At 43.0% G+C, this 288358-nt stretch overlaps 1 protein-coding gene and 2 long non-coding RNA genes across 8 annotated transcripts; 1 reads left to right on the forward strand and 2 right to left on the reverse strand.

Annotated features, from left to right (window-relative positions):
• Positions 1-63223: 63223 nt before the first annotated feature.
• ZNF366 (zinc finger protein 366) lies at positions 63224-131763 on the reverse strand. 4 transcript variants are annotated; one of them, XM_060143103.1, is made up of 6 exons: positions 131650-131745; positions 129935-130049; positions 85671-87028; positions 82323-82514; positions 72352-72526; positions 63224-63341 (listed from the first exon to the last, which is right to left on the reverse strand). In XM_060143103.1, the coding sequence occupies exons 3-6, from the start codon at positions 87012-87014 to the stop codon at positions 63238-63240; spliced, it is 1815 nt and encodes a 604-aa protein (XP_059999086.1). In that variant the 5' UTR covers positions 87015-87028; positions 129935-130049; positions 131650-131745; the 3' UTR covers positions 63224-63237. The 4 variants fall into 4 exon arrangements, with proteins under 4 accessions (XP_059999086.1, XP_059999083.1, XP_059999084.1 ...); XM_060143100.1 differs by lacking the exon at positions 63224-63341 and adding an exon at positions 65217-69377; XM_060143101.1 differs by lacking the exons at positions 63224-63341; positions 129935-130049 and adding an exon at positions 65217-69377 and having other exon boundaries at positions 131650-131763.
• Positions 131764-133928: 2165 nt separating this feature from the next.
• On the forward strand, positions 133929-139185 carry LOC132516884 (uncharacterized). Its single transcript, XR_009539499.1, has 2 exons — positions 133929-134339; positions 138921-139185. It is a non-coding gene; the product is annotated as an uncharacterized LOC132516884 (long non-coding RNA).
• Positions 139111-172839, reverse strand: LOC132516883 (uncharacterized). Of its 3 annotated transcripts, XR_009539496.1 has the most exons (5): positions 172663-172833; positions 172151-172231; positions 169385-169528; positions 140903-141133; positions 139111-140467 (listed from the first exon to the last, which is right to left on the reverse strand). It is a non-coding gene; the product is annotated as an uncharacterized LOC132516883 (long non-coding RNA). The 3 variants fall into 3 exon arrangements; XR_009539498.1 differs by lacking the exon at positions 169385-169528 and having other exon boundaries at positions 139113-140467; positions 172703-172839; XR_009539497.1 differs by lacking the exon at positions 169385-169528 and having other exon boundaries at positions 139113-140467.
• Positions 172840-288358: the final 115519 nt, after the last annotated feature.

A 288358-nucleotide genomic window follows, 5' to 3' on the forward strand; every position in this document is an offset into this window, starting at 1 on the left:
CAGGGGTGAGAGTTCTCAGGAATTGGCTGAGACTCCTTTCAAGGGCAAAGGGTCACCCCTCAGAGTGGGCACGCTTCCTTTTGCCCAGTTGGAGCCCAGAAATCACTGCCTTAAGGTGAATAATTTGCATACCAAATATATCAAAGTTAAAAAAAAAAGAATACCATTTGATTTGGAGTTTCTCAAGTAACCTCGGCAACACTTAAGACCGAGGACCATGATGTACAGCTGTGTGAGCTGTTCCTCCACCAAGGGTGCTTGGCAAAGGGGCTGAGTGTCAGCAACAACACGAGGAAGCACCTTTTCCTAATTCACCGAGATCCACTGTGTGGACAAGTGCGCTGTGAAGAGCCACCCTGACCCCTTCTGCCTGATGGTAAAAACTCAGAACATGTCATTCCCTGTCTCGAAGTTTCAAAGCCCTTCCCATCGCACTTAGAATCAACTTCAAGTCCACACGGTAACATAATCTGGTCCCAAGACCTCTCCAACCTCAGCTGTCACACTCTTTCCTAACTTGCATTATTCCTGCCATGCAGGCCTTCTTCCTTTTCCCAGAAGACCCCAGGCAGGTTCCTGCTTCAGGGCCTTTGCACTGGCTTTCCCCTCTGGTTTGCTCCTTCACTGCATTCAGCTGTCTGATCAAATGTCATCTCCTCAGGGAGGTCTTCCTTGACCACCTCGTTGAAATCCCACCTTGCCTCTTTTCTGTCTCTTATCCTGCCTTTCAAATAGAAGAGCACTCACTACTTGAATTTTATATTTATTTGTTTATTATCTGTTTTCTCTCTAGAACGAAGGTTGACAAACTATAGCCTGAGGGCTAAATCACACTTGCTGTTTACTTTTGTAAATAAAATTTTATTAGGATACAGTCCCTCTCACTTATTTACATATTGTCTTTGGCTGCTCTCACCCTACAACTGTAGAGTTGAGTGGCTGCAATAGAGACTGCATGGTTGGCAAAGCCAAAAAGATTTACTTACTATCTTGCCCTTTACAGAAGAAGTTTGTCAATTCTGCTCTGGAATGTAAGCCGCATGAGGACAGGACTTTGTCTCTTTTGCTTACTCCTGTATCCCCATTGCTCAAAATATTGCCTGATACGTGGTAGACACTTGGTAAATATTTATCAAATGATTGAATACATGGATGAATGAGTATCAAGATGTATCTAGAAAATGCTTTTCTTAATTCAGCAATTGAGTGTCAACTTGTGACAGGATTCTATGCAGAGGATCCCACAATGATGAGAAAGCAACAAATTCAAGGCTCTGTGAAGAATATCACGTTACAAGTAAGTGCCAGGTGTCACGGGCCATAAAGAAAGATACCTGGCCAAGGCATCCAAGAACGGCGATTCCTTCAAGCAGTTCCACTCCTGGGTATATATTCAGAAAAGAATGAAAACACTAATTTGGAAAGATACATGCACCCCAATGTTCATAGCAGCGCTATTTACAATAGCCCAGACATGGAAGCAACCCAGGTGCCCATCAACAGACGAATAGATAAAGAAGATGTGGTATATATACAATGGAAAACTACCCATCATTAATGAAGAGTGAAATTCTGCCATTTGTAGCAATATGGATGGACCTAGAGAATATTATGTTTAGTGAAATAAGTCAGACAGAGAAAGACAAACACTGTATGATATCACTTACAGATGGAATCTAAAAAATAATACCAATGGTGGGACTTCCCTGGTGGTCCAGTGGGTAAGACTCCGCGCTCCCAATGCAGGGGGCCTGGGTTCGATCCCTGGTCGGGGAACTAGATCCTGCATGCGTGCCACAACTAAGAGTCCGTATGCTGCAACTAACGATCCCACATGCTGCAGCGAAGATCCTGTGTGCCACAACTAAGACCCAGCACAGCCAAAATAAATAAATAATAAATAAATAAAATAAATATTAAAAAATAAAATGAAATAAAAATAATACCAATGGTGTATATGCAAAATGGAAACAGACTCACAGATATAGAAAACAAACTAGAGTAGGGGTCCCCAACCCCCAGGCCGCGGACTGGTACCAGTCTGTGGCCTGTTAGGAACCACACAGCCAGAGGTGAGCAGCCAGCAGGAGAGGGAGTGAAGCTCCATCTGCCACTCCCCATCGCTCCACATTGCTCCCATTACCGCCTGAACCGCCCCACCCCCATGCCCTTCCGTGGAAAGATTGTCTTCCACGAAACTGGTCCCTGGTGCCAAAACGTTTGGGAAGCGCTGAACTAGAGGTTATCAAAAGGGAGAGGGAAGGGGGAAGGGGCAAGATACGGGTATGGGATTAAGAGCAACAAACTACTATGTATAAAATAGATAAGAAACAAGGATATCTTGTATGGCATGGGAACTACAGACGTTATTTTGTAATAACTTTTTTTAAAAATTATTTTATTTCATTTACTTTTGGTTGTGTTGGGTCTTTGTTGCTGCACGCGGGCTTTCTCTAGTTGCGGCAAGCGGAGGCTATTCTTCGTTGCGGTGCACGGGCTTCTCATTGCAGTGGCTTCTTTTGTTGTGGAGCACGGGCTCTAGGCACGCGGGCTTCAGTAGTTGTGGAACATGGGCTCAGTAGTTGTGGCTTGCGGGCTCTAGAGCGCAGGCTCAGTAGTTGTGGCACACGGGCTTAGGTGCTCCGCGGCATGTGGGATCTTCCTGGACCGGGGCTTAAACCCGTGTGCCCTGCATTGGCAGGCGGATTCTTAACCACTGCGCCACCAGGGAAGTCCCTGTAATAACTTTTAATAGAGTATAACCTGTAAAAACATTGAATCCCTATGCTGTATACCCAAAACTAATACAATATTGTAAATTAAGTATACTTCAATTAAAAAAAATATATGGAGATCCCTAAGGATGAGTTTCTCCAAGCCAAGAGAAGGGTGAAGGGAGTTGCAGGCAGAGTAGAATGTGCACTGGTCCAGAGGCAGGCAACCGGCCATGGTCATCTGGGTTGCAACAGGTTGTTTAATATGTAAGACTTGTTTGAAGGGGGTTTGAGCAATTCTTCATGGGTCTGAATAATCATTCTCTTCATCTTTCTGACTCTGACTCCATTGGTTGTCATTTAAAATTTGGAGGAAAATAATGATTCTTCTCAAAAGCCTATCCTTTTTCTTCTGATATCTTCAGTCAAACCCAAAACACACTAAATGCATTTTCTAAAGGGACGTCTGGGATACATCCAGATTTCTCAACCTTGGCACTAGTGACATGTTGGACCAGATAAACCTTTGCGGTGGGGGCCATCCTGTGCATTGTAGGAGGTTTAGCAGCATCTCTGGCCTTTACACACTACATGCCAGTAGCACTCCCCCAGTGTGACAACCAAAACTGTCTCCAGATGTCGCTACATGTCCCCTGGGGCCAATAGCACCCCATACTGATAACCACTGCATTAGTCAGTGCCAGTGAAACATGACGGGCAACTTGCAGATGAAATATGTTAATGGTCTGCAAATGCTGGATAGAAGGGGCTTTTGAAAGCCTGAGGGGCTCAGTCTCTGGAATAAAAACTTCCTGTCCCTTTTCATCTTCAGATGATCACCCCACCATGGTTATGACAAGTAACCATAGTTACAGAGTTATGACAATTAGCCACAGAATTTGAAAAATTAACCTTAGCGACTTCTTCACTTGGTTACTCAAGTGCCATTTTTTCTAGGGGCTCATGGGGTCTTTGCTATACCAGTAAAATGCTAAGTTAAATATGCACTAGGACAATGGAACCCTAATCAGCAATAAAAAAAAGAAGAAGCTGTTGATAAATGCAACAACATGGGTGAATCTCAACAGGAAAGAAGACAGTTTCAGAAGGTTAAATGCCATCTGATTCTATCTGTATGACTTTCTGGAAAAGGCAAAATAGATTAGCGGTAACAAGGATTTGGAACGGGGGAGAGTGTGACTACAAAAGGACAGCATGAGAGTTTTGGGGGTGACAGACTCTTCTGTACCCTGATTGTGGTGGCAGCTACGTGAGTCATTTAATGCATGAACTTAATACATGCATTAAAACTGCACACCCAAAAAAATCCCTTGATTTTACTAGATGTTAATTTTTTAAATTTTATTTATTTATTTATTTTTGGCTGCATTGGGTGTTCGTTGCTGCGTGCGGGCTTTCTCTAGTTGCGGTGAGCAGGGGCTACTCTTCATTGTGGTACGCGGGCTTCTCATTGCGGTGGCTTCTCTTGTTGCAGAGCACGGGCTCTAGGCGCATGGGCTTCAGTAGTTGTGGCACGTGAGCTAAGCAGTTGTGGCTCGCAGGCTTTAGAGCGCAGGCTCAGTAGTTGTGGTGCACGGGCTTAGTTGCTCTGCGGCATGTGGGATCTTCCCGGACCAGGGCTCAAACCTGTGTGCCCTGCATTGGCAGGTGGATTCTTAACCACTGAGCCACCAGGGAAGCCCTTACATGTTAATTTTAAAAACAAACAAAAAGGTAGTTCCTGAAGAATATGAGGGGCTTTTAATATTTACATGTCTTCTTCCAACTACAGTGAAGCATTTAAAGCCACATTTTTAAAAGCATACCGGGGGCTTCCCTGGTGGCGCAGTGGTTGGGAGTCCGCCTGCCGATGCAGGGGACACGGGTTCGTGCCCCGGTCCGGGAAGATCCCACATGCCACGGAGCAGCTGGGCCCGTGAGCCATGGCCGCTGAGCTTGCGCGTCCGGAGCCTGTGCTCCACAATGGGAAAGGCCACACAGTGAGAGGCCCGCGTACAGCAAAAGAAAAAAAAAGCGTACCAGGTAATGAGGCCTTTACTGCTGGTAATTACAGTGCTCAAGGGGAGAGGAGAAAGTCGACGCTCTGAAAGCAAAGGAAGAGCGTTAGCTTTCTTGCTTCGATTCCTCTTTCACTTTCCACAGAACAAGGTGATCTTCACTTCCCAATCCAGGTTTACCAAATTTCACCCCAGAATTGGTTGAGCCTCTTTGGGCAGAAGAGAGAAAATGTTTTCAGTACTTGACATATATTCGAGCAGATTTACCACACACTTTGAGGACCGTACAGGTCAGAATGTTGCATCGATATGACATTCTGGGGTAGGTAGAAAAGGCTCGTCTAAGGGTTAAAAGAGAGTCTAAAAGAGTGTGGGGCTAGCTTTCCAATGCTCCAGGCAAGAGCAGGAACAAAGAGCATAATGGAATGACTTGACTCTAAAAGAGAACAGTATCCCGTGTTTTTATTCATATGAATAATATCACCAGATTCATGTGTATATGAAATAATCAGTATTTCTGGGAGATTTTTAACTCACATGAAATATCTAGTCTGTTGGTCTATGATGATGGTGATGGGGCCCAGGGTATACATGGGAAGGTAGTGATGACATTTATCTAGGATCCTACTTCATAAGCATCCGGTTCAGGGTAAGAATATTTAGCATTCCTCCTTTTCTTGTGGGGACGGCACGCTGTGGTTTACACATACATGAAAGGGCTGTTCACAGGAAAATATTGCTCATCTGCTTATGCAATGATGCCTGTGAACCACAGACTTATCACACCAGAAAAGAATGTGCCTCAGAGAATGAAATGCATGGCAACAGTGAGAATCAGAAAGTGTCACATTTTCAGCAACATGATTTCAGACGGACAGTTGAAGTGTCTTTACATTTTTTCAGAGGTAGCCTAGTACACCAAACATCCTCAGGGGCTATTGATTCTCTTCCCCCTTGGCTAAATGTAAAATGTGAAAACAAAGTAAAAATTATAGCCTTCCTGTGTCTGTGGAGGGGAGCAATAGGGCAGAGTGGCAGAGCTAAGAAATATACTGCAGAAGGACCAACTCGTGACTTCAGATCATCTTGAAAGTAGAGCTTTGAACTTTTCAGTAGCGTTTTACATCTTTTTTTTTTTTTTTTTTTGCGGTACGCGGGCCTCTCACCGTTGTGGCCTCTCCCGTTGCGGAGCACAGGCTCCGGACGCGCAGGCTCAGCGGCCATGGCTCACGGGCCTAGCCGCTCTGCGGCACGTGGGATCTTCCCGGACCGGGGCATGAACCCGTGTCCCCTGCATCGGCAGGTGGACTCTCAACCACTGCACCACCAGGGAAGCCATACATCTTTTATCTTAATTGATCCTCACAACTACCCTCCCCCCATGATGTAAGGAATTATTACTCTATACCCATTTAACAGAATATAAAACCAAGGCAGATGTATGTTAAGAATTTACCAGAGGTGACACAGGGGGTTAGTGGAAAAACAAGGTATAAAACCTGAGTCTCCCGATTCTAGACCCCATGGTTCCAGTCAGCAGACTGTATTGTAAAGTGTCATCTGGTTTCACCAAACTTAGACCAAAAGCTAGGAGGCGAAGAAGGTTACCTTCTGTAGGAATTATTGAACTTGTACTCCTGTTTCCAGGCTTGAAGATAGTTGGGAATATGTTTGATCCCTTTTAAGACTTATCTCAAGCATCGAGCTGACCCATTCCTACCCACAAAGAATTGTTTACTCCCTTGGTTGAGCCCCACCGTATCTAAAACACAGTGCTATCCTTGTGCCTGCAGCTCTTTCACATGCTTCAGGGCCTGGCTCTTGCTGCTCTTGGATTCCCAGACCCTGACACAGTGCCTGGCGCACAGTAGGCACTCAAAGCTTGTGTGCTAAATGAAAAGCATGGCATGAACTTTATTCCTTAGAGGTGCAAGTCAAAGCCTTCCAAGCTGGGCATGGAAGAACCTTGGGAATGTCATTTACATGCTCAAAGCCTCAGTTTCCTCATCTGTAAAACGGGGATAGTAAGAAAACAAGAACCTTGCAGCATTATTGTATGTAAAATGTTTGGCAAGGTGTCTGTCTCACAGTAAGCTCTCAGTATATGGTAGCTCTCTGTGGTAGCCAGCCTCCAAGATGTCTCCCAACGACTCTCACCGCCTGGTACCCACACCCTTGTGTGGTCCCCCTCACACTGAATAGGGCTGACTATGTGACAATAGGATAATGGAGAAATGACAGAATGTGACTTACCAGACTAAGTCTTAAAAACTGTTGAGGCTTCTACCTTGCTCTCTCTGGGATCACTTGCTCTGGGGGGAGTAGACATCCTATCGTGAAGACACTTCAAGCAGCCCCATGGAGAATTCAATGTGGTAAGGATCTAGGCTTCCTACAAAAGCCAACATCAAGTCACCTTCCACGTGAGTGAACCATCCTGGAAACTGATCTTCCAGCCCCCGTACAGCCTTCAGATGGCCCGCAGCCCTTGCGGGTAACTTGACTGCAACTTCATGTTAAGCCACTCCTAGATTCCTGACCTACAGAAATCCTGTGAGACAAATGCTTATTGTTGTTCTAAGCTGCTATGTTTGGGGGTGATGTATTACAGAGCAGTAAGTAAACAGTACACTCTTTTTGTAAATGGTTGTACGTGCATCAGTAACGAGATACCTCCTACGTGGGCAGCTCTGGTTCTTGCCCGATCTCAGTTCACAGGACCTATGTGGAAGGAAGGCTGGTTTTGACCAAATTAGGACTTCTCCTTTCTCCAAACTGAAGAGGTAACTAAGGTAGACCTCCTCAGGAACTGACCTGAGGAAGGTGAGAAAGTCCTCATGGTGATATTTGCTACATCAGACAAACTTTCAGAGAATATCACTGGACCCCGAACCAGATATTCTAATGTTATTTAACCTGGTCAGGCATGTAAGTCATCTCTCCAAATAATGGGACAATTCTGACCCTAAGAGCTAATCTTGGACTCCTTTTTCTGTCCCCGACCCTAGCAGCTAGCATACCACCCACACCAGTTCCTGGTTTGTGTTCACCTTCCCAAGCCCTTCATACCACAAAACTTTGATGAAAATGGTGACATTTTTAAAGTGACCAATATTTGAGTGAATATTGAGAAATCCTTATTTTTTCAGGCTACACAGGCCTTGGCGATCTTCAAAGCTTGGGTGATGGGCATGGAGGTGTTTGGCTCTGAGCTCCCACATAGTTGTGTTACTGTAACTCTAAACCCCAAGTCCCTTCCCTTCCCCCATGATCCCTGGTGTCTCCCTAGAGTATTTGCCACTGCTTCTGGAGCATTCCATTCCTCAACAAATGCTTTCATTCTTTACCGCCCTCCCCAATTCTCCTGTAGTCCCTGCCCTGCTCAGTTTCTCTCAAAACCACAGGGTTTGTACCCCAGGCCCCAACCCAGGCAAATCCAATTCTTTCAGATAACCATGAACTGTCTGACCCTTCAGTGACCACAGACTTTGAAGGCTGCCTCTGTGTAGGAATTTACTATTTCCCTGGACAGGAAGACACAGCTCTTTGTTTTGTACTCAAAAGCATGTCTTGACTCTAAAAGATGAATGCCTCAAGATGGGGAATATGAGCTGTGTCCCTCCTTCACCTCAGAGCGTTCTTGGCCTACATGCACTCCCTCTTCCTGCCAAGGGGTTGGCAGAGACGGAGGCTCTTCTTTTTGTTCAGGAATCCTGAAGTTCCCACTGTGTTCCAGGGAGCTTAATCACCTATCATCATTGGTTCTACCATGGCCAGTCTGCCTGGGATCCTAACCCTTATTACTCCCCAGTCCAGCTGTGACAGGAACAAGTGGAAGGCACGGTGATCCTAGCCACCAGACCACTCTAAGGCCTTGGTTTAAGGATCCCCCAGCAACTGGCCTTCATGTACACCTGACACTAAAGTCCCGTGACCTGATTGCCAGGGCCTGCTTTCACATCCACACAGTCCCCTGAAAACGTGGCCTTTTTAGGAATCCGTGGGCGTTGTGTTGTCTGAAACATCTAACGGCCTATGCTTTAAGCACTGGAGAATGTCTGAGCTGACTTTAACACGGCAGAGAAACCAATGGGCAGAGTATGCCCTTGGGGTCGTTACATGGAATTTGAAATTTTAACAACTCACCTCTGCTTCAGTGCAGACTATTACACTGACAGTACACAAATCTCTGTCCCTAAGCTTAAGGAAAAATTATTCAGTGTTTTCTCTTAGCGTGGTGTGTTGCACATTGAGGGCAGCCACTCAAAATTTTTGATTTGGCTTTATTAGTATTTCATTGGGTTGGGGGAATCACCAGTTTAGTGTTTGTACAGAGGGTTTCTTCCTCTGTTTTGTCAAGGTTGTCATTTTGTTTTATGCCTTCAGCTATGTTAAGAAAGACAGGCTCCAAGTTCAGGCTGGGGCAAAAGGAAAAGACAGTTCAACCTGTCACCATTTTTATCAATGGGTTTCTCCACCTGTATTATTACTGACCCCTCTGGATTTAGGGGTTAAACCCTCCTCTTCGGTCTTCTCACCAATAAAACTGACAAACTAACCCACCTCCAAACTTGGTACTTAATCTCTAGTGACAGAAAGACATGTTTCAGCACCAATGTTATTTGTGTGATTGGCAGGCTCGAATTATATAAGTAGCTTCAATAGCTGCAAAACACACAGAAGAAAATAAAAGTTACTGATTTTCACTCTTCCCAAGACAAACCCACAAGTAGCTTAGCCCAGTTGCCTGAAACTTCTTACAAGTAATTTCATAGTAATTTTACTATGGAAAAGAAAAAGGAGAACTAGAAGGTAAAGCCTAGGAACTTCTCCTTTATCTCAATTGTCTATCTCTTCTCACACTTGGAGTGACAGGAACAGAGACCAAGCGTGGAAATGGTATGATTGATACATATACAAAATCTCACCCGTGGTTAAGACTTTCAAGGGGAATTTAGACCACAGTCTCAGCTTCCCGTGCTCACTACCCTTTGGATCAGTTCTGTTTTTAAAAATCAAAAAGCGCAACATTTGGAAGCTTCAAATAGGATATATTATAAGAGATGAACAGCATATCTCTCTACCAGAGGCAATGTTTTGTAGCAGAGCTCAGTTCCTGCAGGACTGACAATTCCAAGCTTGTGACTGTCATAGAGAAGACAAGGAGGTAGGGCACTTGAAAAAGCCTCCTGCTTCAGACGATGAAGCCAGCTGTGAAACATTTCCTAAGATTACAGGGCCCCCCTAGCTATGCATGCCTAAATCACCTCGAGGCTTTAGTCCAATCCTTCTGACACCTGTCTCCAGGCTAATCCTTCTAGTCTAAACAGCTGCCTCGGTTACATCATGCCTGCCTTTAGTGACTCCCCAAGGCCTCCAAAAATGTCAGTTACACCCTAGGCTGGCCTTTATATTGTGCAAGAATCTGGCTGCCTCTGACATTTAATCTCCCTCCATCTCCAGCAGGAATCTACCACCCCCAGTCAACAGTCTCTGCATCACTTTCTCTTTGCCCATCTATATTGCACACCTTTCCCTGTAACCATCTCCATTCTCTTCACCTGAAATACCCTCTTCCTCCCGCCCTCCCTCTCACCCACCAACTCCAAGGTGTGATACAAAGACTGGGATTTTGAATTAGGTAGATCTGCGTTAAATTCTAGCTCTACTACCTGCTTGCTGTGTCTCATTGGGCAAGTGTCTTACCTTCTCTGAACCTCAGCTTCCTCATCTATAAAATGAGAATGTTCACACCAGGTTCATGGTAGGTGCTCACTAAAGGTTAATTCCTTTTTTCTGCATGTCTACTCAACTCCATGCACCATCCCAAGCTCCTAAATCAACTGATTTTTTATCAATGGGCCATAAAATATGGCTTACATGTGAGAATAAGGTTTAAGTGTAGTAAAGCTGTTACCAAGGAATGCCCAGGTCAGGAACATAGAGATCACAAGACCCTCTCAGGACAGAGCTCAGAGGCCAAAGCGTATGGGTTCATTCTCTGCTAGTGACATGCTGAAATTTCAGTTTTGAGGGAGTGGAACCCAACACAAATACTTGGAAAAGAGCCCACCAGTCCATGGATGGGAAATTATAGTGGTGTCATGACTCACTTTTAGATAGTTGAAAGAATTCCTGAATAACACATTTTAATAATTCCCCCCAAATTTGCAAAAGATGCCAATTAACAAATTCAGTTCCACGATACTTGAATCTTAATTTTTTAAAAAGCAGACGCATTAGATGTATTTATGATGCTTCAGCCCCTTTGAAAGAAATTGACCCATTAACAGATCTTCACTTGGCAGGTGATTTTCCATGTGATGGAACCCTTCTTTGCACACATCTGATTAGTGTAGGGATGGGCACCAGACCAAAGGACAGCCAATCCCATGGTCTGGAGGGCAACTATGACTCATGTCCAAGTGCAAAAAGATGAGCTGAGCCAATCACATTCTCTGTCTTGCAAGAGCTGGGACTAGGAAACACGGAAGGAATGAGCCCATAGCAACAAGAATAAGGATGCCCTAAGGGAAAGTCAGGGACATGGCAGGCAAAAGCCATAAGCAAGCCAGAGTTAAGAAAGTTCAGAAACGTCTAACAAGCAGAACCAGCCAGTTAGTAATGAGGAGAACTGAGCAGAAGTATAAGGAGAAGCAAGAAGCCATGAGAAAGAGATGGCCTGAGCAGTGGGTCCCTGGAGTTGACCAGTTCCTCAGGTTGCCTCAATCTTTGGAGCTATCTCAGTTCCTACAGTAAAATCCCCTGTTTCAAGCTAACTTACATCAGTATTCCTTATAAACAGAACCTAACCTAAACAGTAGGAAAGCGATGAGATATTTTATTACCAGAAAAATATAAATATACCTATCCTGAATGCATATATTATTCCACAAGTCACAAAACCAATAGGACCCTGAGGATTATTTCTTTTCAGTAAGATGCAAGGTGCAGGGTTAGACTACCTTAAAGGACAGACCAATGTTTTCTCAGAGCACCGGCAGGAGGAAGCCTCTTATTACTTCACTTTTGAGGGCAGCCATGACAGTTTCCAAAACGTTTCCACTGGCTTTGAGGACTTGGTGGAGGATACCAGGGCGACTTGGAAGAGAGAGCCCTCTTTTGCAATAAGACATGCCACCTGTGCCCTGTTCTTGGTGATACCTACTAGTCCTGTGACCTGCAAGAAAGTTACCTCATCTCTCTGAGACTCAGCTTTCTTCCTTGTGACAGATGATCACTAAAGTAACTTTTGGAATTAATAATATATGAATCTTCTAAGTAAAATTCTTCTTCCAGTTAGATCAGAAGAGGAGGCAGCCTAGAAGAAAAAGAAAAACGGTGGACCACAAGTCAGGAAGCCTGCATTCCAGCTCTGATGCTTACTGGCTGGGCAAGCTTGGATAGCACCTATCTGGGTATCACCCCTAAAAGGAGGAAGTTGGTTTGTGTCTCATCAAAAGGGCAGTTTCACCCCAAATTCATAATTCTAAGATTTCTGAACATCCCGATCTATAATTCCAATGGCTCCTTACATCTGTATTTAAAATTCCTTACGATGTTTTTCTTTCCCACCCTGATGATGCAGAAAGCAGTCTGTGCCACGATTCCTAGGAGAACTTACTTCTTTCAGTTTGTCTAGCTACAGACTAAGTATGACGCATGTTGGGGACAAGTCTGATATGTTTCAGTCCAATGCTAGTTGGAACAGACATGTGGACTAATTTGGATCCCTGGTGGCACAAGTTCTCTGGTTGCTGATAGAGAACTGTGAAGTCTAAATAGGAAGACAGGCCATATCCAAAAGAAAATCTGTGTCTCCTTCCCAGAAAACCATAAATCCATAAATAGAAAATAAAGATGTGGAGCCCCAAGCATTCCTCAAGGCCTTTTAAAATGTCTCTTTTTAAAAAGATTAAATTGATTGGTGAAAATTAGGAGTTTTGGGGTCCATGGATTAAGGGAGTCACGAGAAAAAGGGCAGAAGCAAATATGGCTCGTTATAAAAGAAAATAGTGCCCTGCGATTTCAGCAAAAACTGAAAGCACAAATGACTCCAAGATACTGAAGGTCATGGATTTTCATTGTCTCGCCAACACAGCAAATGCTCTGGCTAAATGAAGTCACAAACCTCTACAGTAACATTTTTATTAGCCCGTAAGGGCAGCTGACCTAAAGTAATCGGAAACAAAAGGCGTGAACTGATAACTCACAGAATAAATACCTACAGGCAAGAAAGGTATGAAAAGGAGTTCAACGTCAATAATAAAATTTTAAACGAGATTTTTCTTTTTGCTCATCAGGTTGGCAAAAAATAAATAAATAGCATTCAGTGCTGCTAAGGATGTAAGGGAATAGTCAATCCTGAACACAGCAGGTCATGCAAAATTTTAAATCTGCATAGTGGTTGATCTAGCAATTGCTATCAATCCTAGAAATTAAGCCGTCAGAAATTCTTCCATGGGTATTTACCTAATGTTCATTTGCTCTTAATAGCAAAAACTTGAAACTACTCACACCAGTAGTGGTTTGGTTCAACAAATTTTGTAGACCCAAATAACAGAGTAGTACTTCAGAGCTGTTTTTAAAAAGGATGAGCAATATCTAAATGTACTGACGTGGGAAGATCTTCCTGTGAAAAACAAGTTTTGGAAGAGAACTCTAAAGAAATTTGAATGATCCAATTTCTTTAAAAGGTGCGCAAGTGCATACGTGTGCATGGGTGCACGGAGGCACACACACGACGCTCTCAAAGTCCCCGCCTGCCTCCACCCTCACTTCTGGCCACGCCCACGTCACACGCCTTGTCCTAGCACCAAACTGCGTCTCCAGCTTCTGTAATGTCTCTTACGAACACAAGTTCTCAGCCCTGGCTCCCCACTCAATGACTGGTCAACTCCTAACCTTAATCCTATGTTAGTGCAGGAATCTGGGAGAGTATACGCCAAACTGTTAACGTGGATATCCCTGAGACCGAGATGACAGGGTATTTTCTCTTTCTGTATCAAACTTTCCTGTATTGTTTGAATTTCTAATAATGATAATAATGTCTGACTATTTTGTAATCAAGAAAAAAAAACACTGTAAATGTAAAGAATAAAACTGAAAAATAAAGTGATCAGATTGTACTTCTTGTTCTGCAACTATTGCTACATTCTGCCCCCTATAAATTCCTCCAGTTCCAGTTAGATATAACCCATCTGTGGACTAAAAAGCTCCAAATAAAGCATCCCAGGAAAGTCTAGGATAGAGGGGGTGAGACAGAGAGAAAAAAAGGAGATTTGCCAGTGACTTAAAAGAGGGTGCTTACTTCCAAATTTCAGGTTAGAAGACTGGAGTATTTTTAGCCCTATGGAATGAAAGCTGAAGCTTTGGTTTATTGTTCAACTTCTCAGAGAACCTAAAAAGAGAAATAATTTTAGTAGGAACTAGACACGATGTTTAAATTTTATATTATCAAGCCCCCAAGCCAAAAAAAAAAATCAAAGAATACACTTTTGTTAACTGTAAAATTAAACAAAAAAAGCTCTGTCACTTAACTGATCTCATACAAGTCAAAGTATGCTATATTTGAACATTTGTAAGTATCAGAGCATCTGGGTTATAATTTGAGTTCTACAATAGTATGTGGTGCGCCACTCCAAACATAGTAAATTCATCTTTAATTTCTTTCTTTCCATCCCCTGATGACCTCCCCACCCTCCAGCCAGTGAGTCTCCATTCCTGTCCCTGGGTGCCTCTCCGATCCATCCACTGCCACTGCTCTACCACTGCTCAGCACCCTTCCTCACCGGGACCACAGCTTTATGGCTGGTATCCTTAGTCCTAGCAGTCTCTTCTCCACACTAGAACTGGACTGATCTGTTACCATTCAAAATGTGATCACGTCTTTTCTCTGCTCTAACCCCTTTGGTGCCTTCCCAATGCTCACGAGACAAAGTCCGAACTCTGAGTCAAGGGTGAGGCTTGAGGAAGCTTTCCTATTAGGCGCTGCCTTGGTTAAAGCAGTGATTCTCAACCCTGAGATTTATTCCCCCCCACCCTCAAATTTTAATGCTGATCCATTTTGAAAATTCATCCCAGGTGACTCTAGCCTAAGTGGCCAGATGCCCACTTAGAGGCACACTGATGAGGGACAGGAACAAGGAGAGGCAGAGGTCCAAATGTGGGTGCAGCCTGGAGTCTGGCATTAACCAAAGGTGGCTTCCAAGTGCAGGCTAAGCCCCTGTTCTCAGAATCTGCACCAAAGAAGCCTCATTTCATCTCATCCCCTCTCCATGGAGGAAGGTTCTGGTGACATGTTCCAGCCAGGGGCTCTTTAAAAAAGCTATGTAAATATTGAATCTTCCCTTTTGTAAATAATACACCTATTTGTTTATAAGAAGTGAAGATTTAACAAGCAGCAGTGTGGCAATTTTAATTTGGAATTTAACCTGTTTACAAAATCCAAGAGCAAAATTCCACAAGGGCAAGAAAAATTCATACATATGCTGAGTCTCCGTTGCATCTCCAAGCATTCCTGTGTACCGCTTGTTTAAATACGCCTTGGATCTGGGGCAGGGGGCAGGGGGCAGGGGGCAGGGGCAGGGGCAGGGGGCAGGGGCGGGGGCGGGGGCAGGGGCAGGGGCAGGGGCAGGGGGCAGGGGGCAGGGGGCGGGGGCAGGGGGCAGGGGGCAGGGGCAGGAAGCATGTTCCATACACTCTTTTAATCCCATAGCTTCTCATTGAGCTTATTATCATTTTCCCTTCACACAGGACTGAAAAGTAATTCCAAACAGCACACATCTATTGGATGCTTGAAAAAGAACTTGAGGAGAGTGTCTCTCTTAGGTAACTGTGCACTCTAATTTCTAAGTCTTATTACAAGGGCACTTTTATACTTATTCTGATACAAATTATCTCCGCTTGTTATTATTATTACTCTTCAAACTAGCCAGGCCTGGGGTTGAATACCATCCCTCTGAGCTACTAGTTGGCTAACTCTGGTCAATTTACTTACCCTTCTCAAGCCTGTTCTCTGGTTATTCTTCTTATTTAAAATAAGTATGCAGGACCTGGTAAAACAAGGTAGGTGTCCCATGAATGTCAGTTCCCCTCCCTTTCCCTTCTCCCCACTTCCCATCACACACCACAGCATTACCTCCAGGCTGCAGTTGTGCTGTTGATAATCTCCTTTTAGTCTAGAATTGGAATTTCTTTTCTTGCAGTCATGCACTCTATAATAATATCAGTTTAAAGGAAACGTTGTTTGGTCTCACAGGGTCCAGCAGGGCACCTTCTAAGAGTGCGGCTGGCTGGACTCCACTTTGAAGGTGGTGTTTACCCTGTGGGAATTCACGATGGCCCCAGGTGTCATCTTCAGCCTTCCAGACATGGAACCTGATTTGTCCAATATGCTGATGGAGGGTCTCTCCTCTCTGGGATGCTGTCTGTTAACCGAGGTCACGAAGCCTAATACATACAAACCAGAATACCAATTCTTTAATTTACAGTGGTAGGGGAGGGACACTTTATTAGAGGTACAAAACAAGAAAAACTGGCTCTATAATGTCACTGTCTAGGAGGCCCTGACAGCTCTCTCTCCCACCTTCAGAGATAAGAGTTTGCTAAGGTAGACACATCCAGCTTCTTATGTTCTAGATCCCATTTTCTATGTTCTAGTTTATGCTTTTCTGCTTATGCATCTTTCTCCAACTAAAGTACAAAACTATTCTAGTCCTGCCACCTTGCGTTCTCCTTGGTTGATGTCCTGGGTGCCCCCAACTCTGGAGTGATGCTGTTACACCCTCGTGGTTTACCCCCCTGGCTGGCATTTCCTTCTTTGTGATGGAAGATCGATTAACATAATAGCTCAGATTTCCTTTCACTCTCCCTTTCACTCACAGTCTCCTCCTCTCGACTCCCTAGGAAGATGGGGTGACTTCTCCACTTGGTCAATTTGGGGAAAATAAACTGGATGTTCAATATCAGCTTCTTTTTCTTTTTCTTTTTGGAAGTAGACCTGTTCACGGAGAATGGGATTTCTCCTCTGTTCCTCCAGGCATGCTTCCCATAAGGAGAGGTCCAGCACTGCCTGGGCCAGGTGGAAAAGGCTACCTCATGCTGGGGCTCAGTATCACGGAGCCCCTCCCATAGATAAAAGCCTTGTTCTGATCTATCCTTATCAGTGAAAACACTGACTATTTTGATCCGTTTGTCTTTCTTACATTATTGCTCATTGTTTCAGAAGCTGAGCAGGGGATAAATGAGGCTGTTTATTAGGCCCTATTGAACGTCCAGTGGCTGTTAGGTGTTCAGCAAAGCCATTTCCACTTTTTCTAGCACAACGCTGATGGATCAACCATCCTGGTCTGTCTGGAACTGAGGGGTTTTCTGGAATGAGGTCCCTTCTTTTTTTTTTTTTTTTTTTTGCGGTACGCGGGCCTCTCACTGTTGTGGCCTCTCCCATTGCGGAGCACAGGCTCCGGACACGCAGGCTCAGCGGCCATGGCTCACGGGCCCAGCCTCTCCGCGGCTTGTGGGATCTTCCCGGACCGGGGCACGACCCGTGTCCCCTGCATAGGCAGGCGGACTCTCAACCACTGTGCCACCAGGGAAGACCCATATCTACACTTTTTAAGGTCGTATAGTAGAAGCTCAATAAACCTGTGTCAATTCAATGGATTAGTTATATGAGATTCACAACAGGCCCTTGTCTTCAATAGCTTTCTATTTTGTCAGTGGCAACAATCATGGCTGCTTTGTTTTAAAATTGTGGGACGATGTAGCCAGTGAAAATATGTCTTATAATAGCTTTATGCTTAACTTTCTATATCTTGAATCCAAGTTCCCAGAAAAGAACAATAATTCTTACCTGTGACTTTGACGAAATCTTCACAAACATATTGAAAACAAAAGGATTTAAACTCTGGTTGTTTTAATACTTTGATTTGTGTGAACACATACAAGAGATCATACTGACTCTGCACACGAATGGAAGGAACCATTGACACAGAGGGTTTTAAAAGAGGATTAAAATATTTTCCTGATTATTTTTGAGTACAGATGCGCCAAAGATCCTGGAACTCCCATTGTTTCAAATAAAATAATGAAGTCATTGTGAAAAGATTTGATCTGGGAGAGCTGAGTCATGCTTCTGTATCCTGTCTTAACAAACTGTTCCCTGATCTTTACCCCATCATAAAAATTGACTCTAGCACCCCTCACACGGATGGAAAGTGAACCTTACCAACACTTTGTTTCAAAGCTGGCTGTCTTCTATATCCTACTTCCCTGATGTTGCAGTAAAAGCTTTACTTACGTATTTTAACTGGAAAAGAGTTAACAGATTTAGACTAATGTTGACAAATTATTCAATAAAATAAAGTTGATGACGGTAACAACAACTGTAAGGTAAATTTTGCTAGGGATGACTCACAATGATGATATGGTAGGAGTGTGTAACCTGGGCTCCATTAAAGAAAAAAGCATTCGATGACACTGGTTAGAGATGGAAAGACAGACTTTCTTCAGGACCATCATGATAGGTGTAGGAATCGCTGCATCGGGGTGTTACAGTGGGTAAGAGAGATTCGGCTCAACTCTGAATACAGCCTGGACAAGTGGGAACTTATAGCCAAAGAGCAGGGTGGGGCCCCATGCATGGAAGGTTACTAGGAGGAAACATCAGGAGTAGGGGGTTTTTGGCTAAATCAACCTAATAGGATTCTTACTGAAGACAGGCCAGGGTGATCAGATATCACCTGAGAGATGGTGGAGGGTGAAGAACCTGATTAGATGTTAAGGGTGATCAGATTTTATGGGTGGAAAATTCTAGTTAAACTGACTTAGTGGGGCTCTGGTTAAGCTAGATTTTATAGGGACGTGCACAGATGGGCCTAGGAGAAGGTTCAGGAGCCTGACTAAAGTTTGGTCAAGTAAAGAATCTTTGTCAGCTCCCCAGACCTCTACGGGCTTCGGCACGCCCCTGAACATTGAATGCAAGCTCTAATGGTCCATCCCCACAAGGAGGTTTTCATCCACTGGGGGAAGAAGACAATAAACAAGTAAATACAGAGGATAACAGGTATTAAAATAAACTACTAGGAAGCTGTAAAGGAGAATTAGAAGAGGCCACTTTGGTAAGTCAGTCAGGGGCAGTGCCTTGAGCAGTGCAAAGCGCTGAGGCCAGGGGGAGCCTGGTGTGGTCTCAGAAGGGTGGGAAAGCCAGCATGGCTAGAGTGCTGGGAGGGCAATGCCCAATGCCAACGTCGAGAGGGAGCTGGGCCCAGGGCATGCAAAGGAGGGTCTGTTTTATTGGATGTACAGGGTAAGCCAGTGAGGGGTTTGAAACCAGGTTGAGATTGGGCCTGACTTGCATTTTAAAACAATTGTTCTGCACTCTATGGAGAGAAGTGGTGGTAGTGGAGGGAAGCAGGGAACCCAGTTAGGAGGAAATGCAGCAGGCAGTAAGAGCTGACGCAGGCTTCTCTAAGGCTGAGACAGTGGGCCCTCAGGAAGAAAGATGGTGTCAACCTGAAGATGCATAAGTAAAGATATCTCATAGTTAAATAAAGGCTTTTTAAAATATTGAGTGTTTTAACGTTGACGTCCTCAAGAAATGCACTAACGTTATGGAACAAATAATCCCCAATTTCCACATAAATGCATAGGATTGACATGTAATTTTCATTGAATCTTCACGCCTAGCAGAAGAATCCTATACCAGCCATAAAGCATAGGAGCTTGGAGACGGTGACTGATTCTCCTGCCAAACAAACTCCTGTTCTCCGTGATTAACAGAGGCTGAGTCATGCAGGCAACAAGCCTGTTTATGTACAGCTGTCTTAAAATAGGCTGTGTGGCAGAGTGAGGGAAGAAGGAGGAAATCACACTCCTAAGTTTTTCTTACTAATTTCCTCCTTGGGGCATTGGGTGCAGGCAAGGATCTATTATCAGAGATGTATCAGGTTATCCTGGAAAGATGTAGTGAATGAAGGTTGTATGCACACATGTGTGTAACTCACTGCTTTAATCACCTATGCCTCTCTATAACTAGCTACAAACAAAACAAGCTCATAGAAATTCCATTAGGGAAAAGGTTCCGAGAGAAATGACTTCATTTGGTGACATAAGTAGAAACTCCACCAAAGTAAACTTCATGTGACATCTAAATTGCTTGGCAGGAAATATTAACAGGTTTGAAATAAATAACTTGGTGAAATCATTCTACAGAAGCTATAGACTATGAGGCAGAAATGGGGCCTATTCTCTGGGTAATGAATTTATCATGTAAAATAGCACTGTTTGATTTGAACCCAGCAAGGGAAAGGAAAACTCAGTACCTCTGCTTCACCTCAGCCTTTAGGTCTGTTTCCCGTCTTGAGGCAATATATGGCTGGCTATAGGGTGATTGAGATGTTTGAGGTGAGGAAAAATCAGAAGACTTGAAGGGGCACTGCTACCTGAGGGCAGAACAAAAAACTGGGATCAGCTCAGCTCTTCCTCTCCACAAGCCAAAGCAGTCTAATAATTCATTCAATTTTTTTTTTTAAAGAATGAATGACATTTTGTGAATGGGGAAGAAAGGAAAATGCTATTATAAGACCATTTATTTTATAAGATTTTAAGCATATCAATAAAGCTCTAATCCAGGACATAGAAGATGCCCTCCCCCAAATTATTCAAAATTGGTTTCATTGTTGAAGAAATATTGGTAAAAATTTCAAACAATTCAGAAGCATAGAAGGAAAAAATTGAAATTCCCCTCCTCACTTCCTATACTTTCTCCTCCCCCCAAAGCAACCACTGTTACATGTGGTCTATATCCTTTCAGATTTTTTCTAACCATATATAAACTTATATATAATACACAGCATACTACTAACACATAGCATAGAACATAGATTTTTTTAAAACAGGGATTCTACTAGATGTATTCTTCTGCAAATTGCTTTCTTTACTCTCTAGACACTGTACATAGTCACCTCATATTAAAAAATAAATGCACCATTACTTTACCAGTGTCCTATTGGTGAACATTTAGAAAGTGAATTTCAAAGAAGTTTTCTTCATGTAATGGTAGGATTCTTTCCATGTAAGGGTAGAATGTGCCTATGCTGTGGTAGGATTTTTATCCAGGTGGTTTAAACCAAGTATGGATATGAACTGAGAACTATTTGAATTTACAGACAGCCGAGGCCCTGAGACATTGAAGAACTCGTCCAAGGTTGTAGGGCCCTGAGCTGTCTGCCTGCTTCTCAGCCTGAGGTCTTCCCTTTCGAGCAGTGAACGTCACTGTCCCCTAGGGACTGGAAGAGTGCTGAGAGGGGGAAGAAGAAGTTTTTCGTGGAGAAAATAATGCAAGGAAAGGAGGCAGGAAAGTGACACAACAGGCAAGGGGAGAAGGAAGAACAAAAGGCGTTGGTGACCTTGCTGGGGGTCCCCGAAGAGAAGAAGGAGGCTACAGGAGGGAACTGAAAGACTGTGGGGAGATCCTTGGAATTCAGGAGATCCTGGAGTCATTGTTTTCAAAGGATATTTTGATGCCAAAATAAAATTTAAGGGAGAAACCAGAAACTATTCACATAGGAAGGACATTGTGAAACTTTGATTACATTCTGACAGATGACTCAAAGAACACTGCCATGACTCAGATTGGAATAAAAAGCATGATGCAAGTTTTAGGAAGGGAGTGATTTTTCATGTAGTTTGAGGGTTAAGCATGCCAGAGATGAAGGTTACAGAGATGAATGTGTGTTGCCTCCAGGCACAAATTCCAAAGGAGATCCAACTTTGTCTGGGTCCCCATATCCCCATTCTCAGCTATCTTCCGCCTTGTAGGGTGTCCCCCGCTCTCTAATGCCCTGAGTCACAGTGGCAGCTCCAGAATTTCTGTAGTGGAGGAACTTAGGGGCAGCAATTCGAGTAGAAGGAGGGGCTAGAGGCCTAACCTTGAAATTGCAACTATAGAGCAAGCAAACCAGTTTTTGCTTAGAGTATGTCATACAGCAAGACAAATAGCAAAGTTTCTAAAGATGCTTTTATTCACACTCTTCATGATAGTAAGAGAAAGTTAATTATTCACCTCAAACGATGTTTCTCGTATTTTCTACGGGGTGGCTTGAGAGAATGGAGGGAGGGAATCTCTTCCCAGGCCACACACTCATTCCTTTGTACTGCTGGCCACGTCCTCGCATCCTCTCTGCTTCCTTCTTCTCATCAACACTTGCTGGGAGGACAGGTTAGGATGAGCTCAAATAAGGCACCTCTGGATCACAGGCTCAACTATCACAATGACTGCGCTATCTGTATTTTGTCAGGGAAAAAACCCAAGCCGAAGAATCAGTCTCTTTGGGGTACAGTGTTAGTTGGTGGAGTGAGGATTCTGGAAGAGAAATTGCTCTTCTCAGGCTCCTAAAGTTTGTCTGCCTTTCTGTCTGCTCCTGAGGCCGGGTCAAGTAAGAGTCAAGGGATTTAGTTGATGCTTTTAGGTTGGGGAAAAATTACACTGTCATTAGTCAAATAAATAAAACACTGGATAGATCCTTGAGTACGTAAAGACACACAAATGAAGATATTATCTTCATTGTGAATGATGTGCTATTTTAAACACTTGAGCCCTTTTCATGTGACCAAGCATGACAAGAAGCTCTGGAGGGGGGCTCCGCGAGGACTGAACGCGAGGACTGCCCTCAGGAAGTTTATAAGAGAATGCTAAAACGGAAGTGTCAGCCTGGTTGTTGATGTGCCAGTGAATTTTGTTCCCTCCTCCCTTTCCGAAGGGGAGGTATATCAGTCAGGGATCATTTGCAGGAAGCAGAAACCCCTCTAGATATTTTAATCAGAATGAGGTTTACTTCAAGGAATTTGGTGCTTAGAAAATTTTAGAAGGACTGGAGGAGTAGATTTCAGGCCGGGCCTACAGAAACGACTGTCAGAAGAGGACCACTGAATGGGTCCCCAGGGGAGCTGCTACTCTGGCCACCATCCAGAGGTGAGGAGTCAAGAGGCCAACACTAGGGCTCTAGAACCACTGGCGTCAAGATCATACCAGCAGGACTGTGACCCAGGGAGGAGGACGTCTCTGCCATCACTGATGCAACTACTTCTTTTTTTTTTTTATTTTTTAACATCTTCTTTGGAGTATACTTGCTTTACAATGGTGTGTTAGTTTCTGCTTTACAACAAAGTGTATCAGTTATACATATACATATATCCCCATATCCCCTCCCTCTTGCGTCTCCCTCCCTCCCACCCCTCTAGGTGGTCACAAAGCACTGAGCTGATCTCCCTGTGCTACGTGGCTGCCTCCCACTAGCTATCCACCCTACGTTTGGTAGTGTATATATGTCCATGACACTCTCTCACTTTGTCACAGCTTACCCTTCCCCTCCCCATATCCTCAAGTCCCTGCTCTAGTAGGTCTGTGTCTTTATTCCCGTCCTACCCTTAGGCTCTTCACATTTCTTTTTTCTTAGATTCCATATATATGTGTTAGCATACGGTATTTGTTTTTCTCTTTCTGACTTACTTCGCTCTGTATGACAGACTCCAGGTCCATCCACCTCACTACAAATAACTCAATTTCGTTTCTTTTTATGGCTGAGTAATATTCCATTGTATATATGTGCCACATCTTCTTTATCCATTCATCTGTTGATGGACACTTAGGTTGCTTCCATGTCCTGGCTATTGTAAATAGAGCTGCAATGAACATTTTGGTACGTGACTCTTTTTGAATTATGGTTTTCTCAGGGTATATGCCCAGTAGTGGGATTGCTGGGTCGTATGGTAGAAGATATACAGATTGCCAACAAACACATGAAAGAATGCTCATCATTAATCATTAGAGAAATGCAAATCAAAACTACAATGAGATATCATCTCACACCAGTCAGAATGGCCATCAACAAAAAATCTAGAAACAATAAATGCTGGAGAGGGTGTGGAGAAAAGGGAACCCTCTTGCACTGTTGGTGGGAATGTAAATTGATACAGCCACTATGGAGAACAGTAGGGAGGTTCCTTAAAAAACTACAAATAGAACTACCATAGGACCCAGCAATCCCACTACTGGGCAACTACTTCTTAATGTCCTTGAAGATAGTGGTTGGACACTGGATCATGGATGCAGAAAAGTTCTATCTTTATCTCTGTGGCCTTGCATACAGTGAGAAGATCCCTCACCCCGTCCCCCTGCTCCATTCTGCCTTCCCAATCTTGTTCAAGTGCCATCAACTGATGGAACCTAATTTGCTTCCAGAACCCTAACTGCAAGAGAATCTGTAGTGCAGTACAAGAAAGCACACAAGAAAGGAGATTGGAATTGATGCTAAGGACCAATTCACTGTATCGGTCATAGAAGGGAGGACTTGGGGCAGGTGTCAGGGGGTGATTCCCCCTTCCTTCAGGTCAAGACAGAAGGGCCTCAGGGACACTATTCAGAAAGTGAGAAGTGTGTCCTCTGCAGTTTAGGAGGGAGGAGGGGGATGCATTCTCACTCCTGCCTAGGGAATCTAAAACTGAGAGACACCCTGACAGCAGGAGCAAAGGTGATTTTGGTGCTGTACTGTCTGGCCTATCCTCCCAGAGTTTGGGACTCAAAAGGAAGAAAGTAAAAGGAAGCATGAGGGTTTCCAATGGACATAATGGCCCACATGTGTCAGTGGACACATGAGAGGGAGCTGGTGTGGAATTGACTCACGTCTGTGCAAGTGGGTCATCTGAAGAGGAGAAGGGGTTTCGGCAGGAAGATGCTGGAAGTCAGCACTGGAATTCTTGGGGGTTGAGGAAAGAGCTGTAAGCACGGAGCAGGAGGATGTAGCAACCATATCAAGAAGGCCTACTAAGGACTGAAAACTATTCTTCCTAAGAGAAGGAGTCATGCTTACACTCTACCAGGCCTGGGGAGTGTACTGAAGTCTCACACCAACTTCAGACAAGTATAAATGGTCCTGCTGGGACTTCCCTGGTGGTCCAGTGGTTAAGACTCCGTGCTTCCACTGCAGGGGGCACGAATTTGATCCCCGTTCGGGGAACTAAGATCCCACATGCTGCATGGTACGGCCAAAGAGTAAAAAAATAAAATAATATAAAAAATTCAAACGGTCCTGCTTCATCAAATCTCCTCTCTCCCCATATTCACGGGTCAGAAAGTAGGTACAAGAAGGGAAGGAGGAGGAGAGGCAAAGTGATAAAAGTAAGTTTTACAGACTGAATTGTGTCCCCCCCCCCCGCAAATTCATATATTGAAGCCCGAACCCCCAGTGTAACTGAATTTGAGATAGGGCCTTTAAGGAAGTAATTAAGGTTAAATGAGGTCATAAGGGTGGAGCCAATTAGGATCCACTAATTCTGGATCCAACAGAATTAGTGCCCTTATCAGAAGAGACACCAGAGAGATCTCTCGCTCCATCTTGTGAGGACACAGTGAGAAGGTGACTGTCTGCAAGCCAGGATGACAGTCCTCACCAGGAATTGAATTGACCAGCACCTTGATCCTGGACTTCCCAGCCTCCAGAACTGAGAGATATATTTCTGTTGTTTGAACCTCTGAGTCTATGGTATTTTGTTGTGGTAGCCTGAGCAGACTAACACAGTGAGAAGCCAACCAAACCCCTTCTCTGTCTCATCACAACTCACAAGCTGAAGGGAGGGATGCACCCATTTGCTAGCACAAGTCCTCAAGTCTTCTGGATGACTTGACAATTCATGCTAAGTTCACAGACTGGTGTTTTGGTGTGTGCATATCAGTCCCTGTGAGCTTGGCTAATGTGAGTCTGCCCCTGAGGGAGAAGTCCATTCTCAGTGCCTGTCAAACATCAATCAATCAAGAAAGCCATGGATTGATAAGGGTTCTAATTTTAAGACTGATACCCGAGTCTAGAAAATTATCAAGGGAAGTACTTTATTGTGTCTCTTGGCAACTAGCTGTTGGCAACTAAAGCTATACTTCTGGAGACAGGCATTGTCAGATGCCTTTCCATTTCCAAAAGTACCAAAGGCCTATACAAACAGAGGCAGAATTCAAGTTCGTGAGCCCTTCAGGGAATCCATGCAGATCATGGCACTTAAGTTGGAGCTGTTGAATGAATCGCAAACTAATTTCCTCCACTGTTCATGGCTGTTTTGTTGCTGCTGAAAATGTTTGCCAAGTAAAGGATCATACAACTTCTTACTTTAACATGTTAAAGCATATTTGGTATATGATGCCTCAGGCCTGCAGCACAGAGCCAATTTATAACCTATGTGGAAATAACAATTGTGCAAATAGTCTGACAAGGAAATGTAATTTCATTCCAGTGACTGGAAGCCAAAGCAAGGAGATTCTGTCCATTAGCCACCTCCAGTCTGCTTTCTTCAGCCACTCTGGCCCTTTTCCCAAGGAAGATAAGTCTCATTACTGAAACAGCACAGCTTTAAAGCAGGCCACCCCCATGATGTATGAATGGAATGAAGACACATGGGAAACATTCTTGACCTTCTACCAATAAAAAACCAGAACAGGTTAAGGCCCTCTTTGTAGGAAGAAACCTAATCTGACAGGTAACAGACAACCCAGATTCTGATGAAAAATTTGACCCTGATAAAGGCAAACTATGTTGCCTCTCTTCACCACTAGTCTTTAAATTTTTTAGTTAACTGAACAAGGTGAAACCATTCTTTCAGGTCTTAAAGTCAGCATTTCAAATGTGTCTGTTTATTCAGTGTTGGATTTTGAAGACTCTAACATTGTCTAAATTTGGTAACCCAGGAAAGGAAATCAACATACACTTTAAAGGCTATTTGTAGTTTATGTTGCTCAGTGGCCAAGCAAAGGCAAATGACACCAAGGATCAGTGTAATGTGTGTGGACCCTCTCTCCATCGTGATGCTAGAGTTTCCCAGAAATGAAAAATGCCAAGCAAAGCAGCGTGGGTTAATAAGGTTCAAAAGTCAATAAAGATAAAAAACTTAGCAAAACAATTCTCTAATTTGTGTATCACATGTTTTAGCCATTATGTTTCATTATTTCTAACCAATTGGCAGCTGTATAACCATCATCACACCCAGTTTTAGAACTTTTCTACTGTTCCAGACAGTGTCTTATGCCCATTTACAGTAAATCTCCATTCTACCCTCAGCTTCAGAAACTAATCTAATTTCTGTCTCTACAGATTTTATATAAATGGAATACAAGGTGTACTTTTGTATACCTCTGGCTTCTTTCAGTTGGCATAAGGTTTGGCTTTTATGAATAATACTGTGATGAACATTCTATACAAGTATTTGTGTAGATGTTTGATTTTATTTCTCTTGGGTGGATACTTCGGAGTGGAATAGCTAGGTTGTATAGTAAGTTTATGTTTAACTTTTTAAGAAACTACAAAACCATTTAGCAAAGTGGCTCTATCATTTTACAACCTCATCAACAAGGTATGAATGCTCCTATTTCTCCACATCCTCTGTAACACTTGTTATTGTCTGTCATGATTTTAGCCATTCTAATGAGTGTAAAAAGGTAACTCATTGCTTTACTTTGCATTTCCTTGATGAGTAATGACATGAACACCTTTTCCTATGCTTATTAAAATCCCTATTTATATCTTTTGCTCACTTTTTAATTGGGTTATCTTTTATTATTGAGTTGTGTGGGTTCTTATACATTCTGGATATAAATCTTTTATTAGATACATGATTTGCAAATATTTTCTCCCAGTCAAGAGACTTGTTTCGGTTTTCTTAGTAGGGTCTTTTGAAACACAAAAGGTTTAATTTTAATCAAGTCCAATTTATCAATATTTTTATTTTATGGATCATGTTTTGGTGTGACAACCTTTTTTGTGGGGGACGGTTCTATCATAAACTAGTTCATAGGAATATATATTCTCCTCTGTCCCTTTTGCTATATCCCTAAAGCTGCCCAAAAGTATTCAGCTGAAGCAATACAGGGGTAGGGGAGAGTTTTCAGGTATGCACAATCTCTAACAGATTATTTTGAGAGTGGAGAAAACTGAGCTTGCAATGAATAAAGGTAGAAAATAACCTAAAACACAGTCCAAAAGTTACTATTAGAGAAATGTTGCAGTAAACCTAACATTAAATTAATGTGAACAAGAGGATGGAAGAGCAGGAAAGAAGAAATGGTCAAAAATTAATGCTATTGGGGGCTTCCCTGGTGGCGCAGTGGTTGAGAGTCCGCCTGCCGCTGCAGGGGACACGGGTTCGTGCCCCGGTCCGGGAAGATCCCACATGCCGTGGAGCGGCTAGGCCCGTGAGTCATGGCCGCTGAGCCTGCGCGTCCGGAGCCTGTGCTCCGCAACGGGAGAGGCCACAACAGTGAAAGGCCCAAGTACCGCAAAAACAAAGAAAAAAGAAAAAAAATTAATGCTATTGATTCTTTCCAGGGATTATAAAAGAACAAGCAGACGGCTTTGGGGGGACCTTGACTCCAGGTGGGCCATGAGAGGGACCGGTGATGTTTTCCTCTCTGTCATTCTGTTATCTCTCTTCTGGTCACATGAACTGAGCGGGTGAGCAGAGTGTAGTAAACGAGAGGAGGAGAACAGAGCACGCAGTCGGTAACACATACGGAAAAGGATGATGAGCAGGAGTTGAAGTCAGAACACTCAGGCTTGTATTCCAGCTCTGCCCCCAGCTAGCTAAGTTGCCTCAGACGGGACACTGGATCGCCAAGACTTGTTTCTTCCCCTTTAAATTGGGAACAGAAATTCTGCTTCCCAGGGGGTTGTGAGGACCAGTTGTGTGTGTGTGTGTGTTGGGTGGAGGGTGCTTGTGAATGTGGCCCCGCTGCACGATAGGAAATAAGTCGACTCCACCACGAGGATCCAGAAAAGTTCTGGAGCAAAGTACATCTAGATGTGACAAGAGAATGCCAGTACCAGGTCCCAGAAGCTAGAGACTGAAATAACCATTCATAGCGAAAGTCTACATCCCCACTGGAAGCCCTCCCAGACACTACGAGAAGGAATCCCAGGGTCATCAGTAAACTGATTTGCAGAGTGGAATATAGGAAAGGCTCTCTGGGAGAAAGAAACCCCTATTGTTTTTATCTTAAGTTATTAGAGGTGTTGGAGATCTTAGACCCTAATTGAAAGATAACAGAGAACAAATGGGAGAGGGAGAGATGAGTTGAAATCTAATCACTGTCATTAAAAAAGGAAAAAAGCAGGAAGGATTTTTCTCGTCAGTCAGACGAAGGGGTTGCCATAGATAACCTCGGAGGCTATTGCTTGCTTATGATTCCACCAGGAGGAAAAGCTTTTCACAGAAATAAGACTGTACTTGCCAGAGGACAGTGTCCAGAAGAGATTTTAAGGTAGTTGGTAAGACAGAGAGTCGCTCAAAAAATTCCCTTAAGATGGAACGTATTTTGAATGAAGTGAGAAGGCAGAAATAAAGAATTCCTACCTTAAGACACATGCCAGTACTTAAAAATTGATGCGTGGAAAACACTAAGGACATATTTAATTCTGTAGATAGAATTCTCTTTATATAGGAATTCAGAAAAAGTCGGTATTTTGGAACATGATGCTGAGAGTGTTAACTTTCAGATTGCAATGTTAGTCACTGCAAAATATGTACATTTGGAAAGGCCTGGAGATTTGCAAATAGATTATGAGAATCAAGAAGGCAACTGAGGGATAGATTATTTAAAGGGTCTGGACCTACACTGGGGCTTGAAAGAATACTGTGACCCACATATGTCACAATTAAACAGCTTGTCATTGAAAAGAGTATTTCCAGCGACTGGCAATTTCCCCCTAATCCTCTAGGCCTGCAACTCTGGTTGCCAGCACCCTGAAGCTTAGACCCACCAGGCAGGTTTATTTGTGGCATACTGCTATGAATGAGTTTTAAAATATGTTCTTCAGTACCTGGATATGATGTTCTATAAAGATGTAACTACTAAAGTAACTTAGTCATCACACCTGTGCTGAATCTTTTCCATTCTTCCCCCTATATCTTTTTTCTACCGTCACTGCTCTGCTCTTGGCCCTGGAAGGCTGCCCTCTTTGGTGTGCACCAGCAGAGCCCTTTGCCCTCTAAATCCCTGCTGGGACCCTGGCAAATACTATACCTAGTGCTAGGTGTTAGGAAAGAAACCTGATTAAATTTCTCAGTCTCAGGAGAATAGGAGTTTTGTTTGGGGTGTGAGTGTGAGTGTGTGAGTGTGTGTGTGTGTGCGTGTGTGTGTGTGTGTGTTTAATTACATAACAACATGTGCTGATTTTGAAAATTTTGAGTATATAATACTGTATGGAGGAAAAAGTAAGAGACACTTTTCCCTTTTGGATCAGAAGTTGATAACGGGACCTCAGACTAAATAACATAGTTTCAGCCTTCAGAGTGATTGCTCATAAAACTTGGTCACATGCTCACAGCCGAAAAATGTACAGGGAATGCTAACTTTGAATGATATTTCTCTCCCTGAGGTTCACAGTTTCTCCCTGTCTCTGTTCCCCTCTTCTTCTTAGTGAATAACTATTTAGTCATGACAATTTTGATGATCATGATCTTAGAGGACCTTAAAAAGCTTTAGGTAGGAATTCTTTCCCTTTCTGAACAATGTAAAGGTATTTTTGAATTAAAAAAATAATTTTTGTAACAAATTAGTACATTATCATAAAAACTAAACAAAAACAGTTAAAATCAAATATAAAGGTGCCCTGTTCTCCCAATCACTACCCCCAAATTGCCCCAATTCCACACTTGGGGGAAACTATTGCTTAAATATATTTTTTTAAAAAACTGAATAGAATGGCTATCATCAAAAATAATAAATACTGGAGAGAGTGTAGAGAAAAGGGAACACTCCTACACTGTTGGAGGGAATGTAAATTGGTAGAGCCACTATGGAGAACAGTATGGAGGTTCCTTAAAAGCTAAAAATAAAACTACCATATGATTCAGCAATCCCATTCCTGGGCATATATCTGGAAAAGACAAAAATTCTAATTAAAAAAGATAATGCACCCTGATATTCACAGAAGCACTATTTACAATAGGAAAGACATGGAAGCAACCTAAGTGCCCATCAACAGATGATTGGCTTAAGAAGATGTTGTGATATATATATATATATATATATATATATATATATATATACATAAAATGGAGTATTACTCAGCCATAAAAGTGAACGAAATATTTGCATGCATATTCCCATGCCATTTGCAGCAACATGGATAGACTTAGAGATTATCATACTAAATGAAATCAAACAGAGACAAATATTATATGATATTACTGATATGTGGAATCTAATCTAATAATACAAATGAATCTATATACAAAACAGAAACAGACTCACAGTCATAGAAAACAAACTTATAGTTACCAAAGGGGAAAGGAGTGAGGGAGGGCTAAATTAGGGGTATGGGATTAACAGATTCACACTACTATGTATAAAATAGATAAGCAACAAAGGTTTACTGTATAGCACAGGGGAGTATATTCAATAACTTGTAATAGCCTATAATGGAAAATAATCTGAAAAAATATATATACAACTGAATCACTTTGCTGTACACCTGAAACTAATACAATATGGTAAATCTTACACTTCAATTAAAAAAAGAGAACTGAATAAACAGAACGATTTTCATCAGATGTTTTTAAGGTATGAAAAAAAATTTTGGAGCAAGAGAATCAACCTATATTTTGCCCATTTTAACTGGGCGGAAAGGGATAACACCAACACAAAACTTACAAGGTGAGAAGGAGGCTTACAAAGCAGGCAGCAAAAAGGTAAGAGACAAGGTAAAAAAAAAAAAACATTCTGAGAAAAGTGTACCCCTAAAGAAGAATGCAATCTGTTGGGGGGGAATTAAGAAGCGATTCAATTTTAGCAAGTTTTAAGAATTGAAACTTCCAGAGGGAAGTAGAGATGGAGTGTGGTTCATACACCAGGGGAAATGGCTCACTCAGGAGGTCGTGGAGGGCTTCAGTGGGATGGTGACAGGGTTCCCCAGGGATGTCAGGGAAACGAAGGAGAGGGCTGGCCACACTTGATTGCTGGATGCCTAATTTTAAGCCCTCGGGCACAACTCATTTGGCATAGAGGCAAAGGAATGTGGGATGGGCTGAAAACGGTTGGTAATAAGAACATATTAAGGAGACAATAGAAAGCTTGATATGAGAAGAGGAACATTAATGACCCCGATGGTACATTGCTTTTTTTTTTTTAACAGTTTAAGATGATGTTTATAATTAGAGAGTGTGGTTAAGAAAATAAAAACCAAGGATGTTTACCAAGTAGGGCACAGGTGAAAATCTTTCTGGTTTTGTTGATGGCTACAATTGTATGCAGGGCTTATTACTGATTTGTAACCAGACTTCTTGGAATTTCTTTTTTTCTTTCAAAAATAGCCACCGTATTTTTGGAGATCGCTGTGTTGGGATTAGAGCCCTAAAGCCATTTTGCAAGGAGAAAATGTTTGAAAGTAAGATCCTGCGCAAGCTTTCATGGGACCAATTATGGGCTTGAGCCCATTTAGGAAAGAAAGAAAAATCCTCCTTAAGGGGAAGTGAGAAGAAAAATGAGAAACAAAACTGTAAGAAAGAGGTAGGCTAGAAATGTTTATGTTCAGTAACTTTGTGTTATTGGTTTCTGAGTGTGGTGTGAAAAAAATTAATAGATGATGATTGAGTAGGAAGTGGTAAAGTGGAGAGAGAAAGAATCAATCCTCCAAAATAAGGTTAAGGTATTTTTGTTATTGTTGTTAGGCAGTTATTAGTCGCTGAAATGGGTGTTTTTTTTTTTAAGTATAGGAATTATGAAGTTAAAAGAGTTGGTATAGGAAGACGTGACACTTGTTTCATTATTTATTTTTTTAAACTTCCTTTGTAGCACTTTTACTGCTAGAGTATGTTGATCATTAAGTTGAAATCTGGCTTTGAAAAGTCAGCAAACAATATTTACCCTAATCATCCCATTGATGGAAGCCCAGCTGTGGAGCCTAACAATTAGAAGAGGACTGTCCAGCTAGCATTTCTTCAAGCGGGCAGACTGAAGCAAGTAAGTGGCAGAAAGTGTTTTTAATAGAAAGTGGTATAAATAAAGTAGCAAAACTAGCTGTTTCCACCTCCAATCCTCCTACTCTTATATATATGCTTATTAGCTGCATGCTAAAAAATACAACAGCAGCAACAATTTAAAAAACCTATTTGCATTTCAGTCTGTTGAATATCAAGAACCCCTGTCATGGTTAGAATTCCTTTGATTATAACAAACAGTGTGGTTACATGCTAACAAAGACACATGCTGACGCCCCTGGGAGTCTGACCACCAGGCCACCGGGAGGGTGAGAATCAAGGCAGCCTTGAGCCCTGGCTACATTCTCTCCTCTCCTTTCCTGCTCGCCCTTTCTTTTCCCTCCCCCTTCCTTTCCTACGGCCCCTTCCCCCTTCTCTCCTCTCCTTTTCTTGGCAACTTTCTTCATTCCTCTGTCTACTCAGTTGGTCCAAATGGCTTCTTCTGGTTACCCCACCCTCTCTCCCTCATCCCTCTGCATCTGCATGTGCTGCATCTTCACCCTGACTGTTCTGCTTCCTCTTCTTAGCCTGGCTACATCCTGTCTGCACCTGGTGCAGGATGCAGCCTTCTCAGGTGCAGCCTTTTCCAGGTAGCTGCCCTTGGTCCCCCCAAGGCTGGGGTAATTGTCCCACCTCTGAGCTTCCAGGTTCGCCGGTGCTAATTATTCCACCTTACATCTTTCCACTCTGTACTATAATTGCCTGACCACTGGTGCCTTTCTCTCACTGCACTGAGCCCCTTGAAGGCAGGGACTGTCCCTTGCTCCCCTGGAGCTTTACGCAGAGTGTGGAAACATCTGTGAATGGCATGCCCTGGAGCAATAAAGTGCCCTCTGACCAGGAGCCTAATGAATACTTACTGAATGGATGACCGGGTGAGTAAATGGATCTATGGCTCACACTTCTGGATTACACGTAAATTGTTTGTACTGTCACAGGACATAGTCTTCCAATCTTTGTCTTCCTCATCATAGCATGCATCAGGTTTACTTGGGACTGGAGCTGAAGTCCAGAATTTTATAGTGCAAATCAGTACATGTCTAACACTAAGTAAAATTGTACTGGAACTGAACATAAAGGACCCTGACTCAAGTCTTGGACTCCCTGACTGAGAATTCCAGCTGGCAAAGAAGCAGCACACCTGCAGGAAGATGGCTAAGATGAGTGGCTTTGTCCCTATCCATAAGACAAGTCCCACTTTGGATATCAAAGGTGAACTAGTTGGTACTCCTCTTGAAAGTTTCCATTCCCAACTGGAGAAATTCACAGTGCATGAAGAAAATAATGGCTTGTCATTTACGTTTTTGTGACCTTAAGAATATTCCCAGGAGGCACCTTGTGTGTTCATCCTCTCACCAGGCTCATAAACTTTTGTTTCGGGTCTTTACCTAGATTGCAGAAATTGGTTTTAACGTTTCTGATTTGATTTCATCATAGTCTGTGAACACTGCAAATTGGCCGTGTCTATGATGAAAAAAAATTGTCTATTTTATAGTTACTGGTTCCTCCAAGAGTCCATTACTACCCACTTCAATCTGGACTCATGCTCACCTGTAAAAGGAGGGTAAAAAAGTGGGTTTGAACCCTAAAGTATTTCAAGGTCCAGTATAGATAACCCTATTCAAGCTCTTTTCCATAAGTACCAGATCTAACTGCTGAGTTACAGGTATCATATTCCCCGAGGGGCTTATTGTGAATTCTTGGGACATCAACATCAAGAAAAATCATGTTCTCTTTCTAATTGGAGGCAGAAGGATATAAAGAACATTTCTTTGATGCGGAAATGGGATTCTCCTCCCAAAGCTCATGGGGAAATTTTTGGCTTATTTTTTTGCTGCCACGGCCATGGAGGTAGCATGTCCTTAAGTAAAGTATAAGAAATCAATTTCTAGTTGTCAAACTCTGTACCAACCCAGGGATTAGTTTCTCTTTTGACTAGTTTCAACGCCTTTGTCCGTAGTTATGTTTCACTCTCAAGCATCCTTTACTCAAAATATATAACAGAAAAATCTCCACGGTAGACTGAGGGGCATTCCTTACACATGAGCACAAGAGGAGTTTGCAAAAAGTAAATAAGGTTCCGGGATGGGAAGGTCAGAGAGAAAATCAAGTCAATTTTTTGTGTGTGTGTGGCGGTGGGTGGTTGGGTGGACAAGGAATAGCGCCTTTATTTGGAAAGCCAGCAGATCTGGAAGATGGTGGACTAGTGTCCCTAAGAATCATCTTGCTTGGGTCTGGATGCTAGTTTCTTTTATAGAACAAAGATGGGGAGGTGAGGAGGTCAAGTACAAAAGACGATAAGTTTGTTGCACAAAATCAAGTCAATCTTGATTAAAAATGGCCACTTAAACAGTGAGAGTCTAACATAGATAACCGCATGGAATTTCACTTTTGTTATAAGAAGCCAGGTGGATGTCTACTAAATATGTCGTTTCATTAAGTTCAGCTCTGACGTTTGGTTTCTGGGACATTGTGAATTAGGCAGAAGCTGAAAGGAGGTAGCTTATAAGCAAATTATTTCCTTTTGCAGGAAATAGCCCAACTGGTGGTGTATCGGCTTACGGCCATACCCACCTGTAAAGGTCCAAGCCAAGATTTTCTCTTTCCTGGATTAAGATTTTTCCAGAACCATATTTAGGAGCAACTGTATCCTTCCCTTATTAAGGCTCGGGCTATGGAAAGAAGAATGGAAAGGGAGGAAGCTTGTCTGTCAACAGGGTCACTAAGGTGCTTGGGCAGCCATGCAGAGTTGAAAGGCCGCAGGACACCTGGATCAGGTGCTTCCTGCCTTACCTTGACGGCACAGGACCCACATACTTGGACAATGCTGAATTTGAACTGACCAACCTGCCTTTCAAATTCCCTTGCAAATCATACATCAGGCATCAGGTGATGCCAAAAATAGTTTTTCAAGGCAAAAATATCTGCCCTACTTTCCAGTCTCTGATGCCTAAAATACCACCAGTCAATATCCTTGTACTGAAGAACTGAGTTCATAAGCCAGAGGTTTGGGACTGTGTCACTGTGTACTGCGACAAGGCACTTAACCGCTTTGAACCTCGTCTATAAAATCTGGTAAGTAATGTCACCTTTCAGGTTGTTGCGAGGGTTAAATGGGATATTAGCTGCTTCCAAACTTTGGTGCATATGAAAATTATCATGGGTGTTTGTTAAAAATGTAGATTCTCAGACTTCCTTCAGAAGATAATGTGTATTAACTAATTTTGTAAATGTGAAGAGTCGTACAAATGTAAGTAATCACTTTTATCATCCTGGGCATTCCTAGAAGGTTTAACACTTCGAGTAGCAATCAGCCTGTTACACAACAAGAAAGGGAGTGGGGTTAAAGAAACTGACATTTATTGAATATCTAATATGGTCTAGGCCTATTAAATACTTTAAATTATTTAATTCTATGAGGTGGATATTAGTATTCCCACTTTACAGATGAGGATATTGAGACTGAGAGAAGTGAAGAGTCTTGTTCAGCATCAAACAACAGGGTCTGTGAACCTGCTTTACTTGCCTCCAAAGACCAAACTCTTCCCGCTATACTAGAATTACATCACTGATCGGTATGGATCCTCTCTAAATAACCATAAGCAGAGACCAGGCCTGTAGAAGAGGAGAGAGATAAACACAAGGTCCTCAAAGTGTGGTTTCCAGGTCAGCAGCTTTACCATCGCCTTGGGAACTTGTTAGAAATGCAAACTCCCGGGCCCCAGGCTTCTGGATCAGAAACTCTGGAAGTGGGGCCCAGAAATCTGGGTTTTAAAAGGCCCTGCAGGTGATTCTGATGCACGCGCACGTCTGACAACCTCTCTGGTAGACCCAAGGCGCTGAGTGTGTGTGTCTCTGTGTGTCCCTACTGTGGGGAGGACCCTGGGAGGGTGCAGAGGAGGGGCGGCCTGAGGTAGGAGGTGACCTGAGAAGGGGGAAGGTAACTGAAGCACAAGTAGGAGACCTTGCAATGCTCCCCTTCCCTCTCCAACTTGCTCTGTTTGTCTCACTCCCCAGGCAGGGTGGGGCTGTACATCACACACCCCATGCCCAGGAATGAAATGGTGTCGGGAGAGTCTTCAGTAAATCGAAGGATCTGCTAAAGTTCTGAGTGAATCATTCATTCATTTTACATAGGTGACTAGAGACTTAGCCCAAGTTCAACAAGAAAATCTTCAACCAAGGATCAGAATGATCTCATAATGAATGGAAACAGAAAACCTGCATTAAAAACTGTTCCTCTTTACTTTTTGCTTGTACCTCACCTCCCTTCACCGCCACCCGGAAAACACGAGCTGGCCATCACTGCAACTATCTTTCTCCCTTTCAAATTAAAAAAAAAAATTCCCCCCAAAAATTTTGTTGAGATTAAAAAACAAGAGTGAATGGATATCAATAACTAAGTGGCAGGAGGTTTAAAAGAGAATTCGAAAGTAAATATCCTTAAGAATGGAATGACTAAAATGCACTTTTTGAACTGTGTTAGGTCATGAGCGTAAATTAACCGTAGGCATATAAGAAACTTCAGAAAATTACTAAGTGTGGCAGAAATGGATTCTTTCAATTAATTGCTTAGCCTTTTAAAAATGTTTTTGAACAAGCAAGTATACTCACATGGTTCAAAATTTAGAAGATTCAGAAGGGCACACAATGAAAAGTCTCCCCGTCCCTCTCCTTCAGCCACCCAGCTCCTCTCACACTAGGCCACCAAGTTTATCATAAATCTTTCTAGAGATAGTTTACACATTTAAACATTGTTACCTGAATTTCGGGATAATATAGTCTTCTGCATTTGACTTTTAAAAACCTAAAAATATATCTTTCAAACCATTAAAAATATGATATTTTAGGGCTTCCCTGGTGGCACAGTGGTTGAGAGTCCGCCTGCCGATGCAGGGGACATGGGTTCGTGCCCCGTTTCGGGAAGATCCCACATGCCGCGGAGCGGCTGGGCCCGTGAGCCATGGCCGCTGAGCCTGCGCGTCCGGAGCCTGTGCTCCGCAACGGGAGAGACCACAACAGTGAGAGGCCCGCGTACCGCAAAAAAAAGAAGAAAAAAAAAAGATATTTTATATAAAAATAGGAACCAGAATTTCAGTGTGCCTTCCAAAAGAGTATTCCCAGAATAAAAGGGTATTTCAATATAACTTGTTCTTCTATGAACTAGTGCTGCATTCATTAACTTCATTCTATCTAACTTTGTCATCTATTGGTGGTTTCTTGCTGTGAAAGAGAGACAGGGGGAGGTGAGCTGATGTTTCCAGTGAACACGCTTGGGCTGGGTGGCCTAATAAGAGGGGCTACCATGTGCCTTTGCACATGGGTGGTGGGGTATCATGAACCTTTACAGGTCCAGAAACACCCCTTTATTTCACCACGAGTTGTTCCACCTCAGTAGGACTCTCAGAGGAAATTTGTAAGTGCCCATTTTAAACAAGACCCCCAAAGAGTCAAGTGGACTCCTGTTGGCTGATGAGTCCCACCTCTTTTTCTAGGTAAGTGTACATAGGAAACCAAATCACTGTCTAGAGGGTACTTGGTAAAACTAGAGCTTGAGGCATCAGGTTGTGGTATTACTGGCTTTTGTCGTTGAGCTACTCATAACTGCTGGCCGGCAAACTCTTACTTTTATACTAGCTATATTTTTGTTGTGTAGTTATTACTTAATGCTTGTCACCTGCTGAGCACTTTACTCCTGTTACCACACTCAATTCTCACATAAGGCTGTGAGGTCTTATCTGAACGTTACAGATAAAGAAACTGAGGCTACGAATGGGTAAACAACTCGCCTAAGGTCACACAAAATTCCTAACTAGTCCTCTCCACTCTCTCTTTACGATCTCTGGGCAAATGCTCCAATTAACAGATTCACTCTTCTCACAGGCTAAAGAAGCTTGGGGTCACAGGTTTTTTTATTACATCCCAGGCCTGATGACATCCCCTACTTTTTCCAGCACCTGTTCACTCATGTATCCAGCATCACTGGCTCCTTGGCTGCTAGAAATGCAGGTATGAAGGGGCTCCCACCTGGTGCCCTCGTCTAGGGGTGAACAAGACTTATAAACTAATATTTACAATGCAGGATGTTTTCACAGAGACTAGGTATATCAAACTTTACCCGAGGGTGTAGGAAATGCGTATAATGGCTAACATTTACTGAGTACTTGCCACATGTCAGGAACTGCTAATTTATTTTATACTTATTTAATCATCTCAACAATCCCCTCAGGGAGGGACTATTATTATGCCATCAGTCACAGGGAGGTTATGTAACTGGCCCCCGTGGCACACAGTTATAATGTAAGCTAAGCATTCCCACGATGTGTTTTTCTTAGTTCAATTCAGAGGACAACATAGCCGAGTCTTGTGGCACGTTGCCATGACATTTAAGAGCCAACTGTGTTGTTGTAGCTAATGTTTGATGATGTGGTAGCTAGAGTAGTGTCTGTGGAGAAAGAATAAAATATGCAGGTACCCAAAGAAACTCCTTTGGACTTTAACTGCGTGGTCAGATCACCCTTGAGGGAGAGACTGGGGAGAGGAGACTCAATGTGGTATAGACATAAGTCAATTTCAAAACTGATAATGCATTCCATTCAGGGTGCAGAGCTCTTGTGCCTGGATTAACTTTTCACTCCCTGCACTGGCCACCCAACCTTTCCACTGGGAAAAGCCCTGTTTTGCAGTTGGCCAAAGACTATACCTCGCAATCAGCCAGTTTGCTCTCCAATGCGTGAGGTCACAAGGGAAACTAGTCTGAATGACTCAGCATGACCCATAACTGCCACTAGAAAAATTACCCAAACCAAGATTCATGGGCTCTGATTTCCTGGTGTCCAAAGAGCAGTATCATCTCACTGATCCTAAAGGAATCCCCTCTAGAGAGGGGATTTCACAGAAGCACCTAAATGTGTAAGATGAACAAGAAGGCACATTGCACATGGGTGGGACCTGTGCGGGAAGGGGACTCGGGGCATTTCAGAAATGGGTTGGTCTGGAGTGGAGTGTGGACTGGGGAGGGAAGACAGAAAGGGTCTATCCTAGGAGAAGTTTTACAATCTATTCTCGGGGAGGGACCGAAGGTAGGAGCTGGGGAGGGGAGTCAGGAGAGTAGCAGCCTCTTGGGGCAGTTGCCATGCTCTCATTTCCTCTTCTGAGAACTGGCCCCTAATCACAGACACTGTGGCTGGGCCCCCAGCTGCTGTGTCTGAATTCCTTGACCCTGTTCTTTCTTGACCGCAGCGGATGGGTCCAGGGGACCCCAGAACTAAATGCAGCCAATCAGATTTGTCTCTGAGGAATGTGAAAGTTTGAACCGAGGAGCACAGATATCAGGATCGATGCTGCTGGGTGGGGTTGGTGGCCTGGAACTGCTGCTAATGTGTATGACTGACCTGCCTTGGGTCCAGCACCCCCCCAAGCGGATTGTTCAGCTCCTGCTGGGTTTTCCTTATTTCCTTATTTATTCATTTATTTATTTACTTACTTACTTACTTATGTTTAAGTTAGCTAGGGTTGAGTTCTGTGATTCGGGATCAGAAGAGCATTATCTGAGGCTGTCAGAGAGCTGGCAAACACCTCTTCAGGCTTCCATGCTGTCTGCCCAGTTCTGACTGAAGGAAACCCATTTCTTCTAAGTAAGATTGACAGGTCACTCGGCTGCAAATTAAGGCTCCGATGAAGTCTGAGAACACTGGAGAGTGGAAACCAAGAAAAGCGCAGCCCCCAACCCCCGTCGCGCAAATCCTTTAAATTATATTTCAGGGAACAAGATAAGGGTCCAACTGTGTTGACTCCAGCTAGGGGTGGCAGAGAGGCCTACCACCTGATGACAGCTGAGATTTCTAGAACGTACTACTGGCTGCTAAGCCACATTTATTACATTAAAATAGCTACAGAAGATCTAGGACCAAGGAGTGTGCATTTTACACAAGCTCTCCTATTAATTTTTCTGTTATTTTTTAGATGGATTATATATATCAGTTATCTTGGCTAATTCCAATTTTTAAAAAACATTTACTAATCATTGGCTTACTATATTAGATCTTTGGGGCTACCTAAACAAATGACCACAAACTAGGTAGCATAAAATGACAGAAATATATTCTCTCACTGTTCCGAAGGCTAGAAGTCCAAAATCCATGTATAGGCAGGTCTGTGCTTCCACTGAAGACACTAGGGAAGGATCCTTCTTCTCTCTTCTAGCTTCTGGTGGTGGCCAGCAATCCTTGGCCATCCTTGGCCATCCTTGGCAATCCTTGGCCATCCTTGGCCATCCTTGGCAATCCTTGGCCATCCTTGGCCATCCTTGGCCATCCTTGGCCTGCAGCTGCATCACTCTAGTCTCTGCTTCCATTGACACATAGCCTTCTTTTCTATATGTCTGTATCCCTATTTCCCTCTTCTTACCAAGACACCATTCAGTGGAGGAAGGACCCACTGTAATTAAGTATGAGATATCTTAACTTGATTACGTCTGTAAAGACTATATTTCCAAATATGGTCACATTTGGAGGTACTGGGAGTTGGGACTTGAACATATCTTCTTGGGGGATGCAGTTTAACCTATAACACTTGCTGTTGGATATTTATGTTGTTTCTAATTTTCTTCCAAATGATAATGCTACTGTGAACTTCTTTTGTATAAATCTTTGATGTCATCTTCTCTGATGATTTCTCTATGATAGATTACCAGAAGTGAGTGACGGGTCAAATGGAGTATCAGTTAAAGTCCAATCAGGAAAACAAAAAAACACTCAAGTTTTTCTAACACTGGGGAATTCATGCAAAAAATTGAACCTGTGTAAACAGGTTCTAGAAGTAGCCACGGAGCCATCAGGGGACGTGAGGTTACCCAGGGCTTAAGAGTGAAGCCACTCACCCTCTGTGAGCATCTGATGGAATCTAGAACTAGGACAGGACTGTTGGGCAGGAGCTGGATCCCCAGCAGTGGCTTTTAGAGGTGCCGCCCAAGGTTGAGAGAGAGGGGGGACCTGCCTCATCCTCTCCTCCCATCCCCCAGCTCCTCACTAGTCTGTCCACGACCAGGTGACCAGGGAGCCTGAACACACAATCCATAGGGATCAGCCCCCCGCAATTCAGAGCAGACTAGGGACAGGCAGAGAAAGTAAGCTGAAGGCAGACAGATCAAGGCTAGAACAGATGCGTGGCATTTTAAGGGTTTGATATGTTGCTAAATGCTTTCCAGAAGGTGGCTACCAATGTATACCCTCACAATAATAACTGAGGGCCTGTCTCTTAAAGCTTTTGCTAGTGTTGAGTATTTAAATTTAATAAATAATATTTCCTCCTAGTTTCCAAGGCAATACATATTCATTGTAAGAAATCTGTAAAGTAGAAAAGCAAACAGAAAAATATGAAAATCCCTTCTAATGCTGTCACTCAGTGACAACCTCTGTTAACAAGGGCCTCATACACACCAGCGAGAGCTCAATATTCTAGAAACTCCAGAAACTAAGTGGCATTATCCGTTAATTGCCCTATTATATGCATAGTAAGAGTTGCCCATGAATGTCCCTGTTGAAGATTTTTCTGAGCATTTGCTCTCCTGAATTCCTGAGCTTACATCACTGTTAAAATATGCAGTATGATGCAACTCAAACATCCAGCAAGGAACCCCAGAGATTCTGCCTTCTAATCCTTGGTTTAGTAATTCATCTTGCTGGATGGCAAACATTCGGACCTTTCCTTCTCAGCTTCTTATCCCCAAGTCCAGCCCAGTGTGAGGCTCATAGTAGGTACCCTATATATAAATGTGTATGTGTGTGTTTAATGATGAGAGAATGAGTACACCAGTACCTTCTTTAAAATCAACCACATCAGCACAATCAGCCTTATACAAACTCAAAAGTAAGATAGGAAGGGCTTCCCTGGTGGCGCAGTGGTTGAGAGTCCGCCTGCCGATGCAGGGGACACGGGTTCGTGCCCCGGTCCGGGAAGATCCCACATGCCGCGGAGCGGCTGGGCCCGTGAGCCATGGCCGCTGAGCCTGCGCGTCCGGAACCTGTGCTCCGCAACGGGAGAGGCCACAACAGTGAGAGGCCCGCGTACCGAAAAGTAAGATAGGGAATACTTTTCTCACAGAATAACATAATATGATTACTGCCTCTGGCCGTGTTCTCAGAAATGAGGGAGATGTGTCTCAGGCTATGAAATATGCCATAGGTGCTAGAGTTCACTCTTCCTCGGCCGAGGCAGCTTCCCTAGGTCTATTGTCTGACCAGATTTCAAATCAGGCAATCCATGAACACATCCAGGATTCAGACCAGAGACAATGCAGACTTAAGTAAATAAAAGCCTATAGGACCTGCAGAAAGAGAGGAAACAGTTTGCTTACATTCACTTATGGACAGATGAGGTCGAGACAGCAGCTTGTCCCGGCTCCCAGCCCTCCGCTCACAATATCAGAGGCTCAGGCATATCAAAGGCAGAGCCTGCCTTTAAGTTCTCATCACTGGACGCTGCTTTGTATTCTACTTCCCCTACATTACTAAAGTGATGACAGAAAGGCCCCACAGGCCCCATAAAAGATAGGCATTTTGCAACTTTGTTGAGTCCTTGAAATAATTTCCAGACCCTCTTTCCCAAAAGAGACAGGCGTAGTTCACCATGATGCTGGTGTCATGTCAGACGAGGCTATGAGTTATGAAGGAAGCTGAAGAGGGATGCCTTATGGTGTGTTAGGTCTAATCCAGGTGTTTCATGGGGGACCCAGGAGAACACGGCTAGGCAAAGGGAACTAGAATCTAGACACAAGGGTTGCAGAAGTGTGGCTGCCCCCAAGTAGGAGAGGGGGAGCGAGGGCCATTTGCGCCTCAGACACCCTTGGCTCTTCTTGTCTGGGATTGCCATGGGATCGAGTTTATCTTCCTTAAGTGGTCTAGGGCTAGCTGCTCCTCAAAAGTAGTTTTTCCTTCCTTCCATTTTTAAGCCAAACTGTTCAATGGGAAGCATTAGCTATCGATGCCTAGGCTAAAAGGCCCCAGCACAGACTGGAAGTCCTGGGCCACATCCTAGCTGGGTTCCACTGCTCCGTGCCCCCCCTCACGCCAGCATCTCTGCAGTGGACCTTCTCCCAGGGGAAGGGGCTATAGCTCTTTTTCCTTGCTCTGTCTCATTCAAACATCGCCTTATCCCACTACCCTGAAAGATTTTTAAGAATTAAGAAAATGTAAGAAGAGTTCCTTTTACAAAACGAAGTCTTAAACTAGACAATTCATTCTTTCCTCACATATTTATTGAGTACTTAGCCTGTCTAAACCAAATTCGGACCCTAATATCCCATTTGGGGGGATCAGTCAATATCAGCCCAATGTCAGTGTAATATCTGTCATTTCCCATATTTTCCCTTTCCTTTGGCTTGCACCTGGACACTGGCTCCTTACAGGTGTGTCTCCAAAGATGTGTGTTATTGTGTGATTGTGTGTGTGTGTGTGTGTGAGTGTGTGTACAGGGGACAGGAAAGGCGTCTGGTTATCATTTCACACCAGTTACCCTCGGCATCACTCCGCCTTTGCTGCACACTGCTGCTGCTAACTGGCCCCTGTTTCAGCAGATCTCCGCCTTCGCTAGAGGTCTGGGTATAAGGGCCCAGCTCACCTCTGAAGGCCAGCAGAGTCATTTGGCATCTGGCCTCTGTAGGCATCACACAGGTCCTGCTGGTCAGACCCTGCCCACGAGGAACACACGCCCTGCCTCTCTCCTGGTATCCTGGAAACCAACGACCAAAATAAGAAAAGGTGCTCTCTTTTATCTTCAAAGTACAAAAGGCAATTCTCCATGCAAGGCAACACTTTGAGAGTAAAGCCTCTTTGGGGGTGTCTGGCAGTTTTCCTTCGGGGGGTGTGTGTGTGTGTGTGTGTGTGTGTGTGTATGTAGCATCACATATAAAATTTACAAAACCACTGTTAACTCCTCCTTGAAGGTTAGAATAAAGTGTTAACTGCCTAGCCTTTCTTAGCGGAGAGAAGGGGGTAAAATTCCCTTTGTTTCTTTCCAAATGTCTAGAGTAAGGAAGAGAAAAACAAACAAAAAGGCAACAATTCATATTATAAGAATTCATCTTGGTACATATTAATTCATTCCAGACTCAAAATCAGGTTACATCTGGATTCCAAAGCTGAAATAAATGTGAGCCAGAAGAAAATACTGGAGTGGTGGGAGAATTTATGTCAGTAGGAAAGGCGTTCACAGCGAGAGGGGGCAGGGCCTAAACGCTCAAAGATCTAGGCTCCTAGATTCTAAAAAGTGGAAGGAATCATTGAGACACAGCTTCCCTCCCCATTTCAAAACCAATTTCATGATACCCCTTGCAAGTGATGACCTAGTCTCAGACTATCTACACATAGTAGGAAAGGGCTTTTTCTTCTTTTGGAGGAGGTTTATTCCTTGTCTTAAATCAAAACATTCTAAATTTCATCCCTTAGCCTTCGTTTTGCTTTTCAGGAGTAATGTGGAAGCAGGTAGCACAGCTTGAAGGCTGAAAGTCAGTTATCACCCTAACCCACCTGGCTCCCTGATGCCCCTGCTTCCACAGCTGGAACTGCTTCCTCCTTACTGCAGGCCAGTTAGAGACCCAGAGAAAAGCAGCCTTGAAGTTCTGCCTCTGTGCTTCCCTTCAAGCAGTAAGATGGTTTGTTCTACTTCACCAATATACCCTAGTTCTAGTGACTCATGTTAAGAGCAATGTTCGCAAGGCTTAAATATGCCAGAGTCGCTGGTGTAAGTGCCTTTTGCATGTGTGTTTGTGTACGTGAGAGATTTAATCCTCACAACTACCCTATGAGGTGAGTACTATCTTTATCACCATTTTATAGATGAGGAAATTGAGATCACACAGCTAGTTACTGACAGAGCTGGGATTTAAACTCTGGCATTCTGGCTCTAGAGTTCCTGTGCTTAATCACCAAGCCAATGGTTCTCAAGTGTGAGCACGCATTAGAAACACAGAGGGCCTATTCAAACATAGATTGCTGGGTGTTTCTAATTCAGTAGGGCTGGGGTGGGCGTGAGAATTTGCATTTCTAACTAGTGCCTGGGTGATACTGATGCTGCTGGCCTGAGAACCACTAGTTGGTGCTAACTGACTCTTTCTCTTGATCCCCACTTTGATGCCTGCCTGGTATCCCAGCTCCTCAGGAACTGAACAGCTCCAAGTACCACAATACGGCTGGGTCTCCTCTCTCTGCTGTCAGACGCCCCTGATACTACCTGCTTTCCTGGACCTCTGCCTGTGTTCTGTCATCTGCAAGATGTGCCCGTTTCCATCCACCTTCCTGGGCTTTCAGATGCTAGAAACTTCCCCAATCATAGCCACTCTGTGGTAGGTTTATCTGGTCTGTGGATTCTACTCTGTCCTGTCCTACGACTGACCAAGCTGTGGCTGACAACTGTCACATAACCTTTAACTTTTCTCTGACCTAGAACAATTAACCTAGGTCCTGTGTTCTCAAGTGACATGGTCTTCAAGATCTGTCACTGTTCACATGACCCTCCTCTGACCGTTCTCTAGGCCATCAATGCCTGTCTTTAGTGTGTGGAGCTCAGAACAATGCCCCTATGGGATCTGACCAGAATTCATTGGAACCACCATTTCCCTTCTCCCAGACTCTTCTATTTTATTAATACTGCCTATGATTGCATTCATCTACCCTTTTGGCACATATAGACTTTGAGCCCAAGACTTCCAAATATTTTGCGAATAAACTGTTCTCAGGCCCATCTTTTTCCCATTTTATGCTTATGTAATTTTTTTTACCTTAACACAACACTGTATAGTTATTCTTGTTAACTTTCATCTGGTTTTTTTTTTTTGTTTTTTTGTTTTTTTTGCGGTACGCGGGCCTCTCACTGCTGTGGCCTCTCCCATTGCGGAACACAGGCTCCGGACGCGCGGGCCCAGCGGCCATGGCCCATGGGCCCAGCCGCTCCGCGGCACGTGGGATCCTCCCGGACCGGGGCACGAACCCGCATCCCCCGCCTCGGCAGGCGGACTCTCAACCACTGCGCCACCAGGGAAGCCCCCTGGTTTGTTTTTATATTGTTCCAGACAATGGAATTTTTTCTTTTTGAAATGTCCCTTTATTATTTTTCTTATTATGAAAGAAATACTTGTTCATTACCAAAAAAAGTCATAAAGTATAGATAATCTAAAAGAAGAACATTCAAACTTTTATTATGCCACCCACCCAGAGTTAATCATTATGAATACCTTGGTGTATATCTTTCCAGACCCTTAACAAACATCTTTCCAAATTATCCATAAATAAACTTCTGTACATAAATGACCAATAGAGATCATTTTTAGACTCATTCTTACATCCAATATATTTAGTATATATCTCTTCTAGCTCTAAGTCAGTCACAAAGTGACTTCTCTGTTTTGGTATAAGTTGTCAAAAAATATTGTATACGGGGCTTCCCTGGTGGCACAGTGGTTGAGAATCTGCCTGCCAATGAAGGAGACGCGGGTTCGAGACCTGGTCTGTGAAGATCCCACGTGCCATGGGGCAACTGGGCCCGTGAGCCACAACTACTGAGCCTGCGCGTCTGGAGCCTGTGCTCCGCAACGAGAGGCTGCGACAGTGAGAGGCCCGCACACCGCAATGAAGAGTGGCCCCCACTCGCCACAACTAGAGAAAGCCCTCACACAGAAACGAAGACCCAGCACAGCCAAAAATAAATAAATAAAAATAAATAAATTTATTAAAAAATATATTGTATAAGATAGGCAAGAACAGACTCCTGCAGCATAGTCCAAGATCCTGCCCTCCAGAAGGCTGTTGATTCATCATTCAATATGTATTGTATAGCAGTTTTCAACCAGTTAGAAATCCACGTGTTAGTACTTTTAATCCAGTTTTCCATCTTATTCTGATAGACGGTGTGAGGAGATTCACCTAAGTTGTGATAATCACTACATAGCCCACAGGTGTGATCTAAGTCTTGTAATTCCCAAAACACCAAGCTTCATATTAAGTAGACTATTTGTAGATTACAAACCCCAATATTATACTATCCTACCTCCTTTCAGGCACCTTTTCCATTCCATTTCTAATTTTCAGGCACCTTTTTTATTCTTCTTGATTTTCCAAAAATTACTGGCAATAACTCTGCAGTTACTTTGGTTAGTTCTCTCAGCCCCTTGGGATAGAATTCATTCAGGTGTGGAGACTGCAGTCTTTTACAGAGAGACATCCTGTTCTCTTACTATCTTGGCTCCTATCTTGGACGTCAATGACCCCCTAACCATGTTTATTCCACACAGTCAGGTCTGAAGATCTTTCTCTTTTATTGAGAAGATGGAAGCCAATTAGGGGTTGTGAAGAAATTCTTTTCCCCTCCTGTCATCCACTGGCCTTAGGACATTAGCCTCAGCACACAATCCTGGCCATTTGCGTTCTCATCATATCCAACAAAAGCCCATTTTGATGACTCCAGATTTTTCCATTAAAAAATTGTTTTCTTGGCTTCAGCCTTCCAGCTACATTTTTTATTCTTTTACACCAATCTTTCTTTTTCCCCTTAGTAATGCACTGTTCTCTGATCTTGTATGTGTGTGTGTGTGTGTGTGTGTGTGTGTGAGTGTGTATGTGTTCTTTTACAATCTGATTTCATTGAAGTGGCCCATTTGTTTCCTATAGTCCTCTCTCTTTTCCTTCACACCAAGATCACTTTTTAAAATCATTTTTTCAGATTTATTTCTTTATAGTCTTAAGCCACTTCCCCCTTTATAGGCTCTAGATATACCAACATATCTATCTCTTTGAGGTTTTGAAATATCAGATAGATGCCTCATTCATGCCCTCTGTTTTCCTCTGGGCTATCACAAGGATGGTATAGAGTATAATATTCAATAAAGAGTGTATGGATGTCATAATCAATATGGTTATTAGGTTAGTAGCAGCAGAAACAGACTCTGGCTAAGTTAAACAACAATGAAATTTGTTGGGAGGGTTATCAGGAAGCTCACAGACTAATAAGAAGGTTTGGAGCCAGGCTCTGAAACTGACAGAACCAGGATGGCTCCACAAGTTCACTTACCAGGAATTATTCTCTCCTTGTGTCAATCCACTTAAAAGTCTTAGGAGAGGGCTTCCCTGGTGGCGCAGTGGTTGAGCGTCCTCCTGCCGATGCAGGGGACACGGGTTCGTGCCCCGGTCCGGGAAGATCCCACGTGCCGCGGAGCGGCTGGGCCCGTGAGCCATGGCCGCTGAGCCTGCGCGTCCGGAGCCTGTGCTCCGCAACGGGAGAGGCCACAGCAGTGAGAGGCCCGCATACGGCAAAAACAACAACAAAAAGACTTAGGAGAGGGCTTCCCTGGTGGCGCAGTGGTTGAGAGTCCGCCTGCCAACGCAGGGGACACGGGCTCATGCCCTGGTCCGGGAAGATCCCACATGCCGCGGAGCGGCTGGGCCCGTGAGCCATGGCCGCTGGGCCTGCGCATCCGGAGCCTGTGCTCCGCACCGGGAGAGGCCACAGCAGCGAGAGGCCCGCGTACCGCAAAAAAAAAAAAAAAAAAAAAAGTCTTAGGAGAGAGCGCATCTGATTGGCCTAGCTAGGTACGACAGCCATCCCTTGGCTAGGGGAAGGCAGGAAACCTTGACTGACATGCCCCAAAAGACTGCATGCAATGCGGGGGGAGGGAATCACTCCCCATGGGGTGCAATTACGTGTAGTGGGGTGAATAGAGTGCTGAAGAATAACAAATGTCCACTAGCCACCATCTCCCAAGGATAACCTCACTTCCACTTTACCAATAGGATCTAGATTTTTTTCTCAAAATTAAGCATTGGTCAGCATTGATTTTATCTGCTTCTGAAAAAAAGATGTTGTTAGCAAGGGGCCTTAGGAATTTATGAGACGCTCTGTTTTGAGCAAGGAGAGACTTCCCACAGGTATCTGAATAGTGGAAGGAAATCCTAGGAATACCAGTAATCTCTGCCAATGTTAATAATATCTCTGAGATTCTATTTCCCTTGTGCTCCCAAATCTTCTAGAAAAGAGGATCAACAAACAAATGCATTTACCTCATATTAAAATACTAAATTACAACCATAGTTTGGGCTTATTACGTAGACACATAAATGTTGTTCCTGAACCTTTCCCATTATTTCTTCCTCAAAATTATTACTTGTCCTTTTAATAACATTAATAACCCTCTTCATATGGTGCTGAATATGGACCTCTTGATACTCTGTTTCATCTTTCTTTCATTCCTGTACCCTTCATAATATTCGATGTTACTTTTTTTTCTTAGACTTTTTTTCCCCTCATCACTGTTTCAGGAATGTCATTTATTATTAACCTATTAAATGTGTTCCTTCCAGGCTTTATAAGTGGTCCTCAACTTTTGCCAGGAACTTCTGCCAGTCATGTGTGTAGCCATTCATTTCTCATGACTGTCTTCCTTTAAGGAGAGAATATTCAACAAGAAGGAATAAAAAAATATTGTGATGCTTAGCTCTTCTCAGTTTCCTATCTAGAATCCTATCTAGATATGCAAGTTTCTTCTAATTTTACCATTTGCTCCCATGTGGCAGGTGACTTATGACAGGCTTTCCTTTTCAAACACCCTCCAAACACATAACCCAGCTCTAAATTGACCAGGACATGTCAGCTACAGTCATCTCCTTATCCCTCACCACGGAAAAGCTCCACAAGACACCTTCGCCTGGAAAATCATTGAGCACATAGATATTGGAGGAGTAAGCAATTCTTAGAATCATTGATTCAGAGGCAAAATCTTACGAGATAATGATAGTGGATGGAAGAATGAGATTAAGGGAGTAATGGGGTAGTAGAACAGCAAAATTCCTTGATGAGTTTTTCTCATATCATCCTGGAGATCTCCTCCTGCCTCACAAATCAGAATGACAGTAGAACTGGGAGATTATTTTTTAAAACTTCATGCTTCCAGGGACTGTATTTGAAACTGAGGAAGGGCACACAAATAGTCTACATGTCATACACAGGTGTCATCAACCCCAGAAGGGCTTGGGCTTTATAAGAGAGGTTGGTGACTTGAGCCAAGACACGCTGAGAGGCCTGTTTAGATTTTATATTGGGACCTGTCATTGGGATGCCCTTTTAGTTTCAAGGACACACTAATCTGGAAATTTGAAACTTGCCCATGACTCAGCTTCCTTTCCTTTCAACTGTCTTTAATGAAGTCCCGAGATCTGGCAATGGCTAAACAACCAGATATGGATGGAGCCTAGGCTCTGGCACTCACTAGGCAAAGTAGCCTTTGGGGGTACTTAGATGTGAAGGGAGCTGAGAGTGAAACAACGTTTGTCTAAAAGAATGCTAAGCGTCAAATGGGGGAAGCCAGGTTCACGGTCCAGGGATTCAGGAACAACACAAGAAGAGAGGAGAAAAAGCAGGAATAAGGAAAGACCATTTTGTCCTGAGTGGGTCTGGGAGACTGGAGCTCTCTCTCTTTATAGGACTGACCCTCTGGGGTGTGGGTAGGGCAGCCTGGGTTAAAGGTACTGGGCAGACTGAATAAGAACCCCTGTTTTCAAAGAAAGAAATACCCTTCATTCTCTTAACCTGACAGCAAAGTAAAAATCAAGAGACTTTCTCCTAGAATGCCAGCCACTCAGCTGATCCCCTTATCAACAGAAGCTGAAACATCAACGGCATGGTTTGTCACACAGGGTACCCAAACCAGCAGCCACCCCTGAACGGTGTAGGACAGCCTCGGGATGCAAACGTTGTTGGGAGGCGGGGCTAGGAGGCTTCACTGAAGCTAGATTGAGTCAGATTGTGTATTTATTTGGGGTCAGCTCTAAAGTTGATGGAAATGAGGGCTGATGGCTCTGGAGAGGCCATAGTCCTCAAACCACCTCTTGGAACCACTTCCTTTCATCAGACTAGCTTACCCCACTGATGATTAAGGCATGTGAAAGACGCAGAGAACTGTGGAAGAGATGTTCTTGGGGAGCAGTGATGGTGGTGGAGAACGGGACACACGATGATACCGTCTGACCCCAATAATTTAACTACCCAATGATTGTAAGGGAATACAATTCAGATTTCCAGTCTATATTTCCATTTTCACTCATGCAAATAGGAACACAATGAAAAAGATGGTGAAGGAAAAAGATATCATAAGAATGAGATTATTTCATCGTATCAAGGAAAAGAGAGAGAAAGTGTTCATGAGTAAGTCAAAAGGGGATGTTGGGTAAATAATGAGCACATATCCTCCGTGACGTCAGGGTACACATAATAAAAGCAAACAGACTGCGGCCACAGCCAGAGGCGACATTGACCTGGTGGTAGAATTTCCTCCTCGGGAGCTCTTTAGAGCAGAGGGGACGCTCTTGTTTTAACATGGCTTCCGGCTTAGTTGCAGTCCCTGCCCCTCCCACACATCCTCACTGCCTCGGGCGTGGTAAGCTCACCTCAACCAAACACCTCAACCAAACACACCCCGCCGCTGTCACCAGTCTCTGCCTGAATTCCTGACCTACAGGGTAACAGTTCACATTGTTGTTTAAGATGCTAAGTTTGGGGGTGATTCATTACACACACAGAGAACCAAAACAGCAACCTGTGGGGCAGGTGGGAGGGAGGTGGGTCCAGGCAGTGGGAGCAGTTGAGCTGTGAGAGCCTTAGCTGTCCCTGTGAGAATTCCTGAAGCTGGCATGACCCTTTAGAGTAACATGTTTTCTTTTTTAAAATCATAGCAATTTTATTTTTTCACCTGCTCCATGGAAGTAGATAAATGGCTTCCTTAGTCTTTTCCACAGCTATATAGTATTCCACCGTGTGGAGGTAGGTACCATCATCTATTTAGGAAATCCCCTATTGGTAGGCGTTTAGATTGTTCTGATATCTCAAAGCATGCTTCACAGTACATAGGTACACAGTCCTTTCCATGCACAAGCACAGGTCAAAGCACAGAACAAAACCCTAGAACTGGAATTGCTGATATGCAGGTTTCTCACTCACGGTCCAGTACTGATCTATAGGAGTTGTGACCTGGGAACTGCCTACAGACCCCACTGTACCCATCACACAAGGGGCACTTCATGTGAGCTCAGAGGAGATGCCGGACAACCTTATGGGTGCATTATACAAAGACATTAAAAGAGAACTGTCTCAACAAGTCCTCCTCTGTGTCCTGCACAGACTTTCAGGTCAATACAAAGTTCTCAAACACCTTCTGTGCTAGGACACCGTGAGACAGCCAAAAGAAAGAAAAGACTTCAGGAGCTGAAGATCAATCTACCCACTCAGTGGGACCCAGAAGAGCTGCATCCAATCAGCTGGGTTTTCTCCCTCACTGAGGCAGTTCCAGTTACCAGGGGAGAGGCTGCCCTGAGGTCACTGAAAGACCACACTCTGTGGTGGTCTTTCCCTCCCTCTCACCTGCTCTCTCTCTCTCTCTCTCTCTCTCTCTCACTCACACACACACACACTTTTTGTGATAAAGTACACAAAAACAAAACAGAAGACACTGGCTGAATGATTTGGGTTTCCCATTATCTGCATATAATTCTTTACTCCGGAGTGGGTATTTTCATTTGTTTTGATAAAATGCACATATGTATTTCTGTACATCTAATATTTCAGTGGCTTTCAAACTATTTTGACTATGACCAACGATAATAAAAACATTTATAACTCAATCTATCCATCTACGTATATCTAAAAACAAGTAGCAACCACCAAAAGCATTTAGCTTTATTGTGCATAAGACTCTCAGATATTTTCAATTCTAGTCTATTCCATTTTGTAAAAATGCTGGTCTCAACCCACTTGATTTCATGACTCACTCATGGGTCAAGATCTGTAGTTTGAAAAACAGGGCACACCACAGGCCTGGGGTAAAACTCAGGTGTTTGTCTTGTGTGATGAGAGCCTTAAAAGCCTGTGCTGTCTGCTCGCTAAATTGTTCTTTCCTTAAAAGTTAAAAGTCATCCTCGTTAAATGTACAGGAAGCAACATAAACCCGCCTTTCTCAGAAGTTGGCATTAATGTGCTGTAATTTGGTGCCGGTGCTGGGAATATCAGTAAGTGCACCTGGCTCTGCCGTTCTGCTTGTCTCTCTGTCACAGTTGGGGCATCCCTCTAGATGCCCTTTGATGCAGCTCAAATGAAGAGAATGCAAATGCTAGTCGGCCTGGGCCAAGAATCTGTCTCCCTGACTGGCTCCGTGGCAGAGAGAGGCACGTGCATGTCTCTGTCACTCGCACGAGTGATTTCTTGTAAGGGGAAGCCAGGCAATGGAGTAAAATGAGAAGCAAGGAAAGGGGTGCAGGTGTGGGAGAATTCTCCCTAACCATATGCTATCACCCCCAAAGCAGTATAAATGATGCCACATTTGGGTTCAGGTCAGTTCAGGAGGATGGGGGAGAGAAACCGACATGGTTTGTAAGTCACCTGGGTGTCAAGCCCTTGGCCAGGCACATTCCCATGTGGTCACTGTAGTAAGTGTAATAGGAGCTAACTGTATTGAGTGCTTATTTTGCTTTAGGCATCTATAAGCATTATCCCTCTTAAATCTCACAATTCTATGAGGCAGATGCTATGTGATTCCTAACTTTGCAGAGAGAAAACTGAGGCTTCAAGGGGGAGAATCACTTCCTCCAGGTTACATCACTGGTGTGAGATGGAACCAGGACCAGAGCCCAGGTGTGTCCGAGCCCAGAGCCTGTGCGTGTCACCACTGATACGCATCATCTCTCTTTGGCAGATAGGAAACCAGCGCAGAAAGGTTAAGTAGTCTGCCCAAGGTCACACCTGTCGAGGTGACACAGCCAGGATTCACATGGAGTCTGCCTTGACACCATGTTCTTTTAATAGAACCACTCGGCACTGCTGCATCCCAAGCCCACAGTGACCTGGAATAATCTAAGGGGAAATGCGGTTCTTCCAGGAATGCAAGCATGAATGTGGTTGGGTGGACCGACCCCAGGGCTGCTACTGAGAAACGTGGACACCGCTGTTGATTCTCCATAAGATGGCTGGGCGGGGGGCAGAAGGGGGCAAGTCTCAGATGAATCATCCCGTGTCTTCAGACAAATAGCTGCGCAAGCTCATGGACATTTCTGAGCTCCCTAAGGGTCAAACGTAAAGTTGTGATGGCTTTGAAAATTTTTCAACTCAATCTAAAGCCTTGACTTAAAATTCCGTCTTAAACCAGGCACCTTCTGAGAGGCCAAGAGAAATATTATACTTCATTGCTTAGATAAATAGAAGCAGATCACTGCAGGGCAGGAGCCATGCTGCTTGGTTCTTAGAATACTGAGTACTCAAGTCTTTCTTCACTGTTACCTTCTAAAGCCCCAGAAAAGGAATTTCTAATGCCAGGGAAGACATTTAAAACGTGGGGGAAGGGAGAGGTGTCTAGATAGGTAACCTCTACCAATTCCACTGAAGGCATTTGAGTAATAGTTGTTAATATTATACATAGTTAATTTACATGAGTAGAATTCTAGAATCATCCCCTCAACAGGAACTTAATTATTCTGCTCGTAATTTGAGAACTTTCTATACAACTGATGTATAGTTGTTTATTAGGGCACTCACATCGATGGTTTATTTATTTATTTATTAAAAAAATTTTTTTTTACCATATGATATCACTTATATGTGGAATCTAAAATATGACACAAATGAACTTATCTATGAAACAAAAACAGACTCACAGACACAGAGAACAGACTTGCCAAAGGGGAAGGGGATAGAGGAAGGGAAGGATTGAGCGTTTGGGATTAACAGCTGCAAACTATTATATAGAGAGAATGGATAAACAACAAGGTCCTACTGTATAGTACAGGGAACTATATTCAATATCCTGCGATAAACCATAACGGAAAAGAATATGGAAAAGAATGTATATACGTTATAATATATATGTATATATAACAGAATCACTTTGCTGTATGCCAGAAACTAACACAACATTGTAAATCAACTATACTTTAATAAAATAAATTTTTTAAAAAATTGATATAAAAAAATTGAATTTAAATGATGTTAGGTGGGGATGTAGTTCCCACTTCATCACAGTTCCCCCAGCTCTACATTATCTCACACAAGCCCCAATTCTGATTTTATGCTACTTGCCTGACCCTGCAGGAGTCAGTGTTTGCATCCTTTCTGTTCAAGGCAACCCGTCCCTTTGCAGAGAAGGAGTGTGAAGCCCAGAAGGGCTGGGTGACAGGTCCAGGGTTGCTCAGGGATCACTGTCAGGGCACAGAGGAGGGAACCCAGGGGCCCTCCCTTCCAGCCAACACTCACATCTAGAGTTGTCAATCGCCTTTTTGTAAAATGGCCTCCGAGGTCAGAGGGGATGGTGACTATGTGATGCTCATTCTGGTATCTCCAGAGCCTCCCAGCACCATGTCTGTCACATAGCAGGCACTCAGTAAACATTCACTGAATGAATAAATGAAGTTGCTGATGCCCCTTTTTAAAATTTCAAATGGGAAAATAATGGTTGGTAATACTACAGACAGATTTTTAATTTTAAGAGTAAGGATCAAGGTTTTGATGAATGGAGACTGTTCCCTAGTTTTAGAGGCTAAGTATAGACTTTGATCACTAAATGACTCATATTAGTACTAAACTAGCCAAACACGTTCTTTCTCTCTAAACAAACAAACAAAAGTCTCATAGAGGTTTTTTGTTAAAGTTTTTACAGTGTAGAATTGTAAGCTTGGACAAGGGGATAGACAGTTCCCAGCAACTTGGCTCCTGGTTGGATGCAGGTTCTACTGCTTCCGTGTGCATGGGTGTCACCACCCTCCAGCCTCACCCAAATGGAAGGGGCAGCTCTGCCCACTATTCACAGACAAGTCCCAGCAAAGACTAACCCCAATCTTTTTGGTACAAATTTTACAAGGGCCAACTCAAGGTATATCCAGCTTACTGTAGTTACTAGCTCACCTGGCAATTCAGGGTCAAGGGACAATAGGATCAGGGAACAAAAAAGAAAATGGACTAGTAAAACAGAATAAAGCAACTGGGATAAAGACTACTTTTCAACACTCAAGTAGAGTCATTGTCCTTTGAAGGATAGGAGGTACCGAAAAACAGCACGACAACAGGAATAAAGCCCATATAAATCACTGGAGCATCCACTTTCTGTTTACAAGGAAAAAGCTCTAGTCCATCTTTTACTTTCTATTTTTATATTCATGAGAAACAAACAAGTAGATTATAAAATGAATTATGGATCTCAGCATTAACAGCTGAACAGATAAAGGAATTTAAATAAAAAATTATGATCACGATGAGATACCATTTCACACCTATTAGGATGGCTCTTATCCAAAAAATGGAAAATTACAAGTATTGGAGAGGATGTGGAGAAGTTGGAAGCTTTGTGCATTGCTGATGGGAATGTAAAATGGTGCGGACACTGTAGGAAACAGTTTGGCAGTTCTTCAAAAATGTATACATAAAATTACCATGTGACCCAGCAACTCCACTCTTAGGTATATATCCAAAATAAATAAAAGTAGGGACTCAAACAGATATTTCTACACTAATGTTCATAGCAGCATTGTTCACAATAGCCAAGAGATAGAAACAACACTATGTTCATTACAAGACAGATGAATGGATAAACAAAACGTTTATCATACAATTCAGTCTTAAAAGGCAATGAAATTTTGATATGCGCTACAACATGGATGAACCTTGAAAACATTGCTAAGTAAAATAAGACAGACACAAAGGACAAATATTGTGTGATTACACTTATATGAAGTTATCTAGAGTAGTCAAATTCATAGAGCCAGAAACTAGAATATAGGTTACCAGGGGCGAAGGAGAGGGGACACTTATTGTTTAGTGGGTACAAAATTTCTGTTTGGGATGATGAAAATTTTTTGGAAATGAATAGTGGTGATGTTGTACAACATAATGAAAGTGCTTAGTACCACTAAATTGCACACTTAAGAATGGTTAATATGACCAGTTTTATGCCACACATCTCTTACCACAATAAAAAGGAATATATTGTAAAACCTGTGAATATTTCAAGTATCTTCACAATATCGTACAAACAGCGCCACCAGCTGCTGCCACCTCCCCCAGAGGAGGTGTTCCATAACACAGAGTCAGGCGAAATGGGATCTGCTGAGGTTCACTGGTTGCTCGGCTGGCCTAGAATCGTCTTCCTACACCAGGAACTGGGGGAAATGGGAGCTGCCCCTCGGCTTCTAAATCCCCTGGAATAGCTCTTGCACAACGTAGGGCTGTGGGGAAGGAGGGACTGGGCTCACCACTGCCCCGCTCAGCTCCTCCTTAGTGAGCAAAGGTTTGGGTGGGGGGAACTGACACCACCGCCTGGTCACCCACCCAGGATAGGTCTTCTGCACGGAGCTGGAGAGATGGGAATTACTACCTGGCTGTCAAGCCCATGGCAACATTCTTGTACAACATGGATCTGGGCAGGTGGGGGGCAGGGGCGGTGCAGACATGCCTACCACTGTTCCTACTGAGTTTCTGCAGATTTTGTTGAATACACATTCCTGAAATTGTAAGTTCTTTGGTCAATCTCCAGAGATTTTGAATGGTTATCTTTGCTAGTTTTTACCAGTTTAATAAAGGTCTCTCTGGGAGTGAGGTTGCACTGGGATCCTCACACCGCTGTTCTGGGAGCCCCCTCCTTCGCCACAGAGTTTTAACCATAATGGAAAGATGTGTATATTTGAATAGCAGCATTTTGTACAGGTCCCCTTGAAGGATACTCCTGGTAAGTTCATGTGTCGATTTTATACCCTTCTTACAGTATTCCAAGGAGAAGCAGAGATGATGGCCACATCCAATCTCAAGTCTGTCTAAAACCCTGCTGGAGGTGGTGCAGTGGTGGCCAAGTCCTTGGCTCAGAGAGCTAACAGTCTGAATAAGGAGAAGCATCTGATTAGATAAATCTGAGATCAAAAGTGAAGTGTCCCTGCAGGAAGGTAAGAGGATTAGCATCTTGGAGGCACACAGAGCTTTTGGAAAGACAAGCCCTTTGAAATCCACAGAATCACCTGTGTTCTTCAGATAGGCACTCAGAGTGACTTCTGAAGGGATTAGACCCTGTCTGCGGTACTTGCTTCACAGAGATGCATCATCACATTTGATGAATGTTTATCGAATGTCCCCTGGGAGAGTGACATTGTCATTATCTGTTTCTAAGGCTCTGGATAACCTTGTTTTGATTTGTGCTTTCTCTTCCTGTAAAGATGTGGCTATTGCTGGGGATTTCATACTTCTTTTATGTTTAGTTGGTTTTTAAAGAGTGAGAAGAGGTAGCTGACTCAATGTCCTATACATGCAGTCTTGCAGAACCACAGCTGAGGGTATTAAATAATACTCTGACTTGGATAAACTGCCACTCAAAGTGAAGGTGTTTTCTTCACCAGGCTTGCTACAGGTTGGAAGGGAAACTGCCCTTCAACAGCGGCAAATGACACAGCCATCATGTCTGCAAGTCCAGAATGATTGACAGATTTTACCTCACCTATTCCCTCATCTCACACAGGTTGGAGACCAGTTTCATTATTACTACTTTCTAGAAGAAGAAATAAAATTATTTTCCGGCGTGCTCAATGTGATGAATTGCTAAAACGAACGAAGTAACCCCTTTAGATTTCTCTTAATGTATCTCTCCATTTTCCTTCCAAAGGCCATTTGTTTATTAAGATCTGCCCAGTGAAGAGACTTGTAATGCATATTTCAAACATCAATTTAAAATGATTCTTCAGGTACGCTGCCAGAAACTAAGAGCCCCCCCCTTCCCATTGCCTCTGTGATCTCCGGCATGTCCTTCCAAGCACCCTCCCCCTTTCCCCCTCCCTGCCCACGTGCATGCTGAATAGCAAGGATTTCTGGCTGCACTTATTGTTTGGGTCAAGTTCAGAGAGTGTTCTTGTGTTTCTTTCATCATCTAATAAAGATGGGGGGCAGAGGTCAGGGGAAGTACGTCTTGGAGATGAAGGGCAAATTGAGATCTTTGATTCAAAGACTGTGGCTCCATCACTTTCTCTTACATTGAAATGGTATTCATCCCACACTTCCTACTGCAAATCACTCTGGTACGACGTGACAATGCAGCAGATACACAAGGACTTTTCCCACATCACACTACAAACACAGACACCCTCTCCGGGGAACCTAAGAGAAACTTTTGGGCTTCCACTTCCCCTCGTTTGTTTGAAGGATCAAGAGAACACAGTTCCATTTTCAACAAAAATTAAAAAGGAAAATCATGAAAAGAGCCAACCTCCTTTTTTTCTCTCTTAATATATTGTTGCATCCAGGGAAGAGGAAACAGTGAGCGCCACTGATACTGGGTCCCCAGAGACCCTGTAAGGGTCACTCCCCAGCTCTCAGATGAGCTCCTCTTTCTCCACTTGCAGAGCAAGTTCCTAATGGGGCTGGAAGTTACTCTTGGCTCAGGGCTGCTGTGCAAAAATGAAATGCCATGGTGCTTCAGGGGACCAGGCTGCGTTCGCACCTGGGATTTTACAAGGAGGACAGTGTTTAGCTTTAAGGCTCTGGAGATTTGGATAAGGAGATTTGAAAAACCGTGTTCCTGCCACCCTCCATAGGCCTGTAAGAACTGTGTGTTCCTTAAGGGCAGGGACAGACTCCTGCCACACATTTTTGTTTTTTATTTCTTCTTAAGGTACTTACTGTCTGTGGTGCCGTGGACCAATTCACTTTGGGACGCAAAACATGACAACATCTTGTTCATTCTGCAGTGTTGCAAAATAATGTGTGCACTGGATAAAATTTTCCAGATAACTGGACTGTCACCCTTTGAGAATTGAATAGTTTAAAATGAAAACGGATTTGGAGTACATTTAGTTAGTAAATATGGTAGAGAGGATGAACTGTTCTTTGACTGTGCAAGTCCATTATCATGAACATGTATTATTTTACTGGCTGGATCAGAGATGTCCCCAGGGCCTGGGGAGACGAAAAGGACTCTTTGAGCCTCACCTTACAGTCTTGGAGTTCTAGCCTCCTTCCCTTGGTTTACTGAGTTCTAACTCTGTGTCCCTTTCTCTTCACTGCTGCCATTTTTTCCCAGGATCCGTGTAATAAGGTTCACTGTCTTTTTCAGTCTCAACTATTTTCTTTTTCGCCAATCATAACCCAGAACAAAATTGAGAGAAACCAGATGGACTTACTTTTACGTATATTACTTGGCAAACATGCTCTTGCCAAGAGAGTAAAGAGCGTGGGTTTTATGATAGCTATAAAAATCTAATTCATCCTTTCTGTCATTATGTGAGGAGATGGACTTTATATCAAGTGGCATTCTACTTTGTACTTAGAAAAATATGTATTTATCTTGTTATTAAAATTAAAATTTGCTTTAAGCAGAACAAGTCGATGGGACCTCCAAAACAGATTTGGAAGCATCCATTTCTAACTTCCTCTTTGCTACCTTTTAAATCCAGGCCAGTATTATCTTCTACAGACTATTAAAACTGCCTCTTATGCAGACGTAGAGAGTGGACTTGAGGACACGGGGAGGGGGAAGGGTAAGCTGGGATGAAGTGGGAGAGTAGCATGGACATATATACACTACCAAATGTAAAACAGATAGCTAGTGGGAATCAGCCGCATAGCACAGGGAGATCAACTCGGTGGTTTGTGACCACCTAGAGGGGTGGGATAGGGAGGGTGGGAGGGAGGGAGACACAAGAGGGAGGAGATATGGGGATATATGTATATGTATAGCTGATTCACTTTGTTATAAAGCAGAAACTAACACACCATTGTAAAGCAATTATACTCCAATAAAGATGTTTAAAAAAAACCAGAATTAAATGTAAGACCTGAAACCATGAAACTTCTAGAAGAAAACATAGGAATAAAGCTCTTTGACATGGGCAAAAAACCCTGCCTCTTAATGGTCTCCCAGCATCATCCTGGCTTCCTTCCAACCCACTCTTCACACGATAGTCAGAATGAGCTTTAGAAAATGTAAATCTCATTATTTCACCCCCATGCTCAGTGGCTTGCCGTGTCAGCCTCACCTTGCATCACCCTCCCTCTCCTGCTGTGTTCTCCGCACTGTCCTTCTTTCCTTGGCCACGTCCCCTTAAATCACAGACCTTTGCAGATGCTGTCTGCTCTGCCTGAAATGCTCTTGCCTTTGTTTTCTCCATGGCTGGGTCTTCCCATCCTTCAGTTCTCAAATTAAACGTCACTCCCTGACCACTCTAATTAAAGTAGATATTCACTATTATTGTCTATCTAGAGTAGAGGTGTGTGGATAGACATATGGGAGTGAACACAAAGTATGAAAATCTTTGTATCACATGCTAACACCCATCAGATAGCATCCACCATGGAGGAACATTAAATAGTGAGGCAGACAAGTGACCTTGCCAGTTGACTTCAGCCCTCTGTCAACAGCCACTCCAGTGCTGTAACAAAGAGCATATGAATGAAGGGGCCACAGTGGCAGAGATGCAGGCTACACATGAGCACAACAGCATGAATTGCATTGACCAAGGCTGATCTATCGCTGAATATCCAACATACCAGCAATGAAGACTGATGCTGAGCTTGCAATATGGCACCGTTGCTCAAGAAGACCAATTGGTCACTTGGTGAGAAGTTGACTATATCGAGTCCCTTTTGACTTGAAGAGCCAGTAGTTCTTTGCCTCAGGAATAGATGCACAGTACTTCAGATGTAGGTTTGCCCTTTCTGCTGGTAGGACCTCAGCCAGCACTACTTTGCAAGGGGTAGGGTTATGGAGTGTTTGTTCTATTGGCACAGAATCCTATATAATATCACATCAAACCATAGAATTCACATTACAGTAAATGAGGTGAGAGGTGGGCCTATGACCGCAGGATCTATTGGTCATATCACATACACACCACCCAGAAGTGGTTAGCTCCCTAGAGCTCTTCTTGGAGGAAATACCCCACAAGGATGGGGTGTCATCCTCCAGTGCATTCATTGAATCAAAGGCTTTTATATGGTCCTATGTCCTCAACAGGAAGAATGCCTGGGTCCAGGGATAAAGGGTGGAAGCAGGAGTGGCCCTACTTCCCTTCACTCATGTGACATGCTGGGAGACTTAGTATTTCTCGTCCCTGTGACACTGAGCTCTGCAGGGTTAGCAATTCTTCTCCTCAAAGAGGGTACACTTCCACATGGGGCAGAGCAAGAGAACCACTGAATGATAAGCCATGTCTGTCGCCGGGGCACTTTTTATTCCTTGTTTCCAGGGACCAGCAGATAAGGAAAGGAGTCACCATCTTGGCAGAGGTAAACCACCTGATCAGCAGGAGAGAGTAAGGCTGTTGTTACACAAGGGGTCAGGAAAGAATGCGTACGGAACCCACTTAGGGTTCATTTGGCATTTCCTTCCCCACCTGTGACTGTAAATGAACAGGTACAGCAACTCCATTCTGAGAAGGACATCTGTCTTAGTCTATTTGGGCACAGACTGAGTGGCTTACACAACAAACGTTGATTTCTCACAGTTCTGGAGGTTGGGAAGTCCAAGATGAGGTGCCGGCAGCACCTGTGTCTGGTGAGGACCCTCCTCCTAGTTTGCAGATGGCCACCTTCTTGCTGTGTCCTTACATTGTAGAGAGAGAAGACTCTGATCTTAGCACTGATCCCATCATGGGGGTCCCATCCTCATGAATTTATCTAAACCTAATTATCTCCCAAGAGTCCTACCTCCAAATACCATCTCACTAGGGGTTAAGGCTTAAGGGGCACAGGGGGTGGGGAGGACAAAGCCATTCGGTCCAGGGCAACATGATGACCAAGGCTCAGACCCTTTGGAGATAAGGGTCTGGGTCAAGCCACCTGGAAAGCCACTGAGCCTGGCAGAGAGGGATCTAGACAGGTAATGGGGGAAGGAGAAAATGAACATCAGCGTGTCTCCTAGACTAATGGCAGCGATGGGGCTGAAGTTTATCCACTACTCTCCCTTTTCTTAGTTCTCCCTCGGGGAGAGAGGCTCACTGGAATCCTGGAGAAGATATTCTGTGAGTGTATGTGAAGAAGTGGATTGGAGTGATGCAAGAGGTGGGCTGCGGCAGACGCAGAGATGAGTGACCCGGTCTCTCTTCAGAGACGGCCTTGTGCTAAGCTGTGGGCAATGCAGTCAGCAGATGCCTCCAGCCAGCAGCTCCCTGAGCCCCTCAGGGTCTGTCCCTGCTGCAGGGTCACACCCTCCTGAGGTCACGCTCTTCCTGGACAGCTCACATCTGGAGACTGAGCAAGGCGGGTGCACAGAGGCCTGGACGCCTCTGCCCAGTGTGGCACGGCTCTGACGGGCAGACCTTGCCCCGGGGCTGCCCACCCTGTTGGGTGAGGCTTGGTCAGGCATGCATTACAGTCTGGATTCTCTTTGCTCAATCTTCTCTCCTCCCCCTTCTTTTCACTGGTACTGATCCCTAATAAACATCTTATACCCAAATCTGTCTCAGCATCTACTTCCAGAGAACCCAACCTGCTACAGGCTATATGCTTGGAGGGCAAAGGAGGAACTTGCTAACTAAGTAATTTGGAGCAAGTCATTTCACTCTCCTGACCCTCCAGTTCCTCATCAGTAAAATGGAGATAATAACCCTTGCCTCTCAGGGTTGCATGAGGCTTAAATGAGATCGAGTATATAAGTCACCTGGCACAGTGCTTGGCAAATAACAGCATATAACGTTTAAAAGGGAGGCTTCCTGAGAAATGGACAGCTTCCCATGCTGACACAGCTTTGTGAGTGCTCTGGTGAAGGGAGACAGCTGAGTGTTCAGTTTTCTGGCCAATTCACTGATGGTAATAATAATGGCTAAGTCTTACAAGGCATACACTGTGAGCCAGGCACAGGAGTGTCTTCGTATATTAACTCACAAAACCATCTGGTGAGAAGGTGCTGTTCTGGGTCCCATTTTACAGATGAGGAGACTGAGGCACAGAGAGATGCTCACAAATTCATCTCAGGTCCCAAAGACTGGAAGTGAGAGAGCTGGGCTTTGAATCCAGGAACCTGGCACCAGAATCTGTGCTCTTGCCCACGAGAACATACATTGTACAAAGAACTCGACGCAGAATACAGTAATCCTGCCTCTAGCCTCCCACTTCTCCATGACACCCTTCCAGAACTAATTTTTCTGAATAGGAGAGAAGAGGATGAGGAAGATGTCACCTGCCTGCTGCTGAGCTGAAGTTTATTAATCCTTTTTGAAGCCTTAAGGGAGGGAGACATCACCCGTGTCTCCCTGAGGCCAAGACGCCCACCTGTAGGAACTGCTCTGGCAGATCATCTGAGGGCAGGAGTAAGACATTGACAGTGGCAGCTTCCTTGCAAAATTTCAGGTATTCACAAATAATTAACTCAGTTTTTTCAACACGTCTTTATTTGCTTAAATTAATAAAATATAGGTTACATGCTATTTTCAGGTAAACTGCTTTTTCACTGAAGCAGAAAGCAATATTCACAACTTGGGTTGCTACACACTTTGAGTTTTATTTTTAAATAGCAAGCCAGAATTCTGTACAAAATCAACATCTGGTGTAATGTTGTCCAAATATGTGAAGGATTTTAAATGTTAGCTCTGTTACATTTTGTTCCAGCAAAGCAGACAAAGATCGTAATTCAAAACACGATGTTAATATTTTATTAAATGCCCTCAGGGCTTAATAAATACAGTATGCACATTGGGTTGTCTCATGTAACTACTCACATACAAATATACCAGTTACCCTTCTGGGGTCATGGAAAGTCAGCCTCAGTCTCATGGCCAGTGGGGAGTCAAATTTTTAAAAAGAGAGAATGAGTTGAAAGGCAACAACAGGGGGTAATCATAGGCCGGAATAAGAAGGATAAAAGAAAAATATGCCAGTTGGCTGGGTCAGTTGGTTGGTTCAAAGACAGTGGTCAAAAGCCTGGAAAGCATTTGGTAGTGACCTATTTTCAGAGTGTCACAATGTGATGGATTTCATGCTATCCTGGTCCTGGGATTGCTGATGACCTTGGATGGTTTCCTCCCTTAATTCTCTTGAGGATGGCCTCATGGCTTCTCTTTCAGACTTGCATCCTGGTTAATTAGCTCTAGGCAAGGTTGGCCAACCCTTCCCTTAGCTCTGCACTTAATGCATAGGGTGCCTTTTTTTTTTTTTTTTTTTTTTTTTTGCGGTACGCGGGCCTCTCACTGTTGTGGCCTCTCCCATTGCGGAGCACAGGCTCCGGACGTGCAGGCTCAGCGGCCATGGCTCACGGGCCCAGCTGCTCCGCGGCACGTGGGATCTTCCTGGACCGGGGCACGAACCCATGTCCCCTGCATCGGCAGGCGGACTCTCAACCACCGCGCCACCAGGAAAGCCCCCAAACTGGAACACTTTTGAGAGTTAAGGTGACACTCTTAGTAACTACCTGGCGACAACAGGTATAAGCCCGGGTTGTCCCAGGCCAACCAGGATGTTGGTCACATACAAAACCAAGGTTTTAGCCTTGGTTCTCAGAAGGTCAGTGCATATGAACCAGTGGGTTATATCTAATTAAGTCTCTCATATCCAGAGTCAAGAATGTAAAACAGGCTTTAGAATACATTCCATAACAATTTTTTATGACTTTTCCTAGATCCTTTTCTCTTCCTCCAAATGAAATTTTACTTGGAAGCCTAACACATAAAACAGATGGAATTTGAGCCGCTCTGAGTGAAGTGGGGATATGGGTTGAGAATTTTCCCTCCCCTGGCAGCTCTAGAAGGGCCTAAGAGGGACCTCTTGCTTCTCAGCACACAATGTGGAAACCAGCATTCTAGACCATACTCTTTCCATCGCAACATTAACTTGTTCCTCAAACACTTCCACGTGATTCGTTTTGGGTGGAAAAGTCTACAGCTTGCTATTCTAGTTTTTCTAGTTCCTATTCCAGCTCCGCACACCCAGAACAAACTGGAAATCTGCAGCCTTTGTAGCAGGTCCTCAACACCTTGCTGCTGAAAGAATGAATATGTAACAGGACCCTAGGAGGAGGCCTCACAGAACACTCTGCCAGCCTCTGAGTGATGTCATCAGAGGCACCGATGAGCTGCATTAAAAATAATGGATGGAAGGCAAATTGCCCCTATGAAGATCTGGATGGATTCTTGGCCCAGAGTTGTGCTGGTAACTGCAGAAAACCACACTCTTCCCTTCACCATCCCCTTTGCAGGTGCTCTGACCTTGGGGCATAGATGGCAGTAGCCAACACAAGCAGCTTTGGCACGTTGTAGTGGTGGTGAGGCTGGGCGAAGGAGGCTTAAGCAAGGCAGCGGGAGGAATGCATCAGGGATTGACAAAGCGCACGCGTGACTGACAAGAACTAGATGAGGCTGACGGGGCAGCACCTTGGCCAAGAGAAAAAGCCAGCATTCCACAGGCAGAGATGGGCCAGGTCGTCTAAAGAAATGTACTGGTAACTTTGGGAGGAGAAGAAGCAAATAATAAACAGTACCTAGCTCTACAAATGTAAGTTGAAACTACCAAGGGACAGTTTTTACATAAACACAGACACAGTACCAGAGGGTCACTGCTTATGGTCAGTCACACATATGTGACATCCTGTCAGCACTGCTTTATTTGTCAGACGCCGGTGCCTAAGGGAAGCCTACCTGTGGGGCTCGACCCACCCTTTACAGTCACAACCACTCACTGGACTCACGATTCACACATCTAGGAAGAAATAATTAGTCACTATAGGCTGGCTATGTAGTTTTAAACATTAAGTGACCATAAGCAACACAGGCATCATTTCTAGTACAAAAAGTGTGTGTTTATACAGTGTGTGTGTGTGTGTGTGTGTGCGTGTGTGTGTGTGTGTGTTTCCTCTCGTGAGGCTCTTACAGAACAGGTAAAAAGGCCTAAGTCAGCAGTATGATTTCAAGGTTTCCTGCTTTCTATCTTAATGAGTCTAAAGCCAGAAGCTGAAATATTTATGGAGTGCCTGGGAGGGGGTCTTGGGAGCCACTATTTCAGCCTAGTCAATCTTTCTCAACCCTGGCTGCACATAAGAGTCATCTGGGGCAACTTGGAAAATAACCAGTGCTAGAGCTCCACCCTAGACCAATTAGATCAGGACCTCAGGGCATCAGGCCCCAGCGTTGGTATTTTTTAAAAGGCTTCCTGAGATGATTCTAATGTTCAGGTAGCATTGAGAATACAGCCCAGAAAATCCTTTACTAGTGATTAGCCTATGGTTATTCTAATACTCTAAATAAGTTAGAGCTTAAATTTCAGGGAGAATTCCTCCCCGCCCCCCCCCCCAGCTCCAGCACTGAGGAGAAATCCACTGCTCATGGGGTGACAACTCTTCCTGCAGCTGCTTTACGGGGCATGAAGCCTCGAGCAAGGTCTCCAGGAGGGAGCTCTGCTCAGGACACGGGGTTAGCCTGCAGACGCTGAGCACTGGCGGGCTATCTGAAAATATGCTCCAAATGCCACATCTGATGAAGGTTAGCAGAAGCCAAATGAGGCAGACCCAGGCAGGAATCTAAGTATTGCTGTTTTTTCCTTAGTCAAAATTATTCTTATTCTCTTGAAATGTTATCTTATATCTGCAGCAACTACTTGAGAACGTCCCCTTCAATAACTCACCCTCCTGTGTCATTTCTGGCGTTTTTTGATTATTTAATATAGCAAATTTTAAACTATATACAACTACTCATATTTTCATCTATCTGGAAAAATATTATACCTTTTACACATTCAACTAAAGAGTCATTAATAAGGTAACATGTCAAGCACCATATTTTTGCAACTAGAAAGAAATTTACCATATTAGTCAATGGAAGATATAATTTCTAAAAGCACCTCAGCATCAGCTTACAGTTAGATGTCTAGAAGAATATGTACAGTTTATTACACTGGAGATCCACGAAATAACATTGAAGAAGACCTTGCATGTGTGTTAAAAATCAAGGGCCCAATGAATGACCTGAGAAGCGTTTACATGAGTGAGGACATCCCTGCTCACTTAGCCTGAGCCATTTGTAAAGATTCGTGCCCTTCTCCGCCTCCAGCAAACGAGCGCTCATGCGGAAAGCTGTACTTGCACAGCCTAGTGCTCATTCTCCAAGTGTAATTTTTAAACCGTCCACTTAGATCCCTAAAAGCACTGCTTGGTTTTCCATTTTCCTCTCCAGTAATTCTTTTAAACTCTCATCTCTGTGCTTGAAGTACAAGTAATCAGAAAAGGAGGGGCCCCGCCGAGCGCTCTGCAGGGCCCGGAGGAGGCCGGGACACTCGTCTCTGCGGGCAAACTCTCTCTCCCGGACGCCCTCGGGCCCGGGGCTGGCCCGGCTCTTCCGCTGGAGGTCCCCTTGCGGCGCGTCCTCCCCCGCCTGCGCCTCCGCCCTGGGGCCTGGGTCGGCCTTGGCGGACAGGTCCTGGGGCGCGCAGAGCGGCGGGCTGCGGGGGCCGAGGCCCGGGCTGTCCCGCCCCGCCTCGCAGCAGTTGTCGTCGTCGTCCTCCTCGTGGCAGGAGCTGCCCCTGGCGCTCTCCGCATCCGGCTGGAAGGCTGGCCCCTTGGCCCGGCGCCTCTGGGACAGGTCGAAGGGTTCCTCCTGCTGCAGGCTCCTCAGGCCCCCCGCCGTCTGCGCCCCGGCAACTCTCCCCCTTCCAAAACCTGCCGGAGCAAAGGCACGTTCAGGCCCCGGGAAACGTTCAGGTCGCTGGGCGGAACCCAGGGCCGGTTAGTGTAGCTTGCTTTTGCATTTGAAAAGCAGAGAAATCCCCAGGAAGGCTGTAGAGAGATGGGCCCTGTCACAGATGGAGTCTACATCGGTATGACTCCTTCCAGGGGAATTTGGCAACATGCAAGAAAAGCTTTAAAAATAAGCACACCTTTGACTCAGCAGTTACACTACTGAGAATTTAAACTATGAGAACAGTCTGGCAGGTGCACAAGATGTATATGTAAGGATGCTCATCACCACGCTTCTAATAGTGAGACTGTGAAAGCAATTATCAATTTAACGATAGAGGTTTGTTTAAATAAATAATAGTACCTCCATACAATGAAGGTATGACGTGTGTAGAAGGTACTTCTATGTGTAGAAGATGCAGAGACCTATTACTGATCATAAAAGGTATTCTCTATATCCTTTAAGTAAAAGAAATATATATTTATCATATATATTATTTAGCATCTATATTAATAGTGTAGATTCTATTTTATATATCAAAAACTATCTGGAAGGACATATGCCAAAATCTCAAAAATGATTAACTATGAGGTGATTTTTACATTTTCCTTTTCACTTCGAATATATTTCTTTTTATTTTAACAGTGAGCACACATTTTACCATAAGAAAAAAAGATAAAACAATAATAGAGATATTTTCAACTTGAAAAAAACCCCAGATATTCCATTTGGGACCAAGGGGGCCACCCCATAACTGGGCCCCCTGAGCACAGACAGAGTAGGTAGGGAGGGTGCAGGAAGGTCCTCTGAGGAGCTCAAAAGCCCCTGTGTCCCACCACAAGGGTCCTTGCTGTTGGGCACAGTGATGTAAGAGGGTCTCATTTTTAGTTTCAGTTTGAAGGCCCTTGTAGGGATGGACTTGTCAGCAGCCAACAGGCATGTGGTAGTGCTCCACCTGATTTGATCTTGGAGGTGTCTGCCCGTAGTAAGCCAGCAGCCAGGCCCTGAGGACCAGGCGGGGAGGACTGAAGACAGGGATGGGAGGGAGGGGGCTGGGGTGCGGCCAGACCCTGCTGCACAGGGGGAAGCAGGCTTCTGGGGCGGGGATGCACAAAGGAAGCCGAGGTCCAATGCTGCCTGCTTTATGGTGTGGTCAGGCGATGAAGCTGTCTGTAGCTTTAATCTTGTCAGGGGCACAGGGAGGATCTTTTTAATCTGGGTCTTGATTTTTGAGCCATTTCAAAACCTAGAGTGAAGAAATGCTAACACCTTTTGTAGTTGAAAACATTAAAATTGTTGAAAGTCTGTTAAAAACTTTCAAAGCAACTCTCTGATATATGGTGATGCTCTTGATTTGTCCAGAAGAATGACAGTCTTTAGTTGCCTGTTAGGATATGAGTATCTGTATGGGGTACGTCCTGGTGACCAAGTCAGGCTTTCAGACGGAGGACTGTCTCCTCATCACCTCCTATGTCTCTAGCCCTGGTGACCGAGCATACTTCACCTATTCTGGAAGAATCCCGGCCTAGCTTGGGAAGTAGCTCAGGCAACCAGAGATGCAAAGAATGATTCAGAAAAAGAACATTCTCAGGGAAATAAAGTGCTTTTGTTTTTTAACCAGAATTTTTTTCAGGGCTTTTGTACAAACTCCAGGCCTTGTTTTATGATGATCACAGTTTCCTCTCAACCAGGAGTCACCGTAAACTCAGTGGGTGTTTGAGAAATCTGAAAGCTACCGTCATTTTGTTTCACGCTGGGTGTGCACACGTGCATCCTATTCATGAATACGGGTGCCTAGCTGACCACCTCTTTTGTAAAGGGGTAGGAGAAGCAGCAAACGTGAACAACCCCCCCCCCATGTTTTTACTCAGTGCAGTAAGCACTGGCTTGAGCCAGAAATTCTTGAGTTAGAATCTCAGTTCTGCCTTCAGACTTGCTGTTTGACCTTGAGCAGTTTATGTAACACCTCTTGGCCTTGGTCTCCATTTACATAAAATGAGAATTACACAGTCTACTTTGTGGAATATTGGGGACGAGCAATAAAATATAAGTGCGTCACCCTGTGCTTGGATCATATGTGAATCAGAACATATCGGCCAGTTAGCATGATACTGTAAGTTACGTATATGTGTGTCTTCTCTCCCCACACACAGGCCTCCCAGAGGGCGAATGAAGGTGGTCTCATTCCCCTCGTATCTGCCATGGCATATAGCACACTGCATTGGACAGAAAGCATTTACTGCCCATTTATTGAAGGACAACCTACTGAACCCAGTACGTGTGGAACATAAACTCCTCACTGCTAAGGAAGGGACCGAGAAGATGAAGGAGGCAGAAACTTTCATCAGTTCAGTTAGGGCTCAGCTAGGGAGACTCACTACTCTGCCTATGGGCCAATCAGCCCTACCAAGCAGGAAAACTGTCCTTGAGAGTTTCTGGTTGTGAACAGGTAGACGAGACCTAGCCTGCTACAGACACACTTCTGCTGACAGCAGAACTAGCAGACCTGCCCCTTAACGGCAGTGCGATAAAGAGGATACAATAAGGCTTTAGAGTCAGAAAGGTCTGTGTTCAAATTCTCGGTCTGCTACTTTTCAGTTGAGCAAGTGAATATTTCAAAGCCTCATAACAGAAGTTCCTCCACCCTGGAGTTACTATAAAGATTCACAGAGACCAAGCACCTGCTGCAGGGTCTGGAACAAAGAACTAATAGTGGTACCGAGTGGCATCATTACGATATTCTAATCTACCTCCTAAAATTCACTTTTACTTACTACCTTCAGATACCAGCTTTACGTGTGTTACAGCAACACTGCCCACCTGCTCCCGCTACTCTGCTGTGGTCTTGAGAATTATGCTCCCTTTTATGACGGTAAGAATAACTCCCCAAAGTAAAGCTTCCTAAAGACAAGTTCAGCTCCCATTTGTTCCTCACTGGCCTGGAAGGGTGATTACCTTGAGAGTGGAGGCCCCGCTCCATGACCCCATGCTTCACTTTCATGTGGCGTGTCAGGTTCCCCTTCAGGGTGAACTTGCTGGGGCAGTAGAGGCACTTGAAGGGTTTGCTGTCAGAGTGTAGGTGCATGTGGCCCATTAGGTTGTGCATCCGGTTGAATTCCTTCCCACACAGCTGTGAAGACAGTGATGAAGAGGACACAGGTTACTCAAAGGCGGGGACCCTGCCCAGGTGACCACACCCAGGCCTGTGTGAGGACGGATGTGTCGCTACTTTGTCTGGATCTTGGCATTTTTAAGTTGCTTCCAAAGAAACTGTCCCCATGGAAGTCAAGGAGGGGCTGGATCGAGCCCAGGCTCAGAGGTAGCACAGGTAGGGTTGGATTCACGAGATTTTACTCCTGTTGTATTGGGATTTTTAAACTCAAGGTAAAAATTGCAAAGCTATTAAAGCTTCTTTTGAACGCAACCTTTTGGAAAGGAGAAAAGCTGCTCTGAAAGCAATTGCTCAAAGTGTGCTTCACTTGAATGATGAGGATACGATGACTTGTTTAATATTTATGGAGTGTTTACAATATGGAAGGCACTGTCCCAAGTCTGCCATGGAATATCTCATTTAACCCACATCAGTCCTATGAGATGGGTGCTGTTCTCATCCCTATTTTACAGATGGACAAACTGAGGGATTAAGAGTAAAGACTGGCCAAGGCTCACAGCTGGAGCTGGGATAATAAACTCAGGTCCTCGGACACCAGAGGCCACACCGTCAATCACCACATCATACTGTGTCCCCCCAGTATAACTCTTCTGTTAGATTATATCAGGCAATGCTTTTCTAATTTTTAAATTTGCTAACTTTGGGGATGGATTTCAGAGTTAAAAGGAAGGAGTGTGTCTTTTCTCTGGGTAGAGATCTGAAGTACTGAAAATATCATCCTAGGTATACAAAAAGCAAACATATTTTATTCACTTTTTAAAAATTTCTATTTCCATCAAATTGCAAATACATGATGGACCACAGCAGTTCTCCAGCTCCTTTGGGAAGAACAGAACTGCCTTTTCAAAGGCAATGTGTGCAGATGCAGATGGTGTAAGACAGAAGCAGTTGCTCTGGGGTGCTTTCCTTGCTTTTCTTGTCCCCAAGCTTCAGCACAGCAGGGTGTGGAAGCTCCAGCCCTTCCCTGACTGTGCTGTGAGGAATGCAAAGAAGGATTCTGTGTCTGTGCTGGGACCAGAGCATTAAGGGAGGAACATTCTCCTTCCCTTTTCCCTTCCCACCCTCAGAGGCTCATGTCGTGAGGGTAGTGATATGAGGCAAGAGGTGCCCAGAGAGAGGATGCGGGGTACGGCATCCTCCGAAGCTGACACCCGTCTTCCTTTCTCACCGAGAGATGTTTTCAGGGCCACTGTGGAGGTTCTGGGGTGAACTTTTATTAATGAAGACAGTGTTTTCTTCAGGTGGCTATGGAGGTGAGAGCTGAGCTGGCCTTGGAAGAATGGGTACACCTAACAACTGTGACCTTGGGAGATTAGCCTAAAGGAATGCGGGGCAGGAAGAGGAAGCCATCCTGGGATTACAGATTTGTCACAGATAATCCATGCATGAATAATAAACGGCTGGTTCTGTGTTTTTAAATGATTCCTATTTGGGGGTGTTACGTATTTTCCCTTTTTACTTCCTTACTAGCGAGAATGAACTCAGCATACTGGTACCCCACACTCAGTATTCAGAGCACCCCTCACCACATTCATTTGGAAAAGGTTACCCAAGAGGGGAAAAGCTGAGAGAGTGGGTCTAATTTAGGGGAAAGTATGGATACCGGCTTTCTCTTTATTCTCAACCGGGACAATTTATAAAGATATATCAGCCTGTGGCTGTTTTGCCCATGTGTGGGAGTTCTGGTAGAGTTCTCTTTATTAGCTTAGTTTATCCAGTTCTCCATCCTGGCTAAGAAAAAAAAAAAAAATTGAACCTAGAGCTTCTACATTAGGTATTTCCAGTCATGGGTCGTTCTAGAACAGATATATCTCATTTGGTTCATGGGACAGTTCTGATTGTTTGGGGCAATGCTGCTGCTGGACTTGCTGAGCTGAACTGTCCTTCAGACCGCAGCATCTCTGAAGGCTCTGCCTGCCTTTTGGTTATAATCCCTGCCTAGCACCAGGCTTGACCCATGATAGTTCCTTAGTAAGCCTCTGTTGAGTGAGTGAAGGGGTGAGGCACATCGTAGCAGAAGATCTGAAAACAGCAAAAGCCATGGGTAGTTAAGCACAAGACATGTAGGTGGAGGGGAGATAGAGATTGGAAGGCCACTGCAGTAGTCCAAGCCTGGATGGGTCTCATGGTCCTATAGGCCAGACGGAGAGAACTGAAGGAAGAAATGGGTTCCTCTTTCCTTCAATGACTTCCATGGAGGGTGATATTCCACTTCTAGTTATCATCTGTGGTTGCTGAGGTATTAGAAGCTGGATTGGTCTGAATGGGTTTTATAAAGGAGATGAAATTTTAGCCTCACCTTGAAGAATATGTGGAGTGCCTTTTGATTTTGTTTTGACACAAGAATAAAGTCTCCTCATTAAATATGTTCAGACACTTCAATCAACCTTAAACTACAGGCACGGTAACTATTACTACTGTGGTAATGATCCACTGCTTGTTGCTGCTGCAACTGCTGTAACTCTGGGGTTGGAGCAGATCCTGTAGTTCACCTGCCTGAGGTCGCAGCTCCCTTCCCCCGTCACCCTACCTCCACCCAACACACGTGTGCACACATGAAGAGGGCTACTGCTGGGTATTTTCCAGATTCTTCTGCAGCCTCAGAAAAGCAACCTTCTATGATCATCATAGCTGAGTGTGTGTTTTCTACTCTAATGCTTTTCTGGATCAATTCATTCAGTACTGAACTTCCTGGGACATTTTAGTGGTATATGGGGACATTAGGATGTTTTATCATTTTAATAAATGATATTGTCTCCTGAAGTCAAGGCCCACAGCCTCAGGGAAGAAGATGCACTGTGGAACGTGGCTGGTCAGCTATATTATCTGATGTGTGATTGGTAAAGAAGACTAATTTTGTTGCTGTGGATAAAATTTAATTTTTATATACCAGAGTTACCCTTCATGGTTTATGATAGCCTACTGATAGCCAATGGAGAGCTTTCCCAGGGCTAAGCAATAATGTGTCAACTCTGAAAGATGTTTAGGGCACTAAAAGGTGTCCCAGGTAGTATTCAGAAACATAAGAACTATCTTCCTCTTCTCTGAGGCCAACCCCAGTATCAAGCACAGGGCTACACACGTAGTAACACTTAATGAATATCTAAGTATACGGTTAGGAAATAAACAACCAAGTCAGGAAAAATATCACGTCCTTATGCAAAAATTCCACAAAGCAGCCATGGCCAACTCTCTCGCGTGCCCCCTTTAAAGCTATACACATTAGTTTGCAAACCAAAATCCTCAGTGGCAGGAGGACAGAAACAATTAACTCAGGACCTGAAGTACTTGGACACCACTCACATCTCAGCGGCTGGGACCCTTAGCTTCTTCCTCTCAGCCTCTGACCCTTCCACAAAGCCCTTCGGTCCTTATCCAGAACACCTGGCCTCTTCATCCTTCTCAGAGGATTGTCCTCACATAACTATACACAAATGAATGGATATATTTTGTGTCTGTGAAATTTGGAGAGGTCTCTCAGTCACCACGAGTGAAGAGGGGCCACAGAAGGAGGACTGGGGCAATTAAAGACGGCACCCTCAGGTGGGGTTTGAGTGTGAGTGAGCTCTAAGCAGAATCCTTGTAGGAGAGGAGAGGAGTAGACAGGAAGGAAGAAAAGTTGGGAGGGAGCATCAAAACTCTAGTTTCTTCTCCTGGGAAAAGCAGTCATCTACAAGGCCCGCTTTCATCATGAGACATGAGGCTAAGAGCTTGCCCAAGTCAAGACTTGCTGAATCACCTGCTGCCAAAGTCTGTGGAGATGAAAGGCACAGTATTGGTACAGGAAGCTGCTGCAGTGATAAGGAGTCAGACGTCATCTTGCAGGTGGTCATCTCGCAGGTGGTCATCTCAACCAGTCCAGCCCTTTTGAACTCTCAGTTGCTCTAATGAGCAGTATTAGTGTGCTTCTGACATTAAATATCAGTTTTTCCACCAATACCCACTTTTATACCTACTTTTAAAGAGAGAGGTGGAAGTCTGTTGCTTACTTCCCTGGTGGCACAGTGGTTAAGAATATGCCTGCCAATGCAGGGGACACGGGATGGACCCCTGGTCCGGGAAGATCCCACATGCCGCGGAGCAACTCAGCCCATGTGCCACAACTACTGAGCCTGTACTCTAGAGCCTGCAAGCCACAACTACTGAGCCCGCAAGCCACAACTACTGAGCCCGTGCGCCACAACTACTGAAGCCCCTGCGCCTAGAGCCTGTGCTCCGCAACAAGAGAAGCCACCGCGATGAGAAGCCCCCGCACACCACAACGAAGAGTAGCCCCTGCTCACCGCAACTAAAGAAAGCCTACACACAGCAACAAAGACCCAATGCAGCCCAAAATAAATAAATAAATATATATAGAGAGACGGACCTCAAGATGTAATAGGAAATGGGAACAAATGTTTTGAACTGTCCTTTTAAAATGGGTTGCATGGATCACTGGGCTTTGAGATGGCAGAACAGAGAGGCAGTGGTGAAACCCCAGAGGGATACAGAACTTGCTCCACTTTCTCTTCTGTAAAATGTCGATGATAATCTTAGTTTCCCATGAAGGCTTTTTTAAAAAAAAATAAATTTATTTATTTTTGGCTGCATTGGGTCTTCATTGCTGCACACGGGCTTTCTCTAGTTTCAGTGAGAGGGGGCTACTCTTCATTGCGGTGCGCGGGCTTCTCACTGCAGTGGCTTCTCTTGTTGTGGAGCACGGGCTCTAGGCATGCGGGCTTCAGTAGTTGTGGCTCGTGGGCTCTAGAGTGCATGCTCAGTAGTTGTGGCACATGGGCTTAGTTGCACCGCGGCATGTGGGATCTTCCTGGACCAGGGCTCGAACCCGTGTCCCCTGCATTGGCAGACGGATTCTTAACGACTGAGCCACCAAGGAAGCCCCTCCTATGAAGGTTTTTGATTCAGGTAAAGAGATTGGCAAATAGTAAGAGCTCAATAAATATTAGCTCTTAGACTATCATTATCATGTACATTTTACATTCTAGAAATGGTAAGTTCTTTGTGGATAAGGGTACTGTCTTTTTAAACCAAATTATGTGGAAGGAATATTGAGGAAGGATCTCAATATTAAGGTATTGAGTAAATACCTGCCAGGTTACTTGAGGCATAAGAGAAATGTAAGCAGGTGTGGCTGAGGCAGCCCTAGGAATGTGGATGGAAAGAGAAGATTCATCCTAGATTGCAGGCTTTGGGGAGCCTATTATCTGGCTCTCTGATCCTCCGTCAGCCCTTTAAACATCTGGCAGAGGCCCTGTCCCCTTATCTTCATAGAAGCTCCTAATTCTGGTCTCCTGACGCCCCTTCCCTCCCGGGTCCAGGCAACTTCCTGTGAGTCCCAGAGACAGCGCTGACAGCCAGAGTCACAGAGAAGTCGCTGTGCACAGAGGCAGAGTGATGGCAGTGGGCAACCACTGGGCTGGGGCCAGAGGCCCACAAAGCCAAAAAGAGGCACACTACTGAGACTGCGATGCACCAGGAAGCCTGTGTTTCCCTATTCTGAGAGGAAAGGTCAAAGAGCTGCAGCCTGCAGCCTCGGAGAATGGCCTCTGCTAAACTGCCCTTCCCTTACATCCTTCTCTCTCTCTCTCTCTTTTAATAAGAAGGGTGTTCCTTTCCTCAAAGGGAGAGAGAGGGAGGGAGGGAGAGAGAGACTGTAAACTGTCCAAAAGGACCGTGAGAAAACAGGAAGCTTTGAAAAGTACAAGAGAAAGCAAGATGAAATCTATTTGCAGGCGGGCCCCTGGGGACATGTGGGGCATTGTTAAGCAGGCAGTTCATACAGCTATATCCTTCCTTCTGCTGAGGAGGGCTTTGCTGCCAAAAGGCTGCTATCTGGTCACTGCCTTAACCCCCTCGATGCCAGCCTGAGAACCCTGATCCCAAGCACTGGGCCCCTGCAAGTCCCCACTGGGTTTCTCCCCGATGGAGCATCCAAGAGCTGGAGGGGGAGATGGAGCCAGTTTGGCGGAGGCGGCGGGGACCCTTTTCAGGGAGACCTCATCCTTTTCCATGTGTTCTTGCCTCAGCCTTCAGCCCTCTGCTTTGGGCCAGGCTGCAGATGACCTGGTGATTCATAACATCGGCAGCTCCCGGCTTCACCCATCTCAAAGGAGAATTTGTCCCGGAAATTCTGGATGACTGCTTTTCCTGGACAGGTTTCCCAAAGACAGCAGCTGGTTCTTTGCTATTATGGAGTGTGGCTGCTACGAGGAGAGCATCCAAGTCAACCCCTGCGTGCTTGCGCAGAATCTAGGAAGCGTATTTCTGAAACGTGGCTTAAGTCTACAGGCGCAGGTCTCTGGAGAAACTCCAGCTGGCTCCAAGAAGCAAGGAGTCCAGAAGTCGAGCCAATAGCAAAAGAACCCAGAAGGGCAGTAATTTTTTTATAAGAAGAAAAAAAAACCAGAAACCTTTCCTCCTCGAATTTTCCATCCTATTGTTAATGCCTAATCCCGCAGTAAACGAATGTTTCTGTTTGCTGTGGACAGCTGTTTCCACTGAGCCAGGGCCAGAGAGAACCAGTTCATGTGCCCACAGCAGGAGGGATTTATGTTAGGAAGAATTTTTAGTGGTGAGAATCCCAGGAAATTAGAATCTGTTACTTAAAGAGTCTCCCTTTTTTTTGGCAAGTTTTGGGGTACAGGAGATGGAGCCAACTCTTGGAATATGGCTGGAGCAAGGTCTGCCTCTTTTTTCCAGCCGTGTCAGTCCCATAAATGGAATAACCCTTCCCCGTTACCGCAACAGAGCTCGGGTGTAGTTGTCTGGGCCCGTTCTCCAGCATCACCGTGTAGCCAGCCATCCACTCTTCTCTGAGGGCTGTGAACTGCACGGTGATGGGCAAATGGCCCTCTGTTCCTCTCCCAACTCTCAGACTCCAGCAACCCCTACCCAGGGCCAGATTTCCAAGAATACAGCACAACGTGAGTAAGAAGCAAGGTCCCCAGGACACCATCTGGAGATGGCCTATCCCACAGTGGGATCTGGAGCTAGTTTATAAATACACAGGGCCCCATTACATAATCTGCAAATTCAGACATGCTCTGAAATTCCTTTGAAATGAAGAAGGGCGATGGTATGAAGAGGACACCAAGCAGGTGGCACTGTGCAGGGAGACGGGGACGAAGAGAGGAAGAACCTGGCAGGATGTTCTAGCACTCGCCAGGGGACAGCGGCTCTTGATCGAGGTGACCGACACCTGTTCTTATTTCAGGAATGTCTAAGAATGGAGAAGGGCCACCTAAGTTTGACAAACATACACTTTAACATCCAGTTCTTTTTGTTCAAATGATACATACGGCCTTCTAGGCAGCCTCCGACCTCCCGTGGTCTCCTGAGAGAACCTGCTCATCAGGAAGAAGTGACCTGTGCAGATGACCAGTCCACTTCCTGTGCCAGGCCCAACTCCCACTGGAGAGTTAAACTGTATTCTATCACAGCTGGCATTTCCTGCTACAAGCCCCTCTCTTATGGGGTTTCGTGGTGTGACCAGATATCTGGAGGCTTATCCACCCTCAAGGAGATGTCAGATTGAGTTTCTGAACTGTATAGTTGACCAGCAGACACCCTTTGAACCATGTGTGGTGCGCTATCATTGGGGTGAAGGGAAGCCTGGCATCATTGGGCCCATCATGTCCCATCATGTCCCGTCTCTATGCACTGGTACCAGAGAGAACACTCTAAATCCTCAAGGACCACTTGGTCCAAGATCCTCCAGGCCCCTCTGAGGCCCTTGAGGTAGAGAAACAGAACTGCTTCTGTGCCCCCAAATCACACACAGCTGGCAAGTCCTTTTCCTGCATTGGCTCTGCCCTGACGTATCCCTCTGTTTCAGGGATGTTTTCTGCCTGGTTTAACCACTACTGCTGGCCCTGAATTGGTGAGGTGGAGGAGGGAGCTGGCTGGTCTGGATGGACGTGGATTTTGGGGGGACTACGAACTATGCAATGGCTCCTGAGTATGTTAACGACTTTATGTGCCCCACCACCAGCTCATAAAAATACAGTCCATGCTCGAAGCCCAAGAGTAAACTCAACACAAGGAATGAAGAGGGGCGATGAGCCGCTGATAGCACCTCTACTGTAGGAGACAGTAAATCCCTGGCAGGCGGGAACGGCTCTGTAAAAAGTGAAGTGTTCAAGGGACTCAGCGAGGGGAAAGGGAAACCAAAGGCGTGTCTAAAGGGAGACAGAAGAGCTGGTCTGTAGAGTCCACAGGGTCCCGCAGTCAGGCCTGGCTTGACGGGTATGTGGCCTATGTGGTCACACGAGGCCCTGAACTCAGAAGTGTCCCGGGTTTGGTGTTTACGCTCTGCTTTCATCATCTTGAAATTCTGCATAGCATCTGAACAAGGGGGCCCCGTGTTCATTTTCCACCAGGCCCTGCGAATTACATACACCATCCTGCAGGCAGCTTCCTCCCCCTTCAGCTCAGATCACTCAAGATGGACATAAATTGACTTTCAAACCACTGGGAACTTGAAGGAAAGGAGGGGAAACACAAGTGGGTGGCAGGAAAAGGGCTGGAGGGAGACCCCTCCCTCCCCCACCTCCGGAGAATGCCCACACAGGTCTAGGGAAGCTCTGGCTCCTGACCCCTCTCACCCCGTCCAGGAGTGGCCAGCACAGGAAAGAAGTCAGCTTCACAGGGGGTTCCTTCAAGTGGGGGGACATGCTGCTGAGGGATTAAGGCAGGAACAGCCCCTGGAAGCAGGGAACCCTACTCCAGGAACAGGGATTGACAAAGAATATCATTGGGACCCCATCAGACACGCAGGACAGAGAGAAGGCAAATCCATTTCAAACAGAAAGGCTCTAACGATATCTGAACGTGGCGATTTCCCTCTGCTTCCCCCTCAGCCCTCTCCTGTGACTGAGGTGTCACTTGCCAGTACCTTCCTTGAATTAAACTGCCCAATCCTGAGCAAGATTCCTTCTCATCTTAGAAGTGGAGGAGAGAAACAATGAGGGGAGGGGAGCCAGCCTGGGAAGCCTGAGCATTTCTGCGTCGTACCCGTCAGCACCTTGGGCTTTACACATCTCCAGCTCACACTTTACCTTAGCGCATGAAATAAAAACCCCACCAAGTTAATGTGACACAGAGATTGTAACGAAGATGCTCCATCATATTCAGGAATAAACGAGAAGCACCTCAGCTGACCTTGCACACAGTTGTTCCTCTGCCCACGCAAGCATCTCTGAGGTCACCTGAGGGGCTAGCCTTGGAATCTCTTCCATCCCCTCCAGGAGACCTGCCTTCAAATTACAGTGCTCAGTCCAAGTGTGCGGAGGGCAGGAGCGGGGGCGGGGGGGGGGGAGTGGTAAGGGAAGGGGACAGGGCTGGAAGCTTCTCTGACTCCTCTCTGTGTTCTACTCACTGGCTTGTAAGGGGAAGAGGGCTACACCTGACTGCTGCTTTCTAGATCACCAGCTCTCACACCGCCTTCATCCTTTAACGACCTCACTCCCCAAATGGGCCTTCCACCCTCAGCGCTCCCTGCACTGGCTGTCTCCACGCCCTGTGCACCGATTCCACAGCGAGACACACAGGGCAGCTCCTAGGGCTCAGCTGAGCACAGCTGCGGTGGAGAGAGGCACAGAGCAGCAGACAGGCCTGGGCTTGGCCGCAGACCTCTCTGAGCCGCAGAGGTCACTCTGATGAGACTGAGTAGAAGGTTCCCTGGAGATTCTTCCTGCGCACCTGCACAGCCCTCTGAGCCCTCCCTCTCCATGCTCCCCCCCGGGCAGCCGCCCACCTTGCATTTGAAGGGCTTCACATCCGAGTGGACGATCATGTGCGCCTTGAGGGTCTGTTTCTGCACGAAACTCTTGTAGCACAGGTGACACTGGTAGGCGCGGATGTTGGTGTGGATTAGCACGTGTCTCTTCATGTTGGCCAGCAGAGTGAACTCCCGCCCGCAGATCCCGCATTTGTGCTCCTTCACGCCCTGGGAGGGGTCAAGACGCAAAAGAACCGTGGTTAGCAGGTAGCAGACTTTCATCAGGACAGTAGCCTTTGCTTTTCTCTCTGCCACATAAATCCACGAAGGATTTGGTGAAAGATGTTGAGTTCCAAATGGTGTGCCTGTAGCCTTGTTAAACCACTATTTTCTTGAAAAGTGTTGATTACGTAATCCTTTTTTCCTTCTAAAAAACCATAAACTACCCAGACTGCTAGAGGAAAAGAAAGCTACTGGTTTTGTTGTTCCTGCTGCTGCTGGGGTTAATTCTATGGTAACAGTTCTCAGGGATTAATAAGACTTTGGTAAGAGCACCATGGAATGAATGGTATGTGAAGTGAGTCTAATCCGGCTTTCGTGATCATGAAAAAACAAAACCCCCTAAGCTGATAATATCATTTCCCATATGAAAACCAATGTCCTCTTGAGTCCTCATTAATGGATTTGAAAATCCAAGAAGAACAACTCACATCCACACTTCAAAAAATTACAACTCGATAATCGCCTCTTGAGATGGTCCCCTGGGCTCCCACGGGCCACAGTGGCCTCTGTGATTTGGCTACGGAGCCTCCAAGCCAGCTTCTGTCTGATAGAGCAATTCGGCAGAGGAGAGCTTTCTGAATTAGAAAAGGGGAAAGAAGAAGATTTTCTAGTTCCCTTGCTGTTTGCGAAGTGTTTTAATACTTAAGCATCAATGCCCTCAACTGAAAGCACTTCTGGGGACTCTCGGTGTGAGTAGAGTATTACCTAATCCTGACTAACCAGTGCTTGTCTGAAACAGCCCTTGCAATAAATCTTGACCCAGAATGACTTTTTGGAAGGACCCAGAACCATGGTATTAAAACTAGGTTATTACAGGTTTAGAACAAGTCATTTAGCTAACAACTGTATCTTATAAAACCCATATGGCCTGATATTCATAGTGACCTAAGGCAGGAGGGGCTCCAAGGTTCCCTCTGCCTATATTTTCATTTCTTTAATTTGGGACATGGTAAGAGAGTACCACTCCTCAGTTTAGGTGAGCCCATGGCACTAAAGGGTGAGTTTGGGTCTCTGTCCAGCTGCTTACTGGCTGCATAACCTTAGATGAGTCCCGTAGCCTTTCCTGGCGAAGGCTTCCTCATCTCGAGTTGAAGTGCTGGGACATGAGAACCCGGGGGCTCTTTCTAACTGGAATACTGTCTAGTCTAGATGATTGCAGATGAGTATGGATTTATGCTAATGAAGAGATCTAAATTTTAATGTCCTCCTAAGAAGATGAATTTTTAAAATGTGTTGCATATTCAAACTGAGTTTAAAAGTATTAAATTAATAAAAAACTATTTTCTTGATGGGTTTAAAATTTACTTCAGCATCTTTCTTCTCAAGATTTTCCCTCTACTTGGTTATGATCTAGTTAGCACCTACTTATCACTGTTTTTGGAATTCTCTGAAGAGAATTCTATGAACAAAGTGAAATTCACATGTGGGCTGGCCTAGACCTCAAGTAAATGAGAGACTGGACACAGCTTAGGGAACAAAGGAAGCTGCTGTGTCTTTAATAAGATCAATGAAATCTCAGAGAGGGGACCTGCGGAGCTGCTGGGTGAAGGGAAAGAGGGAGTAGTCTTGATAGTTGTGTTCAAGAGCTCAGGTGCTAGAGACAGAGATGCTGGGTGACTTCCCATGGCTTGGTGTCTTCATCTGCAAATCTGGAGTAACGATACCCATAGGTAGCTCTTACAGTTGTTGAAGAGGATTAAATGAGAAGTACAGTACCTGGCACTTAGCAAGTGCTCAGTAAATACTACCTCTCACTGTTTGCTGACTCTTTTAATTAAAATGCATTTTGCTTCCTAATTCAAACAAGACCTATTTCAGATACTAGGCTGTTTCCTCCATTTTGAGTTCATTTTCTACCATCTTACAGAATTTTTATGTGTTCTAAAATGCATTTCTGATTCCTCTTCCACACATGTAGGAGTCCCTGAAATTAGCACATGGCCCCCCTGGTGGCTGACTCTCAGCTCAGGCTCCTTGTTGATGGCTCCTGCACTAGGCAGGCACCTCCTCTCTGGATGCATCTAAGGTGCCTTTTGCAGGGCAGCTGTTTGTGCAGAGCCCACAAGGCAGTCATGCATTTTGTCCATATTTGGTCCTAACCTATCAAATGAAACCCACAATGCCACAGCAGAAATATTATCTTGGCTAAGCAAAGTCCTCCACTGACCTTTCAGAATGAAAGAATGTTTCAGAAACTCTGGCTTGCTAGAAGTTTCTTCTGCCAAGAAAACCACTTGAGGTCAAGGGCGTGAGAGTAGAGTTCAGTGGGGCAAACTTCCCCTCTTGGAAGCTCAAAGCAGACCCAAGTTAGCTTGGCTGGGTAAGATTTCAGGAACGCACCGGGGCCTTGTTTTGTTCATCCAGAATGACTCCAGGGCTTTGTCTGCAAACTAGGCTGAACTTAGACATGCAGGCCTATATTTCTCCTAGAAGACCTGAGGCTGGGGAAGGTAAAACCAAACCCAACAGAGAAGAATGCTCTCTCATGTCTCCTATAATACAAACCACAGAACACTGCCACCAACTAGGCAGAAGCTCAATGGAGGAAGCACAGACCCGGCTGGACCCAGGCCAGGCTTTGCTCCCCTCAAAGCCACCTGCAAATGAAGCAGTTGAGGGAGAAAATAAAGCAAAAGGTAGCCACAACTTTAGCAGAAAAAGACCAAGAGAATGTTCTAGAGTTTTCTAGAAGGCTCCGATTCGTGTATCCCAGGCACAAAGCTGGTCTTGGGTAGATAGGGACTGATGCACCCTCATGCTAGCGCCCCGGATGAAGTTTCCAGAAATAAAATTTTAGGGATTCTGGGAGGCGAACAAGCAGCAGCCCAAGCACCAGCTGCTTCCTTTATCCTTCCGCACCCTCCTCTCCAAACTGCATTCTTTCTTTCTAGGACCGCCTGAGACTCCAGAAGTCGAGATGGGAAAGGGCTTGATGGCTAGTCTCCTCATTCTCCCCCATTTCAAGGTGAGGAAGGAGAACGTCTGGGCTCAGGTAAGGGACGCCTCCTGCCCAGGGTTACACGTGTCAGGGGTGGGAAGCAGCGCGGGTCTCCTGGGCCCTCGGCCCGGGACTCGCTCCTCTCCCCTGGGGCCCCGCAGTACCTTGTGCGTGAGGGAGTGCTGCTTGAGGTGGTGGGGCTGCACGAACTCCATGCCGCACTCGGAGCAGATGTAGGGCCGGATGTCCTTGTGCTTCATCATGTGGTTCTGCAGCTGACTCGGGTACTGAAAGGTCTTGTCGCATTCGGAGCAGCTGTACTGGATGGGGCCGCGGTGCGTGGTGAGGTGCCTCTTCAGCTGGGCCAGGGTGGGGAAGTCGAGGCCGCACTCCACGCAGATGTTCTCCCGCCCACTGGCGTGCTTGGCCTCGTGGGCCTTGAGCTCGCTGGGGTAGGCGAAGCCCCGGCCGCACACGCGGCAGTTGTGCGGCTTCACCTCGCTGTGCTGCATCATGTGGCGCTTCAGGTGGCTGGTCTGGGTGAAGGCCTTGTGGCACACCTGGCACTTGTGAGGCCGCGTGCCCTGGTGGGTCAGCATGTGCGTGTGCAGGTGGCTGAGCTGCTTGAAGAGCTTCCCGCAGCGGCTGCACGCGTGCGGCTTAATGCCGCTGTGGCCCAGGATGTGGGTCACGAGGTTGTACTTGGAGGTGTAGGACTTCTCGCAGGTGGGGCACTGCCAGCGCTTCTGCGCGCCGCCCACGTCCACGTAGTAGCTGTCGTCGATCTGCACGTTCACGTCCACCCTCTCCACCTTCTGCTTGGTCTCCTCGCTCTCCCGCGGCTCGGCTTTGCGGGGCAGCAGCGGCTCCGGGGGCCGCTTGGGCAGGAAGGTGTGCCGGCTGAAGGGGAAGGGCGAGGCTGAGGGCACGAAGAAGGGGAACACGAGGCCCGGGGGCACTTTGGGGTAATAGGGGTAGGGCGTGGGCAGGAACGGAGGGGGCGCGGCCCACGTGGCGCTGGGCTTCACGGGCTCCTGCTTGACGGCCTTGCCCCCCAGGTGCTCCAAGCTGCGGTAGAACTGAAAGCCCACGTTGCACAGGTCGATCATCCGCGAGTCGTACTTGGGCCGTGGCGGCGGCGGCGGCGGCGGCGGCGGCGGGAAGAGCAGGCGGAGTTCCGGGGGCCCGGGGTTCTTGCTCTCCTCCGGGTGCAGGGCAAGAGCCGCTTCTTCCGAGGGGTGGTTATAGGGCATCTTGGTGGGCATGCTCTTCCGTTTGCGAGACCCTCCTCCTTCAAAGACCCCCGGGAATCCGTCTAGGTCTCCGGGAGGAGGCTCATACCGGAACTGGGAAAATGGCCCCCGGAGAGCTTCCGGGAATGGGTGTCTTGGAGGAGCTCTTCCTCGGGAAACCACTGGCTGCAGGCCGTGGGGGAAGGAGGGGGCCCTCTTTGCACCCAAACTGAAATGCACACCCTCGTCTTTGACCATCTTCATTTCCTTCTGCATCCTTGGCAATTTTCCTTTAAAGAGAAAGAAACTTATCGTTAAAAAAAAAAAAATCCCTTTTTCCATAAAGAGTTGTGGCTAGATGTCGGTACTAATTTATGAAGAGTAATGTTTGTTTAATACCGCTCCCCATTTATCCGAAGACTGTTTAAAATATCATATTTTCCCCCTTGCAAACCCGGTTACTAATATGGAAAGCACTGACCTCCTAGAGTGGGACCCTAGGGCTCCTGTGTAAATCACAGCCACAAAACCGTAGCTGGGGGCGGAGGAGGGGAGGTATGAGAGTGGGCTGGATTGGGAGGAAACCTGAGAACTCATCTGGCCATTGTCCCCATATGAGATGAGGGTACCAAGGCCCAGAGAGATGAAGCAACATGCTTGAGTCCCACAGCCACTCAGGGCAGGAGTCAAAACTGGAACACATTCTTCTGCGGCTTTTCAGCCTGAGATGGAATTGCATCTGCCAGATGGCGCTTTAAATGTCTTTTAGGGGCAGTTCTTCTCTAAGTGAATTGATTTCCACTGCCTCTCCCTGTCTAGGGGCCTTGGCTTCTGGAGGATGGGGATACTGAAGGCCACACAGGAGAAGGGACTTTACTGCTTAACTCAGATGTCAGGCTTTCTGAGTATCCACCCCCAGCAAAGTGTGCTGCTGGGATATATGGAGCAGATGAAATCAATGTGATTAAGAAAAGCATATAATCCAATGTTACAGAGTCATCCTGCCAATTCATGAATTCGAATCCTCCACCTGAAGCAACTTCAGGGAAAAAATTCCAAGATCGTGAGTCTCTAAAACTGCACTTGTGTCTCTTCCTTCACGTTGGTGTCATTCAGAATAAAGCTTGGCCTTTGGTGTTGGTGACTCCTGTGGTGCCTGTCATTTCCCTGCTGAACCAGTTACTGTGTCCTGGTGACAGCATCAGGTATGTCTAGGAGAGCCTGTAGGGCCAGAATCTAAACCAGGGGCCATGCTTCCTTTCACATGTCTCCTTGGCAGTTTTCTATCCTCCTCACTTGGATACAAGTGGAAAGAGCCAAGTGGCTGACTTCACATTTCCAGTGAAGCCCTTTCTACCTAGATCCTCTGAGCTTGAATGGGATTGGTCCCCTTTGCTCAGCAGAGGCTCCCACAGAACCAGTCAGCCTGGTCAGGTGTCAGGTCTGGCCTCAAGCCACTGAAGACAGGGCTGGGATAGGTTCTGGACTAACTCAGGTCTCTGGCCCCGGGAATGACTACATGTTGAGCAGTGCAGGGTGAGGGTTCCAGGGGTGAAAGGACCAGTGATTTTCTGTAGTCCCTCGTGAGGCAAATGCAGTTTTTACAAGTACCTGGATATTCCCAAATCACATGTGTGTCTTTATGAGAGGTTTGAGAACCACGGCACAATCAGAACAGAAAAGGGTCTTTTTATGTTGGATTACCAATTCATACACAGAAATCCAACTGAGGGAAAAAATATGTGCCCTTATTATATGAATATTTGGACATTCTTTAAAACTGTTATGTGAAAGTGTTAGAGAACTAAAGCATAATGTCAATTAGTCTTTGCTTTGTGTTTCTGTGAGTGGGAAGATAGCCCTGACTTGTCTTCTTTCTGTGGGTTTGGGGCTTAGTAATTAAGAGGGGGAGTTTGACTGTCCAGCCTGTGCCCCATCCTTTTTTTGCTTCTTCCTAAAATTCTTACTGAAATGCTAGGTCTTCTACCACTGCTGCCTCAAGGACCACGTACTTGTAGGAAGTGATGAGAGCAGTACGAGAATGCAATGTGTCTAGCTTTGTGAGTCCAGGAGGGGTGTGGGGACGCCATCAAAATGAGGGGAGTAGTGCAGCTGCTGTGAAAGGACCAGGACAAGGATGGAGAGGGCAGAGGCTCTTGGATCATTTCCTAGATCATCTCTTGCCTAATTCATCAGGTCCGGAGCCCTGGATTCACACACAGCTAACGAGGGGGTGGCCCTGGCCCACGAACTTGTTGCATCTATGAAAATAATTGGCTTTCAGACAAAGCTAATATGTCCCATTGAAATAGAGGGGGAAAAGTGGCAGCTCCTTTCTCTGGAATTTCATTTTGGCCACAGTTGGTTGTATAGGAGATCCTATTTGCAAAAAGGCTGCTCAGACTGGAGAGAACTGTTCCAGGTTGCAGTGACTAGGGCAACCCACAGCAGAGCCCATCCAAATGCAAACAGGTTCTGTTTTATTCTTATCTGGTTAAAAGTGGCAATGGCTCCTATGTCATATTAGAGAGCTTGATTGGAGAATTGGTAAAATAGACACATATCAGAACATGGGCCTTAACTTACTGAGTTTTTTTGTGTATTTTATCATTAAAAAGCTATTTGAAAGTGCATGGCTAATGCGCTGTATCATACCAGAATGTTACTTACTTGGAAAGGAGTGTTATCACTAATTTTGAAACTGAAGTTATTTTGGTTTGTACACATTATTATGGTCTTTGTTTAATACTTTTGTTTTTAGTTGTGACATAGTCTACTAATTCACTCATTTTAATATATTAGGAGTGACACTTCTAATGTTAAGTTCAAAAGCATATTTATTTTCAGTGTTTACATTTTTATTTTGTCACCATTGACCTAGTAAAGCAAAGAAACATTGTTGAACAGAGCTGATGTGATTTTTAACATAAACGGCAGAATTATGTCTCCCAAATCCAGAGATTTTACATATGTACATTTTCATTTCCTCCCTATTTTAATACGGTAAACATTTTTACCCAGTTTCTGACGTGTGCATATACATACCCCACCTCTAAAAGAGTAGTCTGCCTGCTCTAGAATAAAATCAGTAACTCAGGAGGTCTCAGAAAGCATTGAGATCCATCCATGGACATTTTCCCAGACCCGTAAACAGCAGCCCCTTTCTGCATAAAGATCTGAAGGAGCACTGCCAATCCCTACAGAGGTCAAGGAGAACTAGATCTGCTTCCTCCCGACCTTCTTGAGACATAAGCCAGCTGTAGCTGCTGCTAGTTATTACTACCGCTGTCTTTTGAGTCCAGGGTGCCAAGGAGAGCCCTGGGGGTTGGGTAAAAGAATTACACCCCAAAACAAATCCATATCAGGGATGGGGAGTGTTGAAAGGACGAGCAGGGGAAGGATGTCTTCCTCTGGAGGTCATTTATCAGTCAACTTAAAACTCTGAACGACCTCTGCAAAAATATTAACAGATTCCTAGAAAACCTGAATGTGTGCCACCGCACGCTCCCCTCTGTCTCTAAAAATAGCTCCGCAGGCATCCAGGACAGATGCGGGATTCCTATGTAGGAGGCAAGAGAGTCTTGGGGGCAGCATAGGGGGTGGGGGAACCACAGCCCCTCCCCTGGCCAGTAATCTGTGGCTGCTCCCAGAAAACCAGCAGGTTAGAAGACCATTCGTCACCAGGATGTGCGGAAATAATGTGCAAAAATAAAGAACTGAAATTGTCAAAGTAGACAGCTATAGGAGAGTGCAGAGCCTGAGGATCTGGGCATGAATGCTGGCTTTGTGTTAGCAGCTGTGGGAACATGAGCAGATTAATTTGGAGGTTTGATTTTCTCATCCATGAAATAGGGGTTGGGCTGTCCCCATGGGGTTGTTGGAGACTTAAAATAGAATGTGTATGTGAAAGTTTATTAACACTGGACAATATGGTAGTGCTCTTGAGTGGTAAGAAAGAATAGACACGAGAGGAGGGTTGGGGTGATGACCAGTGGATTGAAGCTGACTGACCTCTTCTCTGTTTTCCAAGCGGAAGCTCTTGGTCAACAGTGGCTGGCATCTGGGCCTCCTCAAAACCAAGGCTTTACCCATTTGGCCCGAGCTGGTCTTATCCCAACAGTGAATGTGAACCACACTAAAAAAGGCCAATGGGTAAAGCCAGGATGAGTTTATTTATTCAGTGTGGAGATCAACCTTCTAGTATAAGAATACTCCCCCGTCCCTTCTCTATGGCTCTTTCCTCTTACAGACATATCTTTGAGCCTGCATTAGTAACAGATGACTTCGGTTACAAAAGGGATTGGGGATTGGATGGGGACAAAGGGGACTGGGTGGTCTCATGAGCTATTTTAGCCAGTCTGTGGGAAGCTGAGGAATTGTTCCTATTTTAATATCAGAGGTCACCTTCCAAGAGACAAGAGGACCTGTTTGTCAAACCCAAAGTCTCAGACACTGGGACAGTGCTGGGTCAACACTGGCAAACCAGCTCTTGCAATGCCTGCGGGACTGTGAGGGCAGAGACTGGGTCTGTTTGATTCACTGCTGGGTTTCCAGTCCCCAGCATGATGCCTGATGCAAAGTAGATGCTCAGTAAACTGCTGTGGGATGAGAGAAGGAGTGAATGGTTCTTGTTTTTAAAGTCTCCATATGGAACTTTAAATGTTTAATTTTATCTTACATTATCTAGACTGCAGGTGACTTTTGAGGGACATCCCTAATCAGATCATGAGCACACTCATATATTCTTGGGTAGTTATTGTGGGAAGAACCTGATTTACACACCTTGTGTGTGCTCTTGCTTGGCTCCGTTCCCAAGGTTACCACTCTCTGAATTGACCCTCAGGTTTAGGGTAAGCCCTAAATCCTGGCTATACTAATGCTAGGATATAAGATTCTGCAACTCAGTCAGAAAACAGATGCCTGAAAAGTCCAATAGGCAGAAGATAGAAAGACCCCTGGACTGAAACTGAAACATAAACCAAGAGTGGGTGGTCACCCTGCACTCTTCCACCCCAAGGAAATGTTTGGGAAGTTGGTAGCATCTACCCCTTGTACTAATGTGGGGTGGAGAGGGAGAGGCCTCTGAATAATCATGGATCTTCATTGCTAGAGTCAGACAATGTTCTAAGGTTCCTGGCTTTCTTCCATATACCCTCAATCGCCAAACCCAATAGGCTGTAAGTCAGAAAGCAAATGGTTTGAGGAGGAAAGTATTCGGTTGATCCGTGTTAAAGGAAAAAGGGACTCAGGATGTCTTCTGTAACAGGTATTATCCATAAGAGTTAGTTATGAGGAAATGGGGAATGAATGGATTTTAAAAACAAAAACAAAATCTCTTTGAACCATAAATACCAATTAGAAATGCAAGGCTTAACCAAGATGAAACTACTTTTAGTTTGGGGAAAAAATTCTTCTAATAATGCCCTTTAATTGGGAATTCACCTACTGCACCAAAATATAAATATTCCCCAGATAAAATTACTGGTATTTTGTGGTTCTCATTGGAATCGGAGGTCAGTCCAGTAAATGCTATTAGAAGAGTCACTGTGAGTCAGCATCCCAGGGGCAGATCTATTTATCCCCACTCTACAACACTGATTTCTATTCATTCTGAAATTCATGAAAGAATATATTCTCTCACATTCTTTATTCCTTGAACGTTTCCAGTGTTTCATTGGAAAACATTACATTTTACTACTGGAGACAATGACTTCCCTTTTACTTTGAGAGAATAGCACTTTACTTACGTGGTCAGCCCTGGAGCTCTGCCCTCAACAAAGACGGAGGCAGTGAGGAGGTGCAAGTGGAGGAGAAGCTTAAGAATAAGAAGCAGTGCTGAGAGCAGCGAAGGGTGGAGAGTTGTGGGAGGATAGCAGAAGGGCAGGATGGGAAATGTATGGACTAATTGCCAACCTCTCTCTGTTCGTACAAAGGGATCCTGTTATAAGGCTCCTCCAAAGTGGGATTTTATTGGATCACCTGGTTCTTTCTGAATTTGTGACTACAGAAAGAGACTTTGAGCCGTAGAATTAAACATTCTAATGATTCAGCATAATTGTTTTAATATATATGTAGTTGTACTGTTGAGTTCTTCATCTGCAGGTGTTTTGGCAAGTAATGATTCAGTCTTGCATCCCTGATATTGGCAGGAATAGAAGGATCTCCATATGCACCTGGCAGGTAGAGCAATATGTTCTAAAGAGATAAATGGTCTGCCTTGTCACTCCCTGGGTTAGAGGCAGAGTCAAGAAGAGGGAACCAGAAGCCTGGTAGCCTGATCTCAGAGCCCTTCTGGATGCCCCTGTGGCCCCTGTTTAATGTATAAACCTGAATTCCTTGCACTTTGTTATAAAATGTAATCTGTCAGCTATGGCATGAGCTGAGTTTTCTAGGTTGGTCAGAAAATATTACTTGGTGATGAGACCTGTTCACATGTGAAATAGTCAACTGAACTCATATATTATTTTTTTTAAGTTCCTAAATACTGCCAAGACATAACATAAAGTCAAGTTTAGTTTTCCATTGTTTAAATTGTCCATAATGAGCATGCATATGTACCATTTACATAGAGATATATGTTGTAAAGAGCCTTATTAAGACAGCGACAAGAAATTCAGCTACTAACTTGCATAGGTTAAACGGATATGGGTTTCATTTAGGAAAGTGCTTAATGCCTAGGTCTAGTGTCTGAAAAGCAGGGATAAATATAATTACTTGAGCCCTGGAACAGTTGCTAGCATGTTGGGGTTATCACTGCCCTCATGACCCATTTAAAGGAAGGAAATGAACTGGAGATATGACTTAGCAGTTCTCTCTCCCATCTCTCAGAGCTAATATATCTCTTGGGGATGGAGCTTCAACTGGAATGTTAGAATTTTTCTCCTAATTTCTTTGGAGTAATGTCCTTAGAATATATCTCAATTTCGTTGTTGTTTTATGTTCACAGATCAAGTAAACTTGATACACCCACTCCTAGCCAAGCAAATAGACACATGCATATTCCAAAGCTTCATTTTGTCTGTCTCTGAGGATGACTGCATATACGGTCTGGTGGGCCTTAGAATTGGTAGATAATAGCAGAAAATATGATGTCTGGCAAGCAAAAGTAGTAAGAATCAACACATAATAGATGAGGTTAGCCATCTGTGGAAGGAACCTATTTAAAAATGTCACTCAAGGCAATATTTTTGTGGGGAGGGGAGTAAAAAACTGTTTTGTATCATGATTGTGGTAGTGGTTACACAACTCAAATAGAACACAAAAAATGAATTTTACTGTATATAAACTCAAATAAGTTAAAAAATATAAAAGCAACATACAACAAATGTTACTCTGTACATTATAAAAGGAGTAATTGAGGATATTTGGGAAATATCCAACAACAGTTAAGGTGACCAGATTCTACTCTCTAATCAATTCATATCTTTGGAATGCATCCAATAATATGCATATGGTATATAAAGAGGGGTACTGGGTTTTAAAAATTTGATGATCTAAATTCCTGCTCTATCCAAAGGGGAGACTTTATATATGGCAGATACTAGCTTTTTTTTTTTTTTTTTTGCATGTATTCTATTCAATAAGAACATTGTGAGGAAGGGATTGTGCATTAAGTTATACTTCAAGGTCTTCTAATCTTTGGCCCTTCTTGGATGTTCAGCAAATAGTCTTTAATTCCTCCAACACTCTTTGAACGTAAAGTAGTCTGCTATTAGTGGATAAGATCGTTCTGGTGACTAGAAAATATACTCCTACCCCTTGCCAATTAATAGGTTGATATTGACAGTTAGGTCCATAGATCACTCTTATGAATGAATCATTTACCCTGAGACTGATGAACTGAGCGCTCTTACAAAATGGAACTCATGACTCTCCAAACCCACTGACCAAATCCTGAGTCATGTCAGCCCCACCAGGAGCTGCTACCCCATGAAGTCTACCTGAGCAGCCAGCTGCCTTCTTTCTCTGATACCTTTCACTGAATATATTAGCCAGACTGTCCCAAGTTTCTACAGGGCAGGAGGTGGAAAGAACCTCACCGACTGGTGGCTTTATGGAGACTTAGAGGTGAAACTTTCCATTCCACCAGAACTGGAAGAAAATTCCTCACTTCTCTGAAGTCCATCACATTTGTTTGATGTTCCACTCATTGAGTGGGTCCTGTGCTGCTAGTCACCTTTCTGTGTGGGTGGGTAGCTTATATTTCTAACAGAATCTGGTAGAAAGTCAGAAACTTTCCTGTTGCCTTATATATTGTTGGGATCTAATCATTACTTGGGAATTTATTTGACAAATGCCATGTTCTAGCTTGCTCTTGCTCCGTGATCCCAAGCAGAATTTTGTGTTACATGAAAGAAGGAATAACTGCTTTACCTGGCCTGTCCCAATTCATCCTGAGCCAACTTCACATCAATAAACTGCCAAGAACATCTCCAGTGAGGAGAGGGGTTTAGTGAAGGTATAGCAATGACTAGGTTGTGCTTTTCAGAAAACATGGCCCCCTCTGCTTTATCCTGGCTTAGAATCTTTGGCCAGTATGTGCTGTATTCCTTTGACCTGGAAGATGGAATGTCTTATTACACTGAAGTAATATGAATGATTGTGGGAGGGCTCTGGAAATACCCGAGGGCACAGTGGTCAAATGCCACTGAGTCTCCCAGGGAACGTGTCACCGTAGAGTACAACATGCCCACGTTCTAGCAAACAATATCCCGGGAGGGCAGGCCACCACCATTTCTCTCACTCACTCGACAACTCCAAGTGCCCCGTGCTCTCCTGGCAAATGCTCATTAGCTTTGTGGAAACACCCATCCTAATGGGCAAGTGGATCTGTGACCTCACCCTTTCTTTTTATTTTTACATGCGTAGGATTCCTGTTCTTTTTCTGCCTTCTGATGAACAATTACTCTTCTTTTTTTCCCTTATACTTTTTAGTTCAAAATCTTCTCACTGATCTGCTTTCTGTTGACTTTTCTATTGATTCTGCTCGCTAAAATCATTCTTGGAAAATATATATACTTACAAAATATATAGACTTATCTCCTCATGTACTTGTACCCATAACCTATCTTTGGCAAGAAACACAGGAATCTTGTAATATTAGTTGCCTCTGGGGAGAAAGACTGTATGGCTCGGGGTGGAAGGCTTGGGAGTCTATCTAGCAGCCAGGTTATCCACTTCAGGAGGGACCAGTCCCATCAGAGTCTGTAGGAAGGTGCCGCTCGGTTGTACAGCTCCCTGGGCAGAGAGGAGACTTTTAAATGTATACCCTTTCAACTTATATTTTTGTACACTGTGACTGCCTTAGCTATTCACATACTTGCATTTAAAATATAAAAGTGCATATTGTCTTTCAAACAGCAAACATTCAGACAAAATTAGTCTTGATATCCCCTTCCTTTTGAATGCTGAACAATTCTCTTGAAGCGTTTCTTTGGACTCTCCATTTTTCTGCCCCTGGCAGAGTTTACCCTGGTTTATACTTTGGGCATGCAGCATTATGACCCAGGCTTATATCAACAAGGAAATAAGTATAAGCAGCCACAAAGACCGCGTGAAGAAAGTCAGGTGTGTATAAGTCACAGATAAACTACATTCAACCTTGGAAGTTAAGATAAAGATGAGTCTGACTTGAAGATTCACAATAATTACAGAATCACACTGCAAATATGAGTAATCCGGTTTCTCCATTCTACCCACCCCTGAGTTTTTCCTTGGCTCCTTCCCCAATGCTGAGAGGGAACGCTAAGATGCTAATGATGAGACTGTTGGATTGGGGGCAATGTCAGGTCCTCCCCCCGGGCCTCAAGGTAGTTAAGGATAAAAGTATGATCGTATTTATGCCACTGCAGAATCATGAAATGTCAAAGCGCAAAGCATGCTCCAGCCCTCAGATGGGATTAGCCCCTCCTTCCTCTCAGCCCCCGAGTCTGTACCCACGCCCCTGATGTAGCCTCCCGGAGTATTGCAGCCATCTGCCTCCGCAACACACAGTGGTCCCCTTGCGGCCGGGACTAATTCCCAGACTTTTCTGTGTCTTCGCTGACTTGTACAATGACTGGTACTTACTAACATTTTTAAGTGATACATTTTCAAATCGCAATAATTTTCTAGTCTTAGAATGATTTCATTCTGTTTTTATATGTAATAATATATAATGTAAGATACTCTAGGACTTGTTATTGCTTCAGCATGTCTCTGATTCTGGGATTTTTCTTTATCAATTTCTCCTTTCTAATAAGTTCTGTCTCATCCACCCCAAATGTTAACTTTCTACATAGAAAAAAGGACCAAGAAGTCAGTTTGCCAACACCTTCCATCCTGACCATTCATTCTTGGGTGGTCTTTACAAAATCCTGTTCGTTGTTCCTTGGACATGACTATTAGCTTCTCACCTTCTTCCCATTCCCATACCTAGTGTTCTAGTTCAAGTGCCCACCACATCACTGTAGGGTTACTTTCAACAGTTTCCATCCACTCTTCCAGATCTTCCTTCTCCTTCCTTCCAAATCCCTTGAATACCAATGCCAATTCCATCGTCTGAAAATTCATCAATTTTCAATATTTTTTTGGCTGCACTGCACGCTTGCAGGATCTTAGTTCCCTGACCAGGGGTTGAACCAAGGCCCCTTGCAGTAGGAGCTCAGGGTCCTAACCACTGGACCGCCAGGGAATTCCCTGAAAATTCATCATTTTTCCTAAGACAACTCTCTGTTCAGGATCCTACAACAATCGTGTGTAGAGATTGCTAAATGCTGCTCCAATATCCATTCCCCCTTCCTTGAGAAATGGAACCCTGATTTTGCTTGTGGTGACAATGTGCCCAGCAAAAACACTAAACTTCCCAGACATTCTTTCAGTTGGGGTACCTAGTGCCACAGTTCTGGCCAATACAGATGTAAGCAGAAGGCTGCTAGGAATTCCTGAGAAAGCCTTTGCATTCCTAATACAGAAACCACCCACTTTATCCTTTCCTGTCTCTTTTTTCTGCCTGAAATGTGGTTATAAGGCTGGAGGTGGAGCAGTCATATTGGAACCGTGAAGCAATAAAGTTAATGACAATGCCTTCCACAAATCGTGGCAGAGGGGAAGAGGGAAAGTGTCATTGTGGAACTCTTGAACCCACTTGGTGCTAGTCTTCTTGCTTTCTGAGAAAATGAATCCTTTACTTGCATAAGAAAATGTATTCAGATTTCTGCGGTTTGTAACTAAACACATTCCCCATCTGATACACAGAGCAAATCAAATGTAAATATCTCTCCCTGACCTTCCAAGTCCTTTATAAGCAGGTCCAGCTCAATTCCCTTTTTCTCTAAAATTCTCTCAATCCCAGTGAGACCAGGCCTTCACTATTCTCTACATGGGGCAAGCTAATTCCTACCTCTTTGCCCTTACTTAGATTGGTTGGTCATCCAGGAATATTCTTTCTATTGACCCACCTCTTCTTCCAGACTGAACTTAGATTCAGCTTCTTTCTGGAAACTTTTTTCCCTACTCTTATGCCCAATTATCTGTCCCAAGATAAATAAATAAATAAATAAATAAATAAATCCTACTGCATCATCTCATGGAGCCCTGGAGGTTCCCTAAGAAATTAAAAGTAGAACTACCATACAATTCAGCAATTCCACTGCTGGGTACGTATCCAAAGAAAACAAAACTATTATCTCAAAGAGGTATCTGTACTCCCATGTTTGTTGCCGCATAATTCACAATAGCCAAGGTATGAAAACAACCTAAGTCAATCTAAAGTTATGTAATCTAACGTTACAGATCTCCCCACCTTCCACCTCTCTTTCACAGCCCCAGCTTTACTTTCCTGGCAGAACGATTAGAATATATCTTGGCCATTCATTTATTTATTGTCTGTCTTGCCCCACTGGGCCATAAATTTTGTGAGACCAGGTACCTTGCCTATGTTCTTCACTGTTTTACCCACCTAGAAGAGTGCCTGGCACATAGTAGGTCGACACATTAGGATCATTTGGGAAGTCTTAAACATGTAACACCCCCCCCACACACACACCTAAAATAAATGCAATGCCTAGACCCCTCCCCAGACCTGTATTACATCAGGATATCTGGGTGGGGCTCTAGGTAAGGCACTGGTGTTTTAAGAGCTCTGTAGTTGATCCTCATGGCCATTCAAGGTTAAGAACTACATTAGGGAGGTGCTCGATACAGAGCCTACACAATTAGGGAAGCACGAGCGGGCATGAGGGTGGCGGTAAAGGAGGGATTCTGATGGAAGACTCCCTGTGACTTGCAGTCATCCCTGCCTTTCCGCCTCCCACCCAGGCTCCTAGTGATGGGGTGTGAGGGTGAGGAGAAGATTCTTCTCTATGCCAAGGCTGAGTTGATGAAGCATAGCCCATGGCAGTGGCCACTTTGGGGTCCAGGTAATCCACAAAGGAAAGCATCCTGGAGAGGTCATGCTGTACCTGGTGAGAGGGAGGGCCCCACAGTGCACTATTGGCACACATCCAAGTCCTAGACTGGAGAACCCTCCTGACCCCTTTTCCTCCTCCCAGGCCTCCAACCCACCCCAGGGCCCTGCCTAGCCACCTTGCAAGAAGCTGAGCTGGAGATTTGTACCCACCCTCAACGCCCCACCACAGGGATGGCTCTTCTTGGCTCTTTTAACCTGCAAAGGTTGACAATAAGGAAGAGGTACGAGAAGATCTTCTCCCTACATGATTATGATACTTCTGAAAGGTTGAGCTGTGGGATTTTTTTTTTTTTTTCACTTCTCTCCTGGAAATCACCTCCATATGCTGACTGGACTGTAGGATAAGACTTCTTCTTTACACTGAGAAAGCATTTCCCACTATATTTAGGAGACAAGTGGAACTGCTATTTTTTTCAGCTTCCTTAATGGCTTTCAATGCTATTTGTCAAGGTTGATTTACTTAAAAAATTTTTTTTTTAATTTTCTAACAATAAACAACTAGATGTAAAATCTTCCCTTGTACTTTGATTGGTGGTTCACACCTTTTGGAATATCTAGCTCATAATTTCAGAAGGAAGCAGCTGGTACTCGACGTTTAATTCCAACAAAATGCCTCATTCAATTCCCCCTCTCCCAGATAGGGTATACAGGCAATTGGAAAATATTCAATGACACTGATCCAAGTGTCCACATTAAGTGTGGAGAAAAGGTAGAGTATGCTTTTAATATCCTGGAAACTGAGCTAATGGCATTGAAATGTCTGATCTTAAGAAAACATGCTTGTGGCAAGAAAGGGTGACTATTTTAGCTGCTGTTGATATCTGCATGGGGAACCTTTGAAACTAGGGTAAACACACAGGTTTTTGTTCCTGAGTCTGAGTGAGTGTTTTACCCAAGGAGCTTTGCTGTAAATCAATGGTTTAAGTATTAATAATGATAGGTATTGTTAACTGAGGACTCACTGTATGCAAGGCTTTTACATAGATTATCTTGTTCAATCACTACTATAATTATCCCTATTTTATAGATAAGGAATTTGAGGCATAATGAGTATAAATAATTTGTCTAAGGTCACATAGCCTGGAAGTAGTAGCTCATAGCCAGGGGTTGGCACACTTTTACTGTAAAGGGTCAAAGAGTAAACTTTTTTGGCTTTGTGAAGCCTACAGACTCCATTGCAACTACTCAACCCTGCTGTTGTAACGAAAGCAGCTATAGTCACGAGGTGAATAAATGGGAGTGGCTGTGTTCCAGTAAAACTTTACTGGAGGGCTTCCCTGGTGGTGCAGTGGTTGAGAGTCTGCCTGCTGATGCAGGGGACATGGGTTCGTGCCCCGGTCTGGGAAGATCCCACATGTCGTGGAACGGCTGCGCCCGTGAGCCATGGCCGCTGAGCCTGCGCATCTGGAGCCTGTGCTCCACAACGGGAGAGGCCACAACAGTGAGAGGCCTGCGTACTGCAAAAAAAAAACCCAAAAAACTTTACTGGAGATAGGTGTATAAATGGGAGAGAGAGAGAGAGAGAGAGAGAGAGAGAGAGAGAGAACTATATCTCAATAAAACTGGAAGAAAAGTTCAAAAAATAAATAAATTTAAAATTATGAAATTAAATTTTAAAGGCTACTGTACTGTATATTTGAAAAAAATCCTTTAAAACAAAAGCAGGTGGTGGCAGCCTACATCGTTCTCAATGGTGAAAAACTGAAACCATTTCCTCTAAGATCAGGAACGAGACAAGGATGTCCACTCTCACCACTAGTATTCAACATAGTTTTGGAAGTTTTAGCCACAGCAATGAGAGAAGAAAAAGAAATAAAAGGAATCCAAATTGGAAAAGAAGAATTAAAGCTGTCACTGTTTACAGATGACAAGATACTATACATAGAGACTCCTAAAGATGCTACCAGAAAATCACTAGAGCTAATCAATGAATTTGGTAAAGCATCAGGATACAAAATTAATGCACAGAAATCTCTTGCATTCCTATACACTAATGATGAAAAATATGAAAGAGAAATTAAGAAAACACTCCCATTTACCACTGCAACAAAAAGAATAAAATACCTAGGAATAAACCTACTTAAGGAGACAAAAGACCTGTATGCAGAAAACTATAAGACACTGGTAAAAGAAATTAAAGATGATACAAACAAATGGAGAGATATACCATGTTCTTGGATTGGAAGAATCAATATTGTGAAAATGACTATACTACCAAAAGTAATCTACAGATTCAGTGCAATCCGTATCAAACTACCAATGGCATTTTTCACAGAACTAGAACAAAAAATTCCACAATTTGTATGAAAACAAAAAAGACCCTGGATAGCCAAGGCAATCTTGAGAGAGAAAAACGGAGCTGGAGAAATCAGGCTCCCTGACTTCAGACTATACTACAAAGCTACAGTAATCAAAACAGTATGGTACTGGCACAAAAACAGAAATATAGATCAGTGGAACAGGATAGAAAGCCCAGAGATAAACCCATGCACATATGGTCACCTTATTTTTGATAAAGGAGGCAAGAATATACAATGGAGAAAAGACAGCCTCTTCAATAAGTGGTGCTGGGAAAACTGGACAGCTACATGTAAAAGAATGAAATTAGAACACTCCCTAACACCATATACAAAAATAAACTCAAAATAGATTAAAGACCTAAATGTAAGGCCAGACACTATAAAACTCTTAGAGGAAAACATAGGCAGAACACTCTATGACATAAATCACAGCAATATCCTTTTTGACCCACCTCCTAGAGAAATGTAAATAAAACAAAAATAAACAAATGGGACCTAGTGAAACTTAAAAGCTTTTGCATAGCAAAGGAAAACATAAACAAGATGAAAAGACAACCCTCAGAATGGGAGAAAATATTTGCAAATGAAGCAACTGACAAAGGATTAATCTCCAAAATTTACAAGCAGCTCATGCAACTCAACATCAAAAAAAACAAACAACCCAATCCAAAAATGGGCAGAAGACCTAAATAGACATTTCTCCAAAGAAGATATACAGATTGCCAACAAACGCATGAAAGGATGCTCAACATCACTAATCATTAGAGAAATGCAAATCAAAACTACAATGAGGTATCACCTCACACCAGTCAGAATGGCCATCATCAAAAAATCTACAAACAATAAATGCTGGAGAGGGTGTGGAGAAAAGGGAACCCTCATACACTGTTGGTGGGAATGTAAATTGATACAGCCACTATGGAGAACAGTATGGAGGTTCCTTAAAAAACTACAAATAGAACTACCATACAACCCAGCAATCCCACTACTGGGCATATACCCTGAGAAAACCGTAATTCAAAAAGAGTTGGACTTCCCTGGTGGCACAGTGGTTAAGAATCCACCTGCCAACGCAAGGGACACGGGTTCGAGCCCTGGTTCGGGAAGATCCCACATGCCGTGGAGCAACAAAGCCCATGTGCCACAACTACTGAGCGTGCGCTCTAGAGCCCGTGAGTCACAACTACTAAAGCCTGTGAGCCACAACTACTGAAGCCCGCGTGCCTAGAGCCCATGCTCTGCAATAAGAGAAGCCACCGTAATGAGAAGACCACGCACTGCAACGAAGAGTAACCCCCGCTCGCCGCAACTAGAGAAAGCCCACACACAGCAACAAAAACCCAATGCAGCCAAAAATAAATAAATAAATTTTTTAAAAAAAGAGTCATGTACCACAATGTTCATTGCAGCTCTGTTTACAATAGCCAGGACATGGAAGCAACCTAAGTGTCCATCGACAGATGAATGGATAAAGAAGATGTGGCACATATATACAATGGAATATTACTCAGCCATAAACATAAACGAAATTGAGGTATTTGTAGTGAGGTGGATGGACCTAGAGTCTGTGATACAGAGTGAAGTAAGTCAGAAAGAGAAAAACAAATACCATATGCTAACACATATATATGGACCCTAAAAAAAAGGTTCTGAAGAACCTAGGGGCAGGACAGGAATAACGACGCAGACGTAGAGAATGGACTTGAGGACGTGGGGAGTGGGAAGGGTAAGCTGGGACAAAGTGGCATGCACATATATACACTACCAAATGTAAAATAGATAGCTAGTGGGAAGCAGTCGCATAGCACAGGGAGATCAGCTCGGTGCTTTGTGACCACCTAGAGAGGTGGGATAGGTAGGGTGGGAGGGAGACGCAAGAGGGAGGAGATATGGGGATATATGTATATGTATAGCTGATTCACTTTGTTATAAAGCAGAAACTAACACACCATTGTAAAGCAATTATACTCCAGTAAAGATGTTAAAAAAGAATAAATAAATAAGCAGGTGGTGGGCTGGATTTGGCCCCGGGGCAGTAGTTTGCTAACTCCTGCTTTTAGCCAAGATGCTAAGCTCTGTTTTGAGGTCTGTTGCTGGACTCTTTTATTTCAATAATCCTCTTTCAAGATCTTTTACATTTACGTATGCGCCATTGAGCCTACTTACACGATGACCTACTGAGCAAATAATTGTGATTTTTTAATAAGTCACATTCTTTAATGCCAGCAGCACTCTAAATGTTACAGGAAAGAGCTTCTGGATGAGTGGGATTATAAGCCAACCAGGACTCTTCAAGGAAAGCCTCCGTGTGCATCTTAGCTCTCAGGAGCTTGTAAGCTGGCGCGGTGGGAGAGGAGCTGGGTTTTGCAGCATCCGCTCTGTGCCAGGCCCTGTGCAGAGGCTCCTCATGCTCTCCATGTCCTCAGAATGTCTATATACCACTCTTTCCTTACAGGCTTCAAGGAGGCCCTCAAAAACACACAACACCAACAAGATCAAAGAACTGAAGAAGATGGAGTACTGCATCATTTAATCCCCACATCAATCCTGCAAGACAGGCACCATTATTCCATTTTATAGGTGAGAAATAGAAGCTCAGAAGGGAAGTTACTTGCCTGAGGTCAGAGAGTGAGTAAGTGGCTGAGCATTTCACCCCAGACGTGCCCAGTTTCTTTGCCTGTACACCTTCCGATTGGCTACAATGCCCCTTTGTAGTGGACTGCACGCCTCACCTTACTTCATAACTCAATCACTGAATGAGTTTGGAAAGTCAGTTCAATTTGAAATTCTGTTTGCTTCCACTCTGTAAAAACGAGGATAGGAAACCTTGGTGTATCCTACTCGCTTGACATAGTTGCTAAGATAGTCAAGCGAGGTAGAGTCCGTGAAAGATCCTTGCAAAGTGTGGAACTCTGCCAAGGTGCCACGGTGGCATGTGCCAGAGAACTGGTCAGAGTTGCCGTGAGGCAGCCGCTTCCACCCCCTCACCACACTGCTGGCTACTGCAAGGGTTCCCCTGCCCCCAGGGGACCCTGGGCCACTGACTCATTCAGATTGCCCAAGTCTGGAGAGGAATTGGCCCCCTAGAATCCCCTGAAGTCAGCCCAAAGCTCAGGAACTTGGAAAACGTAATGGAATTGTCATCCAATTTCTATTCACATAAATGACTCTTACGAAGGCACTCATAGTGTCATCACCATCCCTCCCCACACCGCCTTCCTCCCAAGGGACCCTCCTCCTACTTCTATTCCTCTAGTTTCAAAAAGGGCTCTTTCTCTTCAGGATACGTATAAATCCAACCCTTTCTCCCAGCTCTAACCTCTGCCCAGTTGTTTCAACGATGTGGTAAGGAACGTGGTGTGAGACGGCTTTCATGGGTCTTTGCCTCAAAGCTGTGACGTTTCAAAACTCTTGGCTGAAAGTTAGAAACTAGAAAAGCGGAATAGCTTGATTATAGAAGGAAAAAAATGTCTGTATGTCAAAAAGCACATAACATTCAAAAGGAAATGGCAAACTGGAAAAATATTTGCAACACAGGACACAGAACTAGTATCACTCGGTATCTAAGATCTTCTACGAATCAATCACAAAAGCGACTACTTAAAGTGGGAAAACTGGGAAAAAGCCATCAAAAGGCAATGCACAAGACCAATTCTAAAGACAAATTAAAAAAAACTTTTTGCCTAGTTTGAAGTAACACCAGATATCCAATTCTTATGGAAGCATCAATAAAGGAAACGTTTAGACAAAACATACAGGATAACACCGGCATATTTAAATTGTGTGTGTGTGTGTGTGTGCACTCACACGGGTGTGTGTAATCTCTCTGTATAAACCTACACCTGCCTGAGCCAATTTGGATGACTGAAGAGAGTGATAATGGAGACGATGATTGGACTGAATGTCAGATTTAAAACTTATGAAAACCACATATACAAACATAGACAGGATTTCAACTGAGAATTTTGACAAAGGGAGAAAGCAGCAGATATGTTTAGGGAGGAAGCAGCCTCATAAACTCTTGTTTTGCAACAGTGTCTGGAATGAAGTATATAAGGCCTGAGGCTCCATCTAAGGCAAAATCACACTGGAGAGAAATCCATTCATGAAGCTAAGTCATCCTAATGTAAATGACATTTCATGAGTAGAGACTGAAACTAGTGTGAAGGACATTTTCTAAATCAATGTAAAAGTGTGCAGAAATAGCTGGATCTAAATTGAATAAGAATTGTGTGACAAATCGATGAGGTGGTGAGGAAAAGCCAATTAAGGTACTGATGGGCCTGTCAAGAGAATCTGAATGCTACAAGACCGAATCTAGAAGATTCTGGGTAAAGATGTTTCCTTGGAAGGGTTAGCAAAAGAAAGAGTTCTTTTAAGTGCTTTCCCAAAGCCTATTTTCTGTCCTTTAGAGCTTTTTGACTTTGAGTGGTTGGGAATGATTGGTTTTGATGATCTCAATCGCTCTCTCTCATTCCCTCTCTCTCTCTCTCTCTCTCTCTCTCACTCCCCCTCCATTACCACCAACAGGCTGACTCCCCTTGCCCCCTCCAATAACAGGCTGATTCTATTAGATCATTAACTTTCTCTTTCTTGTAAAAAGAGTGCATTTGATAACATCATTTAATGGGGCGCTTGAGAAATGGCCCCTTTCAAAGTGTTCATCTTCATTTGTCCTGGTTGAAGAACTGGTGAGGCTAACTTAAGACAGAAGTAAGCACCTTTCTACTGAGGGTCTCACCTGGTAAGAGGTAGCTCATTTGGGTCCATTTAATGATAAAAATATGAACAAATCCAATCTAGAGGTTAGGGAATTGCCTATATTTTGAAAATCTTTGAGTTTCAGCTATTCTGTAAGGATTGACAGGAAATTCAACATGAGAGAACATTCCTGCCTTAGAACTTCTTAGGGAGAATCAAGCAAACCACAATGTAAGAGTGACCCTTGGTATATCTTATTCTAGAAGAAACGAGTCCTGGGCCAATTCATGTTTTCTGAACTTCATGTGAAGAGTGTGTGGGACATTCAAAGAAGGAGTGAGCACCATATGTGGACACCTTAAAATTGACAGGTGACTCAGCTCTCTTGGCACTATCTAGGCTGCTGGCAAATGACAGGCGTAATACAAAGCCCATACGGTGTCGTGGTTAGCAGAAAAACTGGAAGAAAGTCATGAAAGCAGTTGAGATAAACTGGCTATTGATCAAGATGGATTAAAAGACAAAATGAGTTGGCACCAGAAATAGATTAAGATGAGCAACTCTACACACTTTATTTTTAATGACCTTTAAATAATATAAATTCATTACCATTTTTAAATTTAATACTGCAATGTTTAAATTCTTAACCCTGGTGGTGCAGTGGTTAAGAATCTGCCTGCCAATGCAGGGGACACGGGTTCGTTCCCTGTTCCAGGAAGATCCCACATGCCGCAGAGCAGCTAAGCCCGTGTGCCACAGCTACTGAGCCTGCGCTCTACAGCCCGAGAGCCACAACTAAGCCTGTGCGCCTAGAGCCCATGGTGCCCCGAAACAAGAGAAGCCACCACAATGAGAAGTCCACTCGCCGCAACTAGAGAAAGCCCGCGCGCAGCAAGACCCAACGCAGCCAAAACTAAATAAATTTAAAAAAAAAAGAAGAAGAAAATGAAAATAATCAATAATACCACCACCAAAAGTAACTGTGTTAATATTTTGGTTTGTTTCTTTCAAGTCTTTTACTATGCATGAATACATTTTCTTTTACAACACCGATTATTTACTATATACCTCTATGCAATATACAATTAACTCTGTAGTAGACAACTTTGTATGTAAATCTTGGTTGAGTGTCTGTCACTTCCTTAGATTAAATTCTCTAGAAATAGAATTACGGAGTCAAAAGATATGAATTTCGGACACGTGGACACGGGGGGAAGGGGAGGGTGGGACGAATTGGGAGAGTAGCATTGACATATATACACTACCACGTGTAAAATAGCTAGCTAGCGGGAACCTGCTGTATAGCACAGGGAGTTCAGCCCAGTGCTCTGTGGTGACCTAGATGAATGGGATGGGGGGCAGGGAGGCCCAAGATTGGGGGATATATGTATACATATAGCTGATTCACTTCGTTGTACAGCAGAAACTAACACAACATTGTAAAGCAACTATATTCCAATAAAAAAAAGATATGAATTTTCAGGTCTTAACACGTATCACTAAATTGATTTCTGGGAAGGTCAACCTAACTTATTCTTAAATTATCCATTTCTTTAAATGCATCTTTTTACCTTCTGTGGAGCCTTTTATTTTCCCCTTGAAATTAAATAATCTCCTAAACTTGGCTCAATATTGTAATAGGAATAAAAAACAAATCCAGGTTTATTGAGAGAACTATTTTGTGATTTTGTTGTAACTTATACTGAGATAATTCTCAACTTTCTCAAATACTTTCATACCCGTTATTACATTTAGTCCCCACAAAAAATCCCATGAGGTGAATAGAATTAATTAGAGAATGTTTTAAGCTTTGGGAGAGGGTTTCAGGCATTATCTTGTTCAGATTTTATTAATGTTTCCATCTGACAAAGGCACAGGGAGGATATGAGACTTTTAAAGTTCTAGAGCCTAAGTGTTTGGAATCTCAGTTCATATATCACCTTCCCACTGGATGACCTTGACTTTATACTGGTCCATGTAAGGCTTTGTGGCACTCCCAATTTCCTCCTCCTTCTGCACTGTTTTATCAATGCATTGGGAACTACACCATTCAATCTCTCCTTATTATAGGGATATGCAAATAATTGGAAATCTGGACTGAGACTCATAAGCAGAGACAGAGCAAACTTGAAACAAGCACTTTATCTATGATGTGGATGATGACCTAGAAAAGTATCCCCAAGAGTATGTAGATGAAAATGAGCCAATGGACTTGAGAGAGGTCTGAACCTGGGGTGAACTTGATAAACCAAAGTGGGCAAGGGAAACTTAGTGAGAACAAGTTTAGAGCTCCAAGCTCAACCTATTTTAGTACTGTACTGTTCTGACCATGAGGACTGCTGAGAGCTGGAGTATGCAGAGACTCAGAGGGAATTGTTTCCACTAGTAATTCTCACCTGCTCACGTGATTTAAGTAGCATAGGTGAGTTTTGTCAACAGACAGGAAGAATCCTCAAGAGGAAACATCAAGCCTCCTTCCACCCCAAATATTTGGACATTCTTTACAGATTATTATCTGCCTAAATCAGTGTGGATTACAACATACTGCATAGAAGTTAAAACAGCACTCTGCTGATGTTTGATGACCAACCAATGGTCTATCATGGTCTCTGGTCAGTTGTTGCTTTGTTTTCCCCCAGGGGTCAAATTTATTTTATTTAAAAACATCTCCATAGCATTTCCGTTTATTTTGTGTGTGTGTAATTTTAAATTCGGAGGAACCACTTCTTAAAATGCCTGACATTTAAGAAAATCTGAAAAAAAAAAAAAAAAAAAAAAAGAAAAGAAAATCTGGTGCTGTATTGCCACCACGGAAGCCAAGTATCGTGTGTATAGAATGTAGCATGGTTTAGCACGTTGAGTGTACCAGATTTTCCTTAAAATTAACATTCATGCCATATGTTGGTGCCCTAAAATCAATACTACTTTGGCTGATGAAAATGCAAAAGGAAAACATTCTCAGACTGAGTGCTGTTCTCTTTCTTTGTAGACAATGTTTTCTGTAGACATTAGCAATTATCTTTGGGAGAGAAAATGATGAGTGCCTGCTCTGTAATTCTTGGTGAGAGGTCAAACGCCCAAAGGCATGGAAGCCAGGGATCCAGCTTGTAAGGCAAGGGAACCTCAAGGTATTGGCCCTGTAAGATAGTCCTGTGTTCTCAGTTTACTATTCAGCTCCAGACAATGCCTTGGCAGAAACTTGGAGGTAGACTCCAGACTCATCCACCATCATTAAGTTCAAGAGGGCAAGGGGGAGAGGAGGAGCCCAGAAATCTTTCACTGAACTTAGAGAGGGCATGACGACACCAGAAATTTAGACAATGCTCTGGCAACCCAGGGCAACAAGTGACCTATACTCACACATTCCCTTGTGCGTCCCAGCTGGTGGGCCTTGTGACCTTTGAGGTCACACTCCCTCTGAGTTGCTCCTCTGCCCCTACCTGCCTCTGCAGCATATGGCCTCCATGGTGCCAACAGGAAGTACATCTTTATGCCTATGGTTCAAGCATCTGCACTGTTCTGGATTTGCAATGTGCTTTGCCTATGTATTTATATCACTATGCTCCCTGGGCCCCTCTATGGCTTGGGCAGAGCCTGGGGCTCTCCCTGACACACAGGGGGCACAGCCTTTTGCTTATAAATATTGATCCAAAACCCATACTAAAGGGAAGGACAAGAGGGCAAGGTCACATTACTCCTAAAACCACCAGACATATTTGAACTATGATGGGAATTTTGTGCCTGGGGCTTCGTTCTGCTGCAGTATTAAATAAGAATGGTGTGTTCTCAAAGCTGAAGCAGGCTTTTACATCTGTACTGTAAAGGATATACAGTATTTAAGGGGAACATTTGAAAATCCTACCAGTAGTAGAACCTAAGAAAGTCTGGAAATCTATCTTTTAAAAAAACCTTTTATTGTGGAAAAATTCAAACTATAAAAGTAAAGAGAATAATATAATGAATCCCCATGTCTCATACCAAGTTTCCATTATGACCGAGATTATTCCACCTATACCCATTCACTCCCTTACCTCCCAACTAGGATGATTTTGAAGCAGATCCATGACATCTTATTATTCCATCTATACCTATTTTAGGATGTATCTCTTAAACATAAGCACTTTTGGGGCTTCCCTGGTGGCGCAGTGGTTGAGAGTCCGCCTGCCGATGCAGGGGACGCGGGTTCGTGCCCCGGTCCGGGAGGATCCCACATGCCGCGGAGCGGCTGGGCCCGTGAGCCATGGCCTATGAGCCTGCGCGTCCGGAGCCTGTGCTCCGCAACGGGAGAGGCCACAACAGTGAGAGGCCCGCGTACCACAAATTAAATAAATAAATAAAAGAAAAAAAAAAAAAAAAAACATAAGCACTTTTTTCTTAAAACATAGCTACACTACTATATGTAATATCTAAAATAAATCAGTCGTTTCCTTAATCATTAAATATCCAATCAGTATTCAAATTTCACTAGAAAATCCAATTTTTTGCCTTGGAATGAAAAACATTCTTGGAATTGTGTCAGTTTACTAGTAAACTAGCCAGTTTTCCACCTTTCAGATATCATAGAAGAGTTTGAAAGGTTGAAAAGAAAGCTTCTTTGGGGAGCTCTGATAATGAAGATGAAGAGAAGGAAGAACTACTTGGACTTCCTTAACCCGATGTCAATGAGTGTTGAGACTGAAAAGGTTGTTACACATTATACAGCTCCACCACACTTCCTTGTTGTAAGCTGAGGCACAGAGGAGTAAAGTGACTTCCTCAAATTCACACAGCGAATTAACGACAAAGAATTCAATTTTAAAATTTAAGAGGCTCTATTTAAGATATTACTTATTTTGTTTTTAGAGTTGTTTTAGAAGGACCTCTATTTCTAGGGCTTGGTGCATGGATTTAAGGTCTGTGTGGCTGCTTTGACAGTTTAGAGCTGTGCTCTCCTACTCAGTGCTAATCAGCTATATGTGGCTCATGAGCACATGAAATATGACTGATCTGATTTGAGACATGCTATGCATGTAAAATATATGCTGGATTTCAAAAATTTGGCAGAGGAAAGGTAAAATATCTCATTAATTGTTATTTTATTGATTAATGTTAAAATAACATTTTTGAGTTACTGGGTTAAATAAAATAGATTTGTTCAAATTAAGTTCACCTGTTTCTTTTTACTTTTTTAGTATGGCTGCTAGAAAATATAAAATTACATTTGTGTCTTACATTCTATTATGTTTCTGTTGGACAATGCTGGTTTAGAGATTCTGTTTTTGATCCAGGCAGGATTCCATCAACTCATTACACAACCAGGCCTTGGGGCTGGAGAGGGCTGGGGGAGGTCATCTATCCTACCCGTCTCTTACCACTAAGGCTGGAAACTAACTAAACCACCCTACCGTAAATCTTATTTTTAAATATTTGTAGAAAAATAAGACTTCTAACTTCCCATGGCTTTGCTTAATATAAGTAGGTGAGTTCTACAAGTAGGAGAGTCATACATCTACTTGTGCAAGTATTTTAAACAAAGCACTAGGAATTATTCTTGAACTCTCCCTCCATCAACCCTCATGGCCAATCTAAAAGCAAGTTCTACTTTCAAAATACCTCTCAGATCTCTACATTTATCCTCGTCGTGACCTCCCCAACCAACTGCATGGTCCGAGCAACAACGATCTCACCTTAGCTGCGGCGTAGTCTCATAATTAGTCTTCCAAACCATTCTTACTCCACTCTTGTAATCCATTCTCCACGAAGCAGGGCAGTGGCTTCTCAGAGAGCACACATGACCATGTCATTCCCCTCCTTGAAGGCCTCCAGTAGCTCCCCGTTTATTTCGGGATAAAATTCAAAATCTGAACATGGCCTTCAAGCCCAGTATGGTCTGATCCATTTCTTTGGCTGCATCTTGACCACGTTCCCCAAGCTCTCTGCAGTTTACTCATATTGGCCTTCTCTCAGTTCCTCATCCATACCGTGCTGCCCCTCCTTTCAGAATCTCCACACATGTCATTCCTATTGCCTGAAAACTCTTCCCCTCCCTCCATCTACCTCCGTCTAATCAATACATATTTATTCAGATCCAGCTCAAAGCATCCCTTCCTCAGCACTTCCTGACCAGAGCAGGTATACTAATTTCAACACTCAGCACAGATCAGAGTGGTCATTTTCACTTATTTGTGTGATTATTCACTTAATGTCTAACTCCCTTTGTAAATTGTTTGCTCCATAATTGCAGTGAGCTCATTAGTTCACATTCACTATTGTATCCCAGCACAGTTCCTGGCACGTAATAGGCCCTCAATTAACGGGAAGAACAAAGGAAGAAAGGCGAGGTGGTTGTACCAACAGGAATCCTGTCTTGGGCTTCCCTGGTGGCTCAGTGGTTGAGAAGCCGCCTGCCAATGTAGGGGACACGGGTTCGAGCCCTAGTCCAGGAAGATCCCACAAGCCGTGAAGCAACTAAGCCCGTGCACCATAACTACTGAGCCTGTGCTCAAGAGCCCGTGAGCCACAGCTACTGAAGCCCGCGTGCTGCAACTACCGAAGCCTGTGCACCTAGAGCCTGTGCTCCACAACAAGAGAAGCCCCTGCAATGAGAAGCCCATGCGCCACAATGAAAGGTAGCCCCTGCTCGCTGCAACTAGAGAGAGCCCATGCATAGCAACAAAGACCCAACACAGCCAAAAATAAATAAATTAAAAAAAAAAAAACAATCCTGGCTCTTCTTTCTTTACTACTCTCGAGTGGAGAGGAACAGCCCTCATCACCATTCCTTCACAGCTCATTAACTTATTCCTGGACAGACTACCTGAGTATCCCAGTTATGGATTAGCAAATTCTATGGGCTCTATTGTCAGTGTCTATCCATAATCCAGCCACTTCTCACCACCTCCACTGCCTCTACCGTGGTCCAAGCCACAGGTTTCTTCTAGGAACTTTGACCTTTACTCTGAAATAATGGAAAATTGTTTTCTAATAGCCTCTTAACTCTTCTCCTTACTTCCACATTTGGCTCCTTGTAGCCTACGCAACACAATAGTCAAACTGATTATATTAAAGTGTAAGTCAGATCTTCTTACTCTCCTGCCTTAAACTCTCCAACAATCTTCTATTTTAGAGTACAGCCAGAGTCCACCCTGTGGTCTGCAAGTATCTCCATGATGTCGTTACCCCGCTGACCTCATACCCTACCACACTCTCCCTGGCTTACTCCACTCCAATCCCAATGACCTCTGGTTTTTCTCACACACACCAGGCTTTCTCCCACCTCAGGGCCTTTGCACCTGCTGCCCTTTCTGCCTGGACAGCCCTTCCTCTGGATACCTACATGATTCTCTCTTTGCCTCCTTTAAGTTTTTGTTCAATATCACCTTTTCAACGAGGCCACCCTAACCCCGCCCTGCTCCCCACCCCCGCACTCCCTATTCTTTCTCCTCCTTGTTTTATTCATTTACTCTTTTAAAAATTTATTTATTTTTTGGCTGTGTTGGGTCTTCGTTGCTGCACGCAGGCTTTCTCTAGTTGCGGAGAGTAGGGGCTACTCTTAGTTGCGGTGCGTGGGCTTCTCATTGCGTTGCCTTCTCTTGTGGAGCACGGGCTCTAGAGCACAGGCTCAGTAGTTGTGGCACACGGGCTTAGTTGCTCCGCGGCATGTGGGATCTTCCCGGTCCAGGGCTCGAACCCGTGTCCCCTGCATTGCCAGGCAGATTCTTAACCACTGCGCCACCAGGGAAGCCCCCTTGTTTTATTTTTCTCCATATCTTCTAACGTATTATATAACTTATTTATTTTATTCATTGTCCACTTCCCTCTGCTAGAATGCAGGCTCCATGAGGACAGGGATGTTTGTCTTCTGTTTCCTGTTATATCCCCTAACTCATGGCCGATCTAAAAGCAAGTTCTACCTTCAAAATACCTCTCAGATCTCTACATTTAGAGAGATCTATCAGATCTCTCTAAAGTGCCTAAAACACTGTCTATCAAGAGGTGCCTAAAACACTATCAAGAGGTTGTTGCCGGATAAATGTCTGCTGAAAAACAGGCAGGCTTGCAACCAGCCATCCAGCGTGACCAGGCAGAACTAGCCTGTGTTGTCAGCAGGGCCAGCTTGGCTCTACCTCAGAGCTAGTTCAGGAGACTTGGAGGCTCTCTAAGCCCAGGTCAGCTGCCCAATGTCCTAGCTCAGTTCTGGTAACTGTCTGTGAGGCCAAGGAAGAAATATGGTTCCAGAGAGCATCTAAATGGCTCCCCCTAACATCCTCCCCACCTCCCCCTCCTCCATCCCCACCACACACAAATATACCCACACAACCGTCTCCCTTTCCAAGGACACAACTCAGGCTATTTCTAAAACTGAGATTCTGATCCAAAACAGTAGCCAACACACAGTGCATCTCCATGTGCACAGGAAAAGACAGGAGACCTCTGAGCAATTTCCTGGCCCTATATTTTTCCATTCCAGTAAATGAGGCCTTCTTTAGCTCAGGAATCTATCTCTGAACCAAGCCAATGCCTTAATGGTGCATTCCATTCATTACTGCCTGGGCTTGTTTCTTTGTTCTTGGATTTTCCATTTTAAGTGATGGACACCTGGATCCCTTCTGTCATAAAAATTTTGACAAGGAGCTCTCCTGGGTGTTGACTACTAGTTAAGGTAACGCTAATAGAGAGTTCCTTTCCTAAACAGGCATTTTATTTAATAATACGTAATACTTAAATTGCACTCTCTGCCTTCAAAGGGTTTTGCAAACTTTACACTCTATTAGGCTGAGCAGCATTCATGCTTTATGGCTGAGAACCCAGCAAGGTTAACTTGCCTAAGGCCACAACTAGCTGTGCTTTGGACAAAGTACTTTGTCTTTTTTAATAGATAAAGAAAATATAACTAATACAAATTGTAGTTATTTAGCAACTGTCATGATCAGTAAATTAGTTTTGAGTTCTGTGTGTTTTTTTAAGGCCCTGTTTGGAGTTCTTTCTTGGCTGTACTAGCTCCTCCATGTCTCCAGATACAATTCCATGTTCCTCTTCTTCTTTGTCCCCAACCCCTACCCTTCCTCCTCTTCCTCATCTTTATTCTCTGTTGGGTCTGGGATACTCTAGCTGCCAGGAGGAACCCACCATATCCCCAACCTGACAGTTACCCTTATCCCTGTTTCTCTGGGACCTACTTTCAGGAGATAAGCATATTGTCATTAATAGATTACGAAGGCTTGAAGTCAAGTTCCAAAGGGTGGAGAAAATCAAAGAATACGTTGTATAATATCTTCCTGGCTTATCAGTTTTAGTGGTGAGTAATTTAAAACATTTTAAATGCAAACAAATATGGATATGTTATGGAGCAGAATGCAAACACTAGGACAGGCTAAAGGCTGAAATTCTACCTAAGCAGATTACTTAGGATTTCTTTTCTAGATTTTTCTCTCCCATTAGCAGTACTTGGATTAGAAAAGTCTAAGAAGAACTGATATAACACAGCACTTCCTCTGAGCTCCATGGAGGTGAAATATCAGGATTGATTTTCTAAGGGCTGGTAGAATCAGTCTTGTTATTGTATTGTGCCTTTGAGCAAGGAATGCGTTTTCTGGGGACTGTCTTGAAGGTAATGGAGGGAAGCTGGGGCATCCTTTCCTCTGGATCTTGAACATCCACCAGGCAGCAGCCTTACCAAACTGAGGGCAGAGTGGCCTTTTTCTCATTATTCAACAAATAAAAGAAATACGCAAGGAAACCTATCATACCTGAGACTATGATTAAAAAGAAAAATCTGGCATGTGTTCAAGGATGAAATTTCTGTTACAAACTGATTTCACACTGAATGTGTTGAAGACCTTTAAAGAGAATGGAAATATGTGAAATAAAAGCTAAGCCACGATTACTTGGATTTGGCTTTAACCTGTCCACACTGAGGTGCACATAACCTCAAGCCCCAAGGATACTTAAGCTCATCACAGCATGTGGAGATAAGGTAGAGCGCCATGCATGTAACGTGCCTGTAGCATGCACTTGTTATGGAAGAGCAAAGAGCTCAGGACACAGAGTCAGAATCCCAGCTCCCCGACCTACTAACTTTCCTAAGCCTCCCTTTCCTTAACTGTAATAACGGGATAATAACACTTTATCAAATATTTCGAGCTCTTCTTCTGAGCACATAGTCAGATTGCACTTCCCTATTCCCTTTACTTGTAGGCATGGCCGTGTGACTTGCTTTGGCCAACAAAACGCGAGCACAAGTGACATGTCATTTCCTTGTGGAATCTTTGAGAATCAGTCCATGGTTCCCATAATTTTCTTTCCCTCTACCATAGCAACCTGAAACATTTCCAGTATAGCTGTTCTGTCAGCCTAGGTCCTAAGGTGACCTGGGTCAAAGCCACTGTTGATTTACGAAATGGATATGTAATGGAAGGGAGATATAAATCCTTGTTTTCTTTCTTTTTTCTTTATTTTTTTAAGCCGTGGGGATTTAGAGTGTGCTTGTCACTGAAACGTTACCTAGTCTATCCTGACTAATACACTACTTCATGGATCTGGGGAAAGATTAAAACGAGATACCTAATAGTTGTTACTATTGCTATGTACCTGCATGGTGCATAGCAAGTGCTAAGTAAATGCTAGTTCTTTCCTCCATTACTAAATTTCTCTGCTTTGTGATCCTTCCCAGCCCTTCCTTATCAGCCCTGAGCTATGCTGCTCTTCAGATGGTTGTTTTCAATTTGAGAAGAATGAAAATCTTCGTTTTAAGACTTTTTAAAGTATTCCTTCATACACTTTAAGAAAATGAGAGAGCCCTTGAGTGGAGCAGACTGGGAACTCCCATGATGGGAAGAGAACCTCCTCTCTGAAATTTATAGAAGAGAAAGGAGCTAAGTGTCTCATCAAGGAAATCAGCCAGAAAGTAAAACCAGTGAACTCTGAAAATTTCCAACCACAGAGAACAGTCCACCCTACAGCAATATGCCTCTATCATGGAGCTGGGAGCACAGACCTTTCATGGGGATCTGGTTCTGACTCTCCTTTAACAGGCTCTCTGTCCTGGAGGGAGGTGGAGTCCCTGATCTACTTAGTACCTGCTTTTATGACATTTCAGTAAGAATGATGAAGATGGTCAGACCTCAGACTTTTAGCTTTTTCCTCACTGGCTTCTTAAGAGGCCTCTCCGTTCCTCTACCCAATCCAGGCTGTAGCTTCATGGGTCTGAGAGGGGAAGCCAATGGGCCACTGCTGCTGCTTTAGCCAAATCACTTAGACTTAATCATTAACAACTCATTGAATTAGTCCATCAACCTGATACTTTTTTAGGGTGTTTAGCTCCATGTTGGAGGGAAAAATTTCCTACCTAAATTTACTCTAGAAAGCCATGTCTTTGAGACCCATTCAAAGGGTAAATGTTTGTTGATCAATTTAGAAGGCATTCATTAGGGCTGTTGTTCTCTAAACTGTTGAAAATTTCGAGCATAAGAGAAGGAAAGAAGAAGGGAATATATATGAGACAGAGCTTAATAAGTCCTCCACTTTTGCAGTCACTTCCAGAAATTAGAGGCAAGCAAGACAGCTCTATTTCAGAGCCTCCAGTGAGAGAAGAGACATGCAGAAAAATAGGAAAGGAGACAAAGGAGAACGTTCATTCAGAGATTTGTATTAAGCATCTGTGGAAGGATAGGTGCTGTGCTGGGCATGGATGGACAATGGTGAGAAAAGTCATGGTCCTGACTTTCTCAAGGGGAGAGGACACTATTGCTATTTTGTGTGGGTTCACGGCAGAACTTTATCATCCCTGCCCACCCCCAACCACTAGATGCCAATAGTGCCCCCTGGTCATTGTGATAATCTCCCTGTTTCCAAATGCCTCCGGGGCGGACTCTACTGTCCCCAGTTGAGAACTACTGAACTTGAGTATGATAGTTGTTGACGGTGCTACATTAGAGAGCTCTCAAAGGGGCATAAAGGACCCCAGTGAGAGGAGGAGCCAAAGAGAGGCTCACCCTGAGATGAAACTTGCTCTCTACATCTTGCCCTGGTTTACAGATCCGAAGTTCCAAAGGAGGCAGGACTAGGTTTGAGGTGCTGGTGGCTCTGAAGATACTCTGAATTTCCTTGAAGTTTCGGGAATGGATAGAATTATTTGAAGAGGAGGAAGCTATAAGGGGTGCGGATTGGTTAGCAAGAACCGCTAGACATCCCTCAATAGTAAGCTAGTCGGCTAGTAGATTAACAGGGGCCCTTTAGAGCTGGCCCACAGCTCCTTGGAAGGAGCTTAGAGGGCTAAAGGCCCATCATGTGGGCACTGATGTTGCACGGCCACCTCAGGGGCCTGGCACATACTTCTGGCAACTCACAACCTTCTTCCTCATTTTTAGGTTGCATTAGTTGGAGGACGAGAAAGGCTGATAAGAGAAAGGGAAATTAACATTTATTGAGTGCCTAGTATGGTCAGATAAAGCACTAGAAATGTTCCAATGCGCTATATCACAGAGAGGCTGAGTGAGGTAGAAGGAGCATAAGCTGAGAAGTTAGGCAGTTAAATTGTAGGTCTCTCACCTACCAACTGTGACCAGCTACTTAATCTCCGAGCCTCAGGTTCCTCATCTTGAAACAAACAAAAAAAAAGAAAACCACCTCACGGGGTTAATTATGAGACTTCATAAAATAAGGTATACAAAACACTTGACAGAAAAAAAAGCCCTCAATAAATATAACTATACTAGTATTTTTGGCTTCCTAACAACACTAGTAAGAAGAGATTCTCGTGGTTGTAAAGAGGAAGGAGGAAGACCTGAAACAAGATTAGGGCTAGAGATCTAGAAAAATAACAAATCAATAATGCTCATTCCAAGTTCCTAGTTTGTTACTGCAGGCCTTTTCATCTGGACCTTTTGAGGGAAAATCTCAGCAATTGCTGCAGCTCTGAAAATGGGCCTCAGAGAGCCCCTCTCTCTACTGTGCACTGGCCAAACCATTGGGATGCGGGGTGGGGGGGGCATTCTGGATCAAAACTTACGGACAGGGACACACTGGAGAGCACACAGAGGAGTGCAACCTGCTGGTGAGGAGATGCAAAACCACACCTTACTGAGATGGCTGACGGAACCTGGAGTGTTAAGAAGGAGGCGTGTTGGAGGTCTGGGGATTTGATAGCTTCTACATGAATACTTCAAAGGGCCGATACTTGCAAGGACTGGATTTGTTCTGTGTGGTCCCAGTGAGTAGAAACAGTGTCAATGGATGGAGGTGACAGGGAAGCATATTCACCTCCATTCAGTATAACCATTAATTTACTGGAAACTTCTGGAAAGCTCGAACTGGGTTTTATTCATGTAGTGCCCACAGCACCAGCACAGAGCCTTGCCCACGTGGTACAGCCAACGATGAGTAGCTGCTACGATTATTACTGCCTGGTCTTGGGAAAAGCAGCCAGTTTGGAGAAGCTGATTATCTCTTCATCGGCCCATCAGCCTGAGACCTTTGTTAGAAACAATTATGTCAGGCAGTAGTGACACTCAGGGCAGCCCATTTTTAAAAGTCTAGCAACAGGTTCTTTTTTTCTACCTTAAACAACTCACTTTGCAAACACTGAAAAAAAAAAGTTTCTGTCGGGCTCAAAGGTTGTTCATGGCATAAAGCTAAATAACTATCATGGGATGATCTGGAAGTGAAATTTTAAGCTACATAAACATTGAGCCTGCTGTGAAAGGTCATTCTGACTTCCTTTGACCCTCTCATAACTGTGATCCTCAGCATTTTGGTTTGTGGCAAGAAAGCATTGCTTCTCTCCTCCTATCTAGATGGTTTATTGGTCTTGTTTCCTCTCATGGTTTCTAAGGAGGAATAAAGCCTTGACATCTGCTCCAAGCCCAAACTCTTCCTGCCTGATCTATAAATGCATATTTTGATGACATAAAGTTGATAGATTTGTAACAGCTACTGGACCAGAATATATAGAAACATCATCGTCTCTCTAGCTCTAGCTCATTGAAGCAAATACTCCCAAACACAGTATCTTCATAAAAGCCGCTGTCCTAACTGCCTGCCTGTGACTAAGGAAACGTAGATGAGGAATTACATATCTAGAATTGCCCTTTCTTCCTATTCCACATTTTCACTTATTCATAAATTTATCCCCCAAATGTCTATCAAGTTCCAACTATGTGACAAAAAGTGGTGCAGCAAGTGGTGCCTAACACAACAAGAGCACATTTGCTCTTTCCTATGTGACAAGAATGTGTTAAGGCATCACGTGCATTCACTCACGTGACCGTCACAGCACCCTATGAGGTAGGCTCTACCCTTTTCCCCATTTTGCCAATAAGGAAACTAGTACGCAAATAGGTGAAGCAGATTGCCCAATGTCACACAGGTCAGAAGGGAATCTTTAGGGAGACAGCTGTTAGATGAAGGAAGAAATTAAACAATAATGATGACTACTTCCAGACACTTTCTATCAAATATAGGTATAGGTAGCAGTTTAAGAGTAGAAAATCTCACTGCCACCAGAAGACCTAGATTATTCAAAATACTGCCCTGTAATTTATTAGTGAACACCAGCTTTGCTCTACAGACAGTGGTTCCCAGGTTTTTCAGCATGATGCCCTTTGTAAATTTCATAAATAAACACATTTTGCAAATCCCCAGAAAGTTTGAAAAAATACAAAATAACCAAAAGCTATTTTTAATTCAGCAACATTTGAAATTAATTTATATTTTATTAATTACCACTATATAACAAGATTTGAAAGCAGAGGTACGTGTACTTTCAAAACATTATTTAGTCAGTGTGCAAACAGTAGGTACTTGACATCCAAATACAGACCCCTTGACTCCTTGCAATAACTCCACAGGCCCTGGAGATTCACAGAACTTATGACTTCTGCCGAATCGCCTATCTTCTCTGAGTCTCGGTTTACTCATCTCTAAAGTGGGGATAATAAGAGCTTTAATGTGAGACCAACAAGAATTTGGAGGGCTCTTGTCTGAGAGAGTATAAAAATAGTTAAAAACAGCCTCTGACAAATACGGTTCCAATGTAGTTAGGGAGAACAGACACACGTGAAAGAATTAGTAGGCAGGGCAACCCACTAAGCTAAACTATGCCTTCTGGAATCTAGTTCTAGAATGTGATCTGATAATATTTAAGTGTATGCAAAGAGGGTTCACTATCACCTTACACACAGAAGGAAAATTCAATTCACTTAAAAGCTGTCAAGTATTTTTTATTGTTTTTGCTGGAGGGCTGCTATCCATGGCTGAGACACTTGAAGTTACAGGGGCGCACAGATACATCCCTTGCTGGGCTGCACTGAGACTGAAGCTGGGAAACACGGGCATATACACGTCATGGTGATGGAAGGCTTTTGGTCTGGTTTGGTTTGGTTTGAAGCTGCAACTCATATTTATTAAATGACTACCATGGGGAGGAAGTTATACAATGGCCCTAATATTAATATTTAATGATATTTTGATCCAAATGTGATTTAAGGAACATTTTTCATGCAAATGGAAACTCGCTGCTTAACTTAACTGGCACAACCCCCCGCATAATGTCACAATCTTGCAATTTTCCAGCCTGCCTTTATCACGTTTTCAGGATATAATTGACTCCAGGGGATAGAATTGTGGAAGTAGTTTCCCTGAATGATACTAGCTTGGGGGCAGCAGAAATTACTCCAGTCTCTCCCTTTGTGTTGTTGGATTGGGGAAAAAAAAAGCCTTTGAATCACCCCAGGACTCTCAGTTCATGGTGCTAATGAGTACACAGCTTGATGACTTAGATGCCTCTCTCCCCCACTTCCCCAGGAAAGCTCCAGATCCCATGAGCAGGGAGAGTTCAGATAAATAACTAAAAGGGCTAATATTTATTGAATATGACTATAAGGCAGGCACTGTGCTAAGCAGTTGCATGCATTATCACTCTTAATCCTCACAACAAACCCTAAGAGGATGGTGCTCATTTATACCTGTCATGCAGATGAAGAAATTAAACTACTCCTGAGCACACCACTGGCAAGCAGGTGGGCGGGGACTTGATCTCAAGCAGCTGCCCCCAGAGCATGGGTTGTAACCACTCCTCTATACTGCCTTGCCACTCCCCTCTCAAACTCGGCTTTCTGGGCTGCTTTCTCATCCTGGTTGACACCCATATTTTACACGTTGCCAAGGGAATGGGGACCCTACGATTTGAGAGTCAACTGAAGGAGAAGGAACGGAGCTTTTGGTTGTGGCTTTGTATGTGGCATTTAGTGACATGCGGGCAGGGAAAGGACAAGAGGAATGTAGATGGATGTGAAATGATCATCCTTAAAGAAATTATCAGAGCATGGAACATAAAATCAGAAGCATTTTCATTATATATATGTACTGTACTTAATTGAGCCAATCCCTTATTGGACAATTATGCTATACCTAATCTGTTTTTTCTTTTTTCTTGTCTTGCATTGTAGGTATGTCTTTTTACATCTTACAGGTATATTTGTAATATAATTTCCAAGAGGAGTCACTTTTACATTTTGATAGCCACTCACAAATTGCTCTGTACAGTAAAGTTTTACTAATTCACTATTCTACCATCGATATATGACAGTACTCTCCAGATCCCCAGAAACAAATATGTTAATAAATGTTTTATCTTTTGTTTCATCAAGTAGGTAAAAAATGTTATCTCATAGTTTTAATTTGCATCCATTTTTATGAAGTAGGTTGAGTATTTTTTACATGTTTAAGAACCAAATATATTTCATTTTATGTGAAATGTGTTTCATGTCATTTGTCCATTTTCTGGTCATATTAAGTTCTTTGTGATACATGTTTAAAATGTTTCCCCCAGCTTTTTGTTTGCCTTTTTCACCTTGCTTATTGAGTTTGGGCCCTACAGAAGCTTTTTAATTTTAACGTATAATAAATGTTAAGGCTTCTAGATAAAACTAGAAAGACTTTTCCTACCCTGAGATTCAAAAAAAATAAATCTGCCATTTTCCTATTATTTTTATGCTTTTATTTTTAACATTTTAAATCTTTGATCTATCTGGAATTTTAACTTAAGAAATAAGGAAGAGATATGTTTGTTTTTCCCAAATAGCTACCTAGGTATGCCAACACCATTAACTACATAATCCAACTTTCCTCTCTGATATGCAATGCTATTTTTGTCATATACTAAATTTCCATATGCTTTTGGGTTCACTGACTTGCCTTCTATTCATGTGTCAGCGAGCACACTCAAGCCTCTATCTCTGACTCCAAGTTTAGCCTTCTCTTCTGCATTACTTATATTTTCAAAACAACACACAATAAGTGAATGGAACCCTCTATGAATTTTTCGCAGTAACACTTAAGTCCTCTCTCACCTTCTCCCCTACTGCCACTAGCTAACAAAATTCAAGCTTTTTTATTATATCTAAGAAAAATATAATTACGATAGTAAATCTGTTTGAAAGTATAGGGGGCTGAGAATCAGGTACTAGATTCTTGAGTCAAATAAACAGTTTGGGGCTAATCCACAGTTTCCTTCCATAAGAGCCAATGATTTTGGATAGTCTGTGTGTGTGTGCTTATACACACGTGTGTAAGGCACATGTGCCATGTACAGGAGAGATAGCACTTTATTAAGTAAACCAACTCCCCCTCCCCCAAAATCCATATTGGTTGAAAAGCAAATAAATTTAGCACTTTATGTCCTAATCCTTCTGGGATAGGATCTGCTCACAGCAGATTGTCCTTCCTAACTGCAGGTACCGAATATGTGATGCCGAAATCCTTCTCCTAGGAGGCTCAGAAAGAGCCCAAGGAGCCAGTGTAAAGTGTGGAATGTCTGAGCACTTAAAGGTTGTAAAGACAAACCAAAATGATGTAATATTGAGCTGCACCTTCTTTTCCAAACACTAGGCTCTCCACTCCTTCTCCAACATCCTCTTTAAGACTCACGACTCAGGCTACAGCTAGGAGATAAGAACTCTCCATCCCTGGGGATCCAGAGACAGGGGATGGTGCTGATGTGACTGGGATGCAGGAGAGCTCTGGATGATGTTGGAGGAGACGCAGACTTGCTTGTTGCATTGCATACTGAATATCTCCTGAGTGTTAAGAAAGATGGTGCTTGCCCAACTCTCTCTTTCTCTCTTTTTTTTTTTTTTCTGGCTGCGCTGCATGAGAGCGCAGAGTCCTAACCACTGGACCGCCAGGGAATTCCCCCCAACTCTTAAAAAATCCGGTGGGAGGCAGGATTCTGGATATACCTAGGAGTAACCTTGTAGAACTTTTTGCATATTCTTCACCCTAAGATTTCAAGTTCTAGTAGTTCAGGAGCCCCACCTTGGTGGATTAGGTACGGTGCTCCTTCGCACCTTAAAAGTCTTCAATGTATACATTTTTCAGGATAATGCTGAAAGATCCCCTTTCGTACATTTTTTTAACTGAAAAAGCTATCTGGGGTGGAGGGGAGGGGAGGGAGCTCCACTATGCTGTGGGGAAGAAAACTGCCTGAATTAGAAAAACAGTAAGAGACAAGCAGTGGCTTTTGTGGTGGGTGTTCCATAAAACAACGTTGAAAACACAGAGTTCTTTCTCTCCCTGCACTTCCCGTGAGGAAGGCCAGAGGGCCTCCATTAAGGGGGAGAAGCCACCGTCTCCATCCAGGCAAAGGCCTTGTGTCCAGGCTGAAGCAAACCAGAGGTTATTCCGGTCCTCTCCCTCACTCTCTTCCGGCCCTGCTTCCTTTCCCCCACCCTTCCAACAATAGCCCCTCTTGATTTCTGTTCTAAGTGAGAACGGTGAGTCCCCAGTGCAAAGGAAGCTCTAAGGATTCTTTCGAACGGGGAAGAGTGAGGGGTGTGTACTGGCATCTGCTCCTTGGCGGTGATGCTGGGGATCCGCCCCCCAACCTTCTCCCAGAGGCAGGTAGCAGGGTTTCTTATCCCCATTCTCCAGCATTCAAAGGGAGAAGCTGGCAGCGTACCTCTTCTTCCCAGAAGGGCTCTGAGATACTCTCTCATACTGTTGCTTTTAAATATTTTTTCAAACCGCTGAAAAAGCTGGACACCTTTTTGGAATGATGGTCCCAAAACTTGTCACTGCCCCTGCTGGGTCTTCCTTACCTTGAGCCAGTAGCCTGTGGGACAGTCAGAGCCTTAGGCCCCTCCCCAGATACATTAGAGCTGGGAAAGGCCTAGTAATCGGCCCCAGGTGATTCTGATGTTTGGTTCTCAAAAGACACTTGAAAAACAATACCCCAGACCTTTACTCTCTGAGATCATTAGGGTACCTTGGTACCGCGTTAACTTGCTAGGTGAGACCACAAAAATCATGCCTAATGCTGCTCAGAGGCTTGTCCAGTAACACCATTATCCAAGAGGGAGTTATGTTGTCCTGGACAAGTTCAAAGTTTACAAAAGGGCTCTGTAGAACAGGGACCTACATTCTGAAATCAATCTGTGTATACAACAGATCCAAACCCTAAGGCAGTGTTGCTCAAACTTGAATGTGCTCCTGAATCATACGGAGATTATGTTAAAATGCTGATTCTGATTCAGGGGGTCTGGGGTGCAGCCTGAGATTCCGCTTTTCTAACAGACTCCCAGGTGATGCCATGCTGTTGGTTCTTGGACTACACTTGAGGAACACTGCCTTAAGGGATACTTAATTAAAAAATAATAATTATTAGCTGCTTCCTCCTTAATGAGAAACCTGAAAACAAGGAACATCAATTCAGTGACCTTGAGTAAATCACTTAACTTTTTCTAGCCTATCTGTTAAACAAGGTGGTTGCCTTTCCTCATCTCTGAAATGGGGAGAATAAAGCACCTATTTCTTAGAATGGGAGGGTTAAGTGAAATAATGTATGTAAAGTTCTTGGCGGTCCCCAAACTTCGTCATGACTCCTCCATAAATGTTGCGAGTGGTGGTGATCCTGTGGTTATCTCATTCTCCCATTAATACCAGTGGCCGTCACAGAATGAGGTCAAAGCGGGGCCGTAGCAGATGATAGGAAAATTGGAGAAGGGGTCAGAATTCCTTTGTGTGGCCCTGGTATTTGGCACTAAAGAGACAGGCTTTATCAATGTGAACAAAGAGAGGTTTTTCCGTTCCTACTATGGATAATGGAAACCTAAGACCCCAATGTTGTTATATTCATACTTATATTTACCACTTTAAATTTGCCAAATAAGTGCGCAACTGCCTCAATCCAGGATTTGTTCATTTTGGCTGTCTCCGGTGCCTAATTATATAAAGGAAAAGGTATTGTGTGCCACGAGGATATCACATTTCCCTCCCTGAATTCACTCCTTCGTGTTTGTGTAAACTCAGTGGCATCCCTTTAACTTGGATTTACAGCCCTGCCTATAAAAAACCTGAGAGCACTGAGCATTTCCTACAAGGCTAAATCCTGGCTCACAACTCTTTTAGTCAAGGAGAAACAAATGACCACTCTCTGTCTCTCTCTCTCGCCAAAAACAATGTGCTAACCCATCATCTGCCCAGAAAACGAATGGAAAATGAAATGCAACCAAAGTCTTTTCTGTGTATCTGATATATGTTTATCTCCCAGAAGCAAGTGGGTGGGTTCCTTGCCAAGATGACACATTAATATACATGTAACAGCCCCATGCATGTAATGGTGGAACAAGCCATAACTCCAGTCAATTCAGGTGGGAATAAACATGTCAAGCTGGCAGTTTGGCACTGTCCAGAACCCCAGAAACTTTGACTAATTTTCAACTTACTAACTGCTGTATTTAGCATTATATTAAGATAGCATATTTCACTCTACAGCCCACTTATTTATTGTCATCCAGTCCACAAATAATTATTGTGCATCTATCTTATGCCATGCACTATTCTAGGCCCTAGGCGTATAGCAGTGAACGAACAAAGGCCCTGTCCTCATGGTGCTTACTGTCTAGTGAATTTATGTATTATACATAACTTCTGATGAAGACATGTTCTTATTCTTTTATCTATATGTCATTGTTTTATCTAAATGTATTTGATATTTGAATGGTTAAAAAGAACAGCCATCATTAGGCTAGCTGTTTCTGAGAGTGCACATCAAAATATTTGCTGCCTCTCTGCTTCTGTCAGGTGGAGACCTGTGTCCACTGCTGCTCTACTTATCAGCCATATAAACATGTGAGAAAAATATTCAAGAGATTTGGGTAGAAATGAAATTAGGGAAATCAGAAATTTTTCTCTAAGCTACAGATTTTTCTTATGATTAAAGCAGATTTAACAGGACTTGTGGGTGCTAGTTTTTCAAACACCATTATCAATCTTTTGCCTTTCCATGTCAGTATTAACTTAGGGACAAGGATCTAACTTCTAAAATAGGCTCAGCACAACACACACTGTAAACAGGTAAAAACAAAACCAAAAAACTTATGAGATTGAATCTACAAATATTTTTTTAAAGTGAACAGAAAAAAATAGTATCTGTGTTTTCCTTGATTAAAGAAAGAATGCATTTGTATCTTAATGTAAGATGCAAATAATATATAAATGCATAAATCGAAGAGTGCTATTCATACAGAATTACAATATTTATAATTCTAAGTAATTGCCCTTTTATGATACATATGTTGTTATAGAACATTCATCAATCTCATCTGATTGGTTGCATATTCCTTACTCCATAATGCTAACAGCTTCTAGAATAACAATTGATACGTCCAAACTAATTTCTGGGGAGAACATCAAATGCCGAATAGGAATTATGCTTAAAAGTATGGCTCTTAAAACATACGTTTTAGTTTAATGTCAATGCAATCCTGAAGAAGACAGAGCAAGACAGTGACCATCTGTTTTAGAGAATCACAGGATGTCAGCATAAGAATCTCATAGATCATCTAGTGCAGTGGGCAGGGGAGAAGAGTGTAAACAAGGCCCAGGTGAATTCTGATACGCTCTCACACAGACCACATTGAGAGTCACTGATTTGGTCCAACCTCATCATTTTACAGAGAAAACTGAGGTCCAAGCAAGTGAAGAAACCTATCAGGTCACACGTATAGGGGGCAGCAGAGGTTGGACAAAACAGAGCAGAAGTGTTCTCACTCCCACACTGGTCTTTGTTCCCCTGCTCTAAGCCACCTTAGAAGACACATTTTTTGCACATTAGGGTAGAAAACCCCAGCTTCAATTTGCTCTCTGAGGGTTAAGTTGTCCAAACAAGTCTCTATTGTATCAGAGCCTCTTATTCTAACAAAAGAACCTCAAAGTTTTGGGTTATTGGTGGTAGATTTTGGTTGTTGCTCTGGTTGTGTGTTTTGCTTTTGGAAGATGGAGAGGGAAGTTTAACTAAGACCTACGTTAAAGTATCATTATTACTTAACAGACTAACCAGGATGTAGGTTTTAAAGGTTAGAGTGAGAGAAAAATAGCAGTTGGATCTCACACACACACACACACACACACACACACACACAAGTGGTGATACTGGTATTCTATTCATCAGTGATAAAGTAAGTGGCTTGCTGCTAAAATATTTGAGGAGAGGGATCTGTTAGCCTTCACTGTGGGGAGAACATGTCACTTCAAGTCCTCTTCTCTTTGGCTGAGTCACTGCCACCATGGTCTCCAAAAAGAAAGCCTCCAGCCCTCCACTGCTAGGGAAAAGGTCACCAAGAGCACAGAGCTCGAGAGCTTGGGGAAGTGGGTGAAAGGGAGAATGAAACATCTACAATATCATGTAGTCTCTTCAAACATTCATCTAAGTTCAAGACTTTTATCCCAAGACAAACTCTTCCCTACTCGCCCCTCTATTGAACACAGCTGGCATTTTACTGAGGCTAAATCTGGCGTTTCTGCCATTAGTGAAGATGAACATCAAAATATTAAGCTCTGCTTTCCTTTGTTTTAAAAGAATTGAGCTTCACTCAATGTGTGCCCAACTCCAAAGCTATGAGGCATGATTTTTGTTCTGACAGACCCTTGGTATAGTATTGATCAAGGATAATGTCACAAATTATGGGGATATAGTCTACTCTCTACATTCCAAAGAGACAGTACCCTTAAGTATTAACATAAAAAAATTACAACTGACATTGGTTGACTCCTATTACTTGCCATGCTTTGTGTTAATCGTGTTACATAAATAATCTTATTTAATCCTCACAACAACTCTATTATAACGTAGATGCAATTTTACATTAGGGGAAACTGAGGCTTAGAGAGGTTAATTACCTGGCCGAAGTAAGTGTCACACAGTAAGCAACAAAGCTGGAATTCAAACCCAGATTTGTATAACAACAAGGCCTGTGCTTTTGATGTTCTGCTTGCTCTCATTTGATTCACGTCCCAGCACACAGACCTATAGGACACATCCTAACATAATTTAACATTTATGTGACAAATTTATAATTTAGTTATATGTACAGTTTGGGCACAAATTAATTAACACAACCTCTGTGTGTCAAATTATGGCTCATTCCAAGCTGGAGTTCCCCTAATGTTATCACAGAAGAGCCTCTGATGACCCCAAAGAAGAATCACACACTGGAAGTTTCCACAAATGCCAACTCACTCCTTGGAGTTGAGTGAAGACAGATTGGTAGCAAGTAGCCTAAACGAGTCAACGGCTTTCTTCTTTAGGGAGCTGATTTTTTCCCCCCAGTATCCAACAAATATTCTCATGGCAATGACTTAACGACTCAAATGGAAATACTGAATACATATTTTTTTCTTTTAAAGAAAAGAATCTATCCTGAGCTCCTTAATCTTGGGCCATAGTGGAGACACACGCTCGAGGCTGTTTTCTGCGCCATTGGCATACCCACCTTTTGCCTTACTTGTCTTTGGTCAGTGTGACTCTGCTGTCCTTCTTTTCATACTGTGTTGCATCTGATGCTTTTATTCAATAACCCGAATGAGAGAGTGTTCTCTGATGTTGTTCTAATTGGACGTAAAATCAAATACATTATCAAGGAAAAATGAAACTGAAAGAAGCAAGAAAACTCGCAGCCCTAAGTTTTCTACTGGGGTCACATTTGCTGATAAAAGATGCAAAATAAAAGAAGTGCCCAAGCTGATCAGTCCCGGCTCCCTTTTGACCTGAAGATCTATGCGATGGGGTGGCTGGGTAAGTGGTAGGGGAGCTGGAGAACACTTTCAACTGTTATTAGCATGATTTTGCCTCCTCAGCAGGCAAACGCTAATCACATCTCTTTTCCATTGCTCGTTTTATAGTGCTCCTAAGGAAAGCCTCTTGAAAAAAAGGAGAAGAAAAAAGAAGTCTGACTAATGGAACAAAACCCACATAACAGTCCAGTTCTATCATATTTTCTTATTCTTATTAAGATGATGGCTCGGTTTCGAATAAAGATTAATTACTTGATTGTGGTTAATGCATAGTCTAGCCAAGTTAATTTATAAATGAGAGAACAGCTATTTTTATCACACTCTTCACATCCCAGATGACTTCAATCAGTAAATTTCATAGAAATGAATATATGAAAAAACCTCTGCCTGTCCTTTGTCTTTCACCCATTCAACACCTCTCTGAGTTGAATGATTAATATTAGTAAATATACACGGTCTTTCAGAGTGACCTTGCTGGCCTGTTTCTGACAATGTGATCTTGGCTTCCTTGTGGCTTGCCATGATGAGTTCTTCAAAACATTATACTTTCTGCCCAATTTAATTGAAGTTAGACTTTTAAAAACTAGTTGTGTGTGTAATCTTGACTAGTTTGCTGTATTCTATTTGGTGCTTCGAAAGCCAGGCGCGGGGTAAGTACTTTTCAACATTTAGCTTGGTTTTTCACTCCTGATCACAAGAGATCAATCTCAATCTTCCTGTTAGTGGCATGTTGTTTTCCAAAACTAAAGCTACATGCCCCAAAATCTTTGACTTCTTTTGTGTGGCAGATGACATCTTCCACTGACAGTGGATAATAAATTTACATTCAACCCACGTGTGGAACCTGAACACATAAGCCCCCCCGCCATGAAGTACAATTCGAAGTGACATTCCCTTCTTTCTTTCCTCCTACCTCAGTGATGCAGAATAACAATCATAAATTAACAGTTCTCTTTGCGGGGGATGCTGAATGAAAAGAAAGGAGCAAGAGAAGGCACCTCAATCTAGACAATGGGTAACAAAATCCCCACAGCAAACCTCAGTTCTTAGCAGACACCCTGATAAGGTTCTCAGGACACAGCGCTGAGGAAGAGTGAATTCCCCAGTGAGACACATCACATACTCCAGTGGCTCCTGGTTAACCCAGCCATCTTATCTGTGCCAAAATTCAGATTTAACACAATGTCCTCCTTAGCCCAGTGCAATTCTATGCCCAGTTCTGCCAGCCTCAGCTCTGCAAAACATCAGTATTCTCTTAAAAAAATATATAAGCTTAAATGCTGGGCCATCCTTCAGTTGTACGCTTTGATTAAGGATTACACCCAGTAAAGCATTTTCTGTTGAAGATGCCCACAGCAATATTCATCCCAGGGACAGTGAAATGGAGGTAGAAAGGATTGCATGGGTAACTTACCAGCTCCTGAGTCTCAATGGCTGCAGCAGCCCCCGTGCTTTACCTGATCCCTTGCCTCTCTGTCTCTCTCCCTCTCTCTCTCCCTCCTTGTCTTGTGTACAGATTGCAGGGAACTTAAAGAACTCGCAGGGACAGTGTTCAAATGACTTAAGAAAGAGAACAGGAACAATACTTCGTTCTCTTTTTCTCAGATGAGTACCTTCGGGAAGAAGGAAGGAAGGGAGGGGAGAGGGAGGAAGTCAACAACCCTTTGCTTTCCTGAAAAAAAATAAGGAAACAGAAGATAGACATCTCATTTTCTCTTAAACAAAATGTTGGAAGGGGCAAAAAAAAAAAAAAAAAAACAAAAAAACTTTGAAAAAAGGAATTCCTCAAATATGCTCTCTGCCCTGGGATCTTTAAAGAGATGAAAAGCCTTACTGGCTTGGCCTGTCCAAACAAATGGTGTTCCAGAAAGTCAGGCTCTCCTGAGCTTGCAGCCTCTGGTATCTAGTTTGCAGAACTGACACAGCCAAAGGGGAACAAATCATGTCTTGTCCACTCTGAGCAAGGGAAAGTTTGGTCTGTCATGCTAACTGAGGCAAAGCGGCAGCCTGTGAGGCCAGGCAGCGTGCAGGTCAGCCAGAATGCATGGCTCTTCCTAGGCTCTTTGAAACACCAGCGTTGCTGCAGTTCTTCAGCCTGACTCTAGAGCCCTATAGTTCTTCCCAGATCAAATAACAGATTTATGCACTGGTCCCTGCCATGGACCAAGACAATAGACTAAAGCAAGCTTCCATCTCTGCTGGTGGATGAAAAAGAAAAAAAAAAAAAAAAAAACTTGCCACACTGCTGTTGGACATAGTTATCTCAGAACTGTTGTTTACATTGTCCTATCCTTTACATTCTTAATGTTTCTTGGATTTGGTCCCCTCTGGAAAAACTGGAAGGTGATTTCTAATTTGTTTTCTAAATATTGCACAGGTCTTAGATAAGTCAGCCACAGTTTGTGGGGGTTTTCAGCAATATGTAGATTTTTTAACATTTATTTTTTAATTTTATTTATTTTTTAACATCTTTATTGGAGTATAATTGCTTTACAGTTAGTTTCTGCTTTATAACAAAGTGAATCAGCTATACATATACATACATCCCCATATCTCCTCCCTCTTGCGTCTCCCTCCCTCCCACCCTCCCTATCCCACCCCTCTAGGTGGACACAAAGCACCGAGCTGATCTCCCTGTGCTATGAGCCACAGTGTTTGAAAACGGATAGGGAGGTTGAATACAAACAGCTAGAAAATGGAGGGAATATCCTTTACCAAGTTAGGGGCCCTAGGAGTTCAGTGGGCAGGCATGAGCTCTGTTTAGGGTTTGTTTCGCTTAGGAATAAGCATGGTTTAAAATTCTCTGATTTGTGTTGTTGTGTCTTATGCCCTTCATTCATCTGGTTAAGACCATTTTTCACCACGAACAGGAACCAGCAGTTATGCAGATCTTTGTGGCAGCAAAAGAAGAAACAACTTTAAGTACTTCCTTATTTCAACCAATTATGAAAAAATGGGGTGGAGAGTCACACCTGAGCACGAGGTGCAAGTCAAGGGAGTTCGGGAAAAGAATGATTCTGATTCAGTCTCTCTGTAAGACTGTTATGGGATTCAATGGACTATAAGATCATTCATTTATCCAGTTTTCTTCCACCAGTAGTTATCTATCAATTTATCTCTCTACCTGAATATGTGTGTGTATGAATATGTATGTGTCTGTGTGTGTATCATAGAGAATACAATGTCATTCGGTAAGTTTGTGAGAGCCAGAACAGTCTTATTCTTTGCATTCCCGTGGCACCAATACTGACACAACACATGGCATTGGATTTCTGCCATGGGTGATCCAACCCCATCTACAGATGAAAAAACTAACGCCCAGAGAAGACTCTGTACTGTTTGCCCGAAGTCACACACACAGTGACTAAAACCAAAATGCCCATCTCTCTCCTGATTCAGCTCCGGTGCTCTTTGCCCTCTGCTGGCCTTCCTCTATATCCTCCCTTTGTAGAAATGGAAAAGAACACGAAAATGAAAATCTGCGAAAGCAAGAGAGCAACGTAAAAGAATGGCTTCGGGGAGGGATAGGAATCAATTCTTGTAGAACAACAGCGATACTGGGGGCAAACCTTTGAGTAACTGCGAGGTTTAAGAAGCGCTCTGCTGAAATGTACAATAAAAAGTGGAAGTAGGTGGGAGGGAGGTGAGGGTGAGTGAGGAGAAGGGGGGAAATGCTGGGCTGGGTGTCTGAGGCACCAGTCAGCGGAGGCAAAGAGGGGACGTGAAGACCAAAGAAGATCGGGCTGCAAACGTGTCTGATCACCTGGAGAAGCGATGACAGCAACACGCAGCCCTTTCCTTGTTCGTATTCCTCTTGCAGCCTCGGGGCAGAGCCAGGGCTGAGCCCCAGGAGCCCAGTCAGAATCCAGAGGATTTCCCTTTCAAGTCTGCAGAATGTGGGGACTGTCACGTTGAGGCGTGTTGTTTTCTCCAAGCCAGCTGACCCGCCCAAGGACAGCCTGGATGGGGACATGTGCCATCCGAGCTGGACGGCTTTGATGTCGTGGAGCTGCATCCAGCGGGGAACTTGTGACTTCACCTCTGGAAAAGCTGGAAGGTGATTTCTAGTGTTTTCAAAATACTGGGAAGCAGCATGGGTCTTAGGTAAGTCAGCCACGGTTTTTCAAAAGGGATTCTCAGCCCTGCCTGTGCCCAGCTGTTCCATTCATAGAGCTCGTTGTAACCCTCCTGTGAGATGCATAGAACGGGCTTCTCCCTCTTTCCCTGCTCTGCCAATCATACGAAGATGATCCCCTACTACCTGTAAAATCACCCACTGGGTGTCTAGAAGCTGAAATTCCTAAGTCCCTCCCATCAGGTTTCACGGGAGAGATTTCTCATCAGGTCACTCAGGCTGGTGAAGCTTCCTCTCCAGCCATCTCAGGATTTATTCAGATTCTGAAGGAAAGTGAAGGGAATGGATGTTTGTACTGCAGACAACTGAGGAAAGGCTCGTGTAGAACTGGACTATGGCCGGGCCTCTGACCCAACAGGTGAGCTCCACATTGCACTCGATATTATAGAGATCATTTGATTAGAAAGAGAGGGCTACAAGATCAGGGGACAAGGAGAAACACCAAGGTTAGAATTCAGTGAGGCAAAAGCAGTGACCCAAGACTCAGAACCAGCACTGCAGAAACATTAGCCCTACTCAGAATGCTTCCCACTTCTGAAGCATCCTGACTGGTACGTCTCCCACTTCTGAATATCCAGAGCTCTAGGGCTATGTGTTCACCCAGGACTAATTTGACCCCTGGCCATGGAGGGTGGGGAAGTGAAGAATGAATTGAAATATAACATATGTTCAGAGCAGTGCACAAAAAAGTAAGTGTATACCTCAGTGAATTTTTATAAAACCAACACATCTGAATAACAGAAACCTAAGAGGAGACACCCTGTGGCCCTCCAGCCTTCTACCTCTCCTCAAGGGTCACATGGCCCTAAATTCTCGAACCTGACGTAGATGCTATTACCTGGTTTACATAACAAATGGCAGCAAATTGTACTTTCTGTTTTGTGTTATGTTTGTGAGATTCGCCCTTACTGTTGAGTGTACTTATGGCTCAATCACTGTCATCGCTGGAGAATACTTCATTCTGTGACTGTACCACAATTTACATATCCACTCTACTGAAGATGATATTTGGGTTGTTTGTATTTTGGGGCCATTAACAACAGGCTGCCAGGAATATTCCTGTCGCTGCCAGATGTCTTTTTAAAGCCTGGTGCAGGACTCCCCTCTCTCCAGGAAGATTGTCCACTCCAGTGATTCACAACCTTTTGTTTGGTTTCTTTGCACCTACTTCCTCTCACATGGGACGCATGGCATAGTTTTTTTTTTCTTTAATTCAAGTGGATTTGGTTTGAAGACATGGTGATGGCTTTGGAGACCCTGGCAGAGTTCCTGAGTCGTTTCAGAACGGATTGGGAGCCACGGCTCTCACTTCCTGCTATGACCTGGAGATGCTGGTCCCTGCTGCTCTGAGTCACTCTCCATGGACTCGCCAACTCCCTTCCAGACTCGGTGCCAGTTGGGTCTCCCCTCCCTCGTGTAGGCTTCTCACGCATTAGACTAACGTGCAAGGAGAGGGCCAAGTCCCGGGCCTGAAACAGCTTTGAAACTTCCTTTGTTTCTTTGATTTATTCTCTTCATCTTGCCAGGCCCTAATATCCTCCAAGTCCCAACTCCCAAAACGTGAGAACATTCATTTCTTTCTTTCTTTTTAGTTTTTTTTTTTAGCATGAAAAAATGATATGAAGGATTATAAACAAGTTACTAAAGAAAGCCTGTTTTATGCATCTAGTTTCCTCATCTGACAAGTGGGGATAATAACATAACACCTATTTTTCATATTCTTAGGAGTAAAGAAGAAGAGGAGCTAAAATCTTTCATACACTTACCATGTGTGAGGCACTGTTCTAAACATACTACATGTCACAACTTATTTAATCGTCACAACAGTCCTCTGAAGTAGGTGCTATTGTTGCCCTTTATCTCCTCCTCTTTTTTAACAGATGAGGAAACTGAAGCATGGAGACGTTACACTACTTCCCAGTATCACACAATTAGTAAGATTCCAAACCCAGGGAATTCTGGCTCAGAGCTCTATTTCAACCAAAAGCTAACAAACACTGCCTGTCGCACAGTAAAAACTGGTCCCTAGAATTGGAGAACATGTTGTATAATATAAAAGGTAAAAATGTACAGCACAGAGGCGCATTCTGCAACCATTTAGTGAGCATGTCTTATGGACCAGACGGCTCCATGCTAGGAGTGGGCAATGCACTTATGAATTTTACTTCCTGGCAGAGAGAGACACTTTCAATTAAATAAATCATGCTTGGGTATCTGAACAATTACAATTGCAGTCACTGCTCTGAGAAGGAAACCTAAGAGTTAGGAGAGCGTGTAGTCAGGTACCAAATCTGTACAAAAGGTCAGGGAAAGTCTTCTTAAGAAAATGAAACATAAACTGAGACCTGAAGAATGAGCAGGCATGTGCCAGGCAAGGAGGGGAGGCAGCAGCTCCTGCAACGGGCAGCTGGGGGGTCCGAGTTCAGATTCTGAACTTGATCCTAAGATGGTTGGGAAATCATTAAAGATTTTACACAGAAGAAGGACATGATCAGATTTGCATTTCAGAAAGCCTGTGTTGGTCACTGTGCAAAGAATGGCTTGTGGAGGGGCAAGAGTGGAAGCAGATGAAGAGTTGTAAAGTCTAGCCTAAATCTGGTTGTGACGAGAAGGGCCATCAGGAGCTGCAGGTGGACGTGTTGGTGCCTAGAGAGGTCGTGGGTGGTAAAGTCTGAGCGCCACCCTCATACACTGTGTGGCAAGGGTTTACTGGAGAGTGAATATAGGCAGTGCCTGGCACGCAAACAGCTGGCTCATGAAAGATTCACACTTTTGAACAGCAGCACCTTCTACCATGTACCCACCCCCACCCCCAATCTCCAGAGATTCCAAACCTGAGTACCTACCCGCCTCTGCTCCACCCTAGCCTCTTGGTCGGCTTGCCTTACTGTCACTGTCCTCACGTGTATCCTGTGCCTGCATTTCTTAATACTCACCCAACAGAGCTCCCTTTTCTCCAGCACACACCCATGCTGCTCCTGAAAAGCTGGTAGTGTTCTCAAAGCTGGCCCAGGAGGGATGAGTCTGAGGGATAGAGCGGAACTCAGGGTTTGAACTAGTAGGGTTGGGGAAAATGTACTCTAGGTATTCCATGTTAGGACCCGGGCTGAAATTCTCTAAGGAAAGTCTGTTAGATGTGGTAGATGGATAGGGTTATGATTTAGTTACAGGACTAAATCTTAAGAACTGGCCTGTGGACTTAATCACCAAGGAACACATGGTTTCTACAGGAAAATGCATTCTGAGCTCCAAATATCTGATAGAAGCAAATGAGGATTTTTAAGTTGGGGAAGGGCAGTAGTTGTATTAAAAAGCACCTGTGGGTTTCTTGTCAGGCCAGAGGTGAGCAAGCATCCTCCTCCAGTACTCACTTCCATTATTCAGTAGGGCTCATTTTTCCACAGTCTTCCTCCAGAGTGGTCATAAAGGCCTTTTCTTCTACTTACAGGCTCTCTCCAAGCACCCTAAGACCCTATGTTTCAGTGACACACAAGAGACAAGAAATAACTTTATTTTTATACATTACATGAAGTGTGATTAAAGTTCCCCCTCCTTGGTAAAGTTGGCTAACAGTTCTATATCATTATTTTTCATGACTCTCACACTCTTCCTTAGGTTGTACCAGACCCAGGACTTTCACAGCCCTAAGAAAATAGCACTGAGGCTTGATCCATGTTGGCTGATTCATGGTCCCCTCAGAGGTGGCTGGCTCTGCTCGTGCCTCTACACCCTCAGTGCCAAGTGCAGTCACAGGAACGTCCACCCAAACTTCCGAGGCCATATTGACCAGATCTCTATGGTTATCCTTGTCATCTTTACAGCCCTACATAGGTGAGACCCAAGGTTGCTGCAACCTGTCTTCTTTCCTAATCTTCTGGGATCCAACTCACACCAGGGGTCAAGCTACCCCCTTCTTCAAACCCATTGCCACACGTTTCAGCCTCCTTGGACCTAGACCAGGGGTAAACTCAAATGTTAAATGAACCAAGCAGGTTCATTTAACCAGTGCCCCATGTGTAATGCAATAGGGTGTGGTGGGGATCAAGGCAAATCGAAGAGTTCATATCCCACCTAGAGTTGTTTGTGACCATGTGAGAACATAGGCCTAGTGTGACCCAGACCATCTTATTTTCTAAAAAATAAGCTGAACATCTGAACTTCTAACGTGGAATTTCTTGATTTTAAAATTTTAGAATTGAAAAGAGACTATTTTTAAAAGAAATTAAGGAATTATTATTCATCATTTGGGGTGTGATAATGGTGTGGTGGTTTGCTTTTTAAATATACAGTGAAGTATTCACAAATGAAATGTGATTTGTTTAAGACTCTACATGAAAAAGTAAAATTTAAATCTGAAGGGAGTCTAAATTTGACGGTTTTAAACTATGCCCACAAATTCTTTACTCTTCTCTTTGAAAGACAGAGTCTAATTCTAACCACTTAGACTTCGTGATTTGTTCCCGACACTAGAATAAGGCAGAAGTGATGTGGAGTGACTTAGGAGACCAGGGCACAAAAGGCACTAAGGCTTTCTTTTCCCTCACTCTCAGATTACTTGCTCTGGGGGAGGTCAGCTGCCATGCCATGAAGACCCTTAAGCAACCTGTGGAAAGGGCCACATGGACAGGGATGGAGGCCTCCTGCTGTGATCTCAGCAATGGATCATCCAGTCCAGTCGAGCCTTCAGATGACTGAAGGCCCTGCCACATTCCGACGGCAACCTCACCAGAGATCCTAAACCAAACCACCCAGCTAAGCTGTCCCTCAACTCCTGACCCATAGAAACTGTGAGATAATAAACGTTTGTTTTCTTAAGCCACTAGGCTTTGGAGTAATTTGTTATACCCCAAAAGATAATTAATACACTAGCATCAGGAAGCCTGCTTAGTTTACGACTTTTGGCCTTAAACTTTTCAAACCAAAACTCCCAGGTAGGAATATTTGCTGGTGGCAATCACAGTTTGACTCTGAAACTCAATAAGGCTGTTAACTGTTACATCCACCTCCACTCACCACCAAACAAAGGGGGTCAACTTTAAAGGATCACATGCTTATCCTATTCTACATGGAATTCTTGAGAAGAGAATGTACTAGTGACCCCTGGTACCAATATAATGGACTATAAGAGTTCAGCTCAACATCTATACCATCAATTTGTTTCTTTATTTCACTCCCACATTTGTCAGTGAGTGATACTGTCTTGGGCAAGTTTTCTTTTTAGGTGTCTTTTCTTGATAGATTTTAAACTGTCAGAGTCTGGAAGATCAGCAGCTGATTTGTTTTATGTAGTGGCAAAATCTCTACTTAATGTTGTGGGTGTTTGATAGGTACCAGTTAATGCTTTGAAAGCTAGATAGTGGAAAGATTTTATTTGCTTTAAAAGAAAAAAAAAATGGACAGAACCCTTTGACCAAAAAGTAATCTTACTTAGAAACTAATACAGAAAACAGAATATAAGTTTCGTGGGAACCCAGGCTTTGCTGGTTCCTTGCTGTATCTCCAGTGTCTGGAAGTCACTGGCACATGGAAGCTGCTCAACAGACATTTGTTAAGTGAATGAATGAGTGAATGAGTGGATGAGACCAAAGAGAAGAGACCCATTGAAGGAGGAGGGTGGAGTTCCATCCAGTAAGTATTCTCCTCCCTTCCCCCATCCCCTCTCAAATGTCACCATCCCTGAGGTGCTTTTGAGGCAGGCTGACTGCCTGAGAAACACAGTTCTAAATGTGAGTGAGGCCTGGCAAGAACCCCTTGGGACTAAACGCGAGCAGACCTGGGCCCCCCGTTCTTCCACTTACTGGCCACAAGGCCCGGCAGTGGTTTTCAACCGCTCTTCTTTGGTCCTGATTGCTTCTTCTGCAAAATGAGATAGAAGCTTCCAGCCTTAATTCCAGCGGTGTCATGAGTATGTCCAGGCTTCCCCTTCTTTTAACATCCACCCGGAAGGAGGCAAGTCACCACTTGTGAGGCACTTTGAAGCTGACAAACAGGAGGCCTCAGAGCGATGTGACCAGAGGCGCACAGCCTGGCAGATGAGCTGCTCTGACTGACGCTCAAAGCAGCTGTCGGTGAACAGAAGGCAGCCTGCACAAAGGAGCTAGCCAGAAATAATGAGGGAGGTGAAGAGAAAAAAGAAAGAAGGAAAGAAGGAAAGAAAGAGAAAGAAAGAAAGAGAGAGAGAGAGAGAGAAAGAAAGAAAGGAAAAGAGAGAGAGAGAGGAGAGAAAGAAAGGAAAAGAGAGAGAGAGAAAGAAAGAAAGAAAGAAAGAAAGGAAGAAAGAAAGAAAGGGAGGAAGAAAGAAAGAAAGAAAGAAGGAAAGAAAGAAAGAAAGAAAGAAAGGGAGGAAGAAAGGAAGAAACAAAGAAAAACAGGCAGGGCAGGGCTTGGGGTCACTTGGGCTTCCTCTGGTCTCACCACCACCCCCGCCTCCCCGCCCCATGCTCCTCCTCCGCCCAGTCCTCAAACAACCCTCTTCTGTCTCCTCCAGAAGAAAAGTTAAAAGCTTTCTTTTGGAAAAAGAGCAGCTGTTTACCTTTGGTAGGACAGCCATTGGTGGTGAGTTCAAACACAGGAAAAGGCCTCTTGGTTACAGGAAGAGCTGCAGACAGGTCTGGAAGACTTGCCACGACGCTGCGGAGATGCACCTTCCCCGCCATGCACAGCCCCGGGACCGACACTGGGTCCTTGCCTCCACATCAGGCAACCCGCCTTCAGCTATTTCTTGAACTTCACCTATTCCTCCCTTCCCTCAGGGATATTGATCCTAAAGCACAGAGACAGTGAGGGATGGCCGATAGGACCAGAAAAGGGGAACAAAAAGAGATAAATAGGCTTACATTACAAACAAAAACACCATGACTTTATTTCCAGTCTAGTATGGAAAATACAATTATAACAAGCAGCAAACCTTGGGTTTACATTTGGGGGTCTTATTTGTTTTCAGTCATTAAAATCATCCTTCGTGAACTAAAGAGGCCACATTTGCCAAAACAGGGCCAAAATTCTGCCCCAGAAAACTGATTTCTCTACAGCTACCTCCAGAACTGCATGATTTATTTGTGAAAGGGAAGGGAAGGAATCTGCCTTTGTATTTTCAAAGCGCTTGCTCATGAGACCTACCCGCCCCAAGAAGGGTTAGACTAAATTGTGAGAGAAAGGAAGAAAATCACGCTAAGGGAACAAATGCTGTCAAATAATCAAAATCTTCTGGGTCTTTCCCATTTCCCCCAAATTTCTTTTCTCTAACTCCACTTCAAAAATTCCCCTGGCTCCAAGAAGCTCTAGACTTTCTGTTCAGACCATTCACAAGTTTACCATGAGGATCTCACTTCTCTTTCCCTGATTTTAGAGTCATTTGGGTCAAAATCTTTATGTCTTCCAGAGAGCCTGCAGCATCCTGCTCCCTCCAGAAGACCTTACCCAACCAAAATCGAAATGAAGGGCTGCTAATCTCTTTTCCAGCCACCAACCTCCATCCTACCTGGCACTCATCGTCAATGAACTTCTCACATAAAGGATGTGCTGTAGAGAAAAGCAGCAATTTCTCCTCCCCTGAAATATTCCTCTCAGTACTCCAAGTCCACTAAACTTTAGCTGCAGTATTTTACTTGGTGTGGAATGAGTCTGTAACAAAATCCTTTGGGTTCTTCAAGATTTTTCTCCTAAACTTTGGTTTTTAGCAGTTTGACTCCGATAGGCCTGGGCATGTGTGTGTGTGTTTTTAAATCTATCCTGTGAGAAGTCTGCTCTCCTTCCTAAGTCCATAAATTCATCTCGTTCTCCAAATTTGTACATTTTTTTATCTATTCTTTTTTTTTTTTAATATTCTTTGCTGTACCATTTTTTTTCTGTTCTCCCTCAGAGACTCCAATTGCACATATATTAGACCTTTTGATACTGTCCACAGGTCCCTGTGGATCTGCTCATTTTTTTTTTAATCTCTCTTCTGTCTGTTCTTCATATTGGATCGTTTCTATTGAACTATTTTTAAAGTGCACTGATTTTTTTTCTTTTCTCTCTAATTTACTGTTAAGCACTACCAGTAAATTTTTTTTTTGGATATTGCAATTTTCAGTTCTAGAATTTTCATTTTTTTAAATAGTTTTTTAAGAATCATTTTCTGATCTATCACCATACTCATCTGTGAAACATCCATACGAAGAAGGGTGAGATAATTTTCTTAGTTCAATTTTACATCTATAAAAATCAAAGAATTGAGAGGTTAAGCAGATTTATCAAGATTGTAGAGGCAGTGATAAATAGAGCCAGGATATATAATATATAGTATGTAATATGGTGGAGGGTGATGGAGAGAAGAACAGGACAGGAAGAGATTAAGAAGTGTGGGAATAGGGACTTCCCTGGTGGCACAGTGGTTAAGAATCTGCCTGCCATTGTAGGGGACGCAGGTTCGAGCCCTGGTCTGGAAAGATCCCACATGCCTCAGAGCAACTAAGCCCGTGCACCACAACTACTGAGCCCGCATGCCACAACTACTGAAGCCCACACACCTGGAGCCTGTGCTCCGCAACAAGAGAAACCTCCACAGTGAGAAGCCCACCCACTGCAACGAAAGAGTAGCCCCCTTTGTGACAACAAGAAAGCCCACACGCAGCAACAAAGACCCAACACAGCCAAAAATAAATAAATAAATTTATATTAAAAAAAAAGAAGTGTGGGAATGGGGGGAGTTCGCAATTTCAAATGAGATGTTTAGGGAAGGCTTCATTGAGAATGTGAGGATAGAGGAAATATCTGAAAGAGGCAAGGTAAGGGGGAAAGATTTTCATTCAGTGGGAAGATCAAGTGCCCTCAATAAGTATATATTTTGTGCATATGTTATATATGGATCACTGGATCTTCCATTATATTCTTATGAGTTGGTGGGGCACAAGTTTATCATACAGAATTTCAAAGGCCAGAAGTAGTCAAATTGTTTTATGAACTATTTTATTTCATACCAGATTGGGTTCTTTTAAAGGATTTGATGAGTCCTACATTGTAATTTTGGTTCTACAGAATATATTACATCCTTGGCATGTGTAAAGTGCTTTATAGGAACTAACAAATTGGTAATCATGAAGTAGAGATAGAAGACGATGAAAAATTTTCTTTCCTCTGATGAATATATAAATTGTAACTTTTACTCCCTATGATTGATGACTAGGAAATTTAGACCAACCCTCCCACTAAGGAAACCTATAAAACTGTATAAAGTATAAAAAATATTTACTTAAAAGCATGAAAATGTTAACCAAGTAGTGAGCAGCTTAAAAGCCAAAATCTGGAAGTTAAGAACTCAGAGAACAGGACTGATATTCAAATCTAATTTCTCCCTAAGAGCATTTGCCAGTCCTAAAGAAACAGCTGCAAAACTGAGCTATACTTTCGACAAATTTCTGGGGCCAGGGAGCAAAAGGCAAAACATGCAACCTACCAGAGGTAGAAATTCTAATAAACTACCTCCACTTTAAACTGGGGTCCCAAAGAGTTGCAGCTTCAGGTAAGGTGAATCATGAGTAAACCAATCCTTGCACATAATTTCCTTCTGGCTTCATTTTATCTGGGTGGTCCAAGGAACCTCAAGCCTTGAACTTGGTCTGAGATGGATCCAGACTGGTAGGACCTCAGGTGTCTGGCAGAGGCAAATGAAAATCCTGTTTGGAAGAAGATGCTATAATACTAAGCCTCAAATTATTCTTACAAATGATTTTTGAAGTACAAGGTCCAACCACTACCAAAAATCAATAGTCATACAGGGAAACAAAATACATTGAGCAAGAACCAGCAGAAACAACAGAAAATTAAAATAGGCTCATAAGCACTGGAGTTAATATCTGTTGAAATCATTAGCCACAAACTATAAAACCACCTTGCTATGTTTGAAGTAGAGAGCAAGAGGGAGACTTTTGTCTAAAGAAGGTTTTATGCTTGAGGAAGAGAGAGAGCCAAAGGTAATAATTTTTTAAGATATAATAACTGAGAATATTCAGAACTGATGAAAGACATCAATCCATAGATTCAAGAAGCCTAATTGTTTCTACACATTGTATCCACTCAGCACTTCCAGACACATCAGAGTAAAACCATAGCAAGCCAAAGAAATGGAACTGTATATATACCATACGTTAGAAGTAGCCATAGGGAAAAGGACATAATGCCTTCAAAGATGTAAAGTTAAATTGACAGCTGACTTCTGAAAATCAATAATGGAAGTCACAAGATAGTAAAATGGAATCATCAACAGGCAGAAAGAAAACAATAGCCTGCTTAGCATTCTATTTCATACATACATATATATATATATATATATATATATATATATATAGAGAGAGAGAGAGAGAGAGAGAGAGAGAGAGAGAGAGAGAGAGAGGGAGCACTCAATAATAAAGATGAATGAAGACTTTTTTAAAAGAGAGAGTTTGGGAAATTCTAAAAGATGTATGTTAGAATTCTAAAAAATGATCCAGATGGAAAGTTTGGGATACAGAAAAATATGAAGAACAAAAAAACAATTAAAGTATCTATGGAGTTTTAAAATTATATAGAATTTAAAATTTTGACAACAATAGCAAATGAGTTAGGATGCGGGTAAATGGGGTTAAAGTGTGCTTATGTTTCTGAATTGTATAGGCCAGTGATAAGGATCAATATTTATACTAGACTTAGATAAGTTAACAATGCAAGGTTAAAAATAAAATAATAAATATTAAAAAAGTAGTTTCTAAGCTTTTAACACTGAAAGAAGAGGTAACTAGTGTAAATCTTCCAAAATAGTAAATAAGAAAAAATAATAATAAATCTTAGTCAATCCAAAAGGAGTCAGAAAACAAAAGACAAAGAATCATAGAAGAGGTTGGACATAGTGAAATCATGAAATAAGATGATAGATAAAAACTCAAATATATCAGTAATTACATTAAATGAAAATGGGCTGGCATTACTATTGCTTAACAAGTACACATAAGAGGGCTGTGAAGAATATTAGAGAGTGCACTGGGCAGAGTGTGGGAAGCTTGAATTCAGGTGCTGGTTTAGTTATCAGCTAGTCATGGAATTCTGAGCAGTTCTCTGGACTTCGGTTCCCCCAAGAAATGAATAATGAATAGAGAGTGAGCTTCATTCAGCCCTTACAGATGTAGAGACTGCTCTCATGACCTTTTCATAGGTCCTAGGTCTTAAGACAGCCTCCTGTTGCTAAGGGCTTGCTACATTCCTAGAAGGAAGGGACGCCCTCTGCTGAGATAAAATTGAATTCTCTTAAGCCCTTGTCAGCTACTGGGCAAGAAGATATCTGAGATGGCATATGGAAATGGTATATTTAGAGGTGGAGAGGCCTTAGTTAAAGGTAGCATAAACACCCTTTAAATGACTGTTCATACTCTTGCCAGAATCTCCAACTTGAGTTAGCAAATGAACGAGGCAACTCATTGGTCTCTAAAGAAGGCTGGGCAGAACTCCCAAAGAAACTTATATTCATCCTCCTCCATAAGAAGTTTAGATTTATCAACATTTAGTATACCTAATCACACTGGTGCCCTCACTTGGTTCATATGTAAGATTGTCACAGGTCACAAACAGAGCTGGAGTTATCCTGAGGGAAAACTGGGAATTCCACAATGGAAAGGGGTTCACCCGAATACCATCATTCCTTCATCGGCTTTCGGTGTATTGTAACATAATACAGCTTGTATGTTGCCAACTAACAATTTGAACAATTGGCTTAAAAATATTCCTGCAAAACTACAAACTGAATAGAATATTAATAGTACAAGCTTAAGCAAAGAGCAAGAAAATGGCAGAGCTGACCTTTTTCCTGCACCTTCATCCACATTACAAAGTAAAAACAAAATAATTATTCAGATCTGCAAAGAGGCCTGCTGAAAATACTGTCAAGAAAGCTTTTTGAAATACAGATTTATACCTTATGTCAATAAGGAAAACCTCAACTAATATCAGCTGATAGCCGCTCATGATCGAATAGGGCCACTGCAGTGAGCAGGAAACCTTAAAGTATGATTTATTACAATTTTTCCCATCCTTTTAAAATTTCTTTTGCATTTGTTTTATAATAAGCTAATATGATTTTGTGTGTATAATTAGTAAACAGATATTTTGGAGGTGGGGTGGGGGTAGGGAGTGGGCACTACACAGAGAAATCTGGAGACCCCAGGGCTAGTTAAAACCCAGATCCCTGGGGCTGACCTTGAGAATGACGTGAATCCTAGGGCTACCTGGGAACTGAGTAGCCACAGGTCCTTCGACCAGAAGGGGTGAGCACTGTGGTGTAGTGGCTCTGAAGCCACACAGAGACTCCAGTTCCAGTCTGGGTCCTCTAGGCAAGTGGAACATGTCTAGCCATTGCTGGGTGGTCAGGCAGGGTTATTTCAGTCCCAGTTCCCTTGTGGATGTGCTGTCTTAGCACCCAGCTTAACTCAGAAAACCTGGTCCACCATGATGCATACAGTCCACTTAGCCCCATTTCCAGCGGAACTCTGACAGAACCTACTTTCCACGTGCTCCATGACTTCAACTTTCCAAACATTTGCTATTTTTAATTTTAAAATGAGATTTTTCCTTTAGTTTCTGAGTATGAGTGATATTGTGATTTGTAATAAGAAATATGTATATTTGGTCTTCCTCCACTGTTTCTGACACAGAGCTCCTAAAACCCTTGGAATTTCCGAAGTGGTGTGAGCGGAAAGGTGTCTTTTGTTATGTTAAGGATTTGACTTTTGGAGGCACCTAAGGATGGGGGCTGGTTGCCAGTAAAGCCAACCATGTGGTGAGAGGGCTGGAACTTTCAGTCCCACTCCCAGGGAGGGAAGACACTGGAGGTTCAATCAGTCACCAATGGCCAATGACTTAAACAATCATACCTATGCAATAAAGCCTCCATAAAAACCCAGAAGTCCAGGGTTTGGAGAGCTTCCGAGTTGAGGAACACATTGAGATTCAGGGAAGCTCCTCAAACTCTTCCCATACCTTTGTCCTATGTGTCTCTTCCATCTGGCTGTTCCTGATTTAGGCCCTTTTATAATAAACCAGTAATCTAGTAAGTAAAGTGGTTTCCTGAGTTCTGTGAGTCACTCTAGCAAATCAGTGGAACCTGAATAGGCAGTGGTGGAAACCTCTAAGCCTTAGCAGTTTGGTCAGAAGCACAGGTGACAACTCGGACTTTCAGGTGGTGTCTGACACAAGTGGGGTGTGGACAGTCTTGTGGGACTGAGCCCTTAACTGGTGGGATCTGACACTATCTTCAGGTACACAGTGTCAGAATTGAGTGCAGGACACTAAGCTGGTGTCCCCAAAATTGCCTGGTGGTGTGTGGAAACCATCCCCTGTGTCCCCCTCCACATTAAAACCGGGTCCTGAATGTTTTGGTATGACATATTTTTTAATGTTTTGTATTCCATTTATATCACCATTCCTATGTATTAAAGTAGGGCGAAATATTCATGTGATTATTTTGCTATCTTGACTCAAAATCTTTGAACACTGATTTGGAAGGTTAACAAGCTGAAGCCCAGACAGGGTCGTTGAGCCTTCACAGGTGCCACAGCAAGGTGTTATTAAAGTCAGGTCTCTTCATTAGGATACAGTGCTTTCTCCTTTCCACCACATTGAGCTATGGGATTTTATTTGCTTTGTTGGTCTATTTATGTAAACGTATTTATTAAGCTTCAGTAGCCTGGGGATCAAATAAAATAGCAGCTCTATTGTATTTCAAGCTAAATCAGTTCAGCTGGGATAGCAGAATGTGTAATGACCCTGCGAGACATGTGCCCTCTCCCTGAATTGTCCAAGAATGTCAGGGGTTGTTTAGTCCAAAATAGCCATTCTTCCTGTCATGGTCCTGGTTCTCTTTCCAACAGATGTCTCACTCCAGATTACTTCAAGCCATGCAGTATCCGATTACTGAGCTGGTGAGTGGCTTAGCATGAACTATGTGACCCAATTCTGGCCCATTAGATAAGAGGGCAAGGGGGGAGGTGGGAAGGGAGGGCACATCTGGAGAAGACTTCCTCACTCCTAAGAAGAGAGATAAGACAGGTAACCACCCCCCTCCCCTTTTGTTTCCTCTGGACATTAAAAATATCTGCATGTGACTTTTGGGACTTCCATAGATATGTTCCCCTTGAGCTGAGCCAGGTCAGAGTAAAGTGGAAAAGTGAGAAGCACCAGGTCCTAATGATGCCACTGAGCTACTGTGTTAGCAATCCCAGTGCTAGGGCTTCCCTGGTGGCACAGTGGTTAAGAATCCACCTGCCAGTGCAGGGGACACGGGTTCAAGCCCTGGTCCAGAAAGATCCCACATGCCGCAGAGCAACTAAGCCTGTGCGCCACAACTACTAAGCCTGCGCTCTAGAGCCTGTGAGCCACAACTGCTGAGCTCACGTGCTACAACTACTGAAGCCCGCATGCCTAGAGCCTGTGCTTTGCAACAAGAGGAGCCACCGTGGTGAGAAGCCCACGCACTGCAACGAAGAGTAGCCCCCACTCGCTGCAACGAGAGAAAGCCCGCGCACAGCAACGAAGACCCAACGCAGCCAAAAATAAAAATAAATAAATTTAGGAAAAAGAAAAACAACAATCAACCCCAGCGCTTCCTAGCCCCGGACTGTTTTCGCATTATTATTTACATCACTTTGAGTTGAGGTTGCTACTACTTGAACACTGAAGCATCCTAACTGATAATCCCTGCTTCCAAATGGCTCCAGTCTTGAGAACAGGATCATCTAGACCAGCACTGCCCAATAGAAATATTGAATACAATGCAAGCCACAAGTATGGGCCATGTATGTCATTGAACATTTTTTAGTGGCCACATTAGGATGAAATTAACTTCAATAATGTATTTTTAACCAAATGTATGTAAAAAATTATCATTTCTACATGTAGTCAACATAAAAATTATTGAGATATCTTACAATCTTTTTTGTATTGTCTTCAAAATCCAGTTTGCATTTTACACTTATAGCACATATCTTTATTCAGACTACCCACATTTTAAGAGTTCAAAAGCCATCATAATGGAAAAGAACATGAAAAAGAACGTATATAGGCATAACTGAATCACTTTGCTGTGCAGTAGAAATACAACATTGTAAATCAGCTATACTTCAATAGAATAAATTAAAAAAAAAAAAAAAGCCATGTGTGACTAGTGGCTGCTGATCTAGGTTCTCCAGCAGGCTGCGCTGGGGACTGGGTTGACTCTCTCACTGGGGCATTCAGGATTGGAAATGGACTAAGTGGGGACCCCTGCTGGGGCTCCCGAGATAAGCATTTTGGTTGAGTCCATTATACCTGGGAAGCTGGGGATGTGTTCTAACTTCAACCACGTGCTGACCTGGACCAGGTCTCTTCACAAGGACATCCAGGCCTGATACTCAGCCCAGGTCACCAACCAGACCCTCCTCCTTCCCTGTGGGCTTTCCTGAGAGAGCCCTCGATGTCTTTTCCTGCTGGTGTGTACTTCAGTCAGGATCACACTGGACTTCAAAACAGAAGAGATCTTACATCTCTCTTCCCAGTAAGTTTCTTCATCTCCCCCCTTACAATTTTTTTTTAACTCTTTATGGGCCACCTCTTCATAACAAGGGCCACTGGGGTGGGCAGAAACTTGTTTTTTAGGCCATAAATGTCATTTTACCTTCCAGGGCATTAAGTCCCAATTCATCTTATGTTTGGATAATTGAGAGAGGACACTTAAGCCCCAGGCAGGCAAAGAAATCAGTAGCTACTTTTAAAAGGAAGCATTTCTGCTCAAGTTCCATCTAAGCAGCTAACAAAACAAAACTGAAAAAACAAACAAAAAAACCTTTCATGTTTTCTTTCAGTTAGAGATTTGGAAGTGTAGATAAACAGACACAGTAGGTGCCTGATGAAGTGTAACTTTATTATTTCTCTAATAGCTGAAGAGCTATAGCTGGTTGCTTCCAGCAAAGGTAGCCAAAGACAGTGCATCAACCTATCTTAAATAATGGGTGTCATGTGGCAGTAACAGAAGGAACGGCAGGAAAAGATAGAGGACCTGCTGGAGAAGGGAACAAATTCTACATCTCTTTCTCTGTGAGATGCTTAGAATCAGAATGGCCCTTTGGACTGAGTAAGCTGCAGAGGTTTTCTTGGACAATTCCAAGGTCAGAATGAGGGGGAGGTCTAGAGAGGGATGTAGGGTTTCCTATGAATTAGTGCTGGTTGGGGGCGTGTGTGGGGAGGCTCACATGATTATTCTGAACACTAAAATTGAGTTTTAACCTTGTTTATACACATGGCAGTCCATACAATTACAGCAGATAAGAAACACCAGATATTGACCGTTATTGACATTAGCTTTTAACTGCAACTACATATCTAGTTCTGTTTTTTATGTAGAATGTGTAAAATAATGACGTACTATGATGATGTTTCTCAGATTTTCCTGTTTTTAGAATCACCTGGAGAGCTTTTAAAAATTCCCATGCCCAGGCTGTGCCCCAGACCAATTAACCCAGAATCTCTGGAGGAAGGACCCTGGCATCACATTTTCTAAAGCTCCCTTACGTGATCGCTTTGTGCGGTGAGGTTTGAGAACAAGTAAATTATGAAATTCATGGTGTCCCTTTTAACAACGACTTCAAAACATTAAATAGGTTTAATACAAAATATCCAGGTGAAGTTGGTGCTGTTGACTGTTTGCTCAACAATTCTTCCTACTTCTTGTTTTCCAATAGAGCCCTCACTGTGGCCCTGTGCTTCAAAGAGTAAATCATGATGGGTCTTTCCTTTGTGGTAGGGGTGGAAGGATTGGGGATTACATGCTGGGAATGGGGATAACATCCCTCCGTGTACTTGCTGAGGCCTGACCTTTGGAAAGACCAAGTAATACTCCTGCAGCAGAACAGAGGAGAAGGTGAGGAGAAGAAAGTGTTACATTGTTCAGTGTGGGTGGAAAGACGCCAGTAGGGTTCTTTCCAGTCTAATGATATTGTGCATAAGAACCAGTCACCAAGTTGTGTACAGGGTTCCGAGAAAAACATGTGCTCCCAGGGAGTGGCACTATTGGCTCTATTCACTTTGTCCTTCCTGTCCCAATCTGGGTCTGTGATGCCTGGTAACATTCCTTGAGCAGGAGAGCTGTTTTGAACTCCTGACACTCGGAGTGACTTTGGATGCTGGGTGAACCAATTATCAGTCACTCAAAACGTGCCCAGAGAGGCAGGATTCCTGGGGAGCGGGGCAGCCACTGGAGAGTCCAGTCCAGCACATAGAGGAGGCAGGTCCCTGGTCTGTGTTTGCCTCCGGGGACACATTTCTAAAGGACTGTTGTTCTGGAGGCTGGCTCTCCATACCCAGTCCTAGCCTGTGGGAGGATTCTGTGAGCACTCTCCTGCAAGTAGGCAAGAAGTCCTGGCAAATGGCCTCTGAGAGGAAATTAACTTTAACTTGTTTAAATGTAAGGCAGTCTTAAAAAAAAAACCAAAAAAAAAAAACCCCAGGGAAAGCCATTCTAGAGACTCACATATACATGAGTTATCATATGATCTATAAGAAAGCCTATATTTATATCTCTTCTCCCCTTTGATCTTCTTGGAATTGTTATAGGAACTGGACACCTCCCACAAGGACAGGGCCCACTTCCAGCAATATCTGAGGCACTCTTATTGAATCAACCTCCCTGAAAATAATAACTATAAACGTGTAACAGGGTATTAAGAACCCACTACCTCAAAGCATTGAAGAGTAAGAAAAAGCAGGCAGATGTTGGAGAGGGTATAAAATCTGGAAGAAGGGAAGGCCACTGGGTGAGCATCCTATTTTTTGTTTTGTCTTGTTTTTTGATTAATTAATTAATTTATTTTTATTTTTGGCTGTGCTGGATCTTCATTGCTGCACGTGGGCTTTCTCTAGCTACGGTGAGCAGGGGCTACTCTTCGTTGCAGTGTGCGTGCTTCTCGTTGCAGTGGTTTCTCTTGTTGCAGAGAACCGGCTCAGTAGTTGTGGTGCACAGGCTTAGTTGCTCTGTGGCATCTTCCTGGACCAGAGCTCGAACCCATATCCCCTGCACTGGCAGGCGGATTCTTAACCACTGAGTCACGAGGGAAGTCCCTTTTGTTTTGTTTTGTTTTACAAATTTTAGCCTGAGGGCAGACCCAGTCCCCAATCTGCAGCTCATAGAAACCTGTAATCTTATGCTTGAAGAACCAGGGGGCCGAGTTCAGGGCAACTGTAGCATCTTGAAAGGGAGAGGAGAAATTCCAGAGGCAGAGTCAGAGAAGAGAAGCCCTTATAAACTGCTTATAAACTCTGCTTACGTTTCTGGCTGACCTCTGAATTGTTCATGTGCAGGGCCAACTCCAAGCAGCCCAGCTGCTAAGACTAAAGCACTGAACTGATGTTTTAGACTCGGGTTCTTCCTGCTTAAAAAAAAAAAAATCTATGTTCTTTGGAGAAACATAACAGAATCAAGATTCCCTATAACATTTGCTCATAATGTCAAGGATAGGATAAAAAATTATTTCACATGAGATTAGTTCAAGATGGCAGAGTAGAAGGATGTGTGCTCACTCCCTATTGCAAGAGCACCAGAATCACAACTAACTGCTGAACAATCATCGACAGGAGGACACTGGAACTCACCAAAAAAGATACCCCACATCCAAAGACAAAGGAGAAGCCACAATGAGACGGTAGGAGGGGCACAATCACAATAAAATCAATTCCCATAACTGCTGGGTGGGTGACTCACAAACTGGAGAACACTTATACCACAGAAGTCCACCCACTGGCATGAAAGTTCTGAGCCCCACGTCAGACTTCCCAACCTGGGGGTCTGGCAACGGGAGGAGGAATTACTAGAGAATCAGACTTTGAAGGCTAGTGGGATTTGATTGCAGGACTTCGACAGGACTGGGGGAAACAGAGACTCCACTCTTGGAGGGCACACACAAAGTAGTGTGGGCATGGGGACCCAGGGGAAGGAGCAGTGACTCCATAGGAGACTGAACCAGACCTACCTGCTAGTGTTGGAGGGTCTCCTGAAGAGGTGGGGGGTGGTTGTGTCTCAGTGTGAAGACAAGGATGCTGGCAGCAGAAGTTCTGGGAAGTACTCCTTGGAGTGAGCCCTCCCACAGTCTGCCATTAGCCCCACAAAAGAGCCAGGTAGGCTCCGGTGTTGAATCACCCCAGGCCAAACAACCAACAGGGAGGGAACCCAGCCCCACAGATCAGCAGATTAAAGTTTTACTGAGCTCTGTCCACCAGAGCAACACCCAGTTCTACCCACCACAAGTCCCTCCCATCAGGACACTTGCACAAGCCTCCTAGATAGCCTCATCCACCAGAAGGCAGACAGCAGAAGCAAGAAGAACTACAATCCTGCAGCCTGTGGAACAAAAACCACATTCACAGAAAGACAGACAAGATGAAAAGGCAGAGGGCTATGTACCAGATGAAGGAACAAGATAAAACCCCAGGAAAACAACTAAATGAAGTAGAGATAGGAAACCGTCCAGAAAAAGAATTCAGAATAATGATAGTGAAGATGATCCGGGACCTCAGATAAAGAATGGAAGCAAAGATCGAGAAGATGCAAGAAATGTTTAACAAAGACCTAGAAGAATTATAGAACAAACACCTAGAAGAATTAAAGAACAAACAAATAGAGATGAACAATACAATAACTGAAATGAAAAATACACTAGAAGGAATCAATAGCAGAATAACTGAGGCAGAGGAATGGATAAGTGACCTGGAAGACAGAATAGTGGAATTCACTGCCACGGAACGGAATAAAGAAAAAAGAATGAAAAGAAATAAAGACAGCTTAAGAGACCTCTGGGACAACATTAAATGCAACAACATTCACATTATAGGTGTCCCAGAAGGAAAAGAGAGAGAGAAAGGACGTGAGAAAGTATTTGAAGAAATTAGAGCCCAAAACTTTCCTAACACAGGAAAGGAAATACCCACCCAAGTCCAGGAAGCACAGAGAGTCCCAGGCAGGATAAATCCAAGGAGAAATATGCCGAGACACATAGTAATCAAACTGACAAAAATTAAAGACAAAGAAAAATTATTGAAAGAAACAAGGGAGAAATGACAAATAACATACAAGGGAACTCCCATAAGGCTAACAGTTGATTTCTCAGCAGAAACTCTACAAGCCAGAAGGGAGTGGCAGGATATATTTAAAGTGATGAAAGGGAAGAACCTACAACCAAGATTACTCTACCCAGCAAGGATCTCATTCAGATTCAATGGGGAAATCAAAAGCTTTACAGACAAGCAAAAGGTAAGAGAATTCAGCACCACCAAACCAGCTCTATAACAAATGCTAAAGGAACTTCTCTAAGTGAGAAACACAAGAGAAGAAAAGGACCTACAAAAACAAAGCCCCCAAAATTAAGGAAATGGTCATATGAATATACATATCAGTAATTACCTTAAATGTGAATGGATTAAATGCTCCAACCAAAAGACACAGGCTCACTGAATGGATACAAAAACAAGATCCATACATATGTTGTCTACAAGAGACTCATTTCAGACCTAGGAAAACATACAGAAAGTGAGGGGATGGAAAAAGATATTCCATGCAAATGGAAATCAAAAGAAAGCTGGAGTAGCAATACTCATATCAGAAAAGATAGAGTTTAAAATAAAGAATGTTACAAGAGACAAGGCAGGACACTACATAAGGAATGTTACAAGAGACAAGGCAGGACACTACATAATGATCAAGGGATCAATCCAAGAAGAAGATATAACAATTATAAGTATATATGCACACAACATAGGAGCACCTCAATACCTAGGGCAACTGCTAACAGCTATAAAAGAGGAAATCAACAGTAACACAGTAATAGTGGGGGACTTTAACACCTCACTTACACCAATGGATAGATCATCCAGACAGAAAATTAATAAGGAAACACAAGCTTTAAATGACACAATAGACCAGATAGATTTAATTGATATTTATAGGACATTCCATCCAAAACCAGCAGATTACACTGTCTTCTCAAGTGCACACGGAACATTCTCCAGGACAGATCCACCTTGGCTCACAAATCAAGCCTTGGTAAATTTAAGAAAATTGAAATCATATCAAGTAACTTTTCTGACAACAACGCTATGAGATTAGAATCAATTACAGGGAAAAAACCGTGAAAAACACAAACACATGGAGGCTAAACAATATGTTACTAAATAACCAAGAGATCACTGAAGAAATCACAGAGGAAATCAAAAGATACCTAGAGACAAATTACAGTGAAAACAAAACGATCCAAAACCTATGGGATGCAGCAAAAGCAGTTCTAAGAGGGAAGTTTATAGCAATAAAAGCCTACCTCAAGAAACAAGAAAAATTACAAGTAAACAATCTAACCTTACACCTAAAGGAACTAGAGAAAGAAGAACAAACTAGACCCGAAGTTAGCAGAAGGAAAGAAATCATAAAGATCAGAGCAGAAATAAATGAAATAGAAACAAAGAAAACAATAGCAAAGATCAATAAAACTAAAAGCTGGTTCTTTGAGAAGATAAACAAAATTGATAAACCATTAGCCAGACTCATCAAGAAAAAGAGGGAGAGGACTCAAATCAATATAATTAGAAATGAAAAAGGAGCAGTTACAACAGACACTGCAGAAATACAAAGCATCCTAAGAGACTACTACAAGCAACTGTATGCCAATAAAATGGACAGCCTGGAAGAAATGGACAGATTCTTAGAAAGGTATAACCTTCCAACACTGAACCAGGAAGAAATAGAAAATATGAACAGACCAATCACAAGTAATGAAATTGAGACTGTGATTAAAAATCTTCCAACAAACAAAAGTCCAGGACCAGATGGCTTCACAGGTGAATTCTATCAAACATTTAGCGAAGACCTAACACCCATCCTTCTCAAACTTGTCCAAAAATTTGCAGAGGAAGGAATACTCCCAAACTCATTCTATGAGGCGACCATCACCCTGATACCAAAACCAGACAACGATATCACAAAAAAAAGAAAGTTACAGACTGATATCACTGATGAATATAGATGCAAAAATCCTCAACAAAATACTAGCAAACGGAATCCAACAACACATTAAAAGTGTCATACACCACAATCAAGTGGGATTTATCCCAGGGATGCAAGGATTCTTCACTATATGCAAAGCAATCAATGTGATACAGCATATTAACAAATTGAAGAAGAAAAACCATATGATCATCTCAATAGATGCAGAAAAACTTTTGGCAAAATTCAACACGCATTATGATAAAAACTCTCCAGAAAGTGAGCACAGAGGGAACTTACCTCAATATAATAAAGGCCATATACAACAAACCCACAGCAAACATCATTCTCAATGGTGAAAAACTGAAAGCATTTCATCTAAGATCAGGAACGAGACAAGGATGTCCACTCTCACCCCTATTATTCAACATAGTTTTGCAAGTCCTAGCCACAGCAATCAGAGAAGAAAAAGAAATAAAAGGAATACAAATTGGAAAAGAAGAAGTAAAGCTGTCACTGTTTGCAGGTGACATGATACTATACATAGAGAATCCTAAAGATGCTACCAGAAAACCACTAGAGCTAATCAATGAATTTGGTAAAGTAGCAGGATACAAAATTAATGCACAGAAATCTCTTGCATTCCTATACACTAATGATGAAAAATATGAAAGTGAAATTAAGGAAACACTTCCATTTACCACTGCAACAAAAAGAATAAAATACCTAGGAATAAACCTACCTAGGGAGACAAAAGATCTGTATGCAGAAAACTATAAGACACTGATAAAAGAAATTAATGATGATACAAACAGATGGAGAGATATACCATGTTCTTGGATTGGAAGAATCAATATTGTGAAAATGCTTATACTACCCAAAGCAATCTACAGATGCAATGCAATCCCTATCAAATTACCAATGGCATTTTTTTACAAAACTAGAACAAAAAATCTTAAAATTTGTATGGAGACACAAAAGACCCCGAATAGCCAAAGTAATCTTGGGGGAAAAAAACGGAGTTGGAGGAATCAGACTCCCTGACTTCAGACTATACTACAAAGCTACAGTAATCAAAACTGTATGGTACTGGCACAAAAACAGAAATATAGATCAATGGAACAGGATAGAAAGCCCAGAGATAAACTCATGCACCTATGGTCAACTAATCTATGACAAAGAGGCAAGGATATATAATGGAGAAAAGAAAATGTCTTCAACAAGTGGTGCTGGGAAAATTGGACAGCTACATGTAAAAGAATGAAATTAGAACACTCCCTAACACCATATACAAAAATAAACTCAAAATGGATTAGAGACCTAAATGTAAGACCAGACACTATAAAACTCTTAGAGGAAAACATAGGAAGAACACTCTTTGACATAAATTGCAGCACTGGGATGGTGGGAGGTTGGAGGGAGAGATAAATTAGGAGTTTGGGATTAACATATTCACACTACTATATATAAAATAGATAAAAAACAAGGACCTACTGTATAGCACAGGGAACTATATTCAATATTTTGTAATACTTATAATGGAAAAGAACTTGAAAAAGAGCATTCATATATTTATATATATATAGTTATACATATATATGTATATGTATAACTGAACATATATAATACACATATATATGTATAACTGAATCAGTTTGCTGTACACTTGAAACTAACACAACATTGTAATATATTAACTATACATCAATAGAAATTTTTTTAAAAAGAGCTATCTTTTCCAGAGAAGGGTGGAAAATTAAGGGAATATGGGGCACTGACGAAAGTTGAGGATTTTTTTAGCATCTCCATAATCTCCATTGTCACCTCCCTAAGATCCCCCTAAATCAGTCAACTCTCTGGCTAGTGCAGCTTTAAGACACGCCCCCCTGGCATCAATCTTCTAACTGGATTGCCTTTCCTAAACTCTTTAAGCTTCTCTTTTATAGAAATATAAGAACCTTCCTTGTTTAATCCTGTTCACAAAGTTAAACTGTGTTTTCAAACAACTGTCTTCCAGCAATCATCAATAGGAGAGTCATATATATATATATATATATATATATATACACACACACACATATCTGAATCACTTTGCTGTATACCTGAAACTACACAACACTGTAAATTAACTAGACTTAATTTTTAAAAATGGTTTAAAAAGCATAGAAAACTTAATTATTAATTCAGGAATAAAACTGGAGACAAATGAACAAATTACCTGAATTATGTTTAAAGCTGAAAGTTTAATCTTTTTCTCTAGGCCATATCAAAACGCCATGTATGCATCCCAGTATTAACCATTACTGAGTCTTATTTGTGATGTGTGCAGTTTCAATCCTTTTTAATAAAACCATATGCCACTAATTATTATAAAGGAAAACAAGTACTTGGAGTAGAAATAGTGAAAGAATTCCATCTTCTTTAAACCATCTCCCCAATTAAAACTAGAAAGCCTCAGAGATATGGCAGATTTAATGGCATTTTCCTAGAGCTAACTTCTGAGGGTAACTTTTTAAGTCAGTTGTGATGACCATTATTCCATATACTCAATTCTGCTTAACTGAGTTGGGTCTTAACTATGAATTTAACTAGCATTTCCCAAATAAAGATTCTAGAGTACACTTTGTATAGGAGGTCAAAACATAAGTCACAAAGAAAGGGTTTAATGATTAGATACTTTTGAGAAATACTGAGTTAAACAGATCTGTTTTTTCTGCCAAGGCCTTTCAGAGCCTTCAACATGGGAGTGTGCATTGTGAGTCAACAAGGGCGGCAGGTGGCACAAAGTCTGTCAATCAAGTGTAGCACAGAGGCCATGGATATGGCAAGGACTCTGAGGTTCTCCCAGGGGAGGAGCTCATTTATTCACTTGACAAACATTAATTGAGCACTTACTACATTCTAATCTAGGCACTCACAAATATATGATAGATAAGACTGCTCTCACTGAACTTATTATTTAGTGAGAGAAGCAGACACAACCAGGTAAATAAACAAATAATAATATAATTTCAAGTAGTGCTATAAAAAAAGAAGCAATAGAGACGAATGGTGTGGGATGGGAGGCTAACTAGATAGAGCAGTTAGGAAAGGTCTCTCAGAGGCAGTGATAGACAACATGAGACCTCAACAACAAGAAATTGACCATGCATGAAGAGCCAAAGGACGAGTGTTCAAAGGAGAGGAAGCAACTTGTACAGAGGTTATAAGGCAGGAAGTAGTTCTATGTGTTTAAGCCCCTTAGAGGGGACCATGTGGCTGGAGCATAGAGAGGCATTTAAAGACGTAATGTATTAAAAGAAAGAAAATGTCCGTTACAAAAAGTGACAAAATGAGAGCTGAGTCTTAACTTGCCAGACGGGAAACACATACCAATAAAGAAATTCATAGAATTTTCTGCTAGTGAAAATGTAAAATAGTACAATTACTTTGGAAAGTAGTCTGGCATTTTCTCACAAAGGTAAGTGTATACCTATAACATGAGCCAGCCATTCTACTCCTTGGTATTTACCAAAGAGAAATTAAAGCCCATGTCCACACTGAGAATTGTAAACAAATGATCATAGTAGCTTTATTTGTAATACCTCAAAACTGAAAATAACCCAAATATCAATTACTAAGTAACTGGATGAAAAACTTGAGGTATTTCCATACAATAGAATACTCAACAACAAAGGAACAAACTACACAATACATAATACACAAACAAATACGCACAATAAAAATAAATGATTGGGGCTTCCCTGGTGGCGCAGTGGTTGAGAGTCCGCCTGCCGATGCAGGGGATACGGGTTCGTGCCCCAGTCCGGGAAGATCCCACATGCCGCGGAGCGGCTGGACCCGTGAGCCATGGCCGCTAAGCCTGCGCGTCCGGAGCCTGTGCTCCGCAACGGGAGAGGCCACAACAATGAGAGGCCCGCGTACCGCAAAAATAAATAAATAAATAAATGATTGGAAAGGGAAAAGTAAATTTGGCTTCATTTGCAGAAAACATAGCTGTAAACAGAAAATCCTAAGAAATCTACAAATTAATAAGTGAATTTAGCAAGGCCATATAAGGTAAAAAAAAATCATCTGTACTCATATATTACGATTAAGAATTAGCTAATTAAATTTTTAAAATTCAATTTATAAGTTCATCTAAAAACACGAAATGGGGTAAATTTAACGAAGTTTTTGCAATACTCCTACACTGAAATTTAGAAAATATTGCTGAGAAAAATTAAAGACCTAAATAAATGTAGCAATATGCTGTACTCTATATTGAGAAACTAGATATTAAGATGTGAATTCTCCCCAAATTGATATATAGATTCAATGCAAGTCCTTTCAAACTTTCAGCAGGCTTTTTTTTGATAGAAATTGACAAGCTGGTTCTGTAACATATATGAGAATACAAAGAACCTAGATGAACCAAAAGAATTTTGAAAAAGAACACAGCTGGAGGATTTACACTGCCTTATTTCAAGATTTACTATAACACTAGAGTAATCAAGACTGTCTGGTATCAGTGGAACAATAAGCATATGTATAGATCAGTGGAGAGTCCAGACACAGGCCCACACATAGACAGTAGTTTTTTTTAAAAGGTGCCACAGCTGGATGGGAGGGGAGTTTGAGGGAGAACGGATACATGCATATGTATGGCTGAGTCCCTTTGCTGTACACCTGAAACTATCACGACATTGTTAATCGGCTGTACTCCAATATAAAGTAAAAAGTTTAAAAAATAAAAAGTAAAAGGTGCCACAGCAATTTGATGAGGAAAGGATAATCTTTTCAATAAATGTCAGTGAAACAATTGGATATCCCTAGGCAAAAGCCTTTGCAAGCTTGGAGTAAATAAAGATTTCTTAGATAGGACACAAAAACACAAACCATAAAGGAAAAATTTATCAAATTGGACTTCATCAAAATTAAAACTTTAAGTTCCTTGGAAAATACCATTAAGAAAATGAAAAGACAAGACACAGACTGGGAAAAAATATTCATGATACGTATATCTGATGAAGTACCAGAATATATAGAGAACTCTTACAACTCAATAATAAGACAAGTAATCAATTAAAAATAGACAGATTTGGGCATTCACTTCACAAAAGACATACAAATGGCAAAAAAGCACAGGAAAAGATGCTCAACATCACTGATCATCAGGGAAACGCCGCAATGAGATATAATTACAAAACCTCTAGAACAGCTAAAATGAAGAGGAGTAGGATTGGTAAGGATATGGAGCAGCTAAAACTCTGACATCTTGCTGGTGGGTACATTTTATTATATGTAAATTATATCTCAATAAAGTTTTTTTTAAAAAAGAGCTTAGCCAATAAAGTTTCAAAACTGGCTAATGATTTCCAAGAAAGGCAAAAAGAAAAAATTACAAAGGAGAAGTGAAGTACTACTGCTAATATTTAAAGAGGCACTATGCTCATTTTTTGCTATATGTTTCCTCATTCGACCTTGGCAAAGAGCTTATGAGGTAGGTATAATTATTATTCGACCTTGGCAAAGAGCTTATGAGGTAGGTATAATTATTATCTCAATCTTAGAGTTGGGCAAACTGAAACTTATAGAGCTTCAGTGGTGAGGTCTGGGCAGGCTGACAACAGTATCTAAAGCATTAAGCAAAAGAAGCTAAAATTGCCAACTTTGCCGGGCTTATTTAAGGCTGGTCATAAAAGTGGAAGATGATAATGCTCAAGAATATATGTTAAATTTACTTTAAACCAAACTCCAGTTTTATACACAGCACTGGATGTAGTAAGATCTTTATGGAAGAAAATTGATTTGAAAGGCTTATGCTCTAATTCTGGCTCCACAACATGCTACCCTATAACCATGTGGAAATTCCTTACCCTTGGTTTCCTCAGGTGTGAAATGGAGATCTAATCCCTGCCTTCTATACTCAAAAGTCTACTGTGAGGATGAAATAAGCATCACATTTGAAGATGCTTTATAAACTTATACAGCCTGACACGGTTGCAAAATCATCTGAGTAAGCGAGAAAGTCATGGTGGAGATGACCTGCGACTTACGTTTCCTTCTTCGACTTCTTATTTAAGTTTAAAGGACCTGCAGGTGTATATACACTTTCATACATTGCATGAGTGAACCAACTAACTAGTATTCAATTATTCTTACTGTGTGACCAGTGCTGGACTATGGTAATTAACAGAAGATGCCTCAATTCTTGCCTTCAATCTCTGACAGTCTAGCCAAAGAAAAAAAGAACTTACACAACACTGCAGAGGATTGAATTTCTTAACCCAAACCAGTAAGCCCACACCTCCTTGCTCATCTTGTCAACTTTATCTTTCAGTGCCTAGTGCCACCTCTCCCATGACACCTTTTATATCTCTTCTAGGAGGGATTCCCTAATAGGACCTCATTTAACATCCATCTACTTTCACTCGGTTGAATTTCATTTACTCATTAACGCAACATCTTCCTACAAGTTGATTATATACGTAATATGCTCTAATCACTTCATTTCTGTGGCTCTAATTTCTCTCAAATTAGTAACCTCTCCAAAAAAGGGTTCATCTTGTTCTTTTATATTTGCCACACCACTAGCAAAGTACCGGGAACAAAATGAATTAAAACTAAATTGAATGTGGTGAAAGAAGATAGCAGATGTGATTTGACAAGACCACATGGAACAGTGGCTTTGGACTGTGGGTTACAATTCTGGCTTTGGCTCTATAGCTGCTGTGTGTGCTCTTCACGTTTATTCATTTGTAAAAGAGAATAAAATATCTCCTTGGAGATTTATGATCAGGATCAAATAAATTAACATATATCAATATAAAGTGCCTAGCACGCACTGAGATATATTTATTTTCTTCTCCTTCCTAATGGAAAGCAACATGTTTCATATTCTGATAGAAATTTAATCCTTAGGTCATATAGCAGTATTGAGTCCAGGATAAACTTGACAGTCTCTTTGGCTTAGGTTTTGAGTATTCATAGAGAAATCCCCGTGTACATTCATTCCCTAGTCCCAAACAAAACCCCATCTCCATGCAAATTGTTTAGAAAGTGAGAAATATTTATTCTAATTAATCCTTGATATTCGAAGGTAATCAAAATATGCTCACATCATTATCAGAGTCGGTGCAAATACAGGAAGAATCTGGGTTTGGTTAATCAAAAGAAGATTGCCCCTTTGAGGACGAGGGTTAGTGGAAGCTATAAGGAATCAAGCAGGAAGTGGGTTAAGTGGATTCTGCAAAAATTCAGATATAACCCAGTGCTCTTCCCTAGCATAATTCTATTTCTGGTTCTGCCAGACTCCACTCTATAAAGCTCTGATTTGCTTTGTCTACTCCATCTCTCTGGATTTGGCTGTCATGTCCTTGTCTGCCTTGAGTAAGGACAAAGACCATTTTCTCCACTAAGAGGATTCAGCAATTATGTGGACATCTGTGGCAGCAAAAGAAAACCAGCCTTGAATTGTCTCCATTTCACCAAAGTTTGAAAAATAAAATGTGGTGTTAAGTTACACCTGACAGCAAGGAGCTACTATGATTGAGTCTCTAACTGTGTGTGTGTGTGTGTGTGTGTGTGTGTGTGTGCGTGTGTGTGTGTGTATCAGAAAAAATGTAATGTCATTCAGTAAGTTTGTAAGAGCCAGGACAGAGTTTTACTCTGTGCATCCCCATGGCACCAATACTGACACAACACATGGCATTGGATTTCTGCCATGGGTGATCCAACCCCATCTACAGATGAAAAAACTAACGCCCAGAGAAGACTCTGTACTGTTTGCCCGAAGTCACACACACAGTGACTAAAACCAAAATGCTCATCTCTCTCCTGATTCAGCTCCGGTGCTCTTTGCCCTCTGCTGGATATCCCTCTATATCCTGCCTTTGTAGAAATGGAAAAGAACACGAAAATGAAAATCTGCGAAAGCAAGAGAGCAACGTAAAAGAATGGCTTCGGGGAGGGATAGGAATCAATTCTTGTAGAACAACAGCGATACTGGGGGCAAACCTTTGAGTAACTGCGAGGTTTAAGAAGCGCTCTGCTGAAATGTACAATAAAAAGTGGAAGTAGGTGGGAGGGAGGTGAGGGTGAGTGAGGAGAAGGGGGGAAATGCTGGGCTGGGTGTCTGAGGCACCAGTCAGCGGAGGCAAAGAGGGGACGTGAAGACCAAAGAAGATCGGGCTGCAAACGTGTCTGATCACCTGGAGAAGCGATGACAGCAACACGCAGCCCTTTCCTTGTTCGTATTCCTCTTGCAGCCTCGGGGCAGAGCCAGGGCTGAGCCCCAGGAGCCCAGTCAGAATCCAGAGGATTTCCCTTTCAAGTCTGCAGAATGTGGGGACTGTCACGTTGAGGCGTGTTGTTTTCTCCAAGCCAGCGGACCCGCCCAAGGACAGCCTGGATGGGGACATGTGCCATCCGAGCTGGACGGCTTTGATGTCGTGGAGCCGCATCCAGCTGGGAGCTTGTGACTTCACCTCTGGAAAAGCTGGAAGGTGATTTCTAGTGTTTTCAAAATACTGGGAAGCAGCATGGGTCTTAGGTAAGTCAGCCACGGTTTTTCAAAAGGGATTCTCAGCCCTGCCTGTGCCCAGCTGTTCCATTCATAGAGCTCGTTGTAACCCTCCTGTGAGATGCATAGAACGGGCTTCTCCCTCTTTCCCTGCTCTGCCAATCATACGAAGATGATCCCCTACTACTTGTAAAATCACCCACTGGGTGTCTAGAAGCTGAAATTCCTAAGTCCCTCCCATCAGGTTTCACAGGAGAGATTCCTCATCAGGTCACTCAGGCTGGTGAAGCTTCCTCTCCAGCCATCTCAGGATTTATTCAGATTCTGAAGGAAAGTGAAGGGAATGGATGTTTGTACTGCAGACAACTGAGGAAAGGCTTGTGTAGAATTGGACTATGGCCGGGCCTCTGACCCAACAGGTGAGCTTCACGTTGTGTGCGATTTAGTTTAAATAAGAGCCAGAGGTCTGAGAGCCTTGAGCTGGCATGCAATAAGGAGGAGAAGGACTATGGTTCACAACTGATGGGGTGGAAGCAGTACCAGCAGAACTCTGAGTGTGCACTCCCAAATCCTAAACTCACTCAAATGGCTGCCCACCATCTGGGGTAACTTATTTCTATTTCCTATTTCAGGTCCAATTTTTCAGACTAGCAAGCCTGGCCATTCAATCCAAGACTGATTTAACACCAGACTACTATTGTTTCTTGTTTGTTTATCTAATTTTTTAAGCCTCACATTTATACACAAAAACACCCAGATCATAAGTAGTCAGCTTTTATACCCAGCCAGGTCCAGAGATAGAACATGGTCAGCACCCAGAAGCCTCCTCAAGTCCCTTTCAGCAACTGCCTCCTCAGGGATAACTATGACCCTGACTGACTTCTGACCATGAGGATTCGTTTTGCCTTTTTCTGGACTTAAAGAGTCACACGCTGCATCCTCTTCACTGTCATTTTTGTTACTCAACCTTGTGTTTGTGAGATTCGATCTTGCTGTGTGTAGTTGTAGTTTGTTGACTCTTTCGATGGTTGTTGTAAAAGTATTCGGTTGCTTAAACGTACAGGATGCGTATAGCCAGTCTACGGGAGAGGACGTTTGACTTACTCAGGTTTGCCATGGCATGCAGAGTGTTGCCATGAACATCCTGCACATGTCAGATCATATTTTAAAAGTTTGATGCAGTGCTGCCTACTGTTGCTCTGACCCTTTCTACCAGGAAGATGGTTCACTCTCAAGGTTCACAACATTTTTGGAGTTATGATACCCTATTTTTATTTCATTAGGGCATCTACTTCCTCCCCAAATGGTGTACTGTATAGACTTTTTAAAATAAGAATTAACCTAGTTTAAGGACATAGCAATGTCATCAGCATTTACTCACTTCTGTGTGCCCATTGCACCTTGTCCTGCGCAGGGCAAGTCATTACAACATTTGTTCAACTGCACTGAATTCTTTGAGAACAATCCCCCCGCCACACACACCAGCAGCAATTCTCGCCTCTCTTCATCTTCTCTAACTAAAATATCATTGCTCCCTTAACAATTCTCTACAGCAATTGTACCCTCTTCTTTGGCTTTGATATCCCCAGGGTAAAATATTTTTGGAAAACTCTATACCCATTCACACATTTTTAAGCTGGCATCTAAAAAATTTATCATCAGTTTAAATAAATGTAAAGAGTAGAATTTCCACCATGTTTTAAATCAATATTTTAACTTTAAAAAATTTTAAAACTACAAGCTTAAAATAAATAAAATGCAGGAAACAAAAAGTATCTAGTGGCTTTATACTAACTGTAGCAGGATGATAGGAGATTGCATTTCCATTATAATACCTACAGAAATGCAGACAAATGTCATCAGGTCACAAAAGATCCGTCAGTTTTACTCTGTGACATTTGGGGAAGAATGTGAATGATTAGTGGTTTTCAAAAGTTCTTTGTAATTCAACGTCCTGTGTAGATATTACTTGAAAAATATGTATAGGTTCTGAGTCAGTGAGATGCAATTTATTCCTCCATGGAATTCATTCTAGAATGTGTGGAATATTGCCTTGAACCTTAGTTATTCCAATATATTCCCTGGAAGAATCATTATTGTCAATAAACAGGTTGTTCTGCCAAAAAAAAAAAAAAAAAAAACTACAAGCTTAGCTCATACAATTTATAGAAAATGGTCCACCATGTTACATAATTGGCAAAGCTGTCTTCATTGAAAATTAATTAGCAAAGTCAGATTTACTTTCATTCAGATATGGCTTTCTGTGTTTTAAAATTTTTATCATTTCAAATAAATATGTTAATACACATCCCTTGGCAAAAATTACATCTAAACTTTAATCCTAAACTACATGTATGGATGGATGGAGGGAGGGGTGGAGGGAGGGATGAAGGCATGGGTGGAGCCTTGGAAACTCACCATGACCTTTTCCCCTGAATGAAACAAAGTGCCACACCTTCAGTATTTCCTCCCAAAGCTCGCTTTGCTTTGCTTTCATGTGACTCTCAGAAGGGATGCATTCTTGCATGTTTATTTGTTTGGTGCTCAGAAGGCTTTTACACTCCAGGGTAATAATGCTCCCCAGTAAGGTCCAGGGTGGATGAGAAATCTGTTTTTCTACCCTTTAAAGTGGGGCAAGGGAAAGGGGGAAAGCGGTGCTCTGAACCAATTTGTTTCGTATTTTCTTTCTATAATCATGCAGAGGAGAAAGTGGTGTTTTAAAGATGTTGGATCATTTTACTTTCTCTTGGTATTAGGCCAAGCTGTGATCCCTATTTCCAGCTTTATCGGAGATGTAAGAGACCCATGGGACTTCACAAACTAGTCAAAGGATAGGTTTTCCAATCTCTTAAGAAAATGGACTCAGAGATTTCCTGATAGGATATTTACTTACTATGTTCAGGTGTTTTCTAGATAGTACTAGAATCAGCAGTATCATCAGTTCTTAATTATACAACAATATTTATTGCGTTCATTACTGAGGTCAGTTTTTAATTTAGGTTGATTTTTTCCTGAAATTTAGCACAACAAACACCTTGGCTCATTTGCCCTCCGGTGCTCAACTAGTTTGAGCCAGTGGAATGCAAACTAACTCTAAAATAAGCAAAGGACTCCAAAGGGAAGACTTTGCTGCTAATAATAATAATAATGCATTGAGCCAACTGATATTACTCTGACATCTGGCACCCGCTATTCTCCACTACAGCTGCAAACCTGAAAATATTTCCAAAAGCCTCTGGGAGTGAGCACTCTGGGAAGATTCAAACCTTGAAGGTTACAGAAGACATAAGACAATCAGCTCTTCCCCCAGACAATAGAGCACACCCAGGAGAGAAGGACCTCTGAAGGCTATAAAAGTCAGCCACGGAAATGTCAAGACTCAAAAGCCCGGGAGAGTTAAGTGGGAGAAAAACAGAAGTGGGAGCAAAACAGAATTAGCAGAAAAACGTGATGAAAAATGAGAAGCAAGTGGCAAAAAAGAGAAGCCAGAGCAAAGCTAGAAATGTTGATGATTCAGGAGGAAAGAGAGTCCCCAAGGGTGAGGAGAAGGGACTTAGGGAAACCCAGAAGACAACATAGGAAAAACAGTAGCAGCCCAAAGAGCCGAGCAGACTGGAAACCTTCACTGTTGACCCCCCTGCCATCAGGACCTGTACATAATATACAGTAAGGGTCCTTGTTCCATTTCTGTCCTTTGAGCTTCAAGGAACAGAGATCCACTGATGAGCCCAGAAAAAAAGGAAGGTACTGAAATAATCCATGTGTATCACAACACAATTTAGAACCGGAATGCCATCAGGAAGTAAGATGGCTCAAGCAGTTGGCTATTCCCCCCTCTTCCTGGATCACAGTATCCCCAGAGACCCTGCTTCTCTCTGCATATAGGCTCCTTAACCTTCCCTCAGTTAACTTTTTATCTGCTTCTTCATGGTTACTGCTTCCTTATAGCTGAGCTTACTTACAGACCTTCATGGAGTCTTCAGCCCCAACGTTTATGTCACTCAGTTTGCCAAAGATCAGCCTGCCAAGTATATGTCTGTTCCCATATCCGTCTACACCAGGAGCGTTATTATTATAATTACATAATTTAATTAATTGATAGGTAAACTCAAGGCATGTAAAAAGAGAAAAAAAGAACTGTTTCTACAAAAACTAATTTGAATGCTTTGAAAAGACTCATAAAGTTGAATCTCACACACACAGAAACCTTGCTATCAAATTAGACTGTGATAAAGACAAGTCTAAAAGATTAGGGAGGGGCTTCCCTAGTGGCGCAGTGGTTGAGAGTCCGCCTGCCGATACAGGGGACACGGGTTCGTGCCCCGGTCTGGGAAGATCCCACATGCCGCGGAGTGGCTGGGCCCGTGAGCCATGGCCGCTGAGCCTGCGTGTCCGGAGCCTGTGCTCCGCAACGGGAGAGGCCACAACAGAGAGAGGGCCACGTACCGCCAAAAAAAAAAAATTAGGGAGAAATATCCCAAAAATCTAGAAGTGTTCTGTACTTAGCTTACCTGAAAATTGCCTTTAGGTTGTTGATTCACTTGAAAGAAACCCAAACTGGAAATGGTAGGTGACTCACCATGGGTGTCATTTATTCCAGAAAGACAATACAGAACTCCAATCAGCCAATCCATAATCAAAGCAAAGGTCTTAGCCTTACATGAAAAGACGGCAAGTGAATTTACATTTATAGGTATTTGTATGAATTCATGTGTGCATCTACTAATTTACATGTATACATACAATTAAAATAAAAAATTTTCGGTAGTATCATTTTTAAATTATTTTCCACAGTAACTGTCAAGCATCACTACAGTCAGATTGGGTAGGAGGATTTCTGCTGCAATGTTCATCCTTCCCGCTGCTCCCCACTTAGCACCAAGGACATAACAGGTATTAATGGACCCTTGTTCCTTGACAACCTCAGAGGAGGTAAACAGGCCAAACGGTGATAACATAAACCCTGCTCCTAAGTTATCTTGAGGAGGCCGAATACTCTTCAAGCACTGAGCCAAGCATAAGTAATAGTGAACTCAACCCAGCTCACTGTTGGGTCCAAGAAATAAAATAACATAGTCTCTTGCTTTGAATTAATTGTTAAAGGATTTGGCATGCTTTTAAAGTCCCTTAAAGAGCAAGGAAACTGCCCTAAATACTGCCCTACCCCTGGAGGTGGGGTAAGCAGGACAGTGGAGACAATCCCAATAATGACATGTGTTCTCTGTCCTCCCAGCTACTGTGACAGGTAAGGGTACAGCTCTGGAGTCCGAAGCTCCTTGGCATTAACTTGCCACAAGGCCTTGGCAACTACTGTACTTGTCTCAGTTCCTCTCCTGTAAAATAGGTGTCGTAAGAACTAAATGAGGTAATGGATAAATGGCAAGATAAGGTTTTCTTTCCCCTCCATCCTCTCCCTTTGTTACCAAACCTGGTCTGTTTGCCAGATGAGCAGCTTGCCAAATGCTGAGAAGCTGAGGTTTACAGCCAAAAATGAGTTTACCCACAAGGCAGCCAAGCAAGAAGATGAGAGAACAGGTCTCAGATCCACCTCCGTGAAGGTGAGAGGGCTGGGGTATTTATGGGATAAGCAGGGCAGGTAGGGAGGTAGGGAAAAAGCGCCGTCATTGGTGTTCTGTGCAGGCACCTCTGGGTTACATGCTCTGTTTATTCAAAATGGAGACGCTTAGCACGATCTGAGGGTGGAGTTCTCCAGCCCTCTGACGTCAAAAGGCCATTCACCTGGACACCTGTACAGGCCCAGTTGGAGGGTGGGTGGCCCCAAGCAGCCTTGGCCAGCTCACACTGGGCAGGAGCTGATTCCGTATTCCTGTAAAACTACTGGTCTATGTGAAGCTGGGAGGGAATGCAGTTAAAGAGAAGACAAAGAAAAACAAAATAACTTAAGTGAGCTTAATCAGGTTACAAGCAGAGGGGTTTTAACTAACTGTTCCCCTATCTGTTGCTCTGCAAGACAAGCTCAAGGATTCCTCTTCACCATCAGTTTCTGTTTCTTTAGGGGGCACAGCTTCCGTTTCACCTTTTCTTCCCCTACCCGTGGTAAGCATGGTAAAGAGAAGAAAAAGCACTCTAAGAAGGCCTAGGGTCATTTGCAGAACAGTTAACTATAAGAATAAAAAGGTACATCATTATGTTTGCCACTCTCTGAAGAATATAAAGGGCCTAAAACCTCCACGGCATCTCACTGTAAGGCCCGCGGCAGAGTTGAAGACATCCCAGTTGAAGAAAAGACAGAGACTAAGAGGCTACCTGTGAAACCTGTGCACAACGCCATAGTAAGCTCTCAATAAACACCAGCTATTTTAATTATTGTCATTATTATTAAAATATGGCCTTTGACTTCATGCCATGTACAGCTGTTTCCTACCCTAAAGCTGGAACCACCTTGCACTAGCTTTCTCAGAAGCCAACCACAGGACTCTTGTTGCCAGGACTCAGAGCACAAAACTCCTTGGATTTTATTATCTTTCCCCTCCCCCAGCTTGCTACCTGTTTTCAAGAATCACAACCCTTTTCCCAGTTCTCCAGCGGTTAGGAATGGAAGCTGGGGAAGTCAGGGCTATAATGCTCTATTAAGATATGAATTATTGATGCTTCACCTCCCATCCTATTCTAGAAGTGAAAGACAGCCACCCACTTCAAGGGTCTCGCTCAATGCAAATCTGTGGACACAAAGAAGCACTCCTAAGGGACTGCCCTGGGGCAGGGGTAACAAATCTGCAGATGGTCTCATTCCTTCCTGGCACCTTTCCAGTGTGTGGTCCTACCCGGGCTTACCTAGGCCACTTGATTTTATATAGGAACCTATCACACTCTGATTCCCCCCTGTGATTTACGTTTTTAAAATATCTTCTAACATGTAACTCACTTATTTATTAGGTATGTTCTTTATTTTCTTTTTCCTCCATGAGAATGTAAATTCTTATGAGGGCAAAGGTGTTAGGTTTGTTCATTGGGGCCATGCCTGGCACGTATTAGGCACTCAGTAAATATTTGTGGAATGAATGAATGAAAACTTCAGAGAAAAAAGCTTTCTATCGATCCTGGAAGGACCTTGTGGCCCTTAGCGAAGGCTCCAAAAAGCAAAATCAACGAAAACTTGGACAACTGACTGCGACTCTTTCTTGCAAACAGGAAAGCAAAGATGGGGTGGAGGAGGGTGTCCCCCAGCCCCTCTCCCCTTCTCCCTTGCAGAGGAGGCCAAGGCAGCGAAGGGAGGGCAAGGTCTTTTCCGCTTTCTGGAATAGTGGCTGTGTTACCTGCTTGTCTTGCTCCCATTCTCTTGACAGCCCTATTCCTGGATTTTATACTGCGTGCCTGTTCTTTCCACATCATGGCTACTGTGAATAAATACATTGAAGAAGGATGAAAGCACCCACCCCCACCCCCACCCCCCGCGAAGCATGACTAGCAGTTAGTGGGATTCGGTAGACGGGAAACACAAATATATTGAAACCGGGATTTGAAAGCTGCACCTTCAGTTGCAGGATCTCGTTCTTAAGAGGACGGATTGCAGAGCGGAGGCGGGTGGGGCTGCGCGCAGGGATGTGGTCCCAGGCCTTGGAGTGCAGGGCGAGGGCAGAGTTAGGGGGCGGAGGGGGGAGAAGAGGGGAGCGCCGGCTCCGCACGTGTCCCCACCCCAGTTAGCTGGAAAAGGCCGGGTGTGCTGTGCCGCCCGCGGTGGGTCGTCGCGGCTTAAAGCGGCAGCAGGAGACCAAGGAAGCGGATGGAGAGGCCGCGGGGAGCCGGGGATGGCAAAGCCGCTCCCTACCCGAGGGCTCTCTGCCCTCGCTGGCAAGGCGAGGACTCACTCTGCAGAGGCGTCTCTGAGGCTTTTCCCAGTTTTGCTCCGGGACCCAGGGCGCTAGAGCGGGCTGGATGGGGGCGCGGGCTCCCCTGGCTGGACCCGGCCGCAGAGGCGCCGCTGCGCTCTCCGCCCTTCTCCGTGCCTCGGCCGGCTGCCCGGCTCCCCGGCGGCCCCTCCGCATACGCCGGTCTGCCCACCCCGCCCTTCGTGGCTCCCCCGTCCCTGAATTCCTGCAGCGTTTTCACAGTTCACACGGTCATTCATCTCTCAGTATGTTATATGTCTCCCCAGTTAAATTATAAAACACATAAACAGCCATATGCTCTTTTTTTCTTAAGCTTTCTTTTTTTCCGATTATAAAGTGCTTCTCTAGTTCCTGTTGTGCTCAACCCAAAGCAATGGCCCTCACAGGCCTCTAATTGCGTGACTTCAGGAAAATCCTTCTGGAATGGTTTTCTCATGTGCAAAATGAGATTGTTAAGGTCCCTTCCAGCTTTTAAATTCATGGACTTCCCAAGGAGAACTAGAGTTGGTTTACCGGATAGAGCTGCTCTGGCTACAGTGGTTTGGGGTCCAAATGTTTTGTCTCTGGAGGTTACGGGTGGGTGGCATCTGTGAGTGGCCACCAGGAATAGGAACCCACAGTGACTCCTGGCTTCTCTCCTGGCCAGTCACTATCTACCCAGCTCTTCTAAAACGCGGTCCCCAGGCCACATGCATGAGACCACTTTGATACTGACGGAGGGGTAGGAAAAATCCCTTCTCCTGTAAGTTCTATGCTGAAAAGGAAGAAATTTTTCAGAAAGGCTTTTTGCTAGGAAATTATGAGGTACAAAAACACAACACCATGGAAGCATCCAGTCAGAGCCCACATTCTTTGAATAACTTTGATAGAAGCCAAACAATTGTTAGCAAACATTAGGCAACCTTGAGCCCCATGTCATTGCCCTCAGCTGAACCATGAAGGAGAAGGATGCCAAGCCAAAGATACTCAAACTTCCCCCCAACAGCCTATTGGCCCCTTTCCAGGCTCTGCACAGAGCACAAGGCATGGCTCTGCGATAATCACATGGGAACTTGACTTCAGTTTTGCTCTTTTTTTGGCTGTCTGGCCTTGGAGAAGCTTCTTAACTTCTCTGATTCCCACTTTCTTTCTATTCAGTAGGAATAATATCTTCTGTCTTGTTGATTTGAACGAATCTTAAGTAAGCATGTTTGTGTATCATTCAGAATTCTTCATTGAAACACGGGCTTACCCCAGTTGCCTTAATCACAGCAGCAGTTTATTAAGACATGCAGAGGGACCACAATCTCTAGGAAGGCCTGGAGGCAATGAAACCGGGAAGGCTTCCCAAATAACACTACCAGTGCTCCCGGGAGATGCCCAAGCCCCATCGCTTGACTAGTCCGAAGCCTGCAGTGCCTCATTAAGGCTTCTGATATCGCTGCTTCTGAGAGCTACACTTCTCAGGATACCGCCTTCGCTGCAGCCATGCCTTCCAAACCAAAGTCTCTTGTTCCCTCTGTTATCATTCCTGAAGATCTCTCTCTGGTCCTGGCAAGGCCCACCCTCTCCAACCCATTCTCCTCCATCTTGTTGTTAAGGCTGATTCTACCCTTGGATGAAATTCAAATTCTTCAAGAATAGAACAGTGTGACCTTGGCAGGAAGCACCAGTTTTTCCTGCAACCTCACCACTTTACCCCTCACAGCCCTAAGTTAGTACCTTATCCCTCCCTGTTATAAAGCCTACACTATCTTTAGACTACCTGCTACACTGCCTTGTCTAGTCTGAGTCAAGTTCTGTTACCAGCTGAGCCACCACCTGGATGTTCTCTGATTCAAATTCAAATGCTTCCAAGGCCTAGACCAGTGGTTTTCAGCTGCTGGCTGCAGAATGAAGGAGGGTGGGAGGCTGGGCCTTGGAGAGTCTGATTTAATTAGTCGTGAGTGAGCCCAGATATAGGCATTTTTAACAGCTCCCCAGTTTACTTCAGCAGGGGAACTGTCTTCTAAAATCCCATCAAGGTTTTACTTAATAACACTGAAAGTTTTAAGCAAGGAGTAAAAATTGAAAGCATAAGATCAAACAAGAGTGGAAGAGGGTAATATACTCCCAGTCTCTAACAACTATCTGCAAATATTAACGTTTGAGTTAACAATTTTGCAAGTAGGGACAATGAATTAGGCTTTTAGGGCCATTTCAGCTTCTGGGTTTGAAATGTGAATTCTTCTTGGTCGTTGTGTACCTATTAATATTGAATTTAAGTCGAAAATGGGCAGGGGGAGAGAAGGAGTCTTTTTACAGGATGTGACACAATGCCTGGTTGTCTAGTCTAAGACAAGTGAGGAATGGCAGATTGTAAATTCTGTTTATCTCAAATGTTTGGTTCATTCAATAAGAAGCCACCTTTTTTTTTTTTTTTTGCAGTATGCGGGCCTCTCACTGTTGTGGCCTCTCCCGCTGTGGAGCACAGGCTCCAGAAGCGCAGGCTCAGTGGCCATGGCTCACGGGCCCAGCTGCTCCGCGGCATGTGGGATCTTCCCGGACCAGGGCACGAACCTGTGTCCCCTGCATCGGCAGGCGGACTCTCAACCACTGCACCACCAGGGAAGCCCACAAGCCACCTTTTGACAAAGTGATTGAGATAAATATCTTGACAGCTGTGAGGATACCAGGGTGTTCATTACTCATCCCTGACTTCACATATCTCTTTTCAATAGATTTCCCTGTGTATTCATCAGGCTGCACTGTCAATTACAGTGGTATGAAGGGAGCAGGAGGAGGGGATCAATATGCCTTCAATGAGGGAAGAGGTAAAATGCTATAGAACAATGGAAGCAACATCTCGGCATGACTCACATTGTGTACCTGAATCACCAACATTGTGAAGGTGCGGTGTGGATAGCTGTGTGGATAACTATGAGAACAACTGTATTCCACTGCTGCTGCCGTTGTGGAAAAACCATGAGAAGACTTACCCCAAACTGCCGTTTGGTACACAGCCAGGCAGAAGTGCAAGGGCTAAGGAACAGAAGGAACCCACCAGTTGTGGATCCTTGTCATTCGTTTATGGCCAATTAACATTTTAAATCCATGTCCCTGTGGTTGGGAATCAGCCATCTCCCGCTATAGAAGTTGAGAGTGTCAGACTCTTATTTTGCTTCCTGCCCTTGTAGCTAGAGCATGGGCATAGCTACCTGACCCAGGCCCCACCAATCACAGGTAACCTCCAGACCTAGAATTAGAAGCCCAGTGATCAGAAGTGACATATGATGACATTAGGCAGTGGTTTTTTAGCAGACGGGTCCAGCCTCAATGGCATTTGAAGCACAGGCTACAACACTGAGGCTGCAGTGCTGGCAGTGGAGAGACATCACAGGGCCAGTTCTACACTATGACAGAGCTGGCTTTTAGACCTCTCAGATATTTGATAAGCTACCCAATATTCTTTTAATAAAATTTTTCTTTTTTCCTTAAGTGACCTTGCATTACTGCAGTCATGTAATTGCCACTCTACCTCAATCCTTGCCCCTCTGTAACCTATTCTCAATGGAGGAGCTAGAGTGTTCCCATGAAAACGTCAATCATAAGATTTCTCAGCTCAGAACCCTCCAATGTCATCCCCTGTCACTCAGAGTAAAAGCCAAAGACTTAGAGTGGCTTAAAATGTTCTACGTGGCCCCTCTGACTATACTGTCATTACGGTCTCTCCCACTCAAATATGCTTGCCTCAAGGACTGTTCACTTGCTGAAATTCTCCCTGGAAAGTTCTTCCCCCAGAAATCCACATGACTCACTCCCTCATCTCCTTTAAGCCTTTGCTGAAATATGCCTTCTTGGTGAAGACTTCCTTGAAAACACTCTTCAAAAAGCAACTGCAAAAAAAAAAAAAAAAAAGCAACTGCACCCCCCTGGCATTCCTTATACCCTTTCCCTGCTTTAGTTTCCTCCATAGAACTTATCAGCTTCTATCATATTTTATGCTTGCCTTATTTGTTTATGTTAATCTCTCAGCCCCCACTAGAGTGTAAGCTCCAAGACGGCAGGGATCTTTGTTTTGTTCACTGCTGCATCTACAGTGCCTGGAAGAGTGAGTGCGTGGTGTAGATTAGGTCCTCAACAATCATTTGCTAGATGGATGGATGGATGGGTTGGCGGATGGATGGATGGATGGATAGATGGATGGATGGATGGAGAGGATGTTAATGATTAGTGAAAAGTATAAGTTTACCTGACAAAGGGAAAGCAGCAGGAACAAGAAGATGAACTTGCAGATGCACAACTAGAGCTCCAGTTCCATTGGAGGGTACTGAGCTGAGAAATGTTATGCCATGATTTATATCTTGTGAGGGATGGTCAAAGACATCTGAGGACTCTTTGCTTTTGCTTTTTAAGGAGTAGGCTGATTTTTGCTGGTTCACGAGGGCCAAGAGGAAACCAGCAATCAATCTTGGTTGTCAGCAATTCTGATCATGGGACAACCGTACAAATTCATTTGAGGAAGATCTGGTCGGTATAATGGCAGTAATAGTAATAGTAGCTTACATTCATCGAGTGTTTACTGAATGCTGGGTACTTCTTTAAATGCTTTACATAGACTGTCTCATTTAATCCTTCCAACAAATATATGAGGCAGGAACTACATTTTTCTTTCCCATTTTGCAAATAAGGTAATCAGAGGCTAAACAATTTGCCAAAGGCCAGGTATCTAGAAAGATTTCATTTAATTATTTGGCTATGCTTTGAGATGAGACAAGAAAAAAAATGAGATTGATCTGGCCACCCAGGATTCTAAAAATGACCCTACAGAATGATGGATACCAAGTGTGATGCTGTGGAACATGAACAGGCAGATGGGGTTTGAACATCAGTTTTGCAACTCACTGTCTGCATGGCTTTAGACAAGTTACTTGTCTCTGAGTTGATTTCCTCATTTGTAAAATCATATGCTCCTTGCAGAGTTATCAGGATTAAATAAAATCACACATGGAAACACATATAATGTTTGGCCCAGAGAAGGCACTCAAGAAATGACATTACTACTACTACTACTACTACTGCTGCTGCTTAATACTACTACTATTATTACTGTTACTGTTATTATTGAAGGAATTCAGAGTCCATGCAGCCTCTTGGCTCCATACTTGTGAATGTCCCTGTGTGTGCTTTTCAAACATTAGCCAATAGCATTTAGAATCAACTAGACAACAATCTAAAAGCACAAATTCCTGAGTTCCACAAATCTCACTCTTGGATGGAAAATTGACATTCTTTTAAAGAACTCTAGAAACAGAGAGAAACTCCACACTTCCTTTCTAATGTTGTGTAAGCCAAATTCCTTATGGGAAACTGATGCCTCAAGCAGTGTGGCCTAATGGTTAAGGGAGTAGGGTCTGGAGTCCTACTGCCTTGGGGTCTTCGGTCAGATGGACCTCTTTGTACTTGCCTTTATGTGTAAAACCGGGATAATGATAACTCTTACCTCATAAAGATGAAGCTTAAAATAAACATGTAAAACAATTACTAAGAGCTTGGCAAAGATTAGGTTCAATAAAGGTTAACTATTATCATTTGAATTCATTTTCCTTTCTTTGGGCTTCCACTGATGGAACAATTTAAAAAAAAAAAAAAAGTGGAGATTTTTCCGCTCCCAAACTTTGCAAACAAGTATCCCTGTTTGGTCTTCACACGGAAAGAGACAACATGCTGAGCCCACTTCTGACAGGTCCTGTGCTGAAGAAGTTCAGGCCAGCTGAGCAGTTCCAGACTCATCTTAAAGAGCCTTTGCCAGTGTTTCATATACGTAAACTCACAAAGGTATTCTTGATGGCTAACCTAAACCTTACAAATTAAAATTCCACATATGATAGTGTGTAGAAAAGAGCAGGTGCATTCACTTCCCAGTGCTCTGGGGATCCATCAATTCCTTTCACTAGTCACTCTTGCGTGCCAGAGGCCACTACAGTTTTGCTCTGCCCAGAATCAGGTCTGCATTCTTGGCATAACTGCTTTTCCTTATCAACTTTTAGAGGAAGTGTGACCTCTGCAAAGACACCTCTGCCCATACAGAAGAGTTCCTCTTACCCCTGCCCCACACCCAGATGGCTTCACCTTCACCCGACCATTTCCCCTCCCTCAGCCCTTTGTGTACTTCATAGCTCTCATCACAGTATATAATCACATAACTTATATTCTGCTTTCTTGTTTCCAGGCTGTGCCCCTCCACATGCACACCTGTCTGAAGCTACCAAGAAGCCAGGGATCACATCTGTCTTGTTTCCTCCTTTGTCACCAGCATCTATCTCAGGGCTAGGTCTCAACACCTAGCAGCTCTCAACAAATATTGGATAAATAGTGAATGAATCTAAAGACGCATTTCCTCTGGACTCTTCTATCTGGAAGAAAAGGTGAGGGATGGACCTGAATAAACAGTAAAGGAACAAAAACATTAGACACAACCTCTGTAATTTCCCAGAGTGTGGTCATGAGTGAGCTTCATATCCAAACTTCTAAGATCCTTAAATGAAGATCTCCCACCTTAAATGTGAAAACCAGTAGCTACACAGGGGCTCGTGAAGTACTGAAGTCATTAGAAGGGATTATGTGTAAAATACAGTATGATATTTTTTTTTTTTTAGAGAAAAAAGAAAAAACTTTGATGAAATCAAATCTAAAATCTCCTGATCTTTCTGAGAGGAGAGAAACTGGGTCCTTTCTTCTCTTTACCATTTTTGCCATTTTGATGTTTAAAGGCAAACTGTACCCTCGGCTTCCAACTGAACCATTCTCTATGCCCTGTGTGCCCTCATCCCCCTACCCAACCTATATGAATGAGTATTAGAGCTGGAGAGACTTTGAAAATAATCTTGTGCAATCCTCCTTTTTGTTGAAGAGGAAAGAAAAGTCCAGGCCACACTGTGAGAGGGTCTCAGGAACCAGAAGGGGTCTCAGGAACCAGAAGGGGTCTCAGGTCGCTCGACTCCCCTGCTAACCCTCCACTCCTCCATGTCAGATTCATCTCACTTTGGACTCATCCCCTCTGACTCTCCAGGGCCTGATCCACTTTTCAGCCCCAATACAATCATCCAGGAGGCAGCTAGTCAATATCCTGTCTACTCTGAAGACAAGAACAACCCCGCAGTTGTCAGCCAGACCTTTCTTTTCTGGCAGCACTAAATGAGCCTTCCTTTCTCCAATCAGTAAGTCCAGCCAGAAAATTTCCAACCAGGAAGTGTCCCATCTCTGAAGACAGTTCTTTCACTCCTTAATCAACCTGGGTTCACTCTGTAAGTCTGAAAGGCAGTGAAAAGCCCCACAGTGTACATCCTAATTCTCAGAAAGCCTTGCTTTTCTCTCCCTGAGATGCCGAGGCCAGAACATTCTTAGCCCTCTTTTGCCCTACCCCTGACTCCAGAAGGTGAGAGGACTCCCTCAAATGCTTTGGTGAAGAAAACAATAGGTGTAGGTTCTGACAGGCCATACAGAAGTTGAGGAAACACAGTCCTCATTCACAGCCAGTCTGGGGCAGTGCCCTGGACCCACACAGACCCTGGAGTTTGGCAGACAGAGTTGAGCTGGTTAGTTCTGCCTTCCCCTCCTTTCTGTCCACCTGTATGGCAGAAACTGAGATGGGCTGAGAAATCCTTTGCTATAATCCTTTTCTCCCTAGAAACTCTGTTCACTCAACAACAAACCCCATGGGCCATTCACTTTTTTCACATGGTTTCATATACTGTCTAAGTCCCAGTCTATTCTTGATTTTTTATTGGTTGGCTTGGGATTTTGGGCCAGTGTGTTAGGAGGAGGCAAGGAGGATTTGATGGCTTTTAAGACAAAGTGTCTCACCCTCATCTCAATCTCTAAAATTGTTTTTGAGCTCATTTTCCCTTTATCACTGGAGTCATCCACTCACCAATACCAGTCTTTCAGTTGTTTGTTGATTTTATTGTTATTGTTGTTTATGGGTTTTTGTTTTGTTAATGTAAGAGAGTTATTGATTTTAAGATAAGGAGACCTCAGTCTCCAAAACTGCCTATGCCTGAAGTTATATTCTTCACAACACTCTAGTTTTTTAGGTACCTTCACTGGTATCAACATCGTGTTCCCTCAATCTGTGAGCTAAGATTATCTTTATCTCTTTCTTCTTTTCTCCACTTGGTCACCCATTCTTCTTAAAAGAGTTTCTCATAAGAACTTAATTTTGATAACTTCCAGCTTTGTATTAGTCATAAATTTTAGAAATTATTGGCATGAACTCTAGTCAAGATGGTGTTGTAAGTTCAAAATCTGAGGCTTTGTTTTGCTCCAAAGGCATTGTTGTGATACATAAAATAGAAAAAAAGGAAATAGAAAAGCATGGCTGGGACTTCCCTGGTGGCACAGTGGTTAAGAAACCGCCTGCCAATGCAGGGGACACAGTTCAAGCCCTGGTGCAGAAAGATTCCACATGCCGCAGAGCAACTAAGTCCACAATCTACAACTACTGAGCCCACACACTGCAACTACTGAAGCCCTTGCGCCTAGAGCCCGTGCTCCACAACAAGAGAAGCCACGCTGATGAAAAACCCATGCACTGCAAAGAAGAGTAGCCCCTGCTCAACGCAACTAGAGAAAGCCAGTGTGCAGCAACGAAGACCCAACACAGCCATAAATAAATAAATAATTAAAAAAAAAAAGCATGGCCATGTTCCAAAACAAGATAATTATCTCTATGAGCTATAATCAGAGGAGAAAAAGTGGAAAGTGGGACCACTGAGGTCTGAACCATAAGTGAGCAGAAGTGGCCAGGAGTTCTAGCTCCTGTGGGATAACAGGAACCAAAATACCCCTGAGAACATAGTGACAGAAGCGAGGCCCCCTGCTGGTTACCAATCCACAGCCCCTTCTAAAGGGACAGCTCTAGGAAGCCGTATTTTGGACCATATCACCCTGCCCTACTCCCTCCAAAACTGCTGACTGGACCAATGGTGGGCTCCTTACCCAAAGGCATCCAAGCCATAGGGCTCCTATGAGGGGCCATGGAATGAAAAGTTTCACCAAATGAAAAGGAACTGGCCCTATAAGATTCTTGATCCAATGAAGTTAAATTGGGAAATACGTGAAGAGGTAAACAATTTTCAGTGTGAACTAAAGCTGAAAGATCCTGAGACAGAGAGGAGACAAAAGGGCTCTGATGGATCACATCAAGCCAAAATCATGAGGAAGTAGAAACCCTGAGATCACAAAACTTACAAGCTTTAGAGTGGAAGATGAAGATGCAACTTGATAGCTGAAAGAGGAAACCAAACCCATAGAGAAATTTGGAGTCATGATAATGTAGGAAAGAAAGCAAAATTCTACAACTTGCACCACAGAGATCCTGAGGAGTGCTGGCGATTGCCAAGGTCTTTCTGATTTCAGCCTCCAGGAGACACAGCTCTGCAGTCATTTCTGCCCTTTCTCCCAGAGGCTGCTTGTTTGGCTCCACCTTGGTTACTATGAAGCTTGGCCCTGCGCTTGGACCTCTACTTCCCTGCTTTCACGCATAGCTTTCAGCTCTCTCCCTTCTGTCCCTCCAAATACTTGAAGTTCTGTGTGTGAGACTATTCCTTACAACCAAGAAAATTCAACCGAAACATATGTTAAGTCATGTAATCACCGCAACACCATAAGAGGTCGGAATAATATTCCCATTTTACAAATGAGGAAACTGAGGCTATAAACATTAAACAGATGGATCACATAGCTCCTGGGCTGGTCATTTGCCTGTTTGCTCTCATACTTATTTCCTGGCCTTCCTCTGCTTTGCTGGCTGTGCAACTGTATTTCCTAGGTTCCCTTACCAACTGGCTTCTGGCTCACAAAGAGGTTCAGTGGCAAGAAATTGAAGAGCTGAAGGAAAGGAGAAGCCAGGATATTTTCCCCCCGTGCTTTGGGTAGCATCTCTGGCAATAACTGCATCTTCTTCATGTCCCAGATCCCACAAGAGTGCCTTTCTTCCATGTTCCCAGCTCCCATCCTCCCTTTGACTCTTTAGGCTCCTTCTTTTGCTATTCTTTGGGTGTTCTCATTGTCTCCTGTTTAGCTTTTTATGTCTTTCATTCCATTTGTAATTTGTTTTCTGTATTAAGTCTCATCTGGTAACTGGCACGGCTCTGTTTTCCTGAAGGGACCCTGACTGATACAGCAGTTACTGAGTGGCTAAGTGAGGATTCGAGGTTCAGTCCGTTTGATTCCAGAACCCACACTCTGAAGAACACATAACATTGACAATTAAATGACAGACAGATTTCTCTGGACTTCAACTACAAACTGGTGAGGCTTCCTCCAGAGGAAGCTTGTAGAGAGGGCTTCTCACTTTGTGTTTTTACTACCCACAGTCACATGCTAACTTTACAATGCCACCAACCCAAAAATCAAAATGCGGCTGGAAGAGTTCATTTCTAAGGGCTGCCTCTGGTACCACAACTCTTTACCCTGTTCTGCTCTGATTCTGTTCCCTAAACCCTCAGGGCCAGTCTAGTAGCTCTGGATTTGCTGCCAGAAGAGGAGTTCTCACAACACTGAGTGTGCACCATTGAGGCAGGCTTAAATCTCATGTTGCGCAGTAGGTTTGTACTGCTTGAGAGCAATACAGTCCCTTCCTAACACTCTTAGTTTCTTGCCCCTCTCCTAAGCTTTAACCCTTGGAGACCCTATCCTTTCATGAAAATCTGTCCTACCTGCACTCCCTATTTGGTCTAAGTGTTTTGTTTCTTCTCATTCTCTCTCTCTCTTTCTCTCTGTCACTCTCTGCTAGATTCCTGGATTTCTGACCATCTGATCTCCCAGGCCAGAACTTACCTGCTAAGGTAAATCATGTATCAATAGTCCTCTGTTGGTCAGTCATCAAGAACCTCATTACTCCTGACAAGCAACCGCCATCTATCTGTTTAACGTTGCACTAAGGTCTGCCTTACTGTACTGTATTGCATTTAGGGGAGACTAGAAATAGGTGAATATCAAATTTCTCAAAACTAGATACCCTGTCAGAGGGAGCAGAATGTTCAGATCATCTTCCCTGGAAAAAAAAAAAATCAAAGAAAGAATTCTCAACTTTATGGTCTTTAAATAAACCCATAATTGCTTCCCTAATTGTGAATGCCTCCTGCACTTGGTCTCAATCCTTTAAATACTAAATTTAGTCCATTTGTCGGTAAAGGTGGATAATTTCAGCATTCAAGTAACAAGTGTACAATGGAAAATATGCTAAACTCTTGAGGTTTGTACTACACAATATCCTGTAACTACTGACGAGTGACAGTCTATGTTTCACAGACCACAGTTGAACGGTCTGTACGATCATTTGTAAAAATAACTTAAGTCTTATAAAAATGGATGCTATCTTTGGCATCTCCCTCTTTCCTCCCTCCAGCTACCACTCCCACATCCCAGCTGTCTCCTAATCCTATGAGGGTTCTTGTTTCCCCAAAAAGCTTCCGTGGCTTCTCTGTTCTTTCCCTTTCCCTCTCTAAGGGAATCTCAACTAAATCTCAATCAGGGACTAAAATGGATGGCCACATGTCACAGAGAATGAAATATCTTTTCCCAGCCTGTGTCTTCTGAGCTGACCTAGAAGCCTAGGAGCCATTCCACTGAGACAGACGAATGGACCATATGACCTGAGGAAGGCTCCTCGCTAGCTCCTACTCACCAATCAGGTCTTGAGCAAAGAGTGACATCCTTGAAAAGATATTCTCCAACCTCCAGCCTAAGTCAGGGTCTTAAGAGTAACTATCTCAGTTTGTAAATATATCTTCCTCTGCATCACCTGGATAATTACTGTCTACCCCGGTAGTCTGTAAGAACTGTGAGTATTTACGTCCCAAATTGTATTTCACAAAAGCGGTATTAGTGGGGGTGTCTGTGGCAAGTAAATGTGGGAAGAGTCAAATTAAGCAAATTTCTTGACTGTAGGACTTCTTGGAGTCTTTAAAATGCTAATGTGTGGGGCTTCCCTGGTGGCGCAGTGGTTGAGAGTCCGCCTGCTGATGCAGGGGATGCGGGTTCGTGCCCCGGTCCGGGAAGATCCCACATGCCGCAGAGCGGTTGGGCCCGTGGGCCATGGTCACTGGGCCTGCGCGTCAGGAGCCTCTGCTCCACAGCGGGAGAGGCCACAACAGTGAGAGGCCCGCATACCGCAAAAAAAAAAAAAAAAAATGCTAATGTGTGATATAACCACCAGTGTTTCACAAACCATACTCACCATGGAGCCTTTTCTCATAACGTACATTGACATTTGGATGAACTAGTGTTCTGTGGAATATAGTTTGAGAAAAGCCAGTATAAAATGAATTACAATTTCTGCCTTTGCTCTAACATGACAGCAGACTGGTAATTGTTACTAGCACCCAGGTTGCAAATGACCTTGGAAGCTACTGTGGAAAACTGTGACAAAATTTCATTTTTGTCACAGAAAGAAATAGTTGGGCTAAAGATAAGTTTGAGGAAGATACCCAAAAAAGGGAAGGGGGATAAGAAAGAAAGGTGGTTTACAGAATATGCAATAATGGAGTTTCAATTAAAGAAGGAATCATGCCAACTAGCTGAGTAAAAAGAGAACTGATAAGATTCTCCCCAATACTTGATACTGATGAGTGAGAACCAGTATGGTACCTGCTGCTGGTCCAAGACAACAGGGAGAAGTGTGGGGACCTTGGGTCTTCTGGCTGGCTTTCACATAATAACTGAGCCATATGGTTGACTTGTTCGTGATAACGTGAATTTCAAGTTCCATAGGGTTACATTATTCAGGAACACGGAAATGTACAAAATTACAGTTATCTTAAATAATATAAAATATATAAAAATGTATTATTTTTAAGCTTTTGACAAAATCATTAATATTAAATATTTTATTTAATTAATTAATTTTATTTTTTAATTTATTAAATTTATTATTTAATTTATTATTTATATATAATAAATTATATATATATATTATATAATATATATAATTATATTATATATATATATTATATATATATAATTATATATATAATATATAATTATATTTATATAATTAAATATTAAATATTTAATTTAATATTTATTATTTTTAATTTTTAATTAATTTTATTTAATTAATATTTAATTAATCATTAAATATTTTAAAAATGAAAACATATAAGTACTACTGTGAGCTATTGTTATATGTGTGACCTGGAGATAGATGTTTATTGATATTCCAATGGGCTGCTTCAGATCCTTTGTGGAAGTAGAGGTGTACACTTAATAAATAGATGCAGAAACAATTATTCTAAGCTTTGTGGCTAATAAAGTGATGTCTAGGAGGTTACTATGGCTACACATTATCTTTTAGAGTTAATCCAATGAGTAGAGATTTTCTTTTTGGATATAAGTTCACAGCAAGCAAGGGATCACATGTGAACAAAGCGAACTCAAAACCTTGCTTTGAAAATCAACAAACATTTAGTTTTCCACTTTAGCCAATCAACTGAGAGGACAGTTCTTATGATGAGAACTCAAAACAGCATTAAGTAAAATTTACTTTTTTATGTATGAATAGCAAAAAGAAAGACGTTAGCTGTTGGAGAGTCTGAAGACTTTCATACATTTGCATTATTGCTGAAAACAAACTTAATCCATAATTTAATGTAGACTATTTCTGGGTACATAAACACACATATATAGTGCAAAGGCAAAAAAAGGAAAAGAACTTTGGAAAATGCTAAACAATGGAGATTAGGCTTTTCTCTGGTTGTTTTTTTTTTTTTTGCGGTACGTGGGCCTCTCACTGCTGTGGCCTCTCCCGTTGCAGAGCACAGGCTCCAGACGCGCAGGCTCAGCGGCCATGGCTCACGGGCCCAGCCGCTCCGCGGCATGTGGGATCTTCCGGACCGGGGTGCGAACCCGTGTCCCCTGCATCGGCAGGCGGACTCTCAACCACTGCGCCACCAGGGAAGCCCCTTTGGTTGTTTTTTATGTTGACCCTGGAATCTATCTTCAATTTAAAAAGTTAAGAGAGGTTTAATTCCAAAGGATGGCTACCTTTTAAAAGGGTTCTTGGGTCTTGACACTTAGATGCCAAAGCAGAATTTGCATAGTCTGGACAAAGCAATGGTTAGAAGATTGTTTTAAGCCTCTGTGTTCCTGAGATCATGGCCATTTCACTAAGTTCTGAATTGAGGAGACAGAATACTGGGTGAGAGGTCAGAGAAAGGTTATTGAGGAATGGAATGTGGACGCCTCGGTAAGGGGAGGAGGGCTGGCTGGCTGATCACGTGATCAAGTGCAAATCCAGTCCACTTTCTCATGCTGTGGTCCCCTGTCTGCTTCTTCTCCATCTTCCCAGGCTCAGGGAATTCCCTCAGCAATCCCTTTTGGGTCCAGCCACTTCTACATCCCTGACTCAAGACCTATCCTCTATCAACCTTAACTCCTCCAGAGGGAGTACCCAGTTTAAACTTCCTCAAGGGGCCTGAAAACATGAAAGCTCTTTACTCCCATCCCAGAGGTATATGTGTATGTTGGGCTGGGGTGGGGGGGAGCTGGGGGCGTAGGGGGGTGTTTTTCGGCACAGGCTGTTATGTGAGGGCCTTTCAGACTTTAGAAACATGGTACTGGCCTCGCTTTCCTGAGGGGGTGAGTAAAGAGACACTGAGACTGGTAAGGCTTCTCAACGCCTCACTCTACCGTGTGAGGAATAAGAGCTCTCTGTTCGTTTGGTCCCAGGTTTTTAACCAGACTGCCTGCGCACTTAGCTGGGCTCTTGGGAACTTGCTGCACCTGCCTGCTGCCCCGGTGCCTGCCCCACCTGCCTGCTCACACTTTTTGCTCTTGCCTCCTCCAGGTTTTGGACATTGCCAGCTTGCTCCCATACATGCCTCAGGCCTGCTTGCTCTGAATTTGTCCAAATGTACTCCTCTGGGCCTGGCCCCAGGATTCCAACTCTAACACAGTGCCAGAAAGGTCTCGCAAGCGCCAGGAACCACAGCCACCTTGGGACATTCTGGCTTCTTTCTGCTGAGGCAGACCAGATACCTTTCAGAAGACAGCCCCCAGAACCAGAGGTGGCTTCTGCCTGTGTCTTCAGGGAAAGGAAATCTCTCCTTGAGGGTGACAGAGGCATGAATAATTTGATCTATAGCCTTATTATCAGTTCCAGAGCATCCTGGGGACTTACTGTGGTCACCAAACCTTGGCCTCCTAACCCACTGCAGGAGAAAGTCAAGCTTCTCTCCTCCTCCTCTTAGGCTCAGCCTGGCTATTCACCCCAAAAGGGAAAGCTGGGGTTGGGGCCACAGGGCTTGAACCCAGCCTGGAGTTCTCCTTCCCATTTTCTATCTTTCTCACCCAAACCGGGAGGCTACCACCAGTTGTGATAAACACTGCCCCAGTGGTCTCCTTTCCTAGTCATCTAAGGCCTTTAGGTTTGACATCTCTTCGTGTAGGACATGTCACCATGGCAGAGTCCTTTCAGCTCATCTGACAGTCATTTTACACACACTGTACACAGCCGTCATTGAAGATGAAACTGGAATCTCAACCAGCCCCCCATCTAGACCAGAGATGGGCCTGGGCACCCTCCCTGCCACAGACAGACGCCCAAGACAGGCAGGCAGCCTTATGCCCCAGGTCAGCCCTGGGCCGTCGTGAATCTCCTTACTCATCTTCAGGGCCTTTGTTTCAGCCTAGGGTGAGCAATAGTTTTTTGTTCAAAGTTCAGTTCAGGAAAGTTATAGTATATCCTTACAACCTACTCTCTATTTCATTCAAAGTGAGCATGGCTTCATGGATTCCTGTCGGGGTGTGTATTCTTTCAACTTAGTTTCTTTAATGAATAGGATAAAGCCAAAGGAAATTTGCCATGGGCTTCTTTTTTTAAACATAATTTTATTTATATTTATGTATTTATTTATTTATTTTTGGCTGCACTGGGTCTTTGTTGCTGCACATGGGCTTTCCTCTAGTTGCGGCGAGTGGGGGCTACTCTCTGATGCAGTGCGCGGGTTTCTCATTGCGGTGGCTTCTCTTGTTGCCGAGTACGGGCTCTAGGCACGCGGGCTTCAGTAGTTGTGGCTTGCGGGCTCAGAGTTGTGGTTCACGGGCTCTAGAGTGCAGGCTCAGTAGCTGTGGTGCACAGGCTTAGTTGCTCCGCAGCATGTGGGATCTTCCCGGACCAGGGCTCGAACCTGTGTCCCCTGCATTGGCAGGTGGATTCTTAACCACTGCGCCACCTGGGAAGCCCCGCCATGGCCTTTTAGACACCAAATGTTAATATTCACAAGTCTGAGAAGCAGCGATATGGAGACAACATTCAGATCTTTCATTCTGAAAGGCACTGTGGGCACTGTGGAAAAGACAATGGGCCACTTTTTCCCTGCATACTGCCCATCGCTGGCCTGTGCCCGGGGATGACAAAGCTAGATCTCACATGGTTCCGAAGCCCCTGTTCGGGCCTTGTCTTCCTTCTCAGGAACTTCAAACTGTGAGGCATATTGGGGGAGACTTTGAGAATCAGGTACAGGCTTCCGGGACATCTGGGTTCGGGGCCATGCCTGGTTCCTTCCATTCTTTATGGACCCTGAGCAGAAGTCGCACAGTCACCATTGAAGACCGGAAAGAAATATGTTACCAGGGAGAGCTTCGCCCTCCCTCTGTTCCTGGAGGGCCTACTGTGCACAAAAGGAGGTGGCCCCCTGAGTTAAGGGAAGGAATGAGTCCTCCAAAGTGAGATTCCTGGATGTAATCTGACTTTTCCACTTAGAGTGATCCTGAAACTATCTTAATAAGTTTCCCAGTGTTTCAATTCATTTCATTTATCTTCTTAAGATAAGATGGAAAAAAGTTTTAAAATTACTGCAAGGCCCTATGCATCAACTAGATAAATGGTGAGGTCTGCAGAGGTTAATACCTTGTAGCATAATCTTGCTCTGGAATCCCATCAGGGCAGTTGTGATCTGTTTAATATCAACGGGATGACTACAGGTCTCCAGGAAGGAGTTATCGACTAATTTCAGAATAGAGATAAAAGCCTGTGAAATATGCAAGGGCTCCTTTCTAATTAAATTATTCACTGAACAAATTTTCTTAAAATGTAGTTTCCACATTTAGAACAAGTGCTACCCAACACCTCAAGGAGATGGCAAGGGGAGGGACAAATGAGGCTTTGGTGATCAAATTTGGTGATTATCTGCTCACCAAAGCCAAAGGATGGCAACCATCTGTAGGATTATTAAAAGGGGACTTTAATCATTTTTGATCGTGTTTTGGTCTCTGCCCCATCCATCCCACAAGCCCTTTAAAAAGAATTGACCCCAAACCATACCAGGGTAGTAAAAGGCTCTAGCTGCTTCCACTCAGGTCCAAGCTACCAGATCACTCTCCCAGATTATTGGAATAACCTTTTAAAGGGATTCCCTTCTTCTTTCCTTGTCTCCCTACAGTCTAGTCTCAACATAGCAGTCAGAGTGATCTTGTTAAAATAGAAGCCAGATCAGAGAATTCTTCTACTCAAAATTCCCCATCTCACCCAAAGGAAAAGCCAAAACCTTCGTGGTCTTCAGGGCTTTTCCTAATCGGCATTCTACCCCGCAGCAATCTGACCTCACTCCTGCTCTCCCCATCCACCCCTCTCTCTGCCTGGTTCCTTACTTCCCACAGATTTTTCTAATCATCATCTCAATGATCCCTTCCCCTACCACCTTGTTTAGCATCACACCTCTCCAATTTTCTCTATTCTTCTTCCCTGTGGTGTTTCAGCACTTTTAGCCCTGCGGTGTAATATATACTTTGTATATACATCTTATTTTATATTTTTCCCCTATCCCCTACCCCTGCTCCACCCCACTAGAACATAAGCTCTAAAAAGACAATCACTTTTGTTAGTTTCTTTACTGCTTTGTCCAGAGGGCCTAGATAAGTGCCTGCTACATGTTAGGATGACTTGGGGCACTTGGAGGCCGTGTGCAAGATGAGTGAACAGAGGGCAGAGAAAGGAACACACATGGGTGGAGGGGGTGTGTGGAGCAGAGCAAAGAGAGACTATGAACCCCTGGGAGACAGAACAGTAGCCTTGATCCTCAATTTACCAGTTCCCAGTTCTGACTCCATTAGATCTCTGACATGTCATTTGTTTCCTGTCTTGGTATTGTCCACGTATGTCCACAGTATTACCCACTTTATCTTTACAACAACACTCTTTAACTTGAACCAGCCTGAAAGGGAGACTAGAAGGAGACAACATTAGAAAAGGAATAGGCAGGGGGCTTCCCTGGTGGGGCCATGATTAAGAATCCGCCTGCCAGTGCAGGGGACGCGGGTTCGATCCCTGGTCCGGGAAGATCCCACATGCTGCAGAGCAACTAAGCCCATGTGCCACAACTACTGAGCCTGTGCTCTAGAGCCCACGAGCCACAACTACCAAAGCCCGCATGCCTAGAGCCCATGCTCCGCAACAAGAGAAGCTACTGCAATGAGAAGCCCGTGCACCGCAACGAAGAGTAGCCCCCGCTCACCGCAACTAGAGAAAGTCCACATGCAGCAATGAAGAGCCAAGTCCACCAAAATTAAATAAATTAATTAATTAAATTTATTTAAAAAAAAAAAGAAAAGGAATAGGCAGACCAGAGCACCTAGGGCCTTGCAGGCCATTGTAAATACTTTGGCTTTTGCACTGTTTGAAATGGGAAGCTTTTGGAGCATTTTTTTGATCAGAATAGTGACTTGCTGATTTTCATTTTAAGGAGCTCCCTTTGACTGCTCTCTAGAGAGAACCATCATGGGGTGGCGGCGGGGTGTGGATTATTAGCCAGGGTTCTCCAGAGAAACAGAACCAATAGGAGAATATATCACACACACACACACACACACACAGAGACACACACACACACACAGAGACACACACACACAGAGACACACACACACAGAGACAGAGAGAGACAGATTTATTTTAAAGAATTGTCTCACATGATTATAGGGACTGGCAAGTCCAAAATCCATATTGCAAGTCAGCACCAACACCACCTCATACCCGTTAGGATGACTACTATAAAAACCAAAACAGGGCTTCCCTGGTGGCGCAGTGGTTGAGAGTCCGCCTGCCGATGCAGGGGACACGGGTTCGTGCCCCGGTCCGGGAAGATCCCACATGCCGCGGAGCGGCTGGGCCCGTGAGCCATGGCCGCTGAGCCTGCGTGTCCGGAGCCTGTGCTCCGCAACGGGAGAGGCCACAACAGTGAGAGGCCCGTGTACCACAAAAAAAAAAAAAAAAAAAAAAAACCACCACAACAACAAAACCAGAAAATAACAAGTGTTGGCAAAGTTTAGAACCTTTGTGCAAAAAGGTACAGTCACTGTGGAAAACAGGATGTTGGGTTCATCAAACAATTAAAAATTGAATTACCATACAATTTATCAATTGCATTTCTGGGTATATATCCAAAGGAATTCAAAGCAGGGTCTTAAAGAAATCTTTGTACGCACATGCTCATAGCAGCATTATTCAAAATAGCTAAAATGTGAAAGCAACCCAAGTATCCACAGATGGATGAATGGATAATCAACATGTGGTATATACATTCATAACATATACATACAATCGACTATTATCCAGCCTTAAAGAGGAAGGAAATTCTGACACGTGGTAAACTATGGATGAACCTTGAGGACATTATGCTAAGTGAAATAAGCCAGTCACAAAAAAGACAAATACTTATATGAAGTACTTAGAGTAGTCAAAAATCATAGAGATAGAAAGGGTTTTCTAGGATCTCTGGGAAGGGGGGACTTAAGAGTTATTGTTTAATGGGTATTGAGTTTCAGTTTTACAAATGAAAAGAGTTGTGGTAATATTATGGTGGTGATGGCTGTACAACATTATGAGTGTATTTAATACCACTACACTGTACACTTAAACTGGTTAAGACGGTAAATTTTATGTTATATTCATTTTACTCCAATTTTTTAAATTGGGGGGGAAAGGAAAGGTAATGTTTCAGTCTTGAGGCCAAAGTTAGAAACTCAGGCAGAATTTCTGTGCTACGATCTGGAGGCATTCCCTCTTCTTCAGGAAGCCTTGGTCTTTGCTCTTAAGGCCTTCAACTGATTGGATAAGGCCCACCCACATTATGGAGAATCTGCTTTACACAAAGTCTACTGATTTAAATGTTAATCACATTTAAAAATACCTTCACAGCAACATCTAGACTGGTATTTGATGAAATGCTTGGGCACCACAGCCTAGCCAAGTTGACGAATAAGATTAACCATCACAGAGGCCACAGGCCCTGCGCAAGTGGGGAAATTGAATTGACTCCCTGGACAAAGCTGGAAGTTGAGGAAATCTTTGTCTGCAGTTCATAGACTTGGCTTGGAAGCAACTGCCAAACCCTGTTACTGGTAGAAGAGTCAGCCATGAAAAATCAGAGCCCCCAGACTGCTGTGCATGCAGCTGTATGGCCAGACCTTTCCCTGCACCCACACAGAGAGAGACAGACATAGACACAGAGAGAGAAGCACAGGGTTGAGAAACTGGCAAACATCTTAGGACCCTGTCAGAGGTGATCACAAAACAGAGCTGAAGGGCTGTCTCCATGACCCAGGTATGCATAGGACACTGAAGAAGATGATTTCCACTGCACATAAGCTGAAGCAAATAAGGAAATGCAGTTTGCCCAGAGCTAATCAACAGTGCAAAAACAGGAGAAATTATACCCAGAGAGCTACAGCTATTAGATTAATCTGAAAGTGATTTTCAAACAAATATGTTTAAAATATTCATCAAGATGAGAAAAGAAGTAGAACTCATTAGGCAGAATGGGGCATTCCGAAGAAGAGAGCACAGAGATTTGAAAGGGAGCCAAACAGAAAGGCAAATAATGAAAAAATATTTTTAAAAAGAGAATCTCTCTGATGGGGAAAGCAGCAGCAGCTAGAAAGGGTTTAAGTGCCACCCAAACAATAAACAAACAATTATTGATATAACTGGACCACTGAGGAGAAAACTCAGCTCACCGAGGCATGAACATTAATTAATTATTTTTTTTTAGTTTTCCTAATTACTCCTGAATAGGCTCTCTTAATACCCTCCTTTCCCATTTATGGTAACTGGTCCATAAATACCCCTCTGCCAGCTTCTCTCTGCTAACACTCTTAACCACCTATAGTGTTTGCAGCCATCTCAGTTTGATATTTAAGTCTCAATCTTACTTACTTTAAAACTTCATTCCAATCTCAGCTCTTCCTCTCCCCTCAGCTCTGGGATGAGAGTAAAAGAAATCTGGTCTTCACACTGTTTTCTCTCTTTTTCTGCTTTTGAACCTTCTCCTTCTCTACCTTTCTGACTCCGGGCCAAACTCTTGCCTACTGCTGGTGGCCTCTGCTAAGGGGTGTTCTACACACAGATGGCACTCCAGGTTTTCCTAGGGTGGGGTTCTGATTCACTCCACCCCCTCCATTGTCGAACCTCTTTCCCCAGAGGGGCATCTGTATCTCCCTTGGGACCCATACACTGCGATTCTTCTGCTGGGTTGGGCATCCCATCATGTAACCCTGAGGCCACCTGGCAGCCCCACACCTCCTGCCTCTCCACTACCCTCTGAGCTCCTCTTTAGGGACACAAGGATCCACTTCCGCATCCTTCCAGCCCAGAGATGGGGTGGAGGTTCCTTCTCTTTTCTTCCTAAGCATACTGGCCGTTCATGGAACTTGAAATGCAGAGTGCTTAGTGCCTACTGTGCTCACTTGTGCTTTCTCCAAAATCCTGGGACAACAGGAAAAGTCCCACGCAGCATCCCAAGCTCCCACACTGTGCCACATCCTGCACTGTCAGAAAACCAGGGCTCAGGGAGGTTAAATAACCTGCCCAACTAGCTGCCCGGGGAACGTGGATCTTTCTGACTCTAACACCAATACTTTCCAGCATGTTTTGCTATAAAGGAGAGTATTCTAAGTCTAGAAAAGAGGTGGAGGAAATCAAACAACTTCCTACCCTGGGAGAGTTACCACAAAACTGCAGTAGGAGCAAAGCATTAGCGGAAAAAGCAAGGGGTGTGCAAGCCTTGGTCCGTCGTGGCACCCAAGCTTCACCCCCGGAGTCCTCTGATCTGAGTTTGGAGTAATGAGATGATGGTAACGTGCAGGCACTGAGGCTCCTGGGGGGACAAGAGCAGGAGGAAAGAGGAGAGGACTGTCTTTGTCCTTTAAGGAGAGGATGCAGGGATCCCTGTCACCCTGCTGTCTCTAGGCCTGAAGGAAGGAAGGAAAGGTCCTTCTGATTTTCTTCCAGGTTGTCTTCATAGCTCAGAGTATCAGGATTGGGGGGAGGGGGAAGCCAGGGGTAAATAGTAGACCTCTGACTGGCATTTCCTTTAAACTCTCATTGAGGAAGTTGAGCAGGGCAAACTGGTTGCAGGAAGGTAAGAAATGACCATCTTCCTGATAGCCCAGAGCCCCTGGGTAGAGTGGGCGGATTCATATCCGTAATTTTCAGATGAGGAAATCCAGGCTCAGAGAGTGAGCGTGACTCGCCCAGAGATGCACAGAGTCAGGACTTAATCCAGGTTGCCAAGACTAGAGTTTTGCCCAGTTTTCCAGGCTGGCTGCCTTTACTGGTTTACCTTCCTTCCTGTGTCCTTCTTGGGTTTTATTTCTTAGCAAAGGAGATACAGGTGTGTGTGTGTGTGTGTGTGTGTGTGTGTGTGTGTGTGTGTGTGTGTGTAAGGAACACAAGTGATACTCAAAGGAATTAATATATGTAAAAACACTTGGAAAACTGTGATGCAAGGAAGCATTGCTATTAAGTGTGGGAATGGTTTATAACATTTTCCTTCCCTGTGTTGACTAATAATTTTAATTCCCCACCTTCCCTGAGAATTGAACATTAAGGTAGGGGAAATGTGACTTAGGCTGGACAGAGGAATGCTGAAATTGGAACATGATAAAGAAAGATTGCAGAGACCTTCTAGCAAAGAAACTGGGGAAGAAGCCCATCTCTAGGTGACTTCTCCTGAAAGCAAAATAGATCATGAAAACAGGTTGTGGAAGAAATTCGGATCATTCAATGAGGAGCTCTCAAAAAATGGTTTTCCATGAAGGCAACTCTGATTTTTTAAAAGTGACTACTTTGGGGGTACCACCCACCCTGCCAAGAAAGAGTATTGATGAGGAAAAATATGAAAGCTTCAAGAAGAATTTATCTGCCCTCTGAATGAAAAACAGGCCTAATTTGGGGTCCTGTGTGAAAGAAAAAAATGGCATGAACCCAAAGGGAAAGGCCTGAATCGAGAAAGTTCCTCACTTTCCCCCAGAATCCTCAGCCCCCCAGAAAGGGAGACAACACAATCCCATTTAAGAACATTTTAAGTGAGAAACAAGACCAATCATCATCTAGCTGCTGAGAGCCATCTATTGAAGGAAATGGGGCATGTTTACCAGACTCAGACAAATGTGTGAGTGGTTATCTAAATGTGACCCCTAGTGTCCAACTTTCATGGCACTCACAGAGGAAAATCTAGGTGATTTGATGGGCTAGAAACCATAGAACCATGAAATGCTAGGGCTGGAAGGCATTAGAGAGCATCTAATCCAGTTTCTTATTTTACAAATGAGTGATTAAGGCCCAGCAGTGATTAAGTGGCTTCCCCAGAGTCAGACAGATAGTGGCAGAGCTGGACTGGAACCCAGGTCTTCTAAGTCCTGGTCCAGTACTATTTCCTATATCTTTGAGAATATTTTCCATAAAATGCAGTTGGCTTTATGTATTTCATTATAGAACCTATAGAAGATCATGAAAACTCAGTGTTTATTTCCTAGGGGCTGAATTATAAAGAGGATATTGACATTATTTACTTGATCTGAAGCACTGCTAATCAGTGACTGAATCTTAAATTGTTCATGCTAAGAACTGTTAAAAAGATTTAAAGCCTTTCCGTATTTTCCCCATCACACATCACACATTTAAGTGACAGATTATGCCATTTCTTCTCAGCCTAAGGTTTATAGTGATTTTCAAAGGAAAGAAATCACACCATGTAACAGGAACAATCAGTCAGGGTGGAAATCAGATGCACCAGGTCTCCCGAGATTCCCCACCATGGCCATTTTTATCAACAGCTGTTATTTTCTATCCATTCCCTGCCCTTTTCCTCACAGCCTGCTGAGTGAAGCCAGAGGGCATCATGCCACCATTCACGCTGGTTCTCCTAGAGACCCAGATGACCCACCCTCAGCTGGCTGCTCACTACCATCCAGGAGTATCGAGGTCACTCCTTCTCAAGCTCCTTCCAATGGCTCTTCCCCTTCCAGTGTCCCAACTTCACTGAAAAATAATCAAGGCCATTCAACATGACCTAACAAAACTTCCCTTTTCATCACTCTAAAATGCCTCTTTATCATCTATCCTTTTTTCAAGGGAAGAAATGTCCCTTTTCTTTTCCAGGTTTCTGTTTGTGCTTGTGAATCCTTCCTAGGACATTGTTCCATCAATTATCAAAGTTCCTGTCTCATCCATTTTCCCTTCTCTTCTTTCTGACTCCTCTCTTGCCTAGAAAAATGCCCAAATTTCCCTTAAACTTAGAACACAACCTTTTGGCCAACTCCTTTTAAACTAAACCCCATCTCTACCCTTCCTTTTACTGCCAAACTTGATCTATCCTCATCACCTCCTTAACTCCTTGTAATCTCAATTTTATTCCAATTGCCTCCTGGAATCATTTTTCTAAACAATTAAAACAAAAGAGATTTAATCATTAGACCCAATGGCCTATTCTCAGTTTTTAGTTTTCCTTGACCTGGCTATAGGGTTTTGCTCACTCAAGAACTATTTACTAAACATCTATTTGGCAAGGCCCTGAGCTGAGCCCTGTGGGGAATAAAGATGAGTGAGGCCCTGCCAGGAACTTATAAACTAGTAGACGAAATAAGTACAGAAATGCATCAAGTGAGTGCTTTTTCCTTACAGTCCCAGCAATTTGGTTATAAAATTTAATGATTTTTTTCACATTATTTTGTGTATATGTCTAATCACCGAAGTTAGAATAAAAGTTCCTTGAGGAAAGGGACCTTTTCTTCTGTCCCCAGTTGTGCCCTGCATAGACCCTTTGCCCTGATAAATGTTTGTGGTAGTCAGCTTCTGCAACAGCCCCAGAGATCCTCACCTTCTGGTAGTCGTGCGCATGTGCGGTCTCTTCCCATATTGAATAGAGCTGACCTATGCCACCAAAAGGTTATTGAGGAAATTATGGTTTGTGACTTTTGAGGTTTGGTCATGAAAGACATTATGGCTTTGCCTTGCTTTCTCTTGCAAGATCATTCACTCTAGGAGAAGCCTGCTGCCGTGCCATGAGAATACTCAAGCAGCCCTATGACTGAAGCCTCCTGCCAACAGCCAAGTGAGCTCTCTTAGAAGTGGATCCTCCAGCTCCAGTCAAGCCCTCCAATGACTGCAGCCCTAGCTGACATCTTGACTGCAATATTGAGAGAACCTGCACCATTACCTCCCAGCTAGCTGTTACCAAATTCCTACCCACAGAAACTGTGTGTGATAATACATGTTTTTTGTTTTAAGATGTTAAGTTTTTGAGTAATTGTTACACACGATAGTTAATTCAGATTTTAGTACCCAAAAGTGCAATAGTGCTGCTATAATAAAAATCTGAAACATGGGTATGGCTTTGAAACGGGGAAGCAGGCAGAAGTTGCACGGACTTAGAAAAAACTATTAGAGAAGCCTGAAGAGCCCTGAAGGTTCTGACAGTAGAAGCTTGATAGCCTTTGAGGAGCCTGCAGGCGAGGCTTAAAGGAAAGAAAGGAAAAAGCTATTGGAAATTAGAGGAAAGTTGATCCTTCTTATGAAGTGGCAAAGTGCTCAGCAACATAATAGAAATTAGAAAATATACCTGATGAACTGGCTATCTAAGGAGATTTCCAGTCAGAGTGTTGAAGCTGCCACCTGGTTTCTTCTTGCTGCTTATGGTAAAATTTAAGAGGAGAGAGATAAGCTAAAGGAAGGGCTGATAAACACAAAAAGCTCAGGAAGTGTTATATTTAAAGTTTCCCGGTTTGCCCTTCTAGGAAACTCTTTTGAGGGTACTCTTAGAAAAATATGGTCTAAAGATGAAGCCAAGGAACTGACTATTAAAGTCTTTAAGATCTCAGAAAGATCCAAGGTTGTGGTTGGAGAACTATTAAGTCAACAGGGCTTCTAAGAAGTGTAAGGATGTTGTCCCTCTACAGTCTCAGAGAAGCTCAAGAAAAGAAGGGCTTATCTAGAAGCAATTTGTGGATGTTGCTAATGGAGTGAACCTCAATAAGACTGCAAACCTACAAAGTTTTATCAGACCCACAGACTGTATTTTCAGAAACATAGCCAGCTTTCATTAAAAGAGACAGAGATAGTATAAGAGCGAAAGCAGCCTCTCGACTCAAACTTCTACGGGAAGAAACAAGCTGAGAAAACTATACAGCTGCTCACATGAGTTACCTTTTATGGAAAAGGAAAGATGACTTAGAGGGTGGAGCTAAGAGTCACTGAGAATCATTCTGGGAAGGAATGGCACTATCTAGTGAGGTCTCCTATGAACAGCCTGTGACAAACTGAGGCTTCCTGCCAATAGTCACGTGAGTGAGCAATCTTGGAAGTGGATCCTTCAGCCTCAGTCAAGCCTTTGGATGACTGCAGCCCCATTGATACCTTGACTACAACCGTAATCACTGGGCTAAGTTGCTCCTGAATTCTTGACACTCAAACACTGTGTGAGATAATAAATGCTTATCTTTTTGTTTTAAGTTTGGGGATATTGTGTCATGGAGTAATAGATAATTAATATAGTGTTCAATAAATATTTGTTGAGGAAAGTAAAGAAATAATATCTCAAGAAGGAATATAACCAAATCCCCAGTGTGCCCCTTAATTAAGTGTAAAAAATCTCCTAAAATGTATACAATATACAAGTAGGCTATTGGCAGGGAGAAAAATGGGCTCTTAATCCTATTTCTTCTGTATAGACACCTAATACAAAGAGGAAGCAAGCAGAAGTATCATGATTCACTTTACCAGTTGACCACTGTCATCCTGTTACTTGAATGCTCAAGGAGTGTCCAATGTATATGTGGAGGGGCACGACAAACAGATCGTGACCTAGATCATATTATATAGGAGTTAATGCTCATCATCTTCCCATTCTCCCTTTTTTCCTCTCTTTTATGTCTGAATTTGTCTTTGTCCTCATTGCTTCATTTTCTGGGATTATGTGAAAGAACTCAAGTATGGTAGGTGGAGTGATATAGTCAGGAAACCGCACCTTATCTTTGTACCTTTAGAAGCATTCCTTGGAGCAGGAAGGGTTTAAATACTAGATCCTAAGAGAGCAAACATAGATGCATTGTTCCAAGAAGTCAGTAAGGAAGATATAATTCTGCTTTTCAAATGAGTCCACTGGAATTGATGGAAATTTATCTCATAGGAAGAGTATTGTCACCAGACTGAGAGATTTAAGGGCCCCATGGGAACAGTGCTTTCACCGGGCCTGTATTCGTGGGTCTGGCCCTGAGTTCTCCAGAGTTCATGTCATTGTCTGAAAATTCCTAACGTAAATTGTTACCTTGATGAATACAATATCGTGTTGTTTTACTTCTACTAAACCCAACAGTACCACTGAGGAATTATCCTCTGAGCTGAAAGATCCTAAAATTAGGCATGTACCTTGACTGCAAACAACAAAAGCCCTGATGAAAATGGCTTAAACAGATAGGAGTTCTCTCAAGTGAGAAAGCGCCCAGGAGTAAACAACCTGGGCTCCTTTTGGCTTCCTCTTCTGCCGTCCTTCAAGCACGGTTACTCCAGGTGGGCATCCTGGTCACCTTCCAAGCAGGAGGAAGGGAGCACAAGACAGAATGGGCAAGTCAGTCACAACCGTCCCTTTGGAAAAGCTTCCCCAGAACCTGTATCCAGCAATTCCCACTCACACTTCAGTGGCCGAACTGGTCACATGACAATTCCTACCTGTAAAAGGTGAAGTTTCAGTTTTCTTGCCTCTTCAATAGAGGAGAGCAGGGAGAAGGGAGCTGTGAGTCTACCACACCTCGGGTTAAAAGAGACGTTGGGTAATTCTGGGACTCTGTCCTTCTGCCTCAAACAGGATTACTCCTTAAACATAATTCTCTCCATTAGAGTATGTAGTGAATATTGGAATACAGAAAGGTGTCTCTTGCCCCTCTTGCCTTTCACAGCAGAACAAAGTAGCGAGAGTTCTTTTAGCAAACAGATGCCTTGCGAGTTACTTCACTGGGGGTCAAACCTGTCCTCTCAGCAGCAAAGGTGATTATTTTTCTTAATTACCATTGCTTCACATCTTGTTATGTGAGCTGTCGGCGTCTTTATTTAGCTGATGACTTTCCACGATCATTTTAGATTTATTTGGGACCTAATTCACTTAACATAGCTTTTGCTGTGCAAGTTAATCAGGGGTCCCAAAACTCTTAATTAGCTCAATATTTCACAGTGAATACCACCCTGAGGAATGCTTTACAAAAATGATGACAAGGCACAGGGTCTGTAGCTTTCAGAATCAATAAGTTACCAACTAATGAATTAAGAAGGTTTTGAACTTACACTTCACTAGAGGGTTCATGTAGCAGATGCACAAATAAGCATTTGTAAACATAGCTAGTTCTTTATAGAAAACTTCCATTAACCCAGCAGTTGGGTATAGGAGAATCTCTGTAGTCTTACGAGTCATGATTAAAGAACGTACCCCATTCAATAATTAAAATGATCTTGTTTTTGCCACCATTTCTTCAGCTATTTCTTTTTGGACAAACTGTTTTGTTTTGTTTTGTCATGTTTCTACCAGTCCTGAGTTTTGATATTGGTGGAAGTCACTGAAGTAAACAAAAATGCCCTGTTGAAGTATCTCTCTCCATACATCAGAGGTAAGTGCAAAATGGATCAATGGAACAGAATAGAGTGACCTGAAATAAAGCCACACAGCTATGGTCAATTGATCGTTGACAAAGGAGGCAAGAATATACAATAGGGAAAAGACAGTCTCTTCAGCAAGTAGTGTTGGGAAAGCTGGACACCTGCCTGTAAATCAGTGAACTTAGAACCCCCCATCATGCCCGACTCAAAAATAAATTCAGGGCTCCCCTGGTGGCGCAGTGGTTGAGAGCCCACCTGCCAATGCAGGGGACCAGTCCGGGAAGATCCCACATGCCGCGGAGCAGCTGGGCCCGTGAGCCATGGCTGCTGAGCTTGTGCGTCCGGAGCCTATGCTCCGCAACGGGAGAGGCCACAACAGTGAGAGGCCCGTGTACCACAAAAAAATAAAATAAATAAATAAATTCAAAATGGGTTAAACACATAGATATAAGACATGACACCATAAAACTCATAGAAGAGAACATAGGCAAAACATTCTTTGACATAAATCGTACAAATGTTTTCTTAAGTCAGTCTCCCGAGGCAATAGAAATAAAAGCAAAAATAAACAAATGGGACCTAATGAAACTTATAAGCTTTTGCACAGCAAAGGAAACCATAAACAAAACGAAAAGACAACTTACAGACTGGGAGAAAATATTTGTAAACTATGCGACAGACAGGGCTTAATTTCTAAAGTATCCAAGCAGCTCCTACAATTCAATAACAAAAAAATAAACAACCCAATTGAAAAATGGGCAGAAGACCTAAACAGACATTTCTCCAAAGCAGGCATACAGATGGCCAACAGGCACATGAAAAGATGCTCATCATCACTAATTATTAAAGATGCAAATTAAAACTGCAGTGAGGTACCACCTCACATTGGTCAGAATGGCCATCATTAAAAAGTCTACAAATAACAAATATTGGAGAGGGTGTGAAGAAAAGGGAACCCTCTTACACTGCTGATGGGAATGTAAATTGGTGCAGCCACTATGGAAAACAGTATGGAGGTTGCTCAAAAAACAAAAAATAGAACTACCATATGACCCAGCAATCCCACTCCTGGGCATATACCCAGAAAATACCATAATTTGAAAAGATACATGCATCCCAATGTTCATTGCAGTACTATTTACAATAGCCAGGACATGGAAGCAACCTAAATGTCCATGAACAGATGAATGGATAAAGAAGATGTGGGGGCTTCCCTGGTGGCGCAGTGGTTGGGATTCCGCCTGCCGACGCAGGGGACGCGGGTTCGTGCCCCGGTCTGGGAAGATCCCATATGCCGCGGAGCGGCTGGGCCCGTGAGCCATGGCCGCTGAGCCTGCGCGTCTGGATGACTGTGCTCTGCAACTGGAGAGGCCACAACAGTGAAAGGCCCGCATACCGCAAAAAAAAAAAAAAAGAAGATGTGGTATACATATATACACACACACACACACACACACACACACACACACACACACACACACAATGGAATATTACTCAGCCATAAAAAAGAATGAAATAATGCCATTTGCAGCAACACAGATGGACCTAGAGATTATCATACTAAACGAAGTAAGTCAGAAAGAGAAAGACAAATACCATATGATATCACTTATACATGGAATCTAAAATATGACACAAATGAACACATCTATGAAACGGAAACTGACTCACAGACATAGAGAACAGACTTGTGGTTGCCACGGGGAAAGGGCGGTGGGAGAGGAAAAGACTGGGAGTTTGGGATCAGCAGTAACAAACTATTGTTATATATAGGATGGATAAACAACAAGGTCCTATTGCATAGCACAGGGAAATATATTCAATATCCTGTGATAAACTATAATGGAAAAGAATATGAAAAAGAATATATACACATATATATGTATATATAACTGAATATGTGTATATATATAAAAAACTGAATCACTTTGCTGTACAACAGAAATTGACACAACATTATAAATCAACTATACTTCAATAAAATTTTTTTAAAAAAGAAACAAAATGCAGGGACCCATCCTCATGTAATTTACAATCCAAGGCTGAAAATACAAATGTCGAGGAACACAGGGAAGTCATAAAATAGACACACCACTTAAAAATGCAAATATATTTGCCCCCACCAACTGTGAGCATCTTGCATGTACCTGCTACCTTCACTACTAAATATCTAAATAGTGCCCTGAAAAAAAGTAGGAACTCAGGGAATATTTGCTGAATAAATTATTTTCATAGTGATAGAGAGTAACAAGGAAGGGAGGAAGGATGAGAATAGGCAGAGTACCTGGCCTAGGGTAGGCAGGAAATAAATATGCTTGCAGAAAGACTGGGATTTTTCTTTTTCTCCCAGATAAAGAATTGTAGAAAACCTGAGATCTAAAGGAGCAAGAGAGTACATCTGTCTTGGGCAGGGGGGGTGTTTGAGAAGTGAGGGAGACCAATCTAAGCTTCTAGGCGCTAACCTGGAAGGCACAGAGGATGACATGTGAACTTCAGGAGAAGCAGAGAGAGAAGCTAGGGAGTTGGGAGGGGTCAAAAGAAGGGAAACACTCCTGGACTCTGAGCCTCAGTTCCCTCATCCCTAAAATAAGAATAAGTAATATCTGCTCTGCCTATTTCAAAGTGGTGTTATGAGGATTAAATGAAATGGTATGTGTAAAAGTGTTTTCAAAACTTGAAAACACTATATTAATACTACAGGTCCTTTTAAAGATATTTTTGGCCCCGGAACAAGTAAGCAGGTGTCATCGGGATGGGAAACGTGGCATAGAGGCAAGTCACAAAGGGATCATAGCCCTTGGGAATAAATGGCTCAAGGGCACTTTAAAGGGTCACAGTAGGAATCTCAGATATCCTACATTTTTAGGGCCCCAAACTTCCTGAAATGTTTTCGCATAAACTGTGTTTATCGCTAGTGAGACCTTGTAAGGAATAAGGAGGTTTCGACTCCAGAAGTTAATGGGCTTACCAGGCACACACAACTGGTTAACAGCAGGGTTAGGACGAGGCTCAAGCTTCCTGGCTCGTAGTCTAAAGCTCAGGCCACTCCGGGAAAACCTTCCAGCATGATTTAAACCCATCAGCACCAGTTCCCTTTGTTTCAAGGTACAAGTACAAGGAGAGATGATATTACTTCCCTGGACTTCTATATCTCACCTAAGAACAATTTTCACAGGGAGAGTAATGGGCACCATGTTTTGTCTAAACTGATTTCCTTTTTGCGAAGCCGAATCTATTTTCAGAGGAGGAAACTGGGTGCTTATGACCTCCCTGTGGAATTCTGTGCAGGAATTTAACAAGATGAGAGCATCACAATGGGCAGGCTGACAAGGCTTCATAATGAGAGAGCTAGACCTGCATTAGACTGCAGAGGGGTCCCATCTTTTGGAGAAGTTCTCTGCTTTGAGCTAGATTTCTTTGTCTTGCAGCTGGGCAATACACTGATTTAGGTTGTTAGGCTAATGAGTTTGTCTTAATACTTCAGACTGCTATGATAAAAATACCATAGACTGGGTAGCTTAAACAGCAAACATTTATTTCTCACAGTTCTAGAGGCTGGGAAGTCTAAGATCAAGGCACCAACAGGTCTGGTATCTATTGAGGACCTGCTTCCTTGCTTGTAGGTAGCTACCTTCTGCACCCTCATGTGGCTGAGAGAGGCCTTCTCTCTCCCATCTCTTCCTACAAGGACACTAATCTCTTTCATGAGGGCTCCACTCTTATGACCTAATTACCTCCCGAAGGCCCCAGGTCGAAATACCAACACATTGGGGATTAGTCTTCAAGATATGAATGGTGGGGGGGCAGCACAAGCATGCAGTTCATAACAGTTACGAGCTCTTCCTGACCTTGCCTATTTGACCTGACATTGACCTTGTCTGATTTATATCCCTCCAAGAAGTATAGGCAACGGCCCATTTTTATTTCAATTACAGAGATCATTTTCCTTCCTACTAAGAGTAGGATGAATATGCAATAAAATAAGTAGTTTTGTGAAGTAAGCACTCAAACTAATAAAAGGCTTGTTGGGCTTCCCTGGTGGCGCAGTGGTTGAGAGTCCGCCTGCCGATGCAGGGGACACGGGTTCGTGTCCCGGTCTGGAAAGATCCCACATGCCGCGGAGCGGCTGGGCCCGTGAGCCATGGCCGCTGAGCCTGCGCGTCCGGAGCCTGTGCTCTGCGACGGGCGAGGCCACAACAGTGAGAGGCACGCGTACCGCAAAATAAATAAATAAATAAATAAATAAATAAATAAATAATAAAGGCTTGTTGCCTGATAGAGGTGACCTCCTTCTTGCTTCATGGTATAAATAACTAACATTACCCAGGCAAATCCATATTATAAACTTTTTATGAAGGAATTACACATGCATAATTTATATGTGTACACATATTTGTGGATTTTTGTGAACCTTACAAAACCAACTTGGAAAGATATTTCATATTGCTTTTATGGTCTACACCACACAATTAAGCACTTAATTATACACTAATTCTTTTCATGTTAGTTTCAAAAGCCCTTAGAAGTTGAAGATCATGTACTAAACTTCTTTTATGACCTCCACAAGACCTAACACAATCTTAAGCATGTAGAAGGTATTCAAGAAATATTTTTAATTGATTGATTTCAACAGATAAAATACTAATCCTTAAGTATTAACAAATAGCTGGAGAGGTAAGGAGAGTCCAGTTGAGGAAGAGCTGTAAATGTCATGTCAAAGAAGATGATAACATCTGCAGCTTAGGAAAATGACTCTAAAAGCATGTGGAGGCTAGAGCTAAAAGGAGAAAAGAGGTGGAGAGCTGATGATAGCAGGGAGATCTATTGGAAGCTGCTGAAATGGTCCAGATGGGGAAATGTCTGAATAATGGCAATGACAAGGATCAAGGGAAAGAAAGACAAGACTGAATCAAGAGATATGTAAAAAAACACAATCAGTGGGAATATCACTGGAGTGGAGAAGAAGGGAATCTGCAATGACTCAGGTTTCAGGCTTCGATAGTTGTGTCATTATCCAAAATAGGAAATGCAGCATGATAAAGAGGTTGGATGTGGGAGGAGGTAAAGAATTTCAGGTTGGACATTTTGAGTTTGGGGGAATCTAGATAAAAATGTCTAGCTAGAAGATATAAATGTATGGGCCAGTCTACAAGGGAAGAGGGAAGTTTGGAGTAGAGATTTAGACTTTGGGGTTGTAAGAGCATGGATGGTAGTTGAAGGAACGGATGTCATCAAGAATATGCAAGAACGGATATAGAGGGAATGCATAGAGGAGGATGTTAAGATCTAAGGCAGGCCCATGAAAGAGCTTGAGAAAGAGCTACTATAAGCTTAAGAGGTAAACCAGGGTGATGCTCTGAGGCCTTGTGGAGGTGGGAACACAAGATGATGACTGCCGTCAACAGAACCAAAGGCCCAAGGCCTCAGAGAGATCAAAAGCTGGGGGAGAAAAGGAGTTCTAAAGGATGATTGGTGACTAGGACTCAAATAAAGCTAATGTCAGATGGATGACAGTGTCCAGGATGTAGCCATAGGAGAAGCTTGTCCAAGTTGAATCCTGAAACCTCATTTCTGCAACATGACCCTTCACCTGAATCTCAACTTCCTCTTTTTTTTTTAAATTCACACCTTCCTCCTCTCTCATAATCTCACAATTTGACCATAGTTTAACTCACTCTTACATGCAATTCCTCTATCAGCTCCTAACACAGGTTCTGTTGTTTGTTTGTTTGTTTGTTTGTTTTGCCGTACGCAGCCTCTCACTGTTGTGGCCTCTCCCATCGTGGAGCACAGGCTCCGGACGCGCAGGCTCAGCGGCCATGGCTCACAGGCCCAGCCATTCCGCGGCATGTGGGATCTTCCTGGACCGGGGCACGAACCCGTGTCCCCTGCATCGGCAGGCGGACTCTCAACCACTGTGCCACCAGGGAAGCCTCTGTTGTTTGTTTTGACTGGGCTAATGGAGCAGTATCTGTTGAACAAATGAAAAAAAAATGAGGCTATTTGACAAAAGATAAAGCTGGGTTTCTGCAGACACAGCAGGAACTGTAGGGTACAGTCTTATTTTCCAGTCTTTTTGTAAGTGTTTTAATTAGATGCCATTTGCTGATGATAATTGCTGTGTGAGGGATTGCAAAGAAAGTTAAAAGGATACATCTCACACAATCACAGCAATCATGCTGCATGTCAGTGTAGGGAGGACAGGATACTGGTCACACCACATTTGCACAGGTCAGATGGCATATGGGGATGGAAACTTTACCATGCATGCTGGGAGGAATGGATGTTTAGCCGGAAAAGAGAGGAAGCCAGAGGAACAAATAATTGACAAAGTACTTTAGTATTGCTGCAGTTAAAAAATAGTGATATTGATCGAGCCTGTGTCGGGTACTGAACTCCACATAAGCTTTATGTGCATTATCTTGTCTAATACCTAAACATCCCTAAGAGATAAAATAATAACTAACACATAAATCACTTACTAAGTGCTTTACAACAACCTCAAGAATTAGGTACTATCATTGTCCCTGTTGTGCAGATCAGGAAGCGAAGGCATGGAGAGGTTAAGGAAACTCATTCTAAGTCAAGCTATTAAATGGTGGAGCCTGAATTTGAATGATGCAGTTGCAAAGCAGAGTCCAGCTCTTATGCAGAAAGTATTACAGTATTATCATAGGCATCTTACAGGTGAGGAAGATAACACACAGAAACTATAAGCCATTGAATCGTAGACACACAGCTAAATAGCGATGAGTGGAATTTGAAGCCATTGGAAACGAATTTGCAATTAGGAGGCAAATTATGGTTCAATATAAAAGAGGTTGTCTAATATATACACTACCAAACGTAAAATAGATAGCTAGTGGGAAGCAGCCTCATAGCACAGGGAGATCAGCTCGGTGCTTTGTGACCACCTAGAGGGGTGGGATAGGGAGGGTGGGAGGGAGGGAGACGCAAGAGGGAGGAGATATGGGGACATATGTATATGTATAACTGATTCACTTGGTTATAAAGCAGAAACTGACACACCATTGTAAAGCAATTATACTCTAATAAAGATGTTAATAAAATAAAATAAAATAAAAGAGGTTGTCTAACTACCAAAGCTTCATAACAATGAGATAGGCAGCCCAGTGGGGTTCTGAATCCCCTGTGCCCAGAAACACCCAGGAAAATAGGTAATTATACAATAGTATCTTCGATTTACATCCACTTTATCATTTCCAAGGTGCTTTATAGGGAGACTCCCTTTCTTGGTTTTGGATTTCATGGCCCTGCTGGTTCCTCCCCGTCTACTCTGGTTAAGGACTTCGAACTGCAAGCAGATTATCTTGACCTGCCCACTACTAACCACTGTCACTGACACTTGAGTTGGTCTTAAAAGGTCCCAAAAGTTTTTTGACAACTGAGCAGCCTTTACTGAACCATTAAGCTACATTTGTGCATATGTGCTCTTCATTTATCCATCCGCTCATCCAACGAATGGTTGTTGAGCATCCGTGACGTGCCAGGCACTGTCTAGGTACTAAGGATGCAGTGAGGAGGAAGGCCCCGTCTCTGTAGCCGCAGCTGTCCACAGCCCACTCGTAGTCTGCCCATCCTGGAGGTCACCTGCAGACAGGTCCCATCCAGGCCAAAGGCTTCCAGCCTCTCTGTGCCTCAGAGTGCTCTCTGGCCCTGGCGTGCTTGGCCCATGCAGAGGAGCGTCCCTCAGCCCATGCAGAGAGGAAGTTACTGGATATGTGCCCCAGCTTCCTTGCCCTTAGGTGGGACAGCGTGAGGTATGCTCTTTACGGACTATTCAAGCTCCCCCGCCCCCAGCAGAAATGTCATTAATGCTCCTTCTGTTGTCTCTCTTCTATTCCCTGTCTCTTTTCCTCGCTTGCTCACTGTGCTTCTTAGGATCATTTCCTAAATAAACTAATTACACCCAAATCCTTGTCTCAGGTTCTGCTTTGGGGGCAACCTGTCCTCCAGGGCCTTTTGACTTAGTGGTTAGCACATGTGTATCATTATCGAGGCTGCAGATTCACTTGAGTAACCACAGTGAGAAAATCAGAGGCGCCTTCCTTAGGAAGGCCAGATGCATCATGTGGCTGTCCCTTTCAGTACCTTTAGGTCAGAATTTAATGTGGAAATTAACACCCAGGGACACCTGCAGGGCAAAGCTAAGCCAGAGCTCCCTGCTGAGAAGTGAAGCTCTCGCACGTGGAGATGGCATTTCCAAGTGCTCTGCAGGCACCATCATGCATCGCCTGCGCAAGAGGAGAGAGGGGAGAGTACAGGAGGAAAAAGAGAGGTTGTGGTACAGTGCCCGGTAAAGGCCTGATTTTAGCTACTGATTCCATGTCTTCAGTGCGAAGCACACTCTGACTCAGCTGGACACTTTGCTCCCAGACACAAGATCACTCCTGCAGCAGCTTTGGTTGTCGGCTGCTGGCAAACCACTATACACCCACGGGAAACTTGAGACATCTGGGACTTCCTGTCCCCAAAAGAGAAGCGTCAAGAGGAAAGGAAAATAACATCTGACAAGCAGCCTAATGTCCTTTGGTACCAACGTCCTTGAAACACAGATTTAAGCAGATTAAGATCACAACCATAGCCTTCTCTAAGACCAACTAGGGTTCCCTTGCCAGACATGATTTTTGCCAAGAGGATCACAGGGTGAGCTTTAGGGTCTGCTCCCTACTGAATTTCAGTTAAGTTTAAGCGTGTTTAGCAAACTGTTGGAAAAGGCTCAAGACCAGTCCATATCATTAGCTGATTTACACGAAGGCTTTTATTGTTATAGGGAGGAAGCTTTGAGCTCTGCTCTCTGGGCGAAAGAAAGCAGACATGGGGTGTCTGTCCCCTGCCCTGCCCCCATTTAAGTCCTGTGGAGAGGATTTCAGGAAGAGGCAGAAGGCACTGTGGTCCTGAAGCACTCGATGGCTTGTGGAGGGCCCCTGTGTTAGCAGTGGGACAGAGTGCATGGAAGCTGATCCTCTCCATTGCCTCCTGGAGCACAGCAGGGCAGTGAGGCTGGAGGAAACGTGGGGCTGTGAAGTCACCTCCTGGGGTTTCAGGCAGAGGGGGCCTGGTGGTAGAGGGAGCCAGCAGACACACCCGCTTCGCTCACTGACTGTGTTTCAGCAGCCAGGCACCCTTCATGTGGATGAGGGCTGCAGACCACCATGATGGGACCGGAGGGGAGGCCCAAGATGGCTCTGGAGCTCCTATAAAATACCCCCAGGGATCCCAGAAGTAACTGGCAGACTTTTTTTTTATTGGGGTAGAGAAAGAATTTGGCCTCTTTTACATGGAGGTAGGAGTTAAATTTGCAATTTTCTAAATCAAAGGTTGGGGAAACGGCCAAAACTTGTACGGGTACATGGCCGAGAGGCTGACCCAGTCAGTTGCTGCTCAACAGCTCCTGGGAGATGATAAGCAGGTCCACGTTGTCTTCAAGGGTTCCAAACTGCAGTCAGATCCAGCCTCAGTAGAGCCTGCCACCTCTAGGCATGGACAGTGAACTTTCCAAAAGCCATTTATTCAAAATTTGACTTTAAAGATTTCCAGCTCATCCTGGGGGGTTTTAACTCTTATTATAAACCTGTTTTGAATTTTGCACCTTTATTGTTAACTATTCTATGCATAGGTGCAAAAGCAAGGGCCTCTGTCACTCTGAACTTGAGTTGCCAGATTTAATAGATAAAATATAGGACATCTAGGTAAATTTTAATTGACATAAAAATGGACATTTTATTGACATAAAATATAGGACATCTAGGTAAATTTGAAACAACAAATAATTTTTAGTATAAAATTAGTATGCAATATACTAAAGATTATTCATTATTTATAAAAAATTCAAGCATCACTGGGTGTCCGGTGTTTTCTCTGGCAACCTTACTCTGAAAAGATCTTTCCCTAGAGAGCAGAGCAGCCAAACATCTGGAATAAAGGAAAAGTTCTGTGGTCCTTTTTCCTACTGGGTAAAACTGAAGTGGCTGACTAATTTGTCTTTCTTGAAATGTACTCTCCATTTACTTCCCAAAAGGATTGAAATGGCATAAAATAAAAGGCACAGACAATCAGCCCATTAACATAGAAATAGAAATTCAAAAGAAATAGAAAGGGATGAGGAAGTTTGAATTCCAAAAGCCATATGGTTGTGGTTGATCTTTACTTCCTTCTCCACTGCTTGGCAGCCCAAAGCCAAAAGAAAACATGATCTGATACAAGAACACAGGCGATTAAGGCTTTTCTCTGGTCCCAATTCCTAGAGGGCTTTATCATATGGGTCATTATATATGAAACAGTATGCTAGCCAGTGTGGTCCAAAGGGAGGGCAGCTTAGGGAGTGCAAGCACCTGGAACACCTGGTTTGAGGCTCAGCTCAGCCTCACACTGTCACTTCGGTTCTTTCACTTCATTTATTCATCTACAATATGACTTGCCCCACTAAACATATTACAAATATAAGATATTATCACTAGAGCTAGGACTAAGGATACCAACACCAGCAATAATAAAAGTGCATTCTACGACGGTTTTATAAAACACACTCTTCAAATGACTGTTATTACATTAACCCTTGATTTAAAAGACTAGGAGACAATATGAAAATGTAATTCAACAAGGGCCTTTTTGGGCAAGGCAGGTCAAAAAACCAAAGTCACCCTGGCTGACCACCTGCCTCTTGGACTTCTCAGACAAGTGATGCTCAGGGCTGTGACGTCACAGAGCACAAGTATGTCAGTGAGTCTTTCCTTTACGATTGCTAGTAATCTCTACAGGCTGGAACCTGAGAAGAAGTTGTCTTGACCTAAAAGCAAGCCACAAGCAAATGGGAGTGCCCATCCAAACACAAGGCAGGGCTGCAGGCCGAACCTCTTTCAAGGAATTGGCAATGGTTGGCCAGAGTGTAAGAGAAGGAAAGACATGTGTCTGTGGATACCACTGGATTTGCAGACAGGCTATGGAATGCAAATGCTTAGTCACTGAGAATTGGCTGCCAGGAGCTGATGGCATATCAGCATGACTATCACACGCTTCCTTCTGCATCAGCCACATTTGTATGGTGCCCTCTTCTCTTTTGAACGGGAGGGTCAGAGGGCTCCCCTTTTGCTCACAGAATTCCTGGAGAAAATATGCTTCATTTTAGAAATAACAATATAATAATAATAACAACAACAACAATAATATAAGTAATCATTATATCTGTGCTGTTTTATACGCCTGACTTCATTAAACCCTTGTAAAAATGTTCTATTATTACTCCCATTTTACCGTGAAAAACTGGGTTGAAGATGATCCTTTCTACCAGGTGAGTAGGGGAAAAAAGACCCTGGGACTCTGGAAAAGAAGATTGTTCCATTTTCTGTTCTTATTTGCAAGGCTGGCTTACTTTAACTGGGAGAGTTGCAAGACCTGAGGACCAGTTGATTATTCACAAATTTAAATAGTGACTGAGTACCTACTATGATAAGAGCTTTAAGCCAGTCACACGAGGAATGCACAGATGGCTCCTGTCTGCACATGCTTGCAATCCAGTCTGGTCTGCAAATTAACCAAGGTAGAATATACATGCCCTCAGAGAGGTGTGACCTTGGGTCACACTACATCCCTTCTGACCAACAGCCTTTGTGGTGGTGAACTTGAGTATCAAAGGCAGCCAGGGGTGCCTGATAGGGGAGCTTGCTTTGTACCTGACTGAGTCCCCCAGGAAAGGGAGGGTTTCGAGGCCAAGTGTGACTCTCAGGGCCTCAGGTAGTTGGTCCTGCGAGCAGGCCGCTTTGCTGGCACCTTTGATTCTTCCAGACACATGCAGGCCCTTCAAATCTGGGGGCTTTTGAGTGACCTCGTCATTGAGGATCATTGGAGACACTGTCTCATCCTATGTTCTGTCAAAATTAGTTACTGTCACCCCTTGGGCAGAGAGCAGAGGACAAGGTGTGAGGGTGGGCACTGTGACTCGTTCTGAAAATGGACAGCACTGGTCAGTGAGAGTGAGGATGGTTGGCCACAGAGGGAGGGGGAGGGGCGGCACTTCTCTGTTGACAGAAGGCGTCCCTTAGCTGGACCTCAGAGCCAGGGATCACCACCAAGAGCCATCTGGCGGAAAGACCAGTAGGCCCTCCGTGGGACCACATAGCCCCACTGCTGGGATTCGGGGCAACCTGAGGCTTTCTCAGAGGGTAGCCCTCCAGTTCTCCCTGTTTCCCAAGCCAGTGGCCTGCCCTACGGAGCGTTCCTCCTTTGCTTTGTGTACGTCTTGCATTTTTAAACCACAGTTTCTCAGAACAGATGCTTCTTCCCTCATTCCCGGTGGCCTTTCTGCACCAAAAGCAGATTGCCTGCTTCTGTCATCTTAATCAAGAGAAGGAGAGAAACGTGCTAATCATGTTATTTTCCCTTCCTTCTGCCTGCAATTGGCTGTGTGAGCCAAGGGCCCTCTCTCCTCCTCAACTCTCCTCGGTCTTAACACCCCAAGTAGGAGATCTCCCTTGGTACATCTCACCAAGCCTGCTTCCCCTTTGAACAGAGGGTTTCTTTTTAAACAGACACTGTTTTTTTTCTAGATCTCTGCTTCCTTTGGCTTCCTAGGAATCAGGCTGCCACGCAGTCACTGGTAATGTCTTGATTTCGACTTCCCCTGTAGGTTAAAGACCCAAGACTGGATTGAAATCCATCAGCATCAGAATTATGCTCGTGCCTCCTTCTCCCAGGGCTGCTGCATCCCACAGCTCCAGGGGGCATCATTCACACAGGGCTGTGTATCTATCTGATAGTCACACAATGTGATGCACAGATGTTGTACAAAACAAACACAACACCAAGCCATAAAACAACCGTAACGAAGTGAGACAAAATTCTGGGGCTTTTTCTCATCATGATGACTTTAATACTTGTTTTGAAATATCATATGGATTCCCCTCCAATGCTCTTTGTTTAGTGCCATAAACTCACGAGTAGCCCACCCACTGAGTAATCCAGCACTGAGCAAACTCACCAGAAGGCTCTTTGCAGCCCCCTGCTTTGGCAGATGCCCCCATGTACCAGAGAATGAGAGTGGGCATATTTAACCCTGAGAAACAAAGAGTAAGATGAGCGTTAAGATTTCCCCTCTAGAAGAGTGATGCATCTGAAAGAATCTGAAATGGAACAGGCTAGAATCAAACCCTTCCATCAGCCTTGCAGAGTTGTTAAGTGATGTCATACATAGTGGTCATGGGGATTCTCTGCCTCTTATATACATAATTTGCACCAGACCTACCTGTTGGGGGCAGTGCTGAGAAACAGTAGCCTAGCAGGTCTCCGCCCCCTTCCCAGCAAAGCAGAAAGGTAGGCTACAGCAGCGGTCCTGTGTCAGAGTGCAGGTGTGTCAGTTGGTGCCTAACCAAGGAAACAGAAACCACGCAAGTACTTAAAGCAGAGAGGATTTAATGCAGGAATTAAGTTACAGTTATCTTGGCTAGGGTCCCCAGGAGAGCCAGAGACAAGGATTCCAGCGTGAGCAGTTTCACTGGGAGGTGATCCCAGGGAGTACAGGTAGAGAAGTAGTGGGATGGGCAAGGGAAGGAAACCAGTCTAAAGGGTCCATTATCAAACATGATCCCAGTGTGGGAAGAGAGCCCAATCCCAGGGAACCCTGGAAGCCAGTGTAGCCTCAGGGTTATCCCCATCCCCGTGGGAAAGGGAGCTGGGGTATTTCTGTATCAATACTCCTTCCGAGTTGAGGCTACTTCTGGGAACATTCATTCTCCAGTTTGTGCTAAACACAGGTTGAATATTCTGCAATGGTCAGACGCAGACTTGGCCAGTGAGTCTCAGGTGTTCCAGTAAGTAGCCTTGGCTTGCAAAGTTGCTACCTAGAGGATAAGTGTAGCACGCTCTAGTGTCTGCTACGACGGGTGATGGAAGAGCTGAGAAGCCAAACAAAAGCCAGTGAGGCCACCCAGAGATGAGCAACAGCAGAAAGGGTCTACCACTTCTGGGCTGGAAAGACATCAGTGGGAAGCCAGGCTCCTGGATCCAGGGGTTGGGACCACAGGCAGTAAATGCAACGAAGAAGAGAAGGATGGTCTTGCAGGAGCAGAACAATGGAGAAGACGCAGCCACTGCCAGAGACACTGCCCAAGGCAGAAGTCGGAGGCAGATACCTCGGCTCTTCTCTTCGTCCCTCCAGTCTCTCACCAGAGACCAAACCTAGCTGGGAGCCAGCTAACAGGGGAGTTGGAAAGTGGAGTCTGCAAGGGTTGGTGACCACCCCCTCACCCTCCACCTTCTCCAGCCCCCTACCCCCACCTATGTTACAGAGCAAAGCAGAGGAGGAGCAAGGAAAAGATCTGAATGTAAACTGGCCTAGGATAGCACTGGAGGGTGTGAACCAGTTTCCCACACCGCCTCCTCTGCGCACGTGCCCCTGCACGTGCAGGATGAAGAGGAATTCTAGATAAGGATGTATCAGTCCCCTAGCAGATACAGGGGTCACAAACTCCTTGGAACCTGTGTGATTGGCCCAACCTGTGTGATTGGGCCTCCGTCCTAAGAGGATAATAAGATGATAACCCAAGCGTTCATTAACCACATGAATCATTCAGGTTGACCCCAAATCCCTGCGAGTGGGGCAAAGGACCATGGTGTGGTGTGGGATCTAGACGAGTGCAGCTCTAATTTCCACTGTAGGGATTTGGCGGGCCTCAACAGTGCTGGAGGGGCAGTACAAAGGCTGCTGTGGTGAAGCTGCAGTGTTACCAGAAGTCCATTCACGGTTTAGCCACATTTTCTAAACTATATCCTGCTAAATAAATATAATAACTGAATATTATATACTCTTCTGATAGATTCAAAATGTGTGCTAGCATATTCGACTCTGAGAAGTCCTACAACATTTCTCAAAACTTCTTTGAGTCTAGAATGCCACCCCTTCCCATTTTTCTCAATGTGGAGTACCTTTTACAATCTCAAGGGAAAAATACTCTGTAGCACAAAGTTTAAGAAACACTAAACTACAGTAAGAAGAGTGTTGATATCTCTATGAGAGTATATTTATAAAGTTTCTGGTAGGGTCTCTTTTTTTTTGCGGTACGCGGGCCTCTCACTGTTGTGGTCTCTCCCGTTGCGGAGCACAGGCTCCGGACGCGCAGGCTCGGCGGCCATGGCTCACGGGCCCAGCCACTCCGCGGCATGTGGGATCCTCCCGGTCCGGGGCACGAACCCGTGTCCCCTGCATCGGCAGGCGGACTCTCAACCACTGCGCCACCAGGGAAGCCCTCTGGTAGGGTCTTTAACTAAAAAACGTATAATAAGCCACTAAATATCATGACGGCCACCAGTGTGCCAAAGCCAGCTTGCACTGGCTCATGTGAACCATTTCCTGGAATTTTAAGAGCTGGTTGATAAAAAACAGCCATTTAAAAATAAAATCCTATGAACTTATAATTAAATATGTTTTATTAAAAACAGAGGTAATAAATATTCAAAACTCATTACTGTGTACTTAGTTGACTATTATCTGTGTTCTGTGGATGATTTATGTCTATTGTATCAGTATAGTGGAAATGTTATATAATGGAGAGCTACTGTGCTTCTCTCCCCAACTGCGTGTTCAGGGATGTCACATTGGTAGCTTGAAATCAGTCACAATGGGAGTACTTACACTATGGAAATCAGAAAATGCTATAACTCAGGGCTTGATTTATTATTTTATCATTTGTCTAGACTTACAAAAAAGGTAGAGAAAATAATAATGTAGATTAAACTTGAAAGCTCTCATTCTATAGACAATGCTCTGTGAATAACACACACACACACACACACACACACACACACACACACACACAAAATGAGGAAATATTCTTCCAGTATTCAAAAATCCAATTCATCAAAGAAATTGCTAACATCACTGATGAATAAGTGAATTTCTGAAATGCATAGTGCCAAAACTGAAAGAGGTTTCAGTTTAATGGATGTAATCTGTACAAGGGAAAGAAATAGTCTAACAATAGATTACATACCAGAGAAATGATGATAAGTTGATTGGGAAAAGAGTTAGAAGACTCGGATGGAACTCCATGTGTTAAATCATCGTTCAATTGCAACCATAGCTTGGCTGCAGATTTAAGAGTTCAGCAAAAATCGATTAAAGCTTTCTGTGAGAATCAATTGGCTATATGGAATTTACACTAAAGAGTATTATATATTTTATTATTATTTGTAAATTGTGTGCTACACATCCTTTATATCAGTAAAACTTATAATAAATTTGAATAAACTTACATACATACATATTGGATGGTTCCTTTTTCCCTTTACCAGTACACCATTGATGAAGTGCATTCATTTAAAGGTGATTCTGCCCCACAGATATACTATATTAAGAACCTGAAGATGTCATCTGATCCAGATATCTCTACACGTAGCAAAGTATTGTCTCTCATCCAACGAATCACACTCCAGTGTTCCTTTCAATTCAATTTGGCAGGTATTTCTTGAGCACCTATTGTGTGCTAGAGAGGTTTCAGTAAATTATAGAGTCTTAGAGTTTAAGAAACATTTGAGCTTAACTTTCTCATTTTTCAAGTTAAGATAAAACTCACATAATATAAAATTCACCATTTTAAAGTGTACAATTCAGTAGGGATTTTTTTTTAAGTTTATTCACAATGTTGTGCAACTCTCACTACTGTCTAGTTCCAGAACATTTTTATCATCCCCCAAACAAATCCTGTACCAATGAAGTAGTCACTCCCCATCTCTCGCTCCTCCTAGTCCTTGTCAAACACTTATCTACCTTCTCTCTCTACAGATTTGCCTGCTCTAGACATTTCATGTAAATGAAGTACTACAATACGTGACCTTTGTCTCTGGTTTCTTTCACTAGCATGTTGTCAAGGTTCACCCATGTCCTGTGTCCTTTTTTACAACTTTATTCCTTCTTGTGGCTGAATATATCTGTGGTGCAGATATACCACATTTTAAAATTCATTTTTATTCATTCATCAGTTGACGTACATTGAGTTGTTTCCATTTTTCCCGGCTATTATGAAGAATGTTGCTAAGAGTATCCATGTAGAAGTTTTTGTTTGAACCTGGTTTCAGTTCTCTTAGGTATGGAATTGCTGGGGTATATGGTAACTCTGCTTAACTTTTTGAAGAACTACCGGACTATTTTCCACAGTGGCTCACCATTTTACGTTCCCACCAGCCCTGTATGAGGCAAATGCCTCCGTTTTAAAATGAGGATTCTGCGGCTCAGGAAGATTAAGTGACTTGCATAAAGTCATGAGAGAGCTAGAACTACAATCGAATCACCCGTGTATGCTTGGTGCTCCTTTTACCAATGGCCCACTCAAAGGTCAATGCGAGATGCTCTTTCTACTATCACTTAGGGCAGGAGAGCAGTCATGGTAGAAAAAAATTTTCAATATTGATGAAAACAAAATGGATGAGTTTTCACAAAAGCTGAGTTAACCATAAAGTTAAATTAATCAGAATCCTCTCTTTGTTGCCTTCCCCCACCCCACACTTTACCCCCGTTGACCCAACTTCTCAAAGTTCTGCTCTACAAAAGCCAACTCTCCAATAACACAATAGCCTCAGCATAAACACTCCAAACAGTAAGATCACTGTTTACACCCACATTTCAGGTACTTTTCTGAGAGCTAACACTTGACTCTTTACCCTTCGTTTAGTCCTTGTTCTGTCATTCTTTTCCCAGGCTGTTATGAAAGCAGCTTCTCAGGTCTCAGTGCTTCCTGTTTCCCCCACTGCTGACACCTATATGCTATCTGTCCCCAGACAGCTACCCAAACAAAGACTAGTCCCATGGTTCTCCAGTTGTAAATAACATCAAGCATTTCTCAGGGATCAAACCCTTCCCAACTTAGGCTCCTCCTCCCTTTCCAGTTAATATCTGCACCCACTCACTCACTTCGTGCTCAAGACAGACCAAAAGAACTGAGATCTCTCACCACGTCCAGCATCTTCATGCTTTCAAGATTTTTCCAAATCATAGTTAATCCAAAAAACAAGTGTCAGTCCAGGTATGCAAATGAACACATTTCCTGCTTTTAAAGATCAAACTCACAGCTCCCATCATAGGTGAAGTTCCCATTAAGCAAACTGTAACAATAGAATCTGATAAATAAAATAATAGATTTGCAAAGTGCAGAAGTAGAGCAAAGTGGGAAATTATTAACGCTCTCCAGGAGTAGTGCATAAAAGGCTTCACAGAGGATGTAATAAAGGCTTTGAAGGATGAAGAGGAGTTCACCAAGTAAACATGGAGGAAAAACAGTCCAGGCAAAAGGAAACAGCCATTGAAAAGGCAGAGTGGCAAAAACAGAAAGACATGTGAGGGAATTCATGGGCAGTTCTGGAGAGCTGGGCGAAGGAGGCAGGCTGGAGAAGAGCAGGAATTGGACATAGGAAGGTCTGTGTGTGCCAGATAAATGGCTTGTGTGCTAACAGGAGTTTACACTTTGCTTTAAGCAGAGGAGGGATAGTTGGTGTTTAGCTAGCTAACTCAGGGGTTGCTTTAGGAAGTGGATTTGAGGGGCCCCAAAGAGTGGAGGCAAGAAGACTCTTACTGCAGTCCAAGTAAGAGATGATGAAGGGCTGGCTTAAGGCAGTGGGAGATCTACCACCGCTTCCTCACCTGACAAGTCCCCGGAGGAATGAACCACTGCCTCTTCGGTTATCTAGGCTTTATACAGATCTCTACCACAGTACTGCCCCCATGGAATGAGTTCTCTGTAACACATCATCTTCCACCCACCTCCAGACCACAGCTCTGGGAAGGCAGCAGCCAGGATACCTTGTATCCCCAGCCTTCAGTATCCTCTCACTTCCTACAGCTAACTTTCATTAGGGTGCAGATTTGGGTCAGTAGGCTTTAGGTGGAGGTGAGAATCTGCATATCTAGCAAGCTCCCAGTCAAACGCCAGCAAGGGCTTAGCACACAGACTTGTTGACTGAACAAGAACTGCTCCTGGAACTTAGACTTACAGAGCACACTCCTCCTCTGCTTCCTGGTCTTCAAAAAAGGGCTTCACATCACATGCCACTGGGTCCTCAGACAAGGGGAGAAACATTCTGGTGAAAATCCTCCCTGACCAAACCCCTTATCTTCAGTGGAAATGCCCTCCGTTGTTGAGTCAGAATGGCGAGCAAGCCCAGATCCTTTGGATGGACACAAGTAACAGGGGAAAGAACCAATTGGTCCTCAATATATTAATGAATGTCCTTGGTAGGCAGAGGGCCCTTGAATAATTGATGAATGGGACCGTTCAGTGTTTGCTGCAGCTCTGGCTGACACTGCTCATTATGGGCGATGATTCACTCTCTTCTATGGAACAAATTGTTCCCAAAGTCTAACTCCATTTCCCTTGCCCTTTTTTTAAAAAAAAATAAAAAGCATGCACCTGTGGAATTCAAATGCATGCAACTGTGTTCAGAATAGAAATGAGAGAATTCATTCATGTCCTACAGCCCATAATAGAACAACCTCAGAGGACCCTGCCAAGGGGCTTAACTTTAGGAAAGACTTTTTTCCTCAGAGAGGAGGAAAGATATAGATGTGTCAAATTTCTGCCGGCTGCAAAGATTTCGAAAGCGGGATGAACTGAAATGAGACCATCTTCCCCAAGAAGGCTTGTTATTTACTGGGTTTGGCAAGGGGACAATTGGTATTCAAACTGCATGCCTATATTTTAGATCGTGCATCTGGAAGCTAATTCAGTGTGTCTAGCTCCTATTAGCCAAATGTGTCTACATGCTTAGGGTTGCCTTGTGAATTGGGACAGAGAACAATTTAATTTTGCTCTCAAAGTCTGATGGTTTAAAAAGCACACATCAAGGTGCTATGCCTCCCCTATATCCCTTCTCTTTCCCCCAAGTTTAGAAATTTCTGTTTCATCTTTCCAACTTATGATTTTGATGAAAAGATGCCTATTTGTTTTGTAAAATTAAGTAAAACCGAAAATTTCACCAGACACATTTCTGTGGTGGTTTACACGTGTGCAGATTCGGCCCTGATGAAATCCTTAGCAAGAGAAGAAGGTAATAGCCTGGGACACAAGGGTCTCTTCTTTATACAACTAGAGAGACTTCAAAACTGAGAGAATCGGGTGGTCCAGCAAAGCCTGACTGTGCTGTGGTCGAAGCATAAGCCCTGGAAAATATCATCCACCCCCTTTCTAGTCCCAAATCCTGCTCAAATTTGCAGATGTTCATATGGCTCAGCCCAGTCCCCAGAGTATAATCTGGATTGGGTTGGGCTCAAAGGCTGGACCCAGCTGTGGCTCTCTCTTGACTGCCTCCAGCAAGGCTTTGAACTGACCTGGGCTCTGGGCCACTATACAAGAGACAGATTTCCCTGCCAGATTGAAACAAACCAACCCCGAGAATCCCAGAGACCCAGAATGACCAGATCTTGGTGGAGCTGGACCTCCAGAAAAGAAAGCAGGCTTCTTCACCCCACTTTGGTTCTGACCACATTCTTAGGACCTAATGAGTCAGTGGCCCTTTGAGGGTGGGAGATCTTTGTTTTGGAATCTTTGTCCCCCTACTTTCCTATGAGATTTTCAATAGTTGGCTACATGTAGAAGCTAGAAATGTGATGGAAAGGCAGAGATCCTCAGTCTCTTCTCTCTCATTCTTTGGCCCCTCCATCATCTACTGCTTATTGTTGAAATTTGGACGGGCGGGCAAACTCTTATTGCCTTCTGTGATGCTCATTTGGAAGAAGCAGTGTCTGGACAGCATTCTTTTGTCTTATGGCTGTTTCTAAAGTGAGTGAGGATATTGGTCCAGATTCTCACATCCTCAGTTTACCTGGGAGCTCCTGCATTCAGCTCCCGGGCCTCTGCTTGGACATTGCAGGCCTCACCCCTCACCTCTGGCTTCTAATGTGTTTTTGATGAGACCAAAGAGGTGGTCTGCTCTTCCTTCATTCCCACCTCCATTGCTGTTTTCAAGCCCAGGTTCCCTTTTATGTCTGGAGGTGTCCTGCATACCACAGAGATGGCATGGACAAGAAAACGATGAAAGCACATGCAGGGGAAGGACACCATGCCAGGCAATGCTGAGGGCTGCTCCTCCACAGTCCCCTCTCCTGGCTGCTGCCGAGGAGCCTTTCCTTGGCCACAGACAGGGAGAGCACTTCAGGGTACTTAGAAAAGTGGATTCTAGATGCCAGTGCTGGGGGAGAACCTACAGGTCGGCAAGTCACCATCGACCTGATACTTGAATGCCACCTTCACTATCCTTCCCTATAGCCGTGCAGGAGGTTCTTGAATAGCTTGTATTAGACTGGGTATTCTGAGAAGCAAACGTCAAGCAAGGATTAAAGGTGCAAGGATTTTATTAGTGGAGGTGCCTGAATGAAAGAAATACAATGGGAGCCAGAGAAGGCTAGGAGAGCACATGCAGTTCGGACCCTAAATGACAGACAGAAGGAGCAGATCGGGTGAAAGCATCCTAGACTGTCATGCAGTTCAAGGAAGTTTCAGCAAAACCTTTGGGAGGTTCTTGAGGCCAAAGTCAGCTGGCAAAGTAGTCCCAGGTTTCCCTGGAATGGGTCTGCTTTAGCCTCCCTGACACAGGTGGTCACTGGCCGGGAGCAGCCTGTGGGAGACATGCCCTCAATGCAGATGCAGCTGTGGTATTTGTTCTTCCCCCAGGTCTCCATGAGCTCAACAATTTAAACTGCCCTGTCTCAGCCCAGCACTCTCCCAGAACAGGAAAGAAAGGACAAGCAGACATCTGAGTGGAGCTAGGCCAGAGCAGAGAGAGGCCATGCTTGGAAAGCAGGGAGCTGCGGAAACTCAAACCTGTCTCCCGCAGGCACTCGGGACAGCCATCTGGCCAGTGCTCAAGATCCAGGGATCACAAGGCTTCAGCTAGTCCTAGTTGAAAGGGGAGGGCTATGTTCTGGGACTACAGCATTTTATTTCAACCTACAAGTTTAGCTCTGTTTATAATAAAAACCCAATCAACATAAGCACTCAGAAATTCTCCCCTGAAATCCATTCCCAATTTTCACCTAACCCCAAGTGATACATTTAAAAATGCTGATCAGAATTTAGGGAGGTGGACTCCCACTGGGAACAGATGATTTGAGGTGCCCACTGGTTCAAGATCACACTGTTTTTCTTCTTATTGGTAAAAACAGTCACAATTCTAGGACTGTTAGAAATGGCTCTTTTGGAAAACCCCAAGGAAATGACTTTAAAATACCATGAAATGGTATAAAGTGTCATAGAAATGCTTAGTGACAGTGTACAGCATCATGGCCATCAGACTCTTCAATTTATCTGAGAAGTTCCTGCATTCAGCCCCTGGGCCCTCTGCTTGGACATGACAGGCCTTTATCCTTATCCTCTGGCTTCTAATGTCTTTATGATGAGACTAGGGTGTTGCCATGGAAAACATTCCCAGCTGGTGGACCAAAGTCAGGCTGCTTTTAGGTATGAGTCTGACTGGTACAAACTATCTTGTGGCCAGGCTTTGCTTAACCATATTCAGAGATTCACACCACACACACACACACACACACACACACACACACACACACACGCATGCGCACACCATGAAGAGAGAAATCAAATGGGGAACGGTGTCTGCTGATATTCCATGATTTTCTTCCCCACTCAGTTCTCATTTTGATAAAATGTGAGATCTGAAATTTAGAAATATTTAAGAATTGTAGAATCTCCTGCTTCTCTTACATCCTATGTGTGGTGTGTCCAACATTACACACTGAGCAACTAGAGGAAGAAAATAAGAAAGAGGAGTTTTGAAGAAGGAAAACTATGCTTTAAAGTGTAGATTCTATTCCAGTAATGGATCAAAGATCCACACAAGGACACAGATAATAGATTTATAGGAAAATGCAATGATTTTTAAATAGTGTCTTTTGCAACAACACGGATGAGGTTCAAAAATATTAAGTTGAGCAAAAGAAGCCCCAAACAAAAGAATATTCTCTATAGTTTCATTTATATGACATTAAAAACTAATTTTTGGCAATAAAAGTCAGAATTATGGTTTTCTAGGGAAGGGTAAGGAGTGGATTAACAGGAAAGGACCATGAGGGAATCTTCTGGAGCGATGAAGAGGTTCTGCATCTTGATTTGGGTGATGGTTACACAGTTGAATACATTCAGCAGTGGGCTGTGTCTGGCTCTCATGCTCCTGAGAGGCAATTCTTAAATAATCAGGATAATTTTGAGAGCCGGTTGTTAAACCATTGCTAGCTTGAAATCAGCCATAGTGGGATTATTTAAACCAGGAAAAGCAACAAATGTTACAAATCAGGCTTTGTTTTTTTTTTTCTAGAGAGCCAGCTTACCAGCACATCTCTGAATACATTCATCAAACTTCATCAAAGTATACACTTAAGAACCATGAAGTTTCCTGTAGCTCTAGTAGCAATAAAGATGGAGGATAAAACAGTGTCTTCAATTAGTGATCTAGTCCAGTGGTTCATCCTTGACTTTCATGCCCTCATGTACCTTTGCAAATCCTTGGGTTCTGTTTTCTAAAACTGAGGGTCACCATGATTAAAGAAAATAGGTGATTTGGCACTGGGTACTCTTGAAGCTGATGAGCTTATTTAGTTCATATATCACTACTTTTAATACAACATTTATCCTAATTTTTACCCCGGCTCGTAAAATACACTTATACACGCAACACATATAGGTGTGCCCCACTTTTTAAAATGTTAATATGTAAAAATCTTAACATGCCAAACAGAGCAAATATTATATCACTGAATATTCACTTAGTTCACAAAGTGTTTTTTTTTTTTTTTTTTTGCGGTACGCGGGCCTCTCACTGTTGTGGCCTCTCCCGTTGCGGAGCTCAGGCTCCGGACTCGCAGGCTCAGAGGCCATGGCTCACGGGCCCAGCCGCTCTGCGGCATGTGGGATCTTCCCGGACCGGGGCACGAACCCGTGTCCCCTGCATCGGCAGGCGGACTCCCAACCACTGCGCCACCAGGGAAGCCCACAGTGTTCTTTTTAATTGGGTAAATCCCCCATAGCTTTTATGTCTTATTTTCCTTATCTTTTGTGGGGGATTTTTAACCATGAAAAGGGCACATTGGCTATGTTGAATTCAAACAGTACAAAAAGTTGAAAGAAGATGCCTCTCCCCAGACTCCATCCTGAGTGCCACTCTCTAAAGGTAGTCATGGTTAAATGTTAGGATTTAACTGTCCAATCTTTTCCTATACCTACATTATACACAAATCGAAATACATAAATATATATACACACAAATGCTTTTTTAAGAGCAAAACTGGGACTATGCATAATGTTACTCAACTTGGTCTGTTTACTTAATATTCCATGGTCACCTTTCCTTTTCAGTGTAGATTAGCTCTACCTCATGCTTTTTAAAAGCTTCATAAAATATGTACCACTATTTATTTAATGTTTCCTATTGCTAAACATTTAGGCTTTTTCCAAACTGTAATCATTACAAGATGCTACAGTGAACATCCTTGTATTAGGTTGACTCATTTAAATTGCTGTTTTTGTATATCAAAATGGTTGATCACAGTAATTTCATATAGTTCACGTTATACATTTATATTTCTATAGGATTCACTTCTTGATGTGGGATTGGTGACTCAGAGCATATGTGCATTTTAAAATTTTGCAGCTACTACCATACTGCTCACCTAAAAGGTTATGCCAATTTATATGCTCATTTCTCCATGCCCTTGACAACAATAAAAGCTTTTAATCTTTTTAGTTTTTGCTAGAAAATTACACCTCACTATTTTGATTTGCTTTTCTTTCATTATTATTGAGGAGGCCGAACATCTTTTTGGATGCCTCTTGCTCCCGTAGCATTTAAATATCATTTGATTATCCTACAGCTCTCCAGACACACTCCTATTTTAAAAAAGAAAATCAAATCTGTTTTTAAAGGAGTTAAAGAAAATATGCCACATTAAAATAACCTCTTCAAGGAAGCTGGAATGGATTATTTTTCTGCCTTCAATTTTCCATTTGCTTCTGTTATGGACACACAAGCGTGTATTGTTTTTACCCAGAGTGAACTGCTTTGACCTCATTCTTCTGTTTTCTGAATTTGAATCACTGGGAAAATCCACTGGGCTTTGGCTCTGAGAAGCTGACAGTAGGCTCTCAGCAATGCTGGTTGGCTATGCAGCCATGTGGCCTGCCTGCCAGCAGGGGGCCTCTACAGCTCTGAAAGACCTCCTGGCCAGGGCTCCATTTTCTCACTCCTAAATAAGCTTCATCTCTCTATAACAGAGAGGCAATTGCTGGCTTCTGCTTAAGCAGACTAATTTGCTGAATTAAAGTCGTTTGGCTTTCACCATAGTAATTAGTATGCAAATTACCGGTATATTACCTGCCTAGTCATAAATTACATTGACAAACTTAATATTCACAGATTCAACATATCAGTGTGGGTAATTTTTCTATTTTTCAGTAGTTGTAGACCAGGGCGATTCATCGCCTTATTGAACCATTATATATTAAATCAACAGTTGAAAAGTTAAGCATTTTTCAAAGCATTTTGTTATGCATTTATTTCTTCCATCAAGCAGTAAAGTGGAACACTAAATATGCAATGTGTCTCAGAGTACTAAATGGCTGGTGAATACATCTAAGCCTAAAACAGTTCTTTTGTAACTTTAAAAAAAGAGACACAACAAGGGAAAATCTATACCATAATACAACCTATTGACTCTCCTTCACCATCATTAGAACCAAGTATTTCCTAGTTTGGGTTCCCATAAGGGTAAAGAACAATGAATCCCCGATATGTGGTTCAGGTTAATGCTGCTCACAAGCAGAAAAGGGCTGGTCACTAGGATTCAAGGTTCATAACTTGTCACCAAGGTAGTTAGCTATGGCGTAGCATCTGAGCTTTGGTCATTAACCCAGTAAATTGATTATACCCACTTTTTTTTTTCTCCTGAGTAAATAAGGTATTGAGCCTTAAGGTTGGGAAAGGGCTGGAACAAGTCCAAGAAGGGGTAGACAGGTCAGATCCAAGCATGCCAGAGCAGTCGTTCCTTCATTCACCCAAGAAGCAAACTGAGCCTGCATTCTTTGCCAGCTCAGTGGGATGAATCCTATCCCCAGGGGATTAAGGATCGTTCCAGTCACAGTCCCTTAGCTCTGCACCTGCTGATGGAACCACACTAATCACTGAAGAGTCCTGGGGACCCTCCTGGCACTGAACTCCTTCCCCCAATTCCTCTCTGCACCCTCCAACTAAATAAAACTACCTTTGCTTTAAGAGTCTAACCTTGCTGCTAAGGCAATCAAAGGACACATATAGTATTGACTGATCAAGCAGGGAGAGCTGAAAAAGGCTACTAGAGTTGGTTAGCACGAATATACTGAGAGAGACCCGTTCACAAGCTGTGTGGATTATCCCAAACTGTAAATAAATCATGTGGCTAATGTCTTATATTTGGTGCTTAACTTTGAAAAGAATTTGGCTTGCACGTAGAATATTTTCTCTCAAATCCAACAAAAATGTCCCCTGTGGAGATGATGTGACGGTTACTCTTAAATGTCAACTTGACTGGGTCACAGGATACCCAAGTAGCTGGTTAAACATTATTTCTGGGTGTGTTGGTAAGGGTATTTTCAGAAGAGACTAGTATTTGAACTGGTGGACCGAGTAAAGCAGAGGGCCCTCTCCAGTGTGGGTAGGTATCATCCACCCACACTGAGAGTATCAATAGACCAAAAGGAGGAGGAAGAAGGAATTCACTCTCTGCCTTACTGCTGAGCTAGGACATCGATCTTCTCCTGACCAAAGCATTCCTGTTTCTCAGGATTTTAGACCCAGACTGGAATCTACCCCATCAGCTCTCCGGCTCTCAGGCCTTCAGACTACACTCCTGGCTCCCCCGGGTCTCAGGCTTGCAGATGGAAATAAGTGGGAAAGACCCTCCTGTGCGACTCGGGAGAAGTGACGAGAATGATATAAGCAAAGGGATAAAAATATGAATACATGCATTTAACAGTTGCCTCCTCCTTTCCACAATCAATCAAAAGCTACAGAGCATGGGGAGAGACATAAAAAGCACAGGCTTACACCAACCACAGATCATAATGTCCCCGTGCACTGACTGGAAGCTGAGGGCATTTGGGCTGTTACCACATCAAATCCCACCATCAGCTGTGGTTTGTGGCCTGCCTTCACCTAAAGGTGAGAGGTGGGGAACTACCCTTTTTCCTTAAAGGAAAGAAATATCTTTGCTCCCTACATTGGCTCCTGAGATTTTGTCTCAGCCTGGTATAATCTGGGGTCATTATCAATATGCTTAAACTTTTACTTCAAGGGAAATCAGACTCCATTTCCTCAGGAGGTTAGGTCTATTGACAAGTGCCCTGGGAGTGACTTCAGGCCTGGCCAGTTCTAAGGTGAACTGAGAGGTTGCTGAGTTCCAGGACGGAGCACAATTCTCTCTGCTCACTCTCAGCTAGAGGTACAATCCCAGCTCACAAGGATGTGGCTCCAGGGGCCAAAAGTGACCCCAAATGACAGTGACCCAGACTGCTGGAAGGAGGCAGTGATTGAAAAGACCCAAAGGGTTAATACTAGTGTGTAAATAATAGGAAAAAAATATTCTCATTTCTCTATCTTTACATGTAGACCAAGCACAAATTTTAAAAATTTAAAAGAAATAAATGGAGTATATATGTTGTTAAAAAATTTATATATACAAATTTTCCAACTATTTTGTGGAGACAAAGTAATTTTATCATCTATGAGTTTCTGCCCCTCAATCTTGGCCTTGCTTACCCGCTGTGTCATTGATGGAAGGGCAGAAGAGTAAGAGGAATATTTTCACTTTCTCTACTTGGTCCAGGAGTTGGATTACAGTCACATGGTTCTAGAACTGTGGAACCAGAGGATTTGTATTTTTAGAGGCAACCGGCAAAGCATATACGAAAAAGAGGTCAAAAGTGATAGGGCAGAGCATAGGCAACTTGCAGTCACTTCCTTTCCTGGTGTCATCTTACTTTGCAAGTGTTAACCATGGAAGCATTTCTTGTCTCTCTTTAGACACAGGGAAACAAGGCAGGCAGTGATCAAGCAACTGGTTTGAGTCAACCCAGCAAGTTACTACCAATGGTTGAGGATTCAGCCTTCCTAACTTCAAATCCATCCTCCTGCTTTGACCCATTGCCATTTCCTCTTTAATCAAATGCACATTGTTGAGGCTTATGAAAGTGAACCTTCAGAATCCAAAATACATTTCCCAAGAGTAACATAGTCAGTCATTCGCTGCAAATTTTTATGAGAGCAATATACACTTTTTTAACATCCAAAGAAAAGATACTGGAACTTCCTGTTTCCTTGTCTAACAGTAATTATTGCTGTCTACCCCTAAGTGAATGAAGGCAGTTCTCTAAAAATGGAGAGGGATACAACCCAAGTGCCCCACTCATTTAGTGCCAGGTACTTCATTAGAGAAGCCAGAATAAGTCACAGTAAGGAAGCTTTGTGTCTTCACCCATGGGAATAGACCTTTAAACAAGTTATAATACAGACATATATACAGATATACAGACATACATACAGATATATACATATACATATATATAGTGTATATATATAACATATTAGATTAGATTAGGTTAGATGAGATTAGATAAAATAAAAATAAGCAGCAGGAAGATAGCCTTGAAAGTCAGGCCCTTCATTGCCTTGAGGCAAAATTGTTCAAATTCTTCTGTCTTCCCCTCAGTCTATCAACAACTGAACTCTGTGGACCCAGCTCAGAGAGAAAGAGTTACTGCTACATGGAGGAGATACTAACACCTACTATTATAGCTTAGCCGGAATTAGAAAGAACTAAGTCATAATGTTGGGGAAACCAAAGAAATGCCAGCTCTTTTCCTGTCTTGGAGAAATTGGAAAGGGAGCAGAGGAGAATTGAGAGAAGTCAAAGGGGTAAACAGTAAGATCTGTTCCTGACTTCTCCTCTATGAGCCTTGGCCTGCAGAAGCGGGGGTGTTAAATACATTGCGGGAGCACCAAGGGCAAGGTTATCTTTGCTTAGTTCCCACATTGGATTCTGGGAGTAGAGGTCAAATGCATGATCACATAGAGAGAAGTCTAATTGGCACTCATGAGCTAACCCCAGCTCCTGCATGGGATGGATATTTGATGGAGCGCAAGCTATGAGGCCCAGTGCGGTGGGACAAGCTGACCTAGAAACAGAGGCTGGGATGAACCATCCGCCCAGGGTATTGGATAGAGAAGTCATAGAAACCCTAGGATTTGCCTCCTGTGAGAGCTGAAAGAAAGTTGAGTCATCCAGAGGGTTGGTTTATCTTTCTTGGGAGCACATACAAACCAAAAGAATGGATCATAAGTTCATTGGTCATGTATAGGAAATTTGGAGGCCACCAGAGCACCCAGAAAGCCAAAAGCCAAGTGTTCCCAGGCCATCACATTAGAGGCTGGTCAAGAAGGAGACAGTGTAAACAGAGAACTGGCATGAGGCCAGTCATTCCATCTTTGCACAGGCTGTCATGACAAAAAAATTCCCCTCCGGGCTTCCCTGGTGGCGCAGTGGTTGAGAGTCCACCTGCCGATGCAGGCAACACGGGTTCGTGCCCCGGTCCGGGAAGATCCCACATGCCGCGGAGCGGCTGGGCCCGTGAGCCATGGCCGCTGAGCCTGCGCGTCCGGAGCCTGTGCTCCGCAACGGGAGAGGCCACAACAGTGAGAGGCCCGCGTACTGCCAAAAAAAAAAAAAAAATTCCCCTCCTCCTTGAATATCATCTTGGGGAAAAAAGCAAGAAAAGGTGAAAGCAACCTTTAGAGACTGATGGTTTTTATTCCAATGACATTATTTCCTAGAGAAACAGTTTAAATTTTCATATCAGACTAAAGTTAGTGTAAAGGTTTGGCATTTAATTACCAAAAAACTGAAGAAGTTCTATTCTCTCCGTTCAGCTGAGTTATACTGTATACTACAGTTTGCAAATATCTAGTATAGTATGAGTTCTACCTCTTAATCTGCTGTTTTCCTAGGATACTGATGCATCCTATATTATTATCTTTATTTCATATCAGAAGGGTATGTACATACCTTGGAACACCAGTTTTAAAAAGCAGATCCCAAACTGAGAAGTAATGATGTATTATGCTTTACTGATAGGACCAAATGCATCTCAATAGCTTGAAAGAAATAAAATGCAGATCATTTTACTTCTGTTTCCTTTGTAAAATAAAATTATATTCAGCCTGAAAAAAAGGTTCAGCAAATATGATAAGGTGTCCTAAATCTGTTCAAATCTACTTGCCAAGAAAAAATGTCTTCCAAGATATAAAAAGAACTTGCACACCCAACCACAGTCACTAATGTTTCTTTTGAAAAATAGGAAAACTAAACGTGGTCACATGTAGAACAAATGTTCAAAGAGGAGAAGGCTGATGCTATAAACTGGAAAGTGGTGACCTTGATTTCAGTCCCAAACCAGAGGCTAGAACGGAGAGTTAGGACTGGACCATGCCTCCTTAGCACAGGAAATGGTGATCAGTTAAAAATAACACGGATTCACAATGAGCAAATCTTGCCAGACCACTCCTTCTTGCTCTCTGCGGCAGTAATGCTAGACTCAATAGCAGCATGGCTTAGAAATTCTGCACTTTAATTTTAGCAAGGGATGTGGCAAGGTCTTCATGATGGACAAGAGGAAAAAAAAATGTGAGCTGAATCACAGTACCATGGATCTGTAACGTGATGAGAGTGGTAATCAATGCCAACCTGATGGAGGTTCTGGTGTGGATCTAGAGGCTCTGTCCTTGGCCTGGTTCTATTTTTTTGAAGCAATGACTTGAATGAGAGTAGCGATGGCAGCTGATGAAATACATGGGTGCATGAAGCTTTAAGGAAATGGCTAATATATCTGGGGACAAGACCAGGATCCAAAAAGATCTCAGCTGGCTAAAAGGAAGGGCAAGTGTAACCTGATTTATATTTAATGGTTCTGCTCTTTGATGATGGGTCCTCTGCATTCCCCTTCCGAGAAAGGTTAGCAACAAAAACATCATGGCATTTTAGAAGGCCAAATAGCATCAAGTTCAAGAGTACCTGCTTTGGAGTCAGACCTCTTTAGGTAAGTCTCTGCTTGTATGAGCCTCAGTCTACCCACAGTAGGGGCTAAGGATACTTACTATGTCATTGGGTTCATGTGAGGATTAAATGAGATGCAAAAGATGCAAAGCATTTAGCACATTGCCTTGCCCATAATAAGCACTCAACAGTTAATAACTATATATAGCTATACACACACACAGTGGCTTAGCAGGAGCATGTGTGAAAAAGACTTGTGGTTTTAATTGACTCCAAGTTCAACATGAGCCAATGATATGATGTGGCCTCCAAAAATAACTGATTCAACTTCAGCTGTCTTTAAAGAGCCATGGTAGGCTGAATATGTGAAGCAACAATTCTTGCCAGATTCCACATGGACAGATCACAATTGAGCCCCGTATTCTGCTCCCAAGATCTCACCATTGGAAAAGACCTTTGTAGACTTAAACTCATCCAGCTAGGAGAGCCTAAGACAACAAGAGAACTTAAAACCCTGGCCTATGAAGAACTGGACTTGTTTAGCCTGGAGAGAATATACTTAAGGGCATCATGACAGCTGTTTCAAATATTTTTAGGACAGTCACATGGGAGAAAAATAAACGTTGTTCATTGTGAAGCCAAACTGGCATTAAAAAGTCTTTCGACACAGGAAATGCCAGGGGTTTGGAAGAGGCATTAATTGACTGAAAATATAAACAATAATAATGAAATAAGAGGCTTCACTTTACTTTGAAGAAAGTCTAGTTCAGCCTTGAGCCTTTTTTTTTTGATCATTGGGCATGGAGGACCATGTCTCTGAAAAAGCCCTTTCCAGAGATTTTGATCAGCCTTGTGGTTAGGTATACACATCACCATCCCATTTTCAGGGGATGAAAATTAAGTAAAGGAAAGGCACTTCAGTAATTTCCCCAGGTTTGAATGGAGACTAGAACTCACCACTCCGTTTTCCTCACTGTTCACACCTCTGCCGAAATCAACGGGCTTTGATGCCTCTTACCTCAGTTAGCCATCTCCTTAGAGTCATGAATATGGTGATAGTTGGGATAACATCCCAACACCCCGCCTCTGTTTAAGCTGTATTTATTTGTGTACACTTGATTTTCCAAATTCAGGGCGCTAGAAGAGTGTTATGAAAGCATTTTGGTAGAGATATGCTCTGAGCTACCATGAAACCCAGAGCAATACATCGTGACTTCAGCTCAAATGTGCATGGTTTCTTGAGCACCATCTCTAATTCTCATTTGTGCATTGCCCTGAATACTCTCTCTGTTTTAAAATAAGCTATATTTCTTAAGGAACCAGAATTGAGTGATTTGTATTCTGGTCACAATATGGAGCTTTGATGGAATGGGCTCAGATTTCTCTCACCTGATCACTGCATCTAAATGAGAAAAAAAATGGAATCCCATTCACATGCAAATATTACAGAAAACCAGAAATCATTCTGCCTTATAATCAAAACCAGAAAGCTGTTATTGTAGCTCTGCACCATTTCTAGAGACTCTTAATTCACTGCAGAAACCCTGTCCTAAAATGAAAGTCTGGGCAGAATGACATTGTTTCTGCTAAAGAACCACATTGTCTTAATGGCATCATTTCCAAAGCCATGGATGAAATTGACTAACAACAGCTGATTAATTTGAGTACTTTGTCCTGGTCACATATTTGTTTCAGAATAAAAAATTAACTTCAGTCAAAGCTAGGCAGAAATAAAGTAATTAGGACAATGACTGCCCTGGTGACATTTATTAGAGATGGGAAATTAGAGTGAGTGCTTTCTTTTTTTTTTCTCTTTTTTTTTTTGCGATACGCGGGCCTCTCACTGTTGTGGCCTCTCCCGTTGCAGAGCACAGGCTCCGGATGTGCAGGCTCAGCAGCCATGGCTCACGGGCCCAGCCGCTCCACGGCATGTGGGATCTTCCCGGACCGGGGCACGAACCCGTGTCCCCTGCATCGGCAGGTGAACTCTAACCACTGCGCCACCAGGGAAGCCTGAGTGAGTGCTTTCTTGAGTTAATATTATATTTTACAATCACTATGAACTTCTTGAGGTAAATCTAACACTAGGACTGTTGATTCTGAAGTATTTAAAGTATTGCTTGAAGTTTCCGTCAAGGTTTTTTTTTATATATATATATATATATTCTTCTACAAAACGTTATTTGGCAGCAAACTTCAAAGGATCCAACAGTGATTTTCAATTATATTTATTATTAGCTCCATAATCAGCCAACATATTAAAAAGAGCAAAGGCAGTAGTAACTTGGACCACTTGTGCATTGGCATCAAGTTTCAAAGTTACACTTGGCTCTTAGAGAGGGTAACAGATTTGGTGAAGATTTGATCCCAATTCTGTTTTGTGTTGTGTTGTTTCATTTCAGTTTTCTACCAATGGTTTCCCAAGTTTCAGACAATCTTGTTACCTTCACAGAAGAGTAAAAATCAAATCAAAATAGTTTAGGTGTTTTTCTTTAAAAAATGTTTCCTGGGTCCTTATGCCTCCAATCTATTTCTCTTTGTTATTTTCCTTGGATTTTTTTCTTTGGTTTTAGGATTCATTTTAATTACATCATTTCTAAAATTATATGAAATTACGTTGTCTTGAATTTCTATAGTGTTGATTGCTATTGATAAAGTAAAACACAAAAAATGTTCTGATAACTGTAGGTAAATTATATCACTCTGAATTGAAAGTCCTAAGGAAATAGGATCAGTGAGTCAGTAGGTAACGCTTTTTTTTTTTTCAGGTTTTCAAATAATAATTTCTAAGTATCATCTCCAGTTTTAACTGGAGACACAACTTTTCACCTCCAGTTCTCACACTTCTGTGCCATTGCCCTGCTATGAGTCAGTTTCCAAAGGGGGCACTGGGAATTTATTCCTTGGAGAAAAGGATGCTGCTTCTACCGATAGCCACCTCAATCAAATGCTTTGGAATTCAAAACAACCTTAATGACTTTATTCACAGCAGCAGAATGTTGTGTTCTTTAAAAACCAAGACAGTACTGTCATGCGGAAGGAACACAGGCTGGCACACTGAAAGGAAACAATGAGGAGAAGATGGGGCTTGAGACCGAAACTGAGAGGAATGTCTGAAGCTGCCGCCCTCCTCTGGATAGGACACGGTTCAGCTATTGGTATCAGCTTCTCTGTGGTCTCTAAACAAACAGCTTCAAGTTTGCTAGCCTCTGCTAGAGGCTCTTTCACAACTTCCCTATGACTTATAACTGCAGCTGGAGTGGTTATCACTGGACCAGAACCAGCTACCACTCTCAAAGTTGGCCACAGGCTCGTTACAGAATTCATGCAGCACAGTGATCATCCATGGACTTAACGAGTAAGTTGAGCATAATTGAAAAGTATAGACGGTGCTTCAGTTTTCATTCACCCCAAGGCAAACGCTCAGAGATGCCCCAAGGTCAAGAGAACCTCCCATCAAGGCGGTTGCCACCGACCATGACTTTACAGGCAACTTGTGCAGATTTGTTGGGAGCAGGAGTGCAGATGGCTTATCAGGTCCCATTCTTCCTCTGGCCTCTTCATAATTTTGGAACAAGGTCTTAGCTCTTCATCTGATTTCATTCTTGGAATGTGATACTCAATGTACACTAATGCTGAAATGAGACCATCTTGAACATTCTCAATTATAAGATGGTAGGGGCAAGCCCTTAGTCAGCAAAATAGAGGCTAACATTTTTGTCTCCCACTAAAATTGTAAGATATTATGAAGTGTGCTGGCAGACAATTCACAGTACTTTATAACAGCCACAAGGTTACATTTTCAAAGTGTATATCTCTTGCTTTATTGTCATTACCGATGATCTTATTTACTACAGACATCTACAGGTTGAATCAAGGCAGCAGTATTAGGTTAAAATGAAGATGCAGAAATTCAGGTTAGCCAGAAGTCAGTGATTTTCCAGTCACGAATCAAAGCCCAGTAGAACTATTCAATACATGGAGAAACCAACCACCTGCCAGTCCTTCACTCTCTTATTTCACTCACGTTGATGAGGGTCAAGAGCTTTGGTTACCATGAAAGCAAAAGTGGAAGAGAAGAGCAACGGAAGGCTCTACTGGTTCAAGTAACTTATTACCATACAGAAATACACTTTTGAAAAAAAACATCAGGAGTTTAGATTAACAGAAGTAGAGGTTGTTGCCAATAAGACCTCTAGTCTCCGGTCCACTAAAAAACTCAATATGACTTGCAGGAAGAAGGATCCTTGGAATCTGAGTTCCATCTCAACTGATAAAGAGATCCAATGGTGACACAATGTCCCCCTCACCACCACCACCTCCATCCAGATCCAAAAGCTGATAGAAAATTACATAAAGTCTATGGATAAAATGAATTTAAAGATGTAAGGACTGAGAAATTGGTGAGTACTTGATACTTTGGTTCATTGAGTTCTCTGGATAAAAGGTACCATTATAAAGTGTACATTTATACTATTGATAGTAGCTGCCACAAAATTCGTCTACTAAGTCTCTCTCTTTCGCTTAAAAATATCGTTCTTAGTAACAGCAAGGTCCTACTGTATAGCACAGGGAACTATATTCAATATCCTGTAATGAACCAATAATGGAAAAGAGTATGAATAAATATATGATATATATATATTATTGAATCACTTTGCTGCACACCAGAAACTAACCCAACATTGTAAATCAACTATACTTCAATTTTAAAAAAAGATTTTAAAAAAATGTTGTTCTTGGGAAACATTTCTAAGCCTCCACTGGTCTTGAACTTCATAAGAAAACCTGAGGGTCCTTTTTACATGGAAACACAATAGGGTGTCTTTACGTTTGGTCTGTTGTTTAATTTCAACGGCTTTAGCTTCCAAGGTTAGCGATGCAACTTTAGGGCAATGCCAGTGGGAAGCTTATTCAACGCTTTGCCTGTTGTGCTTGAAAGCCATACTGAGTGAACTTGGCCTAATACTGTGGAGTTGGAATTCGATAGTTTCCTTGTATTTGGAAGGGAAAACAATTTTTGTTTTGCATATAAAGTCTGTGACTAGTTCCATAATGACCATTGCAGAGCAGTGATCTCTCCCTACATAGAGACTGTCGCTTTAATTCAAGGGGATTTTCATGTAAAAATGCCTGTTTTAAAAGGAAAAAACTAAAGATTTCTTTCTCCCTAAGAATCTCATCCAAAACTAAATCAAAACAGAACCTTAAAATAGTTCTTGAAAATATTTTTTAAGGTCAGATAAAGCCTTTGTCAGACCAGGGAGATGTGAAGGAAAATATTTTAAACCATCATGGGACTTTCTAGGAATAGAAAAGGAATGTTGAGTCCCCTCTGTGGTTTTGACACTCTTCTCTTACAGCAGAACTTTGACACTTGGGGCCTTGTTACAGGACCACCTGTCTCTCTCTGAAGACTAATGTGACACCCACCCCAGGACAAAGTTGAACTGAGGCATAATTTCTGCACTTGTAGATTTCCAGTTTACAGGGGAGTACAGATTGGCTGATGCGTCCACCCTGTCATAAACATCGCGGATGATGTCTCTTCGCTGACATATTTGCACCTAATTTACCCCATTAGCAAACAAAAAGAAAATTTAAATGAAAACCTCAAACCCACTTGTGAACGAAATGCTTGGTTCATATTCACTTACATACATTCATGTGCACATACATGAGCAAGATGTGTCTCATACTGGAAGCATTGTGCTTTATAGTTTGCAAAAAACTTTCTTGCCCATCATAACAACTGTGACATAGGTGGGATGCTAGTGGAGAAGGCAGCTACAATTGCCTCCATTTTTTTTTCCAGGTAAACCTAAGGCTCAGATAAGTAATGGTGATTTTTCCTAGGGTCTCTGAGCTGAGTCAGGATTTTAACTTGGATCATCAAGCCCTTACTCCAATTACCTTAAACCTACAATTCACTTTGCCTCTGTCTCTAATTTTTACTTTCTCTACAACCTCTGGAATTTTCTTCCTATAGAACTAAATAGACAGATTTGAAGGAATCCAGGCTTCCAGTATCTGAGAGAACCCATACTACAAAATGATGTGAATCAGAAAAGATTTGCATTTCACTTCTTGGGCCTAACTCCATGCCAAGGTCATGGAATTCCCCCTTTTCTCCAAGTCTAGGCTAGCTGTGCCTCTTGTGGACCACAAATTCCATTTTCGTCCTCCAACATAAAAATTGAAGTAATTCTGCTGGATGCTGAAGAGCTTAAGGAAAGAATCTCTTAGCCACCAGATATCAATACACCCAACCCAACTCTGGTATACTGATGTATTCAGTCCCTGAACGTTCTTGAACCCATATGCTGAATTTTTTATGTATAGAGAAGCATGACTCTTCCCCACTGAGGACAGAGAAAATAGTCAGGTACAAGAACAGAAACACTTCCGAAACAGTTAACGTCCATCCTGAGGGCAGAGAGCACTATGGTGCTCGTGTAACAGTGTTTCTGAGAGCAGCAACCTAGTGAATGGATTTCTGAGTTTTAGGCTCAGCCAAGAGATAGTATCTAAATCCTTCTTCAGTTTTAAATGCCACACACAGAAAATTGCTAATAAAGATATGGGAGCCACGCCCCCCTCCTTCTTCACCACCTGCTCCTGAGGCAGTAGCTCATTTGTGGGAGTTACCCCTGCCAGCAGGACTGTCTGTATGGACCCCTCTATGGCAGAAGGCAGAGAATGGGCATCCCTTGGGCATTTTTCACACTGTGTTTTTCAAGCTGGCACTCCTAGGGGATGATGAAAAATTGATTAGTGTTTCTAAGCACAGCTGGAAATGATTGATGCCAAAGAGCTACGGTGTGGCACCTTCTACTGACACCTTGTTGTGAGGAATCTCCTGGCCTGTTTAGCATGACAGCCCCAAATGCCAAACTCCAATGTTAGTGCAGCCCAAGGCAATAGCTCAAAAGCTTCCATGAGGCTCCTTTGTCAGATTTACCCCTTGATGACTTCCTTCTTAATAAGGAAAAGCTGGACAGCATTGCTGTGCTGCTCTGTACTTTCAAAGGCAAAGGGAGCCAGCCACCATGATCCCCTTAGAAGCTACATGCTTGCCTATCATATAGGAGAAGCATATTGAAATCAGGTAAATAATTCATAGCTAATGCATAAAATAAATTTACATTTGTATAAAGCTGTTCACATCACCAAGCACTTTTACATTCATCGTGCAATAACTAAAGCAAGTTTCATTATCCTCACTTGATAACTGAAGACGCTGAAGTTCGTGGGAGGTTAAAAAACTTGCCCCAAGGACTTCCCTGGTGGTCGAGTGGTTAAGACTCCGCGCTTCCACTGCAGGGGTCACGGGTTCGATCCCTGATCGGAGAACTAAGATCCCACATACCTCATGGCCAAAAAACACAAAAAAAAACCCACACAAGAAACAAACAAAAATTTGCCCCAGATCACACGACCAGCTGATGGCAAGGCCAGCGCTAGAATCCCAGTCTTCTGATTCCTGAATAGAGGCGATTGCCTGTACATGGCATGTGCAAATATTTCTTAACAATATTCAGCTTACATTTTTATTATCCTGCTAAAGGAATTTTTCTCATCTCTGTTCTCGCTCACCAATTGTATTGCCTCCAGACTCCCACGCATGAAGCATACAGCAAAATAAAAGGGCGCCTTCCTGGAGAGGGGAGGTGGGTTGGGATCAGATGCTGCCACATCGTCTGCTGGCTACCTTGGGGGAACCCTGCTGGGCCTCCTCTCCCCTTTCACACTGGCAGCTCCTCAACATACCAAATGAATAGGCTTGGCCTTTTCTGAGCTTTGTCCTTCTGGCCCCCAGAGTGTGCTGGATGTTTTAAATGGATTGCATGGGAGTGAATGACTCACATGGGGGATGGTAATGAAATTTTGGAAATGAATACCTACAGAAAAGCAGAAAAACTGCAGGCCCTGCAGCACTCAAGGATGCTGAGAGCCTATCTGCTGATGCAAGAGAATTACAACAACTCTTAATTTGGACTTATTAAATAAAGGGGATAGGAAATTATACAAAATATATGGTAGAGTAATTTGTTTTTTAAGGAGACTCTCTTCTCTCTCCTCTTCTTTCCCTGTCTTCCTCTCTCTGACTAGCTACACACACACACACACACACACACACACACAAACACACGCATGCACAAATAGACGTACAGGCTCAGTAATTCTATTACCAATACAAGATGAGCTCTTCTCCTCTTTACTGTAGCCCAAGGGGGTTTTAGCATAATGACTAAGGTAACAATTTTTGAATAAGAGTTCTTCAGATTTGAAGAGTGTCTTGTTTCTAGACTCAAAGCTTTGGCAAACATTATGCCATTCTGAAATCCTCTCGGCAGCTCCGTGGGAGTGAACGGCACACACAGTCTCCCCATGCTGCAGTGAGAGGAACTGTGGGGAGAGAGACTGGAGGCAGACTTGTGTCATGGAAAAGTACTAGCCTGGGAGCTGAGAGGGCTGGGGGCTGGCTCCAGCTCTGCCACTAACCAGATGTGCAAACTTAGGCGAGTCCTCTGACCTCCCTGGGACTCTGTGCACCATCTGGCCACTGAAGAGCTTGCCAAGACAATCACCCAGCTTTCTTCCAGCTCTAACAAGTGTAACGAGACATTCGAACCGTACAGTACAAGTTACAAAGCTTCTTCATGTTTATTAACACAATCTTTACTACAACTCATCTCATATGTTAAGGAAACTGAGACCCAGAAACAATAAGGGATTTGCTTGCGGGTCATAGAGCTAAGAGACAGAAGAGCCAGATTAGGGAACCAGGTTTCTGACCCCAAAGCCATGTTCACATCACAACCCCAGGCTGCCTCTGAAGGAAAGACCCTCTGTGCTTTCACTTCCTAGGGTAGAAAAGTGAGATTTTTCAAGAAGAGTTAAAACCAAAACAAAAGTGAGTTTTCAAGTTTACCAATCCAAAAACAGTGACTTTCCAAAGGCCAGACCTTGAGCTACCTCTGGAGAAGGGTAAGATTTGACCTCACTGGAAGCTAGAGTCCCCTGGAGAAGACCTCTGTGAAATGTGCACAGTCCACGCCCATATCCCCATGCATTCAGCCTTATGTAACGGGGGTGTCCCTGGGAACATTCTCTTTATGAAAATATATTTGATAAGGCAAGTTATATTTTGAACAAATGAAGCTCATCTGCACTTTAAGGTGGCTGGTCATCTCAGAAAGTTCCTGCATAGTTTGAAAAGAAAGAGAATATTTTCTAATCCAATAGCCCTCTACTGTTCACATTCCTAGCTAAGTACCAGAGCAACTAGACAAAGAGGGGAGACTTTGACCAAGAGGAACAAATGGGATCAGCGCCCAGCAGTCATGCTGCTCACCACCCTTCAGAACGGAAGCACTCAGTCCAGCAGCTGCTGGCAGTGTTGATTGTTGGGTATTGCTAGCTCACAGCTGAGCCCTCATACCAGTGACTGCCTAAGCTGAAGACAGCTGCCTAACCCAAGGCCACACCCCAATTCCCTGGGGCTGCCTGGGAAATAGCATTTCTCATCAGTACACAACAGTATAAAAACCTGGCCCTTTGCCTCAACCGCAGATAACTCTGCAAGGCCAGACCAGCTCCAGAGCCTCACCATGGGGTTGGCTGCAGCGTCTGTTGTGGCTGCATCACAGGCCAGCTTATCCCTCTGCTGATCCTGCTTCCCTTACTCCCCCATAAATATACTGCACCCCAATCTCCATCTGAGAGTCTGCTTCACAGAAGCCTGACCTGTCATACATCTTCCTTTCTCTTAATCCTGAGGCAGCACAAGCTAAAATCTCCACTTCTTTTTCTTTAATTGTTAAGAGCAACCGTCCTGGTCAGGACTCCAGTGGTAGAATCCAACATTGAGGAAGATGGAACATGGCTGTTTGTGAATACTGATCTACATGTACATATGATTTTGGAGATTGGGAACAGACTTTTGAGACGAAGTCATACAAAGAATAGGTGATTTGGCAGAAGAAATAGCATATAGAGGAACTGATGTTGCATAATAAATTAAGAGGAAATTCTACCGCGTGCACAAGCACTTCAACCAGGAAAAAATTAAGCTCTGTCTGACTCCCTCCTGAGGGATCATGTTCTCAAGCCAGGCAGTACCTGCTGCAATCTGATCAAGCATACCTTCCATCCCTTTTGAGCAAAACAGCGATGACTTTACTGATAGTGTATTTTCTGCATGAATTCTCTACCCTAAATTTCAGGGCTTTTGTGTTCATGGTTCAATCAGCTTACTATGCCATGAATTCCACACACACCCCATCCCCACATAGAGAAAGTACATTATTCAGTTACAAAATCTGAATAAGTCTGCATAAAGCTAGCTATATCCTAAATCATAGTCAAATCTTCATAAGCAAGTCCCATAGTCAATAGCATTTCTCAGGATCTAATGTTCATGGACAACCAAATCATCCCCACTGTGGGCAACGCAACTAAATTCAAAGACAGTCATTGTACACAGCAAGTTACCATTGGATGATGTTGTCTGACCTTCTGAGTTTCCATATTTTTAACTGTAAGTTGGCAAGTGTGAAAAAAAAACTGGAAAAAAAAAAAGCCATGCTAGCTTCTAACAATCAGGTCAATTCTAATTTGATTGTAAAAATATTAGGTACAAATTATGACACATAATCTGGAGACGGCTCTGGGATGGAAGTCTGGTTTTGCCCTCAAATTTCAGGGTTATGCATATTTTTCCAGGTAGCCTGAGGAATTCAACTGAATGGAATTTTCAGAGCAAACCCAATAAGTGCTTGTCCAAGAAACATCGACATCCACAGTCCCTCCAGTTTTTCTACATAGAGACATGTGGATGTCCCCTGAAAATATACACAGTGATACCATTAAAGGGGCAGGGATGGGAAAGGAGTATAATGAATGATTTCCGTAAATCAGACTCACTACCAACATTGTCTTCTCTCTAAATGTGAATTTATGATTTCTGGTTAGCCTAATGCAATATATATTTACAGAGTGACTGCCTGTTGAATAATAGTTTTAATGGTTAGTTTTGAATGACTGGACTCTCCCAGAGAGTGCTGAACACAGAACAAGTTTGCATGTCAATGAAAATGCAGGACAAGAGGGCACAGAAGGACTAGTTAGGAGAAGCGCTTAGAATTAGCATCACTCAGGATGCCGGCAGGAAACAGAAGTGCGCTACATGAGAATGATCCAAGGAAGGACTATTTATGGGAGCAGACAGGACACAGGAAACCATAAGGGGTAGTGCGGAACCCCTGGGCAAGGAATAGTGGAGCTGCTGCCACTCCTAGAGCTGAAGGAGGGAGGGGAAGGAGCAATTACTGGAACCCAAAATGAGAAGTGCTGAGGAGAAGCATAATGTAAGAGAAGTGACTTTTAGTCCAGAGAAACAGCCAGCCTGAGGTGACCCCATAGGGAGAAGACAGGGAGTAATACCCCAATCTCCATCTCCTTCCTCTCCCTAATCTACTCTCTCCCTCTCTCATTGGCCAAGACCAAATGAAGCCCCCTTATGTGGTCCAAGGAGGTCAGCCTACTGGCTAGAAGAGTAGGTAGAATAAGAAATCCTGAAGGGGCAAAGGAGGATACACCCCATTCCAAAAAATGGAAGATACCCACGATACAATGCATCAAGACTTGAGCGTGAGCATCTTTTTTTTTTCCCCTTTCATTCTAACCTCTGTTAAAAATTTTAAAAGCATGGGATAAAATAAATTGAGAAAATCTTCGTGGAAGTAAGTCTTAAGCTACATTTTAAGAAAGAAGGGGGCATGGCTAGAGGATATTCAAGAAAATCATAGGAAGAGATTATTGATGGAAGAGATTATTGGTGTTGCTATCATCTTCATCTGCCCTATCAAATACAGCACAAATACATCACCTGCTATATCAAACAGAGTAAAAACTATGTGCTATCATCTTCCACGTGGGTTTTGCTGTATTTGAAAGCAAGCACCCCAATGACAGTGAGGCCAAAAAGAAGAGATGAGGTAGATCCACATTTCAGGGAGTTGCTTTTCCTGAGCTCTAATAATGCTGTGTCCAGAACCATGGCTATCTGAAAGCAATCTGTTGATCTTCTAGAGAACAGAGGATGGGAAAATGCTGCTTCACCACTTGTAGGACCAACCATTTTCCTAAAGTCCTGGCTCTAGAATCACATGGATCTAGCTGGGTCTGCATCCTGGCCCTGCCACCTAATAGCTGGGTGATCTTGGGTCAAATTCTATAATCTCGCTAAGCCTTAATGTCCTTATTTGATCATTGGCGATACGCTATCTCCTCCTAGTGTTGTAGTGAGAATGAAAGAAAATAACGTATCTGTATTAGGAAAAGTTCTTTCACTGCAAATATGATTCTGATTTACATCTGATTCTGGCTAGGAAGGAAGGAGGGAAGAAGAAAAAGAAAGAGAAAAAGAAGTAAAGTATTGAAATAGTGGGGTACCTCGGTGTTCAAGGAAGAAGGGAAGAAAGAGTGGGTTAAAACACTCATATCACATACGGACCTCCCCATAGTTCTTATGGTTTCGAGCTTGGTAAATCTCTGACAGAGGAAGAACTAGTACCATTCCGGGATCCCAGCAGCAGCAGTGGTGCCCATTCTTTCTGGAACATGTGGATATGCGGCTCAGTTTCAACAGTTACAGTCCCTGGCCTCTTCATTGCCCATGTAAATTCCAGGGAGAGAGAATTTCATTGGCTCAGCTTGGATCAAGTCAATCAGCTGGGTAAACCAACCATGGGATGAGGAGAGGCCCCAACAGTCATGCAGGGCACATGACACTGCGAGTCCACCTTTGTGTATCTAGAGGGAGGTCCTGGGGAAGGAGGAATCTGGATGAACCGTGCAGTGTCCTCTATGTATAGAAAAGCCATAGTATATGGGGTCCATCACATAGAAGTCCTCATGAGGTATTAGCTATTATTATTTCAATGATTATGATAGAGGTAGCATTTAGAAATTTAAATTTCTCTTCCCTGTAGATCTGTGGCACACCATTAGCTGTTACTGTTAATATCTATAATTTTTAAATTTTGGATGTATCCTATATCTCTTATTAGCTTATAAATCCACGGAGAGAAGAGACCATTATATTTCCCACTTTCTCTCTATATCCTTATTATTTAATGCTTTAAAAACAGTAGATGCCCAAATAAATGTGACCTACTCCCTAAAGCTCACTAACCTATATTGACATTAGAACTACTGTAAGCAAAATATGCCCCCATTTGCCTTTCTTTAAAACCTAAGACATAAAAGCAATGTCCACTCAATGAACTGGAAGTTTAGAGTACAATACTTAAAGAAAACTCGAAGAAAAAAATCAACTTATAATATTCAACTCTGCCCAACATTTTCAGTTATTGAAAGTGGCTTGCAATAAATATATGTCTGCTGCCAATTCTGATCCAGTGGCAGGAGCTGCCTGGCACTGTGCTGAAAAGGTATATGAGAAAGAGCCTGAGACAGAGAAAATGCCATAATCAATTATTAATGTCTGGCATGGACACAGGATTGTGCAGTGGTGGCATGTATGTTAAGTATTTGGCATTCCTGGACCATATTCAGAAATTGAAGTAAATATGAAAATTCAGAATTTACATAGAGAAAACTAAGACCAATTTGAAGCAGGAATGAGATACAGTACTGTAAGTTTGTCCTCAATTTTTAGATAACTTGAGGTTTGATTTAAGGTAGATTATGTCAAGGCAAGATTTATTTACATAAATATTATCTTACTATTAGACATTATCATCATCATTGTGATTATTTAAATGATCCTAGAACAAGAGATTATTATCAAGAGTACAGTTAAGTAATTTGTTACTTATCCTTTAAAGTCATGACTTCCAAATCTAGCATGTAAGTGGTGATTGTGTATAGTTACATTGTATATAATTTAGGCTTGGGTTCAACTATACAAACAGAAAACTCAACTCAAGAAAATTTGAATGAGATAGAGACTTACTGAATTTTTCTCGCCCATAGAAGTCCCAAGACGGGCAATCCAAGGCTGATATGGAGCCTCCATAGTCATCAGTAACCTGGTTGTCTTCTATCTTTGTGTTCTACCTTCCTTAGCGAAAGGCTCCCATTCTCAAAGCTGCCTCATTGGCCAAGATAGCTGCTGGATCTCCAACCATCATATCTGTATTCTAACTGGGAAGAAAAAGGAAGAAGAAAATTGCAAATGGAAGTGTTTTCCAACAGAGCCAGCCCCGTTTTAAACAGATTTCCCAGAAGCCTAACTCAATGACTTTCAATTACATTGCAGTGACCATCTCAAGCAGTAAGGGAATATGGGAACTTCCATCTTTTCAGCAGAACAAATTCCCATCTGGGAGATGGGGAGAATGGATATTTTGGTAGGCAACTAATGATCTCTGACACAATTTGCTTATTAGAAACATGCTGTCCTAAGTACCTAGTGATTCCACTAGACCATACACTCCATAGGAGCAGGGACTTGGTCTATTTAGTTCGCTATAGACCCCCATCCCACTCTACCCCACCCCCCAGTGCCCAGAACACTGCATGAAATATCGAGTTATTAATTGGCCCACAGTTAATCAATGAATAAGAGGCCGAGTCAGAATTAGAACCCTTACCTGCCTCCAAAGCCCAAACTCCCCCCAAAACGTCCATGTTTTTAGGCCTGTACAAAGAGGTAAATGGTAGAGCTTTGAGAGAAGCTAGAGAGGTAGATTAAAGGCTAAGTAGTGACAGTCCTGAATGCCTTTTCACTAGAGCTTTTAAACACAGATCCCACAGGGGACCAGGGACCATGTAAAGAGAGCAAGAAATGTAAGAGACTCAGTAGAATAGTGCACAAATCCAGGTTAATGCTGCTTGGCCTGAACGAAGACTTTGTCAGTAGAAACAGAGGACTGGGATGAATTTGAGAGACAGCTTTCAGGAGCCACAGGACAATGGCTGTAGGGAAAGGAGGTAGAAGGGATCACAGGCTTCTAATTTATGAGGCAGTGTGGATTAAAATTACATCCAGAGTAACTGATAGGAGATGCTGTCGATTTTTAAATGCAGATGCTAAGAGTATTTTTGCACAGAAAAACCACAAAACGATAGCCAAGGAGCCCAGTAAAATAAGCTAATTCAGCCAACGGACTGGAGGAATGAGATTGTTTTTAACCTCTTGTAGTTACCATGTGCATAATCCTCAGTTGGTTTGGAAAGGTTTTCATTTTTTGTTTTCTGTTGTTGTTGTTGTTTTCTAACAGGTGAGCTACTAGAAAAGAAGAATTTGTGTGAACAAACCACGGAGGACAAGCTCAGTGTTCTCTGAATTCCCACTAAAGGGGGAGCCAGCCAGCATTAGCAGCAGCTCTGTAACTATTACAGGCTGAGGGATCGCCCTAGAACATGTCTTCTTTGAAAATGAAAGTCAATATAACACTTCTAAACGTGGCTTTTTAAAACCTGAGAGCTTAAAAGTTTCTACTTCTCCCTTCCGGTCATGATTATCAGGTTTTTTCCCTTGAGCGCCACAAAGCTGCAGAGAAGCACTGCACAGTCAGCCCTCCGTATCCATGGGTTCCACATCTGCGGATATGCAGGGCTGACCCTCCGACCCCATTTTATATAAGGGACTTGAGCGTCGGCGAATGTTGTTATCCATGGGGGATCCTGGAACCAGTACCCCACAGACACCAAGAGACAACTGTACTTAGGATAGAACATGCTGGTTGTCTACTTAATCCAGAAGTCGTGCAAAGTTAGAGATGGGCAAAGCATTTGGAAATATTATAGGTCTGAATTGTTCCACTTAAATCTGATGTCCTTGTGGCCAAAGCACTGCCTCCCAGCTCTCTGGAATTATCTGATCAATTTGACATTCACTAGATTTCATTTTGCTAACAATGTTTTGGCCAGCATTTTCTTTCCAATTATTGCTTTATAGACGTTTTGCAAGGTTCTTGAAATAGAAACAAATTTGATTTATGTAGTGGAACGTAACATCAGCAGTTGATTTAATTATGGGGCAGAAATGCATATGGAAATGTTTAAAAGAAATTTCCATTGTCAATTAGCTTTTGAAAACAAAGAAAATTCAAATTTTTAAATATAAAAAGATTCACAGTAAACTATGAAAGGTATTTTAGGACCAACAATATGTAATTTATTTCTTTGTTTACTGGTACTCCCTCCCACACCCCCTAATAAAACATTGTTATTAAAATATGTCAAAAATATTTTATTGTCTATTTATTTCCCAAATTGAATTATAACCTGATGGATTAGTTTCATTAAAAAGTTACAAAGAATCGAGAAAAAATCCAATAATATTGGAAAAAAATATACAGACCCAAATAAAATAATAAAAACAAGTGAAAAAGGAAGCAAAATACCCAGAATACCATAATTTACTTTCCTCTTAATGTCCCTAATTTGAGTGATTCATAACCAATTTCTAGAATAGTGTTTGTATCTTCAATTAACTCATTACAAACTAACTTTTGGTTTCTTTTAGTTTCCTTAGAATTGATGGGTCAAATGTTCAAACATAGCAATTCCTGGTTTCTGTCTTTGCAGTTTAAGATACCAATACTTAGCATTGTTTTCTCTAAAGAAGTCTTAAAGACTTGATAATATAATTGTCTGTACTTTAATTAATTTCCGAATGAGGAAAGTATTATTCTAAATATATTGAGGTTTCTAGGTACTTTTTTGTTTAAGCAGTTCCAATTATGCCCATTCCCAACCCAACCTCCAGGGCATGAGAATTCTGGCAGAAATGGTTTTAGATGCCATTATTAATATTTGTCAGGTCATGCAATCCATGCATTTTAGAGCTTGAAGGAAACTGATAGGTTTGAAGATCTATTTGGTATTCTGAGATCTCTAGTCTGATTCTCTTTGATGTTTCTCTGGGTGTCACGGAATACTTAATCCTATTCATTGCCTGGACCATATCATCTCATTAACTTTCCAAATGAATAATCTCTGATCTACCCAATGTGACATTTTACTTCACCTTTTGAAAGGTGGATTTATGAGAGAGAAATATACACTGTTTTAGAAAATTTGGTCCAAATTTCCCACCACACTTTTAAGCACTTCAAGGTTATGGTCCAAATATGACCAAACGCCTTTTTTTCCCCATGAAACCCTAGAAGCATCCAAAACTCCATTGCTACACTAACGAACTACCTTTAGCATTCACCCAGGAAACCAAATCTAGATCATCATAATTTCCTAGGCTGACAGAAAATGACATTTAAGTCAATATTACTCTAAAGAATTTCTGCTCTCTTACTGCTTATGAACATATTTTCGAAACACAGGAGTAAGTTATAACCTACTGTGAGCTCCCGCTGAAGGCATAGATATAATTTTCAGCAAACCTCTCACTTAGACTGAAAGCCAGATTTGTCACAATAGTGCTATTCTAATTCAAACCACAAATCCTTCTCTAAAATAAAATCTTATATCTTATATCTGCAGGAGAAGAAAGTGCATTCTGTACAGGTTTAAAACCCATTGATTTCTGAGCATCTGCCAGCTCTATTCGCTTTCAAACACCTACCAAAACCCCAGCCCCTCCACAAATGCTCCCGTATCTTGGCGGCAGTGAAGTCCAAGTCCATGGCCACCAATCCAGAGAGGCCAACACCACACTGCACATAATGATCCACTGAAAGGAAAAACTATTGTTTTGCATGCTTAATTATTTATCTTATTTTTGTTCCGTGAGAACTTACCTTGATTCTGTAGCACACAGCATACAAAGATACTGTTTTTATTTTACTTTCTTTAGACTGGGTTCTGTGTTCCTCACTAATGACAGCAGTTCTAATTCTTAAAGGACCCAAAGCATTACTTTATGAGGTTTCTCACATAGAAGGTATTTTAAAAGACTGAATTTTAATCTCCTCATTCTTTAACTTGGGAAAATCAAAGCAAATTGATAAATGTCCACAAATAACCACCGCTGATTAGCTTACAACTCCTTGGCCCTCTACAATTCTCTAGATGAATCAAACATAACTGACAGGGAACGATCAGGGCCCTTAATGAGAGTGGACTGTTGCTTATAGATTATTTCAATAATCTGTGATCAAGAAATAAAAGAATATGACATACATGCTCTACTGGAAGGATATATTTACTTATTTAATTTGGCAAGGAATCTTGATGACTGTGTCTCTAGTACCTGGCAAAGAGCTCAGGTTCTCGAGTCTAACTGTCTGAACTCAGATCTTAGCTCTACCACTTCCATGAGGGATATTTATCTTCTCTGACCTGGGTTTTCTGATTGGTGAAATTCGTACCATCATAATAACATAACTTGTGGGGGCTATAGTTAGGATAAATGAGAGAAGATGACAGTTTGGGCAGGGGAGGTGGAAGAAGGGGGTGGGCAGAGACCTCTCTCCAGTTGCTTCCTTTGTTCACGCTCTGGCTCCTGAGTATCTCTCGTTCTTGTTGTTTTCCTGCTGCTCTCTTAATTCAGGGACTAACTGCAAACATCACGGAGCAGAGAATTGCTCGGTACTATGAACATTTACTCCATGTACAGTCAGAGGGCCATGCGGTGAACTCATGTGATTTGGCAAATCCCATTTATTTCATCCGAAGCTTGAAATTTTTTTGTAAAATATAGGGTTCCACATGGGCCTGGGCTCTTACTGGATGAGGCCTTCCAAGCCTCCATGTTTGAGTCTCACCTAGTTTTATATTTCTAGCTCAAGGTTGTTGACAATCATATTCACGCCCACAACTTTACAGAAAACTTAGAATCCTGGCTACCATTACTAGGGCCTACTATGTGCCAGACACTCCATTTGTCACTTACCTTACATTACACGACAGTATGGGCATCTGTTTCACTTCTTTTTAACTTAGTGGGGAACTGAGACTTGGGAACTTAAGTAACTTGCCCAAGACAACACAGCTAGGAATGGGCCAAGCTGAGTCTGAGTACAAAGAGCCTACTATTCTCACGATGCCAGAGAAGGCGGGTAGATTCCAATTCACGTGCCCAGTGTGATGCACTGGTGGTGGGTGAGTGCTGTGTTAAGAAGCATTTTGGGGCTGGGCCTAGGCTCAGGGAAGAGAGTGCTGTTGACAACGGATAACTGAGCCAGCACCTCTGGTGGGGAAAAAGACAGAGGGTGGTAGGTGCCATGCTGCCTCCTGAATATCAGGCAACACAACCGCCTGGTTTCTACACACCAGAGGAAAGGCGTTAATTTGCCTCCTTGGAACACCTTCTAGTGCTTTTCTGTCCCTTTTCATCAAAGAAAAACATCTCCTTTTTGAAGCTTTTAAGCCCCACAAAATAGTCTTTCCAGCAATTCTCTTTGTTTAGTGCAGATTTTTCATCTCCTGGGCTGCAGGGAGACCAGTAGCAGCTTGATTTCACAATCTCTTCTCAACCACCGTATCTTCCCTCCCCCCTGAGCATTTTGCTGTCTAATTTCTGACGAGCCTACTTCTGATTGCTTAATCTCTCTGCAATGTAGTTTCCTTACCTATCTTTTTAAAAAGTGTGTGTATGTGTGCATGTGTGTAGTGGTGCGGGGGCGGGGGGGATGGGTACAGGACGTGCACAGTGATTCTCAGCCCTACTTGCACGTTAGAGTTACCTGAGCAGTTTTATAAACATGCCCATGCCTGGACCCCAGTCCAGATCGGTTGCGTCATCTCTGGAGCTGGGGCCCAGAGATCAGTTTATTAAAAGCTGCCAATTGATTCTAATATGCATCCATCCGGGGTAGAGAATCACTCAACTACTACTAAATACTAATATGCATGGTATCAAATAATATCATTTGTTAAATAAACTGGCTAGGCTTAGGTTCACTTTTATGCCTCTTGTAGACGCTAACTAGCCCCTTTAAATACTTACCTGCAAGTTTTTGAAAACACACATTTCAGACAACTTTTAAATATCTTGCCTTTCTTATGGAACTGTTATATAACTATATTGTTGGATTTATTAGTCTTCCTCCTTTGCAATGTGTAGTGTTCTAATTTGATTTATAACTTACTGTGTTTGCTAAATCAAGTGTTTCTCAAAGTGCAGTCTGTGGACCATCTATATCAGAACCACCTGATGTGATTCTTTAAGAAAAATGATGAGTCCCAGAGCTACAGGCTCTCCTCTGGAGGTGATGCCTGGCAGTCAGTGTTTTTAAGAAGCACCTGCAGCAATTGGTTAGCATGCTAAAGTGTAAGAGAAGGACTTCCTTCACCTTAGACTGATGTGTATGACAGGTACCATAGCACCACAGCACTAGACACACATGGGAGTTTAATAAACACTGTCTGATAATTATTGTGAAGCATACAAAATACTGACTGTAGCATTTACACATAGGCCTTATGCTGCCATTTTTTTTAAAAAAAGTGTACTCTTCCACTTATACTTAAGTCTCTGCTAAGCAAACTACTCTTTAGTTGAGGATAGCTGCTAGGTTTGTGTTTTTATTTGGTTTTGAATATTCCCCTCCTTTCTTTTTTTAAATTTTTATTTATTTGTTTATTTGGCTGCATTGGGTCCCAAATGCAGGTGCAGTCTTCCCTCTAGTTGCGGCGTGCAGGTGTGTGGGGTCCAGAGCACGCGGGCTCAGCAGCTGTGGCACACAGGCTCACTAGTTGCGGCAGGTGGGCTTAGTTGCCCCAAGGCATGTGGGATCTTAGTTTCCTGACCAGAGCTCGAACCTGTGTCCCCTGCATTGGAAGGTGGATTCTTAACCACTGGAGCACCAGGGAAGTCCCTCTTCCCCTCCTTTTTAATCATCTCTGCTGGATTCATATAGACCTTGAAATCAGGAACAACAGTTGTTCTTTGTTGAGCTTCTTTGTAAACAGGTTTAACCTCAAGGACTTCTTCCCTGCTGCAGAAACCAATTACCTAGGTATTGGGTGAGGAAATCATGAGGCCCCGGAAACCAGGTTTGAAAACAAAAGTCTCAGTCTGATGTGCAACTCTCCACTGATGTACTCAGAGCCTAGCCCTGGTTCCTGGATTCCTTGGTGCTTATTTTTTCTTCGAAAAATCATCTAGTACCTGGTTCATAAAGCCCAGTCATCATTAATGAGTCAATGGATATAAAATCTTTTTAATATCTGATGTAAAAGCCCCATTTCATGTACAAAACAACCCTCTTATTGCATTAGTACTTGAGTGATTTGTTTTGGTAAATCTAGAATTCAATTATGATGTTTTCTAACAGATAGATTTCACTTTAGAGGCTTTTAAGAAATGGAAATTCATGTGTAGCTGAACTAAGTGGTGAGCAGACATAGTTTTCATAAAGCATGTTTCCTTCAAGGAGGAAAGTTTTCCTCCTTGAGTTTTATGGTCATTCTAAATTAGGTAGGGTTTGTAATGATGTCAAAGGCTGGCTTTCTCTAGAAGATGACTAGCCACCCTAGCTGACTCCATAAAGTTGTATTTTTCTGTTCCTAGTGATTCCCGGGATGATTCTGAGTCACTTTTGTAGCCTTGAACAAAACATAATTTTCTGAATTACCATTTTTACTTTATATTATGTAAAGCAAAGAGACTATATCTTTAACATTATGGTCTACATGTACATCCAAACACACTACCATTAGACGCCAGATTCACCTACTCAGAGCCCCCTTGGTTTCAGTTCATGTGCACTTGAGACAAATAGAATCTGGTTTAGGACAAAATGAGCTCATTCCCCTGGACAGAGGAAAAACTCAGCATGCCAGTTTTGACTCTAATTTCACTCGTGTACTGTTATGATTCTTCAGCACAACCATGAAATCTTGACTGATCTACTTTAGAATTCAAATGTAACTCTGGAATGCTAATTTCATAGTCATCCTTCCTAGAAAAAGCTGGTGAGACCATCCGTCATCTGTAATGCAAACAATAGCAAACATTTTGTGGCACTCTGTACCAGGCATTTTGTAAGTGCTTCATGTGCATTATTTCATTCCAGTCCCTACAGCAAGTCCTAGAGTCAGTACTCTTTGTGATCCCATTTTATAGAAGAAACTGAAGCACACAGGTGTGCCACACGTAGCCACAGTCAGAGGTGCAGTTTAAAAAGGTCTGTCTGATGCCACAGCCTGTGCTCTTACTACAAGATGGGTTACCATTGTTTCTGTGGTAAAATAATAGCACTGTAACAACTAATATTAATTGATTGCTAGCTATGTGCCAGATGAGTTAGATGCACTTTACATGTAATTGTTCACTTTTTCAGGTAACTATTATTATCACCAGGGCTTCCCTGGTGGCGCAGTGGTTGAGAGTCCGCCTGCCGATGCAGGGGACACGGGTTCGTGCCCCGGTCCGGGAAGATCCCACATGCCACGGAGCGGCTGGGCCCGTGAGCCATGGCCGCTGAGCCTGTGCGTCCGGAGCCTGTGCTCCACAACGGGAGAGGCCACAACAGTGAGAGGCCCGCGTACTGCAAAAAAAAAATTATTATCACAATTTTGCAGATGAGGAAACTGAAGCTGAGAGAGGTTAAGTAAATTGACCAAAGTCTCAAAATCAGGAGGTGGCAGAACTAGGTTCATAGGGTGGGCCTGCGTTGACCGGTCAGTGTCCATTTGCACCAAAGCTGCAGTGCAGGGACCTGAGGAATGGGCAAAGGGTCAAATGTAGGGGTGGATGCAACAAAGAATTGTGGGAACAATGGACAGACTCAAAGTGGTTGGGCAGAGAGGAACCACGGGATCCAAGGCAAAAGAACTTCAACTGAGCAGCATTAACAGAAGAGGCAGTTTGGGAAGACAGCCATAGGTGCGACCCTGAGGCCTGGGAGAGTGGCAGCAGAACCCACACATGATTTGGAGGAAGGTGGTCAGAAAGCCAGTGGAGTGAGGGGGAGGGATGAAATCCTGCCAGTGACCTCAGCAGAGTCCTGATGAACTGAGTTAACTCATCCCTAACTAAATAAAAATCACGATGACCATGGACTTTATTTGTAATGTCTTCCCTATAGAGATCAACAAAGAAGTCTCTCGTCCTCCCTCACAGAGCTTGCTAACATTCCCGTTTCCCATTTACCCAATTTACTTTGACTAGAACAGCCATCCACTGAATTCATTAAAGGTTTTTGTTGTGAAAGTGTCTTGACTCTGGATAGTGTCTTCAATAAAACATGTCTCACTTTGTTCTCTCTCAGTCAGTCTCCCTGGACACCCCACATAATCATCCTTTTGTAAACAATGCAGGCTTTGAAGCCACTAGGAGCTCTGCAAGGCTGAGAGAGACGAGAATGAGCTACAGGCTCCCTGGTGGAAACCAGAGACTGGAAATCTTTCGTAACCTTCACTGTTTTTCCTGATTATGAAAGTAGTGAGTGTTCATTATAGAAAATACATGAAAGCACCAAGAAAAAACTACTATCCAATAGAGATAAGCAAACATAACATCTGGTTTAGAGTATTTTGGTTTTAGAGATTATATATATATGTAAAATGTTTTTAGTTTTTAAGCATTAAATTATGTGGAAATTTTATTTCCTTTTTTTCTTTCACTTGATGCAGATCAAAAGTATCTCCCCATGTCAAATCAATATGCAGCGTACGGATTTTTAGTGACAACATATTAGCCCATCCTATTGAATTTCTGGTACTTTATAGTTCAGGATTCCTTTTTTGCCTTTTTATATTAGGCTGTTATGTTTGCTCTGTGGTTATATATTCAAACCCTGCCTTATTTGTTTCCTCTTTATGCTTTCTGAAATTTAAGACACTGGTTCTGAAACCCAGAAAACCCTGCTAAATAAGCATTGGAAAATAGAAATTCTGTTCTGTCTTGAGTTCTGCCATCAATTCCCTAAACAGCTGTGGCCAAATCCCTCTTCTCTGTGTGTCATATTCCACATCTGTCATGTTGCACTGTCTAATTTAAACATACTGTACTTTGGTAAATGAGAGGATTCCACCTGGCCAGCCATGGCACTGAGCTACAGAAGAGCTGGCGTTTCCTACAGAGAAACGAACATAATGGCGTGGGCCAGACATTGTGCTAAGCACAGTACACACATTATTCATTTGATTCTCCCAACATCCCAGTGAGGTAAGAACTATTATTCACATGCGGTAGAAGAAGAAAACGAGGCTCAAGGAGGTTAGGTAACTTGGCAGACACCTAGCAAGTAACAAGTTGGGGTTCAAGCCCAGCTTTCACTCGTAGCCCCTGGCGATAGCTATTGCTTTTAATGGAGTAAAGCACTCCTCCCAAAAGATTCCAAACTCTGTAACCACGTCCTGTGAGGGAGCATAATGACCAATTGCTTCTCAAACACGTCTGCATCTTTTAGAAGCCAGTGGGCGACTGTACATGAGACAGATTTTCTTAAATGTTCAAATGAAGTAGGAAGTACTGAAAACAGATGTGTGATACAGGAAAGAAAAATGGCTCTTCAGACACAACTCTGGAAAATTGAGACAACTCTAGGATCCAATTTAAAAGAGAGTCCCAGATCCTGACATTTCCGAGGGCCCTGGTCTTCATTATCCTTCCTGAGTATTTTAATCACAAAAGTATGTAGCTCTTTAATGTAGCTCTTTAATATCTCCTTCGTCCTGCTCCTCCCTTGCACAAGGAAATGGTATTTTGAGTTTTTGAAACCAGCCCACAGATACAGGTCTATTTTTGTGAATCCAGACACATCCCTCCATATTCCCTCACCATCCCATCCTCCACTGTGTCTGTCCCTCCCTCCCTCCCACCCTCACACGCACAAAGGCCCTCAAGGAGACCTCAGAATAGAGAGGACCTCGCCCACCATGCCTGCCAGCCTCCCTGCCCCATGATGACTCACACATTTCACACAGCCACCAAGACAGAAGAGAACTGATCACAGAACAAGCCATTGCCACCCTTCAGTCTGAGCTTTCTGCAGCTAAGCCTCTGCCTGCCGGCTCTGGTACTATCTCAGTGCAGCATCCAAGTGACACCCACATTTTTCTGGAAGAGGAAGAAAATGGGGAAGAGACGGAGGACAGCTTTGGCCTGCTGGGACTAAAGCTATGCTGTCCAGTTCAGCAGCCGCTAGTCTCATGTGGCTATTGAGTACTTGAAATGTGGCTAGTCCAAAGTGAGATGTGCTGCAACTGTAAAATACACACCAGATTTCAAAGATAATATACGAAGAAAAGAATGTAGACTATCTCAGTAATGAATTTTTAATTGACTATGTGTTGAAATGATACACTGGGTAGATTGGAGTAAATAAAATATATTATTAAAATCAACTTCAGGGAATTCCCTGGCAGTCCAGTGGTTAAGACTTCACCTTTCAATGCAGGGGGTGCAGGTTGGATCCCTGGTGGGGGAGCTAAGATCCCACATGCCTCGCAGCCAAAAAACCAAAACATAAAACAGAAGTAACATCGTAACAGATTCAATAAAGACTTTAAAAACCACATCAAAAACATCTTTAAAAAAAAATCAAAAAAAAAATCAAGTTCACCTGTTTTCTTTTTACTTTTGTAATCTGGCAACTAGAATATTTTTAAATTGCATATATGACTCATATTCCATCTCCATTGTATTTCTATCGGGCTGCACTGGAGTTGTAGCATTTCTGCTGGCTCAGGTAGGTAAGACAGGACTTGAGTTTGCTGCCTCTGCCTTGGCAGCCACGGAACTGATCAGATCTCACCTCAACTCAGCTCCTGTCACAGTGGGTCTGTTCTTAGGTTCGTCTGGATATGTTTGAAAGGAGCCTACCCCAGCATGTGGCAAATCCAGGGCATGGGTCTTTTTCAAATGTCTTAGAAATCCAACCCCTCTCTGCCCTCCGCTGAAGGTGAGCGGTTAGAAGACGAAGGTCACTAGCTCCCCTTTCAGAAACTTCCTTCTTCAGGAAGGACAAATCACTCCCATATGGCCCAACCTAGCCCTGGGTCCTTCCGCTGCACTCCCTTTCTCTCTTTTCCTCCCAAGATAGAAGGCCACCTCCCAGGGAAGGATCTGTAGCAGAAAGAGGCCTGCCCTGAAGAGATCTGGAGGAAAAGTCTTTATGTGACAGCTTTGGGTACCCTACACAGGCATCCTTCAGCCAAGTCTCATCATCTTCTGATCTTCAGGAAGAGCCGAGAGGATGGTAATACCCGGGAAAATATTGCAGAGCAAACTTCCCTCTGGCCATATTCTGCAAACTCCTCAAAGAAGCCTATCTCCAGAGGCATACTGCTTCAGGAGCTTCAGCAGTGGCTTGAGAAATTTAATGGTCACCGAGTACACAGTGCAATAGCCAACATCAGCTTTCTTAGAAATGCAGGTACACGGGCTCTGCTGCAAAGTTTCTGAGCTAGCATCTTCAAATGCGTGCCCCAGGAATCGATGTCTAAGAAGATTCCCAGGTGACTTGTATGCACGTTAGAATCTGAGTGATACTGCTAGAATTCACAACTGCTGTTTTTGCCTGATAGCATCCACTTACTCTTCTTCCAATTACACCCCCTGATGTGCCTTAGGAAACCCCTTCTCCCGGTCTCAGGATGTACAGCAGGGACTAGACTGTTCCTTTAATTCCAAAAAGTACATGAGAATTAGGCCTGGCCAGTTAGAGCCTTGGGAGCACCTGGAATCTGCTGCAGGTCACCCCTGGGGTGGACTGAGGGGATATATTCAGGTAGCCCACTAGCACCTGCTACAGTCTCCCTGTAGGACTCTGGATAGTTCCTTCTGCTAAAGACACATTTGAAAATCACAGGTCTCAGTGATCTCCAAGGTCTCTTCCAGCCCTGCGGCTCCACGGTCCAGTGCCTCACAAGCTCCCTCATGGACACACCTCTGAGGGAGCAGGCATAGGAGGTGCTGCTGTGTCCTTGGAAAGGCAGAGAGGGCATCGCTCTCTGAGAGAATGCAGTGTTCTCTTCAAACTACTCTCTGTCTAGTGGGGGAAGATTTCTGATGTGGGTAGATTTACCTCAGCTCTAATCCCTTTAGATGTGACATGGTGAACAGTCAGCTGAGATAACCCCTTCCCTGATTGTTCCTCCTGAAGTCCAGTCCTCAAAATACAGCTTCAAATAATACCAAAGGGCTAACTGATGCCCAATTTCTGGGGCTCCCTTTATAAACAATGTGAATCCTGGGGCCTTGCGTGTTATGGTTGACCCCCCCCCCCCAAGCATCTCACCAGTGTAGGGGCATGGCGGGGTTGACGGTGGGTGGGGGGAAGACACTTCACAAAAGACCCGCAGGGACTGGCGATAGGTGAGCAATCCAGAGGGTCTGGGCTGCGTGTGGGAGGTTTTACGTTTCCTGACCTGGCTTCTCTCAGGACAGGTCAGACATGTCCAGGTCCAGAAAAGCCAATCAAGGAGAAAATTGAAGACATATCCACAAAGAGAAAAGATCATTTAGGTTTACAGATTTGAGGTCTCAGAAGAGAACTATTACCTGGGGGACCAGCAGAGAGGATGTTTGCTCAGCTCAAGGGACTAGCTAAATGGAACCTAATAATATGAATTTTCTCTGTGAAGGGGGAACCTTTCAAGAACTTAATTAACTGCAGAGATTTTAAGAAGAGTCATCTCTTAAACTGACCAAAGCCCCATTTTCCATTTCCTGCATGCACCTGTTATTACCTGCTCGCATGGTGTAGGTCCTTATGATGGCCTCATTCAGACTGAAGCTTGCGTTTATCATGCTGGAGACAACTCGCCTGAGACTGTCTGTATTCCTAACTTCAGAGGAGGCTCTGTAGGACAGAGGAAAGAAACTTTGAGGTTACACTGCTGGATCTGCTCTTTCTTAATGCTGTGGCCTAGGGCAAGTCATTCACATGTCTAGCTTGATTAAAACTTCAATACAATGGCTTGAATCAGATGATCTCTAGGGCCCCTTCCAGCTCTAACAGGATTCTAAATAGAAACCCTGAGGAGGGGCTAGTCTGTGCAGCCATAGGGAGTCCTCGCCATCCCAACCCAAAGAACACAGCCTCCGGGATGCACACCTCTGGGACCAGGCCTGTTTCACTTAGCCCATAGGGGAGTGACAGCTAGAAACTCCCTGACTGCAGAGTGGAGACAAAAAGCACCAGGGCTTCCCTTGTGGGCTCTCTGCACAAAAATATTGGACCCTGAGCTGGCTTCCACTGCCTTCTGCTGCACCCTCATCTCCCTGGAGCCAGTCGCAGCCTGGCACTTGCAGCTCAGAGCCTTAGAGGGGAGAGCCCCTGACAGAGAGATGAGGCATCATCACCTTGTGCTGAGAGCTATCTTTCTGCCCCCAGGACTAGGCCCCTTTAAGGGACATGGAAACATCCTACAGCCCTCCACCCTCTCCCAGAAGAGGGAGGGGAACATATGGTCTCTGTAAAGGACATCTGCCATGCATCTAGCCCTAAACAGCACGGCTGGAGCAAGTCACACTTCCATCCAGCTTGCCCTGAGAGCTCAGATGGTGTGCATTTGGGCTCTGGTGACAGGCTGAGCCTTTCTTTCCACAGCTAAGGAGACAGGAAAATCTCTTTCAAGACTCTTGATTCCTGTCTGGGGTCTTTGGAGCAGAGCTGGAAGTAGTTGGCTGTTATGGCTTGGATCTAGAACTTCCCATCCAGACTCATGTCTTTATGAGAGCAAATTCCAAATACTGTCCAGCTGAATGCAAGACCTAAGACAAGGACCCAACAGTGGTGCCACTGAAGAGTTCATGAGGGATTTAGACATGGCAGCTCCAGATTCTTTTCTAGCCCCACAAGGATGGCCTGCTGCCCCACATTTGGGGCTTAGAAATTGCTTTTGGAACTGCTTAGTACGGATGCAGATTCCTTTCCTCCCTTGGCTCGGCTGTTACACTGCCTTTACGGCTTTTTTAAGAGGTCATCTGTGAAGTTTTACTTTTGTGTGTGTGTGTGTAGTTTTTTCCTTCTTTTCCCTCTACTGTGGTCACTGGACATAAGAAACAATGGCCTATACACCCAAAAGAATTGAAAGCAGGATCTCAAAGAGATATTTACACACCTATGTTCATAACCACATTTTTCACAGTAGCCAAGAGTTAGAAGGAACCCGAGTGTTCATGTACAGATGAATGGATAAACAAAATGTGGTGTGTGCATACAATGGAATACTATTCACCCTTAAAAAGAAAGGAAATTCTGACAAATGCTACCACATGGATGAACCTTGAGGACATTATGCTAAGTGAGGTAAGCCCGTCAGGAGAAGATAAATATTGTATGATTCCATTTATCTGAGGTTTCTAAAGCAGTCAAAGTCATAGAGACAGAAAATAGAATGGTGGTTGCCAGGGGCTGGGGGAATCAAGAATGAGGAATACTGTAATGGGTATAGAGTTTCAGTTTTGCAAAATGAAGCGGGTTCTGGAGATTGGTTACACAACAATATGAGTGTACTTAACACTGCTAAACTCTAGACTTAAAATGGCTAAGGTGGTCAATTTTATGTTATACGTATTTTACAACAATTAAAAATTTTTAAAAGAAAGAAACAACAAGTGGCAGTAGATGAGGCACATGGGAAAGCAAGGCCCGTGTGGATTCCATATTCACGTGTCCCAACTACTCTGGTGGCAAGGCCATGGTACAACAAGAGTACTTGACACTCAGTGTGTCTCAAGCTGAGCCCTTGTAAAGACAGGGCCCAGTTCTGCTCTACAGCCCAGTGCTGCACTCAGTGTTGGTCAGAAAAATTTAGCCTACCTCCCTCTTAGAATTCACCTGGGTCACTGAAGCCTTCTCTGCACAAGAAACCTGAGCACACACCTGAAGGACCCATTGCCAGCACGCAGATGTGAATGCCTAGTGGTGTGTTACACACTGAATTGACAGAACAGAGATAGCTCCTGCTTCCACTCTGACTGTTTCAGACCTATAGTCTGAAACACACTACCAAGGAAGCAGCGGATGGACTCTCAAAGCCATGATCGTTGCAGAAAACTTTTTTTTCTAACTACCCTCCATACTGGCCCCCAAGAAATAGCATAGCTGTAGAGCAGTTCAAAATGTCTGCTAAAGGGACAGCAGTTTGCCTGAATCTGACCTTGGCTCTGCCTTTTTCTCATTGTTTTGATATGAGCATATTATTTAACTTTTCTAACTTTCATCTTTAAAATAAGGATAATGCTATAGGTGCTTGTTTGGGTTTGGGAGGGTTAAATGAATGCTGCTTGGGGAGCCCTTACCCCAGAGCCTGCACACAGTAAGTACTTGATAAGTGAGGACTTGTTACTACTTTCTCCATCCAGCCAAATCCTACCCATGTTCCAAGAACCAGCTCAAGCCCCTTTTCTTCCATAAAGTACTCCAAGAGCCCACCATGAACCAAAAGCCCACTCTGAACTCTCCCATAACACATTATTTGAACGCTTCATCTTTGTGGCAACTCTGAAGGGATCAGGGCTCATCAGGTCTCTCCACAAGGCAGGGTGGAGAGGGTTAAGAGGTGTCATTCTTAGAACTCCCAAATGTATAGGAATTGTAAGCGATACCCCATGGATTGCACATAATAACTGATAAAACAAGAATTCAAAACGTGGCCCTGTTCATTCTTGCAGCTGGGACTAACCTTATTTGTATTCCATGATTTGAGACGTACCAGAAAAGACTGTCACCCTCAAATCTCTCCACACCAGTGCAGAGGGCCTTTTTTGGGTTCAACTGTCTCCCTACCCCTCTTCTTTCAAGTGTAAAATATTTGTTAAGAGGGATTTTACACCCATCTTACCTGTGTGAGTTCCTTGATTTTTCTGATACTGTATTTTTAGTTATAAATTTACAATGTTTGGGGGCAAGGATTCAGAAACAAGAGAGATGGATCCTAGAGAAAACCTAATCTACTTTATAATTAAGCCACCTGTTCATTCTGCCCATTTCCACACTCATTCAGTAAATATTTCCTGAACAGCCACCATATGGCAGGCACTGTTTGCCCCTGCAAGGGTGACTCTGCTGGGAAAGCCGTCTTCAAGACTCTGAGAAGGGAATTCTCCAGTCTTTCCAATGCTGTTTTCACAGTCAGTGTATTCAACATCTCTGCTTGGTGATATGGGAAACGTAAAGCCATTCAATGGAACAACTTTAGTTCTAGCACAGTGACTTAATTATCTCTTATCCTGAGTACCTCATATGTTTCCAGGCATATAGGTTAGTAAGGTTGGATGGATGAATGGATGAATGGATGGATGGATGGACAGATGGATGGATGACGGATGTTGTAGATAACATGAGACTCAGTCTGAGTTCCCTAGCAGATACCAACACAAAGATTTGAATGCAAGTCATTTACTTGGGAGATAATCCCAGGGAGCTGATAAGAAAGAAGGGAAGTGAGACAAGTAAGAGAAGGAAGCCAATAAATGGTGTGTTATAAAGCAGGTTACCGCTCTGACAAGCATCTGGTCACTTACCAGGCATTGAATACTGAATGTCTCCCCTGCCTTCCTACGCTACCTAACTGAATGGTTATGGAATGCAGATGTTCTAAATGAGAATGTGAATGCACAAATATTTTATGTGATGTTACTTGCCTTCAAGTAACATCAAGTTACTTCAAGTTCTTTTTACCATCCCTTAAGACCAGGGGCTTCCTAGAGATTGCCCAAGATCTTGGGTGAATTCAGTATGTCCTTGGGCAAACTTAAGTAAAGTTTCTAGAAAATATACTTCCTTTTTGATATGTAAGGAAATAGCTTTGTTTAAAGTCACTCATCTATCTCAGGACACGATAGTTTACTTTTAAGACTAGCTGAGTTTATATCCCATCATCACTTCTTAGCTATGTGACCTTGGGCAGGCTACTTAAACTCCCTTTCCCCATCTGCAAAATGGCGATAATAATAGCATCTATCTTGTAGGAATGCTGAGGTTATTAAATGAGACTGTTGGTTAAGCGTTTATCAGTGACTGACAAAGAGTAAGTACTCAATAAATACAAGGTATTCTTATTATTGCCTGGAATGAGTAAAAATGTGTGCTAGATGAATTTAAAAATTCTAGTTCCACTAACGTTATTAAAAGTACAACCATAATTGTGGTATGCAGATAGATAAAACAATCTGGACTTCTCATAAAAGTTTGGAGCTTTTGTGAATACTCTACTAAGAAAAAAAGATGAATTGGGCTTACCATCTAATACCAACAAAGATGAAATAAAACGCTTAGGGGACTTCCCTGGTGGTCCAGTGGCTCAGACTTTGCACTCCCAATGCAGGGGGCCCAGGTTCGATCCTAGTCAGGGAACTAGATCCCACATGCCGCAACTAAGAGTTTGCATGCCGTAACTAAAGGTCCAACATGCCACAACTAAAGGTCCCGCATGCCACAACTAAAGTTCCCACATGCTGCAACTAAAAGATCCTGCATGCGGCAACAAAGGTCCCATGTACCGCAACTAAGACCTAGTGCAGCCAAATAGATAAATTAATTAATTAAAAAAAAAAACCCTTAGTTCTGTGAATTTAATTCTCTGATGTCAAATCTTAGAGGGACCGGGATTTAAGGGTACAGGTAACCTCCACTTTTCCAAAGTTCACTTTATGCTAATTCGCTTTCACAAAAGAACTACATTAGTACCTGTTTTCACTAACTGAAAGAAATCCGAAGAGGATTTTAGCTTTTACAAAGAAAGGCTGAAAATGAAAATAGTTTTCAACATTTGTTTTGCAGGAGTCATGGAGACAGTGCACACCCCAAGCAGAGAAGTGACAGTGGCACCACCAAGCTCGTTCCCCAGGATCTACACTTAGCATCTCAGCATCAAGCCGCCATAGCTCTGAAAAACATCTGCAAGCATATGTGCTTTATCTCGATTTATTTTGTGCATCCGTTAGCAACATGTGTCCTAACTGCTTCTTCGATTGATGCCATTTCAGCTTAGGAAACGTTTCTCTACTTTCAGATTGCGGGGGAAACCTGTATATCAAGCATCATTCTTATGGAGGACATAGGAGGAGAAGGCAGGCTTAGTCAGCTTCTCTTGTTATATACGGGGAAAGACTGACTGTCTTGTGTTTAAATATTAAGCTCTTATTTGTTAGATTTCTATGACCTTCACTCTTGACGTTTAGGGGAAAACATTAGATCTGTTTCTGCACTGTGCTCCACATCTGTTAGATAGATCAACTAGAAATTGTATTTGGCGGCTAGTAACTGAGACTTAAAATATTGACTTAAATCCGGCAGAGATTTCTTTTTCCCTTATGAAATAAGCATTCTAGAGTCTGGTGACTCCAAAATGTCATGAGGGACCTAGGCTCCTTCCAGCTCTAGGTTCCACCATCCCTAGGCTATAGCCCTTGTCCTCATGCTGTCAGGGGACAGCCTCATGTAACAGCAGGTGAAGGCACTGAGCCCACTGAGGGCCTCCATCAAAGGGAAATGACCCAGTCTTCACCAGGAAGGAGCAGAGCAGCCACAGCACAAGCAGGTCAGCCGGGCAGCATCCTGCCCTCCTCACCTCTCAGCCAGCACCACCTGCCCCAGACTGCAGGCCCCAGCCAGCAAAGCCAGTGCCACTGCCCTGCTGGGCACAAGGGAATGATCTAGATGGATTATCTAATTCCTTCCTATTTTACAGGTAAAGACAATGTGTTCCCACAGAAGTTTAATGTCTTGCCCAAGGTTACATAGCTCAAAGAAAGGAAAGTGGAGATAAGAATCAGATGTATCAACTTCAAATCTGGTGTTAAATAGGACCCCAAGTTCCCACCAGCACCAACCTTTCAAGAAATCAGCCCAGAAGCATGATTAAGACAAACTGTGAGCTGCTCAAGATACTCTTCCACCAACCGGGCCAACATGTTCCACGTCCTTGGCGCTCGGCCTAGCATTTCTGGTTGGGGGTGCACAGTCGGGTTGCAAGCAGATTCCGTAGCACTGAGGGGAGGGGAGGCGTTCATAACAAGCGTGGGAGCAGGGGAAAGGCATCCCCTAAACTGCAGCCCCTCCATGCAGTAGCTCTAGGAGCAAACAGCTTAGCTCCAGCCCCACGAATGGCAGATGCGAGCAGTAGTAGGTGAGCAACCATCCTGGTTTACCCAGGACTTTCCTGCTTTAGCAAGGAAAGTCCTGCAACCTGAGAAATTGCTCAAACTCTGGCAAAGAAGGGCAGCTGGCCACCACGGCATAGTTCTGTTGTCTCTTGTGGGCCATATGTATAAAGACTTTCAGTGGAAACTGGGAGAAGTGGGGAAGAGGACAGAATGAAAGGTGGCTGGTCCACCACTTTGGACCCAACCCAGCAGAGTCATTTGTTGAGTGCCAAACTGATGAGCGGCACGGTGCCAGGTCATGCCTGGACATGCACAATCACGGTTAATGTTTCCTGGGCACTCAGCAGTGCCAGGCAGCAGGGCTTCTTGTAGATGAATGCAGTAGTCCTCACAACACCCCTAGAAGGCAGATCCTATCGCTCTGCCACTCACAGAGAGGAATATGAGGCACAGGATGGTTAAGGAATGTGCCCGAAGTTAAACAGCAGGATGGCGGGAGAGGCAGGGTTGGACCAGGCAGAGGGACTCCAGAGCCCATGTGCTCCCTTCTTCACCGCACTGCCTCGCAGAGGAGAGATGGAGGCTGCTCCTCACTCAGGAAGCTGATAGGCTGACATGCAGGACAAGGCGAAGGCTCAAATCTCTGAGGAGTAACAACAGTGACACCTTGGCTGGCCATGGGCCCAGCCTCTGCTCAGCCTCTAGGTAAAATGTCTAATTTAAATCCTCATCACCGTGAGTGTGGTACTACTATCTCCATTTTACAGAGGATCAGAGCGTGGCTGAGAGAAGTCAAGAATCTTAACCAAAGTCACCCTGGGGGGTGGGGCTGGGATGCAGATGCAGGAATCTCATTCCGAGACAGGGCAGAACTGTGCAGTGGTCAGGAGCTGGGGCTGTTACCCAGGGGCAGGCTAGGTAAGGGCCGGACAATACTATGGGGTTGGCCAAAGAGGTCGTTTGGGCTTTGCCGTAACATCCTACGGAATGGAAAACCCGAACGGACTTTTTGGCCGAGCCCATACAAACCGGGCGCCCTGGGCACTTCGCCATCCCTGCCTGTTTGTTTCCTCGTGCTGAGTACAGGACTCCAGTCCTGAGCCCTGGGCTGTGTGCAGCCAGCAGCGCCGGAGCTGGTGGTGGCTGCCGCTGTCCTGCAAGAGCCACCCTGGGAGCGTCGCAGAGCAGCACAAAACCTTCAATCCTGCCACCCCGGCCTTTTCGTTAAGGATAAGCGCCACAGCATGGCGCTATTCTGGGAAGCGGCTTTCCACACGCACCCCCATGCTGCCCCTCAGTTGTAGCCGTTTGCTTCCTGCTCCAGAGAAGGGCCGAAGACACCTTATCTCCCTACACACAACTGCGGCAGGGAGGAGGCCCCGTCAGGCCCCGTCCTGTCACGGAGCTGCAGGCTCGGGGTATAATCACCGCATAACCAAAAGGCATTATTAGTATAGACGTGTTCCAGAAGAGACTTGTTTAACCATCATTCAAGGGGGCAAATGTTTGAAAGACGTGCTGCCGTTAGGCTCACAGAGCCCTCTTTGGCAGCAGCAAGTCCTGGGCGCTCTGACCTCCCACTGGAGAAACGCACGCGGGCCTGCAGGGCACAGGAAAGCTTTCTGAGAGAATCCCTACTACTTTAACATCTGTACTGAGTGAGAGCATAGTGGAGGCTCCTAGACAGTGGAGTTACCTGTAAGAGGGGCCACACCATCCGGCTGACAAGATGGGACAAGACTGGGGGTGATGAGTGGGCTCTTTAGAAAATACAACAAACCCTACTGCTTCTCCCACAACCGAAAGGGAAAGTGAGCCCCAGAACAGAGAGGGAGAGTCACCTCTCCACAAAGAAATAAAGCCACCTTCCTAGGTGCTAAGGCCAGGAAGGATCCTAAACTAGTGTGTATTGGAGCTAGACAATCTGGTGGAAAATCAGCGATAACGGCCCTAATCAAGCCACAGACCCTGGGGCTCATGTGTAATGATGATAATGATTAAAAACAATAATCATCATTATTTACCATATGCCAGCACTGATCTAATCACTTCATACACGGGCTCAACATCTGTGACAACTCTATGGGGTAAGGAGTATTATCATCTCTGTTTTACAGATATGGAAAGCAAGGCGTAGAGAGGTTAAGTTGCTTACCCTGGATCGCAAAGTTGGAAAACGGCAGAGCTAGGATTTCAGTGCAGGACGTCCAGGGAAGACCATGGGGAGCGTGTGTATGGGATGGCATTAGGGGTGACTACTCTGAAGCTATGAAGTGCTGTGCGGTTCTGGGTGCTTACTTGCCTATTGCAGAATATGAACGTTGATTTTCCTTTCTTGTAACAAAGCTGTCTTCTGGGTCCTGTATGCAGGTGCCCGCAGGCCCAAAGGACAGCTCAGTGGAGAGAATTCCGCAGGTTTCTAGCTAGGAACTGGAACAACAAAAGTGTGTCGTCTCTAACGTAAAAATGTCTGACACCAGCTCACCTGTAAACGCACTATGTCACCCCGCTTCGTGAGCTGGATCAAACAACTCTCTTTTATGTCCCCAAACCAAAGGTTTTCTTCAGCTGTGAGAAGGAGGTGAAAGAGCATGAGTCACCTGACGAGGCTGAATTTGAAGAGTCCTAACTGCAGCCCTCAAAAGGATCCATTTTTTTCTGTTTGTTTCTCCTATGACCCTGTACCTTCTCCTCACCGGCCACTGCCCAAATCAGGTCCAGATTTGCCTGGGCACTTCTTCAGAGACTGGCTAGTTATTTCCTGGATGGTCAACCTGAATTACATCCCCTGCCTAGTAAGAGTTCCATTTGCCTGAAGAAAAAACCCCCAAATCAGAAGCAATGTTCATGATATATCGCTAAATTTAAAAACCAGGTTACAAAATAATATGTAAGTTATGATAGTATTTTGGGGAGAAAAGAATAGCGATAATAATAATAATAGCTAATGTTTGTTGAGTGCCCACTGTGTGCCAGGCACTGTGCTATCTCTTTCATTAATCCTCAGAGCGATAGAATGGGGTAGGTATGAGCACCCCGAGACTGAAAAGATTAAAGAAATCACCCAAGGTATAAGTGGTGGAGTCAGGAATTAAACCCAGGCTGACTGATCACATACCCTGTTCACATCACCACCCACCTTCTGGCCTCTATATACACCAAGATGTTAGCTGTGGGAACCTCTGGGGTCAGATTCTTCTTTTTACTTGTCTGTATTTCCCAAATTTTACTCGCTAAGCATCACTGTTTTTGTGTTTAGTGGGTAAATGTTAAGGGTGTGTCCAACCCCCTCCCCACCACCACTGAGATCTTCACAGCCTTAGGAAGCCTCTCCTCCTGCCCATTTTTGGCCTGCCCTCCTCACTCCTCACGACCAGCGTAGACTTCTGCAGCTCCACAGCCCCTTGGGGAGCAAGCCCCCCCAATCAGACTGGAGAAGCAAGCCCATCTTTGCCCCCTTTAAAGAAGATCCCAGCTGAGTCCTCCAGGATGTGGGTGCCTATTAATAGGACCAGTGTGAACAGATTTTCCAGGTGGTCATATTTTGGAAAGAGTTTGTCTGGACTTTGGGCCAGAATACTAGAAAGTAACCTGAAATCATACTGAAAATGCTAACACTTCACAATTGTCAGCCCTGAGGAGACCTAGTAGAGTTGCCTTCTGAACTCTGAAGAAAAAGCAATCCTTCAATTCCTACACTGTCCTTAGCATTGTCAATCAACTCTGTGCTCTTCTGTGAGAGATATATACACACGCAGGGAATTTACAGGCCAGCTGAAGAGGCAAGACAGGCATCAGGTAGGTAGAAAGGAGCATGCCTCTTTCAGCACCGCCTATATAGCACATTTATCTCAAATAGTTTCCATTAATTCACTCTGGTGCTGAATTGTGCGTTAGTATGTAATTCTGTCACAGCTAGCCAGTCCGTGCAGTGAACAGCATGCTACTGTGTGTTCTCAGTGCTGGGAGACAATTTTCTGTGGGTTTCTCATGTTTGCACATGCCCTACAAGTCAGGCACTGACTGCCCTTTGTTCCTGACCATCTTTTCAAGAATGTTTGTGTAATGAAACACCTTGGAAGATAGAGCTAGTGTCTCCCTCCAGAGCAAAGGGTAGCCTTGCTGACTGCCCATTGCAAAAGATCTGGTTCTTTAAACCCACGGCTCTCTGTAATGCAACACTCTACCTGTGCAGGCATCATCTGGCCCTAGTAGTATCATACTATGAGAACTGGGGCTCAGGGAACCCACTCAATATTGCTAATACTCTAGAGCTCTGAGTTATAAACTGTTCTTTATCTCTAACCTAGGAGTCCCATGTCCTCTATCAGCATCCATGAAACTGTGGCAGGCTAACTTGTTACTTAGCAAGGAGGGTAAAATTTCAGACCCTTCACAGTTTGTGACACATAGCTGGTGGGTTCTAACATGATGTAATCTAATGTTCTCAAACTGAGGAGCACCATCTACTCCATTCACTCAGATGACGTCTGTCCTCCAGCCATTATTTTCTTTTCTGTGGATAGTTTTGATGACTAATTACTGAAGAAACGGTATACAAGTGACCACGCTTGATCTGCTGAAAATAAATGAAGGGACAATCACACTGGCCATAAAATGTAGGAATAATGGTAGCTCAAGTCTCCTTCAAGAAAATGGTTTGAAAATCAAGGGTATAGATCAACAGGAAATAAGGGATTGATTGAAATTCTTTGATACCAAAAGAGCATTAAAACACCACTGTAGTTAGGGAGGGTTGATCAACAGTTGCAGAAAGAACTGAAGAGAATGGAAGAACAATGACCTACATATGCCACTGAGAATGCATCCTCTCTGGGATGTGCCAGGAAGACCAAATAGCACTGATTTCCTTTCTATCCCCAGGAAAGCATTTTCTAAGTAGGATAAGCCTTAATTCCATCATATGGCACAGATGAGTATCACAGAAATTTGTAAACTAAGTCCATTTCTGATTCTAGCCCTGCCATAGGATAAGAGAGCATGTATAAATGTGGCCATATTGAGATTTTTGTCCTAAAACACTACTGGAGAAAAAGTTAATTATTAGGTTTAGTAGAAAACATTTCACACAATTATTCCCTTTAATTTTGTTTTCAGCTATGGTAAGTCATGACCATGTCACGAATAATAAGCTCTTAAAGTATAGCATTCAAGGAAAGAATTTAGTCATCAAAATGCACGATAAAATCAATCTGACTCAGATTTTCCAGTATAAACAATCATTGTGCTACCTGGTAACCAGGCATAAACAAATCATGTAAATGAATATAATTAGTATTACTTTGATACAAAATCCAAGCATTTGCAAATCTTTCCTTTTTTCTTATTGTCAGGATCCTTTACTCTAACCTCATGCATCAAGGACACTGAAGGACACACAGTGGGGCACCCATATTACAGGGCCAAGCTTTTAACGACTAGGAAAAGGAGACACAAATTAAAGTTCCTTCTTTCAGCTGCTTCCCTTTGGAATGGAGAACTGGGAGCATACTTCTGAAGCCCCCATTTTGCCCTCAAGGAGTAAGACTGTTAGAAGGAGCACAATCCTGGGATTGAGGAACAGTGAGGCTCATATATGTTCAGCTCAATTTAGCAAAGTAGAGGAACAGAAGCCAAAACTGGGAATAAAGAGTCTGCATGACGATTGTTCTTGATGCTCATAGAGGAACTCTCAGCAGAGGCAGATACTTGAAAGATAGAAGTCCAGGGTAGGAGAGGTGAGAGACTCTGAGTCCTGGTTTGATCAGGACTAATAGTTTTCCCACTTACCATTTTTACGCAGTCAAATTATCTACCTACTTTTCTCCTCCCTTTCTTCCTCTTCCTCCTCCTTCCCTCCTCCGCCTCTTCCTCTTCTTCTGCCTACTCTCCTCCCCATTACACATTCCTACTTTCATTCTTATTAAAACACATAGGCCCGGAATCTATCTCTGGCCCCAATCTCCATGCACATACATTTCATGACTGTCAATATCTGCTTCAGAAGGTCAGTAAACACTTTTCAAGGGGACCATCTATTTTACACAGTCCACTCAGTTCCCTGAGAACTCAGAAAGAAGCTTTGCCTCACTAGATTGAAACACACATGTAGGGAACTCCCTGGCGGTCCAGTGGTTAGGACCTGGGTTCAATCCCTGGTTGGGGAACTAAGATCCCACAAACCGTGCAACCAAAACAAACAAACAAAACAAAAAACACATCTCCATTCGTCCTATTTAAAGATTGCCCACCTGGCCATCTCATTTTTAGAGGCTTATAATTCACGTACCAAACAGTTCACCCATTAAAGGTACAATTAAGTGGTTTTTGGATTATTTAAAGAGTTGTGCAACCATCACTACAATCAATTTTAGAACATTTTAATCACCCTAAAAAGGAACCTTTAGCAGTCACTCCCAATTCTCCTCCAAATCTCCACCCACTCCCCGCCCCCATCACAGCTCTTGGCAACCATCAATCTACTTTCTATCTCTATGAATTTGCCTATTCTGTACATTTGCATAAATGAAATCAAACAATACGTGATGTTTTATAAACTAGTTCCTTTCACTTAGCATAATATTTTCAGGGTCCATCCATATTGTTGCATATATCAGTACTTCATTACTTTTTGTTGATGAGTAATGTTCCATTGTACGGATATACCACATTTTTTTATCTACTCATCAGTTGACGAACATTTGGGTTGTTTCCACTTTTTGGCTATTATGAACAATGCTGCTATGAATATTCATGTACAAGTTTTTGTGAGGACGTATGTTTTCATTTCTCATGGGTATACCTAGGAGTGTAACTACTGGGTCATATGGTAAGTCTATGTTTAACCTTTTAAGAAACTGTCAGCCTGTTCTTCCAAGTAGCCATACTATTTTACATTCTTAGCAGCAATGTCTGAGGGCTCCAGTTTCTCCACATCCTTGTCAATATCTGTTACTATTTTTTTTTATTATACCTATTCTAATGAATGTGAAGTGGTATCTCAATGTGATTTTGATTTGCATTTCCCTGACAACTAATGATGTTGAACATCTTGTCACGTACTCATTCACCATTTTTTTTAATCTTCTTTGGAGATACGTCTATTAAGATATTTGCCCATTTTTTAATCAGGTTTTTTTAATTAAGTTGTAAGAGTTCTTTATATATTCCAGATACAAATCCTTCATCAGATACATGATTTGCAAATATTTTCTCTCCTTTTATGAGCTGTCTTTTCATTTTCTTGATAATGTGTCATTTGAAGCAAAAGAAAACTTACTAATTTTGATGAAGTTCAATTTACCTATTTTTTTTCTGTTGTGACTTGTACTTTTAATATCATGTTGAAAAAAAAACGACAACATTGTCTTGTCCAAAGCCACAAAGATTTATGCCTGTCTTCTAAGAGTGTTATAGTTTTAGCTCTTACCTTTATGTCCTTGACCCATTTTAAATTAATTTTGTGTACTGTGTGAAGTAAGGGTTTATATTCATTCTTTGCAAGTGGATATCTTTAGTTGTCCCAGCATTATCCGTTGAATGATTTTTGCTTTTTAATAAACTTCCCCCAAGAGATCGTTATGAATTTACTAGTACCTCAACTCTGTTTCCAAAGAAATTTGTTTTAGGGTGGCTTCTTCTGGTGATGGAGCTGGTGTTACATATGGCAGTTGGGAGGAGTTTGCCAGTGTCTATCCACATTCCAGATTACTCCCCATTTCACCCCATATCTTCTTTAGTGGGTTTCTTCAGCTTAACCAAAGTGGCATCACTGAAATCAAGTCCTTTGTAAAGCATGGGAGTAGATGTGCTACCTGGATTTTCAGGTAACCAAAGTTACTTATGAAATTGAAACCTTTTTAATTTGGGAAAAAAGATTATGAGGATGGAATGTAGGAGCCTTATGACTACAGCACTTTCTCTTTATAAAGAAGATTACAGTAGATATCACTGGGCTGGGCCCGGGGATAACTATTTTCCTGCTGGGTATTTGCCACTTCCCTGAGATCTGGCTTCTCCATCAGCAGCCTGTATGCAAAGCTGGTGTTCAAGGAGGCCAGGACCGAGCCATAGACAGAAGCAGTACAGCAAGCTGGAAAGGGGCTCTTGCCTTCAAAAGTCCAGAAAGACCTTCTATTTTTCCAGGTATCATTTTCAAGTTAGATGATAAGGATATTCCATTGGATAGAGAAGTTGTTACCCAAATGAGTTTCCTGGGTTCCTTTGCTTACCCTGGGATAAGCAGTTAGGACTGTCTTCAGTTATTTCCATAACCAATGCCTCTCTTTTAAACTTTACTTAGGATCAGAATCACCTGGAGTGCTTATTAATAATCTATCTTCCTTGGTCTCACTCCAGAATAGAAATTGCATTTTTAATGAGTAGCCCAGATGATTCTGATGTAGGCCATTCCTGGACCCACTTTGGCAACATGGCACTGAAGATTATCTAAGGACTCTGAGTTATATTTAGCTCTGCTCCTTAGTGTGGCTTTCTCATGACCATGGTGTCACCCAAGACTAGGGAGAGGGTGTGAGGGTACTAGAGGCTGGGAAAGGGAAGAGTAGAATGTCAGTACATGTGAGATTGGAAGAAAAAGTTTGGCAAAGAACAGCCTGGAAACCTTTTGAAGATGTTCAGACAGTTAAGACAGAAGGTGGAGAAAATGTGTCATATATGAATATCCCCCATATTATTATTATTTAACTAATATATTTTTCTTTATATCAATGCATCTGATATTGCCACCTCCTTAAGACTTGTCCTGAAAAATTATATCCAAGTTAATTTTTTTCAAATAACAAAAAACATACACATTACAAAAAATATATAATTACTGTCATTTTAAAAAGTGTCTATGTACTACTTAAAGTCTCTACAGGACTACCAGCAACGAAAACACCGTCCTTGGGAAAACATCTCTTTACTATGTAAGCTTCCAGAGGGCAATTTGTTCCCTCCCTTGGCAATTCTTTGAGATGCTCTAGGATCAAGAAAGTTTTAAAAGATAAATCTGTTTTCTAGAGTCAAGATTAACCTCTTGTCTGCCTTCTAAATAGGTCATAACTTATGAGGTTGAGAGTTTTGAACAGTTTGATCTCCAGATTATGCACGTATTTGATTTCCACTGTAAAGTATAAATGCCTGCAAATTAAAAGTTAATGCAATCTTCCCAGAGGGTGTTAGAATTACTATTACTGCTGTACTCTTTATTTCTTTCCTTTAACAGTTCAGTCTTTTAGGAAAGGCTTTGGAATGTTATATATTCAGCTACATAAACTAAAAAATTTAAAGAGATTTTCTTTGAAATGGAAAAAAAAAAGGTCAAATGTAATCTTCTTGCACATTTAAATTCTGTTAAACACATACAAAAGAATGTGTTCAGATGAATTTCAAATACATCTTTATCGGTGGCTATTTCCCCTCTTCCAACACTCCTGAATAAAGGAGGCTTTAAGGAAGCTGCCTGTATATGCAAGTCTCTATATGTAAGTTCATATGCCAGTCTGCTAGGAACATAATGCAATCATAGTTTGCAAATGCAAATTTAGGGTAGACACCAGACTCCGTAAATAGAGATCTATGAGATTGTCTCTTTAATATTTGTTAGAAACCAGGTATTGCACAAAAAGGGTGAAATGAAATTCTGTATAGCATTCTGAGCATCCTATTCATAATGAGATATGTAAATTTTGCAAATTGGGGAGAATATAATAATGTTTTACATACTAATAGGAAAGTTTAGTCCCGCTTATTATATATTTGGTTCATTTCGATGTGTGAGTGCTCAATTTATGCCAGTCACCATTTTGAAAGACATAAAATGGAAGCATAAATTTATGTTTCTTTTTCTGGTTTAATCTTTTCATCATGCCAACTGAGTAAACATCTGCAGAGAAGACGCATATGCTCTAGGCAGAGCAGAAATTTCGTATTTCCATCAAAGCACTAGACCCCTTTTGTTTGCATAGCCAAAAGAAGAAAAGTATCTCTATGTACTAAAAACACACTAGAGCGAAAAACCCAGAAGAGCGTGCTTTCTTTTCTTTCAAAGGGTTTTATTATGCTTTGCAATACATATGTGTCTCCCACCTTTAAGTGAATGCTGCAGGCTTGGACTGGGATTATTGCATGGCCAGTTGATGGGATAAAGACCTGAAGCCTTTCTCCAAGTTTCCTAGATGTCTTAAATCCCCAAATTTCATTATCCCCTAGATTTTGCAAGCCCCATGGATGGGACACAGGCTACCCAAAAATTACATTTGTATTCCTTGACCCAAATAACTATTTGTCCAAGCTAAAAGTAATTTGATTTTTTTAAAAAAGTGACATGACATTTCTTGTGCCCAAGTGTTACGACACAAATTCATATCTGTTACATTGGTTTAATATCTATGTCTTTCACTAGATTGTAAGATTCTGAAAGGTTAGGACCATATCTGTTTTGTTCACCACTGTATTCCACACCACACTTTATATGCTCAATAAATATTTGTGGAAAGAAGGGAACAAGGGAGAAGTAGATGAGGGGAAAGGAGGAGAAGAAGAGAGAATGGGAATGTGAGAAAATATAGGTTGGTCTCTGCCCCCAGTTCCTGGCACAGAGGTCCCGAAACCCTTGTAATTTCCTAAGTGATAAGAACACTACAAGTATCTTTTGTTCTAATATCTGTCTTTCCTGACACAAGGCTCCTAAACAATTGTAACTTCCTAAGTGATAAGAGCACTAGGAGCATCTTTTGTTCTAAGGAGGTGATTCTTGGTGGGCTCCTGGATGGGGGCTGGTCACCAGAAAGATCAAGCCATGATTAGAAGCTTGGAATGTTCAGCCCTACCCTTTATCCTTCAGAGAGGGAAGAAGAAACGGAGTTAAAAACTAACCATGCCTACACAACGAAGCTGCCATAAAATCCCAATAGTAGAGGGTTCAGAGGGCTTCCAGGTTGGTGGACACATCTTCTATACCAGGAGGGCGACACACCCCAACTCCACAGGGACAGAAGCTCCTGTACTGGGGACCCCCCCAGACCTCACCCTATGTACCTCTTCATCTGGCTATTATCTGTATCCTTTATCATATTCTTTAATACACTGGTAAAGGTAAGTAAGTGAAACAGGAGGGAAGGGGGCAGGGCACAACCTTTGAAAGAATGACACAGCCCAAGGACATGACGTAAACGGATTAGAACCAAATGGGTCCAAGATGGCGGACAAGTCGACTTCCACTAGACCTTGAGCCTCAGTATACGCTCACTGTAACACATCAGCAAGCTAAATGACACACCCACAGGCGCCACGACAGTTCCAAGACCGACCATAAGGATCAAAAAGCGGGCAGTGGCCCAATTCCTGGAAATCCCCTCCCCTTCCTAAAATAGCTGGAATACTCCGCCCACTCATTAGCCTATGAAATTACCCACCCCTATAAAAACTGACAACCCCTTTCCCTGGTGCCTTTCTCACCTTCTGAGATGGCCCACACTCTGTCTGTGGAGTGTGTTTCTCTCTAAACAAATCCACTTCTTACCTATCACTTTGTCTCTCACTGAATTCTTTCTGCCATGAGACATCAAGAACCTGAGCTTCACTAAGTCCTGAAACCAGGTGTGTGATCTCAGTTGGAAGACCGTGGGTTTTGGCCGGGTTCCAGTCCCGGCCGTGTGGGTTCAAGTCCCAATCCGGGTTTTGGTCGGGTTTGAGTCCTGGCAAATGGGTTCCAATCCCAATCTGAGGTGCACTGTTTCATTAGTGTTTCTCTGAGTTCTGTGTGCTGCTCTAGCAAATTAATCAAATCTGTGGAGGGGGTCATTGGAACCTCCAAACTATACAGCCTCTCAGTCAGAAGCACAGATTATGACCTGAGCTTGTGACTGGTTTTTGAAGACGGGGGGTGGGGGTGTGTGCAGACTTGTGGGACTGAGCCCTTACCTGTGAGATCTGACAATCTCCAGGTAGACAGCGTCAGAATTGAGTTAAATTGTAGGACATCCAGCTGTGTGAGAGACTTGCTTGCTGTGGTGAGAACCCACACACATTTGACCAGAAGTGTCAGAAGTCAAGTGTTCTGTGTGAGTAGTACGGGACACTCACAGGAGAGAAACGGTAGCAAACTGGGGTTTTCCCTACATAGGAAAGAGGAAACTGAGTTTTTCCTTTACAGGGAGGAAGGAAGGGAAAATGTTAAAACAGCAGTGTGAAAACAAAGTCCTCCTCACTAGTGTGCCTCCCTGTCCAACCCCCAACGCTCCACATTGTCTTTCTCTAATATGTCACAGGCTCAGACAGGCTCAGCAACATCTCCAAGGCTAGGCAAGGCACCAAGACAGGCCTACACAAGAGTCCTGGCTAATCAAGCTAAAATAAATCTCTGTGTTTAAAAATACTCAGAAGGACAAATAGTGTGCTAAACCATTAATCAAGAGCTGACAGCCACAGGGGCCAGGCTCATGAAGGAATTCGTGCTCTGCATCCAATCTCAAGGCTAGAAGGAGGCTGTGAGATCTAGAGCAACACTGCGTGTCCCTTCTAGATCAGAAAAACTGAGGTGCAGGGAGGCTAGTAAGTCTCAACTGGCACAGCCAGGATGACAGCTGATGACTTTTGACACATAATATCATCACTTTGAACTAGTGCTTCACTCTTCTCACTGAATGAAGTTGTGATGGGTTTCTACAGAAAAATGGGAGAAAGAAAAAGGCTAGGAGAAAGGATTTTAGGCACGGCAAATATAATAGAATACAAAAACTGACTGGAGGGCCTATGGCAGCATGGAGATCCTGAAACCACAATTAAATATAAATAAAGCATATATAGATGGTAGATAGATAGATAGGTACATTTAATTGAATATCTGAGGCTATGAAATGGTGAGAATATTCTGCCAAAGCCCAGAACGTGAGTCTAGGAAAGTAAAGAAGCTTGGAAACCACTGGGGAACCGTGTCTATAGCGTGGGGACACGAGGGGGCTACAAACAAAGCCTGTACCAGCACACAAAGTTTCGGACTTGTAAAAGGAAGTGACAATCTGAGATCCAGAAATGGACACACTGTCAGGGAAGGGGAGAAATAGGGAAAAATAAAAAAAGACCCACAGAAAATGCAAGAAAAACAAATAGCATCTGTCTCTATCCTGGCTCTAGTAGTCAGGAGTAAAAAGCCTCCTCGGGGAACCTGTATCTTCTGACTAGTCTTGAGTAGGTAAAGGACTAGTGTCCTTAATCTGTGCCCAAATCTGCATTACTTACACGGTCCTTAAAAAACTATAATGTGGGCTTCCCTGGTGGCACAGTGGTTAAGAATCCACCTGCCAATGCAGGAAACATGGGTTTGAGCCCTGGTCCAGGAAGATCCCACATGCCACGGAGCAGCTAAGCCCATGGGTCACAACTACTGAGCCTGTGCTCTACAGCCCGCGAGCCACAACTACTGAGCCTGCATGCCACAACTACTGAAGCCTGTGCGCCTAGAGCCCATGCTCTGCAACAAGAGAAGCCACCGCAATGAGAAGCCCACACACTACAATGAAGAGTAGGCCCTGATTGCCACAACTAGAGAAATACCTCATGCAGCAACGAAGACCCAATGCAGCCAAAAATAAAAATTAAATTAAATAATTGAAAAAAAAACTATAATGTAAGAACTGTGGTTAGTGATCCCAAGTCTGTGGTACCTTCAAACAGCTGAATAAAGCAGACATGGATCTTCCTTGGAGAAGCACTCTGACAACCCAGGACTCTTAAGAATTTCAAGCAAAATTTCCATCACAGAGACACACACACATTTACAAAGCACACAAGCCAGGACTTCCCTGGTGGTGCAATGGTTAAGAATCTGCCTGCCAATGCAGGGGACACGGGCTCAATCCCTGGTCTGGGAAGATCCCACATGCTGTGAAGCAACTAAGCCCGTGCACCACAACTACTGAGCCTGCGCTCTATAGCCTGTGAGTTGCAACTACTGAGCCCATGTGCTGCAACTACTGAAGTCCGCATGCCTAAAGCCCATGCTCTGCAACAAGAGAAGCCACCACAATGTGAAGCCCACGCACCGCAATGAAGAGTAGCCCCCACTCACTGCAACTAGAGAAAGCCTGTGCACAGCAATGAAGACCCAACGCAGCAAAAAAAAAAGGAAAAAAAAAGCACACAAGCCACCATGAATTCAAATCACAAGAAGAATATATAACAGAACCAGATCTGCAAACACTTGAGATATTTTAATATTTTAGATATTAAAATGACAAGATACAGAATTTGAGATAAGTATTATAATTTGATCAAAGAGATAAAAAGAAGAAACTGAAAAAATAAATAACAAGCAATAAACTATCAAGATTTGAGGTAAAACCAAATAGAACTTTTAGAAATAAAAAATAAAACAGCTGAAATTTAAAACTCAATGGAACAGGTTTAGGAAGAAGGAGAGATGAATAGGTGAAGCACAAGGAATTTTTAGATCAGTGAAACTATTCTGTATGCTACTATAAAGGTGGATACATGTCATTACACATTTGTCAAAACCCACAGAATATACAACACAAAAAGTGAACTCTAATATAAACTATAGACTGTGGTTGATAATAATATGTCAGTGTTGGTTCATTGATTGTTTAACAAATATACCACACTGGTGTGGGGCACTGATGGTGGGAGAGGCTGTGGGTGTGTATGGTGAGAGGGTGTATGTGTACTTTTCACTCAGTTTTACTGTGAACCTAAAACTTCTCTAAAAAATAAAGTCTGTTAATTTTTTAAAAAGAGGAACCATGAAAAAAACTCAATGGATGTATTAAACAACAGATTAGACATAGATGAAGAGAGAATTATTAAACCAGAAAGAAATTATATGCGATGCAGCATACAAAGAACAACACACACACACACACACACACACACACACACACACACACACACACACACTTCATATATAGAAATGAAGTTTAGAGGTACAGAGGATATAATGAGAAAGATCCACATATGTCTACTTGGAGTTTCAGAAGGAACAGAGGAGATTATAGAAGTAATAAAGGAAAGGCAACATTTGAAGAGATTGTGGGAAAAATATTCCATGCATTCTCAAATCAAGAATCACAATGAATCCCAAACAGGATAAATAAGTGTAAGGGCACACCTAAGACACATCATAGTAAAGTAGAAGACAACCTAGGATAGCGAGACTATTTTAAGAGCAGCTACGGCACTATAAATTATCTTCAAAGGAGAGGCAGGTAAACTCATAGCTGACTTTTCAACAACAGTGGAAGCCACTGTGGAATAGTTTCTTCAATGTGCTGAGAAAAAAATAAGTAAAACTGACCTACAATTTCATCAAAAACAAACAAACAAACAAGAAAAACCTTCCATTCAATAATTAATAAAGGTAAAATAAAAATATTTTCAGAAGAACAAAATCTGAGATACTCAACAAAGAATTTCTAAAGCATGTACTCAAGAAGAAGGAAAATTTTCCAGAAGGAGGTCTGCGATACTAACAGAAATGTTGACCAAAATTAAAAATATGATAATGATATAGGCAACTCTAAATGAACATTGACAAATTAAAACAATATCAAACAATAATATGTAATTTGTGGACTAAAAAAGATGGAGGTAAAATACCAATAAAAGAAAAGAAATGATTCAATTCGGAAAGGAAGGATGATTGTGGCTTTCAAATTTTTAAGGTCCTTTTATTGTTCTGGAGGAGGAAAAACATATTCACTAACATATAGGTTATTTTATTAAAATTTCAAGGGTAAATACTAAAATTTGTAGAGGCTCACCAAAGCCAGAGTTGTTCTTTAAAAGCTTCAAGCAAGAAATTATTAAAAAATAAAAACAATATTAGGAATAAACTCTAAATTTTAAAAAGATTTAAAAGATAGTAAGAACAATAACACTTTTATAACAATAAATTTGAAAACATGCACAAAATGAAAAACTCCCTCTTAAAAATAAAACAAAACTTACCAAAATATAAAACGCTACTAGTCTTCTAACACTAAAGAAGTCAAATCAGTAATTAAAATCTTCCCCCAGAGAAAATATTAGACCCACATTATATTTTCAGACAAATATTCAAGGGTCATATCTTTCAAATTTTATGCAAAATATTCCAGAGAAGGGGGAAAATGGAAATAGTCATCAAGTCTTTCTAAAAGACTAGTATAATCTTAATACACAACCTAGATAAGGCTGGTATAAGGAAGGAAAATTATAGATCGATAGCATTTCTAAATATAGATACAAAAATCCTGAACAAAATATTAACAACTCAAATCCAGAGTGAATAATAAATATAATCTATATTTATTAAATTGGTTTATCCTAAAATGCAAGAGTATTTAACACTAGAAAATCTATTAATGTAATTCACCACATTAACAGATTAAAGTAGAAAAATTATATAAACATCACAACAGATGCAGAGAAGTATTTGATAAAAATGTTACATTTATTTTCCTAAAAACTTTTAACCAAACTTGGCATGGAAACTAAATTCCTTAATAAAGGACAACTACTGAAAATCCTGCAGCAAACATTATACTCCACAGTGAACAATTCCTTTAACAGAGGCATCTTCCTAATAATCAGGAAGAAAACAAAATAGAAGTACTCCCTTTGTAATCAGAAACAAGAAATAGATGTCTGCTATTTCACCACTTCTATTCAATATTGTCCTGACCTTTGCAGTAAGACAAGAAAAAAATATATAAAGTATAAGAATTGAAAAGGAAGAAACAAAACTGTCATTATTCACCAATGTTTTGATCTCCTACCTAGGAAAAACTACACTAATTTTTAGAATTAATAGAAGAGTTTTGCAAGGAAGTTATATAAAAAGTCAACAAACAAAAATAATTGCATTTCTATATACTAAGAGTAAGCACTTAGAAAATATAAAATTTTATGGGACTTCCCTGGTGGCACAGTGGTTAAGACTCCGCGCTCCCAATGCAGGGGATGCGTGTTCGATCCCTAGTCAGGGAACTAGATCCCACATGCATGCCGCAACTAAGAGTTTGCATGCCACCACTAAGGAGCCCATGTGCCACAACTAAGGAGCCCACCTGCCGCAACTAAGACCCAGCACAACCAAATAAATAAATAAATAGTAGAAAATATAAAATTTTAAAGTTATCATCGTTTGTTGTACTATTTCTATTTTTCTATGTACTTTAAATTTTTAAAAATAAAAAAGAAATATTGGGGCTTCCCTGGTGGCACGGTGGTTGAGAGTCCGCCTGCCGATGCAGGGGACATGGGTTCATGCCCCAGTCTGGGAGGATCCCGCATGCCACAAGGCGGCTGGGTCCGTGAGCCATGGCCGCTGGGCCTGCACGTCCAGAGCCTGTGCTCCACAACAGGAGAGGCCACAGCAGTGGGAGGCCCGTGTACCGCAAAAAAAAAAAAAAAAAAAAAAAAAGAAATATTGGGCAAATTATCAGAAAAAAGCAGAGATATAACATTTACAGTGACCACACACAAAAAATAAGATACTGAGGAATAAATCCAACAAAAGTAGAAAATAACCTTAATGAAGGAAATTAAAAAAACTTTACTTTGGAAGTCAATAAAGAATACTAAAATAAAACAGAAATGCATGTTCATGGTTATGGAGACTCAATATCATAAAGATGCCAGTTATTCACCAACTGATCTAATTTGGTACTGACCAGAATCACCTGTTATAATAACTTAAGCCCAGATACAGCAACGTAATTAAGACCAGTTCCTTATACAGAAGACAAGGACCACATCTATGACCCTCCCTATTCTCCAGGGAAATTTAATCGTATCTCTCTGTGTGCTACCATTATGCATGCTTCTATTGTGGTGGCGGCAACCATTCTTTCTAACCTAAAAGCACAGACATAACATTTAGTGCAGGGTTTCTCAACCCTGGCACTACTGACATTTTGGACCACATAATTCTTTGTTGTAGGGGACTATCCTGTGCGTGGTAGGACATTTAGCCTCTACTAAACATCTCTGGCCTCTACTCACTAGAGTCTAGTAGCACCTGCAGGCACACACCAGTTGTGACCATCATAGATGTCTCCAAACACTGCCAAATATCCCCTGCAGGACAAAATCATCCCCCACAGGTTAAGTGTACAATGTGACAATGGAGTACATTTCTCGTGGACTTTTCTCCCTCGTTCATCTGTTTTTCCACTGGACTTTCATCAATCAATCACCAAATGAAACAACCTAGATGCAAAGAATTAGGAATGAGAATTGTATCAGATGATTCAATAATAACATGGGAAGCCAGAACACAAGACAAGAATGCCTTTACAGTTACAAGGGAAAGTGTTTTCCCAGCTGCCTTTCACTTAGGCACTCCATGTAACTGAGTTTTAACCAATGGAACGTGAATGGAAGTGAAACCTACTTCGAGGCCAGACCTCTAAAATCTTCCTCATGGTCCTTTAGAGTCTCTTTCCTTGTCATGTGGAAGGATGCAGAAGACCTAGAGGAAGACTCCAAGATTCCGGTAAAGCCTCCAAATGGACAAAACCTTCGGCCTTAAAACACCATGTGGAAAGCTACCCATCAAACAACTGCACGTAAAATGCACCGAGCAAAACTTTTCTTTGTGTTAAGACACTGAGATATGAGGGTTGTCTGGTACAACAGTTAGCCCATTCTGACTAATGCAGCACTGTCAAATTCGGTACCAATTCAAACCATCCATTAAATGGCCAAACAGGAAAAAAATCCAGTTTTCAAAAATTTACCTCCTCTGCATCTTTTCTTGAAAAAGCAAGTAGAGGATGAACTCTATCCAAATAAGGGAGTAAAACAAAGAAAGTAGTTGTAAAATCCAGGCAGCTAGGAATCTGATATATGAGTCAGATGAAGGGAATTCTCAGAATGGTGGTAAAAAATCTCAGGAGAATGGCTAAGCAGCAGGCTTAGAAAGCAACCAAAAAAGATCAGAGCAGAGGTCAGAGGTTTCAGAAGGGGCTTCAAGAAAAAAGCAGAATCAGTAGAGTATCTGAAGTCTTTGGTTATACCAAACGGTTTTATACCAGAGAGTCTGGAGTTACATTAGTGATAAAACACAAAAACTGAGGCAATCAACTCCGGGGCGGGGGTGGGGGGGAGTTGAACAAGAAATCATAATACACTTTGAGATTTAGCTGTTACAGTATTTATATAGTAGTAACAATGTGTATCCTGAATACTGACTTATTCCAAAATTATTATACATCTGTATCCGGAGAATGCAAGAAGGAAAAGTATGGGGGGAGGTATGAGGAGATGGTAGTTGAAAATATGTAAGACAGGAAATTCTTATCTTCTATAGTAGGAAGATAAATTCCTATCTTCCATAGTAGAAAGTCTATGGATAATATCTACAATTGAAAAATCAAGAAGTAGCAGTGTAAGCATATTATTTAGAAACACTGAGACAAATTTCTCCCTCCCCCCAAAAGAAATGACAGCTAAAAGAAATGGAAATGGTTTTATGGGGAGAGGACTCAGGGGTAGAAAAATTGGAGAAGGGCAGCTGTTCTCTATTATTAACCATTTTACTATCTGACTTTTAAATAGTACACATCAAAATTACTTTATTTCAAAATGAAATTTAATATTTAGGAAAGGAAGGGAGGGAGGGAGGGAGGGAGGAAGGGAGGGAGGGAGGAAGGGAGGAAGGAAGGAAGGGAGGAAGGAAGGAAGGGAGGGAGGAAGCAAGGAAGGAAAGGGAGGGGAAAGGAAATTGGGTAATTCATAAAGGAAGCTCAGTAATGATATGAAAAATTACTTTCAAATCAAAGAAATAGAAAATAAGGTATAATTTATCTTAACCCAAAAACTAGAAACTTTTTTTTTTTTAAAGAACGATAATATTCAATGTGGGTGTGGGAAAAACACCCCTCCTGCCATATAAACTTGGATAACTTCTCAGGAGGTCAATTTGGCTCATGCATTCTACTGCTCTGCCAAGCCCATTCTAAACGCGCACTGCAGATATTGCTTATAAATCATAACTCTCTTTCCAGCTGAGATCAGAATAGAGCTTTAGAATCTTTCCCAATACAATCCTCACAATAGCCACAACCAATACACTGGCTCGAACTGGGTTCAATATAAGTATGATCTCATTTTTGCACAACTTTAAGAAGTCTATGTATAATATAGATTATCAGAATTAATGTGTAAGATTAAACAGACCTATTTGCCATCCTGGGATAAAAATACAAAAATAGTATTAGCCAAAATTATCTCATAGAACATGAGGCTAAGCTTTCGTGCTAATGCTTTATTGGAGCTACAATCTTAGAGAAGCATTAGGGAAGGAAAAGGGAAGTGGTCAGGGAAAGAGGGAGAGCAAATACATTGTGGCATGTTATTAAGCAATACAGCTGGTTGCTCAAACAAAATGTCCCCAGAGAGGTGACATGTAACACTGCTCCTCAGAACAATCCACTGAGTGGAGAAAGGATGAACAATTTCTCTGCTGGTCCCTTCCTATCTTCCTCTCACTGGTCAAAGTCAAAGGCATTAGCCCTTTCCCCCTTTCTAGATTGTGTCACTTAGCCTCTCCAGACAGCCAATGGTAATATCACAGCCTCTGCAGTTCCAGTCCAGCCAGAGGACAGGCACAGCATCCCTCCTTTCAGTTGGCAAGGACAGTAGTGGCAGGTGAGACTTGCCAGGGCAGCTCCACCAGGGGAGCAAGGCAAAACAGGGCCAAACAGCTTCAGGCTGTGCCTAATTTGGGTTTGATCCCATTTTTTGCACAACTTTTAAAAGCCTATGTATAATATATGAATTTACATAAATATATGTATTTGCATAGGAAAGTTTAGAGGAATATACACAAAAACAGTTACCAAGCTAACATCTAAGTAATTTTTTTCTTTTTTGCTTATCTAAATTTTATAGGTTTGCTATAATAAACTTTTATTTCCTGTATAAACTAAAGAATGGGAGATAAATGCTGGTAATTAAAAATCAACTTTAGGGACTTCCTTGGTGGCGCAGTGGTTAAGACTCCACGCTCCCAATGCAGGAGGCTCAGGTTCAATCCCTGGTTAGGGAAATGAGGATCCCACATGCATGCCACAAATAAGAGTTCCCATGCCACAACTAAGGAACAGAGAGCCTCAACTAAGACCTGGGGCAATCAAATAAATAAATAAATAAATAAAATATTTAAAAAGAAAAAAATCAATTTTAAAGTATAATATTATCTAACAAATAAATCACAACAAAATTAAAACAGTGAAAACCCCTTAACAGAATTTAAAAGTAAAAATGACTTTAAAAAATTTTTTTATAATATGTGACAAAAGGTATGCATGCCCACATATGTACCAAATAATGAATACCAAATTTAAAAATGGACAAATAGAATAAATAGGAAACCCATAAAACAAAAATACATACATGTATGAAAAATTATTACAATTAGAACCACAAAAAGCCATTATTTTAGCACATCAATTTGACAAACATTTTCAAATAGTAATACCCAGTATTGGCAAGGATACAGGGTACACAAGGATACAGGGGAAAACTTTTTATGAACTGATGGTAGGCACATAAATTTTACATGCCTCTGGAGAATTTTTTTTTTTTTTTTTTGCAGTACGCGGGCCTCTCACTGCTGTGGCCTCTCCTGCTGCGGAGCACAGGTTCCGGACGCGCAGGCTCAGCAGCCATGGCTCACGGGCCCAGCCGCTCCGCGGCATGTGGGATCCTCCCGGA

Source organism: Lagenorhynchus albirostris, chromosome 3, assembly GCF_949774975.1.
Source record: "Lagenorhynchus albirostris chromosome 3, mLagAlb1.1, whole genome shotgun sequence".
In the NCBI taxonomy this organism is placed as follows: domain Eukaryota; kingdom Metazoa; phylum Chordata; class Mammalia; order Artiodactyla; family Delphinidae; genus Lagenorhynchus; species Lagenorhynchus albirostris.

Excerpts from the sequence above, each read along its gene's own strand:
- ZNF366 (XM_060143101.1), bottom strand. The coding sequence starts at position 87,014 with ATGCAGAAGGAAATGAAGATGGTCAAAGACGAGGGTGTGCATTTCAGT. Across the intron at positions 82,515-85,670 it reads AGCACTCCCTCACGCACAAG|GGCGTGAAGGAGCACAAATG; the intron begins GTACTGCGGGGC and ends GACCCCTCCCAG. Across the intron at positions 72,527-82,322 it reads TGAAGCCCTTCAAATGCAAG|CTGTGTGGGAAGGAATTCAA; the intron begins GTGGGCGGCTGC and ends CTGTCTTCACAG.